At 48.8% G+C, this 288,358-nt stretch overlaps 4 protein-coding genes across 5 annotated transcripts in view; 2 read left to right on the plus strand and 2 right to left on the minus strand.

The window, feature by feature from the left end:
* The first annotated feature begins 15,700 nt into the window (after positions 1–15,700).
* Positions 15,701–196,420, plus strand: EcR (Ecdysone receptor). Of its 2 annotated transcripts, XM_037412300.2 has the most exons (8): positions 15,701–16,047; positions 120,552–120,790; positions 121,863–122,091; positions 187,995–188,318; positions 191,391–191,719; positions 192,855–193,010; positions 193,737–193,959; positions 195,945–196,420. In XM_037412300.2, the coding sequence occupies exons 2-8, from the start codon at positions 120,617–120,619 to the stop codon at positions 196,184–196,186; spliced, it is 1,677 nt and encodes a 558-aa protein (XP_037268197.1). In that variant the 5' UTR covers positions 15,701–16,047; positions 120,552–120,616; the 3' UTR covers positions 196,187–196,420. The 2 variants fall into 2 exon arrangements, with proteins under 2 accessions (XP_037268197.1, XP_075747734.1); XM_075891619.1 differs by lacking the exons at positions 15,701–16,047; positions 120,552–120,790; positions 121,863–122,091 and adding an exon at positions 163,095–163,263.
* Positions 196,421–211,934: 15,514 nt separating this feature from the next.
* Positions 211,935–239,558, minus strand: ND-42 (NADH dehydrogenase (ubiquinone) subunit ND-42). The gene is made up of 8 exons (XM_037412299.2): positions 238,921–239,558; positions 237,574–237,660; positions 237,391–237,512; positions 235,563–235,651; positions 232,943–232,997; positions 222,716–222,828; positions 219,905–220,019; positions 211,935–212,127 (listed from the first exon to the last, which is right to left on the minus strand). Exons 1-8 carry the CDS (start codon positions 239,453–239,455, stop codon positions 211,996–211,998), a joined length of 1,248 nt encoding a protein of 415 aa, XP_037268196.2. The 5' UTR covers positions 239,456–239,558; the 3' UTR covers positions 211,935–211,995.
* Positions 239,559–241,136: 1,578 nt separating this feature from the next.
* Positions 241,137–244,600, minus strand: LOC142812688 (uncharacterized). Its single transcript, XM_075891635.1, has 2 exons — positions 244,341–244,600; positions 241,137–243,930 (listed from the first exon to the last, which is right to left on the minus strand). The coding sequence occupies exons 1-2, from the start codon at positions 244,491–244,493 to the stop codon at positions 241,276–241,278; spliced, it is 2,808 nt and encodes a 935-aa protein (XP_075747750.1). The 5' UTR covers positions 244,494–244,600; the 3' UTR covers positions 241,137–241,275.
* A 236-nt stretch (positions 244,601–244,836) lies between these two features.
* Positions 244,837–288,358, plus strand: part of LOC119159511 (adenylate cyclase type 1-like) — a 256,501-nt gene continuing 212,979 nt past the window's right edge. The window contains exon 1 of the mRNA XM_037412298.2: positions 244,837–244,975. The gene's annotated coding sequence lies outside the window, so the exon portion shown is untranslated. The remainder of the gene's footprint in view (positions 244,976–288,358) is intronic.

Here is a 288,358-nt window from a genome sequence, read left to right on the forward strand (position 1 = left end):
GGCCGTCCGCGACGGATGACTCAACCCGGCGTCACCACGCCTCTTTCCATCGAGAAATTTCGAGTGTTTGCTCGGCCGCCGATGTGGGGTGAGGAGGTTCGTCGGCGAAGCCACGCTTCCGAGGGGAGAGAGTCGCGCGCCCGGGGAGCCTTGGATGTTTGTTTTCTTTTTTTTATCGTTGACCTCGCGGCGTCACTCCGGCGTTTCGTAGCGAGAATTTGGTGGTGCGCCCTTTTTGAGCACTCGTTCTGTGACATATATATATATATATATATATATATATATATATATATATATATATATATATATATATATATATATATATATATATATATATGCTGTTACCCACAGTTTTCTAAAATTTTGCTCATGTAAATTCCACACTTCTTTCTCACTCATCAATCAATCAGCTTCATTCCTGCGTAAAGTAGAAAACAGGACGAGGACCTTGTCAATCTGTTTTTTTCCCTCATCGTCCTGTTTGCATGATATTTTATTATAGCTCTTTATGGAGTTATCTTCGCTGTGTTCTATATGTAAAATAAAGAGAGAAAGAGAGCGCAATAACATCGACAACTACTTTCCTTCTCGTCGGCGTAAGTTTACAGCGGTCCAAAAAAAAAAGAACCTCGAAAGAAAAAAAAATGAGATTCATGAAACAGGTTATGTTATCCTTTGCTGCACTATAGAGAGCAGTGACGGGAACATTGCGAACCGTCACTTGCTCATTCATCAACTTTATCTCTTGGTTTACAAAATGGCTTCATGAAGGCTCAGAGTGGGCCATCACGTTTTCGTCATATATCTCTCTCTTACGTGCAGTAGCGATGACATTCGATCGATTCTATGTCGATCTTATCCATAGGCGTACGGAGGGGTGTGCAAGGGGAACGCCGACCCCCTCCCCTACATCTAGGGTCATAAAATGCATAGGTGCAAAACTTGTCCCGCACTTCATACAGAAACCTATCCACTTGGGCAGAATGGTAGGCCTCCTTACGATCCTTCCGTTACTCGAGTTTGGTTCATGCGTTAACTATTGTAACATTCAACGACAACTGTACACAGATACAATTGAAGCACGACCTCTTTATTATTATTATTCTCCCCCCCCCCCGTTTCCACCAAATTTGTCCTCCATCTTGGCTCACTATGATGACACTCTCTCGGAGTTTGTTTCATCCCTCTCCTACGAATAAGGAACGACAATGGCAATGGCTTCATTTTTCACCGCACTGTTTTCCGTCGTGCGATGGTCTTGAGTTTTTCTTCTTTGGTATATAATTTTACAACTTTAAACGTAGCCACAAGTCTTGCGTTAGGACCGCCATAACTTTTTGTTTAATTGTTTGTTTGTTTGTTTTTTTTAGAGTTTGCATTCTTTGCAGTCATCAGAAACTGTAACACGTTGCAGTGGCCATTACTACTTTGTGAATCAACATCGCTATAATTGATTTGCGTGAGTTATGCTTCGCCTACCATCTGCACGCCTCGCGTGAAGCCAACTGTCAGAAAACAAATACGAACGCTGGCCGTGATTTGCCAGCAAAGGGGAGAGAAACGCCCGGAAAAGTGGGGAACATGTGAATGAGAACTCAATTCTTTTCTCTTTCTTATTCCTCGTGGGAGCCGAGTCCCACCGGGCAGCCGTGATCGTATAGTGGTTAGTACCTTTCGTGGGAGCCGAATTCTACCAGCCGGCGCTATCCGCACGCACTTGAAAAACGTGTGGCAGCTCCACCGCAGTGAAGCGGTGAAACCTGGGAAAGCGTGCCGCACGGACACCTAGCAACTTCCGCTTGTATAGAGTTCACACTGCTCCGTTTACGCCAACGTTTGAGCATGCGGGGTTTCCCCGGCACGAGTTAGGTAGGTCCACAAACTCTATGTGCGACATGCTCGCTGCCTTTTGCTGCGATTTATCGACTTCCTGCTTGTTTCGGAGGTTTGACACGCGTGGTCTGCAGCTAGTTCCGTCAGGTTCAGCGAAGTGCCGACGCACTCGGCAAAGCGGTGGCGCCCTCTCTCTCGCACCGCCATAGTCAGCCCCATGTTTTCTTAGCGTTTTAGCGATATTTAGTTAATCAATGTGATTACCTACTGACTATGCCAGTTACTTATTTTATTTCAGACTTTGTTTGCCAATAATAGCCTGGTTTAGAGCATTGGTAGTTTTTTCGAGGCCTTTATGGAGCACTTTAATGTGAGCGTGATCACGCGACGTGAAATGGATCGGCGACAAGCCGGTTCCCTAAAGCGTTTCACGCTTTGAAGGGAGTGAATTGCCTTTCGCGATCACCTCACCTCTAATTGTGCTTGTTTCTCTCAAGGAGAGCTCTAGGTTTCAAAACACATAACAACTACGTACACACATATAGGAAGCATCTATTTTATTATTTTAATTATTTGGAGTATTCAATGCGTTTCCACCCTCGTTACTTCGGTGCCCTTCAGGTGTTAGGACAGATGCATGCGTCTATAACTGTGCACATTAGACTGAATCAACTGTTATGTCTGAAGCTGCGGTGGTATACTTGCAGTGGAAAGGTAATGAAAGCTCGAGAGGCTGAATGGGTGGAGAAAGGGGAGAACGTAGGTGCATACGGATAAGCAGGTCAAGTATACATTCGAGATTGTTGTAAATCAGGAGCCATGGAACGCCCTCATGCCATTCAAATATTTCCATATATTTCCGTAAGATTCTCGCAGGAATGTGTGGCAAATATACGAAAAATGTGTGAACTGTATATGGATTCCGCACAAAACCGTATGAAATCTATTGTGTCTTAAAGAGTGTTTCACTAGGGTAGTACCACTATTAAGAGACTCTAGAAACCAATATACAAGAACAGAACACGGCGTATTAGAAAATATCAAAGTTGGCCCGGGGGCCACATTGCAAAGACAGTGCGGCCTGGTGGTAATTCGCAAACGTCAAGCATTGGAAGCCCTAAACATGAAGAAAAGACGAAAACAAATGACAATTTTTAATTCGTGAACACCTACACAAATATATACGAAAGATTGAGCCAATGACAGGTTTCGAATAATTAAGAACGAAGAATATGAACTCGCTCTTGTCCGCAGCGGAAAAGTGAAGCAGCGCCTGTGTTCATCGCTGGGTTAATCCCGACGGTTCATTGAAGTCAGTCTCAATTATTGGTTACGTCTGTCCAGAAATCGTAACGGGTGTTTGCTGCCCGTGCGTTCCCTTCTTCATACGAATAAATGCGCGCGCGCGTGTCTGTGTGTTTGCGTGTGCGTGTGTGTGTTTTAGAGTGTTCAGTTTCCATGCCAGCAAAATACAATGTCTCAAGTCACACGCACAACAACAACAACATAAAAATAATAATTATAAGTTCAGTGCTTCATTTCTTTACGCGCCAAAAGTGCGTCATATGAAGCAGACATAATCACAAATGCGATGTCTATTTCCAGTGCCGAGCTATGTAAACTTGGAAGCTCAAGAACATTAAGACGTGGTAAAAATAAAATTTCTACTTTGTTTTTAGCCCTCACAAAATTTATCGCTTTCTTTGAAATGCAACAAACTTCACAACATATCTGTCCAGCGCGGGTAGTCTGATAAAAGGCATTTGTTCGTTTAATATACATGATTTAAATAATTAAACGAGAATTGGGTGTAAAGCTACGTAGCCACGCATTAAGAAATTATAGAAATCAAATAATAAAGCCAGGAGGGTGGGGCCTGTGACGTAAACGTGACTGAGGTAACGTCAGGAAAAATAACCACGTCGTGGGATCTAATTTGAATTCTCTTCCCGCCGTTTCCGAACGTAAGTTTATATAGCTTACAATGACCACTTAAATAAGAGATCTCAAAGTCCCTTTCGAATGACCTATATGCAAACTGCGAGCGAGCGCACGCGATATAAAGAAGGTGGCGGCGTGCATAGCAGCTGTAAACTAAATGTCATCAAATGATATTGAAAGCGTGACGGTTACGAGGAAACACTTCTATTTACGGCACGAAAACAAAATTACGCGCCATTTATTCTGCAGTGTGTTCGATGTTTACGTATATAGTATGCGAAAGCCGGTGCATGCAACTGGAACTGACCGTATCGAATACATATATTGCTTTCATCACCAACTTTGTATGGTTGCGAGTCCGGACACGTATTTACGCCGGATTTGGTGCGCGCGCTGGATACTGTTTTCTTCTCCCTGCTTGAGCGTCACCGACAAAGACTGCCCCATGACTGGAGCCCATTTGTGAGCTTCTCCTGTTCTGCAACCGTGAGTGCTGATGGCGGTGGCGTATACAGGAAGGAAGATATGGCAAAAAAATCGTTTACAAGCGCTTACGAAGTATAAAAGTATCTCATTTAGGTGATGGGCCTTTTATCACGTGCGTGAAGTGCGATGCGAACCATTGCACGCTTATCGTATTATATGTATGTGCTGTCCTGAAACGTATTGGGATCAATACCAACTGTGTGTACCCTATATATGTAAATCACCGTTGCTACGAAGAACGTGTTTGAAGTTGCTATTTCGGTAAACTTTGACAAGGTGTCGTACTGATCTACAGTTATTTCTACTATATCTATTTTTTACTCGTTCGAGTCTCATCATATTTTTTTTTCTGCCGTTACTTCAGTTCCCCAGCACGTTAGCAGCCAACCAGTCTGCATGGCACTGATTAACTTGCTCGTCTTCCTGTCTTTTTCGCCTCCTCCATCAAAAGTGCTCTGACGCTGTATTGTGCCAAAATGCGCGTTATAGCGCACCCTGATGGATATATGCCAATGCGAACTAGAGAGAGAGAGAGAGATTGTTTTAATAAAGAGCTGGATATGTTTGCCCGGCTTTTCACCTGACATGCTACTCCAGGTATTGGGTAAATATACACAATGATAAACACATAACGCATACAGTCACACACACGTAACTACACTATACTTACAATGTTTCGGTCAGGCTTGTGGCCCGCAAGAATGTCGGTAGCTATTTTGTAGGACGTAGCGCGTTTGTGGACCATGTGTCGTGGGAGTGGGAAGCCATCGGCTCCGCCTTCGACGAGGACTGGTGGGAGGCGCTCGATCTTTCGCAGCCCCGAGCTCAATAACCAAACGGTGGTCGTCCAGAGGGCCCGCTATCGGACCGTCAACCTCGGCTTAGCGGTCGCTACGCGGGATCGACTATAGCCGGGTGGTGCGGTGTCTCCCCTGCGTCTTCCGTGGACCAAAATTATGTTCATTCATCGTAATCGTCATAGTACTTCATGTGTTCTGAAATGATCGGGAGCGGTCAACTATCCGTGTCTAAATGGCAGATCAAGTGCTACTTTCTTGCATGCTGATTCCATCGATCGGTCGATAAACCGGTTGGTTTGGTTTGGAAAAACTTTATTGACAAGTCCGAAGGCGTGCGCCCTAGCACACGGCGGGCCGCTCCCACGATGGGACAGTAAGGCCGAGCCCTAGCGCCGCATCGTGGGCCCTCTGGACAGCCCAAAGTTGCGATGTTATGTCTGGACTCCGGAGAGCGGAGTCCCACTTTCTGGACGATGCTGTATCGGTGCCACGTACCGAAGGGCACTCCCAGAGCATGTGGTGTAAGGTGGCTAAACCGCCACATTTTGTACACGAGTTGGTTAAATAAACATCAGGATAAAGCTTGTGAAGAAAGGCAGGGTTAGGGTACGTTTCTGTTTGAAGTAATCGCAATGTAAGCGCCTGCGCTCTATTTAGCTTCGCATGTGGAGGTGGAAAGATTCTCCTATCCATAGCGAAATGTTGGGTTATTTCATTATATGTAGTTGGCGGATCCCTGTTTACGAAATCTCCAGTTCGACCCAAAGGTCCTCCATGGCCGCGGACAGCTAACCCTCGCGCCCTGGAGTGGGCCAACTCATTGAGATTTATGATCCCTCCGTCCATGTTTCCCATATGAGCTGGGAACCATGTAATGGTATGGGTTGTAAGCAACTTATCACCGAGTATATTTTTGGCCTCTTTGCACACAGCTCCAACACTGAAGGCACGAATGGCAGCTCTAGAATCGCTAAATATGTGTTCATTACGCTGATCTAAAAGAGCCAAGGCGATGGCAACCTGCTCAGCTGCATTGGCAGTTCTGGCGCATACCGACGCCGCATTAATTGTAATGCCTTTGTGGTTGATTGCCACTACCGTGAATCGGTCTCTCTGGCCATCATATTGCGCCGCGTCTACGAAACAGGCCCCCCCGTCAAGATCCGCAACTTGGCGAAGAAGGGCCCGAGCGCGCGCTCTCCTCCTTCCAACATTACGTTGGGGATGCATGTTCCGCGGGGCAGGCGAGACAATGATGTTTTCCTTCTGATCCCTCGTCAACCCTTGGTACAGAGCCTCAATCTGAGCTGGTGGAATACTCATTTCTGCGAGAATCATCCTCCCCGCTTTTGAGCCAGACAGCCTAATTACCTGTGTTCTTTCTTGTGCTTCCGCAATTTCCTCCAATGTATTATGAATTCCCAACTGCAGGAGACGATTGGTGTGGGTGTAGTTGGGGAGCCCAAGGGCATTCTTTACAGCTCTCCTGATCATTGCATTAAGCTTGTCCCTTTCCATTCTCTTCCAGACATGCATTGCCGCCACATATGCAAAATGACACAGCAGAAAAGCATGTATAAGCCTGACCAAGTTGTCCTCTGATAGTCCTGTCCTTCGGTTAGCCACCCGTCTTATGAGCCTAATAACACTGTCTGTCTTTTTTTCCAACCTTTTAATCGTGATGGTGTTGGTGCCCGTTGCTTCTAGCGTCATACCTAAGATCCGAATGGAAGCGACTTTGGGGATTGATCGTCCACTTTTGGTACGTAAGTGGATGTCATTTTCTAGGGGCGGCACCCAGCCTCGCGGTCGACGGCCCCTCCTGGCCGGTTTATAGAGGAGAAGCTCAGACTTTTCCGGAGAGCAAGAAAGGCCTGTGTCTTCCAGAAAACTCTCGGTAGTGTCGATGGCCTCTTGCAGGGCCGCCTCTACAGTGCCATCACTTCCTCCTCTACACCAAATGGTGATATCATCGGCATAAATTGTATGACCAACATCTGAAATTCCAGAAAGCTGCCTCGAGAGACCAGCCATGACGATGTTAAAAAGTAAGGGTGATAGAACAGATCCCTGCGGGGTGCCCCTATTTCCCAGCGCTTGCACATCCGATTCTAGATCTCCAACTTTAAGTATGGCTTTTCGACCACACAGGAAGGATCTGACAAACGCATGAAATGAGGAACCTAGGTTGAGACTTGAGATCGCATCTAAAATAGAATCATGGCGGACATTATCAAACGCTTTTTTTATATCCAAGCCTAGGATCGCCCTGGTGTCTCTGGTATGATTATCTAAAATTTGACACTTAATGATTTTCATAGCATCCTGCGTACAGAGGCCTGGCCTAAAGCCAATAAGGTAGTGAGGGAAGAGATCATTGTGCTCTATGTAGTCCGCGATTCGGTTCTGGACAACGTGTTCCACCACCTTTCCCACGCATGACGTGAGAGAGATGGGGCGCAGATTGTCCAAACTTGGTGCTTTACCGGGCTTGGGAATGAGGATCACCTTGGCCAACTTCCATTGTTCCGGGATGTCACCTCCCTTCCAAATCCTATTAATCTCATCAGTAAGAAATTCAACAGAGTCATCTTCCAAATTCCGAAGCGCTTTGTTGGTGACCCTATCTGGACCCGGTGCCGATCGGCCATTAAGTTCGTGCAGGGCACGTCGCACATCGCTGATGGTGAAGGGTTCATCCAAATGGGCACAAGGTGTTCCCATATACCCCGGATAGGCTTGCATGGAATCAACTGCTAGCGGTAGATACTTCTCAGCAAGCTGCCCCAATAGCTCCGCGCCCGAGGAGGATTTTTGAGCAAGATGAAGTATTCTAGCAAGGACCCCCCTCTGATTAGATTTAGTGCCCGACTCGTCAAGCAAGTGTTTTAAAAGATTCCATTTACCTCTGGTTCGCATTTGTCCATCGACTGAATTACAAATTTCATCCCACTGCTGCCTCGACAAGTTTTTGCAATGTTCTTCAATTTGTGTATTTAACTCTGCTATCTTTTTCCGAAGCCTACGATTAAGTCTCTGACCCTTCCATCTGGCCAATAGCGACTGCTTTGCCTCCAGTAAATGCGCAAGCCGACTGTCCATTTTGTTTGTCTGTACCTCTGTCTCAATGGTTCTGGTAACCGCTCTAACGTCCTGCAGCAGCATCTCTGTCCATTGCCCCAGAGAGTCCGGGATTTCCCCCTGTTCCGCTCGAGCGCTGCGTGACTCCCGAAATTTATCCCAATCCACGTAAGTAAACTTTCTTTTAGATTTTGCCTCCATCTGTAATTTAGTAACTGTAATATAATGATCACTTCCTAAATCCGTCAGAAGATTTTCCCAACCTACCGAGCCAGCATTTTTCACGAAAGCTAGGTCCGGGGTGGAGTCCCTGGTGGTGGATGTGCCGCGCCTAGTAGGAAACATCGGGTCCGTAATTAACGAGAGATCCGCATCTCCCGTCTCCTGCCACAAGCTCCTGCCTTTAGCTGAATCATACGGGTAGTTCCACGCCCGGAAAGGCGAGTTAAAATCCCCCGCCACAACCAGAGGAGAGAGCCCAGCCAATCTGGTTGCCTTAGCTATGATCGTCCTAAAACGCTGCCTATGATCACTAGGGCTACTATATATGTTCAGTATAAAAATGCTGGAAAGGTTGGAAGAACTCGGAATGACCTCAACTAAGGAGAGCTCCGTTTTATTAGGTCTTACCCCTAGATCATGTGTCACAAAGGTGAACTTGTTGCTGACTAACGTGGCAATCCCTCTGCCTTCCCCTTTAACTGCATGTGCCTTGTACCCCGGGAGGGTTACACTATCAGACAGCGTCTCCTGCAGTAGGATCACTTGCGGCTTCTCGCTGTGAGAGCGGACAAATTGCTGCAGGGTGCCCCTTTTGCTAAGGATCCCCCTGCAGTTCCATTGCCATATACGAAATTCAGCGTGCGAGGCCATCTTGATCATTGGAGGTGCTCCCTGACCCTGCCGTCAGGTTCTGTACAGAAGCAACTGTACTATTCGAACTGGGGATACTCATGGGAATGGGCGCCGATAAAGGCGTTCCCTCTGGAAAGAAATCCGGGTGAATCCGAGCTGCTCCCCTGATATTGGGGCTCTGCACCATAAGGCCGGCGTTCTGTAATTGATTCTCCACACATTGAATTCTGGCATGTTGAATATCTATTTTCTGATCCATAACTGTGAGACGTTGATCGACCGCCGAGAAACGCTCATTAAGTTTGTGAATCTCAAGGCAAATTGAATTTAGAGTCTCCTTAATTTCAGATTTAGCTCTAGCCTGCACATTCTCGGCTGAAGTCGCAGCCTTACGCTTGGCTGGGTTACCCGAGGGGCCCGCTTCCACGACCATGGGAACCTCCATGGGTTGAGGAGAGGGAGAACCTACACACGGAGAAGCAGATGCCAGAGTAGCTTGAGATGTACTGACACGTCTAAGCTCAGCCATTTCGGCTCTCAGCGACTCAATAATGCTGCGCATTTCGGCATTCTCCTTCCTAAGCTGATTTAGCTCCGCTAGACCATGCTCTGGCGCAGTGCCTCCCGTTACCTTTTCACCTCCTCCGCTGCGCACCCGGTCAGCCCAGGAGCCACCCTGCATCTCCGGTTGGGGTGGGCTTTGGAAACGGACTGTGCCATGCGGGTCCCTGGACTGGCTCCTCGAGTGCGATGGGCCTCTGGATTGGGACCGACGACGATCTCTGGACCGGGACTTGGCTCGGCCTTTAGACGAAGTTCCCTTTCGCTGGCCTTGGGAGCGACTTCTGGACCGAGATCTGGATCTGGACCGACTGCTTGCCTGTTGCGATGAGTCACGGCTGTCCACCCCAGTTGCAGCAGAACGACTGTTTGAACTGGAGTTGCGGTGTGCAGGCTGGCTCACACCCTCGTCGGCGTTAGCAGGTACCGTTTGCTGACTACGACGCTCTGATTCCGCACGGCGCTCTCTTCGCCGCCTTCGCACAATAAATGGAAGCTGAAACCTTTGCTGGCAACTTTTATCCGTCGTGGCGTGTGGGCCGCCACAGAATCCACAGGTCGGGGAACATTGATGGTTCTCATCAGGGTTGTTGATTCCGCACCTCTTGCACACAGCTTCGTCCGGTGTCGGACAGACGTCCGCCCTGTGCCCGAGTCTGCCACAGGCATAGCAGCAGTCATGCTGCCGATGGTAAAGCGAGCATCTGACCAGCGCTGTGCCGAAATAAATGAAGTTGGGAACTTTGTAGCCATCGAAGACAATAACCACCGTCTCAGTGTTCTTAATACGTCTGACTCCCAGAGCCGTGGGGTTTCTTTCAGTAAGGATGCTCCTCTCCAGCTCCGTCTGGCTCTCCGATGCGTCAATCTTACGGATGACCCCCTTGCAGGTCTCATGCGGGGCAGCCTCGTAAGTGTTGATGTCATACTTCTTCATTCCCAATGTAAGGCAGCTCATCCTGAGGTAAGAGTCAGCGTTCGCACGGGACGCCGTGCTAATAACTATGATATTTTGCGTTGCATTCGGGCAGACAATGTCCTGACTGATGAGCGTGGGTACAATTCCAGCCGCCTCTGCGATTGCCCGGCCAAGTCTAGCTGAGCCCGCCTTCTCAACATCCAAGCCACCCCTTGGACGGACGATAATCTTCCAGTGCTCGCTAGGCAGTCGAGGCATTCTCGATGATTTGATAACTTGATTCTTCAAGTGTAGAGCTTTTCTTGTAGCACTGAAATTGCCCCTGGCATTCTCGCCGCATGCCGTGGCACGCTCTGTAGCACTGGCGTTCGTGCGCCTCGAGCTTTTCTTCACCGCGGCGGAACGCCAGCCGTGTTCCTCTCCAAACTCTTCCGGAGGGAGTTCATCACCGTCCATAATAACAGCAGCACCGTCCAGCATATTGGCTCAGCAGGTGGAACGAAGGGCGCGTCCAAGGAAGGGCGCGTCCTGCCCGGCAGACGCCAACTCGGCGTTTGGTAAGCACGCGAGGCGTGGTCGGTGGCGTAAAAGTCCGAAAAATGCTCAAAAATGAACCTACCGGTGAAAGTCCGCTACCGACGTGAACCTTGGCAGCTTATGAGTCGACTCGTAGCAAGATCTTGAGGCACAGCACACGAAAAACCACAAAAATCATTTGCTGAAGCGGGAGCCCAAAGACCCCGGACTGCTCCGTTCTGCGCCACCTGGCGTCCTGATAAACCGGTGACTGTACCAATTATAAAAAGATGTCCACCACGGCTTCCCACTAACATAGTTATCTATAGGGGCTACTTGTCAGTCAATCTTCAAAATTGGCTGAGATTGCGTGCTTTTTCGAAAGATTCTGTACTTGGAAATTTTTTATTTTCTTTTTACTTTGCGCGTAAGCTGTTCGGGGGCCGAAATCACGGTCCCCACCCACCTTTTTTCGTTAATAAACTTGCCACTTGATGGCAGTATATCGGCAAATTATCAACAGCTAACATAGCCTAGCACAAATCTAAAATCAATTTTAAAGCTCGTGTCGCGTGACTGCATTCCGATATGGACTTGGTTCCAATGTAAACAACCACGAAACGCGACCACTACACAGTGTAACCCACGAGTTTGTAGGCTTGCGTGCTCCGCGCGCTCTCTTCGAAAAGCATTGGCGGGTCACGCATCTACTTCGAACAGGGGATTATGGCCGCACTCAGGGAAAGTTCGGGAAGAACACTTGTCGACGTGGTTTGCAATATTTTGTGTGTGCTCATGTATTTTTTTCTTTTCATGGATTACCTTTTTTTCTAAATCACCCGATTCGCCACGGTGACCTCTCATTGTGCCCCACCCACTCCCACACTTTCGCCCTCTCATCCTTTGTTCTACTTGGAGGAAAGGCTACGAAGCATCCTCGAAAAAGACAGGTCCTCTTGTAAAAACACCGGCCCCAGCACCTGTTTTGCTTACGTTTTTTCACCTGCATGCTTCGGTGCTCCTCGAAACTGCTACTGGGCGTTTTGAAACCGTCCGGTTTGAATATTGTCCACCGAAAGATGCATGATGTATTTTGACATACTTGGCTTCGTAAACCTTCCAAGTTAGGAACAAAATAGCAGCAGTCACCGGCAAAACGTGAGTAGGGGCCATAACTTGGCCGGGAGTGGCGGCAGATGTCGGTATACTTAGGTCAAAAAGGGAAACTTCTAGGGACTTTAGTCGTGGCGAGTGGATCGGCCGTTCTTTGCAAGAGAAGTAACACTGTGTACAACTTTTGCGTCAGTACTCATTGAAACTAATAAAAATAAAATAAAAAATACAAGTCAAAACATAAAAAAAAGTTATGCGCACCTCCTCTACTGCAACACGCCACTGAAGGACTGTCGTCAAACGAGAAAAAAAAGAACTCATGAATAAGTGTGAGTCGATGTCTCTACAGTTTGTATACCCCTCACGTACGTAACAGATAGATCGGTAGTGGTTACAATACGCACGTGTCAAGTATAGAATGTGAGTGACTTAAACTTCCGTACACAGATATTTTCTACGTCCGCGCATGCATGTATTACATAGGACGCAAGAACAAAAGAAGATGCAGGCCACGTCGTTACCCATTTCCTTCATCAATCCATCTGTCGTAACGTACTGAGAATAACACGAATACTACGCAAGTGAACACGGCTGTGTCGCGGCTCCACGTAAACAACACACAAAGACCGCAATTAGTACGGATCCACGTTTTACGGCGATGACGAAGGAAAAATTCCCGTGGTGATCACTGCACATAACAGCACTAAAATAAAGCGAGAAAAAAAAGCTTGCAGCCAAGATAGGCGCGCATATTTAGCCTGAAACACACGATCGACCACTAATCAGCTCCGTTAGAACAAGTACTGTTGTGCACGCGAAGCGTGATTGGGTGACAAGTTTTTCCCTATATAAGACACAGGACTTGGTCTCCTCAATAAGACTCGACTGCGTTTTGCGCATTGGCCGGCCCTGTGCCGACCTGTTGCGGTGTCCTCTTAAGGAGATGCAGTTACGGGCGACACTTTTACTCTTATTTTCCTTACAATAATCGCTTATATAGCTGTTCCCGTCGATCCCTGTGATATCGTTTCTTTCCATGTATGGAAGTCTTCGATTCCGAATGTCCTCATAACTAATATGGCCTTCTTCTTCCTCCTCCCCGTATCTTCACTATCATCGACGAGTGAGCGAGGTGAGTGGACGGCATTGCGTTTGCCCTTTCCCTCGTTTAGGATTGGTTGTCTTGCATGTCGAAGGAACAGGCGCGGAATGGAGCGCAGAAAGCAGACACTGGCTGCATTTGGCAGCACATGTCGATTGGTAGCATTTCCGGACCAATCGCGTCTGCCGGAATTCCCATGACGTGACCAGCCAATGACAAGCCATGTACGAATTCAAGCCGGCTGATCAGTAAAGAGCAAGCGTTATTGTTGGCGAAGGCCACAGAATATAAGTGTAGCACTTGCGAGCGAAATGGTTTTGTGAAATGGCTCACTTCGTTACATGTCAGTATGTATGTGACGGAATATTATTCCGACCGCTAATGTGTGCTTCTTATTCACTGCCATCATGATAATTGAGCACATCCCACAATGGCAAATAGAGTTAAGGATGCAATACTGGGCGAGTTGTTGAAGGCCCATCGTGGCTAACAGCTCAATTAACACGGACGAAAAGTAGATAAGTAGGCACAGCGCTGCCGTGAATTAGTTTGAGTGAACATCACTGTTCAGCGAAAGGCTTTCCGCATTTGTCAATGCAGAGCCGCTATTGTGAGTGATACCCGCTTTTTTTTTTATAAAACTAGTGTTCGTCAGGCACTCTGAAAAACTATCAAGAGATATTATGGAGGCGTTTGAATGTGTCAGCCTTCCATACACTGCCTTACTGGATAACGAAGTTTCTATGTCATATAGTGGATAAGTATCCTATGTTAGCCCGTCCCATGGTTTCATCTTGCGTCTACATTCTATACGTCTACTTGATATTGCTTAGATGCCGCAAAGTCGTCCTTTTTTTGTTGTTCTTATAAATTGCCATGTCTGGGTTTCTAACGGGCGTTCTGTTCGTATTTTATATATGTTAGCACTGTCTTCAATAAAAAATTAATTTAAAACGTTTTTACCATGGCCAGTTCTTGTCTTCGTGCTTCATAATCGTGCTGTTAGCTTAAATTGAATGTTTTGAAAACCTCCAAAGCAAAACCTTTGCTGTTTCTCATGTGAGAAGATAGAGATAGGTATTAGCGGTCGATGTAAGGAGACCCCCCAAGTGCCTCACTTGCAAGCGTTGCATAAAGGTTCACTGAGTGGCGATGATAAACGCGTAAACGGCCAGCGATAAGAGCTCGCAATTTTGCATGCGATCTATCGTCGCAACTTTTCCAATGGCGCCCACAGGTCGAGCAATGGAAGCCTTTCATATGGCGATGGCTACTTTGCTTCAAGTAAAACGGATGAATCAAACAGTACATGTGTTAAGCGGTATATACAGAGCACTGTTTGTTTGTATTATATGCACAGAAAAACGCGACATTTAATAGTATAGTAATAACTGAGACTTGAAAAGAAAAGAAGATATAATAAAGAAGGATTGACGGTAGTGCTGTTTGACATACCAGGGAAGGTTGTTCGCCAATAACAAATAGCACAATACGACTGATAAACTTTGCCATTCCGTCTCTTGCTCGGTGGTTCGGGACGAAACCATAAATTGTCTTTTATAAAGGAGGCTTTGATTACATTAGGATTCGCAAAGGGATCAAAGAACGTTCGCAACATGACGCCGAAAAAAAAATCTACGGTTCCTCATAATGTGTACTATTCTCTCCAATGTAATGATAAAGTTTTATATGGGAGTAATTATATATTTCTTTCTTTTTATAATCAAAGTCACGCAATAAAGTGCTGACAAAAAAATCGGCGGCGATCTTCATTTCTCTAGAAGCATTCCACGATAAAAGAGGAATTCATCTAAGATTAGGAAAAAGCTTTTACTGATTGTGTTGAATACAAAAGGAGATACTGACCTCATTCGCCAGAGATGTTAGCGTATCTGTTTTCGTTGCAATGTGACTGCGTGGAAAGTTGAATGTGTGCATTTTTATTAGTTTTTGTGCACCAACTGATCATTTTACTGGCCAATGGCGAAGTTTTCATATGGTCTATCGCATCAGATTTATGATCTCTCACCTCATATTACCTCAAGCACGCACTTTTTGTCGTAAACTCCGGGTGAGTTAAATGTCAAACATTTTCAGTCACAGAGTGAAGTGCTGCAACCACGTAACACACGCGAGAGGTTCATTGATGAGAAGGGGAAAAAAAAAATTGTGAATTTTATTTTCGCACCACACTTCGTGGTCATGGCGACAGTGAACAAGGCGAAGGACATCGCTCCAAATAAACGCGCTCGATTTGTTTACGAGCAGCGGCTGAAAGGCGCCTTCCCCGCCGAGCACTTTCTTCCAGCGGGCGTTGTACCCGACGTCTGCAGCAGCCGATGCCATGGCCACTGTGCCACGATGCGGCGGCGGCGCTGCAGTCGCACTGCCCTGCTGCCACAGAGGCCTAGTTGGTTCGGAGTCCGCGAGGCGCCGCTGGGCTCATGTACGGCTCTGCGATTGGCTGAGCGCGTTTGCCCTACTTAGGCTGGCGCCGCAAGCGCATCGTCGTGGAAAACTGCTGGGCGTGCAGCAGCGCGGCCGCAAGCTCTACGGCGGCAAGCCCTTCCCCCTCCTCTTTTATTTTTTTATTCCGAGCCTGGCCGCGGCTTGAAACAGCAGCCCGTCTGGACTACGACCCGTGCGGCAACCAGCAGCGACTGCCGGCTTGGAATAAGGGTGCTGTGTTGTGCGTTTGCGACGCCCAGCGAGCGGGTTCTCGGTTTAGGCCTACGGCCGCTCTCGCATCGTCCGTTGCCCGGGATTTGGTGTGTGTCCTCGCGCGGCGAGCTACTTCGTCGAGCAGCAGCGTCCGGACCCCTTCGCCTCTGGGTGTCAGGGTAAGTGTCCATCGTCGTGGATCCGTGCGCGCACATGGCGGCTGCTTTGAGTCCGTTCGCCGGTGTTTCTTTTGCCGCTGCTCGCGCGGTGTGCCCCGCCGGTGATGTAACGCGAGGGAGCGCGACACTCGCGGTGGCTGACCCTAATTTTGAAGGCCGGTCAGTCGCAGTGGGTGACCCCTTGGAAGGTCGTGGCGTGTGCGCATGCGCCCAACCCCTGTGTTGCCGACGTCTGCGGGCTTGGGGAGCACCCTGGAGGCGCCCCAGTTTTCGGGCCCTTTTCGTTTGCCCGGGCGCGGCTCCCGCACGCGGGCCCCTGAGCTAGCACCCAGCGGCGGTCCGCGAGCAGCGGCACCCCGTGCCCCACGCGTGACATCAGCGTGTGTTAGTTGGGCCCGCGAGCCTCGCCACCCATCGGAGCAGCCTTTCCCCCTCTCGGGGCCGTACAATCTGTCCCCGAACGGTCACGACCACCAAAGCGTTGTTGTGTGTGGAAGGCCGGCGGGGCTTGCCTTATCGATTCGCTTACGCGTCGCGGCCTCATTCTGGGGCTGCGCTCTCTCCGCCGAAATCTACCTTGGTCTCTTTCCAGGCCAGCTATCGTCGGCCTGCCGGGCTTTAGGTTATCGTGCATGCCGCGTAACACACCTCCGTTACTGCGCGCTCTTATGCCGCTTCTGGGGCATTGCCCGAGAGTTGTCATCTAGTAAGCACATGACATTTCCACCCAACCCTCCCCCCTCTCCTTCCCACGCATCTTCGAAGATCTCATCCGTCGCCCTCCCCTTCCTAGCAAGGATGTTTTGGTCAGTGCCGTTCTGTAGCCAGCCCCTCGTGGGAGCTGCCGGCGTGCCGCCGGGAGCCGCTGACCTGCTTTTTAGGTTCGGCCCGGTTCTGATGCAATCGCCCCCCCCCCCCCCATCCCCCCACGCTCTCTCTCGTGGAACCCAGATTCTTCGCTTCGTCGAGTCATTCTCGCTTTTTCTTTCTTCCCTGTTTGCATGCGGTGTTCCCTGTCAAAACGCGTCCGACCGGTTGTCCAGACTGCCATGGGCGACAGCTGCATCAGATGCAGCCACCGGAGGCGAACTCCGGGGGAAAACGAGCTGAGCTTACTGCGCTGGACAGCTACGGCACACTAACGACACCCGCTCGAGAATGACAGGTGCCCGCCGGCCTTCGGTTGTGCGGCCGCCGCTGGGTGTCGCTTCTGATCGTCCCGTAGCCGGTGAAGCCTCCGGAATCTACCGGAACATTATGCGAGAGAGCTTTCCGAACGACTGCTTACGCGAAAAAGAACGAAAGCTATGTCGGCGCAATGCCAGCACTTTCTCGTGATGTGTCTTCGCTTCGGGTCTATTTGTGAACGAATAAATACTTCTTTCAAGCGTATCATCTCTTTCTTTTTTTAAAGAACGATTCACCGATAATTTTTAATGGCTCTAGGGCATCTAGGCAGAAAAGTGCCTTCAAGTCCGTCTTTGTCCAGGGTTAAATGAAATACATAATACTTATTCTTAGAGCCCGTGTGGTATTTGAAAATAAAAACATAAAACGATGGTTTCATCTTACCGTATGTGAATAAATACAAAATGTTTTTTCTGTCACAATGGTGGAGCTAGAGGTCTTAAAGCTCTCTGGGTTCCAGCTGGTTGAAACAGTGATATCCGATTAGTGCCGGTGCCCCTTGCGTTTCTTTGTGTTCACTCTGCGTGGCTGGCGGGCAGAGAAAATCGGTGATGGAACGACTGTGTGTTCTCCCCTGCGCTGACATATTCTTAAACGAGATAAACATGTCACGGCGACCTCCGTGTCAGGACACCCTGCGTCGAGAATCTACTTAAACAAACAAAAAAAAGTGATATCTTTTGAAAAACTGGAACACTCTTTTGCAATAAAGCTTAGCAGCTATCACTAAGGAATAAAGCACGATGCAAAGGTATGCTATGATTAAAAACTTTGAGGCAGTGTTTTCTTTGCTGGTCCGAGTTACGTACAGGCGTAATGCTCTGTCTCAATTACGCGCATTAGCTTGAGCGTGGCATTTCATGATATCGTGGTGAAGGGAGCACGAAGTAAGACGCGATAAAGCAAAAAAAAAAAAAAAACCCGCGTGTCTCACTTCACAATAATAAAGACATAATGCGATTAACTCCGAGCGCACCTAATCTGTTCGGCGACATCTTTGACTGAATTGGCCTATATTACGATTGTGCGCGTGGGATCCGTGCAGGTGGAAGGGTTGATATGTAGCGGCGCACGTTGGAACCCGGTACCATGAGCAATACTTTACCCGTTTTTTTTCCGTGGCACCCGTAAGGTAGGTTCGTTCGCGGTTGCCGTGTCACTCGTGCGCCATTTTGGTAATGAGTTCTCACTGACGAAATCGCAGTAGATGATAGTTTCAGTATACATGATATTCATTGGCGCCACCGTGATCGCCATCTTGGGAGTACTAACTGGTTGAGATGCCGCGTGCTCGAACCTGAGCAGCATGAAACTGGCATCCTGGATGGATGTGGTTGTACCCTTCAGATCGGGCGGCGGCTAACGCCACCTAGCCGTAATACTTAGGGAACTAACCATTATATTTATCTTTTTTTTTTCCTTTAAATAGTGAGGTTGAGGATTCGTACTTTGCAGTGAAGGGTTTAATTTTCACTCGTGCCTTGACTTTAGCCACCAATCAGATAACCTCCTTCTAGTTAGGGCTACCCGTTTAAAGTCTATCTTGCCCTCCCTGTCCCTAAACCCCAGTGCTTTGAAAAACTCAGCGCCATCATCCTGAACTATAGGGTGAAGCCCTTTACAGAACATTATCAAGTGTTCGGCAGTTTCTTCTTCCTCTCCACACGCACTGCATACTACCCCTTCGTATTTGGCCCGATATGTGGCGGTGCCCCCTTGCGTTCTATCCTGGCGCTGCTGGCGAACAGAACGCGGCAACCGAACGACTGCTCTACTCATTTTACCTTACCCATTGAGGCTGATATTAATTTTACTGCTGCCACCATAAAATTCGACGGTTTTGCCTTCGAATGCATCTTTGACGCTGTTCATCTCGAACGTCCCCGGGCGAGAGTTCTTACGACTCGCTCGATCGCAGCGTCATGTCGCTAGGTTCGAAAAGCGGCGTCGGAAATAGTAGCGCCTTCCTCCTCAGTTCGGTGCCCCCCCCCCCCCCGCCCCTCGATCTGGTGGGGACGATGACGTCGTCGTCATCAAACCAGGGAAAAGGCTGCCAACGTACACTCCACGCGCGCCTATTGATTGAAGCTCCGGCTAACGACCGTGGCCGGGACCTTTCTGCATGGCTGATTTCTCCCCCGACGCGCTCCGCTGCCCCCAGGTATCTTCGCTGTCGCCGTCCTGTGGCCGTGCAATAAGGGCACGCTACTTCACCACTGCGCGCCGTCACATCGATATACACGCGCGCCCCCGCGTGCATGCCAAGTGTTCGCTACTGGTTTGTAACAGTTGCCCCACTTAGAAGTGTGGCAGCTTGGGCTAGTTGGTATGGCATGACGGTAGTTATAGCGCGAGAACAACACGACGACACAGAGACAAGAAGGACACGAAAGATACGAGCTCTAACTTCCAACTGAGTTTATTGCGCTGAGCACGAAAATATATACAGGAGACAGTAACCATGTGATAAAAACCATATGGCTCACAGACCAGAACATGAGTAAGAGAAAAACAAAAACGCAAAAACAAAAGCACTGAAAAACGGCAAAGAAAAATCTATAAGAAAACGAAACAGAAAGGTAAAGGTAATATAACCACCTGCCCGCACCGAAACCTTCGAGTTGCCCCACGTTCTGGCAACATGCGTGCAGCTTGCCACCGTGCTGTATTTGATTTTTGTGGAGCCTAATGCCAAAAGCTTCGAGTCCATGCGTGTTCTAGAAGGTCCACCGGCTCCCTAACGTGTCAGTGAAATACCAGGATTGTCTCGAATTAGCTCAGTAGCGTTGAATTCAATTGCATGCATAACTAAAATGCATGCAATTGGTATTGAAGATAATATTATTACATGGATAACATCATATCTACACAACCGCAAGCAGTTTTTCGCTGTCAACAACCACACGTCAAACCGCCTGAACGTCCTTTCGGGCGTACCACAAGGATCAGTCTTAGCACCAATTTTGTTTCTTATCTACATCAACGACATTCCTATGGTCATTGACTCACCCGTTCAAATAAGGCTTTTCGCAGATGACTGCGTTGTGTACACAAGGGTAAATCGAACTGAGGACCAGATTAACCTTAATCACTCATTAACGAAAATTCAAGCCTGGTGTTCCCAGTGGGGAATGACATTGAACGCGCGGAAAACCGTAGCCATAACTTTCACGAATAAGAAAAAACCACTCAAATTTGCTTATACAATAGACAGTTTAGAAATTACCAAAAGCGATCAAGTTAAATATTTGGGAGTTACATTAACATCCAACCTTAATTGGGATCCACATATAACTGCTATTTGTTCGAAAGCGCAAGGTAAATTGGGCTTCCTAAAGAGAAAACTCCGTAACACTCCCCCTGCAGTAAAGCTAACCGCCTATAAGACCCTGATTAGACCAGCACTAGAATACGCCGATATAATTTGGAGTCCACATCATAAATTTCTCATTAGTAAAATTGAGCGAGCGCAAAACTTAGCAGTTCGATTTGTGTTTTCCGATTACTCCAGGTATACCAGTGTTACTAATCTGCGTAAAAGAGCCGAACTTCATTGCCTTTCCGAACGGAGAATACTTTCTAAACTTAAATTCCTGTATCTTCTTTATCATGTGAAATATACAATATCCAGATCAGACTATCTTCTTGAACCTTTCAGGCATTCCATGAGAACTAACCACAATAAGACAATACGACTGCCCACAAGTCACAACAACATTCACAAAAACTCTGTTTTTCCGTCATCAATTGTATATTGGAATCAACTTCCATTAATAGCTGTGAACTGTGACACCGTAGAATCCTTTATTGAAAAGATTAAAACTATAAGTTTTGAACAATAGACGCAAATGTACGAATAGGGATTTATTGTGAGCAGTTTCTTTCCCTTTGACTGGTTTGTCCTTTTAGCATGATTCTGAACGTTGCATTATGACACTGTTGTTTTGGCTACTCGGAATTCAATAGTTTTTTTTTTCTTCTTGGATTGTGTCGGTGCCTTTCTGTACGTGGCATCATTGTTTGTATATCCTATGTACCACTCCTGCTTGGACCGAGAAGGTCTGCAGTATACTTAAATAAAAATTAAAAAAAAGAATTGTAGCGTAAGTGCTTTTTGGTAAAACGGAGGTCTCATTTTGTTCTGGTCTTGGGAACACTTGTCGGCTCATGTGTCACGGCATTGTACGATTCTTAATGAAACCGAGTCACACGTAATAATACTGCTGATCTAAACGCTATTTTGCCTTCTACTCATGAAATTGGGTCAGCTGTGTCATGCGACCGAGAAATAAATGCTTCGTAACTTGCTGCAGTAGGTTTCTCCGCGCCTTCAATCTACGGAAGAAAATTTAGAGGCTAGGTCATCTGAAAGTTGTGCTAAGCACGAAGATTGAACGCTGAAGACGGAAAGCCCTTCATCGGGGCGCTTTTAACAAGACGTTATGAATAAGTGCACCGCCTAGACATGCTGATTAAGCCTTAGTGTTGAACGAGAAGTTCATATGTAAGGCGAGATTCAAGTGTCGCAATATTAATTCCCTGAAAACGAACTGAATCTGTACACACCATCTTCTAAACGTTCCTTTTTTTTTTTTACATTTCATGGTATGACACCCCCACCACAAAGTTAGTGCTGTGTCTTTTTCTTCGTTTAATGAAATCGTGCAGTGAAGATGTGTATTCAGAATCCGCATCAATTTTCTTTGCAAAAACGGCCTGTGAATTGGCTGTCGTGTCTTCTTTACTTGTCGTGATTGGACAGTCGTTCCGACGCAGATGCGCGCCTGTAATATCAATATACAGAGAACCATTGGTTATTTGATTCCTCCAGTTCGACCTTTCTTTATGTGAGGGAGTTCTGCCAGTCAGCGGCCAAGATTTTGAAGGGTCGATATTATTGAAGAACGTTAGCATGATTGCACGACGACGACCGCTTTATATTCACGATGTAGCTTACTTGGTCCAGCCGCACTGGCCGTGTCCGTCTGACGTAAGCGACAGACATGGGACGGCGGACTGCGCCCATAAATGAAGCCATTAAGGCTCACTTTTCCTTCAACGCTTACACGGCTACAGGGGAGGGGGGGGTCTTTAGTTCGCAGCCATTGCTGTTCCATGGGAGTTGTATACTCCATTCCTTTTTCCTGCGGTAACGTGTACATTGGCATTACCGAGCGATGCCTCAATGACCGGCTTAGGGAGCATGCGCTAAAGGTTAAGAAAAACGAGGACAAGTACGCACATCTTGTGTCGCATATTGCCGCATGTGGGTGTGAACCACGATTCTCTGATACAAGGATTCTAGGGAGAAGCTCAAATTTATCAGCACGTTTGCTGTTAGAAGCATATTATATAGAAAAGAATAAAAATATATGTATCAGCGAGCCCTCTTTGGTGTTGCATCAACAAGAAATATCTTTCCTTGATGCGAGGGTTTAGCGATTATATCTCCTTTTCGTGTTCACCCCTTTTTTTACTTGTTCCTTGTGGTGTGGTGACGCCATTTACTTCACGTGATGTTGGCTTTCTACTGGCGCAGTTCTGTTAGTTAGTGCCTTTGCGCATTTCGATGTATGTATTTAAGAAGGTCAGATAGGAGCAATAAAGCAGTTGGTAGTGAGCGCTGCGTGTCGTGTGTGTTGCTCTGGTGGAAGTGTGAGTGCTTGTGTGAGTGTTTGCGTGAGTCGAGGTTGCGCCAAATTTCTAATAATATGATGTATAACCAACTAGCCCAACAACAAGTTTTATTAAGCTATATTTCTAGTGCAATGGGCCCCTCTTTATATGCTCCTAATGTGTCTGCGAAGATTGACCTTCTTATGGGCTACATCAATGAAGCCACATGCAGAGCAAGGATTTTCGCCTTCTGCATCCGGAAAGCCATCACACCAGAAGAAGTAAGTGCCTTGTTTGGGTGTGTGAGACCTTCTTGGGGACACGTAAAAAGAGTGCTCAAAATTCTTAGAGCGGAATTGTGGCGCCAAGTAAGGCTGCTCTATGATTGGCTTCGTGTGATTCTTCAGTGCGAATACCCTGAACAACTTGCGGCCTATAAACTCGGGAAAGTCAAGCGGCGTATAGCTCAGACAACTGAATCTAGGTGGAGGAACGTGTTGACCCCCCTACTGAGGCTTCAAGGTAAACGGAGAAGAGATAAGTGTCAGGACCTCGTTGTTCTCGGGGGTGCAGTGCTACCTGAAGACATTGATAAGCTTCTGCGAAAGGGACCGAAGTATGCGTGCACACCAAGTGTTTCCGCCCATGACCTGGTAGGCCTGAACAGGGACCTGTCATCCAAGGCCAACCAGGACCGAGAAAGATGCCTGCTGGACGGTATGGACTGCCTCACGAGTAGTGCAGGCCAACTTCCGGACAGTAGCGGTAGCAGAAGACTGAGTAGTGTGGTGTCTTTTTTCAAGAAGCAGAATCTGATGTTAGTACAAGCCGACAAGGAGGGTGGTTTCGTTGTTTTGCCACAGGGTGTTTACAATGAGAAAGCGATTAGCGCCATTGACAAGAACTTTTTACCTGTTAAAAAAAGTGCTGTACGCGTTAAATCCAAATTCACCGCGTTCTGCAGGGAAGTAGGACTTCCTACGCTGGCTGGAACCTTAGCTAGTAGCAAAAGCACTAACTTGAACGTCTTTTTTTCTGCTAAAACCCACAAAGCGGGCATTCCCTTCAGAACCATTGTTAGTGAAAATGGTTCATGGCAGGGCAACGTTAGCAAATTCCTGTTAAGCAAACTAAAGCCACTCAGTGTCAGTGACCCGTTTCGCACTAAAAGCTCTAGTGATGTCGCAGATTTCATACGGAATAACCAGCAGATTTCCTTTGCTTTCTCAGTAGATGTTGAAGACTTGTTTTACTCGGTACCTCATGACAAGCTTTTGACTTCGGTCCGACAGTGCATAGAGGATAATGGTGACGTTTCTTTTATGAATAATGCGGGCGTATCCGTTGAAAACTTTTTAGCACTTTTAGAATTTTATCTTAACGTTACTTTTATTACTTTTAACGACAAGCCCTATCTACAACGACAAGGCATCTGTATAGGTTCTTGTGTCGCCCCTGTTCTTACTGATATTTTTTTAGCAGATGTAGATAGGACGTTGGATAAATTTTTAAGGGGGAATAAGGTTTTGAAGATTTTTAGATATGTTGACGATTTTTTAATTCTTTTAGACAAGCGGGGGTCCTATACACCCCCCAATTACTTTTTAGATTATCAAGTAGACGCCTGTACTTCAGTGAGTGTGTGTGCGGAAGAGGTACCATATGAAGTGCAGCGTTCTTATTGTGACCATGTGCTTAGTGTTTTTAAAGATCATGGACGCGGACTTAGGTTCACTACCGAGGTACCCACAGAGACTTGTCTCCAGTTTTTAGACCTCAAGCTACTGTGGGGTAGTGAACACTTTTGTTGGGTGTACCGGCCTAGAGTGAAGAAGGGGCTGTTGCCGTATGATTCTGCGCACTCGAAAATAGTTAAAAGAGGAATTGCTTCGCTATGTCTAGAATCCTCGTTGATTAAGTCGTGCCCACACCACATGCGTACTAGTTTTTATGATCAGATCAGCCGATTGACGGCGGCGGGCTTCCCTTCGTCGGTCCTAAACGCGGTCGCCGAGTCACTACTGCAGAAGATGAAACGTGGAACACAAAGGGATAGAGCTACTTGGGATCCTTCGGGTTCCAAGCTTCAAGTCGTGCCTTACGTACACAAGCTCTCCCACAATATTAAGAAGGTTGCTGCAAGGCATGGTGTGGCTGTGGTCTTTTCAGCGCCAGAAAAGCTCGCCAAGTTATGTCCGCGTATTTGCAATGGCAAGAGACGCGGTTGCGTGAAAAAACATGAGACTGCCTTCGTCAAATGTTCCATGGGAGTTGTATACTCCATTCCTTTTTCCTGCGGTAACGTGTACATTGGCATTACCGAGCGATGCCTCAATGACCGGCTTAGGGAGCATGCGCTAAAGGTTAAGAAAAACGAGGACAAGTACGCACATCTTGTGTCGCATATTGCCGCATGTGGGTGTGAACCACGATTCTCTGATACAAGGATTCTAGGGAGAAGCTCAAATTTATCAGCACGTTTGCTGTTAGAAGCATATTATATAGAAAAGAATAAAAATATATGTATCAGCGAGCCCTCTTTGGTGTTGCATCAACAAGAAATATCTTTCCTTGATGCGAGGGTTTAGCGATTATATCTCCTTTTCGTGTTCACCCCTTTTTTTACTTGTTCCTTGTGGTGTGGTGACGCCATTTACTTCACGTGATGTTGGCTTTCTACTGGCGCAGTTCTGTTAGTTAGTGCCTTTGCGCATTTCGATGTATGTATTTAAGAAGGTCAGATAGGAGCAATAAAGCAGTTGGTAGTGAGCGCTGCGTGTCGTGTGTGTTGCTCTGGTGGAAGTGTGAGTGCTTGTGTGAGTGTTTGCGTGAGTCGAGGTTGCGCCAAATTTCTAATAATATGATTGCTGTTCGATTTTGTTCTTTTTTTTCGTCACCCCTTTCTCATTCTAAACGCTCGCGGCTGCGAAAGAGCGTTTCCCGCTCTCTTGTTGCGGTGCAGCGTCAGAGAGAAAAGGAGGTCAGTTGCACTCCGAGAGGGGTTCCGCGCCCTTTTCCTTTCCTTCCTTCGATGCCGCCGGCGCGGTAATTTCGACTCTTGCTGTCCCTCCTCCGGCTGTGCGGTGGCGTTGCGCCACCAACGAGAGAAAGGAGCGCTGGAATGGGCGTCCGCCGTCGCCGCCATCTTGTGGCAGCCTCAGGGAGAGGGCGTAATCGTCTGCAATCAGCCTGCCGCAACGGACTTAACGCTGTCATTTGGGGGGGGGGGGGGGGGGGTTTCTTTGCGAACCCTGAGGCTGCGTACTGTAATGGGGAGGAGGAATTATATTTTCGGGCCAGACGCCCCCTGTCGACGACGAAGAGAATGCGTCGCCTCCGTACGCTGTGATCGTTTTTTTCTTTTTATGACCCCATAAAGATATCGTGTATTGTACAGTTGACAATTTTTTCTCTTCTCTTTCCTCTCTCCCTCTCATCTTTATGCCCCCTTCCCCCGGCGTAGGGTAGCAAACCGGGCATGTGCCTGGTTAACATCCGTATCTTCTCTCTTGTTATTCTTGTCCTCCTCCTGTACAGTTGTCGGGTTCGTGGTAACGACGACATTCGCGAGGAGGACCTCGAGCGACGCGCGGGCTTACGTAACGAGTGGGACTCGTGTGTGTACGAAGCAAATCTTCGCACGAATGGATACCGCCGACCAATCGTATGAGCCAGCGTTGTGTTGGATAAGGTTGCTCCGGCTGGTCCGCCAGAAACGATGTGCCGGATATCATTAAGAACACGGCCCGTGTTCACGAGAAAACTTCCTACTACGCAAGAACTGTTCGGTAGAGAAGGAGAATGAGCCAGTCGTCATGCTAGACACTTCAAGAACGAAGTTGGCCGTATGACTAACGGCAGAGGAACAAAGAGAGTAGAGCTGCGATTGCATGCTTTTTTCTTCTTTTTTTATTTTGGTAAGGGAACCTTAAGTCAGCGAGGTAAGATGGTGACCAGGTCAAAATAGTCACAATAGCGGAGTCTGAGCTTGGCGGCGCTCATGCCACAGCCCCGTTATAAAGGGGACGCTCAAAGGAGCTATTTGTACATTCAACGGTTTGTCATCTTGGACACTAAGTCTCGTTGCTTCCAGGTGGAGTTGTTACGCCGCAGTGATTCGCTTTTGACCGCGTATGGATACAGCTGGGAAGTGAGATTGTAGCGCACCGTTTTACGCGAGGTATCCTCTGGTATCATTGATGTACAGATTTCGGATCGACACGTTCAGAACACCCCGTGTTCGCCCCCCCCCCCTCCCTCACACGCAAAACTACTACTCTTATTGCAGGGCATGGCATCCTGCAATGCAACCAGCAGTGGCTGTGTGCATGCGCTTTGTTTCAACGCGAAAGCGTTTCTTGACTAGTTTGGCGAAAAGCGCGCACGTGACACCCAGCTCGTGTTCGTAAAGGGCTGTTCACACGAATACTCGGAGTAAAAAACGAGGATCACGGATCACGTGACAAGGACGTCACAGATTAGCGAGTACGCGCGCCTTCCCCGTGTCTACTATGAGGAGACGGGGACTTTTTACCCCATCAGGACGAGCAGTTCCCTGCGTCGAGAAAGGCATGTAGCTTGTTGGGCAGGCACAAGGAATTAACTTTTGTTCAGTTCGTGCTTGCACCAAGAAAAGCTCGCGAAAAGCTGTTATGTAAATACCTCGAAACACGGCGAACGCTTTCTCATAGCCGATTCCACCAGCTAAGACGTAGCAAATGTGGTGGAAAGTGGGCTTTAACTTCGTCCTCCTCGTACTGTGGGGTGTAAGCCTCCAACTTCTCCGTTCTGCCGCACCGTAGTAAACCAGACAGTGGGTTAGGACCTGACTTCACAGTTGTCGGTTGCTTGTTGTGAGAGGCTGTCGGACGTTTTCAGCAACCGGTTTTGGAAAGATGCGACGCGCAGGCGTAGCGGGGTAACAAATTTCCACTGCGCGTAGAAGTTACTCCCCACCAACGATCGCAGGACATCTTTTTCGCTTCGTTACCTTTTTCCTTCTCGCCTCGTTTATACCGTATAAACCGGACTATAGGTCGAGTGGTAATATAGGTCGACCCCCCAAGTTCAGGTTACCGAAAAATAAAAAAATAAAACAACCCAAAACTGCCAAACCACATTTATTTGCGAATTGGGCGCACCCCATCCCGATCGTCGGAGCTCCCCTCTACCACCATCGCAACTGTCGCATTGTCGCACCATCGCATTGTCTTGCGTTTGAAAATGACGAAGGGCGGAAGCTTTCTACCATCTGCCGTGCATGCCAGCATGACGGTGAAGCGCTAGTGTTCGTTGCCAGTGGACAGCAGCTTCACATCTTTGGCGCCGCGCTGCGTGATCGTGGTCGACGAAGGCATGTCAAACCACACGGGGGTCTCATCGGCGTTGTCAATCTGCCCCATCATGTAGTCGTTCTGCTCCCGAAGCCGGTTTACGAAGCGCTGAAAGTTTATGAGCTTGTCCTCGAACTCCTCCGGCAACTTTTGACAGATGGATGTGCGCCGCCGGAGAGAAAATCCTTTGCGTCGCATAAATCGACGCACCCAAGAGTTCGGTGCACGAAGCTCTTCTCTCGTGAGCCCAGCTTCCCGAGCGAGTTCCACGGCTTTCTTGCGAATCGTATCCACGGTCACTGGCAGCGAGCGCGCACGAACTTCCCGCACAAAGTCCGCTAGCTTATCCTCCAGCTGCGGATGAACGGCACTTCGTCCACGAAACGACATTTTTCGAGGATTGCACATCTGCAGCTTCCCTTTCTGCGCCCTCCAATAGCGCACGCTTTTTTCTGATACACCAAAGCGGCGCTGAGCAGCCATATTCCCGTTCGCTTCTGTGAACTTAACAACTTCTAGTTTAAACGCAGCTGAGTACTGCCTCCTCGCACCGCTAGACATATTCAGTGAACGAAAAAAAAAAGGCCACTAAAAATGCAGCGCAATGTCAAGCGGAGCGAAAACTCGGAACAGATCAGAAGCAAATCACGAACACAAAAAAACCGACTGCGATTGGATTTGGATGCGGATATGGCCGCGTCTGGCTTCACAAGCACATGCAAGCCATATGTTGCCAGACAGCGTTGCACTGTTGGCTAGAAACCGCTATATAAGACGAGGGGCGACTTTAGCTTATTATTTTATTGAAAAAATCTCGACTTATATTCCGGTTTATACGGTATATATATATATATATATATATATATATATATATATATATATATATATATATATATTGTGAGTGTGTGTGCTTAAACTTGTTTAAATATTACATCTAACGTGGCCGAGTGCGAACATCGGGTCCCTTGGCGGCGAATGACCCAGTACCATTAAATCGAGTTGCCAACCTTGTGAAAAGTACGGGCTGAGTCATACATGCACTTAACAGTGGCTTCTCAGTATCAAAGAATGCTTACTTTCTAAAGGACGGAGCTCGTTCTGATCTACGCATGCTTATTTGGCGCTTTCAAGAACCAGTTCGAGGTAGACGATCGCACTATCACATCCTAAAATCCAGATCTGCCCGCTTCCCCGTGACATTTATAAACAGCCACGATGTCGTGCTTCTGCGTATTTCTGACCCGCAGAATTGAGTGAAAGCATGCGAGTCTCTTGGCTAGTCAGTTTTGACTAGTCTCTGCTGTAGAAGCCGCCGCTGTCCCCCTTGCAAGCGCAGTAAATTCGTGGTACCGCCGAATAGGGCGATTAGCCATATACAACGGGTTAGTTTCCCCAACAGCAAGGACCTGTGACCCCGGTAGCGGAAACGCTGATTTGTGTTTGGGTCGAATTTTCATTTTGGTGGGCAACAGGCGCGGGAGCAAAAAAAGAAAAAAAAAACTGAATAGCCTTCTCTCCTCCTACACACACACATACGAAGAAGAAAGCAAAGACGAAGATACTCAAGCTTGTTCAAGGTCGTTTGCTCTTTTTATGTTGTTTTTATTTTTTACATTAGTCTTATTATAATACCAATTCATTACACATAGTTAAAATGATCACAGAAAAACTGCACTGTACTTTCTTGGCCAATCCCCCCAAGTGGGTATGAGCCAACATCCCAGGGAAACAAAACAAAACAAAGGTCTGACTCAACTTGTTCATTACTTCATTCCGCTGCCCACCAATATAGCAATATCAGAGGTTTGTGGTAGAGTGTAGGATAGCGGATAGATAGAGTGTAGCTGAATAGCCTTCTCTTCTCCTCACACACACATACAAAGAAAGCAAGGACGAAGATATTCAAGCTTGTTCAAGTTGACTCAGCTTGTTCATTACTTCACTCCGCTGCTCACGATTACAGCAATAACAGAGGTTGGTGGTAGAGTGTAGGATAGCGGATAGATAGAGTGTAGCTGAATAGCCTTCTCTCCTCCTCACACACACACACAAAGAAAGCAAGGACGAAGATACTCAAGCTTGTTCAAGGTCAAGCTGACTCAGCTTGTTCATTACTTTACTCCGCTGCTCACGAGAACAGCCATATCAGAGGTTGGTGGTAGGGTGTAGGATAGCGTATAAATAAGAGTGTAGGATAGGAGATGCCAGGTGGAGACACGTCGCGCCCCTTAAATTTGACGCGCATTTCGAATCCGTATTGAAAGTACACACAATCTTTTCAAAGCCTGAAAAAAAAAAGGAAACGAGATACTTGACATGCATAAAAGTTATGCCACAACGACAAGGGAAAAAAAAGAGGAAATATTATAATCAGATTGCTCTACTTTTTGTTTGGGAGGCTACATGGAAGAGCGAGATATGCAGTATATTTTTTCTGGATATTCGCCTCTGGTCTGTAAAAAAAAAACAACAACATGAAAGCCCGAGGAAAATATCCCTTTGTAACACTTCCTCCATATACTATAAAAATCAGTACCGAAAACCCCTCGTAAGTCTCACGAAATGTGGGCGCGCTAGAACTTCTCGAATTGCGCGTGTATGCTCTGTGAGTGTTGGCGCTTTTTTGGCTTGCGGCTGAACTGCACTTTGCCGAAACGGGGCGTGCGTTCTTGACTAGCTAGCTCACTTGCGATTGGTTTGTTACATCACCGCTGGCGTTCTTTTATCATCCGCGCGCGTGACACAGATGCCCGTCTCCGCCTCGTTGCTCTCGTTGGCTGGCGTCTCGGGCACAGCGATTGGCCGGCTTACGCTCGGAGAAGGTAGCGCCGGTAACCCTTTCTCAAACGGTTGCCTTGACAGCGCTGCGCACGATTTTTTTCTTTGTCTCGTTTTAGTAACGGGAGGAGTCTCACACCCGTCAAAAATCCCTTCTTTCGACGTCGTTTCATCCTCTTTTTTTTTTCATCGGCGCCCCTGGCATTTTGGTGTAATCGATCGTGCGGCGTCTTGCGCAATGCATTCAACGAAAAATGGCTGGCGCGGTCGCAGCTGCTTTTAGAACAATTGTGTAACGGCCGCAGCCCTCAATGAAACGACATGGTTCTGTGACGGATTGGGTACGTTTCGAAATAATGAAAATGGATGTTGTCGTGCTCTTTGCATGCGTTCTCCGTTTGTCACCCGAGCTGCACGTACTATTGTGTTGCCACTAGAACGTCCCCCGGGAAGCGCTGGATGAGAAGAACGGAGTCGAAGGAAAAGAATATCTGGTTAGGAAGCCGAAGATGCCTGATCCTATGACGTTGCCGCATTAATCTTTGACATTTTTTTTATTCCGGTAAGTTCAACAGGACACCAAGCTCGGCCAACTGGCTTGTGAAGAGGCCAACCCTTATTCTATGTCAGGGTCGACTTCTGATTCTTCGCTTTTGCACCTTTAGCATGATGTTTTCTGTAGTTTTCATTCTGGAGAGATGTATATACCCGCCCTCTAGAATGGTATTCAGCTGGTATGCAGTTTTGAAGGCTGAGTGTTTTTTTTTTACATTCGCCTTAACATGAGCACCTTGCAATTCTTTAAAAAACAAACAAACAGTATTAGTAAGGGGAAAGAGACGATTGAACATCAGTCAATCCCTAACACTCGAGTAAAGGCGCGTATTGGCTGTGCGATCGAGTGTTGGCTGCTATTATAAATAATTTGTGGGTTGCACTGTAGCGGCTTCGCAAAAGACGTTAATTGTATACCTACGGTTAGGTACATCAGTGGTTGACCTGCGCTCTACTTGGAATTTGAATTGTGTAGCCAGGTTTGGCACGCACGTACCAAAATTAAAAAAAATAAAGGCGACGACGGAATTCCGATTCGGGCGCTAGAAATACGCAGCACGGCGCTCGCGTTTCTTGTGCTATTTGAGAACAGTACGGAACAGCGCCGCATTTCGGAGAACGCAACAATGCCGTCATTAAACGGGCCTCGGCGGGTGCGCCAGCCTTTCCACGTTCGCGCCGTTGCGATGGTTTCCCGTAGCTCGTGTTCCGCCTCCTGCGAAGCCGTTGTTCGCCCCCGACGGGCAAACGACCGTCGGCTGCGGCGCACTACTGGCCTGGCGCAGTGAAAGGCTTGCGCAAACCAGCTGGGTGCATGCGAGGGACGTCCTCCCCGTGTGCCTCGCTGCTGATGGGAAGTACAAGGAAAGCCAATTAATAGCCCCTCCGTACCACAAGAGGAGCTCGGCCATGGTGGATTGTGGAGACCAGTCCCTCCGTACGCGTGACGCAACGCGGACTCTTTATTTCTATGGGTTTGGCTTCTCTTTATTCCGTGGTATACTCCGCGTGTCGGCGACCGTTTGTGCGGAGTGTGTGGCAGAGCATGAAAGGAGGCAGGGTGGGCGAAACCAGCTCCCGGAGATGTGGCAGGTGTATTAACAGAGGTTCAGGCCCGTATTCGCAAACGCTCCTCGACTTTTTGCGTTGCAGAAATCGTAACGTGAAACAGTCTTCAAGGATTCCTTGAGGTTGAGGTTCGAGTCGAGAAGCGTTTTTGGACCTTTTAGTCTCTCTTTATCTCTCGAGAGACGCCGTTCGTTTCGCGCTCTGGGCGAAATGGTCCATGCAGTATACATCACACGAGATTTTTTTTTTTTGTTGCTCGGAAGCGAACAACTAGGATGGAAGCAACTCTTGCCTGCAGTATTGCCGTATAAAGGAGGCTTGTTGGGGGTGCTTGGTCGTGTCAAATTGTAACAACGGCATTGTGACGCAGACGTGTGAGGCGAACTGTTGATGTGCCGGTTTGTGCCGCCCTGTTTCGTTTGTTACGTGCCATAACCGCGGGTGCAATGGGAAGGAGATGAAACGAAGAAAGAAGGCGTACAAGCTGCTTGTCCCGGACGGACGCGCGCGAATTGCCGCGATAGACTGGTTGCACGTACAGCAGCAGAGAGGTATCCTAGCGGTTTGTGGCAATTATCGTCGCTGGTGTGGGGAGGGGTTCGGAGCGAATTCGCCACACCAGCGCCACGACGCCCTGCCCTTGGCCCCGGCGTTCGACCGGCTGCTTGCTCCGTAGCGCGTGTCGTGCGTGCCCACGGCGGCGGCAGTGGGGCCTTCGTGTTAAACGCGTGCCCAATTACGTGGGCCCGCACGCCGAAGAACGAAGCCTCCTCATGCAGATATGCGGGGGGAGGGCGTTTGCGCTGGCTCGCTCGTCTGGGGCCGTGACTCCTCTGGCCTTGACCATATGGGCGGAGGAAGAGAAAGGGTGCATCTGGGGAGAAGAAGAAAGCGCCGCTGCGCTGGCTGTGCGGTCGGTTGGCCGCAGCTTGTCGAGCCTGCTGCATTGCGCCGCCGCCCTTATCGCGGTGTGCTGGAATACAAACTGCTTTTGGCGCACAAAAACGGCAAGATGATAAGAGGGGAGCTTGGGCGACTTCTCTCACATCGCCAAAGCGGCACGATTGCTAATCTCCTTGTGCCACCGGAGCGGCGCTGCTCTTCTGCACTGCGGAGTATTTGGAAGGGCGCGTCGGAGGAGCCACTCGGGCGAGTCTTCGAGTGTCCTTGATGGCGTTCACTTGCCTGTTCGCGGGGGTAGCGGGCTGTTGTTGGAGCTGCTGTTTTGGCACGTCCTCTGCTGGAACGCGTCTTTTTTTCATTTTTTTTCTTCTCCCGCCCCCTTCCCATTCAACGGCTGGGTGCGAGGGATTGTCACGTCATATCTCTCTGCCTTTTTTTGCACAGGCAGCAGCACTCCGACGGTGCATATAGAGTGCGATACAGCCGTTCGCGGTGGAGGCAGCTGCTCGTCTGCGTATATCCGTATCGCTCGAATGTTTCTGCCGAGAAGTCGGGGGATGTCTCGTTCTCTCTCCGCGTGGTTAGGGTAAGCCGCGGGTGATTTGCAATCCGTGGCTTTTTTAATGGCTTTGAGCAAGATGCATCTGCCGCTTTTCCCGTCTGTGTCAGCTTGCGAAATAGCGGGCGGCCGTTATTCATACACGCACGCAAGGTCGGCGGGTCTGCATATAACGAGACGCTATTACTGGCTCCTGTCAGGTAGCGTATGCAGGCAGGTAGAACGTGAAAATTGTTTGAATATTGTATTACGCGACGTTTCTTGCAACACGACTGAATCGTTGTTTCTGGCTTACCTCTCCCCTTTCTGTCGCTTATTTTCTATTGCCTCTTCGTGTGCTTCACTAATTGAGTCTTTATTCACTATATTCAAAATATCTGTCTCCCAATATTTGTCGCCTAAAGAACGCCGGATGTACGAAAGGGAAAGAAAGTGGTTGCCGGGGCGATACATTGTCCCGGCAGGTATCGAATGCCAGACCGAGCGAGCTACGCGAGACCCGTCCCACTATAATCGAGGACGGCCGTCATCCGCGGTGTTGCGTTAGCTCGTCCTGGCTTTCTTCCTAGCATCGTTGCGCAATGCTGCATTTTATATTACAGTCGAGCCTCCACGATACCGAAGAATGTTGGAAGTGCACTGAAAACGGATCATCCACTTTTCCATCATCGTTATTCTTAAGTTTCTTTTTCGTTCGCGCCCGTCTGGCCGCATCGATTAATTTGTGCCCGTTGTTTCTATAAGGGAACATGTTAATATGTTGCGAATGTTCTTTTTTTTTCTTTCGCGATGCTTGGAGAATCGTGTTCCAGTATATTAACCCTATATAATAGAGAAAGGAAAGAAGGGGACATTGAAGCGCGCGGCTTGATGATGCTATACGTCGGAATTTATTATAATAGACCTTTTTTTTTTTGCTATTCCGTACACACGAACCTATAGGCGCGCGTGTGTACTACACCACGACATAGCAAGGCGAGAGTCGAAGTGTAGGCAATGAGCGTGGGCGATGTCTTTCTTTCTCTTTTCCGCAATAATTATAGCTCCGACAGTTTTCCAGGAAAGATTATATACAAAGAATCAACGCCGCCGCCAAGCGGCGGGACGATCGCGCTGCTCCTTTTAACCTTTTGTTCGTGACATGGCTGCGGGGGCCACTCGCATAGAAAAGGGCAGATCGCCGGGTATCAACGAGGCCTGCTGTTCCTGCAGAGTCGGCGATAAAAGAACGAGGAAGTTTTTTTTTTTTTTTTTTACTCCTCTCTCCCACCCAGGTGCGCGCTGCTTGTCGCCGATCCAGGTCTGGCGAATCCACGCTGGGCCAAAAATACCTTCGGTCGTCTTGGTCCTTCCTCTCTCCAGAGAGAGTGGTCGTGTCAGAAGCGGGGCTGACGTAACTGTTCGGCCGGTGCAAAACGCCTTTCTACCCAAGAGGAAGAAACGGAGCTGCGGTTGTGTGCTCTGTCTGTACGCTGTGTCCAACAGGCGGGTCGCTTAATTTTACGGCGATGGTGATTACGCAGTGAAGGCCACACGTATACGCAGGCCCTACGCGTTTCTCTAAACTTTCTCGCGCTCTTAATCTGTGTGCATTGATTTCTGCGCTTCCTGGGTTAGACAGACAGGGTCTCTCTGTGAAGTGGTAGGCTGTCTTGAGTGTTATCTCCAGTTTTCTTTTAAGCTTTTTGCCCGCGCTTTTCCGATGTAGGGTAGCAGACCGGCCCTTCGCATCGTTCTATTCCCGCCTTTCGGTTCATTGTGCTTTGGGCAGACTTCTGAAAAAGAAAACAAAAAAAAACAAGGTGTTAATATTTCCGCTTATTCCGCAGGCTGAGTGGCAGGATCACAGAATTTTTGACACAGTACACGAGAGTGGAGTCGCGATGTAAAGTTGTCGGTTCCGCGTGTGAAGATTTTTTTTAATCTGCAGTGTCATAATTACAGTGCCTCCGATTGAGGTAAGCCAGTGTTCGTATGCGTACGCCCCCTCCCCCCCCCCGTGTCCGTCGGAATGAAAGAAGGGAATTACAAAGACTCGCCTCCTCGTTTCGATACGACGGCAGTGAAAACCAACAGATAATTGAACCACAAAGTGTACAGTGGACGTTAATTTTACTGTTTTGAGTGCATTGCAGTAAGTGTACTGCATTATCCGAAGGTTGCAGGTTCGGCCCCCGCCGGCGGCAAGTTGTGTCTTCGTCCACTTTAATTTCCTCGCATTTATACTATCATAATTACTTAACAAATAATGCCCCCTATACTCTCCTTGGCTTTATTGTCTGTTAGTTGTCATTAACGTTGTATCCATCGTGTTTTATGACATGAATAACTAAGTAAGTGTATAAAAATTAACGCTTCTCGCGAAGGCAAGTGCCGGTTTCTGATTCGGACCAATGCGACGCGTATATTTTTCGCTGCGCGCGCTCTGTAGTGGCCCATATGCATCGCGGTCGCGTTGGCGAGTCCATGCCCGACCGACGAGTCAAGTGCGCTGTTTCACGCAGGTTGTTGGCACAGCTCGTTGGTTTCGAGAGGGGGGCGGGGAAAGGGAGGAGGGGGGAATACCGCGATCCAAGCACGCGGACGCGGTTCACGCATGAATTCATAACCGGTTAATCGAGTCACGACCAATGGTGACGGTGGAAGTCCGCGGCCACGTTCTCTTGTTCACTTTTTTTTTGTCTTTGAAAGCACCTTGTCGTTCTTTACAAGGTTGAGCGAGGGAACTGACGTCAAGGCAGGAGCGAATCATTCCTGCGTACATTGTATAATTGACCGGTAGTATACGTGAGTCACACTGTAGAATAACGGATAGTAAATCAGTTTGATTGATATGTGGAGTTTAACGTCCCAAAACCACTATATGATTATGAGAGACGCCGTAGTGGAGGGCTCCGGAAATTTAGACCACCTGGGGTTCTTTAACGTGCACCCAAATCTGAGCACACGGGCCTACAACATTTCCGCCTCCATCGGAAATGCAGTAAATCAGTCATTAACCGCCTTAGGATCAATCAACGGCGCGTGTAGTGTTAACAACCTGTTAAATAAAAGCGCTAATAGATAACGTAACCTTATGTTTTATAGTGTTCACGGACCTCAGTATGCTTTTCATGCTCTAAGCAGGGAAAAGTGTTTCGTCACCCTTGTATGCGGTTCGGATTGCGCGATGATGCCGATGTAGAATTTGTTACGTTAGAACTCGGCATATTTCTTGCTTCAGCTTGGCACGGAAACTGGACGATTTGCATTGCCCGAAACTTCGGTATAAGACAACGGCTCCGCTCCTTGCTGCTCACGACATCACAAGCGGCACGGCAAAAGGGCGGTGACCTTTAGGGCGTATTTTGCAATGAAATATTATTTCACAGCCCGCTTTTCATACATGCGTATGTGAAGTGGATCTCTGTAGTTCTCGTTTTCACTGAAAACCACAAATTGTCGGGTGACCGCGTCATGGCCCCCTTTAAGTGTGCGCGACGAATGGCGACCGTTAAGAGAGAGAGATAAACGAGAAAAAAAGGAAGGCAGGTGGTTAACCAGATGCTAGTATCCGGTATGCTACCCTAAAAGCTCCTTGTTTAACCGCCGTTGTAGTGAGGTGCGTAAACGCGACTGAGGAAGCCTAAACGTCGCCGTGCGATGCTTCAAAAACGCGATGCGCAACGCTTCTCCGACATAATACGGCGCTTCTGTTGCTACGCAAGCCAAACGTGCATATTAAGCGTGTGAGGCACGATAAGCGAAGCACGAGAGCTGTATAGCGAACGAATTGAAAGGATATACTTTCTTTAAAGCCCGCTTCCGGCCGTGTTCTAAAGCGCGGTGAGTCACTCGGAGTCGAGGACCTTTCCTTTCGCGCGTCAGGCACCGTGGAAAGGCGCAGGTTGCAGCACGGTATACCTGTGTACGGGTGTGCGTGGGTGTTTGTGAGTAATTACGCGATGACGCACATCGTCGGAGCTGTCGAAGGGCCTCGGCGTTCCGGTTCTACCTGGGCGCGCATTGTTGCCCGTAGTTGTTGTTTCAATAGTTGCCGCGTATGTATACGACGTCGTCGCCTCCGATACTTTGGATGCGCTGCCCAACAACGTTACTAGATACTTTTTTCTAGTAACGTTGCTGCCCAAGAAGTAAAAAAAAACGCCCCCCCTCCTTCCCCGAACGGAGTCGCGAGGAAATGCGAATGCATTTCTTGCGCCGAGGGTAGACGGCGTAGTAATTTTAATGGCGGGAATTTTTACCGTAACGGTAACCATTCGCGTTTAGCCGCGGCTAACCGAGCACGAAGTCCAGTATCGGCAGCTCGAGTTCACACGCTTGCGTTCGGCATCACGAGCCCCTCGCTTCGGCGAACATTCTTGTCTTCCGCGACAGGTGTAATGCTCGGTTTGGATTGTGTTGCACGTCTTGCTAGGGGTACCGTTGCCGTCAGACGTTCGCGTTCACCGACTTCTGCCATCGCCTTCAGACGCGCCCAGCCAGCGAACGGTCGAGAGTGAGGCGCGCGCTGAACTCCATCGGACGGGAGAGGGAGAGTGGGGCGCAGCGGGGAGAGAGCGAACGGCGAGAGAAGGAGCGGTGAAGCACTACACCCGTCATTGTAGACGACGGCCATGATGTCAGCGTCTTATCAACGCAAACGCTGGCAGCTCAAACGCTCCGCTTCGAGGCGGTGGCAAGTCACGTTCAGGTCAATGAGGTGGAAGCTTTGGTTGCTAGGAGCGTCGCCCGCAGCTGTTGCTATGAGAGGGGGTGGTGGACGGATCCCGACGGACGCCTGACATAGCCCGACTAAAAAATGCATTCGCATTTAATAAAAGAGCTAAGAAAGAATATGAAGATTTTGTCAACTGATTTATTGATCAATATTAGAGGACATTCATGCCTCCCTGTCTTCTGGGTACTACATCGTCTCGGGCTGCGATATATGTACAGGTGTCCTAGTTATCGCGCAGCACGATTTTTAAAAAGAGGAACGGTGTTATGCGAACCAGAACTTAGTGCATATTGTTCCCAGTATAATGTAGCAAACACTGCTAATTTTTTCGTTAATGATAATTGAGTAATTAGTCATGATTATATATTTAACTCGGAAAGTACTCGCCTATTTTTCTAAATTTCAATGAGGCAGATGTGCGCACGTTGAATCGACATCTGTCTTTGTTACTTTCAACTACGTACTAATTGCGTGGTAATTTTTTTTTCGGGGTGATAAAGAAAGGTCGCGTAATAAAAATATATATAGACTGCTGCGCGCATCTGTGAGCGGCGCCTTCAAAGAAAGCTCAGTTTGAGCTGGCCAGTACCAGTGAAAGAAATGTAGGAAGAAAAAGAATACGAATCGCGCAATCTCCCTATTCCCGTCCAAAGAAACGCAGCGCTGCGGTCTGAGACAGTTAGGCTGTAATCAGAACAGTGTTCCAGCCGCTTTATAGATGAATACAGTTGGCCGTGAGATATGGAAAATGGTAGGGAAGCGCAATCAAGCGAAAGGAATCCCTGCAAGATTGCCGCACATGTTGACGGCCGACGTGTACCCTTGCATTATGCGGAACTATGTCTCTGGCAACGGAAAAGAGGCAAAGAGGTTGCTTGCAGTAAACGTATTTCGGTGCGCTGCTTTCTTTTGCGGGTAGGAGTGCACTAACGTGTTATTTTAGGGGCGAAGCTCCTTATACCGTGGGTTGTGAGTCCCCCACGGGCGGATGGACGGAAGCGCGGATGGACGCTTCGCCCGCTCGTCATTGACTCCGTGGATATGCTGTTTTTCTTTTTTCATATTTCGTGGACTGTCTTTATTAGCAAAAAAGAATGAGCACGCTGTTTAAAGTAACACAGTCAGATGTCGTTTCAACGTGCACACATCTGCCTCATTCACATATTGATAATTAGGGAAGTACTTTCCGAGTTACAAATAAAATTAAGACTAATTGATCAATTGTCATTAAGGAAACATTTGCAGTCGCTACTGCAGCATACTGGGAACAATGTGCACTAGGTTTGCCTCTCGTAACGCCGTTTCTCTGTTATTAAATTGGGCTGCGTGACATCATCTGGGACACCCTGTATGCGAAGGAAAATGTGTCTTCTTAGACTAGGCAGTTCTGACTTCTATAACGACCACTTAAAAAATGAAAGGTTGTTTGTACGCCAGATAACGATGCGGCCCAGGTAATTCCTCTAGAATAAACTGCGCACACCATTTACTTCAGCCGTCTCCCTTCGGTGTCGCGTTCGTCTCAAAAGGGTGAGGTCGTCTGGTTTCTCTCTCTCTCTGTTTTTTTTTTTTTACTGAAAAGGAGAAACGAAGAGTAGAAAACAACGAAAACTGGCGTTCTTGTCGAGAATATCTTCTCCGACCTAACTCGCCTATTCTGGGACACCAGAGATGTTTGCCGAAGAACGAGGGCAGAATTTGAAAAATAGAAATAGAAAAGCTTAATAAACAATGTAAGAACACTAGTGCTCAAAAAGACGAAGCACGGCAGGAAGTTGACTTTTTTTTTTTTCGAGTGCCCGACTCAGCCACCACGACACTGCGGGAGGCTATTGTTGGCGGACCCTCCTCCCTCCGTCGTTACCGCCGGGCATTCGTGTTTTTTTTTTTTTTTTTTGTCAAGCGACATTTTGCGCGCCTCAAAGCTGCCCACCCAGATTGTTGTGTTTTACTCGACTGTATGTGCGTTCACTCGGTTATGTCTGCGAGGCTTGTATAATGCAGTGTCGTTTTGCCGGCTGCCGTCATTCGAAGCTCGGCGATGCCAGGTAGCGGGCTTTGAAATTGACTACTCTGCCCCCCCCCTTTTTTTTTAACAATATAATTTTTCTTTTTTCGAGCACGAAGAACTGGGGAAAACGCACTGGGTTTAGTCTCGTGTTTTTAGTTACTGTCCTTTTCACAGCCTGCTGTACGCCAAGTGCATATTGCGCTTTTGGCGTCTTTATAAACCTTGCGGGACTTTGTACCGTAGCCTGCCGTTGACTTGAGCAATTGTCAGCGCTTTCTTCAACCGGTCATTGTCGGTCATTTTTCGTTTATTTCATTATTCCATAATCGACGTGCTGAGTGACGCTTTCTGTTCAAGTAACGGAAGAGCAGTGTACACGCCATACCGGTGAGGACACCGTGCGATATCACTGCATGTTAAAGAAACCCATTTGGTAGAAATTGACTGGTGCCCTCTAATATGGGCGGGCCTCGTCATCACGCCTCGGTGTTGACACGTGAAACTCGGGAAACTATTAATTACACAGTAAAGGCGTTTCTCCTCTGCTCTGTATACTGCATGCGGTGGTTCTACGATCGAACTTCATCCCAGTTGGCATACTGATTTATGTTTAAGGGAGCTATATCGGCCACCTGAATGCGTGTACCTTCGTCAATTGGGTCCCCATCAGGTCCGTACCCAGTAATTTTTTTTCAGGTGCTGTTTACGTGTAGAACGGCTGCTGACTTTTGGCAATTAATGGTCGATGTGAAGGCGTTTAAATACTTTGGCGGTATCACTCGAAAAGTGAAAGCTTGATAAAATTTCGGGGAGTGTCAGAACCCCTTGAACTCCTACTTATAGTTACGGCCCTGGTCTCTATGCATTTCTTGTCCCTACAGTATACCGCCGATTCACCTATCCGATAACTGGGGCTCAGCTTGCTGAAACCTCCCAGTGATGAAAGTAACATTGCGCAGTAGCTGTGACAGGATGCGACAGAGCGCATCGAAGCGGGAGACACCCAGATCATGTTTGGATGCGGGCCACCGCACGATGTGCCTAACTAACTAGCCTGCCAGTAAACACAGCGCATCGACACTCAGCGTCTGCGTTTAATTTCTGTTGTGTCAGTATCTGCTCGTCTTACCTTCTTACATTGCAACTATAGCTCAACTTTTCTCGCTGTAGCAAATGGGGTGTCTATTTTTGCGTAAGCGAATCGACGTTGACTACACCGCGACCGTCTATATAGGGCCGCGGTGTGCCCACGTTCACCGGCACCTGAACCCCGATCGGAAAAAAGATGGGACACCCAAATTTAGGGTGCACTTCGCTCGTTTCAACGCGTAAAATAATGGCGCTGCGTATGCGAGACGGTCGCTAAGCATAATGCGCGATTATACCACCACGGACTCCAGAAGCGAAGCTGCCTTTGACATTCCCCGCTCTCGGGCGCGTGTTGTGTAGCCCCCCCGCCCCCCCGCCCCCCCCCGTTGTGAAATACTTGTCTGCCGCGGAGTCGACCGACTGCACTCGGGTGGGGCTCTCTGTTGTTGTCGTTGTTGCACGTGCGGCGCAGCTGCAGGCCGGCCCGGCGTTTTCTCTGTGCCGAGGTGCTTGCTGCGCGTCGACCACATGTTGGATGCATCCCCGACGCGTACAGCTTAAACGGGGCCCGCGCCAGACGCGCCCACCAACGTGGCGGCGGCATGATGAACTCGCGGCGAACTCGGGCGGTGTCACCTTATAGGTGTGAGGCGCACTCGGACCGCGCTTGGCTCTATCGCTTTTGAGTGGTAGCAAATAACATTGATTAGTTCTGAATTGTATGCAAAGCACTTGTATGTGATCTGACAAAGTTTTTGGAACTGGAAATAAATCAAGTGGTGGAAACATAACTAACACGTGCTTGAGTGCATGTCACGGAAGTTAAAACGACGTCAATACAGTAATGTGCACGGGAGTTAACGAAAGTCGCCACGGGAAAACGTATACAGACGATTTGAGAATGTCGTGTGCACTAATACGAAAACACGAATCAACCGAGCGTGTGTTTGCTATTCCCCTTTTCATAAACGCCTCCCTGGGCGCCGCCATAGCCCTCCTTGGGCCGTGCAAATTAACGCGTCCCCTCGAAAATGCACTGACAACGCTGCGTCCTTAGCCTTTGCACTCCCGCGCACAGCCCATCGTGGCGGGTTTCTTTTTTTTTTCCTTCTTGTGAAAAGGTGTATAGAAAAACATAACCAGGGATCGGATCGGCGTTCGTGTTTTGGGGGGGAGGGTCAAAATAATTGCACGAGCTGCAGGAAATGGGGGTCACATTAACTTAGCTCTAAAGCGCGTAGTAAGCTGTAATAATATAAGGTAACCCGTATACGGATAAGGCCTACTAGTGCGCATGATATTTGCTTAGGATGTTGATTGGAAAAATATGCATACAAGACTCTCTGATAATGTGACTAGATTATCCGCATGCTTGTGAGCTCGCTCGGATGTGTGTGGTAGTCTCACCAGCTGTGCCACGAGTTTCAATTTCAAGCTCGCAGTAGCAGCGCTTACGTTTCACGCTATACGAGTGTATACGATTAATGCAAACAGCCCGCACATCTCCTCGTGAACGCGGCGGTGGCTTGTCTTCTTCGCTTTCTGCGTGCATCTTGTATAGTTACAGGCTCGCTCTTGTGGCGTCGCACTTGCCAGATCCTTCTTCGCGCGCTCTTGTGTGTCATATTATTCCGTACAGGAAATACCTGATTAGGTATGCACTTGTTTTGTGTGCGCTTATACGTTCCCGGTGGGGCCGCTTGCAGCGCGAGAATGTGGTTGGTTGCGTTGTGCTACTATACGAGCGGCTCGCTAAAAACGCTGACACTGCATTCGAGCTCCTTGTCACGCGCCTGGCTAAGTCATGTACAGACCCCCGTCATTCATGTACGACCCCGCGTGCAAACCGCGCTGCCCTCGTGTACCCGAGGTGTTTCAGCCTCGTCGTGTTATGGAAACGTGTGTGTAGCGTATAAGTGTCGCGAAATCGCTGTCTATTGTCCGCGCTGTACACTTAGAATGTTACCCGCCGCGTTTTCTTCACTATATACACGTCGGCCCCGATAATCATATCGTGGTTTCAGGACGTTAAACTCAAGCAATTATAATTACACCTCGAATGTTCGGGTTTCGTATCTGCAAGAGGTGTCCACAGAAAGTGCTCGACTGTTTGTTGTGTCAGCTAGAAATTCGCATGCATTGTTCAAAATATTGAGTGTGGAATGCCTACTCTAGTTATTGCGTGATTACGTGAAGGAATTGAGAGCCAGTAGACAGATTTAGGAGGGCACGTGCCCTGTGCGCCACCCCCTGGCTGAGCCCCTGGAGCCAAAATGTCGTCAAATACGTAGCAAGTGAGGACTGAACGAATACTCACATTTTAAAGAATGTATGGCATTCGGGGTATACTGTTTGCTAATTATCAGTTTTCCGCATTATTTTTTGTTGCAGACGCGTTCAGACCGCTTAACCCTTCCTCGCGGGATGCGCAGTCGGCGCGATTCCAGTAAAGGTGCGGGCGCAACCCTTTCCGCTATGTCTGTTCCCGTAGCGAGAAGCGGACGGAAACGTAGCCCCCTTCTCCGGGAGTGTAGAATTCTGAGAGGATCTCGGAACCGCTCTCCGTATTTTGTGCGTTGTTTCTCTTATTTTTAATCTAGACGGCGTCGCGCGGTTATAGCGCTTCTTTATCTCGAAAAAAGTTGGGGAGTGCTTCAGCGAAGCCGGCGCTAAACAGAAGCCAGATGCCTCGAGAAAAACCCTTTAGTTGTAGCCGGGTTTTCGTTTATTTTTCGTCTAATGCTCTATGTGGCCCATTTATTCGTTTATTTGTTCCGACGTTTACTCGCAGGTATCTTGTGCCCCGGATTCGCCATAATTAAATCGTAGTCTAGGGTTTTTTTATGCGAATACTACGGTATCATTGAGCACTGGTTTATATTGAACCACCTCGAGTGTCAGCTAGCGTGCATATAAATTCGATTTCGTGGCTGTCGCAGTGCGACCCCACTTAAATGAGGCCGCTGTGGCCGGGGAGTCGAACCCGTGTCCTCGAGCTTAGGCAGAACGTGGCTATGCATACTATAGCACGAGGCTATATATATCAACTATAGCATCGTGCTGAAGAAACAAACAAACGGTGACCTAACAGAGGGTGCTACGCGCGGGACTCGTGCAGAGTTCATGTGGAGGCCCTGTTATACCGTTAAAGGCGTCCTCTTATTTGTTAACTTGCGAATACTGCCACTGCATATCACAATTTGCTATTTATTTTCTCCCGCCTGCGTTTTTCGATGAGTTTTCTTTTTAGTTCCGTGTGGTCGCTTCTTAATTAATATTTTTTTCAGTCGTTTAAAACTTGTACTTTCGTGACGGCTGTTTCCAGCTGCTGCAAAATAGTCCTGGCTTTTGCGCTGCTAACGTGCCGCAGACGTTCCCAGTAGACACCTACGTGGCGGTGACGCTCTCTCGCCTGGCCTTTGAGATTGCTTCTTTTGCACATTTTCGGTGTATTTTCTGTTTTCTTCCTTTTTTGCTGCCACCCTCCTCACGCACGACCCTTGTTTTCTCTTGCCTCGGCACTCTTTTCCAGAAGGGTAAAAGCGCGCGATACAGGCACCGTGGCTGCTGCCTCAAAGGAGCGGCCTAAGCAAGCGCAAACATTGTCAGCTTGCGCTCTCGAGCCCAGCGTTGGCGTGACTCCAGTGTTGGCTGTCTGTCGTTGGGAGGAGGACGGACAGCGAGCGAGCGAAGGGAAAAGGCGCTGCGCGGACGAAAGACGCCTGCCTTTTTATTCGCCGTCATTCAGCATCCGCCGCTTCTGTCGCGCACGCTGTGCAACCCCCCCTCTTCAAAGTAAATTCCGAATAAAGCTGCTTCTCCATCCTCCTCCTCTTTGTATGCCTTGCCGCAGCCTGGCTCTCATCGGGCTTGCATTTGCTGCACACTGCTGCCGCTACTGCTTCTTTTCAGCGGAGATGCGCCGCACTACCGTGGGATGGGTGCTTGACAGAACGCGCCGTCTGTTGCTGTGTAATGTGGCTACCTCCTTTCCCTCTTCTATATTTTTTCTCTTCTCCTTCACGCTTCTCTGAGACGCGACGGTGTTTCCCTTCCTGCAGCGTCTGTGCACGGACCGTGCGCAATAAGAGGTGAGAGTGATAGTTTCTCAGAATCACCGAGGAATCCATCTTTCTTGCGTGATGCAACGGCGCATGCGCCGTTCCCCTAGCGAGAAGGTCGGAAAACGCATCTTGATCTCGGAGGCTTTCGTTCTGGTGAGACCATTTGGCCCGGCAAATGGCAGCTTCGTATTGCAGAGGGCATCTGAGCAAAATTGAAGGAAAGGATTATTATTATTATTATTATTATTATTATTATTATTATTATCTCTGCCGCCCTCTGCTGTTTTACTATACGATTTTGACAGCGCTAAATCGCAGCTCCTAGAGCACAGTCGTGGACATAAACTACGCTCCCTCGATAGGTGCCGGGCAAAGCGAAGTTACTATACCACTGCTCATCATTATGCTCTTGTCGATGAGCTGCTTCTACAGTTTCGATGGTAGCAAGGCGCTAGAGGCTTACGCACTGAGTGATGCCGGTTTGCGTTAAAGAACACGAGGTGGTCTAAATTTCCGAGGCCTTCCTGTACGTACGATATGCCTCACAATATCACGTCAGGGAATACCAGACAAATTATTAATTACGAGCTCTTCGTGGGTCCGTTACACCGAGATAGCGTAAGGAAAAAAAAAAAGTAGCCGTGAATCTATGCGCGTATGTGCTTGGAGGATTGCTGCTTATGTGGAAGCTGAGTATATGTTGGCGTGCATAGAAAGGGCGTCGCATGGAGCACGCAGGAAGATTAGTGCACGTTATTCTCGTACAGTGCGAACAGTTGAACATAAACGAGCGATGTATATAGGCTTGGGCACTCCATATGACATCCGAATGTGCTTTGTTTGGCATTGACTGTTGAACATTCTCGACCTTCCTTCCGCGTTTTCTCGTTCATATTTTTTGCTCTTTATACGTAAAGAATTGTTCCCGTGACAGGTGTAAACACGCGTGTCATTGTACTGCTGTGCGCCGGCTTTGTTCAGCGCGCACGCCTGGACCTTGGAGGTCTGAACGAGGGCGAGTGCTTCGCTGCCGGCATGCGCGTGCTGATCGCGGAGAATGCGTAGCTCTGTCCGCTTAACAGCGCATACGCCGATGAAACACTTCCTGGCGCGTCATCGCCACTTCGAGCTTCCCGTAGCCCGAGATTTATATCGAAGAAGTTTAAAGAAGCATGCCTCTGCCGTTGAAGCACCAGTCTTTCCGGCTTATTGCTAAATGGTTCGAAGTACCCCCCAAAGAAAGAAAGAAAAGAAAACCTGCGATGCTGGTTATCGGACGACGATCTTTCGTAAGCATATAACCTGCATCGGTGGCAGCAATGTAGCTTTAAGGTCGGTTTTGACTCACCTACGTCAGTTATTGCAAGACTGCAGGCATCTGCCGGCTCGTTTCTGCCATAGATGTGCAAAATGGTAAGTGTGACCCTTGTGGAAACTCTACGTACTGCATTACCACATCAGTTTTAATTCGACATACCGGTATGCTGCGAACATCATGACCTAAACTGAAGCGTATGGGCGCGTGTATATAGCTTGAAACAGCGACGAACGTGTTTTTTTTTTTTTGCCCCGACCTTAGAACTAATGGAATATAAGAACTTATGTAAGTTACCGTGGATAAATCTATGAGTACAAGTGTTGGTCAATTTCAGTTTCTCATGACATATCTGTTGAACGAACAGCTTGTGCAAGTATATAGATTATGCTCAGACTCCTGTTATACGTGCTATACAATATCTTTTAACTGTAGCTCCTAGACCACTTTCTGACTTATATAAAGTGTTCTCCAGGACAAGTTATTGTACCGATACTGACATGTGTGCGCATGTTGTAACAACGCAGGCTTTCTTTCTTATTTTTCTTTCTTTTCGTCCTTGAGGCCAGGCACAGTTTAACGTAGCTATCTTTAGATGATCGACAAAGTAGCGGGTGGGTGAACAGACGGATGCGCGAGTGGATTCATCTCTCAATTCTGCATCATCCCAGAAGCATGGGCCAAGACTAAGAGCGCTCATTCTTTGAAGAAACACAAGTGTGCGATCGGCTGTAGTTTCATGTTCGCTCGTCGTATATGTGACTCCGACGGCATCGTATATCTCGCCGGATTGCGCGCCGCCTTTGGTTAATCGTCACTGCCACGCTCCTTTTCGTAGAGACTCGGTGTTTTGCGCAACCGAAAAGTAAAATACAAGTAAAAAAAACAGGCAAGAAAAATTAACGTGGCTGTTGGGATGGAGCACGTGGCTGGCAAGATGACTCCGAAAGCGGTTCGAGTCGCAGCTGGCGCAGCATGCATGTGCGGTGTGCCTCGCATTGAGGGTCGGCAAGCTTATCGAGACGACTTTTCATTTTATTTTCCGAATCACACGGCAGGCAACCATCATGTGTCACTTGTTCCAACTTCGATTCGAGCAAGGCGCAGCTGGTCGCCGGGCTATTTTTATTGCGTGCGCTCTGCGAGCTGTTGTAATACTGCCCCGCGAACCATGCATTGACTATAAGCGTGCTTTCCGACTGCATGCGACGTGAAGGGCGGAAACGAATCCGATAAAGTTAACAACGCAGCGTACAGAGAGGAACGGTAACACCCGTTGACACAGTGAAAAAGTTGGCTTAGTACATTACAGTCGAGCGCCCTCTACAACGATAAGACTTCTGTAGCGAAGGGTTCCTTAGATCTCGCGGCTATGTTGCGAGCGGTGTTCGACTTAGTAGTAAGTTAGGGAAATACGGAACAAGTTACCGTACACCGTTCCTCTGCTTTTTCAAAATTTACCATGCGTGGGGTATAGTAGCGCCCCACTATTGCCTCGCAGCGTAACGAGGAACCTGTCCATCGGGCTATGCAATGTCACTGAAGCTGCTAATGAATGACGAGATAGAAGGGAGGAACGCACTGTAGTCTTACCGTATAGTTCTACACCGTATTTGCGTAACGCTAAAAGACTCTGCAAGCTGTACAACGAACTGACCTGTATAACGCAGTACCGTGAAGGCCCGAGTACTCCTTTATGCAATGCCGTGTAATCCAAGGGTGCGCGCTTATGGTGTCAACACGCACTATATATACTATAGGTCGGCGACACTCATCCCTGTGAGTGAAGAAACGAGCGATGGGGGGTGGCAGTCTCGTTTTCGCGCTGCTGCCGCTGAGAGCACGTATTCGCCACGCAGAGCTGAATAGATAGTCTCGGAACGCAGAGCTTTCGTGGAGCTGCCGCCTTTAGATTAGGAAGTATCCCCCCTCCCGCCTGCTGTGGCTGCGAAGAACAAGCGGGCCCACTTAAGGCCCGGGAGGTGGTCGCCTTTGAGTCAGTTTCTCTTAGGGTCGTCCCGCCCTTCTGGGCCCAACTGTTGGCCCAGTGACCGATTGTGCGAGTGTACGGTTTGTGAAATAGCTAGGACACTTGCGGTAGGTCGAACCCCTTTTTGCAACCGTCAGAGATGACTAAACTAAACGTAACTAAATCCACTTGTGTATACGATATGTGGACGTTGCAGCCGGGATGACTACGACGTATATGGTCAAGTAGGGCATGTTGCGCGAGGTGTTCTTTGTATGTCGAGGACTTGGTTACTTGCTGTACAATTTTGTTGCCTCCTCGCGGCTGCCAGCTGTAACGGTCAGGGACATTGTTACGGTCGCCGAGTGAGAGCATATTAGCGTGTCTGCTCTCTCTCTCGCTCACCCTCTTTCCGATGCGGCGAATGCTGAACGCTTGCGCCCACTGTTGCCCACCGCCTGAGGCTGCGCTGAGCGCTTGGTGGTGGGCTTCGATAGCCTTCGCTAGATCGATCACCGCGTGAGACGGCTTCCACAGCGAAGCGTGAAATCGTCTACATTTATTTCCCCCGTTCCATTGCTTGCACTCGTGTGTCTGCCTGCCGCCTGCCATATCTCGCAGAGGTGGACTTCCATTCATAGTTTCCCCACGTGTCCGGAATTTGTTTCGCTAGGCTTACTTTTTGCCCTGCTCCATATTCAGTGGGATCAGACTGACCGCCTTTTCAAGAGGGCGCTATCGCAAATCCACTCCAGTATCTCGTTGGTGGGCGGTGTAAGGTGGCCGTAGCGCTGTAGAAGTTTGTATTATTTCGTGGTTTGATGAAAGCGAAGGCGTACGTTTTCTTTGTTGCGGACTAAATTGAATCACCAGAACGTGCTCATGAAAAGCGAATCCAGCACAAGGGCGTCGTGAGGCAAGCCTCTCAAACGTCTATGTCGCGCTCTCCTGAGGCTTCGATTTCTCTTTGCGAACGCTCTTGTGAAGCAGGGAAGCCCTGAGCAGAAAATTGCAGCGAAGAAGAGAAATCCACGCGCCAATGGAAGGCGAGCTGAAGGTGGGCGCGCATTTGAAAGGGCTCGACGGGCTGCGGGCGAGGCGTACAGGCCGGCATGATGGAAGGGGAGCGAAGGGAAGAGCGCCGTCGCCATGGCGACGCTGAGCGCGAGAGAGCAACCTTGAGCGCGGACGAGCGACAGCAGCAGCCGCGGCGGTGCCTGACCGAGCGTTGCTCCCTGGACGGTGACGTCATTCCTCATAGGGTCACGTGGCTTGTGTGACGTCGAGGTCACGGGGCCTTTTCGGCTCAAGGTCGGATCGGTACGCTGGCTCGTCGCCAGCGGGTGAAGGCGCTTTTGTTTGAAAGCCGGCCGGCTGGCGCGGGGCTTCGTTGGACGTTGTGTTGAGGGGGGTTGGAGCGGGGGTACGGCGCCCGGGTTGGAAGCGCAATTCCGGGAAAAAGCGCGTGTCGCAAGAGGCGCGCAAAAAAGCGCGGTATGCGCGACGACCACGACGCCCTCCAACGCCGCGCTAAGCCTGCATCGCCCATGAATGGCGCGTGTGGGCGAGCCTTTTGTTCGCGTTGGCGAGAGTGTGCACTCTCTCTTTCTACCTTTTTTAAAACGACACAAAGGCGTCCTTATGGGGCTGTCTACGCCTTTTTTTCCCCCAGAGGTGGAATGTCGCAAGTGCTGGAGTTTCCACTCTCTTGAGAGATGTGGAGAAGCCATTCCTTTAGCGGTACCGCCGTAGAGTTGGCCCTGAAATTTCAGCACGGTTTCTTCCTTCTCCCTCTTTTATCGACGTGCTCGAGCCGCCGCTGGCTGCCAGTTGGATACAATGAAACGCGCTAGTCGAGGACACGCTATCGATCGATCGTCGTCGGGCCTTGTATCTCGACGCTCTGGCTGGAGCGCAGGCGCGGTTTATCTTTTCTGTAATGTCGCGTTCCAGTGAAGGGCCGCAATGTGTCTATCTGGACACGTGATGCCCCCGAAGCTCCCCTTTCTCTACTATAGAAAGCTAGAAAACCCTGCCGATTAAATGATTGTTCGACCTGCGACATGTCTGTTACATGTGATGTTACGTCCACGATGAGATTACTTGGCTTACACGCTTACGATATATATATATATATATATATATATATATATATAATACTACCGTGCTTCATTACCTTCATCTTCTTCCTCTCTCCCAGAATACACCAGCAGGCTTGTCCGCGTGGGACGCAATAACTCTGGTGGGCGAAATAACGAGTAGAGAGGGAAAGAAGGAATTCTTGAAAAAAAAAAAAGTCTGCGAGGCGAGATTCGAACCTGCGTACACACGATCCGAAGACGAGTCTCGTATCCGATCGGCTATCCAGGCACGCTCAATAATAATAATAATAATAATAATAATAATAATAATAATAATAATAATAATAATAAAGGGCTATGCAGGCACGCTAGCATAGCTCTGTGCAGTATTTTATAAGCAGTGGGAAAGGGAATTGCAGGTAAAGATGTGAGGTTGAGAAGGGTTTCCCCCTTCTCAACCTCACATCAAAGGAGGAATGGGAGGGCAAAGCGTATCAAATAGAGAGAAGCCGAGGTAAAGGAACGAAGGAAATAAAAAAAAGAGAAACCGACAGAAGTAGATAGAAAGGGCAAGTGAGAAGAGAGAAACACCGTTATTATAAATTTTGTCAGTGTGGAAAGCGCGTCGTCTCATCATGCTGGTCGCTCATATCAGAATCAGATATTGTTCGTGCGTGGACTTAGTGTAAGCGTTGTTAATACAGCAGGGACGCGGGGTAGCGTTGGCACGATCCCCTGTATCCAGCTAAATCACTTCGATGGTTACGGTGTGTAATACCGAGTTAGTAGACATTGCTTTACAATTGAGCGCGCGTGACATCCAGTTAGTGCAGGCTCTCGGCCACATCTTCTAAAATACTGGCGGCGGGGCGCACTACAATCGAGTAACCTTCAAATCACGTATTTCGTTTCGAATCGTGCACTGAGTTTGCGAACCCTCACCGCGTCTCATTTCGGTGTCATCTGAGCGAGTTCTGTCGTTAGAGCCCGTTTATTTTTTTATTATGCTTCCTCTTGAGACCTCTGCGTCTTGGTGGCTTTCGCGTCAATAGATTCGCCGAGTGCATGCAGATAGATTTGCGGGTAAAAGAAACCAACGGGAAAAGGGCGCTGTCATCAACAGCGGTAAACGGGCAGCCAGCCTGACCGGGAGTCGTTCCACTCCACCCTCTCGGCTGATAATGTGTTTTATTATTCTCTGGCTGGCGCGCCTCTCTATCCCCATCCCTTCCGAGTCTTGCGACTTCGTGCGGGCGCATCCGTCGGTCGAGGAGGCGGCTATTTATATGCGAGCGTTCTCTCTCACTCGGCGAGCGGGCCAGCTGCTGACCGTCGTTATCAAACGTTTTCGCGTGCTTCGTTTCGCCCGTCGGGTTCTTCTCTCGCGAAAAAAAAAAAAAAGGGAAAACCGAGGAAGAGTAGTCCGGGCCCGCAGAAGGAAGGCGCACTTTGGCGTCTCACCGGGGCGGTTGGCCGGCGAAGCAGCTTCGCGCCCGGCATAATACGGCCCTTCTCGAGAAAGCGCGCCGATGCAAGGTCACCAACGAACCAGTCTCGTTCTTGAAAGCGCTCAATTTCCCCCTCCCCATCTTCGCTGCGCGCCAGCGAGCGAGATCGCTTTCCTTCTCTCCCTACGTAGTCGTCCATCGTTCTACCCCTCCCCTACAGCACCATGACCACGGAAGGTCCGCTAGAGCTGCGAGTTTTAGAAACGGACGCCTTCGTTCTCGACTGGATGGCTTTCTTTTTTTTTTCTTTGCCCCCCAGTGCCCCAGTTTGCTGTGAAGTTCGTCCTACATGACTCATAACAGCTATATTTTCTAGCTACCACGAGTTTCTTTCTGTGAGTCAGGCAGGCCAAAGTTTTTTGTTTGTTTTTAACCAGGTGGATGTTTCGAAAGATGCGGAAAAGAAAAATGAGGAGCTAGAGGACTTGACGGTTCCGCTGAAGTACCGCGGACATTTGTCAAAGTTCGGTATTTTTCTCTTCGTTTCCCTCTCGAAACTGAACTGAGGGGGATTGTCTAAGAAACGGGCGGTGTATGTGGAACGCTCATTGTAATACGCGGGTTGTAAGTAGGTACCGCTGAAGTTGAAACACCTAGTGCGAGAGAGCTGGAAGAAATGCCATATTAAGTCTACCGGAAAGTGCGCGACCGTAATGTTATTCACCTAAGCAATGTAAGGTAGGCGGATGTCGCATTGCGCAGCAGCTATGCTGCGGCATTAGCCATTAGCCACGTGGCAGCATTCTTTCCTGTCCTTGTCCACTCCATGCCTCACCATCAGATTCTCAAACTCGACAGGCGACGCGCTGCCGCCGAATACAGATCAGACTGATATAAAAATCGAATCTTGTGTCGAGTCTACCTGTAGTGCCTCGCTGCCATGGCATTACATTGTAGCGCTTCCTTGTTTCACGCAGCACCGTCGGTGTTGCCGGCAGCAACTTAAGTGTTGCGCTTCACGTGGGTGAAGGTCGATTGATTCTTGGCGTGAAGGAGGGAAAAAAAAGCTGGAAGGGAGCATTGCGCAATGCGATCGAGGAAAATATAGTATGTCAGGCACAGGGGCGTAGGCAGAATTTTTTTCTGGGGGGAAGGGGAAGAGATGGCAGCTTTTCAAACGCTCTTTTTTTCCGCTGTGTATGCCATGGCGAAAAAAAAATCTGAGGAGGGGGAGGGGGGCAACGGGCCCGGTGTGCCACCCCGTGGTTACGTCATTGTCTAGGCATACGTGGCCAGGCTTTCCTTGCCCCCTAACTTCTAGGCAAAAACCCGTGTATAAAATTTGACCGTCGAGGGCATCTTGCGTCCCGAGGTGTCGGGACGAGTGATCAGAAAGATCATCGCCAGACGATTTCACCACATGACGTCACGGATCGACAAAACTTGCAACTTCATTGTCACGTGACTTCACATGAGGACGTCATCACATCACATCGTCGCTTGACGAAAGGTGGTCCGATCACTTAGGCAATCCAAAACTATGGCAGGTTCGAAGGGTGCCAGGTTGCATCGTCAGCACATTCGGTTGAGAGAAAAAAAAGATCTCTTTACGCCCTCGAGGCGTCTTAATCGAAATCGAATTTATGAGGGATCCGGCGAGTTTTTTTTTTTTAAATGAATGGTCTCATAATCTTCGCCGCCTATACTTCGTATCTGTTAAAACTCTGTCAATGAGATTGTCCTTAGTAGCCCTGGTGATCAATAACGGTCGCGTAAATAACTTCGCGTGCGAGCTGCGTGTTTACACGGGGAGTCGTATAGAGGGGTAGAGAAATTGCCCAAGCTTTATATTTCCAATTGGTTTTTTTCAAAGAAAATTTTGCGCTTTGGGTAGTTTTTACAGCCCTTTTCATTTATTTCAATTGGTTTTACGCCTGCTTTTGCTACACGTACGAGCGGGCTAGTCAGCACTATTACTTGACGATATTTTTTATTCCGGGTGATGGTGAGTTTGAGGAGGGGGTGGGGGGGGGAGCTTACGCAGGAAGGGTTCATCATCGTGGAGATATATACGATTGCGCGCGAACAGAGCGCAACGAAATGGTATTGCGCGCGTGCCGTGTACCTGTTGTCCCAAGATCCCTCAGTGCGGTGCCGGAAAAGTGCAGAGCTGTCGCTTGCTACCTGTGCGGCGTGCTTTTTCCGGGAAGGTACGTGCTCGTTGTCACCGAGGGCAGCGTTTGTTCGCACAGGCGGCGAAAACGCCCGGTGTCGTAATGGAATGCCAGTGCTTTGTTTGGGGGCGTCTCTTTATGTATCCATTACGGCACTGTGGTTTCCAAGGTTCTCTGTGATGCCGATCTTCTCAATTCTGGATTTCGAGATCGGTGGTACACGCTGCATATGTAAACGATAGTTGACTGTGAAACGAACGCATGACCTAATCAAATAACGCTCTCCACATTAAGTAAATCAAGTGTTGGGTTATTCCATGATGAAAAAATCAACACGGCTGAACCACGCCATTGCAGGGTTACTCCCTATTGTCTTACTTCTCCAGGCGTTCTTCACCCTGCGCCTGAACCTTTTCTTATAGATTTTTTCTTCTTTTATTTCGTTCCCTTCGTAATGTAGCCCTCGTTACCTAGAATCGAACCCGCGCCCTCGTGCTGAACACCAAAGAATGCGCCGCCGTAGCAAATTCGTAAAACCATTTGCCAAGGCTCAACATCACCAGCCCGACTGCAGGACTAAGGTCTCTCCCATGTTACGCCAACGAACCCGGTTCTGTTCTTTCTGTTGCTATCGTTATACCTTCAAATGTCTTAATCTCGTCTGCCCAACTAATTTTCTGTCTCCCCCCCCCCCTCCCGCCCACGTTTGTCACCTTCTCTTGGAATCCAGTCAGTTACGATCAATGATCAGCGGTCGTCCTGCCTACGTGCCCGGCTCTTGTCCGTTTATTCTTCGTTTCAACTATGATATTTCACCACCGTTTGTTCCCTGACCCACTGTGGTCTCTTAGGTTACACCTATGATTTTTCTTTTTATTTCTCCCCGCGTCGTCCTTAATTTAAGATGAACTCTCTTTGCGACCCTCCAGGTTGGTGCTCAGTTGGTAAGGGCCGGTAAGATGCGTTCCTCCCGAGTGATAGTGGTAGACTGTACAATTCATGATTCGAGGATCCCGAGGCTCACGATTCGTTGAAGCTTGTGACACGTACAATATAAACCAATGTCGTGAGGCAACTCGCCACATTCCCCGCTTTTCAGCGTCTGCGGCGGTGGTGGTGGTGAAAAACATTTATTTACAAAAGAGAGGTGTAGGACCTCTGTAGAGGCCCCTACAGACTAGGTGGAGTCTCTATTCCGGGACCCCATTGGTTAAAGCCGCCGTCTTGGCTCTCTGGACCAAGGCCTGCTGGGCCTGAAGGTCTGAGCAGCCGAGCAGGGCCGCCTCCCAGTCCTCTCGCCTAGGGTTTGGGTTAGGAGTAATGGCTGCGTTAGCTTGGCAGGCCCACACCATGTGGTAGGTGTCTGCCACCTCCCCACAGTGCTGGCACTGTCCTGTGACCGTAGGGTCGAAATGTTTGACTATGGCAGGACATAGCAATGTATTCGTCTGGAGGCGAAGCAAAATGCGCTCCTCTGCTTTCTTCAACCCCCGTGCGGGGGGAGGGTAGCGGCGATGACTTTCCCGATAATAATAAAGAATTTCCTTATATCGGAGGAGAGGGTAACCCTCCTCATCGGTCTCCATCGGCATTGACGAAGGTAGCCCGGAAATGAGCGCTCGGGCAGCCGCATCTGCAGCCTCATTTCCCCGCAATCCCTGATGGCCCGGTGTCCATATAATGCGTTTCGGATGAGGGTCCGTGTCTCTTATGCAGTTGCGCAGTATTGTCTCGGCTAACGGTGATATGTACCCGGCTGTATAATTACGACACGCTCGGCGCGAATCCGTGATAATATATCGGGAATTACTGTGAGAGGCCGCAAGGGCAATGGCGACCTCCTCAGCCTGTGTTACAGAATACGCCCTAAAGGTTAGCCCATCCACCTGTGTGCCCTCGTGAATAGCAGCCGCCGTGTACCACCCCTTGGAGGTGGGGCCAGCAACGTCCACGTAGTACACACCTGGCTTCTGTCCAAATTGTCGTTCCAGCGCCCGAGCGCGTGCGTCACGTCGCGCTGTGTGTTCATCTCTGTCCATTTTAGTGGGTAGAGGTCGGACCAGAAGGGCTGTGCGCCACAGTTCTGGCACTTTGACCCGTTCCTGTTGTTCGAAATCATGTCTTATGTGCAGACGTGCAAGCAGGCGTTGGCCAGAGTTGGTTTGGGCTAGCCGTGTGTACTGGTTTAAAAGATGGGCTTCCTTCAGCTCTTGGTATGAATTAATCACACCCAATGCCTTGAGACGGCTGTTGGATGTAGAGATCGGAAGATCAAGAGCCCGCTTTATTGTCTTTTTAATGATTGCCTCGATTCGTTCTTCCTCATGTTTGCGGAGGGAGAGGTAAGGGACGGAGTACATGACCCTGCTGGTGACAAAAGCGTGCGCTAGCCGCAACGCATCTGTGCACCGAAGTCCCCCCCTCTTGTTGGAGACCCTGCGGATCATGCGACCCACCTGGTCTCCTATCTTCCTTAATTTCGTCAATGTTGTGTCAGTCCGGAGCTGCTGGTGAATGTATAGGCCCAGGACCCTGATCTCCTCCGCTCGTCTGATTGGGCCCGCAGGAAGAGTGATGGAGATATCTGTGTTGTCTTTAGGCATGCCTCTAATGTGAAGGAATTCGGATTTGTTGGGTGCGCATTCGAGTCCGCAACGCGCCGCGTAGGTGTGTACAATTTCGGCAGCCTGTTGCAGACTGGTCTCAATGGCACCTAAGTTCCCTTGAGTTGCCCATACCGTAATGTCATCGGCATAGAGGGCATGATGAATGCCCTCTATGGCCGCCAGCTGACGTGGCAGGTGCATCATTGCGACGTTAAATAGAATGGGGGAGAGAACAGCCCCTTGCGGTGTCCCTCTGGTACCCATTTGATACGGCCCGAATTCGGAGTCTTCAATGCGGAGCAGGGCGGCTCTGTCCGATAAAAAGTCCTTGACGTAATTAAATGTGTTCTGACCACAGTTAGTGAGGCTTAGGTGTTCGAGTATGACGCTGTGTTTAACATTGTCAAAGGCCCCCTTCAGATCTAAGGCGAGGATGACCCTGTCGTTATGTTTCATCGCCACCGGTTGGATGACCTCTCGGTGTAGTTGCAGGAGTACATCCTGTGCCGATTTGTGAGGACGGAATCCGAACATGGTAGGGGCGAAAGCCCCTTTCTGTTCAAGATATTCCGAAAGTCTGTCCCGCACCATCGTCTCCATCAACTTGCCAACGCAAGACGTTAGAGAGATGGGGCGAAGGTTGTCTATGTTTACTGGCTTCCCCGGTTTGGGAATGAATGTGACCAGTGATGTCTTCCACTCTGAAGGGACCGATATCCGACCACTCCAGATGGCGTTGATGTATTCCAAGAGGTGTGCCAGCGCAGGATCGGCCAAATTTGCCAGCGTCTTGACCGTGATTTTATCCTTACCAGGGGCTGTTCCTCTACGCATTTTAGCCATTGCCGCCTTCATATCATGTAGAAGAAAAGGGGCATCTAGGGTCTCGTTTTCTTTTCCCGAATATATATACTCCGAACCTCTCGGATCGTGCACCTGGCAGAGATACCTGTCGCGAAGAGTTTCCGCGAGTTGCGTTGAAGTACCCTGAAATCCGTGAAGGGCTCTTCGCAGGTGTCGTTGTGTTTCTCCTCGCGTTTGCGTGGGGTCAATGAGGCTGCGAAACAGCCCCCATGTGCTTTTGCTTGACATCTGATGAGCGATATCATTACATTTGTCTGTCCAGTTTGCATCTGCTAAGTGCGTAGCGTATTCAGCTGCCTGTGTAGTTAGCTCCTGAATACGTTTTCGAAGGGGTCTATTATGCTTCTGACGTTTCCAGCGTCGCGTGAGGCTCCGACGGGCCTCCCACAAATGCAGAAGGTGGTTGTCAACGGCTGGGTGTTCATCCGATGTTCGCACTACGGTTTCGTATTTCTTCTGAGTAAGCATGATGTGTGCAGCCCAGTCTGCGTAATTGCCGGAACGGAGGATAGGCGGTATAGTTTCCGTGCGCATTTTGTCCCAGTTAACTAGTCGCGCTTGTGTGTCCTTCCGTTTGAAAGGATGTGTGGAGAGTGTGACGTTTAGGAGGCAGTGGTCACTGCCCAGGGTCTCCTCTAGGTTAGTCCATGTAACGTGTCGTGTGTTCTTAACCAAAGTGAGGTCAGGACAGGTGTCCCTGGTCACCGAGTTGCCAAGGCGCGTGGGGGTGGCCGGGTCGGTGAGAAGGGTGAGGCTTAAGGTGGAGATAAGCTCCGCAAGCCGCCTTCCCCTGGCCTCCTCGCGTGTGTACCCCCAGAGTCGGCAAGGGGCATTGAAGTCCCCAAGAATTATCAGAGGTGCTCTGTCGGCACATTTCAGTGCACGGCAGAAGATCTCTGCATAGGTGACGTGGAGTGTTTTAGGCGGAGTGTAAATGTTCAGTATATAAACCGCGTGATTTATCCTACGGAGAGGCAGTATCTGCACCATTGTGTAGGAATGCTCCGATTTAAGCTCGAGATCAATCTCCTGCGCAGTGTAAGATTTATGCACCAGAACACAGGTGGATGGGTCCCTTTGAAACGTGTTATAGCCTGAAAGTTTAGCCTGCAAACCTGGCTCTTGAAGGGCCAGCACTGCGGGCATCACGTCCAAATTTTGAATATAGAGGTGTAAATGAGACCTTTTGCGCCGGTCTCGGAAACCTCTGCAATTCCACTGTATTATCGAGAGCGATTCTCCTTTTATCCGTGCTCTGGAAGGAGTACCTGCCATATTTATTGTATTTGTTGAGGTGGGCTAGTGAGCGGTTCAGCGACGAGAGCTGCACCGCCACTTTGCGCATTCTCTATGGAGTCGGTAGATTCCTGCTGGTTTTCGCCCTCCGCTGCACGGAGGATTTTACTGGGGCGCCCTACCTCACGGATAGGCCCTGCACGCCGTGCAGATCTCGGGTTACTGCTGAGCCATGTCTGAATGGATTGCGTTACTTGCTGCGTTACGGTGGCTATAATGAGCTGCGTCTGCATCTGGATAGCCGTCTGCACAGCTTGACTAATCATATTCGGGAGCTGGGCCATCTGTTCAGGGAAATGTACTAGCTGTTCTTCGATATTAGAGACCCGGGACTCCAGATTTTCAATCAAGGCCGAGTGAGACGTTACTGTATTGCCCGAGCACACAGAGGCCGAGTCACACTCGTCATCCATGTGCGGTAGAGGTTTCTCCGCCCTAGCTTTTTCAAGTGCCTGAATTTTGGATGCAAGCTGCGCATTTTGCTTCTTTAAGGACTCCAACTGATTACTCATCTCGAGCGTGAGAGGGTCTGAGGAAGGAGATGACTGTGAGGCGGCCACTGCCCAGCCACTCACCTGTTGGTTTGGAGCACTGCTGAGTGGAGGGAAAACCCCGGCCGGGAGTGTCGGGGCCTGTTTCCCTATTCCTGGCTTGACTTCTTGAGACACGTGCTTGTTTCCGGCTTTCTGTTGCGGTGGTTGCCGCTGTTGCTGGCCTTGCTTCCCCTTCTTCGAAGGTCGGGGCGACCGCTTGTGCCGTGTTGTGGCGGGTCCTGCCTTGTTCGTTGCCTCCGGACGTTGCAGCTTACGGAACTTTCCAGTGCAGTCCGCGGACCCTGTGAGGTGGGCCCCATCGCAGATTATGCAGGAAGGCTGACACTCGTGTTCTCTTAGGCCGTCTGTAGTGGCCCCAACTTGTTTGCCGCAGTATCCGCAGCGCCCGTCTTCGGGGTGAGGGCAGTTGTCCACCCGGTGGCCAACCGTACCACATCTGTAGCATGCCGGGATTGTTTTCTTATAGGTGTGTACTGGGACACATTCATAGTTGTACTGAATGTAACGGGGAAGTCTTCGGCCCACGAAAGTCACCACCGCTATATTTGAGGAGCCAAGTTTTCGGATGAAAGCGATGTCGCCCTCCCTCCAGCGAAGTTTCGGCTTGAGTGAAGCAGAGGTTTCGTCCTCGCGGACACGGATGACCCCTTTGCAACAGTCGCCATTGAGTTTGAGATGGCCACGGAAGGGATATGTCTGTTCCCCAACCTTGAGGTCGAATTCCTTGATAAGCTTGTCCACCACGGATGGGGTCTGAGTGCCACAGACAATGACGTTCTGTTCCCAGACGGGCCAGACGCTGAGGTCGTCGGCTGCCAGGTCACCAACGTAGCGAGCTACTGCAGAACCCACTTCTCCGTGCTTGAAAACCATCTTCAAATCGAGGGTTCCTCGAGGTTTCAGGACCACGATGAGGTCTTCCGAGCGTAAGCGTGGCGTCTGTTTCGGGCGCCACTGCTGTGCTGTCTTCTTACTTCCTTTTGGCGAAGCAGCGCGAGCACCGCCGGGAGTCACTGAGCGGGGAATCCCCGCCTGGGTCAGCGACGCTGTGCTGGCGTCTCCCTTGGTTGTCGGATTTGCCTGTGTCCTGCGTTGCCGTAGACGCATCAGGGCTTGCAAACACTCATCTTCGGTGGGTGGAACATCTTCCTCTTCATCTCGTTTTGTGGCGTCGATTTCAGTCCATTGCATGGTTACCGGGTCATACCCGGTGATCTTAGTTGCCGCCATACCCGGGAATCCGAGACGCCAGCTGCGTCGAGCCTAGCCCTTGAAAGGGCCAGCTCAACCGCGGCGTTGCAGGACGCGGTCGGCGTGAAAGTCTCGAAAATTGGCCCACCTGTGGAGAATCGGTGTCCACAGACTCCTTGTGGTGTTAGGCGTCCAATGGCATCAGTTTCGTTGAGGTTCAGCTTAGAAACCGACGGTTCCAGCCGAAAAACGACGGAGCCGATGCGCTGCACGTCCGATCACTTCGCGCGCTTGCAGCGCCCCCCCTCTGCGGCGGAGTGTGTGGAATTTTTCATTTACTCCGAAGACCCCGGCGAAATCGCGTGGGGGCATCCACATAAAAACAGCTTTCCCTGCAGCGACGCAGGCGCGCCGCCGGTTTCGAGAAGGGCTCCGAAAGGGAAGAGGCCGGGAGTGCAAGCGCCAGTAAAAGGCGGAAGGGAGACGGAAGCCGGGTGCTGCCCTCGGAACCTCTGCGCCGTGACCCGGACTGTTTGTCTTCCCTTCGCGCGGCTGGTGAGGGAGAAGCCTCCCGGCCTCTGGCTTCCAAGTCGATGCGAGGGTGGTTGCTCTCTAAGCGAGGGGCGGGTCACTGGGACACGCAGGCAGGCTGGCTGGAGAACTTCCTCTTTTTGCGCGTTTCCCGTTCTCCCCCCCTCCATCAGCGGTTCGCATTACCTTCTTTTTCTTCTTTGGTGTTCCTTTAGTTTTCCCCAACTCGGCGGGGGCTCTGCAGCTGCCAGTGGACGGCGTCCGTGCGTGCTACGGAAGTCTTTGCGAGTTCACGGGGGTTCCGTGTGGTCAGACATAAATGCTCTCGTTAACTTGCCTCTTCAATCATACGACACAACTGCGTGTTTGCAACGTGTCCGCTCGACTTTCCTTTTTTTTGGCGGTAAAAGAAAAAAAAAAGCGCGTGTGATGAAGCATAGACGGGGGAAGTGGAACCGGAGTGATTTTGGAAATGGTGGACGCGCCACTGGTGCTCTCTTTTGAGACGAGCCGTTTCACTTATTCGAGCAGTTGCATAAACTCGAATTGGTAACTTGGTACTCTACTACATAGTCGGAATATACACTTATGTAAGCTTCGTTTCTCTGCGTTATCTGAAACGATGTGCGGCGTCAGATTACGTCCGCTCTTGCGCTGCGCTTTTTTTTCGTATTAATAATTTATTTATTTGCAAAAGACGTATTTGGGACAAACTTGTATCTGTACTGACTTCAGGTTGCGAGGCATGCCTTTGCTTCTGAATCTGATTAGTTTCTGACTTGCTTTTGGTCTGTGCGGTTTCACGCTAGCACACTGCAGTCAGTTAATTGCCTGGCTTGAAGCCGACCGTTCTCTTAGAGCTCGTCATTAGTCAATACGCATCCCTCTGTTCCCACCGCTCCTCTCTCTCTCTCTCTCTCTTCGTGTGTGTGTGTGTGTGTGTGTGTACACACGCAGCCTTCAAAGTCGGTTGAATGTCGCAGCCATCGTAAAAGGCTTCCAGATGAGGCGGCGATCCGGTCGCCGGCTCGTTAAAGCAGAGCTGGCTTCTTGCCCGCCTGCGCGTTTATAAGAGAACGTGCATGTGTGTGCGTGTGTCTTGCCCCTCTCCTCCGCTGTGTATGCGCTCCGGCTATAATGTGGGCAAGCGCGAAGACGCCCAGAGAGGGTCTTGATGCATAGTGTGTACATGGGATGGATGTCTGAGCTTCGCGTTGATTGCCCAATCCGCGCCTTGCACAGGCTGTACTCGGAGGCGCTCGGCGCTGCTGCTGTCTTTGGGGGGGTCGGTTGGTGCTGCGTCGTGTCGGAGGAGAGATGGCCGCGAAGGTCGGCCTTACGCGCCCTTATCGCGAACGAACGCGATGCTCAACGAATGCGCAACGGCTTGTTGCTGCTGCAGAGTCGCCCAGCCGATTGAGATGCGGAAACTCGAGGCGTGCCACCGATAAGCAGCGACCCGCCTGGTCGTGCTGCACGCTCCCTGAATGCGCACTGCATAAGGTCAGTTATGGAATCCGTGCCGCGGGACGCTCTCATTTTTTTTCTATCTTCAAGTAATCATTACCACTTATCAGAATCGAATGAAACGTTTGGTTCGCGCGTATAGGGTTAACCTTTTCCGTTCTAAAATCGATTTTCTTCGTGGCACATACGTGAACGCTTGCCAGATGCGGATGCATGCATTTTATACAAGTGATGATGTACTGCACGGTATGTCTGTGTGCCTATTGAACGCACAACTTGGCGACGCATTCAGTCGGCGCGCTTTTGCTGCCGTATCCGGTGGCACCCTGGAGAACCACGCGCATTTAATTCACTGCACTCTCGTACGTCGTAAAGCGTACAGCGTGCTTTGAAAAATCGTCGCATTGTCGCTGCAATCGCGCTGCGTCGCTATCGTCTTCGGAGTATCGATAAGCACGTATAAGCGTGGTCGGCGGGCCTTTATTGGTTGTCTAAGGTTAACGTAACCGGACTGTATTAAACCATTGCCTGCGTACGCATCATCGTTTCAAACAAATTTAACATTTAACAACTGACTTATGCTTACATAATAAGGCCGATATCATTGAGTTAGTAATTGGCCTGCTGTAGCGCCCACGCAGATGCCTCGGTCGACTGCGCATGTCCAGTTGGCCTTTTGAAATGTTAGCATTATGAGCGTATTCGAGCAGCTGTTCGTTTTCCTCTTTTTTTTTTGCTCTTGTTTTCGTGGCCCGTTTAAAACGATTTCTGAAAAAAAAAAAGATGACGCACGCTTGCCTGCGAATTCGGGGAACAGCGTGCGTGGAAAAAAAAAATGAAACAGCGCTGTGTCTGTTGTCTACGCTTTGGGATTAGCCTTGGCGCTTCTCAGGACCGAAATGAAGCTTCAATCAATCAATCAATCAATCAAACAAATCAATCGATCAATACCTGTTGCCGACCGCTAGTCATAGCGAACTCTGGTGTGCTGGCATGCCGTATGTGTACTCGTGGCTCGTTACGCCGATCCATTTACTTCGGGCAGGGAGAGGCGCTAATGTACGGCATGCTCGCGACATGCAGCCGTAATCGCGCATGTAGGCGGCCAACGAAGACGGCTCGCCACTCGTTTTCCGTGACCTCCGCGCCAGACCCGCGCGTCCTTGGACGGAGATGCATGCGAACGGCTCCTCTATCGCGCGCATTCCAACTATGTCGCCGCTGCCACCAACATAAGGGGGAAGGGGGGGGGATTTTGTGTTGCGCAAGCACCCCCGGAGCGCTTTTCGTCGCGCTATAATTACGTTTCTGACAGTGCGCTAGGGAGAAAAAAGAAGAAGAAAAAAAAAAGCGGTCGACGTTTGATTCCACCCGAGTGAAGATAACGTCATCTCCGACAGCTCCTCGCGAAAGTTGGTCTGTGAGCAGCCTCGCTTCTGACGTCGATTCTCGTTGGCTGTGCCCGTGTTCACGCGCTTCTTACGTGGTCTTTAAACCCGTGTGCAAAGGGTGATATAGCTGTCGCCAAATTTAGTCGCTGGCACTTCGCGGCCGCAAAACGGGGAGCTAATCGTGGGAACTGTGTCATTTATTGGGACGTTTGTGTCATTTTTTTTTTGTTTTAACGAACGTTTTCGAAGTGCCGTTTCGGCAACGCAGACGACGGCAGTGCCACTCATGCCTGTGAGCGTTCTTCTTCTCTTTTATTATTTTTTTGTTCGGTTTGTTATGTCCTTTTATGATCAACACATACGCTGGATAGACTTTCGTCTCGTGGTTTTATTGTTTAGCTTATTATTGGTAACTTAACGTAGTGGAAGAAATATGGCGGTCTTTGATCGCGCTTCGAACGACTCAGTTTTTTTTTTTTTTTGGTGGGCAGCGTCTTGTGATTCCTGTCGAGCAGAAAATACCGTTCTCAACGCTTCATGACCACAATTTACGACGCGGTTGCCTTATACAGGAGTGACACCTTGCGCAGCCGGAGCCTGCGGTTTTTCTAGCGCTCCGGCGCGCACGCTGTTGAAAGGAGCGAACGAGTGGGCTGGTAGGTAAAAAAAAAAAGGGGGGGGGGGGTGCGCGTGCGTACTTTTGAGCTTCGCAGGCAGCCGTCAGAAGGCGCAGTGGCGATGTTTGACATAAAGCCCCTAGTTTGACACGCGCTCCCGTGGTCCGCAAAATTTTGACCGCCACCGTACACATTGTCGCATGGTCGTAAAAGTCGGTCGCTCCGTGGGCCCTCGCAGTTGTAACTACACACAGCTACTCAGCTATACGCAGGAACTGCACAGCTGCGAGTTACTGCACTCGCCGCTCAGGGGGAGTGTGCGTGTGTGTGAGAGAGATGAAGGTAGAAAAGGAGAGAGCTGATTTACCGATCTGCCTTTGAACAGCCCTATTCATCACAGGCGTAGGGGGATGAGAACAAGGCACTATGGAAATTTGTGTCACGGATGACGCCGGAATGTACTCACGTTTCCTTGATCAGTGTGCCTGCACTGTGCAGCTTTCCCACCCCCTTAATTACCGCCAATTTTGTTTAGTGCCTCGCTTGCTTTCTCTCTCTCTCCAGGTACTCTCGTCGAGAGGCGCTCACATGAGAGGGCGTCGCGAACGTGCCATACTGCGTCCGCTGTGTCGCAACTTTCCTGGCGGGTGTTATCTTAGGCTGCAGTACGTTGCCGATTCAGTATATTCCCGACTCGCTCTTTTTTATAGGTCGAGCGCTTTTTCTTCAGTTTTTTATTTTTATTTTTCTTTTCATTCTGTCTCCGAAGCCTGTGTGGAGGCAGTTAGTTCACTTTACTTCGGGCAGATGTTCGCTTGTGACGGCAACTGATGTATACACACCTGTATATGTAGCGAGATCAGACCTGTTGTATCGCGCCTGGGCGATGACAAACGCGCCGTTCTGTGGTATATATTTCTGGTCGGCGTCTAGCCAACAGCCCCTTTTTATGTTTCCTTCACATTTCACCGCTTCCTTTCTTTTGTTGTTATTATTATTGTGTTCTTTTGCCGTTCTTGTTGTGACATCGGCGGCTGCACAATGGTTGCGCGGCTTTTGAATGCGTGCGTATACATAGCGGCTGTGGCGAGGCAAACAAAAGCTTCTTTACGTTGTTACACTCTTCTTCATCTCCTCGAGTTTTTTTTTTTTTCCCTCGCCAGACAAACCCGCTGAAACACGTCTTTTGAAGCGTGGCAGTAATAGGTGAACAAAAGGGGAAAAAAAAGGGGGGGGGGGTATTCATAATAGACGCGGCCTTTTCGAGTGCCGTAATCTCGTGTGCCTTCTTTGCTCGGCTCTTCTCACAAGTGCCGTGGAATGAGATCATTCCTCCTACGACCGTTTTCGGCGTGTTTAATTGTTCCGTTGACGTGCTGCTTCAATGTAACAGTTTGCGGCGTACTATGGTTCTACACTGTATGAACCTGTATACCTTGTCTGCGCGCCAGTTTGGTATTAGTCTGATCGTTGCACGAAACTTGCGCATTGAGGCAATTTTTTTCAGTAGATTAATCGAGCTCTGGCTGCCAACGTATACTTTCGGTCAACGAATGATCAGTTTCTTTTTGCGTTATAATTGCTGAGTCATTCTTGCTCTGTTTGTTTGTTTTTGTTTGCAAAGAGACAGGCCGCGGTGAAGGCCCCGCGGTATGATTATTTTTTTTTCCTAGGCGCCTTCGGCGCTTGCTGTATAGCTTTCCTTGCGTTCGTATCGGAACAGCCCCACTCTCTTCTTGCGTCTTACACCAGCAGGAGGCGACGATAGCACCGTGTCTGACTGCCACAAAGTCACTGACGTTCCCATAATCCGTTGAACCAAAAGCCCCAATTATTACACGTCTCAGTGTCGCGTGCACGTGGAATGCTTGATGTTAGTGTACGGTCAACGAGTAGATAAAGAAAAAAAAACATATGTTAGGGCCAACTAAAACGCGTTCTTTTGATCTTATTTTTTACCGGCACACGTATTGTAAGCGTCATTAATGCTTATATGCTTATTGCGAGGCGCATAGGCTGTCTCTGACAACCACATAATTGGCGGCGTGAGATCGCGTATACCCCACGGATTATCGCACAGGAAAGTTGTTCAAGGTTGTAATTTTTTTCGTCCACGTTCAGCGAGGTATGTAGACAAGTGGGAAAAATAGATAGCGACGGAATATCGGCACTTGTCGAGATAGCGCGCGCGCGAGGCGGCAGACGGCGCCAAAGCTAAGCCTGCAAAGTCGCGTGACTCGATAGAAAGCACTAAAGGCAACAGCTATATATATATATATATATATATATATATATATATATATATATATATATATATATATATATATATATATATATATATATATATATATATATATATATATATATATATATATATATATATATGCCGCCAATAGAGTTTAAAGAAAAATGAAATCGTATCATCGGAAAGAGTGAAAGCGACAGGCCTTGGACTTGGCGTGCGCGCGAGGTACTCGGACGCCAGTGTCCTTTTCTCTCCGTCTCTGGCCTCTTCTTGCCATTTGGCGTACGCGTGACTATCTTTAGATTTGACGGCGGCCGCAAGTTCGCGGTACGTGTTTAGGGGGGGGGGGGGGGAAGAGGAGAGGCTGAGGCATCGAGGGGGAGGGGACGGTGCATCTCCTCCGAATATCGCGCGCCGTAGTTGACGTAAAGCGTCCGCGCTGCTGTCTTGGCACGTCGCCAACAGAATCCCGCTCCTCCGGCGGATCCGCCGACGGGCCGCGGCGTTATTAGACGTTTACTCGAGGAGGGGTCGACCCCCCCCCCCTTTGTCTTTGTAGAGAAATAAGGAGGTACCGTCCAACCGAGCGAGTGGTCAATCGAAAGCTCCCTTGCCGTCGCCTGCAGGAGTCCTTGCAAGGGCAGGACGTTGCCGTCGTTTTCGTTCATTCTGTGCCACCGAACGTTCAAGCAGGCGAGGAGGGAGTGATCGATAACATAAGCACGCGCTTTCTACAGTATAGCTCCTTATACGTGGTTGGCGTCTTTTTTTTTTTTGCATATATTAGCGTACAGAAATTTCTATGAGGCCCCTTTGACGCTGCGATTTTTCAGTCGCTTAGGAAATTAATGTATATGGCATATGGGCTGATTCTATAGTTTTGCATTGAGATAGTTCTGTTTGTATTTTATCAAGCAATCATTGTTTTCCCCCGTGTATCGAAGCCTATGAGGCCGCGCTCGTGCATAACCGTTGGTAGTGGTGATATATATATATATATATATATATATATATATATATATATATATATATATATATATATATATATATATATATATATATATATATATATATGGTCTCTTTTTTAACAAACAAGAACACACATGTCAAGTTTACGATGCCTGGTTGTCATTAGCTTAACCACAATATCTACGAACGTGAACTGCTGAATGCCATTCCCACTGTGCCGCTGTATACCCTCACACTTTCTCGCAAAAACTGTCAACACTAGAGTTACTGTATATGCAACCTTTAGGGAGCATATACGGTAGCTACCTGAAGGTAGTTTTCGGTAGCTCCCGTAGGGAGCCTATACAGTTATTCTAGTCGACACCAGCGCCTGATGCACTCTAGTGTCTGTTGCAGGAAACTGTGGCGCCGTGTTTGTCCCAGGTCTTTTCATTGCCAGGAGTGTGGGAGAAGGGGGACTTCATTACATTTATTTTGCCAGCAGTCACAGTCCGTTAAACGTTACATATTTAAGCGGTCTGCGATGAGTGAATAATCCCTGTCGTCATCATAGTCATGACCCGTGTCTATCAGACGTGTATTGTAGTCTACGCTATGGGAAGCGCAATTGTAGGCGCGCACCATTGTTTCTGCCGCAGTGCTATGTGTCCGCCCGCTTCCTCCTTCTCTCTCTTGAGATCTGGCGCTGAGATCTGACCCTGTGCGCTGCCGCCTGTCGCATCCTCATTTTCACCATACCGAGCCAGCGTACAGAGCGTCGTCTATGAAAGATGATAGTCTTTCTTGGGGCCCTTCGACGCAAAACTTTTAGCCTCTGTCTGTACATTTGTCTGTTTGTACGCCCTTAACGGTACCTTAAACGGCACCAAAGTGACCAAATGATATTCCAAACGGCCGATCCCATCCGCAGCGCCCACCAATATTGCTCAAGATTCAGCGTTCATACTTGTGCGATTGTCAATTAAAAGCAATCACTGCACATATCTGAGGCACCAGAACAACACGTTAATGTTATGTATGTGTATTTTTTTTTTCACTAGAAAAGGCATACATAAGTAATTCTAAGGACTGTAGCGTTTATCGCGCTGCGTTGACCATGCAACGCTTGCACGAAAAGGCAAGTGTTTCCAATGCTTTGCTAAGACCACACGGTGGTGGCACCTACCCGTCGCCTTGCGTTCGACACCTTATCACCTCCGAGACGGGCGCGCTTCGTTTTCCAAAATAACTGCAAGAGAGCGCTAATGTCTCACGTGTGACGTGACTTGATGCGCTTGTTCGCCTCCGCTGCACGCTCGAGGCACTCTGGTATTCTGGAGGCACGCAGCGCCTCCAGAATACTATTCACCGATTTTCTTGCGCAGAACATCAAATAAACGTTTTGTTCACTCTCCAGGCGCAAGACTATCGTCTTTCGACGACATATGCTGTGTAACATGCAGATACGGGGCCACTTTTTTTGCTAGACTCTCGCTATTCTCGGATCTCTTCTCACGCACTGAATGTACGGGGTCAGAGCCTAATTCATTTTGTTTTGTCTCTTTTTGGAGGTGATATCGTCCCGGAGGTGCCGCTCTTCGCTACTCACGGGAATGCGAGCTGCAGTTTTTGCTGGTATAGTGATGGAAACCTTGTCACTCTCTGTTTTGTCGAAATGGCTTTTAAAGATCTCTGTTCTCTCGAAGTCGATTTCACTTTCCACACACGAGCGCCACCATCCTTGGCTGTTAAACGAAGGTTAATCATTTTTGTGAGCGTGTTGTGACATGAAATTGATAAAGTTGATACGAAACGTCGAGTTCATTTACCTAACACTTTTCATGCGCGTGCGTATATATACCAAAGCTCTGTTCGTTTAGTCGTTGAAGGTTCGAAACGGCAGTTAGCAGTCAAGTGTGGTGCGCACTCATGGCCTCCGAGCGCCCTCCATTTCGGAGGCCATGCTAAACCTGTAGAGTTTTCGTATAAATACGCTAAAGGAAACTCAGGCGCTAGTGTCTATAGGAGCTGCTACGCATGGCGCTTTAGCCAGCATGGAAATGAAGGTTAGTACACAACTCTAATCTTCGTACTTCCGGCTCCGCTTGGCTTCGCATGGCTTGGAGCTGCTCTGTCACGAATCAGCAAATGTTCAGCAGGTGCACTTCACCACCTTAATTTTTCAGGCTGCCCCGCTGCGGTGGTCTAGTGGCTAAGGTACTCGGCTGCTGACCCGCAGGTCGCGGGTTCGATTCCCGGCTGCGGCGGCTGCATTTCCGATGGAGGCGGAAATGTTGTAGGCCCGTGTACTCAGATTTGGGTGCACGTTAAAGAACCCCAGGTGGTCGAAATTTCCGGAGCCCTCCACTACGGCGTCTCTCATAATCAAATGGTGGTTTTGAGACGTTAAACCCCACAAATCAATCAATTTTTCAGGCTGACCAGTTCCAATAGTGCCACGAAGTTCATAATGGTCCGTTCTTTTATTCAAAACAAAACCGAAACACAGCCACAAGTGAGCCCGCAAGCACGAAGACTAAACTTGTGTACTACCCATCATTCCCATGGTGGCTGAACGATCGAAGCGCCAGAGTTGATTTTAGGAAACTCTATGCTTAAACTCACCCGTGAAATAGTCGCATCACAATGTCACACTCGCTTTGCCGTGTTGCCCGTATTCCTGTTTTTTACGCCCACTGCATTATTTAACGCAGTTGGCTTCCCGATTGTCTAATGAGATCAACGAGGCCGCGCAGTCGTCGCATCGGCTTGCTTGGGCCGGCAGGTCGTGAATGCACTCGCGAACAACGTTGCTGCTTGCTGCGGTTTGAAGAGGGCACGCTCGATCGCCGGTGGTCTCTGGAGCGAGGCGCAAGCAAACATTTTTTTTTTCTCCCTCGGACGATTGCGGTTAACGGTTCGAGGGTGGATGAAGAGGCATCGTCCCGTTTTGCAACGAAAGCTGCACGCAGCGCCGCGGTGATGGCCGGCGGGCGTCCTTGCCCTATGGCGGCACCTGTGCCCGCACTCGTATCGGGTCTCCGCAGCAGTAGCAGCAGTTGTGAGAACACAAATAAGGCAGTCCCGCGCGCCACTTGCAGTCCCTCGCCCTTTCCCGATCTCCCGGCGGCACACGAAAGGGTTCATGGTCGCCGTGAGCGGCTCGTAACCTACATCTCTCTGCGCGTTGCGAACTGCGATAGCGAGAGGGGTGGAAGAAAGAAAGCCGCAACAAACATACCTCGCTGGGTTCGGTGTTTTTTGGGAGAGAGAGTGTGCGCGTGGGTCCAAGCACGGCGGTATCCCAGTTTACGGGTCGCCTCTGTTGATCTCCCCTTATCTTCCGCTTCGGGTGCTGTGTGCGCGTTACGCAAATATACCTCCGTCGCTTTGTGTATAAGCGCGCGTTTACCCACCAGCGACGCGCGTGCTGCATATGCACGGCGTCGGGTACCGGTCGGTGTTGGTGCAAATGGGTCAGGGTTTCCCGTCGGCTCTCCGTTCGCAGGAATGTTGACGGCAGCCACCGGGGCGCGCAACTACTCTCTCGACGTTTCGCTGCCGAAGGGGGAAGGGGAGACGCAGTGCCGCGCAGGCGGTTGCCCTTCACCTCTATTCGTTGCCGCCGCGAGCGGCAACGAACCAGAGACCAACCAGTACACATCGTAGTGAATGAGTAACAGCGTTAACGAAGAACGCTCCTCTCGAAGGGGCAGAAGACTGTAAACACGCATTATACGTTCACTTGAGTTTGAGCTCGAGTTCGGGAAGCCCGTGTTACCTGCCAAATAATGCATGGTGACGGCTGGATTCGGCGCCAACGTGTGGTCTTGCATTAAATAACGAGCCCTAGACATCCCCACGGCTGCGGGAACAGGCACTTCTTTCTGCTGCAAGTTCAACGAATGCCGTAGACTCTGATGAAGTCGCGTACATGTGTAATGGATGGACGCGAGCGTCGATGCCGCCAGCGAACTAGACGACGCCTACGTAAGCGAGAGGAATGCGCGGCGGGCACTCTCGTATTATTAATTGGCTTACCGGCGCAGCGTTCCGGCTGCTTTCGGGGAGACTGCGCATCTTCGAACCAATCGCGAGTGCGCAACCGCATGCAACTGTAAAGTCTCTGGAGAATAAGCGTGTCGGGGTCACGGGGACCTTGGCGTTCGCGTGGCGCTGCACACTGGGTTGCACGACAGCGGTTGCGTCGGGTTGATTTGTTGGACGTCGAGTGTCTGTGGCAGGGCACCGCACACAGAGAAGGAAGGTGCGTGCATCGGACAGGCATGCATGCCCACGCTTTCGAGCTCAGCAGGAGCGGCCGTGTGGTGGAAGCGATTTATATTCATGACACACACATGTACCGAACAAGCGCCACTGCCTCGCTTCGGGGGGGCACGCCACGTATGCTTTCCCTCGAGCCCCGTTTAAAAAAATGCACTCTCGGCGTTCTTCATCCGTCAAACAACCGTCGCAGAAGCGGAAAAGAAACATAAGCTCTTGTAGATTGGCAAGAGAGGCGAGCGTGTTCGGCTGGTTGCGAGTAGAACGCGTTGTCGGCTTGAGCAGTGGGGGAGGGCATGCGTAAACGATGTCCGATGCAATTGCCAGCCGTCGTCCTTGTACCGCGTGCGTCACTCCAGTGCTTCGCGGCCGTCGCTCGTCTTCTCTGATGGCGGGAAGAGGGCCCCGTAGCTTGCTCGAGGCGGTAGTCACGTGGTGGGTACCCCGAAAACCGCCGCCTGCATAATTGGCGCTTTCCTTAATTGCCTTTAGCACTGACGTTGCTTCGAAGGTCCGCATGCAATTCAACCTTCGCTGCGGAAATCTTCCTGGCGTATCTGATGAGTTACTGATGGATATCACGGCGTTGCTTTCAAGAGTCGTTGTTGTTGATTGATTTTTGACGGACGACATGATTCGAGAGAGCGTTCACTGTATAGGTTGGCGGTGATGAATCACAGACAGAGTTAGCATGGAGTCGTCTCTCCAGTACCTTTCAAGACATATACAGTACCGATGTCTTGAACCATGGCTAACTTTCGTGAAGTAAACCTTTCCTGGCAGGCAAAAGAGAACAAAAGAAGGGGGGAAGGGCGCAGTTACGTGTAAGAATTTCTCTGGTAAGTGCTGCCCCGAAACTGGTCTTGCTAATTACCTCCTGGAAAGTTAATCAGCTCAATTTCTCAATTTTCGTCACAACCATGCGCTTGCTGCGTTTTTCCGTACGGAAGTATTTACTGTGTACACGCTTAAGTGCTGTCCATGCGACTATACTATGGTACTCTTGTGTCTTAGAACTTACTTATTTTGGAATGGTGCATGCCGTAGCAGCCCGAGTATACATCAGCCACACTCTAAAAAGTTTTCTTTAGGAACTACGCAGTTACCCCGAAAAGGGTTCTTTTGCTCCTTCGAAAGCCGAAATGTGTGCAAAAAATTGCACACGGCGCGGCAAGGAGGGACACTTGCCTCCGTTAGGAGTAAAGCGGCCGTTTATTGGAGTAACTTCAGGAATGTTCGCGCCATGTGCAAACTACCCATCGATGCCTACACAAGCCTGTTTCCTTTCAGACGGTGCCGTAGCGTGGTGTGGTGTAGTGGTTAGTGTACGCGCATGCTGGCTTGAATAGTCGTGAGTTCGAATCCCATGTGTTTGTTAAGCAAATTTCCTAGATTTATTGCTGAATGTGATGCTTGCACATCGATTGTACATGTAATCAAATGCCCTCACGCACTTCGAAAGGCTGGTTAAGTCAACCAAAACCCGCATATTTCTTTGGCGCAAAATACCTGTTGCTCTTTTGAGGAGTAACTGTGACAGCGTAATTACTTCTTCGCAGCTACTCCCAAAATGGTGCAATAGGTGTGACAGGTTGTTTGCTCCTCTAAAGGAGCAACCTCTATGCCCTTCTTCCTCCTTCCTATAGTGCAGTGCGTGAGTCGCTCACCTCTCTCCCTTACGTTTTAGCCAACTCGGCTTTCGGACCTCGCAATGGTATCTCAAGTCCCAAGGTGTGTGTACCATGCACCTGCCACCAACTCAGACAGTGGCTAAAGAAAGGAGAGAAAGGAAAACGGGAGTCTAGCCACACTCCTCCCCACCCTCCTCTACCCGGAGCTCGCAGATCCAGCAGACCACGGCATTTGTTTTCCCGTATCTTGGCACATCTTTTTCACCGCAGCCTCGATTATCCACGTTATACCACCTGCCGGGCGCCCCGGGCACATCTTTTCCACTGTTTGTGTAGCCGTGCCTTCTGACACTATCGTTTCTATCATTTTTTTTCCCCCATTGGGAGGCAGCTCGGTCCAGTGGTTCGGATGACCAGCTCTTGCCGGTGATAGGGCCTCCAGGACGGCTAGGGGCCCAAACGCGGTTGAATATAGTCCTCGTAGGTAACGTGGATCAGTCCAGGTCGCGGGTTCGAATCCCGGCTGCGGCGACTGCATTTCCGATGGAGGCGGAAATGTTGTAGGCCCGTGTGCTCAGATTTGGGTGCACGTTAAAGAACCCCAGGTGGTCGAAATTTCCGGAGCCCTCCACTACGGCGTCTCTCATAATCATATAATGGTTTTGGGACGTTAAACCCCGCATATCTATCTATCTATCAGTCCAGGCATCTGTGGGTGTATACGTGCGTCTGCAGACTCGTACAGGTGCGCCAAGACGACGTGGCCGCGCGACCGCCCCGCGGGCCTGGTTCGGCGCGCGCCGTGTACGCGCTGTCGTGGCCTACTTGGGCCGTCGGCTCGCTACGCGCGGTCTGACCCACATGCGCTGGTGGCGGGGAGAGCGGGTCCCGCCGCCGCTCGTTTTTCGCCTCGGCTGTGCGCGCGCATGCCGAGCGAATGGGCCCCGCGGCGGCCTGACCTCAAACGCGCCTTGCTAAGAGTGCGTGCGTTCTTGCCTGCGTGTAGAGCTAGCAGTGTACTCGCTACACGTCGTTTATGCACGCGGGCCTCGCTGGCTAGCCGCGTATGCTAAGAGAGCTGTTCTCGGAACGCTGTACTCTCGCTCTCTAAAAGAGCGACGACGTGTGTCCTTCGAATCGAGTTTACACTTAACCCCTTCCTCGATGAAAGGCTGCGGGGTCTAATGCAGAAAGGCTGCCAACGATGGCTACTGTAAATCGTGAAACAAACGATCCAGGCTGGACCGTTTGTCTGGGAAAGCAAATAGCCATCTCTTCTTCGCTGAGGTTTGCCTTCTGCCGAAACAGCCATGTCGAATGGAAAACTTGGATGATTAGCCTATATATCGCCTATACCGAAACAGCCAAGGGTCCATGCAAGGCACTCGCGAAACTTCCAGGCAAAACGACCTCGGCCTCATTATCAGGCGCAGTTCGTTGTTCGGTATCTAATAAATATTTGATGCTGTCATCACAGTAAACTTCCTCGTCTAATTCACGCACCGTTATAAAACGTGAGCTGTTTTGTCTGTGCCTTCAACGTATACATTCATTTATGCGTTCTCGTTCGGGATTCTCGAACGATAGGTTTTCTTCTCGTATTAGTAAATACCAGAGCAAAAAATGTGTGGCGCCGTGTTTTTGTTAAATAGCAAGAAATTACATTTCGATTTAGAGGCACATATTTAGCAATATATTGCGAGAATATTTTCAACTGTCTTCTATGTTCTCCGCATCGATGCCAGGAAATGGACCCTTTGAAAAATAGTGGGACATCTTTCTCGAAATGCACTCTACACCCGATATATTCCGGTTGCGTTTCAGCTAAAAAAAATTTGACAACTGACAGATATGCGGCTAGGGTGCTACGTTTGCATTCGTGTATTACATTTCTATCGTGTATTTACTGCAAGGGAGGAAGAGAAGCCGAATAAGCTCCTCTTTTTCTGCCGTTCATATCTTGTACATCTGTACGTTTATTAATAAAGGCTATATATACCGTAACGTTTTATTTATTCTATACGTGCACTGCAAGTAAGAAAAAGAAAATGACTAAAAGGTGTAGGGAGGTCAGTCTTTTTGGGGACTAACTGCAAGAGGATAAACAGTTAGTCCTTTAATGATTAACTGCAAGAGGACTAAGGGTTGCCTCTGAGAGGACTAATGATTACGCCTGCAAGGACTAACAGCTGGTTTTCAGAAATGGTCACTAAAAGAGCTAATGTTACTTTCGCAAAGACTGTCATATGCTGCATGCCGCTACTTCGCTAGCTCGCACAAGTGCAACGCCTGAGTTGCACTCTTGAAGAAGAAAAGTCCGCCTGTCAAAACGCCAGCGCTGGCGACATCCGGTGTTCACGAATTCTCATCTCACCACCATGCATCTTCCCCTGAACTGCCTAACAAGTGTGGAGCCATGCAGATGTCTACGTCACATCGCGGTGGATGAGCGTAAGAAGGACGTATAAAACGTAAACATGCATGTCTTATAAAAACGCGAGCAGATGCAAGTCAGCGTTGCTTTAATATATAGCGTCGTGTCTGCTATAGCCGCTGTGTCCTCGGTTGCAGGGCAACATTACGTGAGCAGCCACTTTCGAGGGAGAAAGCGAAGTAGGAGAAAGTGAGGGAAGGGAACGGGGCCCCCTTGGCCTCGTTACGGCGTGCCCTGCCTTCCCTAAAATGGCAACAGCTCGCCGTACCCGGCGGCTATTTCCGCGCCGGCGTTCCTCCGGGACCTTTGCGAACTCCCGCGGGCGCCCCACCCCGAAGCGCGCCGCTTATGTAGTGTGCGATCCTGCTCACAAGCGCCTTCCGGCAAGGGTTCCGCGGCGGAAGTGCTCCCACTGAGTCTTGCACGCGCGTTTCGTTTTTAATGCGGGTACGGATTTTCAGACGGGAACGTGATCGAAAAGGTTATTTTTCTCAAATGAGCTGAATGTGGAGAAGCCTCGGGTGAAAAGGCATGGCATTTTTTTCTGTAATGCTACTGCGCAGGACACGGGTTGCTCCAGTGTACGGTTAAGCGCTGCCGAAAAACGCCAATCTGGATGTGTTCAGATATATACGCTGGTCAACGATGTCCTTGAGATCAAGATCGGCGTAATCGTTGCTTTTACCTAAAGCCTAAAGGTAACCTAACTCATGTGAGAATCGACAGTGTGCCCGATATCGTACAGCTAATCTTTACGCAGCATGTCCTTCTGCCTCTCGCTATTTTTCTCTCGCGGTTCTCAATACGAAAACAGCCTGAGTCTTCCTAAAACCTCTCGTTACTCGTTCCGCTTCGTTGCCACCTACTTCCCGTCACAATTGTGAAACGACAGCTGCTCTTCACATTCAAGGTCAACATGCGCAACTCTTGTCCGAAATGGCTTGCTAAACCCCCGAGGCGTGAACGGCCATGGATCGCCTCCCTGTCAAAAGAGCAGGTGCGCGCGCGGTGTCGCAACGCCCGAGGCACGACACCCGCGGAAGCGTGACCGCTCTGACGTCGTACTGGCCCGCATGCGCCGCTCGCACGCGCGTGTGATGCTTACGGCGTTCTCCTGTACCGATGCCTTCTTTCAGCTCTGATGCGACCTAACGGCCGTCCTGGAACGCGCGTTGAAGGCCGGTGCATGATTCGCGACGCGTCATCGCCGTCAGGCGCTTGGCCAACCGCCGCCGTGTCATAGAAGCCACCACGCCTCTGAGGAGGTGTCGGTCGTCCGGGGATGGAGGGACGCGATGGAATTAGGTAACCCCTTCATGCCCCCGGAGTGACGATGTGCTGCCTTCGCGCGCGCTGGTCACGCACGGACGGCCGCGGAAGAGGGAACCGGAAGCGACGGGGCGTCAGGGAGAGGGCAGAAGGAATGCCTTAGCGGTAAAAGTTCTTTCTAGCGTGTGCGGAAGTCGTCCATTGAGGGTCGAAGGTGGGCGAGCATTTGGTGAGGGAAAGGCTAATGGGACGCTTGCCTCTGGAAAGCGCGGTCTTTCGGGCGGGAGGGGCTGGGTTCGTTCCTTCATCGCTATTTCATTTTTTCCGGCTTGGAGCGGACCGCCCGATGAGGAATTCGAGCGTCGTGGTGGGCAATAAAAAAAAAAAAAAAAAGCTGACGAATGGAGTGCCTGGCGTGTTTTGCCTCTGGAGCGAGCAGAGAGGCGGCAGGGGGTTAGTGCTTAGCTGGAAGGGTCGTGTTTGCTGTGCCCCGAGGCCCGCTGGGAGAAAGCTGCTGCCGCAGGAACCGGGCGGCCAAGGTCGTCCTGCTTCCTCGGCGTTTTCGTGTACACGAGGCGAAAGCGAAACGCTCGCTCCACGCTGGGAGAGACCCGACGGGGAAAGGCTTCGTAGAGCAGCCATGCCTACCGCGCCATATGCCGTCGTGTCCTACTTCAGCATGTAGGTGCTGCTGGGAAGGATCCATGCAGGCGGCTGGCTGCTTTCCTTCCAAAAGCGTGCCACGTTGCTTTTTCTCTTTTTCTTTGCCCCAAACGTACCTTCGATGATCCTTTTCTCTCGCGCGAGGAAGAAAAAAAAGAAACTTGAATAAATGAAAACGTGATCGCCGACTATGTCGTCCGGTGATCGGCGGGATAAGCGCGGGGATACGTTGCTGCCGGTTTTACGTAACGGTGTCAGTCGGTCGTGCGTGCCGGCGAACGGTCCCCTGTCTGGTGGAGCTCGAATTGGTTCATGATCAGTCGTGCAGCAGGAAGCCTCGCTCGCTCCGTTTGGCACTTGGTGTCGGTCGCGATTCCGCTGTGCGCTGGAAGGATTCGGGGAGGAAAAAATATAAGCGGCGTCGACTTTGGGTCCCGTGTAGTTGTTATTCCATATACAATCTTTGAAGCCCACTGGGCCATGGCACTTGCCAAGGAAAAGCATTGGCATTTTATATAGACACGATCTGCGAAGGCAGTTGATGCGCGTAATGAAATAGCGCCGACTGGTGTCTCTGTTTCGGAAGAACTGTTGTATTATGGAGTTTATTCAAGACTAAAGATGGCGTTAAATAGGTGCGCGCCGAAAGGCAGAGCTCGTAGACCGCGCATGCGCTCTTTGTTGTTCGATAACTTTTGTAGTGTCTTCTTCAGTAACGACAGTACAAACAACAATAAATAAATAAATAGATAAAAGAACTACGTTGATCAACGAAACGAAGCAACGCGTCATTGGTCTGCGTGTGCATTGTCTGCAGATACTTGCATGGTTATTACCTACTCCGACAAATTATAAATCATATCTAGATGCCGAGATAAGCTATGGCCTGAGTGCATTGGAAAATGCGCCTGTTGAGGATTCTGCCATTGGGCCTGCGGAACAGAGCGTTTGACGTCTTACCCCGTATTGTTGACCAGGACTCTTAAACAATGGGGCAATTATTCTAAGATTGTTCATAACGAATCATTTAGGCTAATGCCGATGTTGTCTACATCATTAACGAAGGGCAACTTACGAATGCCAGATTGCGCTTGCTCAAGGAAAGATCTGCGAATACGGCCCAACATTTTTTTTTACCCCTTGCACCCCCGTTTAGAGCAAACACGCATAATTTTGATGCCAGTTATCACCCGTTGGTGCAGCCAACGGAAGGGCTGCGGGCTTTGCTGTAAGTCACAGAATACTGACGTCAAGCGTACTATTAGGGCATGTTGAATGGTATCGTTGTTTCTCTTCAACGTTTCTACCGACCCTACCAACTGAGTCTACCAACCCGTCACGGTGGTCTATTGTGGCTAAGGCATTCTGCTGCTGACTCGCAGGTCGCGGGATCGAATCCCTGCGCGGCGGCCGCATTTTCGATTGAGGCGAAATTGCTTGAAGCCCGTGCGCTTAGATTCAGGAGTACTTTAAAGAACCCCATGCTATGGTGGTGTCAGGACGTTAAACCTCAACAATTATTATTATTAACGATGCCTACAAAGATCAGCACTTCCGTAACGGCTGCTGAGCATATTTATGCACCTTTACTGCGTACAGTGTGTCTTTCAATGTCGATTATTCGCAGGATGTATGGATGAAAAACTTTTATTGGGGTTTTGAAGGATTCCACCCCCGTTTTATAGGGTAGGATCGTGGGCCGCTCACACGTTGGGACGGGGAGGCCCAGCCTCACCGCCGCATCATGGGCCTTCTGGACAGCCTTGAGTTGTTGTATGAGAACCGAACTCGTGAGCATTAAATGAAAGGAGTTCTCAGAAAATTCTTCATTAAAAAAAAAACAATTCTCGCTAACATGTGTGGTCATCGAGACTCCATTAGCGTATGCGACATCGCTCAGTATGCGACACTCGCCCTTGCATTTTTCACTTATGTTCCGTGTTTCAAGCGTACTGTCCTGCCAAAGCTGGAAGAATTGCGCCTACAGATTATCAATTCAAAGTTTCATAGTGTCGTTTCCTAGCGTTCCCGATCTCTTTTGCGTAGGAACACTATACTAATCCGACGCCTCTACCTTAGGAGGTGTCGTGATTATGTGCATGGCAGCTGCTGAGAAAGACCTTCTGACCTAGCTTGCTGCCTTTGTCGCATCTCGACATGTCTGAGAGGTGGGATATGCGAACTGCTGCAAATGCTTAGTTCGCAACATCGTCGGAAGCCGCGACGACCACTGTCGCTTTCATCGAGCGTGCCTCCTCATGAGGATGGAAGTACTCTCTCGACGCGCCTTTTTCTGCTATTTCTGAAGGACCAGCAGCAGTGGCGCGCGACGCGTCTTGGCCCGGCGACCCGCTTGGGAATTAATCCCTTTCGAAGGCGAAGAGTGTGCGGAGAGAGAGTGAAGGCGAGCGCGGCGGTGCGCGACCGAGACGCCCTTTCGTTTTGCCTTACCCTTCCCGTTTTTTTATCTGTTTTTTTTTTCTCATCTTTCTCTCTCTGTTGCGCGCGAGCGAGCGGCGCATGCGCCTCTGTGGCGTGGCCTTTTTCGGGAGGCCTTGAAACGGCGGGAGAGCATTGGCTCTCTTTCCCCCTTCCACCAGCATCAGCAGGGGGAGAGAGCCGCGTTGCGTCACCGGCCTCCCGGATTCGTTCGTGCCTGTGTGTACGTTGTGTTGGCTGCGCTAGGTTCGCGCCTGCGCCGCCGCCAAGCGGCCGCTGCCCGTGGCAACAGATGAGAGCGGAGGAGAGCCGCCTTTCATTTTGCTGCCATCGCCAGGACGCCGGCGCCACGTGGCTGACGGTGGCGCTCGGGCGACACGCTGCGTCCGTTCGCGGAGGCTCCGAGCGCTGAATCGGGCCTCGACGCCATGACATTGTTACAGCGCGCTCACAGCCGTGTTTTTGCTTGCGATGTACTTTATTATGGACATCGTTGAATTCCGTCGTACTTTCGAATTGCGTGATGGTGGCATTTCGAGCCAATCGGAAGGGCCGTAGCAGTTCAGAGAGCCAATCAAGACAGACAGGGCGGCGAATTCGACAACGTGGTTGAATTGTACCACTCTTCCCTAAGGAGGAGTTTGCAGTGTATTCGAAGCCGTGGTTGGGGTGTAGGCTATTGTAGTTCTAGTTCAATTTTTGCGGAAAAGCCCCGGGTAGCCGAAGGTTGATAAGCATGTGTGATTCTGATTAACGTTTCATCATTGTATTCCAGTTCTGCGTGGGCAACGAGGAAGCACAAATCTGGGCAAAGGGTCTCGCCACCGCTCTTGATGAGTATAGTTAAATTGTGCCCTGCCCGAATTCTGAAGTCCATTTGCCAAGATTCAGTAGAAGACGTTCTTCATCTAAAACTGTGTGTTGGCGATATTTGGATCTCATTTCTACCCAATACATTTTCGTCCATGTTTTTATTGCATGTACAGAGGGGAAAAAAAGAAGGAAGAAAGGAAGTTGCCCAGTCTTCACTGCATGCGACAGCTGCAATCATAAAAACTGTTTGTGTGGCATTACGTTAATGGACGTTGTGAAGGATGCTAATGCTGACGGATTTCTGCTGATCAGCATATTCATATCTCTCCGAACCGATTTATTCATTTCAACATGACATCCCTTTAAGCTCAGACGCCGTATGGAGGAGTGGCAGTAGTTAGCTGAAAGCAAGGCTCATATTAGCGGCTTATAGCTTGTACGTATACCTCTTGACGTTACCCTCTTACCGGATAGAATCTGCGCTTGCGCGGGTCTTTACGGAGCGTGAACCCTTACTTAACGTAAACTACCCGCCAGATCGGCTTGACGTTTGCGGCCCTATCTCGAAAATCCACCTTAGTTCGTCGGAACTCGTGATACTGCGGAGACTCCAGCGGTCGAATCATAATAGGCCGAAGAGCGAGCTCCAAGAGCCATTACACTGTTTCTAGAATGGCCTAGACCGTCGAACCCGTGAGCCCAGACAGACCTGGATAGGTGACGCCATCTAGCGGGGCTAAAATGAATCAGGCAATCACAAAATTGTTATTGAAGAAACATTCTGCATTGTACGTCTGGTGCAAAAACTGCGCAGCGGTCCTATTAATTATGAATGAGTTACTTTTTACAGTGAAAGCTATTATGACTCGGGTCACGCGCAATTGTCCGCCGCCGCCGGTGCCCGTAACCACATCGCGTGTAATTAGGAAAAATAATTACCACCAATGACACAGTAGGGCTCGCACCCGGGTCCGCTGGTTGTCAGCCCAGAATACTTCCATTGAACTACGCCGGTGCTTATGACTTGTTGGCAAACTTATCGGCAAACGTATTAACGTGATTGTATTCCTTGATGTCGAGAAAGCAACCGCGTTAATACGACTTATAAAGCGTTTCTAAACAGCGAAAGAGCAACCAATCGTCGCACAATGCGAATAGCGTAACGAGTGGGCCGTCAAATGCTCCAACCCATTACATAATATCGTTCTTGTTCCCCTATTAATTGTATTTGGGCTTACGTTAAAGAACCCCAGGTGGTCTAAATTTCCAGAGTCCTCCACTACGGCGTGTCTCATATTCATATAGTGGTTTTGGGACGTGAAACCCCACATATCAATCAGATCCCCTATTTAATGTGGCGCATACCCACATCAGCCATAATTCCTCATTGTCGTCAGCCACTGCATGAACAATTGGCACAAAATTCCTTACAAGTGTTTAGTGGATACTACGCTTCTCACAAGTGTTTAGCGGATACTACGCTTCTCAAAATAGTGACGAAAAATAGCATAACTAATGCCGGCCTACTACCAAAAAATTTTTTTTTATTAATTCCCTAGGGGATATCAAGGAAGTGTGCTTGCAGTAGCTACCAGATGAGTGCTTGAAAAGGCTCTGAAAGGCCGCTCGTCTAGCTTTGGCTATGACTGTGCTGCGCCTTCCGCGCAGGCTGGGCGTTTTTGAAATCATTTTCAGCTCAAAAACGTTACGCGTAGGGCAACGTGTTCATGACCATGGTTGCACGAAGTGTCACAAGATGTCGACACCATAGTGGCAGAAAGCTCGTATTTTTTCACTCGTCGGCGCATATACTATACACGATAAAAAGCGTCTCGTGATTTTGCCGCAGCTGTGATTCTATTCTATCTTAGTTAAATACAGTAGTTAGCAAAAACATTTATGGTTTGCATCAACTCCATGCTTGGGTGTGCTTTCCTGCCTACGGAATTACGTATGGTTGTTGTTGAATCAAGGGAACGACTGGAATTGGCGTCTCAATTCGAACTCATGCTTCGTTCCATAATGCGACGACGGCGATTGTGATGACGTTGCAACATTTCAAGCCTGCGAGTGCCAATTGACGTCTGCATCTGCACAGAACGCGCCGCTGGCAAGAGCAGCCTGTACATGTACTTTGTCGGAATCGATGCGATGTCTCCTCTCGATGAGCAGATGACGCGCAGGCCCACACGATTCGTATGGCATCGTAGCATTTGTTGCGGTGCATTCGTACTTCCTTCGTGATGGCAGACCCGCTTCAAAGGAGACTGCTTGTCGTAAAGGGAGCTCGTCTACTCAAAAAGCTTGAAATGGGCGCGTGCTTCGAGGTATCGCCGTTACGAAACGGCTTCTTCCCGATGACGCGTCAATGAAACGACCTTACTATTTCCGCTTGGCCGGTGCTCTGCGCTGACCTAATGGTTCCGGATCTCCATCTGGCTTCTGTGTATACGTGTGCGCACCCGTATTCTCTAACGAGTGCACTCGTTAGTAACTCCTTGTCTGGCATCGCGTTCGCAGCGTGTGAGGCTTCCAGCTGGCGCACAGCCATGGATGTAATCCTTTGTGAGCGGATGTGATCCTTTGAGCACGGAAAGGAGAGTTTGAAAGCAAGTGTTGCTTTTCTCCGCGGCTCCCCGCTGGCAAGTTATGCGAAGTTATCGCATTGGTTGGCCAAACAAACCCGAACTTCGAATCATTATGTGGTAAGACGCTGCGTGACTCCTTTACTATACCGGGTCGCCCGACGGGAATGAACGGGAAGTCCGGCGCTTGCATGAATCTGCGTAATTTTGCAACCTTGTGGCCAAACTCGCGCGGGTTCGTTGCCTTGAATACAAACTAGCTGCATTTCAGCGCGTTGCGCTGTCCGCTGTTCTGCCTGCGTCTGGCTACTTCCGCGTCCAGAAGCCAAAACCGTTAACTATCTACCGGTGTGCTCGTGGATCGTATGCAGACAAGTTACCACGTTGGTTACATATCTCCTAAAGTGCCTTTCTTTCTTTGTTAATGCGAAGTTGGGAATGTTGGCTCGCTGCGATGCTTCTGCCTTCTGAATCAAGTGGTGTGTTTTCCGTTACGTTGTTAAAAGCGAATCGAAATTGGCCTTGCGTGACACTTCGTTGTCACCTGGAGCGTTCCCTCTTTCTCCTGTTTTTATTTCCTAGTGCACTCCACAATTGCGTTTTTTTTTCGCACGTACAACAGATACTAAATGCTTGCAACGTCAAACGTATTCTCGATATGGCTGTCTTGCCCATAGCTAAAGCGAAGTGGGCGTTGCAGTGAAGTGAACCAACAGATGTTTTTTTTTTAATCGACTAGAGATGTCATTCTGATCAGTGCTGTAGGTCGCTTCCCGAAAAAAAAAATGTTAAATCGACATGAATTCCAGTGTGACCTTTAAGAGACACCTTTTCTAGCGCTTCCTCTAACAGAATGTGCTCTCATCGCACTGATGATAATGCGTGCCTCCTTTTCGGTTAGATAGCAGAGGTCACAGGGAGGCACACATTAATGTCTACCCAGGGTAGAAAGGAAGGTTATACGCTTTCATCGCTAGAACGACAGTTCGCTTCGATTACCTTAGGAGCCATGACACAGTTGCATTTATTTCGTACGCCGACTTAATGGCGATGCGTTGGTGCAAGCTTGCAGTATAGTGATCGTCGTGCGGGAACAACGAATAAGTCTTAATGGCGTCCGTCAGTCATCAAAACAGACGTGTTCTGCAAGCTTTGTCGGTTGCTTGTGCGCCTTCGTGTGCGAACTAGAAGTCATGCTATTCCCCGCGACCGGTTTGCAGGCCTTGGTTGTCCAGTTGCGAATATATATGATGATTGTTTGCGTTATATTATTCGCACGCTTTCACAGAACGCGTAGTTTCAGGGTTTATTTTGCCGTTCAGTGACTTGTTTTGTTTATGGGCTCCGTATTAGCAGTTCGGTGTTGTCGAGAGTCATGGATGAGGCTGAAGCCAGAAAACGTTTTTTTTTACTGGGAGAGGGTTCATACCCCCCTCTTTACGTATGTTCGTGCATGTGTTTGTGTGTGTGCTAACAATTGTACACATACAAATAGCAAAAAAAATTACGTGAATGTCGGTGTGGCGTTGTGTTGGGGAGAACCCTGGCTGCGCCACTGGTTTAGAAGTGGGTGTTTTAGCATGTTGCGCACGTTTTGCTGTGTCATGCGCCTTGCAAAGACCGTGCCATCGGAGTCGAGCACACCGCACAGCTTCAACGGCGTGACACAGAGAGTCTCTACAGGGAGAGAGAGGGGTGTTTTAATAAAGAGCAAGATATGTTTACCTGGCTATGCGCCTGACATAATACTCCAGGTGTTGGGCGATGATTATCATATATATATACTTACAAACACATAGAACGCACTATATCGGCGTCAAATGAAAACCGAACAGCGGCAAGCTTTGTCGACAATGTATTGCGCGCCGTCCCCTTATCACCGTTGAGAGGCGCGCGCATACTATTCGGCAGCTCTGCGCATATACGCATACCTGTCCGCGGTGATAGCCGGAGGCACGCACTATACCATGGCGAAGGCTTGCCACTGTTCAGGTTTCATTTGACGCTGATAGTACAGTCACGCAAACGTAGGCTAAACTGTTTATTCACAGAGTTGTTCAAACGTATCGCAGTCAACAATTGTTCAAGCTCATGAACGTAATTTGTAAGTCGCCTACGCGTGCAAAGCTTGTAACATGAACATAGCGCGTAACAAGAAACGAGCTTTCTTTTTGTTCAGTCGTGTCGAATCTAACCTTCACTCAGTTTAGTCTACCGATCTTTCGGCCTCGCACTTGCGTGTCTCGTACGGGCTGGCGGACCGCACTTTTCTTACATGGGCCGTCGAACCTATATATAATGACCGTTATAATTACGTTCAATTATACATGCGAGTCGAGAGCTGCGGGGCACCTTTCAGAAGCGGGGTACAGCTGTCGCACCCCTGGCGGCAGTCATTCTCTCCACTGCCAACGACGTCGCTCGATGTTCTCCAGATAACTTCCCCGTTGTCGAATGGTCCTGTCGTTAATGCCGCGGGCCAAAACAGCGCGCGTCCTTACCGTAATACCGAGTCTGCTATTACGGACAACTGCGAAGCGAGGCGGGCAGGCTTCCTGCTGGCGACCAGGTACATTCTCTCTCGGACGCGATGAGGGTCAGTCAGCGCGCAGCGGTGCTACGAAATGGGGCGCACGCGAAAGGAGGAAAGTGGTGCGTAAGTGGGCCGCTTACGAGCGGCCTCCATCATGCCGCAGTGACGTCATAAGCGGCCCGCCAACACAAAAGAAAGTGACTCGGTCCGTCCGCGATTTTGGTTCTTGCGTGGCGGCGTCCCTCTTGGTTCACGGACTGTGCGCGTGATTATGCAACGGGGTATTTTCACGGGGGGATTCTCTTTCGACGGGTTGGGGCGAATATTCTCCTTCTGATGGAAGTTTTCTTTCGTTTCGTCGCATTCATTAAGAGTTCTCTCTTCTCAGGTGGTCTCGGGCATGTTTTTGTGTATGTGTGGTTAAGTACACTTTAATGTCGTGGTGCTGACATTCGTAAAGACCAGAAAAAGAGCCCGAAATATTCGATGGCATCGGGAAGTGATGTTCGTCGTTTGAACGCGTTTCGCGACGTTGCAGTAACTTACGCTGGAATACTTGTGTATTATACGACAGGTCAGCGTATAACGTTCTGTCCCATTCTGAAGACCGAATGTAAGTTTGTCACGAGACAGGTGCTAGGAGCGGTGTCATCAGAATGCTAGTTTTTCCGCAAACTTTGCAAAGTTACCAGGAGTGAGTGGTTGCTGCAGCACTAACCGCTGCCGTCGTCAAAGTGTGTTCAACCTCGCTGCTGGTAAACCTTCCGCTAAGGACGTGGTATTGAGCACGTTACCGACGGTGATGTCACGTGTGTGGCTTGTATTTCCCAGAATTCCGTTGTGCGTGTTGGAATATGGGATACTATAATAAAGCGGTCTAAATATAGGCGGGCCAAATTCTGCATATTGATGATGACAATTAAAAAAAATAACATACGCCGTTTTAATTTTAATTCGTTTTTATTTGATCTGTCTCTATCCTCTTCCCCCCCCCCCCATTTCCCCACCGCTGCGTGGTGTAGCAAGTTAGTTACTACTACTAGGTTAACCTTATTGCCTCTTCTTTTTCATTCATTTCTCTCGCTCTCTCCTAAACTGACAGTGCTGTGCATGCTGCTCTGGTCGACGTATCCAGCGAACGCTGAGAACACGGTACCTTTTCTGGCCACCTAATTCGATAGGGCGCCGTCTTCTGCAAGAGGAAAACCTCGCCATTCTATGCTTTATTGATCGGGGCGGCGGGTCGTTGTTCATTCTGATGCCGGCGGCAGCAGCAGCATCAGCGGCGCACTGGAGCACGAGGAGGAAGACGTAGGAAATGCCCCGGTGGCCCGGTCGTTGCCGGGGCTGCGCGAAGCCCGTGCGCCAGGGAAAGCGGACGTCGTCGAGCGAGCGCAATCGCGCGGCCGGCGCCCTTGACTCCGTTGCCGGCGCGTATTTTTTTCCCTCTCGTCGTCCTCGCTAAGGTTAGTTTGTAGCAGCGCTCTCTCTAGCGAGCGTCCCTCTGTGTGCGTCTGTTTGAGCGCTGCCTGCCTGCGCGGTCCCCTCGCCGTCACTCCCGCGCACGCTTGGCTGCACCGGCGTGTCCCGGCAACGAGGCTCGGCTTGCGCTAAAGGTTGCGCCGGCATGCACCCCTCCTCAGGTTCTTTCTCCGAGTCTTCAGTTCCCTACATGGCGGAGCGCTTTGTAGCGATCTTTTAGCGCTGTGAATGAACATAGGTGTGGAAAAAGATGCGGCACTCACTCGTGGTATATATGTGAATCCTGTCGCGCTGTGAATGAACGTAGGTGTGGAAAAAGATGTGGCACTCACTCGTGGTGTATATATTTTGCCCTTAGGGCTTACTCGGGCTCACCCGAAATTTTCCTCGACGACCTAACTCCCTCGGAAGATGATCGAATATTACTCACCCCGACTCGCTCAGACTCACGGCTCCTTGCGAGTCCGAGTGTGTCAACTCCCGAACAAGCAGTGCTGCCAGATGGCCCCAAGACAAAAGCAATAGCCGTACCAGCAATACGTCCCTGGAGTTTCCGAAAGTCAGTAGATCAATCAAATATAACTTTGATGACATACGTTGCATCAATTATGAACTAGTATACTTGAATGAAATTATTATTTATATTAGTATACAAATTGTTGCATTTAATAAGTGTAATCATCAGAGCATCGTGATTTGTCACCGTTACGCAAATAGCATGGTGGCGGAGACCAAGAATGCATGCCCCAGATATTGGGCTAAAGCTTCGTATTTTGAAGGGTAGAAACCCTGCGACGCACGTTGTGTAAAGCCGCATACACGCGTTCCCCACTCGTTCGAACCTTGTACGCTCAAGTGCGTGGCCAATGTACTCGAACTTGCCTAAGGGAGCGCGGCTTTGTCGATTTTCGAGGCTGGGAATAACATTTGGGCAGACGCCGGCTGCGCATGAGAGGGTGTCAGAAGAGGATGCAGACCGTCGGGACCGGAAGAAAAGTCGAAAATATAGGACCTACTCCGTAGAAATCAGAAGATCTTTCTTTTCATCCGGTAATCGGCAGATAGCCAAGAAGATTTGATCTACTGAAAAAAAATCGGTATTTCAGCACTGCTCGTGAGTGAGTTTGCGGACCTATGGTTGCGGGCACTGCGAGTGGAGACGGGGAAATCTGGCAGAACTTATTTGCTGGACTGCGATGCGCGCCTCGTCCTGTTGAAAGACCGCGTCTTTGTACTCGCTGAAAACCGGCGCTCTCGACTCGCATTGTCAGGTGCGGTGTGCCCCGAGGGGTCCCTCCTCGCTGCGCTCGCCTGTGCTGGCTTTGCTGGGCAGTGCGTACACTGCCGGTGTCTTCTTGCGCCTGTCGCAGCAACACTTCGCGCCGTAGTTCGCGGAAAAACTGGAACTGCTCTCTCCGGACCGTTTTGTTGTCGCGGGCAGGGCGATTATCCTGGCGGAGGGGAGCATCGTTTTGCGCAGCGGATTTCCCTTCTTGGCCTTGAATACCCTGGAGATGGGCACAAAAGTGTGTTTCTAAATTGGACGGCGGCCGGAATGTCGTACATTCACACAGAGCCTTGCTCCCAGCAAAAGTAGCGCGTTCACCTTGCTTTTTCAACAGTTTGAACCACATGTTTCGCGAACGGCGGCCAGTTGGAGTTCAAGGTATCGTTACCAGAGAAAGGGTGGGTGGGAGGGGTGGTGGGTAGACAACAGCCAGACTCGTTTTCGCGTGTTCCGTCTTCTGAAGCATGCAACCTTCTTTGTTGCCGAGCCAGACGGACATCCTCCTAAATATAAGCGTTGGCCCGGTCTGCTTGGACATTTTGGCGACGTCGTTGATGACCTGAAAGGAGCCGAGTGACGGCAGGTCACGGATCAATCTCAACCTAGACCCTTGTCAAAAATCTGAAAATACAGAAAACTGGTCTAAAAATAAGAAGAAATGCACACTGACGCGTAGCTCATTTTTCATGAGACTAAAGGACGATCGCAACAATAGTCGATACTTTTTCGCGACTAAGTCTGCTGTTCATCATGTTTCAGCGAACATTCCGATTACGTGCGTGAAACACGCAAGAAAATGGCTACCCGCCTACGTACAAATGCGTGTTTGAATAGAGGTACGCAGTACTACAAGTACCGCCGCGCTAAAATCAATCAAATTATGTTATAAATAAAGTGTAATGACAATGGTTTCATGCGATGAACGGAACGTGTCGGTGAATGACCGTGCACGAGCCAAGTGTTGCCCCGTTCGTCTTTTACAAACTGTTTTTTTCCCCGCCCTTAATTAGTACGGTAATCGTATAACTTGGCAGCGACGTACGTCTCGGTTTAACGCTACCGTTCCACAAGGCATCCGCGTCGTTTAGGCGACGGCAAGGCGTTGTCTCTCCGTCGCGGCCGACTGAAGGTGAGCCGTACGGGAAAGGGAGGTTGAGTGTACTTGTACACATTGCGACACCAACGCCCCCGTTTCGCTTTCACTTGCGGTTGTGTGTACGCGCTCGGCCTTCTCTCGAGCGGCGCTGTTGCGCCTATGTATATAAACCTCGTGGCGTTATCGCAATAGCCAACTGGTCGTCGCGCGCTCTCTTTTTTTCTTCTTTCTTTTTGCTCTATTGTCTTCTCTCTTACTTCTTTCCTCACCCTCCGTGGTTGCGTGTGCAAGACGGCGTTCCACGTTTGCCGATTGCACAAGTCATCGAGGGTATGTGGGGGCGGAAGGGGGGAGTCGGTGCTTCCAGGCCCGCACGGTCTCCGACTTCCCCGTCATCGATCGACTTGGTGCAAGCTCTCCGCGGAGTTTCGTTGGAATCGCTACTACGCGCTGCTATACGACGATCAACGGGACGACGACTCGTAGGGCGGTGCGCTGGTGGTCGGTCGCCCCGCGGCATCGCGTCCCTGGTTGGTTGGACCGTTCAAACTAACGTTAAGGCGAGAGTCTTAGGTGCATAATCAAATTCGAAACTTGACCTACGAGACAGGCGTGAACACGAATTAGCAAAATTAAAATAATAAGAATCACGCGATGACGTCACTACATTATGACATGGATAGGCAAAATATCTGACGTCGTCACACCAGATTGTCGCTTTGGATTGCCTCTATGATCGCTGGGCTGATCACGGAGGCAATGCAAGAACCATTTGAAGTGCGGAAAGTCTGCAATGCCTCCGATCCTGAAGGCTGTTCGGAACCACGTTGAGTTCAGTGTGTGTTGGACGGTAGAAAAGGAAGAATATTTTTTTTAATTTCGGATTGGCTGCTGCTGCTGGGCAGCCGCCTGGAGTCACTGACACGGCCGCATCTCCTTCCCCGCCTTCGAAGATTGCCCAGAAAATGAAAAAGATTTGAGCGTCCCTTGGTGTCGATGGCCGGTGACACCAGGAGTGTATACGAGTGCCGTTTGTGGTCTAATTTACTGCGTGTTCTTAATGTCTGTCAAAGTGCGAGCAGAGTTGCTGCGTTTATAGCCGTGCCACGCGGACAAACCTAAGTGCACCTCGAGGGAGTGCACTGTCTCAAAATGCGCGGTTGTCACACTTTGTGACCTTGGTAGCCCCGACTCCAAAAATAAGTTAGAAAGCTGACTCCATGGTGTTTTTGAATGACTGTGGGCCTCTTGTAATGGGTGACCGGCTTTGCCACGATGTCGTAGAGGTAATCACGTGCTCTGACGCCCGATGGCGTTGTACGCTCGTACCACGCAATATATGTTACTGCGATATTGTACTATGACAGATGTATGCAATACGCGTGAGTCTGTGAAGCATGAAAGTCATTTTCACTGCACCTCGAATCAGAGGAAGCTATTTTCGCCACGTTTCCAAGCAGACGCGTGTGTTTGCTGCATAGAACACCTGCTTTCCACGCATATGGCCCGGGTTCGATTCTCACCCGGAGCTGGAAATTTGTGTTATTTGTTTCATTGGCATATTTCTGGAAATTTTGGGCACGGGACAGCATGGTTTTTCGCTCACAATCGACGACGCCCACTCTAGAATTTCTGCGAGACGAGTTTTTGACGCCTAAACAGTACTGACAAGAAAAGTTGTCGACTTGCAGTCTGTTTTTTATACGCCTGACTGGTCGTACGGGCACGTGACTGCGCTTTATTCTTCCATTGTTTTAACCTCGTTGCTTCACAGTCTCTCAATCAGAATGGCAAGGTCAGTGGTGCTCTAATTCAAATTAATCCGTCAAAAATACAACCAGCTGCTTAAAAATACGAGGAATCAGCTCCGTTGACCAAAACAGTGGCATCTTGTGAGTCGAACTTCGAAGTTTCGCCAGTGTTTTTTTTTTTTTCATTTGTGATCAGTATGCTTTTATCAGCGCAAAGTGGCGGCGCCAACGTGTCTTAGGTAAAACAGTCTGTACGTTTTACTGGCCGAACTCCTTGCATAGACTAAGAACGGCTATTTGGGCTAGTTGGTTGGAATTCATGATAGTAAGGGCTGCAGCGCGAGCACGAAGGTGCTAGAAGAAACGTGAAACGAAAGGCGAGGCAAGGAAGGCAAAGAGGACAACACGAGCTTCGCGTTTCGTCTCACTTTTCTTCTAGCACCTTCGTGCTCGCGCTGCAGCCCTTATTATCCTTGCATAGATCTTCTTCCATAGCGTCGCACCTGATGTTTGAAACGCATCAACTACGAACTTTCAACTCGTAATACGCGCCGTGTTTCAATTTTCAGAGAACAGGTGCTTGCGGATCGAGCGGAAACCAGGTGAGGCGGCTGTCTTTCACAGGGGGTCTGCAGGTGCGCCGCGGCTCTTTGGGTGGATCTGACGTTTCAACATTAGGTTGCAACCGGGGCCGTGGTCGAGGTTGTTCGTTCCGAAAATGTACTTGCGTCAATAACAGCAAGGATTTGTGGCTTTTGAAAAACATGCTGTGCGATGAGGCCGCCACGTGGACGACTTAGCGTGTGTGGTGCAATATGTGGATTGACCGCAGGAACATAGTTAAACTGTGTCCAGCAGAGTCTTGTGCAGCCTTGCTTGCACTCGATAAACGCTATATTAGTTTCTAGCGAAGAAAACTTGTTGCACAAACACAATGCAGGTCATGGTGTCTGACCACCTTAATGTGCTGAATGAAGTAAGCTTTTAGGGCCCCTATTTTAGAAGCATAGCAATATATATATAGAATGTAGTTTGCGTTGAGCTGACGTGTGGTCTCGCTAACTTGCGAGTTTGGCTTTTTCGTGATTAAATATGTGTGTAGGATGTTGACGAGGAGGAGGGGGTCCGCACCCGTGCTTTAAAATGCGTTATGAGTGCTTACGAAGCTTTCTGGTCATCGGAGATCGTGTTACGCCGCTGCAAAGTACCTCGTAGCCTAGGAAAGCTTTTTTATTTTGTTTTGTTTTTTTTTCCATCTCGGGAACGTACGCCTTCCTGCGACCGAAGCGCTCATCCAACCACCTACCTCCCCATGGCCGTCTTGTTGCCGGCAGCGAGCGATTGATTTACGGCCATCTTTTTTTTTTTTTTTTCTTCTCCCACCTAGTTTGCTTTTGTTTCTGTTTCGTTGCCTCACTTCGTCTCTCTCGGCGTTTCTCGCCCGCGAGCGTGAGTTACGGCACCGGCGTTTCGCAGACGAACGGCGGCGACGCGCGGGACAAACTTAGAAACGGTTTCTTTCTGTTCTTCCTCTCGTTTTTATCTTCTCTGCTGCCGTTCTGAGGTTGCTGCTTAGAGCAGGAGGCGACCGGCGCGAGCTGATTTAGGAATGCCGGCTCTACCGAAGTTTTGTCGCCTTGTTTGTTATTCACGAGGTGGTGGTGGTGTCGACAACGGATGGGCGACAACTTGTAGGTCGATGCGTTTTGTCGTGTCATCGGCGGCTCTTGGCGCGTGTTTGTTTCAGGAAACGGCGTCCCACGGCTCCTTGTGACACTCCAATATGTCTTCGCACTCGGGCACTGTCGCGAAAAGGGCAACGTCGCATCCTCGCGACAGATTCGTGGTGGCCTCTCCTCCGCGAGGGGGGGCGCTGCAAGCGCGCGAAGTGATCGGACGTGCAGCGCATCGGCTCCGTCGTTTTTCGGCTGGAACCGTCGGTTTCTAAGCTGAACCTCAACGAAACTGATGCCATTGGACGCCTAACACCACAAGGAGTCTGTGGACACCGATTCTCCACAGGTGGGCCAATTTTCGAGACTTTCACGCCGACCGCGTCCTGCAACGCCGCGGTTGAGCTGGCCCTTTCAAGGGCTAGGCTCGACGCAGCTGGCGTCTCGGATTCCCGGGTATGGCGGCAACTAAGATCACCGGGTATGACCCGGTAACCATGCAATGGACTGAAATCGACGCCACAAAACGAGATGAAGATGAAGATGTTCCACCCACCGAAGATGAGTGTTTGCAAGCCCTGATGCGTCTACGGCAACGCAGGACACAGGCAAATCCGACAACCAAGGGAGACGCCAGCACAGCGTCGCTGACCCAGGCGGGGATTCCCCGCTCAGTGACTCCCGGCGGTGCTCGCGCTGCTTCGCCAAAAGGAAGTAAGAAGACAGCACAGCAGTGGCGCCCGAAACAGACGCCACGCTTACGCTCGGAAGACCTCATCGTGGTCCTGAAACCTCGAGGAACCCTCGATTTGAAGATGGTTTTCAAGCACGGAGAAGTGGGTTCTGCAGTAGCTCGCTACGTTGGTGACCTGGCAGCCGACGACCTCAGCGTCTGGCCCGTCTGGGAACAGAACGTCATTGTCTGTGGCACTCAGACCCCATCCGTGGTGGACAAGCTTATCAAGGAATTCGACCTCAAGGTTGGGGAACAGACATATCCCTTCCGTGGCCATCTCAAACTCAATGGCGACTGTTGCAAAGGGGTTATCCGTGTCCGCGAGGACGAAACCTCTGCTTCACTCAAGCCGAAACTTCGCTGGAGGGAGGGCGACATCGCTTTCATCCGAAAACTTGGCTCCTCAAATATAGCGGTGGTGACTTTCGTGGGCCGAAGACTTCCCCGTTACATTCAGTACAACTATGAATGTGTCCCAGTACACACCTATAAGAAAACAATCCCGGCGTGCTACAGATGTGGTACGGTTGGCCACCGGGTGGACAACTGCCCTCACCCCGAAGACGGGCGCTGCGGATACTGCGGCAAACAAGTTGGGGCCACTACAGACGGCCTAAGAGAACACGAGTGTCAGCCTTCCTGCATAATCTGCGATGGGGCCCACCTCACAGGGTCCGCGGACTGCACTGGAAAGTTCCGTAAGCTGCAACGTCCGGAGGCAACGAACAAGGCAGGACCCGCCACAACACGGCACAAGCGGTCGCCCCGACCTTCGAAGAAGGGGAAGCAAGGCCAGCAACAGCGGCAACCACCGCAACAGAAAGCCGGAAACAAGCACGTGTCTCAAGAAGTCAAGCCAGGAATAGGGAAACAGGCCCCGACACTCCCGGCCGGGGTTTTCCCTCCACTCAGCAGTGCTCCAAACCAACAGGTGAGTGGCTGGGCAGTGGCCGCCTCACAGTCATCTCCTTCCTCAAACCCTCTCACGCTCGAGATGAGTAATCAGTTGGAGTCCTTAAAGAAGCAAAATGCGCAGCTTGCATCCAAAATTCAGGCACTTGAAAAAGCTAGGGCGGAGAAACCTCTACCGCACATGGATGACGAGTGTGACTCGGCCTCTGTGTGCTCGGGCAATACAGTAACGTCTCACTCGGCCTTGATTGAAAATCTGGAGTCCCGGGTCTCTAATATCGAAGAACAGCTAGTACATTTCCCTGAACAGATGGCCCAGCTCCCGAATATGATTAGTCAAGCTGTGCAGACGGCTATCCAGATGCAGACGCAGCTCATTATAGCCACCGTAACGCAGCAAGTAACGCAATCCATTCAGACATGGCTCAGCAGTAACCCGAGATCTGCACGGCGTGCAGGGCCTATCCGTGAGGTAGGGCGCCCCAGTAAAATCCTCCGTGCAGCGGAGGGCGAAAAACAGCAGGAATCTACCGACTCCATAGAGAATGCGCAAAGTGGCGGTGCAGCTCTCGTCGCTGAACCGCTCACTAGCCCACCTCAACAAATACAATAAATATGGCAGGTACTCCTTCCAGAGCACGGATAAAAGGAGAATCGCTCTCGATAATACAGTGGAATTGCAGAGGTTTCCGAGACCGGCGCAAAAGGTCTCATTTACACCTCTATATTCAAAATTTGGACGTGATGCCCGCAGTGCTGGCCCTTCAAGAGCCAGGTTTGCAGGCTAAACTTTCAGGCTATAACACGTTTCAAAGGGACCCATCCACCTGTGTTCTGGTGCATAAATCTTACACTGCGCAGGAGATTGATCTCGAGCTTAAATCGGAGCATTCCTACACAATGGTGCAGATACTGCCTCTCCGTAGGATAAATCACGCGGTTTATATACTGAACATTTACACTCCGCCTAAAACACTCCACGTCACCTATGCAGAGATCTTCTGCCGTGCACTGAAATGTGCCGACAGAGCACCTCTGATAATTCTTGGGGACTTCAATGCCCCTTGCCGACTCTGGGGGTACACACGCGAGGAGGCCAGGGGAAGGCGGCTTGCGGAGCTTATCTCCACCTTAAGCCTCACCCTTCTCACCGACCCGGCCACCCCCACGCGCCTTGGCAACTCGGTGACCAGGGACACCTGTCCTGACCTCACTTTGGTTAAGAACACACGACACGTTACATGGACTAACCTAGAGGAGACCCTGGGCAGTGACCACTGCCTCCTAAACGTCACACTCTCCACACATCCTTTCAAACGGAAGGACACACAAGCGCGACTAGTTAACTGGGACAAAATGCGCACGGAAACTATACCGCCTATCCTCCGTTCCGGCAATTACGCAGACTGGGCTGCACACATCATGCTTACTCAGAAGAAATACGAAACCGTAGTGCGAACATCGGATGAACACCCAGCCGTTGACAACCACCTTCTGCATTTGTGGGAGGCCCGTCGGAGCCTCACGCGACGCTGGAAACGTCAGAAGCATAATAGACCCCTTCGAAAACGTATTCAGGAGCTAACTACACAGGCAGCTGAATACGCTACGCACTTAGCAGATGCAAACTGGACAGACAAATGTAATGATATCGCTCATCAGATGTCAAGCAAAAGCACATGGGGGCTGTTTCGCAGCCTCATTGACCCCACGCAAACGCGAGGAGAAACACAACGACACCTGCGAAGAGCCCTTCACGGATTTCAGGGTACTTCAACGCAACTCGCGGAAACTCTTCGCGACAGGTATCTCTGCCAGGTGCACGATCCGAGAGGTTCGGAGTATATATATTCGGGAAAAGAAAACGAGACCCTAGATGCCCCTTTTCTTCTACATGATATGAAGGCGGCAATGGCTAAAATGCGTAGAGGAACAGCCCCTGGTAAGGATAAAATCACGGTCAAGACGCTGGCAAATTTGGCCGATCCTGCGCTGGCACACCTCTTGGAATACATCAACGCCATCTGGAGTGGTCGGATATCGGTCCCTTCAGAGTGGAAGACATCACTGGTCACATTCATTCCCAAACCGGGGAAGCCAGTAAACATAGACAACCTTCGCCCTATCTCTCTAACGTCTTGCGTTGGCAAGTTGATGGAGACGATGGTGCGGGACAGACTTTCGGAATATCTTGAACAGAAAGGGGCTTTCGCCCCTACCATGTTCGGATTCCGTCCTCACAAATCGGCACAGGATGTACTCCTGCAACTACACCGAGAGGTCATCCAACCGGTGGCGATGAAACATAACGACAGGGTCATCCTCGCCTTAGATCTGAAGGGGGCCTTTGACAATGTTAAACACAGCGTCATACTCGAACACCTAAGCCTCACTAACTGTGGTCAGAACACATTTAATTACGTCAAGGACTTTTTATCGGACAGAGCCGCCCTGCTCCGCATTGAAGACTCCGAATTCGGGCCGTATCAAATGGGTACCAGAGGGACACCGCAAGGGGCTGTTCTCTCCCCCATTCTATTTAACGTCGCAATGATGCACCTGCCACGTCAGCTGGCGGCCATAGAGGGCATTCATCATGCCCTCTATGCCGATGACATTACGGTATGGGCAACTCAAGGGAACTTAGGTGCCATTGAGACCAGTCTGCAACAGGCTGCCGAAATTGTACACACCTACGCGGCGCGTTGCGGACTCGAATGCGCACCCAACAAATCCGAATTCCTTCACATTAGAGGCATGCCTAAAGACAACACAGATATCTCCATCACTCTTCCTGCGGGCCCAATCAGACGAGCGGAGGAGATCAGGGTCCTGGGCCTATACATTCACCAGCAGCTCCGGATTGACACAACATTGACGAAATTAAGGAAGATAGGAGACCAGGTGGGTCGCATGATCCGCAGGGTCTCCAACAAGAGGGGGGGACTTCGGTGCACAGATGCGTTGCGGCTAGCGCACGCTTTTGTCACCAGCAGGGTCATGTACTCCGTCCCTTACCTCTCCCTCCGCAAACATGAGGAAGAACGAATCGAGGCAATCATTAAAAAGACAATAAAGCGGGCTCTTGATCTTCCGATCTCTACATCCAACAGCCGTCTCAAGGCATTGGGTGTGATTAATTCATACCAAGAGCTGAAGGAAGCCCATCTTTTAAACCAGTACACACGGCTAGCCCAAACCAACTCTGGCCAACGCCTGCTTGCACGTCTGCACATAAGACATGATTTCGAACAACAGGAACGGGTCAAAGTGCCAGAACTGTGGCGCACAGCCCTTCTGGTCCGACCTCTACCCACTAAAATGGACAGAGATGAACACACAGCGCGACGTGACGCACGCGCTCGGGCGCTGGAACGACAATTTGGACAGAAGCCAGGTGTGTACTACGTGGACGTTGCTGGCCCCACCTCCAAGGGGTGGTACACGGCGGCTGCTATTCACGAGGGCACACAGGTGGATGGGCTAACCTTTAGGGCGTATTCTGTAACACAGGCTGAGGAGGTCGCCATTGCCCTTGCGGCCTCTCACAGTAATTCCCGGTATATTATCACGGATTCGCGCCGAGCGTGTCGTAATTATACAGCCGGGTACATATCACCGTTAGCCGAGACAATACTGCGCAACTGCATAAGAGACACGGACCCTCATCCGAAACGCATTATATGGACACCGGGCCATCAGGGATTGCGGGGAAATGAGGCTGCAGATGCGGCTGCCCGAGCGCTCATTTCCGGGCTACCTTCGTCAATGCCGATGGAGACCGATGAGGAGGGTTACCCTCTCCTCCGATATAAGGAAATTCTTTATTATTATCGGGAAAGTCATCGCCGCTACCCTCCCCCCGCACGGGGGTTGAAGAAAGCAGAGGAGCGCATTTTGCTTCGCCTCCAGACGAATACATTGCTATGTCCTGCCATAGTCAAACATTTCGACCCTACGGTCACAGGACAGTGCCAGCACTGTGGGGAGGTGGCAGACACCTACCACATGGTGTGGGCCTGCCAAGCTAACGCAGCCATTACTCCTAACCCAAACCCTAGGCGAGAGGACTGGGAGGCGGCCCTGCTCGGCTGCTCAGACCTTCAGGCCCAGCAGGCCTTGGTCCAGAGAGCCAAGACGGCGGCTTTAACCAATGGGGTCCCGGAATAGAGACTCCACCTAGTCTGTAGGGGCCTCTACAGAGGTCCTACACCTCTCTTTTGTAAATAAATGTTTTTCACCACCACCTCCTCCGCGAGCCATGCATGTATGCACTACGTTTCCGGCAGCAAGGTCGTGTTTTGATGATGGCTTGCACTTTCACGTGCGGCATGCGTTTAGGGAAAGGGAGTGAAAGAAGGGGGAGGAAAGGTGAGGAGGCCACTTGCTCGGGAAGCGCACACCCACACCGAGCGCAAGACCTGGCCACCTCTCTCCCGATTAAGAAGCTGGTTGGTGGTTGCTTGGCGGCAGTGAAAGTCGAAACCCAGACATTCCGTGTAACCACTCGATCACTGCTTTGGTCGGCGCTGCTGCTGTTAGTGACATTGGGGAAGGGAGAGAAACAGATCAGACGGCGGAACCAGCAGGCCGTATACGCATGTATTGAGAAAAAGAAAGTACACGCGCCTAAACAAAGTATAAATATCCCATCGGGTGTCCCAACAAAGCTCTTCGGGAACAAAACGCGCAGGTCGTACGAGGCAGTCAAAACAGTGATGTGACCAGGGGATGGCACGCCGAGCACGTGCCGCCGTCCCGAAATCGAGGAGGTGCCACCACCACCCCGCCCTCCGAGAAAAAATCCTGGCTATGCCGAAGGTGGGTCCATGGCAGCTCGCGGCAGAACTCAGTCCAGACCTTATTCGAAACCATCCTTTGCTGAGCGGGAAGAATACAATCGCCCGGCTCGAGCCAGAGCACGCGTAATTGTAGTAACCGCAGCAACTGTAGTCAAGCGTGCTCCACTGGCCTGCACGACCGTGACTCCTGCGGGTCCGTGCTCGCACGTGCGGTCAGCGGGGCTCACGCGCGCGAATGGCATTCCCTTGGTAGGCAGGCGTGCGTGCGTGTGTTGTGTGTGCACACACCATCTGCAGAGCGAAGCGCCGACTCTCGTGCGTGCTTGCAACTGCATAGCTCGACTCACTGGCCACCGGGTGCAGCTGCGAACGCGTCGGGGGCTCTGCTTTGCCCCCTAACAGCCCTCCCAAGTATACGGTGCACCCCTCCCTGGTTTTGTTTTCATCTTGAGATGTGCCTCGCACTGACTGGCTCTACTGCAGCAGGTTGCGAGCACAGCCTGAGCGCCTGCCTAGCCCGGAGGTGTTATTCTTGGACTGATAGGAAAAAGAGCGTATGTGCGTTTTGTAGCCAGCAGCTTTGCCCTCCCTCCTTTGCCGCGCTTGGCCTGGCACGCCCGCGATTTTGTTAGTGTTGCGCACGCAACGCCAGCCACGCGTTCACCTTCCCACGGTAGTACCAGCCAGCAGGAAAAAAGGGGGAGGGCGTGTCTTTCGAGTTTAGGTTTGTTCACGAGAACGAAATCACTCCCCAGACGCTGCGCCGTGATCCCTTAAGGGCTGCAGAAATAAGCGTCTTTTTTTCCTTTCTTCACCGAACCACTACCACATCACCCCCCAATAAACAACTGCGAAGAAATGAGGTCCGTGAGTGAGCTTAGCTGGAGGCGTGCGTGACGTCTTCCGAGTGGCTGAGGCGGTGCAGGTGATTTCGTGATGTAGAGCTCCAACCGATGGGCCTCCTGTGTGGGGCGCATCATCTCTCGAGGACGTCAGCCTTTCGGGTAAAGGGAACCGATAAGTCGGAACTTTATTAATTTTTTTTCGCCTACAAACACCAACGATGAACTCGAGTGGTGGTACTTTCGTCTCTTTATGTGACGACTTCGCTACTGGAACAGTACGTGTCCGTAGCGATTCGCATGTATCGGTCTGTAACAGCTTCCCCTGGGGACGCTCTGGGTATCGATAGCCTCATCCGAGTAGCCTCGTTGTGAATGCTTTTCGCATGTTCGCGTTGTTACTAGCATGCACCTCGCTTTCTGCTCATGCCGCTGCAACTAGGGCAGAGAGCGCACACGTGAAAGTACCGCAGATGGAGAACAACACTGTTCTCTAAACGGGCAAGTTCACAGGCTGCGCTCACCGGAACCGAGAACATAAAGACATCGCCAGCAGTTTTGCAGAGTATTCTTCTCAACGACGAAAAAAACACGCCGTGTGCGTACGGTAAACAAGAAGAATAAAGACAAATAAACGAAAACTTGACATCCGGTGAACCCTTTTAATACAGATTTTCGCGCGAGAAAGGTTAAAGGACGCCCGAACGATGATCCCGCGTGTACCTCGCGGGTCTTCCAATTCCTTTGAGGGCCGGCAAACGGCGCACATAATGCAGAAAGGGTGCAGTTTGAGGGGTGGTGGAGCTAGAGAGATGAAAAGCGTAACCGGGAGGCCCGTTAGTCGGCGAGCTATTCTCTGTATACACAAACACCGCTCGAGGCTGGCACGGCAGGAGCCCGCAGCCCTTTAACAGCGCCCGGTGGTGAACGGCGCTCCAGTTCCTTGCGAGCTTCCGACCTTTCTCCGTCCACCGCGGCGCGTCCCCCTCCTTTTTGAACTGCGACACTTCTTTTTTGTCGCGTTCAGGACCGGCCCCGTTGCAAATCGGGGCACCGGAGGCACCTGTATAAGAGGAGAACCGCGACGAGCTGCCGTTCGTGGGTTTCCTTTTTTTTTTGCGCTCTTAGCATTTTCAATCGCGTGTCTCCCGACCCTCGCATATGCCCGATTCCTTTTTTTTTCTTCCAGCCCGCCGGGCCTGAATGCAAGTAGGGCGAGCGCGGTATAATGGAGCGTTGTTGTTGTTCCCCGAGCTGATTCACGCGCGCAGTGGTCGCTTTCGACTCAATCTTCCCTACAGCAGCTGCCGCTTCCTCCCGGCAAAGCGGGAGTGAAAGGAAGCAAACTAGTGGGAAGGCTGCCGGGATGTAGACGCGTGCGCGATGTGTAGGGAAAAGGGAGAACTTGTAAGGATAAGAAGCTGGATGTTCCCCCTCTCTCTCTTCAGCGACTGGCCTACTGATGCATCTTAGAGATTATACTTTTAAACCGATGTCCAGACAGATGTCGTGTGGTGTACTCCCCCACCCACATATGTGCATGTTTAACGCCTTCCCGTATACAAAACCTACATTTTTCTTCGGTTTTAGTTACACATTTTAGGTCTTCTGTCAGTTTTCAGCGTGCCCGCGTGTCAGTGGGCATTTTAAATGACCATGAACTGCGTCGATAGAAGCGCTTTAATCATCGCTACAAGTACACCAAGCAGGACTGATAGTTGGGCTAGTTGGTGAGACATTATGGGCAGTACCAGCGCACACACTCACGGGACGAAGCTTGTTTGTGCCTCTTTCGCAGCGCTTGTTCGTGCCTCTTTTTTTCGTCCCGTGAGGTGTGTGCGCTGGTACTGCCCACAAGTATACCGCTACTTGAATGGGTTAATGGGCTTTAATGAATTAAGCTTAACAACGCAGTGCTGTGTCCGTTTCTTTGCCTTGCGTATTTGTCTGTCGCACAGTATCCACGATGATCAACCCGCCCAATTTTTATTCTTGCTTAGCGATTCCGGCATCGCAGCGTTCAGAAGAACTGCAGGAGTGGAAGAGATGCAGTCTTTTTCACTCAGTGCGACTGACGAACAGTGTCACGTGTGTCGTCAGATTCCCTAGCAGCTTTGGCTCCCTCTTACGTACGTTTGCTTAAAAGGGCCCTACGTAATCCCTCGTGCCAGTGAAAAAGTCCTCCCGCATTCCCGCTGCCTCGGATTCTCGCCGTAACGTCACTTCCATTCACTCGCGTTTTCACTCTCGCCGCTTTCTTCGCGCGTATACGGAAAGACCACGGTGAGCTCTCACGGGAACGGAACTGCTCACAACGTCCACCACCGTGTGGCAGCTGATCAAAGTTACTTCCACACGCGGAGCCACCGACCATTCTCAAAAACAAAAAAAACAAAAAAGCGGGGGTGCGTGCGAGTGTAGAAGCAAAATCGAAAGCGGGGCTTCCTGCGGTGCCTGGACATGGGCCGCAGTCTGTGAGGGTGAGAGGTCTTCGGTCGCCATGGTTCTTGCCCTGCAAGGGAAGAAACTCAGTTCGGGTTGCGCGTGTGTGTGTTCAGAGATGGAGGGGGGAATCGGCAATGATCTGAGCCGTGTTTCGTTCCATTCTTCCGACGTTCCAAGCGGGCTGAGCGGCGGCTCAGCTGCCCCGGTTCTTTTCTGCGACTGGGGGCCTCGTCTTGAGCTCCGAGACGCGGGTCGTCCGGGGGTGGGGGAGATTTTCGTTGTCCGCTCCGAGTGCACTGGTGACCCAGCGACTGGTACCGGAAGCCCCGTGAAAGGGTCCACCCGCCTTCTCCCCGAAACGGCGGCGGCAAATATGCGCGGGTGCGGCTTCCGGAGCGCCAATCAACAAAGCCGCAGGGGCGAGTCCCTTCTTCTCGGGGGTCTTCTGCTGCGAGAACAGACGGTGTGTGTGCAGTCGGGTTCCGTCGGTGCGTGGCCCCCCTCCTTCAAGGGCAAGGGCGAAACGACGTGAAAAGGTCCCCAGAAGGAGGCCTCTTCTTGCATCGCTCGTCTGGGCCGAATAAGAAGGGCCAAATAATGCACAAAAGGAGTGTGTGGCGCGCCGAGCCGGAGCAGGGGGTCCGGGACACAAAGAGCCAGCAGGAAAACTCGGCCAGCGTCGTCGGAAGAGAGCCGCGGGTTTCTTTTCTTGGGGCGTGCATCCTGTGGGCCTGCTGCAGCTGGGCCTGCTCCGCTTATCGGGGGCCTTCGCAGCCTTTTTCCCAGGCACACCGACGCGCAGAACGCCGCCGCTCTCGTCTGGCGGCGAGAAGACTGTAGCACGGTCACGTTCGCAGCCTGAACACCCTCCTCCTGTTACCGCGTGTGTTCTCTCCCCCATTCTCTTGGAAGAACTCGAAAGTGCAGAGATCCAAGAACGAGTGCTGTAGGAACGAATCTGTGGCCTGGTAACAGCTTGAAAGCTTTGTATCAGCTTTTATCTGTCTTCTTTCCACATCCAGAGCACGTATTCCATTCAGTAAGCAATTTTCTAAGTGACGGAAATCTGTGGTCAGGGAATCATGCGCTCCAAAATCGAATGTCTGTATGCAGCGATCACGGTAACCTTTTTCCTGCAGCTACTCTGTTTCCGAAGTCTGTCTATCAGCATGTCGGCCATTGAACAGTCAATGAACAAACGAACCGATATACTCATATACCCTCCCTGATGGCCGGCAAATTGAGTTTTCATCGAAGTTGAGACCAACGTCCTCGTCACTGTCAAAGACGGTTTCTTTTTGTTTCTGTCCTAACCTCTCCTTTTAGCAGTCTTTCCGACTGGATCCCTGCAAGCGCAACGATCACGGCCCTGCAGTTAGTGGGCGGCCACACATAAGAACGCGTGACCGCGCGTCACGAACCAGGGAGGGAGGGGCCGCAGATAGTCGTGCGGAGGCGCCCGCACTCACGTATACGCGCGCCGAGAAGTTCCGTTTACGTGCTCGTCGTGGCCGAGCGCGTGTGTGTATGGGGAGAATGTACTTGCTATGAATAAAGAAAAAAAAGATGAGGACGATCGCTGTTGCCCCAATGTCGGAAGGACGCCCCGGAGTGTCACGAGAGCGAGCGTCCATGCTAATGCGTGCTTCTTCGTTGGCAAACATCGCTCTCCCGGAGGAACGGAAGGCTGTATCGCCCGTACACCGACGACGACGCCCACCTGCCGAACGTCGCGCCGTCTAGTAGATAGACGCGTGGGCGCATACCTGGCGGGTGTTGCGAAACCCCGTTCTAGCCGCGTATGTATCGGTGCCCGTATAGTGAGTAAGTAGTGAGAGTGATGCATCGCTCACTTTGTGGCGGCACCTGTTTCTCTGCATAAAGGCGGAGAGTGCGAAAGGCCCGGCATGCGTTGGTAGAATGTCGCGTTCGCTTTAGGACGTATACTGTAGCTGTTATTTTAACAACGCTCGCAATCGAACTATACACCGGGAAAGCTGATGCGACGAAAATAATGAGCGCGCAGCCGCCAGACATTGAGCTGAAAATGAGGTTGAAACGCGTGGCTGTTGCCTGAGCAGCACACGTTGGTTTATTCCTGTACTATGCAGTGCATATGGTCTTTAGGGGGAATAAAGATAATAGGGAGCCTTAGAATACCGTTTGCAAGCGCTGCGGGCGTTGCGGACGCAGCGGGCGCCATAAGAGATTTAGAATAGCGTTTGCCCTGCTGCGAACCGCAACGCACGATCGCAGCGACACCGTAGCCTCGAAACCAGCGCTTGCGGGCTGCCATGACCGCACGCAATTTCGGATTCTTCGCGTGCGGTCCGCGAACGCCGACTCGCGTTACTACGCATGCGCAGTGGCAGCGACCGCACCGCAAGGGCTCGCGGTGCGCTATTCTAAAACTCCCTAATAATAAACGTTGAGATGCCTTCGACTAGAGTATGTCAGAGAAGGAAGCTCAAAACGCAGGAAACAAGACTGGATATTTAAAATTGCGTGGCACGTCGAATTCGTTTATTATTATTCTTTGATAGCGGAGGGACTGCTAATAGCTGCGCAGCGTAATGTAGTCAGCACGAAGAGCACTTCCTTTCGGGCCACGGCGCGGAAAGCTCGTTTCTTTCTCTCTCGCGCGTGCGCTCACCCGAAACAGTTTTCGCGCATCTTTCACCACGCGCGCGAATGGTTAAGACCCCGCGGTGTAGTAGCCAGGGTCCGGCCGTTGCCGCACCGAAGCGCTTTCAAAACACACACTCCCGAACGGCGCTACGTCTGGAGAGCAACAGCGCCGACATGGTGCCGTATACAGCAGTATAGCGTGCACACGCTCGGTATAGCGCCCGAGCTCTCAACGCGAAGGCTGCGTGCTCGCTTGAGCGTTCGTTGCATTCTTGTGCGCGTGCTTGCGCTGTGTTCGGCGATGAGCGACGTTAACTATAAACGTTGCTGTGATTCTTTATTTTCCCCAGAGTTTCGGCCAGCGGTGCGGCTCCTGTATTGGTCGTAGCTGCTGAAGCATATGGTCCGGTTCGGTCTAGTGGGGGCCCCGCCGCGGTGGTCTAGTGGCTAAGGTACTCGGCTGCTGACCCGCAGGTAGCGGGATCGAATCCCGGCTGCGGCGGCTGCATTTCCGATGGAGGCGGAGCTGTTGTAGGCCCGTGTACTCAGATTTGGGTGCACGTTAAAGAACACCAGGTGGTCGAAATTTCCGGAGCCCTCCGCTACGGCGTCTCTCATAATTATATGGTGGTTTTGGGACGTTAAACCCCACATATTAATCAATCGATCAATCAATCAATCGGTCTAGTGGGGACAGAGTACAGTGTGGAATCTGCTTTACACAGTTTCGCGTAACGTACAACACAATTCCTAATTCTGTCCTTTGCCCCAAAGGAGACAGTGCATTTTCGTACGGTTAGTATGATCGCATTCTCGCCTGGGTAATACGACAGAAGTGGGTATGGAACGATGTTTTAAAAAAAATTGTGGCTTCGTATACAGTTGGTGCTGACTAACAGTTTAGCAACTCACGCACGTGTTGCACACCCGCAGCCGTGCAGATTTTGTCTCAGCAGCGCGGATGAATTGCCAACGGGACAGAGCCGAAAGGGGCACCTTTACACCGCTGAATCTGAAGCACCTTTATCTTTAAAATATACCTGACTAACGATATTGTCTAACGGTACTCACTAATGATACTGTAGCAACACGGGGTTCGAGTGGGAGGGAGGGGAGAGAGCAGCTTCTTATTACTCTTAGAGTTGCACACTCCCTCACTCTGCGGCATCGCGCGCGCTGCACTGATATGTATAGCGCTTATAGCGTACGCTGATGCATGTGGGAGTGGGCTGTTGCTAATGGAGAAACGCTCACTCGAGCTGTAGCGGAGGAAACCCTACCTTTAGCGCGCGTGCGGGGGAAGGAGTATAGTTGCTATGGCGGCGCACCTGTTCACCATTTCTTTGTTTCTTTTGCCCGCCGCACCCCAGCGATAATGCGGGATCCGCGCGAATTTTACAGCTGCTTTAACGTCGCCCAGAAACGGCACGATCAGCAGCGAATCCCGGATACGACGTGGCATTATCGAAAGAGCCGACAGGAAGAAGGGAAAAAAAAAAGTGAACGTTAAAGGCGAGGCACATCGTCGCATATCGTGTTGCAGATCACAAGCAGCGGTCGCTCTTTGGAACGTTATCGTAAATTTTATGGCGCTTAGCTGTTCCACTTATAGATCGACGGCCATGCAGTTTTGACGCTCGAGGCATAAACCGGCATTGATGCGCAGCAAAAACGACTATGACATCCACCGCTGAAACGGCGCCTCGTGTCCCGAAATGCAGCTGTGCAAGTCCTTGACTACGGTGCGTTAACAAACTGGTTTTGAAAAACGAATGTGGAGCTGAATTGCGATGCATTTATTCTGCGGCCGCGCCTTATTTACATGTGTGCTCGCAGTACGCGTGGGTCAACAGTCGCACTCCTGCTTTTTGGCTGTTAACTTACGGGATAACACCAGCCGTGGTGATTTATTGGTTATGGTACTCGGATAGCGACCCGAACGAAGGTCGCGGGACCGGATCCCGGCTGCGGCGATCCCGCTGCGACGGAGGAAAAATGGTAGAGGCCCGTTTCCTTAGATTTAGGCGTACGTTGAAGAAATCGCGAGGGGGCGTAAATTGGAGCCCTCCACTACGGCGGCTCACAATCATATCGAGGTTTTGGGAAGTAAAATCCTAACAATTCTTACGTAATAAGTTTTATATCTCCCCTTCACTGGTGAACGGGAATCAATACGATCCACTGAGGATGAAAAAAAAAAGACCATTGCTTTTGCCTTCAGTTAGTCTTGAGTCCTCGCCGCTGTGGTCTAGTGGCTAAGGTACTCGGCTGTTGACCCGCAGGTCGCGGGATAGAATCCCGGCTGCATTTCCGATGGAGGCGAAAATGATGTAGGCCCGTGTGCTCAGATTTGGGTGCACGTTAAAGAACCCCAGGTGACCAAAATCTCCGGAGTCCTCCACTGCGGCGTGTCTCATAATCGTATGATGGTTTGGGGACGTTAAACCCCACGTATCGGGTGGTTTTAGGCGAACGCACAGTGGTCCCGTAATATTTTTTTTTCCCCCTCTGGTGGAGTCGGGCATTCGGCGCGTGGCAAATAGTACAAACGCGTGGCGCATTCTGGCGAACCTGCGCAGAATTGTTCCCCGCAGAACCGGTCGTGACGTCAGCATGCACGTTATGGTTACGCGCCCATTCAACGCCACTCTTTTGTGTCGCTATCGTCATTCTTAACTTGCTCATTTTACTTCCTTTATCTAACGACCGGATTCGTCAGCCAAGCCACGCTCGCTGCTTTGTGTAGCTTGTGCGAAGCCGCCCGCGGTGACCGCCAAATTGACTGAGCGGAAAGTGCCGTGACTGCCGCAATTCGCATTAACAACGCCGGCAGCATTGTTTTGCCCCTGCGGCTGCTTTCGCGTTTTGTTCCTGGTAAGGCAGGCGGCACGATAACGGCCTCGTCTCGTCGTTTGAAGTCGCTGCTTTACGGACGCTGAGATGCCCGACCGTTTTGAGATAAGTGGTGCACGGTTTCTCTCTAACTGTGCGTGAACTGCTGATTCAATTGTTTGTGATTCAAGCCATTACGGTGGGTGCTTTGCGCTGAATGTTAATAGAGGGTTTAAACGCCAAATGGGAAGCTCGCCCTTGGTTATGTGCGTCGTGACCATTACTGGGAGGTGTAGAGCTAAACGTTTTGGCCTACAACCATCGCTAATAAGGGATGGTTGTAGATGTCCGAGTTCAGCATCGTAGGATTGCCACGGCTAAGCTCATGATCGTTACTGCGAAGCGTGCCCAGGGAATTAGCATGACTCGGAGCGATGGGGGTTAGCGGACGCTGTAATTGAGGTTGCTGGAAGTGGTGGCTTGCGGACTTGCCTAAGCCAGTTTAAACTGCTGAGGAAACGAGCGTTGGAATCTCTTCCAAGGTCGAACACCCGATCAACCTTCGCCCCTTCTCGGTTAACGGCTGAGCCAGCCCCGGCCGAGGACAGTGTGGTTACGCTGGGCCTGTTGCGTCAGGTACTCAGAGAAATGTTTCCGTGGCCACGGCATGATTTCGCTGCAGTTGATGCGCCAGTGTACATTTGCTCAAGATGGAATAAAAAAAGGGTACACTAGCCGTGTTAAAACATAGCAAGCGAACTTGGTTGATCTTTAACGTGGCTTTCCTGGCTGATTCTGTGTCCTTGGCGGAGAGTCGAACCACAGCCTGTCGCGGACCATTCTGGAATGTCGAAACTCCAGTGCCAGAACTAACGTCCGAAGCTGACTGTGGCACTCCCGGTAGAAGTCGGGAGCGCTCGGCTCGCGCGGCTGATAAAAAAAAAAAAAAAAACGCACCGGCCCGGATGGTTTTCACCCGACGTTTCGCCTCGAGCTAGAAGAGGATCGCAATTAAATAAAAACGGAAGTATGATTAATAATAGCGAAAGGCCGCGCGGACAGCCCATCTGCGCCCAAGGCTGAGGGAAGAGGCAAAGAGGTGAATGGCGGGGTGGTGAGAAAGAGAACAGTTGTTGGGCAAGAAGCGGAAAGCTTGCTGACCGGCTAACACTTGAACGTCACGACGGAAGAGAGGAAAAGAAAGTGAGGAAGGGGGCGGAGATGGAAACACAAAACGACACCGCGCTTTGCATCACGATGCAAGCGGCGCATCAGCGGCGCGACATTATACAGAAACGGCAGGGAGGAGGTCTTTTTGGGGGCCACGGCCATTGTGCCAGACGTCGTGTTCAAGGTCTCGCGGCCGCTGCGGCGGGCGAAGGGATCGGTTCACTTCCGCTGCCGGAAGTGGCGGCCCTGGAAGAGCGAATCGCCTGTGACGTGTACTCCGGGGTGGATTCCCATTGGCTGTCGCCGCGACACTCCTAGCCTCCGACTGGTCGCGGCGGCATGCATCGCGCGTCAGGCGGGTTGATTTCTTTTTTTACCGTTCCCGTTTGCGAGTGAGAGTTATTTGGCAACAAAAACCCGAGCGCCAGTGACCGACCATTCAAAAGTTGTCCTCAGCCACGTTTTTTCTTCTGTTTATTTCTGGTTCTTGCTTAGCGTTGCGTCATCACGTTTTTTTTTTTTTTTCTCGTTTAGCGTGTCGCCTTTCTTCTGGCAACCTCTTTCCGGTCGGCGCTTTGTACGAGCAGCCCGATATGGAAAGTACACCTATAGCGTGTGACGGGTGGCCTTGGAGCCTGACGAAGGTACGGGTAGACTAACGCTGACCGCATGACGCCGCGACGTTAAACGGCGTATAGGGGCGTGCGGCAGTCGGTAGGAAATGGATCTGCGCATGACCTGGTAACCCGCATTCGAGAGACAGCATGATCGCTTTAACTATACAGCCATTCTCCTGCAGCGTCCCTGAGTTTGGCTGCAACCCGTATGCTGTTGAAAAAAAGAAATCACAGCGTATCCACGGAATCAATGATGATGAGTGGGGCGAAGCGTCCGTCCGTGCTTTTGTCTGTGCATCCCTCTGTCCGTGCGTCCTACGTCCTTGCTTCCGCCCGTCCGTGTGTCTGTCTGTCTGCGCCTGCTGAGTGAGTCATCGAACTAGGCGGTCACGAACCAAAGTATTTAAAAGCGTTGTCACGAACCACGATGAGCTAGGATAGACAAACCCATGGTATAAGGAGCTTCGCCCCTAATATTTTTTGTGTGTTTAGCGGTTGCTTTCATTGGGTATTTCCCATCGCATGCAGGCAGCGTGTCTTTGCGTGGAAGTGTTCATTTATTTGGACGACGTGAGTACCAAGAGAGCATGGTCGTCCTTTTACGGCTATATAGCAGGTCGGTCGATTTCGTTGCGGTTAGCCGTCCCTGGCCACTGCGAAGAAGGCTGGATTCCTTCAGTGAACCCCGTGAACCCCTTGCCCAGTAACAGTTCCTGCACTATAGAAGTGTTTTTCTACGCTATTTTTATTCTCGGATCACCGTGGCAGGAGTAGTATTCACGGACGGGCTAAATCATTCGCTGAATATATGTGGTGTGAACGAAGCCAGCGTTTGGGAGGCTTTCGTCACAGCAAGATACCTCTATGTTAAATTCGTTCGCTAAGCGATATTAATTGTTCTCTGTGTTATTACACTCTTACTGCTTTCGTCTTTTGAGCCAGCTTTGCTAACTAAACAGCTGCAAACTTTAAACTATAATATGTGCGTTTCGTGCGCGATTGGACTGAGAGGCGTCCATTATTACTCTTGGAGACTGCGAAAAGCGAAACTCTCGGAAAATTGCGACCAGTCAGCTTATACCCCAGAGAAAGTGTTGATGTCAATAAGTGACGACTCGCGGGCTGCATGCATTTTGACTGTAATCAACACACTCGGCGACGTTGTAACAGCGAGAGACGCACAATATATACTCGCTGAAATCGTTGAAACTTCAATGGCTTTTGCGTAAACGGTTTCGTAACGAAAAAAAAAAAATGTGGACCCGTCTGTCGACGTTTCGTAATTCGTATATATATAAAGGCCATGCTCTCTCGTATGCGATACGGGGTGGATGTTTTCTTAGCGCGGAGCCGACGACCGTGTACAGTAACGTCCCACTCGCGGCCTCGGGCATCTTTTAACCCTTCCGAACTGGACAGGCCCCCGTCTCTGTAGCGGCGGAATCCGATCTTGTGCTAAGTGCGTTGCGAGAGCAGACGGCTATATCGCTTTCTCGCTTCAACGTGGTTGCTTCGAGATTGCGAAACGTGAGCGTAACTTGAGTTCGAAACGTTGTTACAGCCTTAACGTACGATTGACGCTTACATTGATCGTACTCGTTCCTTGTTGTTGTTGTTGCTCGGGGAAGAGAGCACGAAAACTGCCATGTACCCAGGCGTCAGGTACTTGACGGTGCGTGCACGCCCTCACCCATCGACGCGGGCGCGCCGAGAGGAAAACTCCAGGCGTCGTTTCTTGACGCCCGCCGCAGTGATGCTTTTTATCTCCAGGCGGCGCGCAACGCAACAGCACGCTCTCTCCGGTTCCACAGCGGCCAAGGTCAAGCGCTGCGTGTTGCCTCCCTTTTTCGTTCTTTATATCGTTGTTTTTTTTTTTTCTCTCTGTAGCGGAGCTCCGATCGATGGCCCTGCGCAGCGGAGCTCCAACCCGGGTTGAAGGTCGGTCGCTGCGGCTACTGCACTCGCGATGTTTGCCGCCGTTGGCCCACCGCTTGCTGCGTCGGTGGGACTTCACCCTCGGTGCACCGGATTGTTGTGGCTGTACGGCCGACCTAGGCCGCTGGCAGCAAAGCGAGAGGTGCGGCGAATCGGGGCTCCGCGGAGCCACCCACTAGTGTAGCAGTAGCGGCCACCGCGTGGTCGTTCACACTGCCTTCGAGAACGTGGGTGAAAGGGGGAAAGGAGACATATCGGGTGTTGTCTCGGAGGCGAGCCAATTAGTGCGGGGCATGCGTGCGCCGCCCTGCCTGCTCTCGAACGCGCTTTCGTTCGTTGGCCGACGAGGACGAAAAGACGTTCGTCGAAAATATGCGACCGGCCTTGTGTCGAACCAGGCCGGTCGCCATGACCCCGCAGTACCTGCGGATTTTGCGCTGAATCAGAGGAGGAAAGGGGGCAAGAGCGTTGGAGATAGTAAATATGTCTATGTCACTTGCCTTGCGTTTTCTCTGTTCATCTGATGATCTCCCGTCCGGTGGAGGGGAACAGTATTGAACTGTGAAACGTTCACCAGTATGTATTGCACGTCCCGAGGGCGGCTTGTATAGACAAATACGCGCATAACAATCCTATCACTAATTCAAGACCAATGTTAGATTTTATACAATGTCTTGTTCAACACGTTTTCTTGTGGCTGTTTTTTGGCACTTGTGTTCTGACTGACAGCACTTCACGTAGACTTTCGAGGCCGCTATCTTTCACAGGCTCTCTGCGGTGGCTGTAATCGGAAAATACCGTTCTCCTGACGCCCGAATGTATTGCTCACCGGCTGTTGCGTTCTATACTTGCACCCTGTTACAGTGACGCAACAATGTGCTCTGCGATGAGAAGTGCAAGTGACCTTGTCAGCTTCGTATCGCAGGCCGTGTTATCCACGGAGTCGACACAGTGCGACACAGACATCATTGACAGTTAGGCGTCGCTGCGAAAGTAATTTGATACTGCACTTCTTGCTGCTAGCTGACAGCAGGGTGGGAAGGCCTGCGTTAAAGAGAAAGAAAAAAACGAAGAGGAAAAACCTAGCCGTTTGTTTCCTGTGTATATAGTAGCTAATAGGACTGATATTGAATCTAGATAATCTTGCATTTAGAACAGTGAATAGGCCACATTAGCCAAATACTTGAATCGCTTAGTACACATTAGCCCTAATTTACCCAATAATGATGGCATTAGACGTCGTTTAACTAACAGCAGATGGCGCTAACCAGAGGTGGTTGTAGGAGGATTAATACGGTATACTAGGACGTCACTGCCTTTGTTTACCATTAGCCGCACACAATTAATGGCCGCTGTGCGCGGTGGTATATATATGCTCCTGCGTATAATAGGCCGAGTTGGGTATAGATGGTAGTTTAGGGCGTGCTGGAATGCTATCAATGCTACGCGGGTTGTAGGCATTCGGCCAGTGACGATCGCGACTGCGTGCCGTTATCGGCAGCCGAGATAAGTGTCTGCTTTACATGTCCCAAGTACGGCGCGCCGACAAACAATGCCACGACACGCCGCCGGATCTGGGAGCTCTGCGTGGCTGAAAGTACCATCACCTTTTTTTTTTTTTTTTTTGCTCGCGCTTTTGCTTTATAACGTGAATCCTCCTATTCTGTAGCATGAAGGAAAGTGTAAATTTTTTTTCTGTAAATTTCTGTTGCAGGGAACATGTGGATGTTTTTGCATTGCAGCGTGTGCCGCGTACTCCCGACGGCTGTGGCCGAATTACTCGTGCATGTCGCACGATATAACGCTGCACGTGTAACGAATGACACAGTTATTGTAGAGAAGACTTCGGCAAAGTTTCGCGAAAATCGGGCTACTAACTGAGCTTTTTAGACAAAATTATTTATCGGCAATATTGGTGTGTTTCCCCTTTTAGCTAACTGATGGAGTTGAACGTCTTAAAACCGCGATATGATTATGAGAGGTGACGTAGGGGAGGGCTTCGGAAGTTTGAACGACCTGCGGTTCCTTAACGTCCACCTAAGTCTAAATACACGGGCTTCGAGGATTTTCGCCATCACCAAAAATGCGTCCGCCGCAGCTGGGATTAGATCCCGCGATTTAAGGGTCGGCAGTCGAGCACTATTGCCACTGGGGCCGGTGGTGCTACCGCCCTTTGTACGTCTTCAAAGGGTTGCTGACACAAAAAACATTGGCCTCGCTATTTTATGCTTCAATGTGCTGTTGGGAGCGTGTTAGTCATAACACGACAGATCGTTCGCTCGAGCACGTGACAGAATTAATTACAGGAACCTCATTATCGACCTGTTTTCAGTTTCGGCTTCAGAGAGCTCCAAAAACTGGGTGCAGCTGTCGTCACCTAGCGTGTGCAACTCTCGACCGAGTCAACACACAGAACTATGACACACTTTCCGCGAGGTCTGCATAAAAAAATTACTTTCGAATAGGAAACGGCACTCCAGGGTCAAAAAAAAAAAAGGAAAAAAAAGAAACTGCGCCACGGCCATGCACTCGCGACAAGCCGCCAAGACTGCGCTAACAAACGCAGCAAAAAAAAAAATGGCTATGACGTCATCATAACTCGCTCTATTGTTTGCAGTGCCTTGTGACTTGAAGGAAGTAGAGGGTCCCATTCGAGTACATTGCACCATCGAGAGGGTCAATGGCACGATGGAGTCAAGCGTTCACGCCAACTTCAAAATTAATTTAAAATACATTCCATGCTATATTCGCCGCTGATATTTTGCAAATGATATACGAAAGTTCACGGTAATCGACCCCGCTGGTTATCTCGGCTGCGAAATTTTGTGTCAGTACCCCTTTAAGTGGTTTGCAGGTTGGCTTGGTGTCCGTAAACTAAGGCGAGAGCCTTGCATGCCTCATCAGATGCGTAAAGTGGCGCAAAAAAAAATCGCCGCTTAATATCACAAGCTGAGCATCATGACGTCACTGACCGCCACAATTTGTGATGTGGTGTTCCGTAAAGAAAGCACTACTGCCCCATTTTGACGTTATATATTGCAGTATTACTGAAACTAGTGACAAGTAGTTGTGTGTGTTGCATAATTCGCTGCCGAAAAGCCCCTGCTGAAACCTCGCGCGGACGTGCTATGCAGTGAAGGTGAAGCTAAGGCAAGCTTCGTTACTACCTTGTGATTGTTCAGTTGGATTATTATTTTTTATGACTTAAAACAAAACGTACTCTTTTGAAACTTTCTGCCTATCTTACTGACAAACTATACTATGCTGCAATATAAATCCGTATTTTTATTTTGACTGCTACATTGCGAAAATTAAGCTGCAATATATTGGTCAAAATGCTTTTTCCAATCTTTGCCGCAATATTTGGGCAATATTTTTTATTCATTTGCTGCCGAAGTATTTTAATCATTTATAATATACGCATGTAAACAATTTTTTTTGCGCCAGTAATATATTTACGTTTACCGTTTTTATATGAAACGGTAAACGTGCAGCATATTACAATTTTTAACCGAAGTGAAAACGACAGAAAATTAAAACACAGATGACTGAACTATTATAGTAATGAAAGAGCAGCGCCTTGAAATAGACGAAAAAAATTATTTCGTATCATTTGCTCAAACCAGCAGTATTATATAAATCATTTGGCGTGACACCGATTTGCTTGGGGGCCCAAATTTCTCAGTGCCCTCTTGGCAACAGAGAACCTTTTTGCGAAATATCACGGCTCAATAATCTCACATTCACATATATTTGCACGTTTTTTTTTCTTCAGCGTGATCGGCGATGGTCGAAAATTGACCGGATACACGTGATATAGACTGGCATATATATATATATATATATATATATATATATATATATATATATATATATATATATATATATATATATATATATATATATATATATATATTTCATTCTTGTGTGAGCCCTTTGGCCCGCTTTCCCGCCAGAACTCCAGGTTTGTTCCCCTTGAAAATAAAAACGCGTGCTCTGCAAATGGGAGCGTTGGCCTGATAACCAACGCGCCGCCGGCCCGAAAGTTATCATCTGTGCTGCGTTGGCTTTATCTCTCGAACGTCCTCTCTCGTTTTTCGCCTCTTATCGGCTTATTATAGCGCCAGCTGGGCGGTTGCGCTGTACGTGCGCCCGCGACCCGTTCGTTCTTGCTGGTGAGGAACTGGCAGATTAGTGGGCGTGCTATCTGCGCCCACGATTTGCATATGGCTGTCGCGGAATTTCGCTCAAAGGGCGCGAGTGCAATTGCGGAAATTAAAGTCCCAATATTTTTTTCCTTTATTTTTTATTTGTTGCAAGAAAGGACACGGTGGCCGTGTCCTTTCTCTCTCTCTCTCTCTCTCTCTCTCTCTATATATATATATATATATATATATATATATATATATATATATATATATATATATATATATATATATATATATATATATATATATTGGCTTACTTTCAATGAACTTAGAAACATCCGTGAACAAAGCTTGTATGCCTTGCTTGTAGAGTTAAGCAGTACGAAACATGTGACAGCTCGTTCCACCGAGAGCTGGAACTACAGCTAATGTCCTGTTGTGGGTTGTAGTTTGGCCTTGTTGATGCCACCCCGTGTCGTAGGAACACCTGCGGAAGAGCTCCAAAGGAGTTGCGCTGAGGCAAGGCGGGCTCGCACCCTGACACAGGAAGAACGCGCGTACTGCTTTGCGTGCGAGAAACACTGCAGGTCAGCGCACATTACACCGTGTTCACTACATCTACGGTTTGGTTAGTTCCTAAATATCATAACTTGGCTTCGTACAACAGTCCGATTGGTTGCTATCGCATTCATTGCTTCGGCATTGTGCCGAAACTGTGACCATTTTTTAGGAGCGGAGCTCCTTAATCCGTGGGTCGATCGTGCGTCCTGGATGTATGTATTGTAGGTAGCCATTTCTTGTTTGGCTCTTCGAATGTCCGCTAGATGGTGGTACGTGTATATGATGAATATATGGTGAAAAGATGCGAGATGGCGGTATGGTGAAAAGACGCGAGATGACGGACGGACAGGCGGACGGAAAGACGGGTGGACGGATGCATTGACGATTGACAGTTTACCGATAAAGCGCTTCCAAGCTTTGGCCGACTCATCATTCACTCTGTAGATACGCTGCGATTTTTTTTATTTGGGAACACGAAAGTAATTGCTTCCGAAAACCGGAAGATGAGACAGAGTGAACGGGCTGCCCGCATCCATCATCCGCGCGTTTCGTACACGTTATCGGGATATAAAAATAATAGCGATAATAAGAGAACGGAGAACGTGCGAACTCTACCCCAGTCGGCCTTCGCCGCCTGCTGGTCTTGTCGTGCCTGTGATATGTTTCCTAAATAGCAAATCACCCGCGCCGCCAGTGTCCTCCAGTACGGAAGGCTTTTTCGAAGGAAAAAAAAAGGGAAACAACAGTGCAATCAGGGACGTAAGCAACCATAAGGTCATTTATCAGCGGTTCTTGCCCGTCGAAATTGCGTCGCGCCCTGTCTCGCACACACCCTCGACGCACGCGAGACTCCTCCTTGGCTATAATGGCATTCCGCTGCCCACGTCACCGGTCTTCGTCGTTTCAAGTTTGCTTTTTTTATATATATTCGTCGATTTGCCGTCTACGTGCCAACGGCGTACCTGACGATCACCGTAATGTACGCTGTCGTGTATGTGCCGGACTGTCTTATTATTTCGGCATTGCTGACCTCCCCCCCTCTGGAGTCCCATGAATACGGCTGTCAATGCGTGATGTAATAAAAAGCCGACTCTACAGGTAAATCTAAAGTACTCCCTCTGATTTCTCTGACTTCATTGTATGCTAGTTTATATATATTGTACAAGTTGCGGAGACTTCTTTAATTGAACTCGTTCATTCCGACAGATAGTTAAATGCTATTTGCCGCCTAAACCCTGTTATTATTATTATTTTCATTAGGCTGAGAAGATATCTTATGCATTATCAATGAACTTTGTAATACGGCGATCACTCTGTTGCACATCATTTAGCGTTCCGTTGCCTTCGATTTATGCTGTCTCTCGTAGAATAATTTACAGGGCACCGTTTAGATACAGACAGTAAGGGACAGGGGAAGGGAACAAATGTGTGACCAATCACGTCCCCAGATATGCGCCTTGCGCTAGTGCTGTGGTTTATGCCATTCCACTGTCTTGCGGCTGCGAATACGTAGGCCAAACGGAGCGTTGCATTAACGTGCGCCTATACGAGAGCACGAGCTGATGCTATCAGGTGCTGCAATCACGTCTCGTTTGGAAGCTCATTGTAGATCATGTGGATGTGTGTGCCCCACTTACAGAAAACGGCTATCAAATATAGACATGTTGATTAGCGCGTGCGTGAAATAGCCGAAGCACATTTTGTTAGGTCGAATATCAAGTGCATAAGTCATCCGTCTATCACTCTTTTAGATTAAGAATTAAGATTAATTGATTGATTGATATGTGGGTTTAACGCCCCAAAACCACCATACGATTATGAGACGCCGTAGTGGAGGGCTCCAGAAATTTCGACCACCTGTGGTTTTTAACGTACGCCAAAATCCGCGCACACGGGCCAACAACATTTCCGCATCCATCGGAAATGCAGCCGCCGCAGCCGGGATTCGATCCCGCGACCTGCGGGTCAGCAGCCGAGTACCTTAGCCACTATAGACCACCGCGGCGGGGCAGATTAAGAATATAACTACCTGTTAGACAAGACATGAATCATGGTGAGTTGTAATACTTGTGCACATGCGCACAGTTGTGATGAGCGAATGTTTCCCGTACCTGTTCCTTCCTTTTTCCAAATAAATTTCAGTCGTGAGTTTAGTGCTGTGTCTCATCACTGTCTGTATTCAAACGTCGCGCTGTAAATTTCTCTACGATGAACGTCCACGAACTTGCCGAACTCGCTATGCTGTTTCATTTGCGCAACGCCTCACGTGTTGTGGTCGTGACGTTTGATGTCAAGGGGTGTATGATTGCGTCGTCGCTAAAGCGCGTGCCTTTCCTTTCCTCTTTCCCGTGCAGATTCCGAGTACGAATGCCTACCCGGGTTCGCCCCGCTCGGAGTGGAGGCGCCGTCCGGCGACCCGATGCTCTCTGAGCTGCAGCTGCAGCCGCTGGGGCGCCGGTCGGCGGCGGCTGCCCCATCCTCGGACGAGGTGGCCTCCATGAAACCCATGCTGCTGCAGGCCGCCCAGGGAGCCGGGGGCCTGGCCGCCGGCTCGCCGCCCGCGCTCTCGCCCAACCTGCCCAGTGTGGTCAAGGTGAGGCTCTCCGCAAACTTGTGCTGTATACATTCTGGTGGTTCTGAGGGATTTGAACCTTGGCACTACTACCAAAATAAGAGGAGTCCAATACATGATAAGCATCTCGAGATCCATGGCTTCCTTACCTGCTTGTTCCCGATGCCCAGTTCATTCAACCACTTTCAAACAAGCTCCGGATGCTCTTAAACGATCACTAAATATGCCATTAGAGCTGGCGGATAACCGGGTTACGGGAGCGGCAAACTTTAGCGGTCGAAATCGGTGCTGCCATCTGGAGCCGCGGAGAGAAACTAGGCAAACATAAAACTATCGTTACAGTGACTACGTTTTTTTGTGCCATATTGCTGGTTCTCTTTTTGCGGTGCCATATTGAACATCTCGTTTCTGTGGTCAATAACTCTTAATGAGAACGTGCAATTTGTCTGAAGGCATTGCGGTCAGACGAAGCGTCTAAAGTCTTTAAAAACTGCGGCACTATCGTTCGGTGACCCGGCTTTGCGCTGGAGCCGTTCCTCGTATTTGATGACCGGGCATGTTAACTTTAAGTGTTATGTTTTTCTTTTTTCTTCTTTGATGCAAAGATACGATACCGATGCAAAGATACGAAACTGTTACTAACGCCCGTATTCTAGAAGGCCCCTTCACTCAACGCTCAACCTTCACTCGAAAAAGCCGATGGGAGCGCCATCTCTAGGCAGAGAAAGTCACTGCATTTAGGTGATAATTTGCTGCTATTCTTGAGTAGCGCAACGTCATTTCAGCCGAGCAGCGGCGCAGTGCGACACTCTGTCAAGTGAAGGGTGAAAGTCGAGTCGAGGAGCGTTTGTGAATACCGGGGTAAAAAAGCATCGACAGTCACTGTGGCCTGCGTCTTTGTGTCTGTTTTCGTGGTTATTTTATTTACTGTTTTTTTTTACTGCTCACTCCGCTATTTATAAGGGATTTCTTGTGAATATAATTTCGGTTGGAAGTCGGCGCTTCTGTTGCGTGGCCGTGTGCTGTTTTCGCACTTAAGTATGCGCAACCAGCTTGCTGAATACCGTGTGCGTGTACCTCCCCGTGGTCGCAGGTGGAACCCCGGCTGCCGAGCCCGTGCGTGGGCGGTGCGGCCAGCGACGGGGTGCCTCAGAAGCGCGTGCGCCAGGATGACGCCGGTGCGTGGATCTCGTCGCCCTCGTCGCAGATGTCGGTCGGCTCGCTGTCCCCGCCGCCGCCGCTGCTCAACGGGCTGGCCAACAGCAGCGGACTGTCGCCCGTCTCGTGCTCCAGCTACGAGACGTACAGTCCGCGGGGACCCTGTGAGTAGACTTATTCGTCTCTGTCTATAGGCTCTTTTAGGCGCCGTTTACGTCTGGCAGCGACTAGAAGCCAATGTGGTCATCGATTGAGATGGAAGGTCGATAATTTTGGCGTCTCCATTACGATCGACCCCATCAGCAGGCGACGTGGGACAATGTCGTGACGCCCGTAAAAAACGCCTTGTATCGTTACTGCACAGGATAGTGAAAAAAAAAGAGAATGGCGTAAAAAGTTATATAGAAAAGTAACATTGGTGAAACCAACATCGAGGGGGAAAAAAAGTGGTTTGCATTAAACACGCAGATTTTGCCGAACCATGCCACTGATGTCTGCATGCGTCTTTGAGTCATTAACATCGGAAAAAGCGCATATATTTTGCTGCAGAGAAATCAGCCATAACCAAAGCTACAAGAGCGGCCTTTCAGAACCGTTTCTAAACACTCTTCGGGTAACTGCTACTAGCACACTTTCTGGATACACACTACGCCATCGTAATCATAATTTTTGGGTAGTAGGCCATCACTTATTATGCTATCCTTCGTCATTCTTCGGAAAAGCGTGGTATCGGCTGCACACTTGCTAGGAATTTCGTGTAATTTTTTTTTTATGCTGTGGCTGACGACGATGAAGAATTATGCCTGAAGTGAGAATGCGCCACAATTAAAAGGTGATCAAGAACAGGTTTTCTAATGGATTGGAGCATCGGACGACCCACTAGTTACGGAATTCGCGTTGTGTGACGCCTGGTTCTAAAACGCTGAGTTTACTGAGTTTTTTTGTTTTAATTTCTTGTGATGCTGGTTACGGACACCGGCGGTGGTGGCGGTGGACAACTACAGCGCCGCGCGTGACCCGTGTTCTGATCTCGTAACAGCTTTCGCTGCAGAAAACAAAAAAAAACAAAAGAATCACCCACTGTGATACGAAAAAGAGCCAGTCAGGCTAGATATACGTCTTCCTGGACGACCAATCGGGTGCAAGTCGGGCGACGACTGCAGAAATTGTCATGCGCGAACAGACGCTGACGGCAGTAGTGGCAGGGTGCGTAATATCGCAGTAGCAAGCGTTGCATTTCTTATCTTCAGTAGCAAATATAGGTCATTCGCAATGTAGCCGCGCTCTCCTGACTCTGCTACACGGTGCTCGGGTGGAGATAAGATAGGCAGCTCCCGGTGCTGCTGCCTGCACGCGCCCGCTCGAGTGTTCTTCCCCCCCAGGGATGACCCGCACTGGCAGAGGTCGTGTGGCTCGCTTGGGGGATCTTGTTGCTGGGTCAATGGCGGTCCACTTGTGAACCCCTTTTCTCCACGTTGCGGGAAGTTCATGTTTGATTTGCGTCTGTTCACACCTCCACGGGCTGTTTGAGCTGTCACTGGTTATGACGTCAAATCGACGTCATTATAGACTATTTTTCGAAAGACAACTGGGTGCCGCCATTTTGGGCTGTTAAGCCGCCGTTTGCCTGTTTTTGTATACAGTTAAACAATTTTATAATACGGGGCACTCTCCGAGCAGTAATTCTTGTCTTTTATATGAGATGTCTCTTATAATCAGGGTAACTCGTATGCACTTTCTTGACAATCCGTATTTTACTGTGGGCAGTTTTCTCCCACAAAGGGGTTCGACTGTATTGCGACGTTAATTGACACGCGTGCGCCAAACGAGCCGTTTTCATACGCATACGTGTACCAAGAACACTCTTCGTTCAGTTGTTGAACATACAAAACACAAAGCTGAAGAGCCCAAATGGCGCGTCAACCATCCGTAAAATAGCCCCCTGTGATTCTGTACGCATATGCGTGCGTAGGGTTCTCTATAGGAGGGGGGGGGGGAGTATCTGCGAAATGTCACTAGAGCGCATCCCTTCCCCCCTCTCTGATATTTGCTTCCTACTGAGGGGGAGGCCTTTACGACCAGTACGAAGCGGAACAACGAATCAATACACAGAAGGGGGGAGGGGAGGCACCTCTTTTAGCGGCCCCCATGTGCGCGCCCATGGTTTCATCTCCCTCCGTATCACTCACATGCCACTATTCTCCAACGTTTACGGAACCAACCATTGGCAGACGCCTTCGAATGAACGAGACCTACGAGAAGCGCAAGATGTACGTCAGCATTTGTAAGGAGGACGATTCCAACATTCACCTTGTTTCTAACATATGTTTGTGATTGGCACATCCCCATCGGGTGGCAAATTAGTCCCTAGAACGACTGGCTTGTACCTTTTCTTGCGAACCGACTGCTCAGCTGAATATCTGGAGAGTACAGGCTGTTGGGACTGGATTCGTCAAACTCCTTGTACGTGTAGGAACTGCTTGATCTATAATTAGCCAGGGCCTTTGCTCGCTCGCAGTTATTTGGAACAATATGCTCCGCAGCGGTTTATGAATAATTCCGTAGACAACGGAGCGTTCCAAGTCGGGCGCATTGTTGCAATATAGGCGTTCATAAAAGACAGCGATGCATTAACTGTGACGCAGTCGTATGCCGTCGGCCGTTATTTATATGAAGCCACGTCACAACAAGCTGCACCGATTTTCAATATAACTGGCTGCATCCGCGCCATGGTGCGGTGAAGCATGACCCATTCATAACCGAAATGAAGGTCGGTCGCACACGGATGCCCATACCCAAGCAGTGGAACGGACTGTTGCTGGGGTTGTTAGCTTCTGTGGGGGCTCGATGCAGGTGGAGACATTCGCTTCAAGGTTTCACTTGGCGGTTTCAAGGTGGCGCAGTGGCATGGCCGCTCTCCGAAGAAGGGGAGGGAATGAAAACGTAAGGTGGAGCATTACGTCATGCAGCCAGGCGAACGCTTGGTGAAGCCATGAAAGTGTGACTTGCCGAGACCATGTGGTGCGGCGCCCGATAGGTTTTAATCGAAGCGCGCTTTTTCGGTGCGTATGCTCTGGCTGTACCCCTTTGATCCGGGGTCAGGATTACCATACAAACCAGCCTGGGTGGCATCCATGCACAGTGCTCAGCTCAGCAAGCCAACTCCTGACAGTTTAGAGGGTCCGTGACAAAGCCGAGGCATCATCCTTCGGCACCTTCCTAGGTGGAGCCACCTGGCAGACCTAGCGGGGCCTCTGGTCCCGTTCAACGTCTGCCACTTTTAGACCATAATAATGTTCTCACTCGGCGCAGACCGGACGGCTCCCTCCCGCAGTAGGTTTATTAGCGGAACTATACTGGGAGTAGTAAAACCTACCACGTTTTCAACGCGTGTTGGGTCGACACAGTATAGGCTTAAATCGCATTGCGGTGTAGGCTTGTGGCCGCGTTTGAAAATGTCGGTTGTGCTTGCCTTGTTGTCGAGGGCGATATAACAGTATACTTCGCTAAAGCTCTCTTGTCTCGTGGTCCAACGTGAATGGGAAAGCACGCCGCTACAGACATGCCGTCACCGTTTTTGTAGAGAGGAACTTTTGTCGATGCGAATGACGACCGTGCCCCGAGACGTTCCGGACGTGTAGCTTATTGCGCGGTGGTACTCCTTTCCACGCATTTCCCTTGTGCCCCCCTGCTCGATCGCTGCGTTTTCTTCTTTGCTTTTCATTTTGGCGAGGCACCCACTTTGCTATCGAATCCAGCGAGTGGCATTTCGTGCACTAGCTGTGACTGCATTGCTGGAGAAGGGGTCCAGCACAGGCAGAAGAGCATGATTATTTTTTTTTTTTTGTCGCGCACGGGTAGCTCCAAAGCGAATTGATAAGATCGACATTTTCCTCTCGGTTTTATTTTGCAATGCGGCCGGCGGCGTGTGGAAAAAAATTTAATCGTGGTCGCACGATGCCTCTTCCATACATAGCATGTTGCGTTGGCACCCTTTCCTGTAACTTCTTCAGGAACGCATCTTGTAGTACGATCGCCTCTGCCTCGGTGCATGTGTGCTGGAAACCGATGAAAGAAGAAAAAAAAAACGTTGCACTGGTTGACGGCCGGGCTCCCGTATAGTGAGTGGAAATTAAGCGGGCTGTTTTATTTAAAATCAGTGACTCGTCCGGGGCCGACTGCCGGAGGGACCTTCGTGTGCCGCCTTCATTACGCGCCCACTCCTAAATCATGTCTGTCCTGCACGAAAATAAAAGAAAGCGTAACGAGAAGGAAGGTACCTTAGTGTACACTAACTCCAGATAAGGTTGGAAGCAGCGTGCTGTGCGCCGTCGAACTTATTTCGGTCGGTCGTTCGATCTCCATCTCTTTGCCGAATGAGTGGGCGAGATAGAGAGAGAGAGAGACAGACAGCGGTTCCCCGCTGTGTGTGTGTTCGGTGCTTCTTTGGCGGGCAGGCGGGAAAGGGTAAAAAGCTAGCCGTGTGTCGACTCTCCTCTCCGTCGCATGTCGCCCGGCGGCAACGTCGCATCGGCCTCTTCCTCGTCGCTTCTGCTAGCCCCTGTTGATGCTGCTCCAGTCCAAAGACAGGCGGCAGCTGTGCACTTTCAACAGTCAGCCGGGCGAATAGATCGGAATGGAGCACGCGTCGGCGAGGGTAGGCCTAGCGTTGTCGTGTACGTCGGTCCTGCGCCGGGGGCCCCGTTGTTAAACGCAGCTGCTGCTTCGGCGGGCTCGGCTTTTTGCAGGCCTGCATCGCCCGCGCTGCTCCGGCGAGCTTAGGAGACGGACCCTACGCGAGCCGCGTTTGGCAAACGGAGCTTGGTTTCCCGGATGGCTTTTTTTTTTCTTTTTATGTCTATATAGACAACTTATAAGGTTGCCTCCGGCCGGGCAGCGCAACAGCTAAAGCGGGGGCTAAATGATGTTAGATAAAGGAGACATCGGAAATGCAGATATCATAATAATAGCGATACAGCAGACCATGTATACGAGAACCATTTAGTGCACTACATGTTGCCTTCAATAACGTGTGCTACCATCTGAGCATTTCGCCTTGTGAACATTTTTCTTTGTCCAAGATTTTCTCTGCCTTACTCAGAGGCCTGAGTTTACCTCGCTTGATTAGGGCATGACATAAGCCCGCCCAAGTGACTGTGATTTGGGCAAGCTGTGGTGCATTCGACTTGGGAAGCACTAAGATTGGGCCAAGTGTGTGCTTCTGACAGTGTAAAACAAACGAAACGTGAATGAAGAGAACAATACTGGCGCTTGTTGTCATCTTATTTTGTGAACGTGTGTGTGAGATGCGAAGCCCGTGCGTATTAGAGAAAAAAAGAACTGTTCGCAACGCACGCCAAGCGAATCACATATTTAAATGCACCTCGCCTTGTTTGTTACAAGTGTGGCAGCTTGGGCTAGTCGGTATGACATGACGATAGTTATAGTGCGAGAACAGAACGACTACAAAAAGACACGAAGGACAGGAGCGCTCGTGTCCTTTTTGTCTCTTTGTCGTCGTTCTGTTCTCGCGCTATAACTATAGTCGTTTCTTAGGTTTGTTCAAGTTGAGCTCTTGATGAGTTTCGCACACGGTGCCTTTGGTCAGAGCGAAGCCAGCTACATCGACCGTGGCGTCTCCACGAGGAAAGATGTGAACTGTACACTGTTTTGGCGCTGCTTTGCAAATCGGTTTAAACATTCGTCGGTGTCACCACGCCCTTTCAGCTACGGGAACTGCATCTCATAATATTAAGGGCGTCTGTACTCCCGGCATAGTTCTTCGCATTCGCGTCGAAGCCTCGGTTCGTAGGAAATGTTTTTCGTGGTCGTCTCTGACCGAGCTATTAATATGTTCTGCTGTCGCAATTAATCATCGTTTTAATGGACCCCGTTTTACGAGCGGAACTCTGTTTTCCAGCTGAGATCCAACAGCGTTATCCATCGTCGTGCAGTCGCGCGAGATGCTTATACGTGACCCGGTCGAATTTAATAGCGAGCTCCGGTAAAAAAAAAAAAGGCAGCTGGCTGCTCTGTAGCTTCGCGCTACGTTTTCTTTTTTGTAGTTTTGATTTTCCTTTGAGGTGCCGCTACAGTGCATGAAAACTGGTACTGTGTGTGTGTGGGGGGGGGGGGTTAACACCAGCAGGAGGGACGGTGGTCTTCTTTTCTGGACGCATTTCTGACACACGCGCCACCACTGGTCCCCGCACCACTGCCGTCGCAGGGATGGCGAGGGAAAGAGGAGGCGAACCAGACGTGACGGGAATTGGGCGGCTCCTTGCGTTTCCCTTACAAAGCGAAGGTGCCGTTAGAACATCGCGGCCCAAGAAGCCCGCTCGACTGCGAGACGCAATATCTCGTGTGGCGCCAGTGCCTGTAATGAAAGAGACCGGTCATTATGAGAACCGTCTTTCGCTCCTGTCCGAGTTCTGTAATAGGAGTTATGCAGCGGGAGGGCGAATAGCGGTGGTTTGAAAAAATAAATAGAAAATAGAGAGAGAAATGATGCTTGTGGTCTGCTCGATGCAGGTGGTTTCGGACGGGCTGCAATCGAGCGAAGCGTTTATAATCGTCGATTGCTTTTTTTGTATTGTCTTTTGGTCGTCACACTTGAGAGATAAGAATTTTCGTGAACGGGCGACTCCATCGGTATCAGCGCGTACGCGAGCCAAATATGGAACCCAGAGCAATGAAGAGAGGAAAAGAAAAAAACACTAATTGAAATTCAAGGCTGGACACGAGGGGGATGTAGAAAACCAATCACTTTTATCGTTGCTCATCTCTGCGGCGGCACCCTTTGGTTAAAAGAAGAAAACAGTGGCGTCTGTATATCGAAGAGTGAGCGAGAGACCACCCTAGAGATGTAGCCAATGAGATGGAGGTTTTAAAAACTTGCACGGTAAGTCGGCTTGGCCGGCTGGATTAGGACTTATTTGCCACCACCGCCGCAGCTGCTGCTGCCCTGCTGCAGCTTTTTTTCCTGTTCGTATTTTTTTTTTGTATTTGCCCCAGTGGCCGCCGCTGTCAGTGGAGCATTTCGTGACCAAGGGAGGGGGGGATGAAAGAAAGCTGATTGTGTGTCTCCGTGCCACGCCTTTTGAAAAATGCTGGCTCGGGACTTCTCGGTGCTGGCAGCTGGTTTTGGCCACCGCCGTAGTGGACCCAAAGTGAAGCGAATTACGAATTCGGGCAAAAGTTCTAAAACAAACAAAGCCGCTACGCGCAATTTAAGGCTGGCATAGTTTTACGGCCCGAAATTAGTCGTCGTGTGGCGTCTGCATATGCTCGTCCTACAATAACTACTGTGTTCTGCTGTCGTGCGAGGAGTGGCTTGATAGTTTCAAGCTCCAGAAGACGTCTTTGTAGTTGGCAGTTTGGTCACGTTCTCACAGCGCGCATTTCATGTTACAACCTAAAGCCTTCTCGTTTCCACACTGCAAGTGCAGCAGCTTGGGCTAGTTGGTATGGCATGACGATAGTTGTAGCGCAAAAACAGGACGACGACACAGTCTCTGTGTCGTCGTTCTGTTCTCGCGCTATAGTTATCGTCGTTCCATACTGCAGTTGGAGCTTAAGTATTTAACCACGAATGCACAAAGCGAGACAGTCAGCACAGTTCCTTGTTACGGCGTCCATTGAGCATACAGGCAAGCGTTGTTTGTTCGGCGCTTTGAAAAGGGCCCGGCGGCGGTTAGGTGCGCAAAGTCAACCCGGTCTAGTTTAACGTGCTCACGACGAAGAAAGAGACTGGGGACTCGTTTTCATCAGCACACGAGACCGCCTGCGGGCTTCATTTAGGCTAATTCCTTTCACGTCGACCGCAGAAAAAGGAACGGCCCGCGTTTATTGCTGCCCGAGGACGAACAGCGAGGAGTACTGGGTTCCCCTTCCTCCGTGCGTGGGGCAGCGCCGCGTGTCGGGCATCCGCGGGGGCCCCACTTCAGGAAGACGGGGTCTGCCGGTTTTTGTTCCTGCGCGTGATTTCTTTGTCTCCTCGCGTCACTGCCGACGTCGTCCGGCGCGCTACTAATTGGCGGCGCATTTCCGTGGACGAGGCGCTGTGTTTTTGTGCCCGCTAACGACGGCTTCCAGGTCGCGACACGGCTCGCCGCCAACCGAACAATGGCGGCCGCGATGGCGCTCCTGGCGTTGTCTCCGAGCGACGGGGCGTTGGCCGCCGCCGCGCACCGCGGCTCGACCGGAGTCGCGCGACGGCTCTGCCCTGCCTCGCATAGTACCGTGCAGCGTACGCTAAGCTGCAGTAGGTGCTGTTTCCCTGCCGGGGTGGCCGCAGTAGTGCCATTTCGATGGCGGCGGAAATGCGAGAGAGCCGTTTGCTGTGCTATATTTCAGTGCACTTCAGAGAATGCTCAAAACTAACGGGAGCTCGTAACTGTGGCGTTTCTTGTCGCCTGAGTCGCTTTGGGGCGTTCAAACGCTGACCAAAGCAACCAAGCAATGTGGATCTTTATGTGTTGTACTTCGCCGAAACTGACCTGCTTTGTTATTAATAGGTTGTGAAGTTCGGCCAACTTTCCGACAAAAGAGATCATGACGATGCTGTAAGTCACTCTTGGTGAACGGTCCTGATTTCTTTGGCATTGTACCTCGGCAGCCACTGCAGTGATGCATCTTGATGTGGCAGGAGCGTGCCGGTAGCGCGTTGATGATGTATCGTCGAAAAATACCGTGCTTCGCAGCGTCTGTTGCTTATGCTGTGTAAAACTCGAATTTCGCACCTGTCTTTGTAGTGTGTTTTTTTTCGCTATGATCTGGGACAGCAGCGGATCGGTTATACAAAGGGCGACCCACTGATGTCGTCATCAATACCTCCATAGAGCCTAAGGGAGACAGTGCTGCAGATATTCATCGCTATCCGCTTATCTCCAACAGGGCTGTGAAGGCTGTTAATGGGAACGTAATGCACCGCTGTCCCTGATGACACATACGCGTTGCGACCCGCTGACATCCGTTGGCGCCAGCCTTCCACAGTGCTGCGTGTTTATTCTTTAGCCGGTTGCGTGCGGGGCTTCGTTTCTAAATATACACAGGAACCCGGCGCGGTCGCTAGTTATGCCGATTGGCAGCGGAGGTGTTGGGCGAGATAACCGTGTTGCGAACGGCTGCACGACCGACGCTTCCGTCGTCCTCCCTTCGGTCGAGGTCGAGGCCGCCGCCCTGCTGCATGGCGCGTAAACGGCGCCGCCATTGATCTCGTCCAGCCTTCGCAAGTCCTACAGCCTGCCGCGGTTCGAGAAAGCCGGGCTCGCCTTTCTTTTTCCGCGAAATAAAAAAAAGGAAACCAAAAAAAGGAAATGCCGCCGCGTACAACTGCGTGCTCCGATTCGACTTCGATGGATAACCTTCCTCGAAAGGAGCGTTTGTCGTTGACGGAAATCCATCGCTGCAGTTTCAGCAGGGAAGAGGTTCGCTTCTGGCGGCTGTTTGAAAAAGAACACATTGAATGGCTCTCTGCGATGCCTGTCGTTGCGAAGAGACGCTACACCACATCCTGTGCGACTGTCCTTTGTACGACATCCAGAGACAGTCGCTGGCGTCCGTTTTTGCGCGCATCTACGACAGCCAGATGTCTGTGGACAGTATTCTTTCAAGTGCCCGAGAGAAGACATTGCAACAGACTGCGACAAAAGCTCTGTTGAAGTTCCTACGCGGCACGGACTTGAACAAGCGGCTGTACCAGCAATGTCACACATCACGTGAGGCAAGACTGGACTATGAGTGTGTGCGCGTGTGCTGCTTAATGTGCTGTTTATCTCTTCCCTCTCTCCTCCCTATCTTTCATCTCCCCCATCCCCCTCCTATGCGCAAGGTAGCAAACCGGCTGCCTATAGACTGGTTAACCTCCCTGCCGTTCGTTTCCTGCTATTTTCCTTTTTTTTAGATGGCGATTTCCTCAAGACCCACGCCCTCCGTCCTTCCTGGGTGGCTATCGGAAGCGAATGCCTCGGTTTCTTTACAACCTACACGCCCGTCGCGGTGCTCTAGTGGTCATGGTGCTTTAATGCTGACCTGCAGGTCGTGCGATCGACTCCCACAGCCGCATTTGGAGGTGAAAAGCTGGATGCCCGTATACTTGGGTGTAGGTGCACGTTGAAGTACGCTTACCACGTGGTCGAAATTTCCGGAGCTCTCTGCTACGGTGGCCCTCAAAATCGGATCGTTGTTTTGGGATGTTGAACCCCAACAATGATAATTATTACAACCTGCAATCAACTTGACCCCTGTATCTGCGCTTGTTCCAGTCATGGTCTATAAGACCTGCACCACCGTGCCCGTCATCGAAATGGTCTATAAGACTGCGCAACGTCAAGTGGATTGATAAGTACTAGTGGCCGAACCGCCTCTCGTTTTGCCTTCGTCTTAGCTTGTGGAAGTGTTTACGTTCGCCCGATAGGGTCTCCACGTATAATTCGTCCGGCTTGCGCCTGACAGTCTCGGATGTCGGCCCGCATAGCTTCGGCCACACAACGTCAGCCGTTACCTATGCCATGTAACGAGGTGCTGCAACCGTATCTGTACCCCATTCCCGGGAGCGCGATGGCAGGCTTGCTTTTGTCAAGCTAATTGGATGGCTAAATGAGTCATTTTGTAACTCCTGCATGATCGCCAGAATGTGACGCGTCTACTTCGCGCCTCGCTTTCGTCTTCTCATTCTCCCCAGGGTGCTAGTGCAGCGCCTCTAGCGGGACTCGCTCCCACCTTTGTTTCTGCGTCGTTTGATTCTTATACTCTTTTCACGCACAGTTTCTATAGCCGCTCCTCGGAGTGACACCTTTCGCGTACGTTCATATATTTACATGCTGACAACAATTGAGTCATTCATTGATTGATATGTGGGGTTTAACGTCCCAAAACCACCATATGATTATGAGAGACGCCGTAGTGGAGGGCTCCGGAAATTTCGACCACCTGGGGTTCTTTAACGTGCACCCAAATCTGAGCACATGGGCCTACATTTCCGCCTCCATCGGAAATGCAGCCGCCACAGCCGGGATTCGAGCCCGCGACCTGCGGGTCAGCAGCCGAGTTCCTTAGCCACTAGACCACCGCGGCGGGGCAACAATTGAGTCATTGCGAGTCGCCATAGTTGCTTCGCATCATTTAGCGTAAACTCGAAGCACTTAAGCCTGAACGATGACTTCAGGGTTCTCGCTAATTTCGCTTCGTTTCAGCTCGCATCTCCCCCGTTTCTTAGGATTCTGTTTCTCAGGGCTGGTTATGGTCGTATAGCAGCTTTCAGACGTATAATATGAAACTGCAGATCATAAAGGGAATGCAGAGCGTAAACAGACGTGAATGTGAACTCCCACTAATTAATTAGGCGCCTGTTCCTCAGTTATATCAAGTCTCGCTGTCCTTCGCAAGAACGTGACCGCTAAAAAAAAAAGACGTCTGCTGTCTCGGATGGACGCGCTAATTGTTATCCTTTGGTATCCTCCGCTCATGGCTTCCTTTTCCTGTTGTAGCCGATAAAGAAGACGCGAAAGGGATGCCTCCGTGGTTATCCTGTTTTTCCGTTCCTTTAGTCAGGTCGCAAGTTCATTGTTACCGCTGACAAACTTCAATGCTGTAGCTGTGTACGTGTGCTCAGAGTTCACCTCTGTTTCTGCGCAGTGGAACCAGTGGTGGGACGTTTTCGAAAACTGCACGGTAATGAGCAGGTGACATTCCGTATACCGTTCGGCGACATTGTTTCTGTTTTAGCAGCGAATAACCTTCAGCAGCGAATAACACTTCAGGTGCAACGCTGTGGAAGCTATCCAAGAAGTTCGTGGTCGCTCGCGTGACATCTTATTAGTGCCGGTGCGATCTCGCGTTTCTTTGCGCTCCCCCTTGACGCGACTGATTAACATAAGAAAGCGGGGAAAGCACAAAAGAACAAGGGTGCCGACACTCTAGTGTCTTCCCTTGCACTGACACCGCCCAGAAAGTCCGTTGGGCCGCCATAATGACGTAACGTGACGTCACGTGAAAGCTAAGATATCCAGCCGCGTGATAACAACCGTTTAACGGCGTTTGTGTTAGTAAGGCACAAAATATATTCAAAAAAATTCGCTGTATAGACAATTAATCAATTCTGTTGTTGATGGTGAGAACACTGATTTTTTTTTTCTTTTGCGATCGCATCGACTGGAAGAATTTATGTTAGCGCCCACATCGTTGCACATGGCGTATGAAACGGAATACAGCCGTCACGTGCACGTCACTTACCAAGCGTCAGCCAGTGCACGCCAACAAAAGGCATTGCCAATCACATGCGACGAAACATGAGGTAGCTAGCTAAAAATGCTTGCACTCGAGATCACCTGAATTTGGTCAGAAGTTATATCTCATTATTTTAAGTGTCATACATTGCTACGTAACGCGCATGGAAGAATCCCAGGAAGACATTGAGTTATGACCCCCCCCCCCCCACAAATGTTTTTGCTCTGCCATCGCCCATCAAGACGCCAAACATTCAGTGGTGTTGCGGAAATGCACCTTGTGTATGTCGCTTTGCCAGGTGGTGGGTGCGAAAGCGTTTAGGTGCAGCAGCGCAAAAGGGAAGGGGCGGCTCTGGGGGCCGTTCTGTTCAGCGCCCGAGGCGGCAACCTAACCCTCACCATTTGCCTACTGTTGCGTTTGAGTGCTCTGTTTAATTTTTATTTTTTTCTTTTCTTTTTCGGAGAATTCCGCAGGTGCGGGAACCGCATTGAGGAGTGTGGTTTTGAGGCAGGTGGCTTTTCCCTTTTCTCCGCCGCTGTTGCAGTCGTCGTTTCGGCGGCTGCTCGCTGCGAACACGAACGGGGAGCCCCGGCGAACCACTATTCTGTCCTGTTTCGCGTGGCATCCAGTCGGGAAGAAGAGTGCCGTCACGTAATAGGTTTACGCGCCGCCTGCAGCCCATATTGAGTTGCGCGACCTTCTTGTACACAGTTTCGGGCGACGGCGTGCGCGAGACACCGTTTTCACGCATGGGCGCGTCGCGAGAAGTGGATACAGCTCCGTCCGTCGCCTGCAGAGTAGGTAACAAATGTCATCTTTCGCTCTCGTCGGTTGTTTTCGCGTGGTTGAGTCGCCATTGTTCTTCACTCCAATGGGCTCGTCGGGTGTGGCGCCTCCGAGATTGTGTGGTAGTTGTCCAAGGTCGGAATGCACGCAATTTGCCTGAAACTTTAGGCGCCCGTGGTGGTCTCAGTGCTAAAAAGTTTGCAAAGTTATACACGAATCGTCAGTCTGTCAGTCAGACGCACATTTATTAAGCCCTAAGAGAAGCTCCTAGGCCCACTGAGAGCCTCGCTTGCGACGGGGGCGGAAGCCAGAGGCTGCCGATCGCTTCACCCGCCTGGGCGGCCCTTATTTGGATGAGCCAGAGTAGTAAGAATGAACTGGCGGCAACATAACACCGAACGAGCAGTGACACATGTGCATAGAGAGAGTCCACCGCGCTTTAGTTTGCACTTGTGGCGCTTTTCCGTTGGATTGTACTCAAACGTCGTGACAGCATTATCATGGCATAGACGAATGGGTTACGTAAGCTAAAGGGAGGTAAACGTGCACCCGTAGATATAGTACCTAAAGTTATATGCTACAGCTAATGCTGAAAGCAGACCCATTGGTTTTGACTCGCACGCATTTCACCAGTCAGAGCAAAACTGAGAAAGTTGAAGCGTGGAGCTATCGTGTTGTGTGGACCTTTCCTTGCCCATGCCTTGCTCTTGGTGATGAAATATATTATGGAAGTGCTCCGTTTGGTGAATATGTACACAGACCGAACCGACTCTAGGGCGCGGAACAGTGCCTCTTTCTTTCCGGTATCTCTCACGGCGCCATCCACCGTGCGTTTATTTGTTGCTATTTTTTTCACCACTGTAGTTGTCAGCAGTTGCTCAGTCACTGACTTAGAAGTCCATTGGTGGTTGCGTTAGCAGAATATACCGCCGCTTTCGTACCATCTACGATCGGCTAGGTTGGCGTCACTGGCTGCCGTAACTAGCGGCTCGGGCGTGTCGAGGCGACAGCGTCGTCGTTGGCCGAGAACAATGGGAAGTCGCGTCACTGTGGAGGGAAGGAATGGGTGTGGGTGGGTAATTGGCTTCGCGTCTTCGGACACCTCCGGAGGGGGGCGCCCTGTGACGAGAATGTAAACAAACGCTCGGCGGGGGCGTGGTTCTCACGGTCTCTCTCGCTCATCAATCAGCGGACGCTCGTCCATCTCGCACACGCATTTCTCCTCTTTTGTGTCTGGCGCCGAAAGGAATCGCGCGCGGCACCACTGCTTCCTTGGGTTATAGACGGCTATCGTAAATGCCCCCTAAGTCGCAGCTCTAAAGATGCATCTGTGATCAATGTAGTGTCGCCGAAAGCCGCGCGGCTGCGTACTAAGAAGCAGCGGTAATTAGGACATCATTTTCGTAGTATGTAACGCTCTTCGCACCGGGGTTTCATTGTTCGCGTAGCTTCCATATGCAGCATAGCATCGAACTTATACCGCGTGAACCGAATCGCTTCTTTCTCCCTTGGTCGTCATTTTTGCATCTCCGGCGGGGCCCAGCGAACGGGTCTGATGGCGGCCCGGCATGGCTGGCTTGGCGAGGCCTGCTTGATGTGTTTTTCGGGCAGGGGGAAGAAGATGGCGTGGCCGAGAGAGCGGAGGGGTTTTGCTTTTGTCGGCGTCCATCCTCCACGTTATGGCTGCTGCGTCGGAGGAGAAGGGAGGAGCGCCCGAGTCAAGGGCGATCGCGCCGCCAGGCCCCTCGCCCCGTTTTCAAGGGCAGCGTGCTGCAGCTCGCTCCGTGGCGGCGGCCTCAAACTGGTTTTTCCACATGCCGCTCGCTCGCCTGCACGCCGCAGGAAGAACAGGTGGAATCTCTGTGCCAACTCGTTTCTGCCCCGCTGCCGCAGCATCCTTTTGTCCGTGCGCCTTTCTGGCGGATGACGTGACCGGTTGCGTGGCTTCTCCTTGCAACCAGGCCTCCCTCTCCATCTCGATTCGGCGTTGCGTGCAGCAGTTCGCCCCCCTCCACCACCCTTCCATCGCCATGTAGCGCCCGCCTGTTGCTTTAATTGGCGCTCGCTTTTTCGGACCACGGTGAAGCAGGCAACGAGGTCCGCCACTGCTCCGTCTCTTCTTGCTCTTGTCGGCGCACACACACACGCACATGGCGCGACTCGAACACTTGCTCGCGAGCGGTGCCGTGCCATTGGGCCGCTTTTTCCCAGCGTCGAGAGGAAAGCCATGTGGGCAGCAATACGCCGTTCGGTGTCTTCTCCCTCACCATTTCGGGAACCGCTTTTACTGTACTGTACAGCAGCGTCGCCCACCATTTCGAGAACCGCTTTTACTGTACTGCACAGCGTCGCAGCTCGCTGATGTGACATGGGCGCCGCAGTCTCCCTCCCCCCTCTTTCTCGTCTTCCGTTCCTCCTTCCACTCCTTTCTCCGCTTGTGCTTGGCCTAATACATGGTTAAGAGTTCTCCGCTCTCTCCCTCTCTTCAAATTTACTGTCGCCGCAGCCCTCTCTTGTTTTTCATTCGTCGGTCCTGTATTAGTCGCTCCTACGACCTATCTTCGCAGGCTAGCTTTTCGATTTATTTTCCTGCAAGGTTCTACGCCATCTTTTGCCTTTGCCGCGTGACAAGGACTCGCTGTTTGCGTTGTGCGAAGAGCAAACATCCGAGCTAGGCGTGTGTGCGCCGGTGCCTAGCGCCCCGCCAGAGCTTTCATAGCGCCAAGTTCCAGCCTATTGAGTTGAGCTCAGCGCAGGTTATGTCTTTTTCCTTCAGGGTCGTCGTCGTGTAGGGTTCCTGTATTCATCGTTTGCCTCTTGCGGTACCACTGTTGTCTCGTAAGGCTTAGTGAAGATGTCTAGCCAGCCAGCGGCTTCACTTTGTTCTCCTTCATACGAGTACAGCGTGGACGGCTGCGTAAGCGTTAGCGCCACTCCCGCCATTCGAGCTCGTGACGTCAGAGCCCGTGAAGCCTAAAGAACCGGTTTATTGCGAATACAAGAACGGTACCACCGCCGCGCTCAAGCCTTCATCATGTCATGCTCGGTTGTAGATTTAAACGTCGACTTACGTATGTGACGTCACAGTTCAGGAATGCACAGCCCGTGTAGTCACGGTGCAGTTGAAAGCAAGATGCCACAAGCATAGAGTTTCAGCTAGCATTGGAATGATTGGTAGTGCATGGATTTGTCTAGTCTTCGTACTTCTGGCTCCGTTTAAGTTAACGTGCCTTGAAGCTGTTTCGCCATGAAACAAAGATCAGCCAATGTTCAGCAGTTGCGCCTCACCACTGTAATCTTTTAGGCTTACCATTTCAAATCAAGTCACTTAGTTCAAAAGGCTTCGTTCTTCGAAAGGAAACTGAGACACAGCCATACACGAGGCAACAAGTGCGATTCGAGGTCTGCAAGTACGAAAACTAGGCAAATCCGTGCGCTACCCATCGTTCCCATGGTCGTTGAACGATCGCAGCGCCAGAGTCGACTCCCGGTGAAGCGCAGGCAGATTCGGCCCCTTTGAATCTTAAATTTTTAGCCATTTGCATTTTACGGCCACAGTCTGTGATTCAGCCTGGTGATTAAATGTTATGAACGATGCAGCTAGGTGGAAACGAATTGCAGCGTGTACAGTACAGGAAGGCGCGCTTCGTTGCCGTTCAGCCCAACGTTTCTAGACTAGGTTGGTTCAGCCCGCCTTAGATCTGTAACACAAAGCTTTCGTGCATGCTGCAATCTCTGCGGTTAAGGGAATATAGGGCGCTTCTCAGGATTCAGCTTGATTCAAGCGTTTAATATAGCCAAAATATACAAAAGTTATTTTCCCGGTCCTGTTTCTAGCCGTGCTTTTTTTTTTTTCCTTTCTCTCTAATTACTTACCCGGAGTTGCGCTAATGATGAGGTTACATCACACGCTAGATACAACTGAGTAGGAAGTTTATTCGGCTACGCGCTATCTTCTTCTTCTTCTGGCGCACTCGCGAACAAGTGGTCTTAACGTTCAGCAGTGCTTACGGTTAGGGATCTCTTGCTTGCCTCGTCTACGATAATGCGTGCTTTCTTTTCTTCTTTCGTTTGTTTGGTTGCTTTAGTGCAGTTGATTTACGGGGAATCCCCGCCCGCCCATTATTTACTTACCATGCGCGTCGCTTTGGATCGTAAAGTGGGAGTGGGGACGGGAATTATTTTGGCTTATTGCCTTCGTGGTTGCTGGCCTCCTTACGCTTTGTCCGCGCATTCCTCGCGAGCGATGAGTGGGCAGTTTTTCCCGCCGCACTCCTTGTGGTTCCCGCCTTTTTTTTTTCTTGTCGCACATTAATGTGCGCACACACGAGCCGAGGTCGTCACACTCGGTCACCGTAGTGTATACGCGGTTTGGCTGCGTGCCCCTCAAAGCCTCGCTGGCATTAAAAAAATATCCGCCGATTATCGCTGTTGTCGTCACGCTATATTCCCGTACGTCGCGAAGAGGTGCTATATTTCTTGCAGCGTAGCGCGAATGCCGTGCGCCATGGGGAAAGCGTTGGGTGGAAGGGAATAGATGTCGAGGTAAACAAGGAACAAAAAAAAATAATGGGATTGCGATTGCTCCGATGTCCTTGCGATCGGAGTTCATTAAACCCCGGAGAGAGCAAGCCTCCTGAGGCGGGCGGCCCCGCCAAAGAGGTATAGCGTAATCTTTATCGCTCGTCGCCATCGCCTTTCCCGCCACCTCCGTCGCACGCCTTGCGCGCGTTTTCGCTTTCGAAGGGCGCTTCGCGAGACCGGCCGGCCTTCGCTTGCGTTCCAGGGGGAAACCCGAACAAGGCAACTGCCGCGCTTGTTTCGAAAAAAAAAAAATTCTTAGCTCCTCGTGCGTATGTCTCGATAGCTTCCCACATTATGCACGAACGTCAATTTGTTTACGGAAAAACAATGTGATTGGTCGAGCAGAACAGCCGTACTCATCGCTGCTACGTTACTTCGATCCGATACAGGTTTCTCTGGCGGACAGACTGGTTTCGCGCTGCGCATACAACTACGATGCGTATTCTTTTCAACAGTTCCATCAGCTCAATGCGCACTGCAAGTTCTGGATTCCTTGGAAACAACTCTTGTTGCCTCTTATTTGAAATATTGGATTTTAGCCTACTTTAAGGCAACCGCAGAGGAACTCGCCTCAAATATTTCTCAGTAGGCACTGCCCGTGTATGCGCGCGCGACGAAGCGGTAAACTTCGATATGTGCGTCATGTTATCATTCGTTCTCCTTCCACTTCCATTTTTCTTCTATTAGTTTTCCCTTCGCTCTGCGTAGGGTGGTAAACCGGGTACAACCTGGTTAAACTACGTGCCTTTTCTTTGCATCTTCCTCTGTAATAAAAAAAAATGGGGGGGGGGGGGGGCGAAATGGTACACTACAACACGACTGCTAAATATTTTCTGGCACCATCGAAATGTTGTGGATTTCGGCTCTGATGGGTGGGAAGTTGGTGGTCTTCCACTTTCCGATTTCCACCGTTAATTACTCGTCTTTACTGCGTGTTGCATCTTTATCTCCCGTGGTATCCTCGGCTTCTTTGTCTGTTCACATTGAGTTGTTGGCGCTAAAATAAAGAAAAAGGAACCCGATGTTCCTCTGCCATTCACAATGTTCGAGCGTATTTTTTTTTATTCGTAATTGTCAATGAAAGCGAAACCACTTCTTAGCTAACCCAAAAAATTCGTGAATCCAGGCTCCGGGACGGTAACTTTCACATTTTGGAGCATATTAGGGAACCTCACTTGTTCGAAAGTCCCCTAACATACGTGTCGGCATTATCGAGCTAAGGTATTAATTTGGAATGAAAGAGCCAACAGCTGCGGCAATATCCTGCAAACGTGAATGTAAACTTATCCGCCAGCCTATTTTCGTCCGAGGACAAACGGTAGCTTAATAGTGAAGTCGTGTTTCACCAGAGGGAACTTAAAAAAAAGTTGTCGGCTACCATTTCCCGCTTATATATCTTTCTAAATCTTCGTTTCAACCTGCGATCGTTTCGCCATCCTCCTCCGAGGAAAGCATTCACACGACTAGATTTAAATTCCAACACATCGTAGTCTCACAGAGCGTCGCTAGATGTCGCCACCAGGTTTACAGCTATCGGGTTATTCAAGTACCTCTCCTGCATGGCGTGTTAATGCATTTTCAATCGCACACGCCATTTTGTACACGTACATTAATATTTTGTATTGGTCTTTAGATACTCATCGTAACATATGTGGGTTCACTGCGTACGCGAGGAACGAGGATTAGCTACAAATTTAGTTCCGAGGAAACCAGTGACGTGCGACGGCACAGCCTACCGGAGCTCTCTTGGAGAGGTAGACCTGGATTGACTCTCGAAGGACCGTAATAGCAAATGGGAGATATGAAGATGATAAACGCAACGCTTGTATGTCCTTTCTTTTAATGGGGGAGGGTGGGTCGTTCGTTGTGTATGGGCTGGTATAGCGATCGTGAAAACGCTGAAAAGCCAACTAGCCCGAATCAACGTCTTTATAAAGCTGTAGAGAATGGGGCAAGTAAATGGTCCGACCAAGTGAACGGTCTTCGCTCAAAGGTGGCGTCCTCATTTCCAGATGATGAAAGTAAGTTAAGAGTAAATATCTCGCGCATAAACGCAAATATTCATTCGTGAAGAGAAGGAAATAAAGCTAAGGAATGAACCACCTGAATTTTCAGCGACGGCATTTTTTTTTCCCCCTTAGGGTGTGTACCATTAGTGTGCTTTAAAATATTGAAGTGCTCGGTTACGACTTTTAACATAAATGTCATCGGCAGTTCCATTGCCACGCTGGTGCTTCGCGACTTCGTCTGAAGTTGCATTTTCTTTCGAACACCCCTCTCCCCGTGCACTCCATTGCCGCCGAACCGACTTTCTCCGATGTCGTTGCGCGGGTGAGGGGGCACTGCACTACCTGCGGGACGGTCGCCGAAGAACGAGAGGGAAAGCGACGTCGCGCCTTTCTTTGTTCTCCCTGGCCTTCTTTGGCGAAAGCAGTCCTTGCCGTCTCTCCCCCCCCCCCCCTTTTTTTTTTTTAATCGAACGTCTTGGCGGCGAGTTGCGAGGTGGCGCTCCGTGCCGAGGACCGTTCGGCCGGCGCTCGACTCCGGAAGGCGCGAACTTCAAATGGGCTGTCCGCATTCCCGTAAACGTTTCGGTTTTTCCTTATTGCGTAAAGCTAACTTTAGCGCAACGCTGATTGCCAGCATTACACAAGTATAGAAACTGCTTTTCTCCGCCTTTTTTTGTCGTTTTTCGTAGCTGCCGTGTGTCATTTTGGTAGGATTTCACTTGGGGCTGGGACAACTGCTGTTGCCAGAACGAAAGCCTTCGGGATCAAGAACTGTTTCGTGACTTCTCCGCTAAGGAAAGAAGGCGTGCAGCGTGACATCGTGACTAATGCAGATTGTTGCAATCAGCAATTGGGACGATGAGCTAGTTAGCATTTTAGCGTAACTCTAAGACACCTATAAGGGAATTTTAATTCGACGTTCACGTCTCGTCGTTTGCGCTGTTCGGGTTCCTGCAGAAGTGTACGTGACGAGGAACGCTGGCAGTGATGCCTGATGATGCGCAACCCAACCGAGATATGCGATGCTAATATGGCAATTACGCGTTTTACTTTACTGCTCTTGTACAATATTCGTAGGGGGATAATCATTAGCTCACACCGTCTTACAGTAATTTCTTTTTTTTTGAAATAAAATCACAAAGTGACGACGGGACCGAAAAAATTGCTCGCTATCAACTGTTCTCGTGCCGTTAACGGCTCCATTAACCCCGGTATCGGCATCCGCAAACAGTTACCTTCGTAACCACTACACGTGCTTCCGTGCAGAGTTTCGGCCTTTGTTTCGTTGGGTAGGTCTCGAGAAAGTTGCTTCACTGATTGCGAATCGAAGTTTAACATGTCGAAAAAAGTCACTTGGGTTAGTCGTATTTGGGGGCCATTGTGCAGTCGACGCCCTCTAGCGGCGTCATGACTGTACAGACGCCAGTGCGATCTGTTCACTGCAAGTTATCCTGTTTAACGTTGACTATATTCGGTTGTTTGGCGAGCGGACGTCTATATTCATGCGCGGGCGTGATTCTACCTCGCTTCATAATGCAGTGAACAAAGAACGTTATTTATTGCGCAGCTCATTTCATGTTTTCAAGGCATTACAATAGCACAAAACAAGAAAGAATGAGTCACTGACGCTTATGCTTGAAATCATGATTGCGTAGTTTCGAAATTGACCAGTTTTTGTCAATGTCCCTTATCGCGGCAGTTTCTCACGAACACTTCAATTTATCACTACTATTCAGGTCATGGCATTGGATCCGTACGTGGCCGGGTGCAATTATGGCAAGAGAGATCAATCTTTCTTTGCCTTGGCATAATTTGCCAGAAGTTGTGCCACTATATCCAAATTCCGTGATTACTCCTCAGTAATGACTGTGTGACTGCGCTCCCCATTTACTCATTGCAACTTGTTCGCTTTCCATCTGCATTTCGCGAAAAGTTGGCCCGTCAGAGTAATAAACTGCAAAGCGCAAATTGAGTGCGGTTCGTTGGAGACACACTTGTCACGGATGATAAGGCACTTGTGTTGGGGTGTGGTGGAGCGATACAGGGGGTCCGGTACAACATTGTATGCTTTTGCATGTTTTCGTTGCGCTGCGCGTGACTTCTTGGTAGCCCGCTTGCGCTTCGCAAGGCTAGATCCGCCGACATCCTACATAATCCCCATCCTCACACTGTGTTTTTGCGCCCTTCTATGTCTCATAACTAATTGGCGGTCTGCAGCTTACTATTGTGGTCGCACTATAGCAGAATGCCGGGCCACTTGCTCAAGTGGTGTACGATTAAACCTGAAGGTGTGACGCAAGTATGGACGTGTTTGTGTTGTGTTCATCTTAAACTGCGACGCTGTGGGACGCGCAGCCAGAGGTGAGCCGACACCTCGCCGTGGCGATGCGTCTTTTGGAGAATGAGTGATCAGGGATGTTCCGTACTTCGCCGAAGTATTCCCATTTCGAAAAAAAAATAAATTCTCTATTTTAGTCATTTCTCCCTGAATACGCGGACCGAATTCACAGCATCTTTCCGTGCACATTATTTGTATTATATGTGCGCCCATTCGCACACAAACACGCACATACACGCACCCAAATGCATGTGCGGGACGTGTTTGCGACTATTGAAGTCAAGACTAGTGCCTGCGCTACTGCACAACAAACGCACGATTTTCTTAACTCATGTGCTGTAAGTACTACATAGCAAATAGTGCTTATAGTCTACACCATAGAGTTTCCTAAAATTAAGTATAGAGGGGACTCTGGCGCTGCGATCGTTCAGCGACCATGGGAATGATGGGTAGTACACGCATTTGCCTAGTCTTCGTACTTGCGGGCGGCGAATCGGACTTGCGGCTTCGTTTATTGCTGTGTTTCGGTTTTGTTTTGAAAGAAAGCTTCAACCCTCTTGAACTTCGTGACCCGATTTGGAAAGGCAAGTCTAAAAGAATAAGATGGTGAAGCGCAACCGCAGAACATTTCCTAATATCTGTTTCGTGAAAAAAAAAAAAAACAGCTCCAAGCCACACCAATACGCATGGAGCCAAAAGCAGGTCAGAAGTACGAAGATTAGACAAATGTGTGTAGTACCCATTATTCTCATGCTCACTGAAGCGCCGTGCGTTGCAGCTCCCATATACACTAGCGCCAGAGTTCCCTCTAGTGTATATTAGGAAGCTCTATGGTCTACACCAACAGTACTCGAGGAGGTTCTTTAAATATAAGAATAAATTCCAATGGCTATGCTTGCATGCTGTATGCGCCAGAACCGATTGCAGAAGCCGAAAGCGCACTCTGACTGCAATAAATTGGTCTTCATTGGTGAATGTAATCATTTCCAAAATTCCCTGCAATATCGTAAAGATCCCCCTTTTCTCTTTCGTCCAACACCATGGCTGAAAATTCCCCGAAAAAGGGGAAAACTTCTTGCGCGGAACATCACTGTGAGCAACGTGTGCCCACACTTATCGTCGAAATGAGGCGTGTAACTTAGAAGTGTGGCAGCTTGGGCTAGTTGGTATGGCATGACGATAGTTATAGCGCGAGAACAAAACGACGACACAGAGACAAGAGACAAGAAGGACACGAAAGACACGAGAGACGTGTAAGTCGCGAGAAAGTCCCGTGACCGACGACGATGATGAGTCACGCCTGTGCCGAGACGTGGAAGCATCGGGCCTGCGAGCGAGTCAAGCGAGAACTCGCCTCTTCACCGCCTGCTGCACTCATTACCGTTCATTCTGCCAGACCAGACACAACACGCACGCTCGGACACACATTCGCTCGTAGCAGCTGCGCGCGCGTTCATTTCTCCCGCCCCGGCACGCCCCTTCTCGGAAAACCCCGTCGGTGTCTCCAAATTCCGCCGCCACTGCTTCTGGCGCGAAGGAAGGTCGATGCCTCCTGCACCATTGCACCTAAATGGGTTCATGTTTATGCATGGAGACAAAAGAAGGTCGCCGATTAGCGATGACCAACCCTCTGTAGCATTGTTTCATATATCCATATGTTCATTATATTTATACGCCGTTTCACGCATCAGATGCAACGCTGTCGAAGCTGTGCGAAAAAAAGCTCGGGTCAGCAAAAAAAAAAAAATCACACCATATGATGATGACGATGACTGGGGCGAAGCGCCGTACGTCCACCGTGCTTCTGTTCATCAGTCCGTCTGTGCGCCCGTTCGTCTGTCCGTCCGTCCTTCTGTGTGTGCGTCCGTCCGTGCGTCCGATCGCGTTCGAGAATGCAGATGGCGCGCGGGTAACACCGACGAGACGCGAGCCGAGGAAGCCGATCGCAAGCATCTTCAACGCGCTCGCCGCTCTGCTTCGTCCATGCCCCAACAATGATCCGCCTTATACGGCGACTATCCAGGGGAGTGAGGGAGGCACTCCTTCCTCGTGCACCCAGGCACATCCCGCGCAGCAGCCAATCGGAGAGTAGCGGAACAGCGCCGTTTATTATAATCTGTTCGAGAGATACTGCCTTCCTTTTATTCTCGTTTATTCTTCTCTCGGTTACGCCACACGCAGGACAAGGTTAGTGGCTTGAGTGGTTGTACATGCTCATGCGAGCAAAGCAGGAGCTTGCGCTGAAAGTGGTGTGACCGAATGCAATCAATGGAAGCACGAGAGACCGAAAACATCGAATGCTAAGTGATGTGGAACAGTATGTTGATAGCCGTATCACGTAGTTTATTTGTAATGCACAAAACATCTCTGTTCAACTGCATCCAGGTTGGTTAAAACATGCAAGAGGCCTCGCTATCTCGCTAGCCACTAGCGAAACGACATGAAGATACATTGGGTGTTGATGCACGGTTGCAGCATATTTCTGGAATGTGACATCGGTCACTATTCGAGATTCGAGGGAATTGTACGCGATATTCGGACGCACACTCTCGCATGTTCGCTACAATTACATGTCCTCTCTGGGCGCAGAAACTGGGGTAGATGTTTTGAAGTAGAAATTGCCCATTCCAAACCAGTTTATTTGTACCAGGTCGTTGTTAGTTAATCTGATTGATCATATCGACGAATCGCAGAGTCATTGGCGTGGGTGCACATGGTATCTCACGTTATAATAGGGATATTACAGTCGCGTCGGGATCCAATGTTTTTTTTTTTTTCGACTGGCGGAGGTACTCAAAGGTCACACACAGACATGTGCGGCTTCGTAGCGGCCTCAATTTTTTTGTTGTGTTAAACTCCATGAAAGAAGTCTCATAACGCACCCTGGCGGAGCGTCGTGTCTGTCCCCGTTAGCGCGCTTTCAGACTTCCGGTTTGTGTGTGTGTGTGTGCGCGTGTGTGCTTGTCGTTGTGCTTGTCGTGTGTGCGCTTCTTGTGCGTGTCTTTGTGTCTTTGTGTGTGTGTGTGTGTGTGTGTGTGTGTGTGTGTGTGTGTGTGTGTGTGTGTGTGAACGGAAGCAGAGGATAAAATATGAAAGACGCAGACCGGGAGCTTATTAAAAGGGGTTCTGCCAGCAGTGCGTATATAACCGCAAACTTGATGGGCGGAGGGCGCGCAGGAAAACAAACGCGCAGAAAAGAAATAAAAAAGGGGAGGGGGACTGAGAAGGGGGTGGCCTTCTACTCCTCCCCATTCCAACAACCCTTTCGCTTGACGCAGCAGCGAGCAGGCTTCGAACTAGCAGCAGCAGCCGCGGAGGAGGCGTATCGTCGCCCACAGAGAGAGATAGAGGATGAAAAATAAAAGATGCAGTTGGCGGCGGGAAGGGGGTGGAACGCGTGTGCTCGCACAAGCACGTATATAACCGCCCCGGGCCCAGACGGCTTGGTGGAGAGACGCGGGAAAGGGAGGGAGGAAGCCGCCCGCAGCGTCCCCGTAACTGCCTGACTTCTTTCTCTTGTTCGTTCGCGATTCTTGTTTTTGCTGACGTTGTCGCTGTTGCCGCGTTGTTTCTCGGCGCCTTCCTTTCGCCTTGCCGGAGGTTCTTGCTCCGCTTCTGCCACCAGACCCCCCCCCCCCCCCACACACACACACACACAGCGGCAAACGGCACGGACGAGGAGCCTGTTGGCCCGGTTGTGTTGGGGAGCGCGAATTTGCGGCCTCAACCGTGAACGGCAAAGCTGTCGGCGGTTGTGGGGGACCCTCGCTGCCGTAACCTTGTTAACGCCGAACAGCTTCGCGTCGCGCCGCCTCCCGTCGCTGTCTGTAGTGCGGCCTTTCCGAGAGGCTCAGATATGCCACGTGTCCTGGCTGCCGCTGCTACTGCCGCCGCAACAAGACATTGATAGGCGCAGGCCCCCTATAATGATCAGACCGAGAATTGCGAGAGCCGGTCGAACGTAGGGTTCTTGATTCGCTTCCCGTTGTTGTGATACTGACTTCCTCCAAGCCCTATTCTCTAAGGTGTCCTATTTTCTAAGAACCCGCGTTTCACTTTGGTTGGGCGGGAGGGGGGATGTAGCTTGGGTGGAGGACAAGTGCCGGTGTGGTTTGAGGGGCCAAGTGGCCACCTCGCAGCCCCCCTGTGTTTATTCTTTCTTGCTTCATGTGACTGTCATGTGCACGCCCCCTTTAGAGAGACTGGCTGATTCTCTTTTAGTCGTGGACGCTCTTTTAGAGAGGCGTGGGACGCAGTACTCTCCAAAAGAGTGTTAACGTGCCTTTAAAATAAACAGCTTTACAGACGTAAGAGGCACATATGCAGCTAGAAAGTGTCGAGGGACTTCCTTCAGTATCAGAGTGTATAGACAGCACAGAATTGACGCTCGGCGACCCAGCCATTTGCTGCGATGGCCACTCGCAACGAAGCGAAACGCGCATCATTGGTATCTCTCACGCACTGCTCGGTGCATCAGCTTCTACCAGACCGAAAATAAGGTCAGTGTTTCTTTCTTGTTCGCTTCACACGCCCTGATAATCGTACATTTACGTGGGTAAAAAAAAAATAGTACGTACCTTGAATAAAGAGTTTGAGATCCGCTTCAGATATCACAGGTCTTGCCGTTATGATCGTAACTGTGATAGAGTCAGTATTCTTCTGCGCGCCAGCGAATAAGGAAGCTTGTGTCTGTCAGTTACACAGTTCATAGAAAGTGTGTCACGCTTTGAAGAAGAAAAAAAAAGCACTCCCCGGGGCAAAAGAATCCAGGACGCCCGCTTCACTGCGAATTTATTTTCTGTTAATGTCATGGCCGTTGTAATTTAATGGACAACTTCTTCCGTTCAGTCTGGACCGGCCGAAACTAATTAGAGGCATGTTTACAGTCTCTAGTCAGAATACATTTTCGCGAATCTCGTGTCACTACGTCTGTACCTGATAGCACTTGCTGCTAATAGACCGATGACACTGGGATTGGTAAAATGGGTTTGAGATTTTCGAGGAACTAGCCTCCCTACAACAAATGAGGGCCGAAACTATGACCGCCATAATGAAATCCGCCTTTGTCTCGATGCCACGGCGCATGCGTTCTGAGTCCCCTAGCGGAAGAGTTGTGAAACGCCTTACGATCTCGGAGGCTTTTGTTCGGGCCATACCGGTTGTGCCGGCCGCTACGGAAACGCCTAAGGGCAGCATAGGAAAATGTAAAAATAGGATTCCAATGTTATTTTACTTTTCATGCCTCGTCAGAGTGGTTATAGTGGCGCTTAGTCCGCGTCGATGAAGTAGGCAAGCTGGAAATAGAATCCAGCGAAATAAATTGTAATATTATACCACTCTAATGACAGCCTGCGTGGTAACTACAGCTCGTCGCCGGAAGGGAAACACTTGTCGCGAAGGGCGAGACAGGGGGGCGGTGGAGTGGCGGCGTTACAACCTGTGGAACGGGCGAAGCGGTCACTGGAAAGCCGGGTTGGAGGGAGGACAACATGCGTCGATTGATTGATTGATTTGTGGGGTTTAACGTCCCAAAACCACCATATGATTATGAGAGACGCCGTTGTGGAGGGCTCCGGAAATTTTGACCACCTGGGGTTCTTTAACGTGCACCCAAATCTGAGTACACGGGCCTCGACATTTCCGCCTCCATCGGAAATGCAGCCGCCGCAGCCGGGAATCGAACCCGCGACCGACAACATGCGTCGAGGCATCCAGCATGTTGACTACGCCTGAAGCTTAGTTCCTTTCAGGTGTAGAACTGCATCCCTTCCGCATCCTCCTTCCAGGCGAGGTTCTCTTTCTTCGTCACTTGACGAGTTGGATCGTCACGTTTCACTGTTAGCTGCTGATTGTGTTCGTTGGCGTTGGGCACCTGTATGGCTTTGGGTGCGGTCAATAAATCTGTCCGCCGTTTTTTTTTTTTTTTTGAAAGAAGTACGAACAAGGAATACACAACAGAAAGCTATGGTATTTAGCCAATGACTTTATGGAGGTGCTTTTTGTGGCCTACAGGAACCTAATTGCTACAATATCTAGAATATACGTTTTGTTATTTTTGTTTCAGTTAAGGCAGTTCCGGAATCTCCGAGCTAAAAGGGAGGAGTCAATCGTTTACACTAGGTGATTATTCAGGACCTTACTGCCGCTGCGGGGACCCCGAGCCACTACTGGGTCCCCGAGCTCTTGTGCTCTTTTGTTATCTACCCGCTCTTTTCTTTCTCTCGTTCGCCAGCCGCCGTCAACAAGTGTACGACAGAACGCTAGAGGTAGGGTACGTAAGCAGCTTGGAGGCCCATGTGGCCACCAAGCTCAGCCTGGCGGGTCACCTACCTCCTTAAGTCTGACGACAATAAAGTTGTGTTCTCTCTCTCTCTGAAGAGCACAATTAACGCTACTCGAATGACGGGGGAACAAGAGGCCAGTCGAATAAACCGAATAAAATGGAAGTCGTTCTTTTCCGAGTTCCGCCTTCTCAGCGCCTGAGCGTCAGTGCGGTTTCGCGTATTCAAGAGCATCATGTCGTGCCAAATTTGTATTTGTCTATCTGTCATTGTCTGTTGCTAACGCTTTGTTCATCTTGCTGCAGCGTTAACACGCGACTCCGCGCGGTAGACGCACGCAATCGTAGACGTTTCATTCCACTGCATGGACGATACGCTAACACGTCGTTCCACCCGCCACTCTGCTGCGACCGCGAAAAAGTGTTCACGAGGAAACGCGGACCGGCGATGCAAAACCCGTCGTCGCGGGACGTGGCCGGATGTGTACACGACGCAGTAGTCCACGCAGTGTACTCTCTCTCTCTCTCAACGCTGCAGGAACGGCGGAAGTGGTAATGCCGACGCTCGCGTTTTGAGAATAAACATGGCGGCGGCGCGGGATCTGGGCTCGGCGTCGTCGGCGCGCCGCCAAGTTTTCTCGGCCTGGTCGGATGGTTTGGGGCGGGGGGTGGTGGGGCCCCGCGCAGGTTTCTTCTCCTCGAGCACGGTTGCTGGCGGCGTTCGTTCTCCTCCGGCGTCGGAAACGCTGGCGAGGGTGGCGGCGGAGCTCGGCGCTACGGAAGGCTGCGCCCGCCGCCGCTTGGCGAAAGTGCGGGCCAAACCGGCTCGGCCAGTGTGAAAGTCCGCGTTCAAGGTGAACCGTTCGTTGACCGGCTGCCGCCGCTGCCTTTGCCAGGCCAAAGGGGTGGGCCACGCTTTCCGGCAACCCTCCCCATCACCGTGGCGGTTGAAGGACCCCTGAGGCGAAAGTGGCATCTCGCCACAGTCTTCTTCTACTGCTATCCTACGGCCCCACATTTCCTGCGACGACTTGGATCGAGCCGGAGCGAGAGAGGAACGCGAAGATGAGCAGGGGGGCCCGGGAGGGGGGGATGCCTTCGCTGTGGCGCTCGGTAATCGGGCCAGCACGTCCCGCGCTGCACTTTGCGCCGGTGTGTCGAAATCGACGCCGGCCGCATTAGTGCCGCTTCGTGGGTGTACCGAAACTGTCGCGGTGTGCAGTGTGCCTCGTGGTGACGCGCAGGTAGTGCACCCGGAACGGCTGTAGTAGTCAATGCGCTGATCACCGTCCAAGCTTCGTTGACTCTGTGCGAAAATCCTCACGGGCCGACTGATAAGCAGTTTGTGTCTTCAAAAGCGGGCCGAAACACGAACAGCGCCGGAAGGGGGACCATGACTGTTCTGTTGTCGAATGAATAAAATAGTTTTGTATGTTCCCCCTGTGACGCAGGAAATTGTGGGATTTTTGAAAGGCACAACGTGTGACATTTACGACGCTTGCTATCCTTCTTTACACTATTGTTGTGGGCCTCAGCGGAAAATCCGGACTCACTTGAAAAGGTCACAAAATCAATGACCGGAACACAAACCTCATTGCATACCTTGCACTAAATCGACGGTTTTTCGCAATTCGTTTGGCATTGATATGATAACCGAGACATTTCATTCGAAAGGGAAACGGCCTGCTGGCTTTTACGAAGCACTTGTGTCGATCCGACACGATGTACTCGCTGCTTCGAAGGCCGTCGAGCGTCCGATTCTCCACCTGGACTGCGAGTGGCACAGTTTCGCTGGGACCAAGTTCAGGCCCGCTGCGCGAAGTCGATTTGAGGGGCGCGCCATTGATCCTCGCCGGCGAGCGCGGTCCTTCGCCCTCTCCGGCGGCGCTGCGAGCGAGCGGAGCGCCCCGCACGGCGGCCGACCTTGAACGCCGGCTCTGTTTGGGACCAAGTCGTCCGTCGGTGGCAACGTCCAGGCGCCGGCGCTCCGGTCTTCGCTCCTTCGTCGTCGTGTGGCCTGCGGAAGCGGCAGTGCGTGTTGTGCATGAGTTATGCGCCATGGAGGCCGGCTGACCAGCGCCGTCGCTCGTCGCCGTGCCCGTGATCCGAGTGGGCGGAAGAAGCGCTGCCGTGGTGGCGTGGGTGGCGCGGCCCGAACCCAGGCTGGCGAGCCCCCGGCGCAAGAAAGGGGGGCCTCCCTCTTCCGGGGCGCCCCCGCGGGGCTCGGCGGGGGCGCCGCGCAAGCGGCCCCCGCCGCCCGAGGACAGCTCGCCCGAGGTCAGCTCGAGCAGCCCGGCCAAGGGCCGGCCCGTCAGCCCCGTGCCCTCGCTGGGCGGCTCGGACATCGCCGACGTCGACCTGGACTTCTGGGACCTGGATATCAACAACGAGTCGACCAGCTCAGGTATAACTGGCGCGACGTGCTGCACACTTCTTACCTGCGCGCTCTAGAACTGTGGAGGCTGTGGCTACGCGATTCATCGTCGTGCGTGCCTCATCTTTGTCATTCTTTCTGTGGCCTCGTACGTCATCATCCTTGTGGGGACACGCGGAGCCCACGAGGCTACTTGCGCAGGCCGATCATATTATACAACGGGGTCAGTGACGTGTAGTCTCGCGTATCCTCTGCTCTCACTGGCCGCGTACAGGTGGAGCCGGTGTTGACAACAGTGGGTGGGGGTGGCTCATCGAGAAGAGCGAGGAAGACTAAACGTTGTTCGGCGCGAATATCGTCCTTTTGCCGCGCTTGTTGTGGTCAAGCGCGGCCGAGTGCCGTTCGCTTATCGGCGCTGCCCAGAAGACCCACGATAGCGCGTCTTGCTTGCTACGAGATGCGCCGCACTGCTGGCCCGTGCAAGACGGCGCCTCGACCGAGTCCTCGCTTGCCCTCGCAGCCCAGTGCTGATTAGGGACGGTGCTCGACGCACTTGTCCGAAGGACTCCCACGGGCGCGCATAGCGACAGATTGCTGCTCTTCCGGGGCACCTTGACCGTCGTCTTTGGCGCCTCGTTACCACACACGTCGCTCTGAGGAATGGCCGAATAGCAGTGCGCCCGCGCCTTGTGGCAAGCTGACCCAAAGACGGCAGTACTTGTTTACAGAGGATCGTGACGTCGCCCAGGAGCTTATCGAGATACGAGTGGAAGGGCCGTCATGTCAAGGGAACGTGCTTTTGCTTTTCCGTTGCGCAGTGCTCTTCGTGGGCTCGTCTCGCACAAGCTAGACGCAGTATCACCGCGACGCGCTGTAGTGCACGGCATACAGCATAAAGAAAAAAAATAAGTTTACTCCCGTTAGTTCGCCACATACGCAAACGACGCCAACAACCAGATGTATATTGTTGCGCCAGATTTGCTAAACAGACTTTGGGGACTGAACAGTTGTACGATTGCGCAGCCTAAGTGTGTCGTTAGGCGCACGTGGTGCTACCCTTGACCAGCACCCCCCCCCCCCCCCCCCCGAAAAAAAAAAGATTAGAAAAATTCCGGGACCATTTGTTGTCGCCATTCAAGCTGGGGTGCCAAACAATGCGACTAGTGTCGCGCGCGTGCGTGTGTGTGGTCTGCAAGCTCCATGGCGTTGCCAGGGCGACGTTTCGCCTCGTACATGGTGGACAGCGGCCGAGCCGCCGATCAACGACACTGGGCGCGCATTTCCAGCCCGGCCGTGGCCCTCGCTCGGTTCGGCCGTTGTCCCCTCGCCTGCGTCACACACACAGCTCTGGGGTGTTTTTCTGCTGCTGTAGGGCCCGGGGTCCGGCCACCGCTTTCGAGGAAAACCCCCTCCTCGCACCCAACAGTGTAGGGGCGCATCGCGCTTCTGGGGAACGGCTAGCCGCGTCTGGCTTTAAGCGAGAACCCCCCCCCCCTCCTCTTGCCTTCCCGTTTCTTTCTTTCCCCGTGCGGCGTGTCTGCGTATGTGTGGCGTATCTGTGGGCGTATGTATGTGCGCGTCTGTGCTGCCGATTAGCATTTCCTTGTTTTGCGATTCCTGGCGCTGTAGATGTACAAAATCGCTCGTGCGAAAAAAAAAGGGGAAAAACTTGAAAGGCGCGCTCACTCCGGGAAAAGTGTTGTATAGGCGAAAGCGTTTGGTGATTTGGGGCACGCTACGCGCGCGGCCGTGGGCGCGTCGGTTTCTCTCGTTACGCTTCGCTTCCTGTTTAGTCTTCGCGCGGCGATACGCGAGTCGAAAGGTCAGCCTCCTCCCCACCGTAGGCGTTCTTGCGGCTTCGCTCACGAGTCGATCACGTTATTGCGCTACAGTGTGCTCTAGCTGCGGGGTAGCAAGCAGAGAGAGGTTCGCGCGTCTGCAACTGGTCCTCGCAATACGAGCGACATAACGCTTTTCGCTTCCACACTACTACGGTGGCGAACTTTCTGCTCTTCTGCGAGGGACGAGTGCTGTGCCAATTGCGTGCAGTGCACCTGAAGGCTAGTTGCGTTGCGCTAGAGCCAACGTCTGGCACATGTCTTCACCGTCTGCACCGCTTGAGTCCTCTGGACCTCGCCGTTCCAAACCCTTCGGTTCTGTGTCTTAGCTTGGCGGCCGCGGAGTCCTCTGCCGCTGCTGTTCGAGGTCTCCAGTATTACGCTGGCGTGTGAAGCCGCGCTCTCTTGGCAGGGCTTTGCCCTTCGGGCATCGCGCGCTATTATTGTAATCTCGGCGCGTCTCGTTTATTTATCGCCCAAACCAGTCTCCCGCTCTGCTCACTGCGGCGAACCGCGGCGCTGGCTGGCTACGTGGCGCAGGTATTTTGGCGGCGTCCCTGTCATGACGGGCCGAGCGAGTTTTGGCGCGCCGTCGCGTGTGCATTCTCCCCTGCCCTCCCTCGGGGCCTTCGGAGACGTGCCGCTATTTCTGGGACCAGCGGCGCGTGCCTCGGGGTTTCGACATACAAGCGATGGCCTTGGCTTGGATTCAAAACGCTGTGGGCGGTTCGGTTTGTACGAGCTGGCCGCAGTAGCTGCGTGCGTGCCTCGACGTTCCTCGTCGATGCCCTGCATCGCTGACCGATCCACAGCGCCGACAGTGCTCTGGACGTTGAAAGTTCGCTCTCCATGCTGAAGGAAGAAACCAGCAGTCGTGCTTTGATGGACGCCCAAGGGAAATCGCATGCGAAGGGAACTTGAGATTTCCGGCTGCACGTCTGCATTGAAATAGGGGTTTATTTACAGAGAGGCAGGCAGGTCGGCCTGAGCGAAGGAAATGTGCTCTACCCGGGGATCGGAATGTTGAAGACAAATAAAAAAGTTATGAATGGCGATGGTAAGTTAGGTAGCTATACAAAGTCCGTCAAGTTGGCACAAACGTACATCCAGTCCACTGGCTTGTGGAAAAGCTGTTCCTTGTAGATCGTCCCCTCGGCATGCCGCATAAAAGTTGGAGAAATGAACGGCAGCTACTGACAGCGTGCGGGCTGCGTGAGAGCTCTTTGACGGCGTCATTTACTGGCAACGTCCTCGCGGTGCCAGGGACATCAAATGGTTTGACACTGCATACGAAAATAAGTGTACCTTCATTTCCGGCTCAAGCATGGTCCAAATGCATGACATTCAAGGCAGGTTGTATGTGTCACTCGTTTTCTAAACTAAATTTTAAAACTTCAGCCAGCTCCGCTTGGTGTATACTGATGAAACACGGAAGCTGGCGGCTTTCGAAGAAGTCTTCGCTTCGTCGATTTCTTTGGCTGGCCGAGTACAATGGTACAATAGGAAAGGCGACATAATCTGTCTTCGCATAGAAAATAAGTGAAGGCCTTATTAAACTTTTTGCGTGGTAGTGGCCTATTGAATAGGCTATAGCACCCCAGGTCACTTTTTTTCTTTTCTTTTTCGCGCATCTATGTCGCTCTTCGCTTTTTTCCCCATCTTCATTCTCCCTTCCTTTAGTGCAGGGTAGCAAACCCGACGCTCCAATTTCTGGTTGATGTGTGGAGGAGTGGCAGGCGTAGTAGTTGGCGTCAGTTGTGTGAGTAGTGAGGAGAAGAGTGGCCCATGTCTGTAGCGGAATTCGTGCACTTTGTGTGGCACAAACCTGTTTACCATCTACGATGGCCCCCGGACATGAAAATTGGACTTACTGCGTGTCGTTACGTAACTGTGAAAACTGCGCCTCTTTATTTGTCTCTATCTTACGACACACACTGCTTAGGAATTGACGTGAGTATATACTTCGGTACCTCACGAAGGCCTTTTCACTCCGGCGGGAAATTGTGTTATAGCGCGGTGAAGTTAAGTTGTCACTACGTTGTCGATGTGTTTGTTGTGCTCTAATGTAACTGTTATACGTTAACGCACAATGAGCGGTATTGCCTGTTTTTCATAGTTTACCTTCGCTACAGGCTCAGTTGTTCGAATTTGGCGAGATAGCCCACTGGTGGCGGCGCACGTCGAGAGAACCGCTCCAGGCCTCGAGTTTTACACATTTACTTATTTCCGGCCGATGTGAACACACTGTTTATCCTACTTCTCCCAAGACTTGTTGATCCGCAGCAAATGAGCACTGAGCTGTCGCAAGACCGTGCCAGTTTTTTTTTTTTTTTTTTCAAGTGGCGAGTTGCCATTTCGTCCGACTGCAGTATTTTCTTGAGGGAAGCGAAAGAAAACGCACCAAACCGCGTATATGCAACTCGATCGCTGCTTTCCTTCAGCTTTCGCCCAGTTTCCCACGTGTCCACTGACCGACCTTCTTTCCGGAGAAAAAGCCCACCTTACGGCACCTCCTGATGCGTCCGGGGTCCGTTCACGCGAAACGGGAATCCGAGCTGGCCGCGTTCGCCGAGACGACCAAGGAAGGGAGGAGGTGGGGTTGGTGGGTTCGGGGGGTCGCGAAGCCGCCGACCTTGACCTCGAGACCCCATTTTTGCCGCCCCGCGGTACGAAACACGTGGCGGCGAAGCGAGAGGATTTACGAAAGAGGCAGGCATTTCCTGGTGCCTCCATGACCTCCCGGTGACGGACCGCGGTTGTTGCGGGGTGAGAAGCGACGCTGCTGCCGTCTCCCGTTCAAAGAGGGAAGCAGTGGGGCTGGGTAGGGGGAACGCGTTCCTTTTTTTCTTTGTGAGTGTTGTTCGCGGTGCTGCGCCCTTTCTGGGCGCCACCTGGCGTGGAAGGGAACCGTAGCCGCATCGCCGTAATCATCACCCCCCTTTCGTAAGCTCCCACGTGGGCTTCTGTAACCTCGGCCGACCAGGAGTTTGCGTCCCTGGGCCCGCTGTCGCGCGCGGCGGGCAGGGGTCGCTGTCGTCGGAGAACCTCGGTCGTTGCGTCGGTCGCTCGACAGACGCGCCGTCTCTCTTGCCGTGGTGCGCCGGCTGGCCGAGCATTTGGCTGGGCAGGGTTCGCCTCCCCCGACCGCTCCCGTCTTGCCCTTCCCTCGGGGTTTGTCTCGTGCCCCCTTGGCACGAATTCTGGCACCGAGCCAGGCTCTGATTAATTGCTGTTTTCTTTTTTTTCTCTTTGTTCTTTGGCACTGCCATAGTTCCCTCCCTTCTTCCTGTGTGCTCCTCCCGACTTGTCGCTGAGACACCCTCTCATTTTCCTTTTTTATTTCGCCCTATATAGAAAGGCGGTGGGCCCCGCCGTGGTGGTATAGTGGTTAAGGTACTCGGCTGCTGACCCGCAGGTTTCGGAATCGAATCCCGGCCGCGGCGGCTGCATTTTTGATGAAGGTGAAAATTCTGTATGCCCGTGTGCTCAGGTTTCGGTGCACGTTAAAGAACCCCAGATGGTCGAAATTTCTAGAGCACTCTACTACGGCGTCTCTCATAATCATATGTTGGTTTTGTGACGTAAAGCCCCACATATCAATCAATAAAATTAATCGGAAAGGCGGCGAGTCTCATTGAAACGACGGGGCAAGCACCCGCCGTTCGTTTCTATCGGGAAAGGAAACAAACGTATTTTTAACCAGTCCAACTTCTTTTCAGCAGCCTGATTTTTCTGGGCCAGATGGTACACGATGACAGGGCGAAGCTTCCAGCACCTCGCACAAAGAGGAACTTGTAGTGTTCGTTTATATTATTTCGCTCGCAACGCGCTGAGAACATTGCACTTCGATGTGGGGCCTCTAGTTTCGAACGCGCCGCTTTCAAGTTGTACGGAAGCGTCGCGAAGATGCCCCCGAGTTTCACCGCCGGGACCACGTGCGGCCAGGTGCGGAGTGACCGATGGCGGTTGACTTGGGCGTCGTTGTTGCACGGCTGGACATCATGCGCGTGCTCGTACAAAGGTACGCGATATCGCCTACGCTGTATACAAAATAAAAAAATGAAGGTTCGCCATTGTGGCATGGTTGTTACGGTGCTCGGCTGCTCATTCGAAGGTCGCGGGTTCGATTCCGGCCTGGCATTTCGATGGAGGCAAAATGGCCCGTGTATACTTGCGATATCAGTGCATGTTAATGAACGCCAGATGGTCGAAATATCCGGAGCCCATGACTACGGCGTCTGTCGTAATCACTTCGTGATTTCGGGACGCGAAACCCCAGATAATATTACTGTTAAAGAAGATCAAGGAACGACCGTGCGGCCTTTGGGGCGGTAGTCTGCGGCGAACGAATGACTCCCCCGGGGTGATTTCTTTCCGAGCGAGAGCGATGACGAGTCGTTTCGCAGGATTGTCTAAGTGAGCGAGTCTACGCCGAACCTCCCCAATCTGTATAACTTACAGCTTCTCGCTGGCCGTTTGCGTCGGCGTTTCTACGAAAGGAGTTCCATTGTCTCGGGGTTTGTACGGGAAACGTGCCGTCTGTCGCAAAGCGCCCGTTCGCTGTGTCGTCGTTGCGTTTCGTTTGGCTTACTTGTATTTTTGTTTCCTCCTGTATCGCCGTAGAATGGCCGACTTTCTTCTTGGTCTCATTGCGCAACCTCTGCCGTTATTGTGTTTAAGGCTAGGGAAATAACGCGAAAGCAAATTATAACATTGTAAAACAAAAGCATTTCTAAATCACGATACCGCCTATCCTGCACTGTTTTCTTATGTAAACCGCGCTTACATTCTACCTGAAGTAACAAAATGAAAATGTACCTATAAATTGCCATACTTCGTAGCCTATTCCGTGCTTCCTTATTTGGAAACACGCTTACAAAAAAAGAGAGAAAAAATAGTGACGTGAGGTGGTGCCTGTGACGTGAAAGAATTTGATCTGCGATACTTCTTTTTCTTTTGTTTTTTTATTGATCTTCTCCATAGGTACATGTAATTTTCAAAACACAGTTGTCACGGTTTCTCAACCTGTATCTTCGCTTTCGTCGAATTTATTTGTCGTCACAGGAAGGCAAGAGAAAAGTGCTTCCTCAGATGTCATAGGTCAGCCGTTTCAGGTGCGAATTGCTGCGGCTCGGGTATAGCATCTTTGGTTTGTAGCGGAGGTGTGTACCTTCCACGTTCTTGCGCTACTCCATTTCATTTCTGCGAGCGCCTTGGCATCAATACTGGAATGAAATAATTTCCACTGTGGCCATGAAAGGCGATATTATTATTATTATTATTATTATTATTATTATTATTATTATTATTTGGAGTTTTAAATCTTAAGACCACGATATATGATTACGAGAGACGTCGTAGGGGAGGGCTCCGGAACTTTCGTCCATCTGCTGTTGCAGCACACGGGCCTCTGGCCTTTCGCCTCCATCGGAAGGTAACCAGGATCGATCCCGCGACCTTCGTCAGCCGAGCGCCACAACGGCTGCTCCATCGCGGCGACCGCCACGCAAGTCGAAGCGCAGCTGACACCTCATTCAGTGCGGGTACAGGGCCAATTTCGCAAGTTGTGATGGAATGATTGTCATTTCGTGCCCAGGTACTGTAAGAATTGCGGCATGGTACTCGCCTTGATTACCTTAATTAATGGAAAGATTGCAGAACGGAGAAAGTACGGAACTGGATTTGCATACCCGATAGTACTGTGCCCGTATGACAATCTTGGTAGAGGTGTTGTGTACGTATACTTGCACATTGTCAGTTCTTAAACATTCAAACCTTGTTCCTTTGTCCCGACCCGGCGCCTGCAGCAATGGGAAGCTCGCCGATCGCAGCCGCCCAACAGACACTCGCACGACTCTACACACACAAGAAGAAAAGGAATAAAGCAAAACTTAGAAGATCTGGAGCATTCACATACGCTGTATATGTCCACGCAATGAACATCCTTCTAGCTGTACGAGGTACCTACTTTCGTAGTGCCTCGAGTTTGATAAGCGCCTTAAACGGACCATTTCTTTAGATCGCTTAATTCAATGTTTGCTGTGGTGCGAACCAATCAAGGAGGTTTTACTCTCTTGGAACCGATGCCTTCGAACAAGGCAGCACCGATCGGTCTCGCACCGCTCAGTCGCATTTGGCTGCAGTAGCGCTGCGTTTTTTAATCACGTCGCGTGTCGTCGGCCGCATGCGACGTCCACCGCCGAAGACTATCCGCCGGCGGCTATCGACCCGCAGCGCTAATTCAACGGAGGGCGCCCGTCGTTCGCGGTGACAGCGCCGTCGACGTACTGAGTATACTGAGACGATTGTAGCGACCTCGCGGCGTGCAGACTCCGCCCAGCCCAAAGCTCGCCACTGTCCTATATGGTCACGTGACAACCGGCACAGCACTTGCAAAGCTGCCTCCGAGCACACTAGGGAGCCTTCATCTGCGTGAGCGCGCTCATGAAGTCTCCCCAGAGCAGCACAGGCTCGTCGCAGAGCCTCCCGCGTGTTCTGAACCTGCTGGTTGTCACGTGATTAGAGTGCGGTGGCGAGCTTTGGGCTAGGCGGAGCCTGCGCTCCGCGGCGTTGCTAGAAGCCTGTGAGTTTGTTGACGGCACCTTCTGCTGTTTACAAACATGGAACATATGAGGGGCTACCTGGCTGGTATTAATCAGTGGTAAATCACGTCGTCCTAGTGGGTACCAATAGGCGGGAAGCGCTGCCGAAGTTGGGGGCAAAAGTGGCGTTGCCAGTGGGGCAGGGGACGCGAGGTCGTCCCTGCCACTTGACAAGTCGCACTGACCTAGAAAAATTGGACGAAAGCGAGAGACTCGGTTGGTAGTTAGCTACTATGAGGCAGTGTCGATGCAGCCAGTTTAGCTGTGTGTTCCCATTAAAATATATTGTAAGGGGAGAAAAATACGATTAGTAGTGGGAGCTTCAGCTCACAACCTCCGAAAGACGCATTCGATGCCTTACGCTTTGCGATTGTTTACCAACAGAAGATGTCGCCAATGCGTATCCGCACCTGGTTTCCTTAGCTCGACCCGCTTGCCAATTCAGCATTGGTGACTGGGACAGAAGAAAAGGAACCATTTGGGATCAACCGGAGGCTGCGGGTCGGGTGTATGTCAGAGCAGTTGGTATCGCCGATTTCGGAACATCAGTTTAAGCGCGAGACAGACGTGCGATTTTACGTGCGATGCGGCATGCGTCGTCGGCGATGCGGCAGCCGGAGTGGTGACGTTTCGTGACGTATTATCGCATCGCACCGCCGCTTCGCTGGTCCGGCGTGCATCAAACCGGCCAGATATTTTCGTCGCCGCATTGGACCGCCGCATGGCCGGGGCAAATTGCAGCGCGTGCAAATGAGTAGCGTCATTGAAGGGTATATGGCTCTGGCGTCACGCCGCTGGTGGCGCCATCTCCCTGTCGTCGCTGCCATCACCCGTGGTCCAGGCCAGTTAAGGCGAGTCGATAGAGTGGCGCGAGCCTGGATTTGCTGATATCGCCACTTGCGGCGGCGTGACAAACATCGAGTACATTTCCTTTGTGACGTGAAACCATTCCGAATTGAATAAAGTGATGTTTGAAGTGTGTCATTTCTGCAAGACAACGCCCGCTTTGAAACCATTAGCGAGATAAGAAATCGTGAGCAACGATGCAAGGTCATTTCGCAAGTAAACGCCTGGTGTGTCTGTCTGACGTCTCTGTGAGCCGACTCGCTTTGCTTCCGCATTTGCTGTTCATATCGATGTCATCGATATAGTAATAGCGTATGCTAACGCATTACATACGAGTGCAAAGCTCAATGGTGCTGTCAAAAACAAGCGCTCGATGACGAGCTCGCGCGTGTGAACGGCGTAGGCGACGGCCGGCGCTCGCTATGGTTGGCCTTACCTGTCGGGAGTCATGAATAGTCAGCTGTTGCCGCTGTAATTGCGACGTGCTTATCGCTTACGAAGGCGTTTTATTCATTGCTTTCATCGAACGAAGCGTGGCTGTGCAATGTTGCTTTGAGCTTCATTACGAAGATACGAATTCGTCCGACCGTGCATGTCGAGGTTCCGCATGGGGGTGGAACCCGCTGCTGATAACTCCTCCGCCCCCGCGTGTCCCGAAACGCCGTATGCCGGCGCATCGTCGCGCCGCTGGCAGCAACGCACGGACAATCGCGCGCCTGTCTCGCGCTTCGTTCGGTCGTTGGCTCCTTCGTAGCCAGATGTTTGTGCGGATTTTTATTGTGGCACTTCAAGAATATCTCACGGCAGCTAAATGTCGTCCAAGGTCCTCGCTCCTGTCTTGACCACGTGTTGTTCGTACGCCTTGGTTTCATGTGCTGGTACAGTAAAGGGGATTCACGTGGCGTCGGACGTAGGCGATGTGTATACGCACGTCTGTTTGCCTTAGCGCATTGGCACACTGCTTGCTCGTTCCCGCCAGGCGTCGCCGCAGCACGTGCACAGCCTGTGCAGGGCGGCGGCAAACGCTGTTGGCGCGAAGCAACACAGGCGGCAGCCATGCTGCGCGATTGACTGACGGCGAGGAACCGCGTAGCTGTTCTCGCATGTGTGCGAACTCGTCGCAGTCGGTGCCGCCAACAGCTGTGCATTCTTGACGCTGTTCGCCAGCTCGATGCTAGAGTGCGTTGCGCGCGCTCTTCGGGGTCTATGCACTGCGCTCACAACGCGTATTCAAGGTCAGTTGTGTCTGGCACGCCCCCTCCTCTCTCGCGACATATTCGCTAATTCACGGTCGCCTCGCAGCGCAAGGACTCGCGCTCCTCCCGTTGAACCTCGAGCGGCGGAAGAGTGTGCGCTTATTATGGCGGGCCACCTGCTGCCGCCGGCCATGAACTACCACCCCGGATACGAGGAGGTGCCGCCGCCCTACGCGGTCCCGGAAGACTTCTGGCGTGCGTACCCACATCACCACCTTCACTGCTTGCTCGACCGAACACATCATCAGCTGTTCTAGGAAGGTGTTGGATGCCTCGGGGGAATGTCATCCATTACTGTTTGGCTGCACGTCCGAGCATGCATGTTGGTGGGGGCACACGTGTAGGGCACACAAGGGGTGCGGATAGTAATGGGCCGCAGTCGTAGTTTGTATGTTGCTCGCAGCCAGCGTCATTTTCCTGGACGGATTCTTTGACGCGTGTGTATCTGACGTGGCTTGAAGCTCCGCGGCGACTAACTTATAAGCACCCCCCCCCCCCCCGCCCCCAAGTCCCCAAGCAGTGCATTGAGACTGTACTTCGCCGACGAGCTTCATCCGTAGTGTAACTTTCGACCGCGGCGACAGCGAAATGTGCAGAACGTCTTTTTTGTTGTTTTTTTTGTTTGGCGCTGCCTTTGCTAAGCACTTGCCACAGTTTATCTATCTGGGCGCGAGTGGCTGCTGCTGCTGCTTTGCGTGGCTGCTGCCGAAGCGCTGTGCCCCCTTACAGCAGACCGAGGCGCGTGAGAAGCGCGTGCACAGGTGCTGCGTTCCGTGAGTCAGAGTCGGGGCCCCAGCCGCTCGGAGCTGTCTTCGCGCAGCCCGAGGCCTTCGCCAGGCTATCGTCCTTCGCACTGTCGTTGCCCCCCTGCGGCCGACCTTTACGCGGCGCTCAGCTTGATCCGTTGTTCGTCGCCTCCACTACGAACTGCAGACACGCTTGCCGTCGGAACACTTGCTCAGGCGCGTCATCGCTGCGGAGAACGATTACGATTTGCCGAGACGCAGCCGTTGCGTCACCCGCGGTTTTGCAGCCTAGAGACTGCCTAGAATCATACCTTCACGATATTTCCGCTTGACACCGCTGCTGTCACTTAACTGAAACGTATACGCCTATTATGAACGCCTCTGCCCGCCGTATACTGCTCGTGAACGACTTGTTTTCTTTCGAGTGGCAGTTTAGACGTTGCAACAAGCCGCAGCTCAGTATATAAAGGAACGCTGACATTAGAACGTCTCACATATCCCATTTTGCTGCTTAGGTGACGTGCATGCATATGAATGCACGTTTTGCTTTCTTCTTTTCTCGAGTGTACGAACACATTTATGTCGGACACGTGCGCCAATCCATCAGGTCCGCTCGTACGGTTCCTACAGAAGTATTTTAGCGTTGGAACGAAATGCGAGAGAGTGTTGCAATTAAACGTTCTTAAACTTGGCGGGTCGATCCCCCTTGCAGCCGACATGCGTCACGGAGAGACTCCCAATGTCGCGTGACGCACTTTTCCAGCCCTCGCGGAAGAAGCTATAGCCTCCCGCCGCGCATTGTTTGGGGCGGTTAGTTACAAGAAGAGGCAGCTCTTCGCTGCTTTCGCCGCGGCGCACTGCAAGTGCGCTATTTTCCCTCTGCGAAGGAGCGCTTGTCTTTGCGGCGCGATTCATTTGTTATATTTTGTGATACAAGCTTCATTGTACGATCGGCCGCTCCTCATAAATCAACTCTCCGTAGGCTTTCGCAGCGGCCGCCTGTCGCGGCCTCTTCTTTCTTTTCTTATATCTTGGGAACACTGGCTTTTGCATATTTAACGTGCTCGCTTTCTTGCCGGGGTGCGTCGCTTAAATGTCGTTATTCCGCGTTGGTATTGTTTAATGCACGATCATCTTTTTTCCTTGGTCTTCTGCGTTATGGGGAGAGTTAAAAGGTAAACGAGTAGCATGTGTGTGAAGAGAGAAAGATAAAAACACTGTGCACTACTGCTTCTAAAGGCGTTGCTAAGGTTCGCCTTTCGAAAGGGAGAGTGTGAGGGCTGTCATATCGGCGCTTCGAGTCTAATAGTACTCTGGCATATAGGGGGGGGGGGAAATGAATAAAGGAAAAGAAATAGCACAGTTTTTTTTTTCAGTGTTCGTGCGAACAAGTTTAGGCCACGTCCAAGTTTGCCCGCCACAAAGGCGGTCGTGGTCCCTTTTAAACATACGCACAGGAACAGTCGCCTTTTCTTTTGTTCTTTTTTGGCGTTACATCTTTTTTATTTATTCACTTTTGGGCGTGTTCCTATGCATAGTTAGCTCTTTTTGGAGTTTCAACGCGATCGTCATTTGAGTTATTTCCGTAACAGCGATTATTGGAGTCGTGCTTTGCAGAACTGAACATTTGCTCCCGATAAAAAAGGAGAAAGACAATCAGGCAATATTAGTCCCAAGTTTAGTATAGTCAGTGCATAGCTCACGGAATGTCTTCAGACAGACGTACATGCACACTGTGGCATTTGCCTGACGACGTCAGTGGAGGTTCGGTAACGTGCGCTCGGACAATTCACTCGTTATTGATTACTTCCAGTTTATCGGAGATTAGGAATGCTGTTTCGCATATTACGACTTCCTGCGAAAGCTCATGGGAGGAGGAGAGGCATTCCTTCATGCTGTCGTGCTTTAAAGGTCACACTGCATCTGGTGACGTCAGTGCGCCGCGAAAAGAGAAAAAAAAAATCTTAAGATTGCTCTATGAGGAGGGAAAATGATTAATTTTGCTCATCGAATCTTCCAAAATTTTGAGAACACTATGTGTGGCGACACACCGTAGCTAACCGATCGACAGTAGGTACTCGGGTGCTGCGATCGTTCAGTGTCCATGGAATTGGTGGGTACATGGATTCGCCTACCTAGTCTTCGTGATTTTGGACTTCGCACGCACCCGTGGCTTTGTTTTTGCTGTGGCTTGCTTTTGCTTCGAATGAAAGAACGAACCGTTATGAACTTCGTGACCCGATTTGAATTGGCCAGCCTGAAAGGCTAGGGTGGTGAAGCGCTACCGCAGAACATTTGCTGATGATAGTCGTTTGGTGACAAAGCAGACCCAAGCCACGCGAATCCAAACGGTGCCAGAAGAACGAATATTAGATGAGTCCGTATGCTACCCATCATTCCCATGCTCGCTGAAGCGCCGTCCGTTGCAGCCCCTCTAGCGCCATAGTTCCACACCAAAGCACACGCACAGCAATTAACATCGTTGTCCTTACAAGAGGCTGCAGCCACCACACCTGTCAGCCTACGTCGCGTCGGTTTCTCAGTCTCAAAAGCGACGGATCCCGGTCGATGGGTTTGGGGTGCAAGAGGACAACACAATGTGGAAAAGTTTAGGGGTTGCCAGGTGTTGCTTATCGCTCGTGGGCGTGGTTCGGCTTCATTCGTACGACATGTACAACCTTGGCACGTGGACGTCGTCAGCTCACACTCTGATCAGAACTTTGGGGCTTCACCCCATAAGTCACATCACTGAGGCCGCTTAACTTCATAAGGGTGGGAAATGGCGTCGTAGCAATATTTCCGATTTCTACTATACTTGTATACGTCCATTGTTTAACACATGTATGCACATATTGAGAACAGGATCGCTACATTTAAGCAACGCGAACAGGTCACGATACACTCATCAGAGGCGCTGAACGTCAGCCTCACTTGAGGTTCTTTCACTTCAATTGAAGTTGAGCTCTTGTGTTCTGTGTGTCATTGCTTGTTTTTCTGTGTATATTAAATTTTGCGTAGCTGTCCTGTCTCAAAGTTCAGTATACGAGCTCTGTAGATTGTTTTACGCATGCCACCAATGGGGCTGTTCATAGCGCCGTTTGTAGCTCACGGAACGTCTTCAGACAGACCCTATGGCATAAGACACTATGGCATTTGCATGGCGACGTCAAGAGGTTCAGTAACGTGTGCGCTCATTTAGAAACTAAATGAACGATGCCTACGCATGTAAGAAAGGCTGCAAGTGTGGACGCATTTGGCTTTTGATGACTTCATTATAAAGTGAAGTCACGTCATGCGAAAGTGCGGAATTGTTCGTGCATGAAAGCCCAACAAGGGAGTGCGCACGAATAAAACATTTAAAAATATGTATAATTTAGGATTATTTTCCACAAGTCGCTTTTGTATGTGCAGTAAAACCGCACGTCTCATTTCCCCTTGCTGTTTTGTTTGAAAACATTTCGTCGTGTATAGATGAAGGCATTAAGCTGTGGTAGACGTCACTGATGTCGTGCACGGATTGAGCGAGTATAAATGCAACATGTTTGAACTTTGTTCCTTCGGCACTTAAATCGACTTTCGACAAGTGAATGACAACGATTAATTTGTTATTATATTATTATTGTAATTGCGATAAGGCTGCAACATACGCACGTGAACCGTTGATAAAGGTGAAGGATTACACTGAATCCCACGCCGCTCGATAAGGTCATAGCGAACTCGAAGACAAAGTTATGCGTGCGTCACGCACAAATGTCTCTCGCTGACTGTTCAAAATGAATATTTATCGTGCCGCTTGCGCGCATAGTGTTTACTGTTAACGGCGCTTTGCGGGCAACGTGCAAGTATACAGCGCCAGCTATACGTGCTACAGACTGTGGCTTATGGTTGCGCCGGGTTGGTATAGCGTGCAGCAGGAGGCACCTCACTGCCTCTTTTAATTAGTTGACTCGTTTACATAAAAAACGTGTAGTCTTTGCTAGGTGAAGGCCCTCAGTCCATTGCGAGCGCAATGGACTGAGGATGAGGGCCTGATGGACAATATACTTTATAGGAACTGTGATAGCAAAGATAGTGAGCGCCGCTCAGTCATCCGTGTGTTTGAAAATACAAAATGAATTTCACTAAGGTTACGATTTGGGACGATTCGTTTACCCAATTGGCTAGAATACAGAGGCTGCGTGACTGAGACACACGAGCCGCAAACTTAGTCCGAAGGGGGGCCTGAGCCAGTGACAAACGGACGTATGCGGTACGGCTGTTCTTTGCTTAACTAGATGTCCTGCAGCATGAGAATGATAGCCATGTCTATGTGTGCTGGTTAAGGAAAAGAAATAGCAAACTGTAATTACCCTCTCTCTCCCACACATATTTTTATGAGCTACGTTAGTGGGCACAACCTGAAGCCATTCGGCGCTCTGGAGCACCGTGTCGGTCGATTATCAAGCGTCTGCAATTCTTAACGCGGCTGGCAGCCGCAAGCTTCTGAAATCAAGAAACGAACTGTTTCCGCCTGCGAAGTTTTCAGATGTAAAGCAGCTTAGGGTCGAGCTCAATCCGGTGTGTGGCGTAATCTAAGCGCCAACGAACGGAGCACGTGAAAAATGATACAAAAACCTAATATAGCCTGATGGACGGCCATAAATAAGCTTCGCTGTTTCGACAGTGTTCGCCATTTGGAGCTGGCTGGATTTTTCTTCTTCGAGACTTTGATGTTTTTTGCAACTAATTGATTTCACGCATATAGTTCACCTTGTAGCGTCGTCGGGGTAGATTGGGTGGGATGACCAAGATCAGGCAGGTCATGAAAGCAGGACGTCCATTTAGGAAACTTGAAAAAAAAGGGATTTATTTGCATTCAAAGAAAAGTTAACTGGTCATCGTTGTTCCCCCTTCTCGCGCCCGCCGTCTCCTCCGTCCTTTTTATCCCTCTCGTTGCCGCCCCTCTCCCTCTATCTCGGTACATCAGTCCACTTCACGAAAGGCAGGGGCGGCCCGCAGTAAGAGGGGGGGATCAAGGGGGTGAATCGTCCACCCGGAGCCCGACTTCCCCTCAGCTCTATGCTCAGTTGTTCCGGGTGGACCCATCCACTCCAAGAAGCAGCGACGAATCTTTCGTTCCCCGAAACCGCCGCCGCATTCCGCAGGGCCCAGCCGTGGCGCCAGCGCACCGTCCCGCGACACAATGGTCAGCCTCAACAGTCGCTGCGTTCGCGGAACTGAGTGGCGGCGACATCACGCTCGTCTCGAAGACGTCACTGGCAGCGGGACGCAACAGACTCCTCCGCCGCCGAAAGACTCGACTCGAGGGTGGCCAACTGTCGGGTCACCTGAAGCGTCGAGACGACATGTGAAAACACTCGGCCTCTCTGGGCCTCAGCACTCGCATCACCAATAACCCTGTTCCAGGGGTACACAACACAAGCACACACACTCTGGTCGGCGTGCCCGAGCGACACGCCCACCGGACGCCAAAACTGCCATAATTTTACCCCATGATTGCCCTCTCTTTCTTTCTTTTTTTTTTTTTTGTGGTGGTCAGCCCTTGGAAAAAAAAATCTAAATGCCGTGACCCCAGCCGCGATAGAAACACATCAGTAAAAAAAAACAGCAACAAGAAAATCAGTGTTCGACTCTAAAATCCACGGCTCAGTCCATCGGCGTTCTTATTCTGGTTCCCCTTTCTATATTTGACCTCGAAGTTATACTCCTGTAGTATGAGGCTCCATCTCAACAGCCTCCCGTTTTTATTGGACATTTGCTTCAGCCATGAAAGCGGGCAGTGGTCAGTCTCGACCGTGAATTTTGTGCCTTGAATATAGCATCCTAGTTTTTGAATGGCCCACACAATGGACAAACATTCTTTCTCCGAGGCACTGAAAGCCTCTTCTCGGGGAGTCAGCTTCCGACTGAGATAGAGCACCGGATGCTCTTCACCTCCCTCGTTAAGTTGGGCCAGGACGACACCTAGACCTCGGTTGCTGGCGTCGCATTGGAGAATGAATTCTCGGCTAAAGTCTGGCGCGACAAGCACAGGCCGAGAAGACAAAGCTTTCTTCAAGTTTTGGAAGGCCTCCTCCCTCTCGGTGCTCCAAGTTACCACTTCCGGTTCAGGTTTTCGCAGGCTGTCGGTTAGCGTGCTGGCGAGCTCCGAATAATTTGGAATGTAGTGCTGGTAATAGCCTGTCATTCCTAGAAATGTTCGCACCTCCCTTTTGTTTACGGGTCTTGGGAAGTTGACTATCGCAGCTACTTTGGCTTTCATTGGTTCCCGTTTTCCCTGCCCTATGTCGTGTCCCAAATACGTGACACGGGCTTGGCCGAACTGACACTTCTCGGCTTTAATAGTCAGGCCCGCCCCTTTGATTCTTTCAAGCACCGTTCGTGTGTGCTGCAAATGAGACTCCCAATCATTAGAAAATACGGCCACGTCGTCTAGATATGGCACCGCAAATTCTTCTAGTCCTTCTAGCACCCGATCCATTAACCTTGAAAAACAGAAGGGTGCGTTTTTCAAACCAAAGGCCATGGTGACGGGCTGATAAACGCCAAAGGGTGTTACAAATGCTGCATACCGACTTGCTCGTTCAGTTAAGGGCACCTGCCAATATCCCCTCACTAAATCTAGGGTTGAAATGAAGGTAGCCCGGCTTACCAGCTCCACCCTTTCCTCTATGTTAGGCAACGGGTACACCTGGTCTTTTGTGATCGCATTCAACCTGCGATAATCGACGCATGGCCGTGGTTCTTTCCCCGGCACCTCGACCAACATCAAAGGGGAGCAATAGTCACTATATGCTTCTTTGATCACGCCAAGGCGAAGCATCCTTTTAACTTCCGCCTTCATTAAGTCCAGCTGTCGCGGAGACACGCGGTACGCCTTCGAGCAAAAAGGGACCTCTGTAGTCAGCTCGATATCATGTTGTACCAAATGAGTCCTTCCGAGCCTTTCCCCAAAACATTCCAGATATTCCTGAATAAGGCTCTTCAGATCCTCGACTTTATCTGTACCCAACTCGTCTTTGTTAACTGCACACGCGATTATCTCTTCTACGCTAGGGCCCGTGTTCCCAGGAAAACAAGGTACCTCTAGAGAAACCTCTTCTGAAACATTCATGGCGATGCTAACAATTGCTGCTCGCTCTAAAAATGGCTTCATTAGGTTTACGTGGTAGACCCTGTCCTCGCGTTTTCTTCCAGGTAATCTCACGGTGTAGTTTACTTCCGAAAGGCGACTGATAACCTCGGCAGGTCCATCCCAGTGGACCTCCAGTTTATTCTGGCGATTAGGCCTCAATATCATCACTTTGTCGCCCGGGTTGAATGATCGCGTCCTGGCATTTCTATCATAGTAGCGCTTTGAAGCGTCTCGCCTCGCCTCTAGGTTGCCCTTCACGATCTCACGACACTTATGTAACCTTTGCATTAGGTTCAACACATACTCGATCACACATTTAGGCCCCCGATCATCCTCCCACAGTTCGCGGACTAGCCTCAGCGGACCTCGAAGATTCCGGCCATACACCAGCTCTGCCGGTGCGAACCCGGTTCCCTCGTGTGGCACTGTGCGCAACGCAAATAGCGTGCCCGGTAAACAACCATCCCAATCACACTTCCTTTCATGGCAAACAGCTCTCAATACTTTTTTTAGGGTAGCATGCCATCTCTCCACACTGTTGCTTTGTGGGTGGTAAACCGAGCTATGCAAAATTTTAACGCCACATTTCTCGAGAAACATGGTCGTGAGAGCACTCGTGAAAACGGTTCCCTGATCCGATTGCATTTCGGCAGGGAAACCGAGGCGCGAAAATATAGAAAGCAACGCATCGACTACCTCGACCGAAGTTGCCTCCTGTAAGGGCACCGCCTCGGGGAACTTCGTTGCAGGACACAATAGTGTGAGAATGTATCTGTTCCCCGCACTTGTTTTCGGCAACGGCCCCACCAAATCTACAACAACTCTGCGGAAGGGCTCAGAAATAATGGGCACTTTTACCATCGGGGCCTTCCATTTGTCGTTAGACCTACCGGCTCTCTGGCAAGCGTCACAAGTCTTCACGAAATTCTGCACGTCCCTGAAACACCCCGGCCAATAAAATTCCTGTAGCAATCTTTTCTTGGTTTTATTTATGCCCAGGTGTCCTGCCCATGAGTGATCGTGACAAAGACTGAGTAGGTCCTTGCGGTATGGTGATGGCACCACCAATTGATCGTAGCACTGCCCTCGCCTATCTCGGTATTTACGATATAGGATACCGTTCCTCACTTCGAAAGAGATGTTTCTTGACGAAACACCTTCACTGTTTCCGTTGTTCATAACCGCTATACTAGGGTCAGTTTTCTGAGACAGCCGTAACGCTTCCCTGTCAACCCCTAGCATGCGCTCGTAGCTGTGCGAGATTGGGGCCAACACGGACCCCTGCAAACTATGATCTTTTCCTTTCGAAGGTTTCTTTCTTTTCTCAATTATCGGCTTCTTAATCTGACCATTTTCCGGATTTTCGGTCGGAGGAATAGGGATAAGTGCCTCGTCGGGCTTAACTTCTTCGGATTCAGTTGTTAACTCTTTCGCTTTGGCACCTTCCCCTTCCCCGTAACGCAGCTGCTGAGCCAATACGCGTGCTTTCGATCTCGTCAAAGCCATGACCTGAGCATCAGCAAAAGTGCACCCCCTGTCGTTGAGTAGTGACTCCGAGCTGTTCGAGAAAAGGTACGGGTAGCCCTCTGGTAGCCCACGGGAGACTGCTGCTACTGTCTCGATCGCTCCAAAAGGACCCCGAATGTGTACCTTTGCCATAGGTAAACACACTGAATCTTCGCTGACGGCCTGTCTTATCCACGCGCATTCGGATAAGTAGTCTTCACTTTTTACGTAGTTCGGATGGACTACGTCCATAGTGGCCGCGGAGTCTCTGAGTACCCTACACCTTTTGTCATTAACCATTAAATCTGTCGTGTAAGGTTTCAAAAGATCTAGGTTACTCGGGTGATCGCTTACGCAAGCAAACACTGGCCTACCTTTTGAGCAGTTTCGGGCAAAGTGACCTGTTTCGTTGCACTTGAAACATAGCGCCTTAGCTCGCGACTCTAACTCTTCTAAATGATTTCTGACCTCCTTTCTGTTCTTTTCCTGCTCTTTCGGCTTGCCTTCAGCACGCGCCGAATTTTGATTAGTTTCCTCTCGCTCTTTTGTTGCGCTTTGCGGTCCTCGAGTGTAAGCTTGGGGCCGTGGTGCAGGCCTTTGATAGTGATGTGCGCTGTTGATCGGTGTCCTGAAGCCTCGACTGGCCACGTACTCGTCGGCAAGCTGTGCTGCCCTCCTAACAGACACACCTTCCTGCCTATCCTTGACCCACAGGCGCACGTTATCCGGCAGGGTGTCATAAAACTGCTCCAAACAAATTAGATCCCTCAGTTTACTTAAGTTATCCGCACCTGCTCCTTTCACCCACTCTGAAAAATTATCACTCAGGCTACACGCAAACTCAACAAAGCTTTCCCCAGGCTTCTTTCTTTCCCGTCTAAATCTCCTCCGAAATTCCTCTGTGGAGAGCCTGTATTTTGCGAGTAATGTCGACTTCACTGAACTGTATACGCCTGCCTCGGCTGCGCTCAGTCTGGCCACGACCTGCGAGGCCTCACCCGGTAACAACGCAAGCAACCGCTCTGGCCATGTGTCCTGGTGAAATGAATGTTTCTCACAGATCCGTTCAAAATTAATCAGGTAGAGACCAATGTCCTCGCCTGTTTTGTACGGCTGAAGCAAACTCGTCATCTTCAGGTTCTCAGTATGCGGCGGCGCCGCATCTGCATTGCGTGCTAATCTCGCCTGCTCTAGCTTTATTCTCTCGAGCTCAATTTCGGCCTGTCTTTGTTCTCTCCTTTCCTGCCTTTCCTTCTCTTCCGCTCTTTCCCTCTTTTCTTCCTCCCTTTGTTTCTTCTCCTCACATATCTTTTCCCAGGCCTCGCTGAGCTCGTCCTCCTCGAAACCCACTTCGATTATCGCACTGCGAATTTCGGGCTTCCTTAACCTGCTATTGATATCCAAGCTGAGCTCTGCTGCTAACAGCAACAGCTCTTCTTTCTTTAACACTCCGATATCCATATCTTCACAAGAGCCAACCAATACTTCTGCAATATTCACCGCACACTTGTGGCGGCCCTTCAGAGCCAATTGCCCGATAGAACCCTGTTCTTATCGTCCGGCAAAACGTGATCGCTCAAGCACTCACCTAACCTCGAGCTGCCGAAGGTCGTGTCTCCCGGAGCCACGTTCCCAGGTCCGCCGATCCCAGATCGTCGGGTCTGCCTTCTGCTGCTCGTCCTTAGTTTCCGGTAGTCGTTACTGCGACGGTTGTGCCTCCCGGAGCCACGAAGTCTCGCTCTGCCGATCCCGGATCCGCAGAAGTCGATCTTCCGTCCGCAGCTACTTCCAACCTCGAGCTGGCGAAGGACGTGTCTCCCAGAGCCACGTTCACAGGACCGCCGATCCCAGATCGTCTGGTCTGCCTTCTGCTGCTCGTCCTTAGTTTCCTGGAGTCGTCCAAAACTTCATGCCGTTACTGCGACGGTTGTGCCTCCCGGAGCCACGAAGTCTCGTTCTGCTGATCCCGGATCCACAGAAGTCGATCTTCCGTCCGCAGTTTTCTGCATGCCTTTTCTTGATTCCACCGCTGCCATCCAGTTTGTAGCGTCGTCGGGGTAGATTGGGTGGGATGACCAAGATCAGGCAGGTCATGAAAGCAGGACGTCCATTTAGGAAACTTGAAAAAAAAGGGATTTATTTGCATTCAAAGAAAAGTTAACTGGTCATCGTTGTTCCCCCTTCTCGCGCCCGCCGTCTCCTCCGTCCTTTTTATCCCTCTCGTTGCCGCCCCTCTCCCTCTATCTCGGTACATCAGTCCACTTCACGAAAGGCAGGGGCGGCCCGCAGTAAGAGGGGGGGATCAAGGGGGTGAATCGTCCACCCGGAGCCCGACTTCCCCTCAGCTCTATGCTCAGTTGTTCCGGGTGGACCCATCCACTCCAAGAAGCAGCGACGAATCTTTCGTTCCCCGAAACCGCCGCCGCATTCCGCAGGGCCCAGCCGTGGCGCCAGCGCACCGTCCCGCGACACAATGGTCAGCCTCAACAGTCGCTGCGTTCGCGGAACTGAGTGGCGGCGACATCACGCTCGTCTCGAAGACGTCACTGGCAGCGGGACGCAACAACCTGTTCCGCGAACCGGAAAAGCGCAGCGGCAGGGCTCCCGACTGTTCCATAGTCAATCAAGAAGAAAAGAACGTCAACGTCCTCTTCGACCGACCCACTCCGACACTTGCCCCTGACCTTTGTATCGTTCTGAGCTTTGTACGCGCACATGCACGCCTACTGGCTGTTGCCATTTCTAGGTCATTCCGTATGGTCTGCTCTTTTAGTTCGCCCCCGATTGTCGTGCTGCTTGCTATTGAATACTTTCGTCTCCCGATCATGCATGAGGCACCGCAGTAATCTGATTCGTACTTTAAATGTCGAAAGTTGTGTACTGGTACAAGATTGATGATGGCCTATCCTCACGGTTCGTCGTGCCTGGTCGTCTCTGTAGACCGCTGCATGATTCATGTAGCTTTGATTCCGAACCGTTGTCAGTCGCCTTTGTTAATGGTTTTAATCCTACAATCGCTGGCGCCGCCAAGTGGTGGTTGAGATGAACCTGTACAGATAGCACTGACGTGCTCCCAATCAAGACGCATTTATTTCAAGCCTATTCTGCGCGTTCTTCGCGATAGACCACTACGTACCAGATTTGGTAGCGGCCGTGTGTTGAATGTATGGCCACATGCGCGAGCCGACTCGAAGCATGCTCCTGCTGTGTTTGAGAACAAGACTTACTCGCTGTGTGTTTGCGGCCATTTGTATGAACGAACCTGGACTATACACTTTACGACCCTCTTAAGCCCTCCTTATCGCTGCGTAACAGCTCTCTGTCGTTGACGCATTGCCAACGTCTCTGACGCGAACGGCTATCCCTGTCCGACTTGGGAAGGCCGCGTGACTCAATGGGGGCCGAGACGAGCGCAATGGAGCATTCGTTCGGCACGGCGCTCGTGGTGCAAATGGACGTGCAAGTAGCTGTACAAGTGCATGTGCCAGTAGCCGTGCAAGCGGACGCCGCTTGTAACAGCTTAATTTGCTCTTAGCAAAATTAAGGCCGATTCATGGCGTAGCTTACCATGACCCGAGTCTTTAGTCGCACACTTAGAAAGGGATAATCAAACGTATGCACGAACACGTGTACGATATACTCGATTACGCGTTCGACCTGTTATCTGCTCGCCGTTTTGTAAATTTTTGAATCCCTCCGGACTTCTTGATTGTTGTTTTTGGTATTCTCGCGGCCATGTTCCCCCTCCCCACTTTTCTGTTGAGTTCGTCGTCTCAAAGTGTGAAAAGAAAAATACGAAGAAAAAGCGCGAAACACGCGCTGTTTTTTTAAGGCTTCTCACAAGGGTTGTACACGCTCCTCAATAAACAGTTCGGCACTTCGCACTGTCAACTTTGTTTATCGTCCCTACGCGTACAGACGCAGAGCATATGCAGTGTGTCTGAATAGAGACCACTCGGTCGCATAAAACTTTGGATTTCTCGACAAGATATGGCTGTATTTTGTCGATGTCGAACTGCACAGTATATGCATGCTTTTGGGGCGTTTTCGAATTGTATGCTGAAGCAGCGAGGACTTTCGATTTTTTTGTGTGTGTTTCGTGGTCGTCCTAAAGCGTTTGACGCGGACTGTGCTTTTTTTTTCGGTCACTTCATAACCGTTCTTTCGCGAGTAAGCATGACTTACGCCCTTCGCTGTTTCGCCGCGTTAACTGTAGTTAACTCTGGCCGATTGTTTTCGTTCTAGGTACAGCTGCTGACGTTTAGTCAGCCGCTGACGCGCGCCCATTCCTCCCACAGGAAAAGGGTGCGCATAGAAACAGGGCACGCCACGCTCCTACGCGTTGTAAAGCGTATACGTGGAGTTAGGGCTTGAAGGTTGAAACTCGATTTTGCGTTATCATGCCACAATTCTTACGCCGAGGAACGCCCTCCTTCCTAAAGAGTGAGCAGGCGTTGTGCCCCTCCAGGTGGCAGTTGCAAGCTTGCTCCCTCTCCCTATTTCCTCTGTGTCCTTGTGTATTTGTGTATGCAAATCAAATAAATAAATTTCGCCGAAGAACTTGATAGAATATACACTTAGATCTTCGTTACTAACGTGGCGCGCTGGGGTATTTTTACCGACATCAAGGTCTGCATTTTGGCATGCATGCCAACATAATAATGAAACGAGCAGTACATTCGTAACAAAATAAAACGCACACATTCTCAAACGGCCGCAAAATCTATAGACGTCACAGCCACATCATTTGTCTCGTGGATAGTGTGTTCAGTTTCGCAATGAAAAACGCAAACTTCGTTAACGATGAGGTTCGATTATTATGGAATGACTACACGTGCTCGTATGCCATTATAACGTGGCAGAGACGCGGAATAGTTACGAAGAAGCTTGCTGATGGTCGGGCTGTTGCTGCAATCCACAGGCCTCCCAAAGAGCATGCCGGGGAACGAAAGTTCGCCTCTGCTTCGGCGGCTATCGTTTCGGCGGCTGTACATTGTGTGCGCTTGTGATCGAGCACTGCGTGAAGTCGTTCATGCGTCTACGTACGTGCATACGTAAGCGTGCGAGAAATTCTTCTGCAGCCTCGCGTTTAGGTCGGTTGCGTTTCTCAGCGCTGTGTTTAGGCTGGCACAGCGTGTATTCGGTGTCTAGTCTTAATTTTAATTTCACTGACGTGTAAGGACGTTTTTGTGTTATTTCGGTGTTAAAGGGTGGTCGCTCACGTGGTTTGTGCGCTTGGGTATTCGCATCACGTTATTAAAAAAATCTCTAAGGTCAAGGTCTGCTCACTTTATAAATGTCTCCGCTGTCATTAAGTTGTTTTGTTGTTCTGTGAATAACAAACATTCTTAGGTTTATGGCTTCAAAAAAAAGTAAATAAAGAGTTGCACACGACGGCTACCTTTAACTATACGCTCAACAACAGCCATCATAAAAAAAAAAACCTTTGCAGTTACTCCAGCTATTCAGTGTGTACAGGAACATCCAATAGAATAATTTGGCAGCGATAGCTACGAAAATAGCTTGGGCTTTTTTTCAAGGTTTCATATTGCGAAATTGAGCCGTGCTTAGAGGCCGCGTTTGGTGTTCATGTCACGGCCATGACCGCCACATTTTATGATTGCACAGTTGCCACACACTCGATCGTCGTAACTCGGGCATCCAATACACATTCGTGAACAAGCGACTGCTCGTATGACGTTGGTATCTGAGGCGGAGGAAGAAGGCCAGCCAGTTGTAGCGGCATGTAATTTAAACCCTTCACTGTATCATCGCTCCGATGTTAAGAGTCCAGATAGATTAATAATAATCCGGTTATGAACCACGCCCGAATGCCTACGTAACGAAGTAAACAGCTGTAGGCGAATGTGTTGAGAGACTTCAGTGTTCAGATATCGGCCAATCCTAACAAAGACGGGAAAACAGTGGTGATCTCGAAATCGGTACAAAGGGATCGCCGGATGAATAACACTCGTCTGGGCGTTCTGATTCAGCGCAGTTACAGCTGCCGTGACTTGTGCGAGTCCGTGCGACAGAGCTGCGACCAGAGGAATTTTTCGGTTCGCCCCCCTTTCTTCCTGACTGGCTCTTGTGAACGTCCTGTACCTGCTTTTACGCCCCTCCTCCTTCCCTGGAGTCGATCGGCGTCGTCGATAAGGGCAGCGGGCGAACGGAGAGTCGTTATCTCAGCGGGCGGCTGGCCTTATAGCTCCGGCGGCCCTGTTTGTTTTCGCGCCTTGCCCGCGTGCACCACTGTCGTACTCCACTGCCCTTATCTGCTGCAGTCGACTATACGGAGGTGTGTGTGTGCGCGCATGGCGGAGCTTTGATGGCGGCGGTGCACATCTCCCGTTGACTTGGCGCGCGGGCGGGGCCGGAGAGGAGCGCCGCGTGATAAGGGCGCCTCATTTTTAGAAATGCCCGCACACCTCACTCGCCAAAGGGAGGTGTGCGCTCGACGCGATCGATGTGCGGGCTTCGTCCCGCGTGGTAATGCGTAGGTTTCGTCGCTGGTGATTGCGCGCCGAGTGCTCGGCAAAGCTCGCTGACCGCTGGGCCGTCAAATTTCGTCGTTTATGAGAACGCGTGGAAACGGTGGAAGAAAGCGCATGCCACTGGAGCGACGCGATCTATCTATAGAGGAAAGACTCACGTGCACTCCTTCCGAAGAAAGTTTGGTATATATGGGTCCATTCGATGTACCCGAACTCGTATTGCGTGATATTTAGATATGCTTTGTCGTTGAAGTAGATTTCTAGAATTCTTGGTGCAGAAAAGAGAGAGAGAATGATTAGAAGGTTAAGAGGTTGGCCTCAGCTTGTGGGCTCTGCACATGGAAAAGGGGTGAAATATGGTTGAAGATGCTGATAATGGGGGAGAGGAGATTATAATCATGTACAGTAGCGCAGTGTCTTCTTGCGTTTAAAAAACGCGCGAGAAAGTGACGTGCTCATTGAAAACAAACCTACGCGCGTTGTATACTGCAATATTTTGTTCGTTGCTTGACCACTTTATCGAAATAGCCTGTGCTTCAGCTGGCTGCACGTTGTTTTGTCAACCATGCTTATGCTCCACATCTGTACAGGGCCCTTGCCCTACCGGCGCACTACGCGTACCTCGAAATAAATGTTCGTCCCGAAGCCTCGCGTGACGACGCCCGGAGTTGAATGTATCCTTTGTTCTGTTTGCTGTGAGTGGCTGAAACAACTTTATTTGGTCCAAAATGAGTGCGAGTTCTTCGAGTCTGTATCGGCTAGTATACACTTGAAGCGTGCTCGTTATGGGGGGGGGGGGGGGGGTATTCCGCTTTATCCGAATTGTGACATATTTTTTTTTTGCTCATTTATGCCGTGGACGGCAAAACGAGTGATTTGTCGTCATGAAAGTTCGCGAGAGAATATAAACTCTTTCGTTGGGGTCGTTTGATTACTTGTGTGGGCGTTGTATAGGGCCCCTTTGAAGGAAGTTGGCAATTTCATCTCCTTCCGCAGCGCGTAATGAGACAGCATGCACCTCCATCTGTCGTGCTGAATAATTGTGTGTCTCGCTTCGATGACTGCGCCATCTTCGGCGGCCGGCTGAGTTTCGTGCTGTCTGCCTCTAGTCGTCGACCTCGTTCGGAGGGTCGCACGGATGAATGACTCGCTTTATGAATAATGGCTGTGCCATTGAGGGGGTGACATTTGCGTCCTCTCCTCGCTAATCTGCCGAATACGAAAAAGCCACGTGCTTTCCCGCTACTTGTCTCGTGTGGTGGATCTAAACTTCGAAAGCATCGTCTTCAACGCTTTCTCCAGGGTCGCGCTTTTTATTTTCTTTTTCGAAGTTTAGATGGCATCCTTACGGGTGCCTCGGTGTGTCGAGCTGCGACCGTTCGATGGCTCTTTGATTAAGGCACAGAGATGCACTTTCTTTCGTTATCGCCTCGATTCACTATCTCCGACGCTGTCGATAACCTTTCTCGTTGTGTACGCTCCTCGCCGTGGTGAGCTGTTTTTCAAAACCGGCCGCCGTCTTTTCGGCTTCTTTAATCCCGAGTTGTCCGTTGTCGAGGCGATTTTGATCGAGACCAACACCGTATGTAACAGGGGCCCACGTCTGTCTGCCCGCTTACGTAAGAAGCGGCCGCTTGTCCATCCTCCTCGACCTTTATCGAGGCGTTCGAAAGGGGAGCTCTTCTTAAACGAAGTTGTCGCTCGCTTGATCGCGGTCCGGTTTTTGTATGGTATTTTTTTTCCTGTTTCCTCGCCGAGTCGCGCACGGTAGAGAGGAAGGCCGCAGCGGGTGCTCCTTTTAATTATTCATGGCGCGCAACGCGGTCGGTTTCGTGGAGTCTGAAAGAAGCGCTGCCGTCCAAGCTCTCGCGCAAGTCCGGGCCGTGCTCGGTGTATGCCGTCTGCGTGCGAAATGTGTTCAGTTGGGAAACGTGGAACGAAGCCGCGAGCGCAGGGACCGCGGGAGTCGCATGGCGGTTTGCCTTTCGCTAACCGCGCGCCGAGTTTTCGTCGTGCGATTACAAAACTTTATTTCGCTCTTTTTCTTGCGCAATCCGCGCCCCGCTTTTCTTCCCAATGAACTGGAGCGATGTCCTTGTCGTCCGACGATAGGCTCAGCGGGGGCAGCTTCCGCTTCCAATTTGGATGACCGCCGGCTTTGGGAACACTCGACGATACGTCGCGCTGTGGTCGATCGTGCGGCGTATGGTAAACGTGGCAGCCGGTGACGGCGGCAAAGTTGCGTGACCGGCTGGCGAACCTGCGTGGTGCGGCGGCAGAAGAATGGCTTCATTGTTTGGCAGCGGGGCGTCTGCCGCCCTTGAAACTCCGCTTGCCCGCCGCCGACGGCCAGGCCCTGTTGTGCGTGGCCATGGACTGCCTCGGCTCAAGGGCACGCTCATCTGCCGCGGGCTCTCGAAAAGAAAAAAAAAAAGAAAGAACGAAATCGGAGGGTGAGAGTCCGTGCAGCGGCCGTGTCAAGGGTTGGCAAGCGGACGCACCCGCCCTCACGACGTTGTCACTGCGAGCGCTGCCGCTGTCTCGTGGTTCATCTCTCGTGGACGTGTAGTGCGTCTGCCATGTTTCACGCTTGAAGCGCGCGCTCGAGGGGAGGCAGCTCCAGATATGCCTCGAGTTGGTCGAGCTCTCGCTGCTTCGCCTCCCGTTCTCGTCGTGCGAGCGTCTTCGTATAACACCGCTGCGCCGTTTTCGTGGAAGTTTGATTAACGGGAAGAACGAAACGTGCTTGCTTCGTCAGATGTTGCCGATGCCGCTTGGCTCGCGGCCATACTGAACTTTGGTTCGCGTGCTTGCATCCCGGCGCTGCGAGAGAGGGCAGCACTTGTCCGCGTCTTGTTTTAGCGGCCCTCCCGTGTCTGAATGTGTCTGAAAGTTTGTTGCATTTAGACCGCTGTACGCGCTACGTTTCTCCTCGAACTCATTTCGGCGTGGTGTCTCGGCTGTCCGCTCGCTTGCTTCTTTCGGAAGACGATTCAACGAATTTCGTCCCCCTTTCTCGCGCAAGTATTTGACCCTCCCGCGTTTTTCCGAGTAGCACCGTCACGCTACACACGACGAGCGCCGGCGGGCCGTCCCCCTTTTTGGCCGCATAGGCTGCCGAGTGCTCGCCAAGGCCTTCCGACCTTATAATTGACGTCCTGGCAATCGCGGAAGCGTGGAGCCAGGCAGCATGGCTGCAGCGGCCCTCTGTAATCGGCTGCTCAGGGCGTCTGTAGTGTCAGGCGATTGGAGGGCGTGCAAAGCAGAGAGCAGCAGCGGCGGAAAGTGAGGACATTGATGAAGAAAAAAAAATGCGCGCAAAACGAGAGGCGGGGAGGTTTACCCCCGCGAGACGCGCACTGGGCAAGCCCTTCCGTGCGCGGCTCCAGCGGCAGGACGGCTCGTCGTCCATTTTCTGGCTGTCAAGGGAAAAGGCCACGACCAGACCACATCACCTGTCTGTCGGGGTTTTCCCGAGTTGAGCGCATCCGTAACCAGCGTGTTCAGTGTGTGTTAGGAGAAGACCAAGCCGAGGGAATATGACGAGAGGAGAGGCACTGAGGCGGGCGACGGACCGGTCCTGTCGTGGCGCGGAGAGAGATGGAAGGGCACGTCTGGGCGCGCGATTCCCCGAGTCATCAGATGCGCTCGGTTCGAGGATGTCTGTCTACTTTTGGGTGACTGTATATGCGCCGCCTGCCATATTTTTTTTTCAGAAGTAACACTTCGATATGGTGTGTTACGTCATTGTTGTAAAGCTGATCAAAAAAAAAATATTCCTAAAGTGATCCATCTGATGCAAGACTTTTGTTTCGTGGAGTGGTGTTTGCACTGGTTTCGTGGTTGAGGTGCTGCAAACGAGTCCCATCCGACGGCTGTGCCACATGTAATTGTCGTCTGCACTGATTTCTACTAGTTGTACGACTCTGTAAGTTGTGGGATACCCTAATGTCGACTGTATCTACCCTAATACCCTAATACCCTAATGTGTCATTAGGATACCCTAATGTGTCTGTATCATACAGAACGTTTGCCATGATCCGTTCAATGTCATTCGTACACCTCTTTATCTGTGTCTGGGTTTTCGAAGTGCTTTCGCCGCTCAGAAAGTCACGCGGTCTCGTGAATTAGCCTAAGGCCACTCGAAGGCGAAAGGAAACCTTTTTCTCATTCTTTTCAGTCTGTTCTGTTCTGTTTTGCTGTGGAGAGGTTGAAGTTTCTTCTCAGACGATAGTATTGATATCCCAAAAGCCAATTGAGGCTTTTCTTGAAAAAAAAAAACTTAATCTTATGTTGGGTATTTCTTATATCTGTACCGTTTCCAAGGTAAATACATCTCTCACTGAATGCGAAATTTGTTTTGCGTTATTCCTGCCAACAAAGATGGGTCATATTATAATGCACAATATACGTTCCCAAGGTTTAATTTTGTCGAGCTTGCCCGTTTTTTTTTCTTTTAACGGAACCTGGCGACTCCGTATATAGTCGACCGAGATGCAAGCATTGGGGCACGGGGTGTGTGCGTAGAGGGGGGGGGGGGGGGCAGAGAAGTGGTGACGAAAATGTTTCATAACTTCAGAAGAGTACATGCTTGGGTAATGCGCATTTTATGAAGTGAAGCGCAATGAACAGGACAACAAAATGTTATTGCTCTCCCGTTCAAAGATGTCCTTCAAGAAATGTTCACAGTTGTCAGTTGCGCTTTGTCCTATGTGTCTCTCCTTTTGTTGTCCCGTTCATTGCGCTTCATTTCGTCAAGTATGTTTCATTACGATCCAGTTAGCTTGAACACAGATAGAAGGAACAAAATATACACAGCTTGTACAAGAGTCGCACGTAACGAATCGCATTGTATTTATGATATGCAGCTCTCTCATCATTCATTAGGCGCAAAGCTAATCGCTGGAGTGTTCACGACTGCTTATTTGTTGCAAATCGTTTTACATCATTGTATAACTAGCATTGGCATCAAGCAAGTGTGCTTGGAGCACTTACCCAATGCGTGTTTAGAAAAAGGTTCTCAAAGGCTGCTCTTCTATAACTTTCGTTGTGACTGTGCAGCGCCTTCCGCGCAGACCTGGCGTTTTTAACGTGTACTTGTGTTCAACACCGCTCACCTGTGTGAGACTATGGAAGTCGCAAAAGCCGATTGACCGGTTCAAAGAAGGCTAAATAGAACAATGTGGTTACTCGAGCTGGGACCCCATGCTCTTTTTTTTATTTCATTTCAAAGCATGAGTTATTTCTCACGTACATAAACATACCACCCATATTAAAAAAAAAAACGATGGATGCCTTGGTCTGACTGGTACCCCCCCCCCCCCCTTGTGATTTTTCTTGGTTTACGCCATTACATTGAAGACACACTTATTTCTCGCCCAACACCACTTTAGACATGCTATCCCACGACACTGAAATGGTCCGCCTCGCCAAGAGTATGTTGTGTAAAACAGAAATATGCAGCGCCGAGTGTTCAGCTTCACGTTAAGGTAACCAGGGCTGTCACACCGGAGATGAGTGGCCTTCGGAAAACACGTGGGATCCGATTCGTCCGCAGAAGAGAGCGGAGGCCTTTCGATACGCGTGTGGGCGTATCGAAAAAACTTTCGTGCTTTTACGACGACGTGTATCCGGCTGCCGTTCTGCAGATTGGGCCCGCTTGCGTCATAGCCGGATCGTGACGCGAGCCGTGCCCACGAGGGGGGCGCGCGTGTGGGCGGCTCTTGGCTCGCTAGCGAGTACGCACGAAACCCGTGCACCTGCGTTGCTGGACGGTGGTGCTGCTTGCTGCGCCCCCTCGTGGGCTTCGCTGTCACGCGCGCCCCGAAGGTCAAGAGCGCACGCGAATGGCAGGTTGTAGTGCAGTACCTGTGGTCGTTATTGGAACCCCTCGCCGCTGCTCTTTCGGGCTTGCAGGTCGTCACCTTGTTTTCGGTTGGGACGAACCCGGCGGAGGAGATTTGTTGTTGGTGGTGGTGTTTATTCGTTGGAGGTAGCATGCGACCGCGGCGATGTTCTATTTGGACTTATGTCGCGCAATATTTTAGCATGTTGTTTCGCGCGGTTCTCATTGGGCGTTTCAATGCGCATATATCTATGCATTGATGATGCTTCCTTAGCGCATACTTTCGAGATGAGGGATGAAAGAGCACAAGATCGGTATACATTTGATTCTAATCGTTACTGATCCTAGTCGAACCCCCCCCCCCCCCTTGATTGTTTCAATTTTGCTTGCGTATATATACACGCACATAACGCACGCACGAACATGCATTGTTTGATTAAACGCCCCCCCTCCCCCCCCCCCCCCCCAAAAAAAAAAAACTGTTCTTTAGTCGGATACAATTTCACAAGTCCGCATCATTTTTTCCTCAAAGGCGGATGGCCTCGCCGCGGTGGTCTGTTGGCTAAGGTACTCGGCTGCTCAGCCGCAGGTCGCGAGATCGAATCCCAGCTGCGGCAGCTGCATTTTTGATGGAGACGAAGCTGCTGCAGTCCTCCACTACGGCGTCTCTCATGATCATATGGCGGTTTTGGGATGTTATACCCCACATCTCCATCAATCATCAAATCAAATGCGGATGCACACAAGCGCGCACCAATGGGCACGCACTCCAGATTGACGTTCTATGCGGGAAACAGGACAACACCGTCGAGCGCATGAGCGGGACTATTTCTTTAGTCGCCGAGGCGATCGGCAGGGGTCATCTGGGCGGTGCCTCTCCGGACTTATGATCTATCCGTCTGTATGTACCAATGTAGTACGAGTGAGGTGGTGGTAGGAGGGGGGGGGGGGGTGATGTAATGCGCCCAAAGATGTGTGTCCTGTGCGCGTAAGGCTACGCAAACAGGAAAACCAGCGCTCGATGAAAGTACTCGCGTGCATCGGTGTGCGAATGAGGGTAGGGGGAGGGGGGCGCAAAGCTAGCTTTATATATGAACGTTGACAAAATATAGATGGGGAGTGCTGCGGTGAATCCCCCCCCCCTAAAGAAAAAGAAAGGGGGGGGGGGGGGGTCCTGCGCTCGCCTATGTATGTTGCCGTGGGTCCGTTTTGCGATGTGCTTACGCAATCGGCTAAGCGGCAACAGTACGACTGCACTGCCTTCACTGAAACAACGGCGGAACGGGAAGCTCCGTCCACGACTGCCAGCCACATCTGCGTTTCTCGTTACTCGCGAAGCGTGCCAAATATGCCGGCGCAACTGAGAGGCACTTCCTGGTTAGGGGCGGTTGTGTAGCTAGCGCTGGCCTTCCTATACACGCGGTGCTCGGGTAAACGTACCCGCCAACGTCAAAGCTGCTTTCGCCGAGATTCTGCGGGCTGTACACGCGGTAGCACAGCTGCGGCACAGTGGCCCAGTGGGTGCCGTGTGCAGCTGACACTGACGGGTGGCCGTTTGCACAGTGCGACGGAAAGTTTCATGTAACGGGGAACATACAGGCATTAGATGACACAACGTGTGTGCCCGCAGTCCCGCAGTGGCCAAAGCCAGTTTAGGTAACACCGGTTGCAACTCGTGCTTTCCGATCACCCCCCTCCCCACATTCGCATTCCTGCAGCGGTGCAATCGAGAGGAGACCACTTTGGCTCTTTCCCAGTCGGCACTCGTCTACCTTGTTTCGCTATCATTTGAGGCCTGTGGCGAGCTGCATGTTTATAGACTGTGCCGCCATTAACGTTAAAGTGCGCTGGAGTATGAGGGAAGGGGGGGGGGAGGGGGTGGTTTTCGAATCACCTAAAGGGGCTGCCACGTCTGCCCTGTGTCTTTACTTAGTCGTACAGGGTGGTATGGAGGGGCTAAAGCCCCCCCCCCCCAGATTTTATACATTTTCTACATGTATATGCACATACATACAAATGCGCAATCATACTTTTAAGGAGGTATCTTTTTCTTTGCTCTGTTACTGTGATTTTATGATTAAATTGTATTGAGTCACTTACACGCTGCCTAGATTTTTTTTTCGAGCAGACAAGGGCAAAAATATTGTAAGAAAAAAAACTGTCAGTTTGCTAACATGCTCAACACATATCAGCACTGCTCCTTAAGTCTTCCTTTCAAGTCGGTCTTTCTTTACTAAGCATACTACTCATAAAATTGATGTCATTTTGTTTTGAAATGAAAAAACAAACAAACATTCATTTCAGTTTTGGAGTCTTGTTCAAACACCCACTTCTAAAAGCTGTTTTTGTTGTACTATAAATACTAATTGTACATATCCCTGTAATAGAGTGGCATGGATGTCAAATTGTGCATGAAAGTTGGCTGACATTGATAGACATACACTTTTCCATAGCACGATACTGACATGTTACACAATGCACTGTTGGGTCGTGTGCAATTTCATATTGCAGACATTTCGACAGGCATAGTCTGTCATGGTATTTTTCATTTATACGATAGTCAGACATTCTTATTTAGTTTGAAGATTGTGATCACTTTGGCAAATAAATCTATATGACCACTACTGAGATAATTTGACATTGATATTGCTTTAACTATGTCCCATCTAGCTGTGATGCAGTGTTCACCGGCTAGCTGTTTCTTTTGATGACCCATTTGTGTGTCGAGTGCATGTCTTGCTTTCTTAATTAGAGCTTGATTATTCTATTTCATAGAGCACATGTTATCTGTGCTCCAGCACAGCATACCTGTTCGATGTACTAGCGCATTACTGATGTAAATATGGAATTCAGAAAGTCTTCCATGCCCACGTGCATTAAATTTTACTAGGTTACAAATGCAACACCAGGCACAATAAGACATGCAAACGTACACACAAGAGACGAAAATGAAGAGTGCACAAACAGCATTTGTGTCTGGTTCCTTTCTCCTGTCTATGTGTTGAAACAACTCACTTTACTTTATAATGAATCTCTACTACCTTGCTCAAGTTTCTGTAGTTCTATGGCAAATATGAGCAGTGTATGAATACAGTAGTGAGCATCTGCAATGGGGCTTCAAAACAACTATAGCTGCAGCCTTGTCTCGCAGTTTATGATGCTTGTGGTTATTGTTTTTCTGTTGTCTTTCTCTTCTGTAGGCAAAGAAGAGATGAGCCCTAGCAGCGGGGGTGGTGGCATGAATGGCTACTTTGTGGACAGCTTTGGAGACCCGAAGAAGAAGAAGGGTCCCGCGCCCAGGCAACAAGAGGAACTCTGTCTCGTCTGCGGCGACAGGGCATCAGGCTACCATTACAACGCACTTACGTGTGAGGGTTGCAAGGGCTTCTTCAGGCGCAGCATCACAAAGAATGCGGTCTACCAGTGCAAGTACGGCAATAACTGTGACATCGACATGTACATGCGGCGCAAGTGCCAGGAGTGCCGTCTCAAGAAGTGCCTCAGTGTTGGAATGCGACCAGAATGTGAGTACTTGCTCGACAGCCGTCGTCATCAATGTTCTTTTTGCTACAAATTCAGATTCCTGGGGTAACCGGGATGTACAAGCCTTGGCTGCGCATGCCGCAGGCCTGCTTAAGTAAATGATTTATTCAGTGTGCGTCGCTTGTGGCAGCTGCCGGAGGTAAATTGAATGCCCTTTTCAAGCGTTTGCACCAATAGATAGGTTCGCTTATTTGAATTCAATTTGTTAGCATCAGGGCTGCATTTCTGAGCTCTTGGTCGGTGCAGAATTTCTTTAAGTGCAATGCTTCATAGCAGCCATATTAAGTCTATTATAAGCTCTCTGATTAAGCTCTGTAACAAATTTCATTTTCCATTAAATGCACATGCATGTTGAGCTGCTGCCTTCGTGCATACTCTTACATCTAGCCTAGCATCATTGAAGAACTCTGCAGTTTCTCTCTGGCTTCAGCCATTGTCTTTTATATCGAGCATTGTGAAATACAGTGTCGGGGAGTCTTTGGGACTGTGTAATGCAGCGACTCGACAGGCTTCTTTGTAATGCATCCGGCAATGAAACCTTGTATCTGAACAATACTGGCATTGTCAAGCTGTGCGAAGTTATTGCTTACTGCTTAAAGATACTTGCATCAAATTTCGGCCTCTGTTCACCTGAAGTTATAGCGCTCAAAGGGCATGTAACTGCACTCATTTCCCCAAGTTTCACATAGTGGCTAAGGTACACAGCTGTTGACCCTCAAGTTGCGGGATCGAATCCTGGCTGCGGCGGCTGCATTTCCGATGGAGGCAGAAATGTTGTAGGCCCGTGTGCTCAGATTTAGGTGCACGTTAAAGAACCCCAGGTGGTCGAAATTTCCGGAGCCCTCCACTTTGGTGTCTCTCATAATCATATGGTGGTTTTGGGACGTTAAACCCCACATATCAATCAATGTTTCAGACTCGCCAGTTTGCTTAAAATGGCCCTGTGACGCAAAGTGTGTTGTTTTCATTGCCTCTTCTCTATCTACTGAATGCACTCATATCGTTGCACAAGTGGCTACACTAAAAACAAAGGTGTTATTTTATTTCTACAGAGAAACCACACTTTTTTCAAGCTAGAGCAGCACGCAGCGGCTATTCCTATGATCGGAAGTAATGCTTCGCAATGTGGGAGCAACGACATTGGCCGTGCATTTTGATGGGTTTGATGCGACACGTGACACATAGTAAAATATATGGGTCCAGATAGGCCAAACTACTGTGCACTGAAAATTCTTAGAGCACTCTTCATACTTCTGCAGGTACAAAACGATTTCTGTTTTGAAATATTAACATGTGAAAACAATTGCAAAACAAGGCTAAGAACACTGTATAATGGCTACCATGAGGCAAGTCTTCCGGTACTTCTCTGTAGGAGGTGCACGGGGATTGAAAATGGCCTTTGACGTCAGTGGGAGAGTGAAATGCGAGAGGAATGTGTTTTTCTCATCTTTTGCTGGTCTTTTAAAGCTTGAGGGCTAATAACTCTTGTTACCGTGTGCAGTTTTCAATAATTCTTTTTGTGTTTAAGTATACGGCACTACACAAACTTTAATGCTGTAAAATGCAGACAAAAAAGTGTCGCAGGGCCCTTTTAAGCATACAGCTAGCTAACCTATTTCATGATGCATGCTGTTTTTGTAATGTCTTATACAACTAATCAAAATTAGATACTATTTTTTGACCTCTAGTATGACCTCCAAGCATCATAACAGAGCAGGTGTGGTGACACACTGCACGTTTATTTGGCCCCCATCTTAATGGCACCAAGGTGGAATAGTGGAATAAAGAACTGTTAAATAAAAAATTGCAAGCTGCACAAGTAATCTAGTAATTTATTGTTTCACAAGTTAATTTACTATTTTCATAAATTATTATATTTACAGTGGGACAACTTCATTTTCTTTGTTTAGAACCTTGAGGAATTAAGTTTGTGCTCTCGGATGGTTCTCCAGCCGCATGATGTTGCAGCCGTACGATTGCATATTGTTCTAGATCTGTATAATGCCCGAATGAACTTTTCACAAATGTCCAAATTTTGATCACTTGAATGCCAGATTTATTTTGTGTGCCTCGCCTTCACTGCACAATTAATGACCTATCCCCCTCCCCTCCCTCTTAGCTTTGTGGGGGGGGGGTTTAAAATGAGACATACACGTCTGCAAAGGAGTCAAGCTTGGAAGGCACATGCTTGTAGGTGTGATCGGCTATTCCAGATTTCTTGTGATCAGCGGCATATGCATGACCTATAGATGCGAGCTTGCGCTCCAAAAGTGTGACCTGGCAGGTCACAGGATTTTTAAATCAATGCATGCTTCAGCTGCTTGACTGACCACTTCGTACATCTTCTTTGCAGCAAAGTAAAGCAAATCCGACTGTTGTCAATTAAAGGGATCCTGAAACGATTTTGTACAAACACATTGGACTGGTAGACCGAGTCCGAAGGGTTATTTACAAACCAATTTAAGCTCTCTGTGTAAATTGTAATTTATTACATCGCTTTAAAGCCCTGAATCGCTGCAGATCACTGCGGCTCGTCCAAACACGTTTTCAACTGCCCATTCACAGAACGACAGGCTCTGCCCACTTGATGTTTCACTGTGGCTCCTGATCTGATTGGCTGTGGAGCGTGCCGCACAGGCCCCGTGAAAGCTGAGCTTAGCCCTGAGCACTCGATGCAAGAGTTGAGATTGTTACTTACAGCTTCGTTAATAATGGTTGTTACAATTGAATTATGGTGATAATGATTTGCTCCACTAGTGGTCTAACCAAAAATGGAATGTAAAAACTGTTTCAGGGACCCTTTAATTTGTGCTTCCAACAAATTCATGTGCAGTGTAAGATATGGAAACAATACAAATTGGCGACGTATGAAATGCGGACTGTGTGAAACGTGAATATGGTATTTACTCTGAAGTAGGGAACGCTTGTGCACGTTCGCATATGTGGCGAAATGCAACAGCATCATAATGAGATTGGAAGCGGTGCAGATTATACTCACTCCCATGCCATTAGCAGTGTGTATTCATGCTGAGTATATTTGCTCATGGTTGTAGGTGTGGTGCCGGAGTACCAGTGTGCCATCAAGCGAGAATCTAAGAAGCACCAGAAGGACCGGCCCAACAGCACAACACGAGAGAGCCCCTCGGGGCTGATGGCGCCATCGTCCATGGGCGGTGGTGTGAGCCCCAGCAGCCAGCCATTGGGTGGTGGAGGCAACTCTCTGGGCAGCAGTAGCAGCAACCACGAAGAGGATAAGAAGCCCCTGGTGCTGAGCCCAGGTGTCAAGCCTCTCACTTCATCTCAGGAGGACCTCATCAACAAGCTAGTCTACTACCAGCAGGAGTTTGAGTCGCCTTCTGAGGAGGACATGAAGAAGACCACGGTCAGTGGAGCAGACGAAAGCTATAAAGCTGGCCATGTAGTCTAAAATGGTTGCTTTTGCTTATGAACAATGATCTTGTGGAGTGCACACTGGTTGGAGGAATGAGAGGAAGCTCTCTATTCAGTCCTGCTGCAGGCTACCATATGTAGTCGCTAACGGTCATGTACACTCTCTCACTTTCTTACTCCTATCCCCTTGTGCTAGCCGACACTCGCTCTTGACGTAATGGTCACTATTATTTAGACTTTCCATAAACCTCTAATGCTCTTACTCGCATTGAATCTCACTCTATGGCATTCATTCACATACGAATGTCGACTCGCACTGACCGTCAGTAACTTGCACCCAATCACCATCACAATCGCTGGCATTGGTCCATATTCACATAATCCAAAACTCTGCTCACACTGTCCACATACATGCATCACTTGCAGTAGCTTCACCTGGCTTATGATTAATACTGCAGTCAGTCAGCAAGAGCTGGGAAGTCGCCAGCAAAACTGGGCATTCTGTCCTACTCTGCTCTAGACTCTGCATTTGATGCAGTATGTGGGTTACAATACATTTGTCAATCATAATGACAAGTCGAGTGTGCAACACTAGCAGCTTTTGGGAACAATATTGTATTGTGTGTGACCACTGAACTTTGTATGTATTAATACCAGTGTAACATAATTTTTCTGTAGTCTAATTGAGCAATACGTTCTGGCATGCTAGTTTGTTCAGTGCCATTAAACATGCTCAAAACTGCGCGAAATGAGCAGTGCAAGAGTTAGAAGACGCACATTGCGCTCGTGTTCTTGTGTGTGTTATCTTACTCGTGTCCTGGTCATTATGTGCAATTTAAGACGATTTTATCAGTAGTGTAACCAATGTGCCTTGATATTGTCTGAAGCTGACATTCGTTTAGAATTGTTGCAATTCGTGACATCATTCATGTTATTGCGTTTTGTAAATTTTATGGCACATGTGAGCCTCAATAGCAGTAAATTTTGTATGTGCATTTTGAAAGTGCCATTCTATGAATGGACATCTTCATCTTTTTGTAACAATGGGGTATGTGATAACGTAGCTAGTGATGGCACATTAGCTTGTTCCTCTGATGTTAATGTGCAACATTGTGTGGTGCATGCAGCCTTTCCCTCTGGGAGACAGTGAGGAAGACAACCAGCGGCGATTCCAACACATCACCGAGATCACCATCCTAACAGTGCAGCTCATTGTGGAGTTCTCCAAGCGGGTCCCCGGCTTTGACACATTGGCACGAGAAGATCAGATTACTTTGCTGAAGGTGGGAGCCTTTTCCTTAGATATTTATGCAACTCTTATTTCACTGCCACTTGCATTTTGAACATACAATTACACGATGATACGCTTGCCTGGTCAGATGAGGCTGTTCTTCAATGTAGCATAGGAATGGTGTGTCCATTTCATTCTTAATGCAATTCAGACAAACTTTCGTTTTCTACTTCATGGCAGTGCATTTCTGGCATCGAACCTTAGGATCATCTGTAAAAACTGCATAAGGAAATGCCTTTTCTGATACAGATGTTCTAAGTATGCCTCAAAAATCATACATGCATATTATTATTCCAACAGAGTAAACCCCCCTAAAAAAACTTTCCTTGGAGACTTTGGAGTTGGTGAGCTGTTGTAAATCAGGGATTTAATCGAGTCGAGCAATAAAAATGGTGTACCACATGTGCAAACAGTTTCGAGTCCTTATGTAATTGTGGGCAGCTTCTAATTGCGAGCGTGCCAGCAAATTCACCTGTATCTGCTGAGTGAGATTGGTGTCATGCCGTGATATTTGCCTCGCACTATTAAGCTGCGTTCACCATAGTCAAGTTCATATCAACGGAATGTAGGTTGCAATAGAAGCGTAGGCATGAACCTATGATTTGTTACGAAGTGGCAGCACAGTGGTCTTGCTGATAACACGGGTTTGGCAGTATGAGTCAACCATTGTGACAGGTACTTGAAAATCGCTCAGTCACCTTGCTCTTGTTGCTTTCAGGCTTGCTCCAGCGAGGTGATGATGCTGAGAGGTGCCCGAAAGTATGATGTGAAGACGGATTCTATCGTGTTTGCCAACAACCAGCCGTATACTAGAGACAACTACCGCAGTGCCAGTGTGGGCGATTCAGCGGATGCCCTGTTTCGTTTCTGTCGCAAGATGTGTCAGCTGCGAGTGGACAACGCAGAATATGCACTCCTCACAGCCATTGTCATCTTCTCTGGTGAGTACGAGCAATATCTCCTTCTGGTTTGCTCAAACTCCGTCAATTCTAAGCGTGGAAGGATTGCAAAGGAAATCAGGCAAGGAAATGGGGGCAACATAAGATTGAATGGTTGCTCTTGCCTTCTCTGCGAACAGTTGACAGGCGTTGAGAAATGGAAAAAAGGAGGGTGGAATGGAGCCACGGTTTGCAACAGTTTGCTCTGTTGCATTAGATTTTAGGAGTTAGACCATGATTGTTCCCACTTGAAATCCAAACAACTCTTTTTCTGCCCCTTGGTGAATGCCTGTGCAGGGATATCACTGTCAGGCTTCTGCAGAATATAATAATATTATAACACAATCAACAATTACTCATAGTAGCATTACACTAAGTAGATTTGCTGATGGTGCTTGGGACGGATATGCAGTTGCAGAAGCCTAACTGCAAATCCTGGCAATTTGTTACTGGATTGTTCTATCGTGTCCAAATGATTGTTTTGTCATGCTTGGCCATTTTAACAAGATCATGGCATTTGGTCGCTATTCTGCTATCACAGCAGAGCAACTGTTCATGGACTGTCCATATGCTGTAACAGCTCTTTAATACAGATTGCATGGTACCAGAAAAACTGTCCAAATTAACCGAATGCTGAATTATTGAAAGTATTGAGAAAATAATAAATAAATACCTATTATATTAATGCACTTTCATTTTCTTGAGAGAAATGTGTAAATACAGTAATTGCTTTGAATAAGAGCAGTGCGATAGCTGCAATATATTGCAATTTTGTGACTTTGTTCACAATGTGGCTCAGGATCTTTGTGTCTCAGTAGGACACATGTTCCGAATCCTTACCTTATTACGTACCAGCAACGCGATAGTGGATGGTGGCTTCGCCTTTCTGTGAGCCTGGGGTCATATTGACTGTCTGCATACGCTATTTTTCTTCCATTGCGTTGCACATTCGCGGCGCTTTATGCTTGGTGCTGTCAGAGGATTGTCCGAATCGCTTGAGTTGCAGCTGGTATATGACTGAATTAACTGAGAGTTTGATGCCATTGAAAAAAGTACCAGCTGGCCAGGACCCGTGAACATACTGAGTTATCAGATTTTCCCAAATTAACGAGTAATTGATATGTGGAGCTTAACGTCCCAAAACCACCATATGATTATGAGAGGCGCCATAGTGGAGGGCTCCGGAAATTTCGACCACCTGGGGTTCTTTAACGTGCACTCAAATCTGAGCACAAGCGCCCTCAACATTTCCGCCTCCATCGGAAATGTAGCCGTCGCAGCTGGGATACGATCCCGACACCTGTGGTTCAGCAGCCGAGTACCTTAGCCACTAGACCACCGTAGCGGGGCCAAACTAACAAGTATCAAATGAACAAGCTTTTACTGTAGTGGGCTGTCCATTTCAGTCGCTGTTGATTGACTGGAACCTGATGAGCAGCGCGCTCCTGGTTTGTGGTTCGTTTTTCTTTCGGCGTCATTTCGACATGACAAAGCTTCCACAATTCTTGACAGAAATGAGAGCAACATAATGAGCCTCAACATGGGGAATGCAGCCTTCCAAGATTCACGTGTTCTTGGCTGCGCGGCTGTGCATTAGCTTTGATTTTGTAATCGTGTTAACCCTCAAATAATGTTTAGCACAGCCTCTTGTTTAACGCACCTACATGATTACATCACAGCTTGCCACTTTGTGCGGCAACTAAATGTACTCTGATGACATCAGGCCAAAGTGGACATTTCTATTAGATGGACACTTACAGAGGACTCGGTAAAATATTTTACTTTTGCCTCCAGTCTATGCTTAACATTTATGCCGATTCAGTGCAGATTCTTTTGTACCTCTATCTTTATGACATTATGATGCAAGTACTTTCTCATTGCAATTGCTAGGAACTAGTCAAGCTGTTTATTGTTGCAGTGTTTGGCCCTAGCATCCATCTTCATACTGTATTACTCTGAAATAACTGACTCTATTCATTGCACTGCAGAACGGCCAGCACTGGTGGACCCATGCAAGGTGGAGCGCATTCAGGAGTACTACATTGAGACACTGCGCATGTACTCGGAGAACCACCGACCCCCGGGCAAAAACTACTTTGCCCGGCTGCTGTCCATCTTGACAGAGCTGCGCACCTTGGGCAACATGAACGCCGAGATGTGCTTCTCGCTCAAGGTGCAGAACAAGAAGCTGCCACCGTTCCTGGCTGAGATTTGGGACATTCAAGAGTAGTAGTGGTGGGGGTGAAGGGGTGACTATACTGGGCTCTGCTGTGGACTGCCTGCAAGTGGCCCATCTTCTGGCACTGCCACAATGTGTAGGCGTCGTACGTCTCATTGTCAACGCTACTGAAAACACGGCTTTGGCCAACCTTCTGCTTTCCACACTGTCAACCATGTGCATGTTTGACCCAGTTGGTGATCCGCTGCTGCTGCTAAAGCATAAACGTCGGGGACAAAGCGCCAACTTGTATTTTTCGTCCCTCGTCTTTGACGTTTGTGCTTTAGTAACATCTGTCAGCCATACTTGCTGCACCGTTTGTGTGCCGGATGTAGGTCAGCAAATGCAACAGGCCAGTTTCACAATGGTTTCTGAAAGAACCAGGTGAAATCAGTCCGGTGAGGGCAAGCACATCATTATTATATTATCAGTCGTGTGTTTGCACTTCTTAGAAGGCTACTTCTCATTCTTGTCAAGACAAAAATGATTCTTTCCTGCTAATGCAGATTGATCTCCTTGCTTTTTATGATACTAATTATCTCTAATGCATTGGTCATTAGCATTTTAGAACTTCTCAAGGGGAAGGGTCTTTTTATTTCACTTTGCACGCTTTATCTTGTCACTGACAACCAGCTCATCATGAACAGCACGAGGAGCGGGTTCGATTGGCAGCCACAGCATCGGTGTTACGATGGGAATTATGATATGTGTAAATATGCATCACTAAGATTATGGGGTGGAGTAAAGAATTCTAGGTTGTTATTAACGATAGATTGAGGGTCCCCCAGAATGGCGTGCCTCATAATTCTGATTTTTGCCAGTATAACCCTAAGAATTCAGTTTTATTCATTTGAGGACTTGAATGAATTTGCTGTAGAAAGTAATGATGAGACAATAACTGAATCGTGGCATAAATTTATCTGTATTTTATGCATGTTTTATGGCTCGTAGTTTATTGCTCCTGATAGCGCATTGATTACTGAGGTTTTGATATGTGTTAAGAAACAGCTGATGTTCAATCAGTAGGCCCCACTCGATCACTCAGTCAGCGTCAAACTGGGCTGTGAAAGCTCATCAGTTTTTTACTTTATTGTGCTTTCCTTATCTCACTGCGTTTCTTCAATGTTTTCTTGAAATTAACGGTGATTTTATTGGCTTCCATATAATGCCAGTATAGTTCATGGCAACATTGACAAGCTTTTTCAATTATTGTAAGAACAGGCTCCTGAATTTTGTTGCAAGAGAAACTGCATGTCAAGCACGACAAAATGGATAGCATGGCTGACAGTGTGGACGTGATGCCCGATCCGCGTACTTGACCGACTACAGTGGTTACATCGGGGCGGCTGCGGCTTCTGTCCAGACTTGGCATGCTGTGACGGCATCACGCGGACCGCAGAGCCTGATTGTAGTTCTAAGCTGGGAATCGGATCCTGTGGGTCTGGCCAGCAGCTCTTTCCTTTTTATTATACTTTTTTTTTAAACTTCCAGGCTTTGCTGTTTAGTGTACATTTTTGTTGCAGTGACTAACAGCTCCAGAAGGGCATTCTTGAGTGTTGCGGGGAGGAGCGCTGGTGAAGGAAAAGGGCGAACAATAACGATCGGAACTCACAGTAGGCCCCCTCGCACCATTTCTGGCAGGTTTTGCTACATGTGGTGAAAGCCATTGTTTGAAAGCTGCAGTGCATGTGTGTTGTAATGATCCATGGCGTGGTGAAAAGGGGACTCTTGCAGAGGGCATGCATGATGTGCACTGCCACCACATCCCCCCTTTAGTGTTTGCCTCTCTGGCTGCATGGTTGCGTTTGATAGCTTGTAGTACCACCACTACCTACTGTTGAACCCACAGTCAAGTGCCTTAACATAGTTTGAGAAAGGTTTGTCCTGCTCCTTTTGGGTTAGTGTGTAACTCTGTAACCTGTGCAGCCAGTGACCGTGCGAGAGGGCCACAGTGATGCCAGCAAAGCGTAGTTGGCCACTTTTTCCTTCCCCACCCCTTCCCGCCTCTGGGCAGACGACATTGGCAGCGCCACGAAGGCCAGGGCAGCTGTGGTCGCTTGCAGTGGCAGGGATGCCTCGCTCTCGCTGCAGAGAGGTGGCTGTGAGTGAGATAAACGCACAAACTTTGACAATTGTACAAATGTCGTCCCCTTCCATATGGCAAGGGCATTGTTCTTTTATTTGTCCTTTTTTTTATTGCCTGGTTTTCTTTTTTTAAGGGTGTTTTTTGTTTGTTTGTTTCTATGTGTTATTACAATGGGTGCATGTACATAGCGATGTGTAACGCTTGGCACAGTCGGCAGAGATGGGGGATGATGGCATCTTTTAGTGCTCGCTTGGTACCGGTGATTTGAAAGGGGGTGTGGAGCACCCCCAAGAACAGAAGGAAAAGATGCCAGCAGCGAGGAAAAGAAGGACTGAGCAGCCCACCACCAGACCGCCATAACATATTTTTTGGGATTCAAAGCGGTTTACGATCTCAGTGTTTCACAAAACCACCTGGCAGGTAGCAGCAAAGAAAAATGGATAAAAAAAAAGAGAGACTGCAAATGCATTAACCATGACTGCTTCAACTTGGGACGTTGCCGGCAACGAAACCAGTGGACCTACGGCAAAACATCGAGCGTCAACCTTGTGTGTATATCTGTGCTTGTCTGTGCTTGTAGTGTGTGGTTGTTGGACTTGCACAGACTATTATGTGGAATGCCTATGAGGAACTTGTGGCAGTGGGTTACCCCGACCCTCTACCTTCACTTCCGAATCTCAGTGGATGTAAGAGAAGCCAATATATCAAGCAAGAGGAAGCACCTGGGAGTATAGAAAAAAAATTTAAATAAATACTGGCGAAGAATCAATGGCGTGAGTGAGACACACAACATATTTGCAGGCGGTGCTGCATGATTCCTTCTTTTTTATTATTGTTTGAGTGCCTTTTGTTATTTCTTGCCGTCGCGATGCAGATGAGACTAACCAGGTGCAGTGTGAAGGCATGTTGATCTTGTACATGTTGTAAGAGTGCTTGATTACTTCAACTTGCTTTTATTCTCCTTTTCCTTCTGTTCATCTTTCCAAGTGGGTACTGAGCGAATTGCATTTCTCTTATTATGTGTCTTCGCCTTGGTACTTGTGTGCTCGCACAAGTGCCGCTATTGCCAAGGCACCAAACGTTGGGCACAGCCCATTTTCTGCCTTGGTGTCGCCCCAGTGTCACGTGCACACCACGCACACTGCTCGCAGCCCGCCTGGGCGCGCAATGGAAGGCAGCTTCTGTTACGCACTTGGGGAAACAAGGGAAGCAGCAAATCCCAAATCATCCCATTGGAATCATGCCAGCAAGCATGCACCTTTCGCTCGACGCTTGCCCGCTATGCTTTGGCAGGGCTGAGCTGCTACATTTGTTTCCTGTCTGCTACAGACCCGTGTACCTGACTGTCGTACGAATATCACGATCTCTGCACTGACCATTGGAGCTGTTCTGCACTTTTGTTGCTTCCCCTTGTTTCCCCGTAATTAAGCCATGGGACACGTGCTGCTGTGAGCCCAGTGGCCGAGCGGTTTGGGGGTTTGGACGGCGTGCACTGCCGTCTAGCAGGGTCCCGCTCTGTAAGGGATATTTATTGCTGTCAAGTGCTACAGTGCTGAATGCTTTTGTTGCGGGCACACAGGGGTAGATACCAGAGTTGTTTTTAGGGCTCCCCTGGATAATGTGTGGAAGCGTCTTTCTAGAAACGGGAAAACAAAAAGGAACTCGGTATCCATAAGTATATTGATGTACTATAGATGATATATGTCGCTAACCATGGATGCCTCATTTCATGAGTGAGCCATGAATATGTCTGCCGCGGAGATTGCTGGTTTCCAAGCAGTTACTTCCTTCCTACATGCAAGGTACCGCCCCTTGCTTCTCCCTCGTTGTTTCTTGAGCATGCAAACCTTAGCTCTATCTTATTTTCTTCTGACAACATAACACTCTATCGTACGAACGAGTTGGACCGAGTGTTCAGGACAAAGTAAGACTTGTAAATACCGCCTGCCATTTCATGTCCCCTGTACAGTGAGTGACTGGTGGATGCGGAGTATCTTGTGTGTAGACAGGCTGTTTCTGGTGACCTCATCGTAGCTGGCGTTTCCTTGCTGCACATTGTCTAAAGCTGGCAGTGCCATCTTTTTGGTTTCTTTGTTTATAGAGAGTCATTTGAGCAGGATGAAGGTTATCTGAGGAAAGGACGACAAAAAAGGCCGACATTGTGGATGTGTGACCAGACAACATCGCTAGGTTAGACTGTGCAACACTCCGCAGGCAAAAAAAAAAAAAATTAAAGGGGCAGTGAAATTCTGTGCCTTGACCAAATATAGATGGCCCTTATTTTTCTGCCGAGACCTATGGTGCTAAGGCTGAGATGGAAATGTTACAACCGTGGAATATGAACGGGTATCCTCAACCTCAAGTAAAAAAAAAGTATTATTCCTCGGTTGCCTGCTTGGTAAAAAAAAAAATAATAATAAGCAGGGATCCTCTCACCACCAACCACACTTGGGTTTCCGTCCAGTGATCGTAGCTCTTATCCTCTTTTCTGCCATACAGAGCTGCCAGCGTCTTTGCCACTGCCACAGTGATTAAAACGTAACCATTCCCATTACCGGTCCCGACTGTTCCGTACATCTTCACGACATTGCACCTGTGAAGGCTTTGTGAAGCCTTCGCAGGCTTCACACATTGCCTAGTGAAGGCTTTTAAAGGTGGCAAGCTAGTGGCTGTGGCAAGCTGAGCCATCCCACCTTCGCAGTTCTCTCAATGTGGCAGTTATTCAAGGCACACTCTGCAGCACTCTGGCTGTTGGCAGCTGTTGAACACGACTTATTTTTCTTGCACTGTAATGAAATGCACAGACACGAAAAAGTGTCTTTGTATGCAGCTCGTAATATAGTATAGAAGATTGCTGCGCAGAAAACGAGACAATACTATTAGGGCAAATGCAGGTCAAATGCCAAAAGCAAGCTTCAGTAGAGACAATTGTACTGTGTAGGTTATGCTTGTAACTTGCTACCACATACGAAATTGGCGAACAAGGGCTTGTGCCAGCTAATTGCAGTGTTAATTACACAAGAAGACATGAAAGTGCACAGACTTGCTAATTTCTCATTTGCTTAGAGTAAGCAGCCTTCTGAAGGCTCTGCTGAAGAACTGCAAATGCCCAGCTAAAGTGTGCATTTGTTATTGCAAGAAAAACGAGGAAAAAAAAACGCTGGTGCATTCAATGTTTTGATGAATGTTAAATTCAGATGGCCAATTCACTTCGCAGGACGGCCCGATCTGCTGGCCTAAACATAGATATGTGATCTGCAGCATTCAGTCATTTTAAGGCCATGCTGTAAAGACTTGATTGTGGCATTTGACGTGCTTAGGCCAAGTGAATATCAGCAGCGACATTTGGAGCACAAACTATGCGACAACTGCAAGTGCCTGGACGATAGAGTGGTTGTCTATTTCAAACTACTAAAGACAGATAAACTACGATATTCGCTAATATTTTTGCCGAGACATATTTTGCAGATTACAGAGACCCAGTGTGTCAGAACTGCTCAGGAGAGTCGCGGTTGAAGACCGAGCTTGCATGCGTGCTTGCTTCCTTCTGCTTTCGGCTAGACAATCGAGTTCCCCTGCAGTATAGGATGCTTGGGAACCAGCAGTGCTTCCGGCAGGCATCCTCTTTCCCTTTTCGTCCCTGGTGTGCAAGTGGCTCGCGGCTTCTGTAGCATTCGCCAGCGGGGGCAGCAGCCACACTGCCTCGCGTTCCCCCGTCTCTTAGGGAGGTCGCTTTTTGCGACAAGCCGGACTCTTGTGATGTGTTTTTTTTTTTTTTCGCATGGAGGGAGGTCACTCCCTGCCTTCGTGCGCCTTCATCCCTGGGATGCCGTCGACGTGCTGTTAGGACTTTTGTGTCCCCCTATAGTTGTCTTTGTGAACTTGTGTGTTACAGAGCTGTCTTTTTTATTTTTTGTTCATGTTGGCCTCCTAAGTGATGCTGTGATTTTCCTTGTTTGGTTTTGCCTTTTTCATCCCCGGGGATCGCACATGTTCCTCCTGGCTGACCTCTCGTATGTAGTTTTTTCCCAGTTGCGTTTCACTGGGATGTCGTACTGCCTGTTCCTCGTCTGTCGGCTTCTACGCGCCTTCTGGCTCCTATCGAGTAGCGTGCGTCTGTTGACTCCTAATTTATTTCGCGCGGCTTACTTTGTTTTTGTCTCCTCTCTCTCTCTCTCTTGCCTCAAGACTGCCTTCCACCACCTCCCCTGCATACAAGAGTGATTTAACGACCCCCACCCTCTCCCTATGGACCCCTTTCACAACAAAATTCTTCCCCCGAAGAATTGCTGTCTGGGGCTTAGAAATCGCCTTCAGAAGGTGAAGGCATGCAGTGAGAATGCTGTCTATGGGAATCGAATCTGGCTGTCGGCCGGATGCAACTTTTTCCGTGTCTATTCTTGGAGAAATTATTTTGTGAGGCCGCCAACCTTGGCTGCAGGAGGGGCAGAAAAAAAACGCAGAAGCAACTGTCAGTTATTTTTCATAGACATGCTGGAGTGAACACACAGACGCTATAATCGGGGTGTAACTAACAATGCTTGTATATAGTCAACACTGTTTATACTTATGGAGGAGAGAGAGGGCTGAATAAGTTATGTTTGTTATGGACTTTGTGCAAATTTTTTTGTTTCTGGAGCTCCTTTCTTGCTGCGGAGCCAATGCGCACAAGGGGACACAAGTGGGTTGTTGTGCGCTCAGGTCTGCTACTGTTTTTTGTTGTACAGATTGTATCTTTTTTGCAATGTTCTATATTTTTAAAAATTAAAAATCCTTGGCTCGATTTATCATTACCAAAAATTTGTGTTTGTGTCATTTCTTGCTTCAAGCACACTCTGTATCGACCTCAAAAGGCAGTCGACAACGTTAAACACGCCGCGATATCTGAAAGCATACGAGCGTTGGGATGCCATTTCGTCTCGGGTCGCCGGGTTCGCTTGCGGTCGGTGGACGGAACCACAAGACAGACATGGGTTGCACGGGCACGCCGCAGGGCTCCTTAATTTCGCTCATGCTTAAAAAAAGAAAACCTCGTGCATTTTGGGTTACCCGGGAAACTAGCTAATATAGAAGGCCTCCACCACAGCAAGTACGTCAATGATATCACCTTCAAGGTTGCCGATGGGAATGATTGATATGTGGGCATTAACGTCCCACAACCACGTAATTGCGGACCTTGAATACCTGCTACAGAAAACTGGCTAGTCATAAGTGTACGTGGCATATTCCTAATGGCGAAACTAAAAATAAGTCTTCATTTTTAGTTTTCTCTCCGCCATCTTTAACAGACCTGTTGAAATATGGCGGAGAGATTGTGTTAGAAAAACTAGTCACGTTGTATGCGAAGTGTCTCTTGACGTGAAGGGTACCATAAACCTGGAAAAATGCCATCATCTTAATCCGCAAGAAATGCGACGTCAAGGATTTGAAAAATTGTAGACCGATCAGCTTACTGTCCGTTCTTTACAAGATATTTACAAAAATATCTCGCAAGTCGTCGCCACCAAGTGGAAACGAAGGGAAAGAAACGGATCCTGAGGAAGTTTTCGACGACTAGTGGGAAGCTTAGCTGGTGACGCAAGGCCCTGACAACCGGCTACGATTGGTGAACTGGGATCGAGCGGCGGCAGCTAGCCATGGCCACCTCGACTGAGGAGGCCACCCACCTTAGGGACCCACCTTAGGGCTGAAGTACAAAGAGATTGGTCCAAATAAAGTTCATTCATTCATTGCATGAAGTTAGGGCAATAAAGTCGACATAGCGGAGCTGCGACGCCAGGGTAGGCCATTCTTTTCACCGACGAAACGTCGGTTGTACGCGTAGTGGGGTGTGGACAGATGGCACTGTACAGTCTGTGCACGAAAAAAAAAAAGATAAATCTAGTGGTTAGTCAACTAAGTATTACGGCTTGGTGGCGTTAGCCGCCGCCCGATCTAAAGGGTAAAACCACATCCATCCATCCAACGCAGCCCATCAACCTGGTTCACCGTTTGGTCATCGAAACCCCAGTGGCAAAGTCCAGAATCGCTGCTTCCACTGCTGTCACCTGGCAGTCTTATAGTCATAGATAACGCGCCATATCATTCTTTGAAGCAGTAAGAAGTGCCATGCATGAGTAGTCTTAACAAGGACATACAGGCCTGGTTTTCCGAAAAAAAAAAAAGTGTTACGAGGAGCAGCGACATTGTCAAGGAGCTCGTGCAGCTTGTCGGCCATGCATGTACGCGCAAGGTGGGATGGAATGCATCGCCGAGGTTGCCGGTTACCTCGCTGTGCGCATATTTCCCAACCCCTGCCAGCTGAACCCCATAGAGCTTCTTGGAGCGACGTGAAGGGTTTCAACAAGATTGATAACTGGGCTAGTTGGTGATTAATCATTATACCGTAAGGTTAAGCGGCGCAGTTTTAACATTGGGCTCAAAAATTTGATATTGGACAAGTTTTCTGTGCCTGTTATTTCATATCTATGTCGCTGGGACTCAGCGGGGGTGCATATTTATTAAGTATTTTTCTGTAATAAATTCAATTGCGATAATGTCGTGTCCTTCTTATCCCTCTTGTCCATGTTAAAAACAGTGCTACTTAGCGGTAAAAGAAAAGTTTTGGTAGAAGCGGCAAACGACGTTTTAGCTTCAAGCTGTAGATACTATGCTATGGCAAGAAATCAAGCAAGTAACCGCTGGGAAGTGAAAATAAAGATTGCGATTGATTTATTTAATTATTCGTTCATTAATTCATTCAGTGACTGAAGTAAATATTCTTTTACACGTCACATAAAAAAATTTAAAAAAGCTCGAACGTGAGAAGAACTCGTTGGAACCGGGGCCGATAACAATAGATAGAAATGGTCGGGCCAGTTTCATTGGCACACTGGTCGTGCCGTCCAAAAATAAGCCAAACAAATGAAAAACGTACCAAGCGCCATCTGCTACCAAAGTCAAAATACAATTAGTGTAGTACACCTACTTCCACGCAGAAGGGGCCACCTGTCGAACTAACGGACGTGACATGCGCATAGGAGCACAACTATGAAGTGCGCACACCACGGCGCACACCTACCAGAGTGCGCTCTATAATCATTTGCTGCACCTTTTTCCTTCCTCCGTGATTTGCTGTGAGCGCCCGTACCTTCCACAACGCTGCCAACAGCTTGTATGGCCTATGGACGTTTAAAATGGGAAGCTGTCTCATAAACTTGACTAAGTTATTCGTAATATTCGGCCGTCGAAGCTACCGGAAGGCAAGATAGCTAAATTCATTTCGAAGTGGGCGTCCAAAACCACCGCCATGTTTTAGGTGCGCTACGTAGACCACTGAAACACGGTAACGCTAAATCTTGGGGTGCGTGCGGTACACGCTACGAGTCTTTTAGCGTACTGAGCATGCACATTTCCATCCCGCTATTCCGGGGCGACCGCTATCCCGTTAAACCATGTTCCTTGCTAAGAAACGGGAAGAGCAACTGCGGCTGCGAGAAAACAGCTCCGAAGCGATATGGAAGGCCCATGCCAACGTCGACGTACCCGTGTCTGCCGGTGGCTCCTTCTTCACGCTGACACGAAGATCGAGGAATCGAATCCCAGCCGCGACCTTACATTTTGGTGGTCGAAGTGTCCGGAGCCTGGGTCATAATCATATCGTGGGTTAGGAACGTTAAAACCATATATTATTATTATTATAATTATTATTATTATTATTATTATTATTATTATTATTGGGACGTTATTTTTCAGCAATTATTACTGTCACCTAGCCGATGCTTGGCAACGAACTTAAAGCAACCTAGAACCAGCTAAGAAACCTAGAAAAGGGCCGGATCATTCTTCACCATAGTCCAATTTCGGCGTATCGAGACGCGCGGTATTGTAGAAAGCTTCATCAATTTCTTTTTTTTTCTTTTGTCGTTATGACCTATCCATATGTTTCAGTTGCATAGCAACCAGACGATGGTGGTTAGTTCAATCGTTAAGGCACTCGCCCTCTGAGCGTAAGGGTCTTGGTTCGAATCCCCTTTGCGATAATCATTTTTTTCTCCGTTGGTAGGACGCAAGCATATGGTTCAGATGAATTCGAGCCAAGTAAGCGTTGGTACTTAGCTAAATGGTCAAAGCGCTCACCTTCGGTGCGTGAGGGTCTAGCTTCGAATACTGTTGCTGCGCCAACATCAATTTTGCTCGTTAGGTATAGGACGCAAGCATGTGGTTCAAATGTATGTAATCGAGACTAATAAGTTGAAGCTTATCTGTTTTTCTTTTAATTTTTGAACGGTTAAGGCGTTCGCGTTTGAGTAGTCAGGGGTACGATTCTCAATGCTGCTATGAAAGTCTTTTCCTTTTTTTATTCATCTAGCCTTATCGTGGGTGATAAGGGACCCAGGTCCGCACCCAGAAATTTCTTTCAGGGGACGGGAGAGAGAGGGGAAGGGTAGAACGGCAAACTTTTTTAACTCGTGCGCCCTGCAAAGGCGTGTAAATACTTCAGTATTGCGCGAAAAGTTCATTAAACCTGAAAACATTTCGAGGAGAAGGGGGTCAGCGCGTCCTAGCCTATCATCCCTCGACCCCCTAGTTACTTTTGCGGCTGCTTTTGGGAATCTACCATGGTTATACCACCGCATCAGGAAAAATTTTAAGTTTGGAAATAACGCGTAGCATGCCCATCGCCGCAGGGTGTGACGTCAGACAAAAGTTGAGCCTTATCGGGGCTGATAAGAGCCGAAACTTTTTCGACTGTTTTGGGCGTTTATTGCAGTGAAGCCAACGTACCAGGAGAACTTTAGGTTTGGAAATAACGCGTAGGATGCCAACGACGCCGGGTGTGACGTCACACAAGAGTTGACCCTTATCGGGGCTGATAAGAGCCTAAACTTTTTCGACGGTTTTGGGCGTTTATTGCAGTGAAGCCGACGCACAAGGGGAACATTAAGTTTGGAAATAACGCGTAGGATGCCAACGACGCAGGGTGTGACGTCACACAAAAGTTTAGCCTTATCGGGGCTGATAAGAGCCGGAACTTTTTCGACTGTTTTTTGGGCGTTTATTGCAGTGAAGCCAACGCACCAGCAGAACTTTAGGTTTGGAAATAACGCGTAGGATGCCAACGACGCCGGGTGTGACGTCACACAAAAGTTGACCCTTATCGGGGCTGATAAGAGCCTAAACTTTTTCGATGGTTTCGGGCGTTTATTGCAGTGAAGCCGACGCACAAGGGGAACATTAAGTTTGGAAATAACGCGTAGGATGCCAACGACGCAGGGTGTGACGTCACACAAAAGTTTAGCCTTATCGGGGCTGATAAGAGCCGAAACTTTTTCGACTGTTTTGGGCGTTTATTGCAGTGAAGCCAACGCACCAGCAGAACTTTAGGTTCGGAAATAACGCGTAGGATGCCAACGACGCCGGGTGTGAGGTCACACAAAAGTTGACCCTTATCGGGGCTGATAAGAGCCTAAACTTTTTCGACGGTTTCGGGCGTTTATTGCAGTGAAGCCGACGCACCAGGAGAACTTTAAGTTTGGATATAACGCGTAGCATGCCCATCGCCGCAGGGTGTGACGTCAGACAAAAGTTGAGCCTTATCGGGGCTGATAAGAGCCGAAACTTTTTCGACTGTTTTTTGGGCGTTTATTTCAGTGAAGCCAACGCACCAGCAGAACTTTAGGTTCGGAAATAACGCGTAGGATGCCAACGACGCCGGGTGTGAGGTCACACAAAAGTTGACCCTTATCGGGGCTGATAAGAGCCTAAACTTTTTCGACGGTTTCGGGCGTTTATTGCAGTGAAGTTGACGCACAAGGGGAACATTAGGTTTGGAAATAACGCGTAGCATGCCCATCGCCGCAGCGTGTGACGTCAGACAAAAGTTGAGCCTTATCGGGGATAATAAGAGCCGAAACTTTTTCGACTGTTTTGGGCGTTTATTGCAGTGAAGCCAACGCACCAGAACTTTAGGTTTGGAAATAACGCGTAGGATGCCAACGACGCCGGGTGTGACGTCACACAAAAGTTGACCCTTATCGGGGCTGATAAGAGCCTAAACTTATTCGACGGTTTTGGACGTTTATTGCAGTGAAGCCGACGCACAAGGAGAACATTAAGTTTGGAAATGACGCGTAGCATTGCCATCGCCACAGGGTGGGACGTCAGACAAAAGTTGAGCCTTATCGGGGCTGGTAAGAGCCGAACCGTTTTCGACGGTTTTGGGCGGTTATTGCAGTGAAGCCAACGCACCAGGAGAACTTTAAGTTTGGAAATAACGCGTAGGATGCCAATGACGCAGGGTGTGACGTCACACAAAAGTTGAGCCTTATTGGGGCTGATAAGAGCCAAAATTTTTCGACGGTTTTGGGCGTTTATTGCAGTGAAGCCAACGCACCAGGAGAACTTTAAGTTTGGAAATAACGCGTAGGATGCAAACGACGCAGGGTGTGCCGTCACACAAAAGTTGAGCCTTATCGGGGCTGATAAGAGCCGGAACTTTTTCGACTGTTTTGGGCATTTATTGCAGTGAAGCCGACGCACAAGGGGAACATTAAGTTTGGAAATAACGCGTAGCATGCCCATCGCCGCAGGGTGTGACGTCACACAAAAGTTGAGCCTTATCGGTGCTGATTAGAGCCTAAACTTTTTCGACTGTTTTGGGCGCTTATTTCAGTGAAGCCAACGCACCAGGAGAACTTTAAGTTTGGATATAACGCGTAGCATGCCCATCGCCAGAGGGTGTGAAGTCACACAAAAGTTGAGCCTTATCGGTGCTGATAAGAGCCTAAACTTTTTCGACTGTTTTGGGCGCTTATTTCAGTGAAGCCGACGCACCAGGAGAACTTTAAGTTTGGAAATAACGCGTAGCATCGCCATCGCCACAGTGTATGACGTCAGACAAAAGTGGAGCCTTATCGGGGCTGATAAGACCCTAAACTTTTTTGACTGTTTTGGGCGTTTATTTCAGTGAAGCCAACGCATCAGGAGAACTTTCAGCTTGGAAATGACGCGTAGCATGCCTATTGCTGCAGGGTGTGATGTCAGGAAATGTTGAGCACTATCGGGGCTGATAAGAGCCGAAACTTTTCAGACTGTTTTGACGTTTATTGCAGCGAAGACAACGCATCACGAGAACTTTAAGTTTGGAAATAACGCGTAGCATGGCCATCGCCACAGGCTGTGACGTCAGACAAAAAGTTAAGCCTTATCAACACTGACATGACCTAATCTTTTTCGACTGTTTCGGGCATCTATTGCAGTGAAGCTAACGCTTCAGGGGAACTTAGTTTGGAAATAACGCGTAGGCTGGTAACTTATGCACTGTGTTTTCTATATGTTTGGTCTTAGTGGAAAAAGGGACAAAGAATGGCAGGCGGAAATATGTTGGAGGCAGCTGCCTCTCCTCTGGTAACTGCCAGTAGCTATGCGAGGCCAAACTCACCTTCGCAAGAGCTTCTCCGTGAAATTCGACGATGATGAAAATATTTTATTATGAAAATTTCAAAAAAAAACAAGGGAGGGTTCCTGTTCCAGGACACCTATGGTAACCTCTGCGGCAGCCCAGGCCCTGAGAAAGAGGGTCCGGCAGACCTCGGGGGCGCCGTCGCGAAGGGCACGTGCCTTCCCACTGCTCTGCGGTACGGGTGGACCGAAGGATTGAAGGGAGGTAAGTGGCGGAGCACTCATGGGTGACGCGAAAAGTTGTGGGGATAGCGCCACAGCCTGAACAGACATCGGTACAATGAGTGCATGAAGTGGAAGTTCGGGAAAGTTGGGGTCTGCAGTTGCCGAAGTGCGACAGCCTCCTAGAGTGTGAAGGAGTCTGGTGGGCGTTGGTATTGCTGTCGTTGGCGTATGTAATGTTGTGTGACTTTGTGATATGTGAGAAGTGGGGAACCTGCCTCTGTGTTGGCCGCCTCACCGCGCGGGGCCGCTCGGAGAGTCAGTTCTCGAACAGTCACATGAGCGCGTTCATTACTCGACAGTGAGGCATGACCAGGAATTCAGACAGGTGTAAGATGTGGCTCTTGTGTGAAGCAACTTTGGATGTGCGCAAGAGAATAGAATGGGAGCTTTTGGGAATGCCGTGACCTGCTAGGAAAACCTGACATGCCGCTTGCGAATCAGGGAGTATGTTTCCGCGGGAAGGCACAAGGTGTGTTGGATCACCAAAGCTACTAGAGTTACTGTATATGTTACCTAAAGGTAGCATATACATTATCTTTAGAAGCTACATGCAAGCGATTCTGGCACATTCGGCCCACGCAACTACTTCCAGCTGTTTCTCAGCTACTGTCTTCACTATTGACGAATCCTAACAAACTTCACAGATGTTAATTAGGAATGCTTGAACCAACTGCCACATTACGCTGAAAATCCAAGCTGCTCAGCTCAGTCACAATTTATTTATTTAAATAAATAAATTTGAATAGGCACAAAAAAGCAGTATGGCAAACACGGCACTATTCAGGTATGCCTAGTCCCGAAAAGATAGTTGCTTTTTTACTGCTTTACAAGAGACAATTATAGGATACCAGGCCACATTATACAATGCTTATTGTGACACTGCAGAGATGTCCATTCAAAGTAGTGAGATTGCATCTGAATCTTCCATTTTAGACTTGCCATCTGAACATCAGTATTTGACAATGTCCAATCAGAACTTGGAATAGATAGAGAAATGGACACTGGCAAACAAAAGAGTGCAAAGGACAAGCTAAACTTGGTGCTTAACCCACGAGTCTTGTTTTACAAGTAGATCAATATTACTGACCACAAGACATACTGGGAAAGACGTGTCGACAAGTTGTCTTTTTCAAAGCCCACCCTTCAATATTGCCATGAAAACAAGCCCACCTGTGTCAGAACCACCCCAGCAACCCCCAGTGTTGAATATGCACCTTTAGATCCTCCATATTCTGTATTTGCATCTCTTGAATGAATTTTTTCCTTTCAGCAATGCATCGTTCCAATGTCTAACAGACTATACAATTAATGACTCGCTTATAGAGGGGCGATGCTGTTTGCCACTTTGACTGGTATTGCAACTGCCAATGCGCAGAGAAGTGCTTGGCCTGTTTAACACCAGAGAGCACTATTTAAAAATATAACATGTACATTTTATTTGAGCAAATTACAGCAACCACAATTAATTTTTTAAACAGCAGATTTGCAGACCATCAGAGAAGCACCAGCCATTTGACAAAGAATACAGTATGGGAAGCTGCAAGTATAGTTAGGACACAAATATGGTAGCTACATGGGGATTCACACTTACCTGGGCAAAGACAACATGTGGTAGTTGCCCTGGTCATTGCAGGGATGCGATGCAGCCATCCGTTCCCATTTGAGCAGTTGTGAAAATGTAAAGGCACCATACAACCGGGGCGATTGGAGAATGCCTTACCATGAGCACTGTGCTTTGTTAGAATTCACGCAAGGAGTGAATGGTTGTAATCATGAATCCTGCAGCTAGACTTCTGCTGGAAACCCATTCTGCCTCACCAACTGCAGCACAGTAAAATGCACAGGTCGTGCAAGTCAACAACAACTTCCCCAAATCTATTTTTTAAAACTGTTTTTGCTTGCTATCGTGCTCATCTACTGCAGCTCACCAATCTCTGCCACTCGATTCTTGCAACTTGGTTGCACTTGAAACGTACCAGGTTTCACTGAACAAAAAAACAATGCAGCCATAGATACAATAATATTTATTTCTAGTATGCCACTGGTCATACATTAGGGTCTCATACAGCTAGTACTTGTTGAAGTTCCACCTGTACTTCATCTGTTCCCACTTGCTGATGTCCTTCATCCGGAACAGAACCCATTTGTCTCCTAGATGCCTGTTGTAACCCTTCATGAAGTAGCCTCGCTGGTTGTTGTACTGCGTAAAAAAAGAAGGAAATACAAAGCAATAGCTCACATGCCCAGTAGCACCATCATTTTAACCCTTTTGCGAAAGTCGACGCATAAAGTCGGCTTGAAAATTTCTTACAGAATGACCGGTGACTACAATACTTGTCATCAACACTCATGTCTTTTGATGCTTTTGGCCACACTTGTCCATGTTGGGACATCTGTGTGTCGGCTTTCTTTTATTAGCATTTTTCATTGTATTACTATGCAGTGAAGCCGCCTTCGAGTTATCTTTTTCTACACAAAATAAGGAATACCATTGAATTGATAGAACAGTATGATTTTGGTCACAAAAAAATCACAGCATATCCACGGAGTGAATGGTGATTGGTGGCGCAGGGCGTTCATCAATATTATAAATAAATAAATCAGTCTGTCCGAGCTTTCGTCTGCTCATTCATTCTTGCTTCTATTCATCTGTGCGTCCGTTTGTGTATTCGTCCATCCGTGTGACGGTCCGTGCGTCCCTCCATGTGTATGTGTGTTCTTCCATCTGTCCGTCTGTTTGTGCGGCCGTCCCTCTGTCTGTCTGTACATTCGTCCGTCCATCCGTCTATCTAGTGAACACTCCAAGTACAGCCATCTCACATATATTCATCTTGTATTCATCATATACAAGTTCCGCCATTCAGCGGACATTCTAAGGACAGCTCTTTCGGTCATGTGCAACGCATACACCATCGGAGGATGGACAGACCCACACCCTAAGGAGCTTCGCCCCTAAAAAAAGCTTGGCGAATTGGGAGGAAAGTTTTACATGATTTATGCACATTATTATTATTTTCTTCAGTTGCCAAAAGTTTAAGCCATGCTCTTCTACCCACACATTTTGTGTTCCTCAAAGCTGTGCTTGCTTGCAAACATGTAATGCAAGACTACCGGGATAACTTACTTGAGTTACAGTATTAACACCAACTTCGACACTAACCATGAGCCATGGAATGCTCCCATACTGCAGTTTTGTAAAATATGTCAAAGAATGAAGTATGGTGACTTCACCAGCTCAGGACGACAACAGATATGACAAAAAGATAGTAGCTCACAAGTAGAAAAGGCTAGTAACTGAAAATAAGCCCCCAAAGCAGTGAACCAGTGTCTTGTACCATTTTTGTTAAATCATGATACTTTAGCCACCTATGGCTGTTATAGTCGGGAACTGCAACCTTATGTGCTGCACAACACAAAGAAAGCTCTTTTGCCAAGTATGCCTTGTCAGAATTTTGGAAAATTTTACTTGTTCTTATGTCTCAAGCTTAGCCTATGAGTCTTCACTAGAGACCGGATAATTGGCAAATGCATATTTTGTTCCTTGTGTTCTCATTTTTGATATATGAGCATAAATTAGAAGTTAAGAAGGGCTTTTATGGTGTTTTTATAGTGCCTCTAAATGCCTATTTTGTGTGTTCATGCCTAAATGCCTATATGTGCCTATAAATGACTATTTACCAAATAAGCGCCTATGTGAGCGCAATTGAAGCCCAAATTTTGTTTTTAAGCGTGGTGTGAAACCATTATTCATGTAAAAAGGCAACATTGATATTTCCGAACACTATAAGGTTTAACGAAGACAAAGCTGACATGCTGCGAGCGATTGGAGGAGGAGTATGAGGAGTGCAAAAGATGCTATTTCTGCAGTCCTAAGTGGAAGCACGTCTCAGCGTCTGCAGGGAAAGGAGGAGAGAGAATTAAAGATGGGGCAAGAAAATAAAAGTCACGTCTATGGCCGAGGACGCGGCGACCGCCTTCTACAAACAGCTGTCCGATGGCCTGAAGGAACTGAAGAACCGCCCTGAAAACCTGGGTGTTGCGGTGGGAAAGAAAGAGCAGGTTTTTCTGGGCAGCCGGAGGGCCACTGATAGAATACTCTTGATGATTCTGTGGTGGTGAAGGTCGCCAAATTGTTATACTTTGTACAGCGAAGCCTGAGACAGGCGCTGGCATGTTTTCAGTCAACGGCGTATTTAGCATACATTCACCTCATGCCTGAATACGCTTGTGTTGTATGAAATCCCTTGTCATATGTCTTTAAGTGACAAACATGAAAAAATACAGAACAGGGTTTCAATGTTTGTCCTAAGCCATTACTCAAAAGTGACAGCTCTAACAACATGAAAAATAAACTAGGATGGGAATTACTATGATCGCATCGAATTATACTGGGGTTAAAGCTCCTATGTTGAGCATCTCATGGTAAAACTCGCATTCGAAAATGAATGTACCTATACGATCCTCTTTGCGCAATGGTAATTAAGGTTTTAGAATGTCGTATGAGATATAATTTTTCTACTAATTTCTTTTTTTGTAAGTTTTATGACAGAATGAAATGACTCATAAAAAAAAACAAAGTGTGTTGTGTCAATGAAGGCGCGTTTTCTTCGACATTGTACCCCATCTGCTGCAGAGCCTACGGGTAAAAAATGTGATGTGCACGCAGCTTTTGTTTTGTTTGTAATTTACTCTTTAAGCGTCTCTCTCTAGGTGACATAGTAAGTTGTAGTTAGACACTAGAAGTTCTTGGGTGCCCAATGAAAAGCCTTTTACCACGGTGATTTCTAAAATTGGTTCGCTATGAGTCACCAAAGCATGATGCGAAGAAGCAAGCTTGAATCCCTTGCCTCTCCTCCCATGCAGCCATCACGAGCCTCATTCCTACCCTGTTCTTTTTGGTATCGGGGCTGGAGAATCACATGACGTATATGCACCAAGCACAACATGGTCACGCGCACATGACGTGCCCCAGCCTACTTGTGCTTGTATGCCATCGATGTTGTGTCGTTTCGGCGTTCTTTGTTGGGTACTATTACCATTTTCTGTGTGATTAATCAGTCAGTGCGTGCACTTTAGGAGAGGTTGGCGAGGATCATGTATTGTGACCGCGATACACCACGTCGCTCCGCTGAAACTTCGGTCAGGGACGACACACGAAATACAAGCTAAGCGTCGTCAGGGTTGGCGAAGCACGATGCAGGAACGACGAGAAGACAAACGCAAGCGAAATGGGTAGTATTGATTGATATGATTGATATGTGGGGTTTATCGTCCCAAAACCACCATATGATTATGAGAGACGCCGTAGTGGAGGGCTCCGGAAATTTCGACCGCCTGGGCTTCTTTAACGTGCACCCAAATCTGAGCACAAGGGCCTACAACATTTCCGCCTTCATCGGAAATGCAGCCGCCGCCGCCGTCGGGATTCGATCCCGCCACCTGTGGGTCAGCAGCCGAGTACCTTAGCCACTAGACCACCGCGGCGGGGCGCGAAATGAGGTGGTGGTAGTAGTAGTAGTTGTAGTATAATATAGTATTGGTAGCAGTGGTAGTATGTGTCGTTTTATGTAAAAAAACCACGATATGATTATGAGAAACGCCGTTGTGGAGGTCTCCAAAAATTTTGACCATTTGGTGTTATTTAACGTGCACTGACACCGTGCAGTACACGGGCATCTACTTTTTTGCTTGCATCTAGATCTGGCCGCCGCGGCCACAATCGAACCCGCGGGATTCGGGTCGGCAGCAGAGCACCCTATAGCGACTGTTGCACCGAGGGGGACGCCAAACGAGAACCGATTAGTGAAGAGCATCTCGAGGCTATTAAAAATAAAATAAATATAAAAGTAATAACAAGCTGAGATTCCGTTTGCGTGTTTTATTATTTTTCTTAGCTTTCATTCATTATAATGATTTTGAAAGGGCAGTGCGAACATGCGGGAAAAAAAAAGACATAGAAAGACACAGTGCTGTCTTTCTTTTTTCTTTGTCCTTGCACTTCCCTTTCAAAATGATATGAAGCAGCTAGCCCAAACCAAGGTATCCTCATTCATGCTACACCACAGAACACACATATTGCACATGCCAAGTAATGTCACGGGCAACGCTCTTAATGAGGTACCCCTTTAAAAAGATATAATCAGGAGACGGAACATTTTTCGTCTGTTTGTCTAGATATAGCTAGCATTTAACGAAGTTCTGATGAAGAGCATAGCGTACGTGACGTCAGCCCACCAATGTCAACGTAAAGGAGCGATGTAAAAACAGGACCAATCCTTGCTGTACGGCACTCCCTATAGATCTTGGGGCGCACGCGCGCGAGAAGGGCAAGTGGCATTCTTTAGAAATTAAGCATTTTTCCATGACATGTAATTTTACAAATCTTAACAGGAATGATCCGGAGGACCCAGTGCACCCTTACCCTTGTCAGCTCAAAATGCCCAAAGGTAGTGAGGGGCCTTTATAGAAGCACTGACATCAAATTTGCTCATGCCAAGATTTTTGCGTCAGCGAGTAGCTATAGACACTGTAGCAGCGATTCAGGACCCAAAACGCAACTGAGGGATGAATAACTGTTGCTTTTATTGATTTATATCACTGGTATCTAGCACTATTCAAAACGGCTGACAGTCCCGCTATTTTTAGTGCTGGGAACACCAGCAGTGGCGCTACCTCGCGGTAACCTCCAGATCACGCAACAGTTGACCACTTCTCCACAGAAAAGAGTGAGGTCAGGCTCAGCTGCTCTGCAGACATTTCGTCTGTTAGGCGGACACATATTCAGTCATGCCTTGTCACCTGCATTGCTGTCGTCGCCATGCAAAGTGTCGACTCGGTTTCAATACGATAGTCTGGAGCTTACAATCCCCGCAATTCACGACGTCACGAATTATTTTTGCTTCGATCGACCTTTTGCAGAACAGTGATTCCGAAATGGACACCGTTCCAAGCACCACTGCAGAGGTGCCCGAGGATGCACGCTTCAGCCATGTCAGCTCGTGTGTCTCTGTTGGCTTTATTGGTGTGTTTTGGCGTGCAAAGCATTCAGGTATACGCATAGCGGTCAATGCAATATAGCTATCGTAAATGAGCATCAGGAGAAATAGAATGCGTTTCCTGCTTGCCAAGTTCTTTATTGCGCCTCCAGATGGCCCCATCTATCCAGCCTCTCACGGTTAACACGGTATTACCACTTCTACGTGGATGTGAAGTCTACAGATAAAACTAAAATTCAACGATACCTGTGTGTTACTTGTTAGCGATGATATCTGACTATACGCTGTTCCACTTTTGATAACTTGTGGTCGTGTTGATGTGTAGCACATACATGGTATGAGAAGACACCCTCATAGCGCTTTTTCCGTGCTTTGAACTAAACGACTGCAACTCACAACGATTCCCCGAAATGCTGACGGACGAGCACACGCTTAATCATGCTCTTTTCTTTTGCCGTTCTTTTAAAGGTGGTTTTTGTCTTGATAATTTCATGAAATCATTTAAACTAGTGCGACGAAAATCAGACGCGACGAGCGAGTGCGTTTCTGCGCTTCAGCGCCAGTTGGCGCCACGATAAGAACACTCAGATCGTACACGTCATCACTATTAAGGCATCGTCACTCGGGATGGTATTCGTGGAATGTATCCCACCGAACATGTAGCACTAGTGTCGATGTCGCAGGGCAGTCTATTTTCCATTTTTTCTCCTCATCTTTTTTTATGCTGGTTGACATTGAATTGAAATAACTTCCACATGACGGGTGCCATTCAAATTTGGCCAAGAAGGCCAATGCATACCAAGCGATCGAATGATGGGCACATCTCGATCTTGAAATTTGATGTCAGTGCTTCTTTAATGTGTTCACTGATAGGGAAGAAATTGGTCCTATGTGATTCGACCTAGCATCCCTCTCTTCTGGGGTGTCTGTGGTCTGGTTATTTGCTCCTGCGCTGCCCTTCTCAGCCACAATGAAACGAAAGAGACCCCGGAGAACGTTAATTTAATGGTGGACACTTGGCGCACAATGCTAGAGATTAAAACGAAAGACCGCATACTGCAAATCGCGTGGGAAATGCATGCCTATGTTCAATCGTTGATACCTTTCTGCTATCTTAAAGAATATAATTTTTGTTGCTTCTTGCCGTAGATACATGTCACCGACATCGTTGTTTTGGGATATTTCAACTTTTGTAGAAATTTATTGTGCCTATAATTATGATATTGAGGGCCTAAAACGGTGTTTCACCTGCCTGTCTTTGGGACCTAAAACACACTTCTTTAGTGTCTAAAAGTCCGGCCTCTAGTCATCACCACAGGAACTGTTTTAAACGTGCTTATCATGGCAACTTCACTCGATGCATTTCTCACAGAATGTTTGCCAATGTCTGAAAGAGGAATAAACTTTTTGCTTGCAATTTCGTTTGCATTTAGCCTTTGGAAGAATGTTCTTTAGTGTTGAAAATAAGGAATGAGGGCGTTTAATGGTTGAAATGGTAGCACTGTAAGGAGTCAAAGAAAGGTAGCGATGTGATCTGGAAGCTTAGAGAACACACCCCTGTTTCTCATATCTTAGGTTCACTATAATACATGTACTGTCCTTCCACACAAGTAGGATTACCAACCATCTTGGATTATGCGGGACTGTCTCAAATTTTCATACAGTGTCCCGAGTCCCGCAGTTTTGTCGACGGAACAGCTATTTGTCCCAAATTTGTTCAAGACCATCCAGTTAGAATGTTTGATCTGATTCAACAAACATTCAAAAATGCTCTTTACGCTACGAAACACCGCGTTTGCATGCACGATGCGACACTGTGGTGGGTAAGGGTGGTGGGGAGGGGCTTGAACATTTACGTGAAGTGCGACAAACTTTTGCGAGTACTTTCTGCAGCAAAGGCAAGTGTTGCGTGCAGCACGTGGCCAGCTAAGCACCACTTCATTGCGAGATTTCGCAACAGTAAAAGAAAGATAGACCTATTAGTAAGATACTGCAAAAAGTAAAGAGATTTCAGTGCTTCCCAATGTAAGTGTAAACCCCCTTTCCCCCACTGCCCTGTTCTGACTTCCTTCGTTGAAGAGTTGGTAATTCTACACACACGTGGTGACATCTCAGCCTCAAACGTCTCAAGTTCAAACAAGAATCAAACATCATGCATCCAGCAAGATGTTTGAGAGGTGCCTAAAAGAATCATAGCTAGTATTTCTGGAAATACCATTTCGCTCCTGAGGGAGCTGTTGGAGACTCATAAGTCAGAAGCTGCCCGTTATTTATTTGGCGGCATTAGCTGTCTGGTTGAGTTTTATAAATGACGTGCACAGTGAGGTATCTGCAACCGAAATTCCTTTGAATCTGCACCCGACGTTGTTGAACTGCTTGTCTCCTTCTTCAGGGGCGACGATAGAAAAATGGGCCAATAGTGGTGAGAAGTGAAAAGAGATGAGAAATGGTGCGGGGAAGTCAAGAAGGTGAAAAATGGGAGGGACAGAGAGGGCTGCACTGTGCAGGGTTGGGTACAAGTGCCCCCCCCCCCCCCCCCCTCCTTTTTTTTTCATTTTGTGCTCATCACAGGTAGGAGTGAAGGCCTTGCATGTAAAACACAGGGTAGATTGCCCTGTGTACTGTTCACTGCTCAAGTACAGGCCACAGTTTGAATACATATGTTGCATGGCAGCTGCATATCTTGGCTGCAATCTTACCAGTGAAAACGTTTACTTACTATGAACTGCTCTCAGGTGAGCCACGCAACATCACCAGCTTGCTCTAAACGTGCTCTGGTTCCAATTCATCTCCTCGCTCCATACAATAACACTGTATGCTTTACCCTGAAGGCTGCGATTTTTTTTTGCTAGGCATACTTTGCTAACACAAAGTACATTAGATTTATAATGATGAAGTGTCAAAATGCAATGGCAGAAAAAGAGCCAAGCTCTTCGTAGCATATTCGAAGCATCAGAGAAAGTATGGCGCACTGGACATTACCTTCTCCATAACTTCCTCCACCGCTTCCTGGTCTTCTCCGGAAGTGAGAAGCTCCGGAGCTTCATACAAATTCATTGAAAGGCTATCCATGACTTCGTCTTTTTCAGCGGTCATCCTACGAGTGATTGTAAGGTGCAAAATGAAAAAGGAGAAAAAGTAGTCTACATACAACACATGCTGTGCACTGACAGTGGCGAACAGAGTGTTGGCCATCGATAGTCTGATCTGCAGTAAGATGCATCGGCATTTATGAATGTGGCATTGAACATTCCCAGCCTTATTAATTATTAAAATGATGGTCACGTTAGTTCCAAAGTAAACTCCACTGTTGCACTTGTAAAGCTGTCAAAAATTTTAAAACAATCTGAAAGGTCCCTGGAAATTTGAGTGTGGTTTGCACAAGGCAGAGATTATATGCGCAATGAACCAATTACACTTTGACAGCAATAGAAGCCCCTTCCGTTTTTTGGAACATTTTTCTACACAACACCAATTCACAGCGGTGAAAGTGACTTTAGGATACGTTTGACATGCGATAAACTGTATCGCCTAGTTTTTTTTTTAATTTTTCTTCCCCTGCCAACATGCGATTGTTGGTGCAAGCGGTGTGGCTAGTTTCACCATTTTTTGGGCAGGCAATCTGCCTTATCTCTGACTGTTAATGACACAAAAGCATGAGTGTTTTGCTAGAAGCAGCAAAGGCCGCAGATTTACTTGTGCGTGGACTCATTAAATTCCTGAGATTACACTCATTAAATTCCTGCAGTAGTGTGGTTTGAATCGTGCGGCTTTAAAATGCATCGTAAACATAATGGGCCGACCAAAAATTTAAGGTTTGTTTGAGTCAACCAGAAGTTTTAATTACCAAATCTTGAATTATGCAGAGCCTACTGTAGTCTACTGGACCTCCCACTATGTCCCACCTGGCTTTGAGTACAGAAGAGTAAATAAGGACAGAAGCTATTGTAGCAGCTTGCTGTGCACCAGTAGTGTGGCCTGGGGGAGGCACGCTGTGTATCCCACTGCTTTTTTTTTTTTTTTGTCATGACATACAAGCCTAAAATGACACTCGGCCACATGTGTTAACCCAGCCCCCACTACAAAAAAAAAAAAAGTTGCCACCCCCCCCCCCCATAAAAAAAAAACATTTCTGCCTACGTGTACTCTACATGACTAGACACTCTCACAGAAGTCGCTTTCAGTTATTCCAAGGGTGGATGCATCATAATGTCATATGACAATGTAGCCACAATAAACAAGCATTGCTAGAGCTTTTGTTCATTGTTTCTTAAGGACATCATGTTGGTCACAAGTCCAACTACTGGCCATGCCAGCTGCATTTTAAAGAGGTAAAAATTACAGAACCCCAGAGAGTTTCATCTTGAAGGGACACTAAAGGCAAATATTAAGTCAACGCTGATTGCTGAAATAGTGGTCCAGAAACCTCGTAGTGCTACTTTTGTGTCAAATAAGTGCGTATTTTGAAATAAAACCATGTTCGAGTGGTCCGCATCACGTTATCACACTTCAAATTACCCGCCTCAAAGTAGAACCTTTCATGCCACTGTTGCTGTGCACAACGTTGCCCGGCTTCACAGCGCAGACGCCGACACTAGTAGCAGCAAAGCGAAAGTCACATGAGCCGCGACAGGAACAGCCACCAATGAGCAATTTTCTGCCATGGCTTTCGAAATGACGGCCGTGCTTGGTTCAACTGGGCCGCACTAGATGGTATCACATGTCCAGTTTAACCAGATTAAAATGAAACTTGAACCACCTGCGCCATTCCCCATGGTAACTCCTGGCAGTTCTTTTTTTCTTTAAATCAAACTAATGGACAAGCAGCATTTTATTCTGTCTCTTGATGCACGGAAGGTTCCTTTTTTAGTAGTTAGTTTGATTACTAGTGATTAATTGTGGAGACTTACAAAGAGGGTTCAGCTTAAATTGAAGACGACGCAGCGAGCAATGGAAAGAAAAATGGTAGGTGTATCCTTAAGAGACAAGAAGAGAGCAGAGTGGATTAGGGGACAAACGGGGGTTAAGGATATCATAGTTGAAATAAAGAAGAGGAAATGGACATGGACTGGGCATGTAGTGCGTAGACAGAATAACCGCTGGTCATTAAGGGTAACTAACTGGATTCCCAGAGAAGGGAAGCGGGTTAGGAGGAGACAGAAGGTTAGGTGGGCAGATGAGATTAAGAAGTTTGCGGGTATAAATTGGCAGCAGCAAGCACAGGACCGGGTTAAATGGCGGAACATGGGAGAGGCCTTTGTCCTGCAGTGGACATAGTCAGGCTGATGATGATGATGATTAATTGTAGTCAGTTGCTCTCCATTATTGGGACAACTTACAAAATATCCCATAGGTGGGGCCCATCGTGTGGTACATTTAGCTTAATTTCTCGGTAAATAGGGTACTACTATTGATAATGCCGTTTTACACGTCCTACATTCAGCTTTCCCTCTGACATATAATTATTATTTGCCTTTAGTGTTCCTTTAAGAACTGCAGCAATAATAGTAGGATCGCAGTATTTATACAAAAAGCTTAAGAAGTTATTTTAATACCATCATGCAGAATCGTATCACTAGATAAATTTTTTTCGAGTCGTAATGTTGCAGTAATGTTGATATCATGTTGATGCCAAAAGTCCGGTTTACTCAGGTGACTACAAGACAATCTGTAGTATCAAACTGAAGTTCATATTTCTTAAATGTCATCCATGTGATGAATGATCAAAAAGATGCATGTTGTCTATAAGGATAGAACATGGAAGCATCAGTGGTTCATAAAAGCCACACTTACTGATAACGATACAATTCCCAAAGGTCTGGTTTTTTCCTCCAGTCGGCCATCATGGATCCATATGGGTCGTCCAGGTAACCTTCAAAGTCAATGTGCTCAATGTCGTCGAGCACCTGGAAAGCATGGGCAAGGTTCAGCCATTTTCACACACTCGTGATTTAAACATCGCTCCAATACCATAGTGAGAAATACAAAGTTCAGAAGTCAGCAAAACCAGACCAGAAAACAGATCACACTAAAATCATAATGAGAGTTGATATTTAAGTTAGTTCTAAATAGAAAACATCAACTTATAATAAAAGCAGTAGCAAAGCTCCCCAGATATGGTAATTTGGCAGTCTCTTGAACACTGATGGCATTTATCGCACTATTTTGTAGCTTGTGCCTTCTGCTAGGAAAATGAAACTACACATTTTGATGGTGGCAACTTACACTAATAAATGCATCACACCTCTGCTTTGCACAGTGCCCTAAAGCTGGTAAACTATCAAGTATTTTTTTTGTAGACTCCCTAGATTGTGGCACTGAATGACAAAAAGACTTTTTTAATATTGTATCAAGAAAAAAAATTAGGGGACGCTAAAGCTTCGCCTTTAAGAGTTTAATGTGATAGTGATATCCTGTTCCTAGTGCGTACTCCAAATACTTAAGTGTATGAAACCTTTTGGAATTTGCTATGCACGCACTACGTGGCCAATCTCTCCTATGCGTCATTTCAGCAAAAAAAAAAAAAAAGTGGCATGCGCCGCTGTCTTCTTCTCTGCCTTTTTTCATGTATAGAAACACCCCGCTTAAGGGAAAAGGGTAAGCCCCATACCGGCCATATATTTAAGACGCAGTTTATGTGCCTTTTTATCCACAAAGTAAGAGCTACAGTAATTATTTTACTATCATTGTGACAATGAACCATATCTGCCTTTACTGACGCAGATTTATGACTCGATAATTGCTATTAGATGTCATGCTGCAGAAGAGCACTTCCTCACACAATAGAACATTAATTCTGCTTCAGTGTATTCTCTATTAAATTATCTAAATACTGGCTGAAATCTATGATTTTAAATATGGTGGTTGCTGAGAAAAAGAACATAAGTACGAAAACAGCAAGTTTTGAGATAATTGCATTTGAAGTTGAAAATGTGCATTACTTCAAAAGTACAACGAGATAACAGCAGATCGACAGACTCGTTCAATAGGCACCAGCCAGATACTCATCCCCAATATCATTTTTTCTTGTTGTTTTGAAACGTCTTGCTTGGCGACTGTCACACAAGTCCCGTTAATTAGGGAGGCGATCGCCGGGCTAATTCCAAGAGCCGAAGTATCGGCCCCCCGAACCGCACCACGAAAGCGTGGACAATTTAGAAGTGGTCCTTTTTGGCGCGCCAGCGGACGCCGGCTGTGGCCCAAAGAACAAGTCAGAGCCGAGAGTTGATAAACAAACAAATTATATTCTCAATAATGGCAGATCGAAAACAATACACAAAAATGCACACTCCACAATAGTTGCATACAATATGTCACCAATCAAACCAATCAATCAACGTACTACGCAACACAATCAGCCACACTTGAAACAACGGACTCGGACAACAATACGAGCTACAATGCAGTCGCATGCATTGAACAACCAAGACACTTAAAGACTAAAGAGATAGAAAACCTATTCAGTCCAAAGTTCTTGGAACCAAACTCGAGATGATACTCTTCCGAGAATCACTCACTCAAAGTCCAGCGTTGTTGTCGTTCCGCAGCCCTCGAAGTTTCTCTTCCAGGAAACCTCCCGTCTTCAATTGGCCACTCTTCAAACTTCAACGTCTTCGCCAGAACACGTCGGCTTCACACCCGCAGCTGTTGCCACGCGTCTTCGAATCGATAGCGGTAAACACACGCTCTTGCCTGTAGCCCGAGCCTTCACCCCTCAGGTGGAAATCCTCTTCATCTCCGGCTTCGTCCCTACGGACCAAAACCTTCGCCGACTACACGGCGGAATCCCTACGCACGCTGGCGCTAACTTCCGTCTCCTCCTGATCTTTCATCTCGGCTGCTCGGTTAAATACCTTGCGCGCGACATTCCAGACGCTTCTCGTCATTTCGTCGGCGCGATACGCAGCGAAGGCTGGGAAGAGGGCGAGACGGTTGGAAAGCCCTCCGCGGCCGATGAGTCAACTCGGTATGACCACGCCCCTTTCGTTCTGGAAAAATCGAGTGCTTGCTCGGCCGCCGTTGTGGGGTGAGGAGGTTCGTCGGTGAAGCCACGCTTCTGCGGGGAGAGCGCGCGCCCGGGGAGCCTTGGCTGTTTGTTTCTTTTTTTTTTCTTTTGGCCTCGCGGCGTTTCTCCCGCCCGTTATCGCAAGAATTTGGTGGCGCGCCCATTTTTAGCGCTCGTTTTGTGACACTGCCCCCCACTTTAAGAATATTATCTCATAATATTCAAAACCACACAAACGAGCGCGAACAGCCACCACACACTCTCACAGACTGTAAAATAGTCCGTCGCTCATGACTCGTCACATTCACAATAGATCACTTAATACAATTGTACATTGTAATTCAATTACACAACACGTGAAAACACAACCACAAGCACATGAGTACAACACTCCACCACACATTCCCAATAATACAAATGTACAAAGTTCTCTCATTACAACAATGGTCCAATACTATACATCACATCACAGCACAACACTTCGACACTTGTGACACAGGATAACCAGAACATTAACACAACATATGTCACTCAGCACTGCCAAACACATTCTGATTTGACTTCAGCACTTATCCTGAGCACTTCGAGCAGCGCTTGCGCCCCTTTTTGCGGTGCTCGCTCGATCTCTTCTTGTGTTTCCACGTTCCTTTTCGGCGAGCCCTTTCCAACGACGATATCTGAGGCGTCGTCTCAGCCATCGTTGTCTCTTCCGACACCGTTAACGCGTCATACCATTCGACGGGTCCTGTCTGTTTATTTACCCGTTTGATCATGCCTCTACATTTTGCCCGGCTGGCCAACTCCGTCTCCTTTACACTGTCGGTCTGTTGAGGTCATGCCGACGTAAGTCCGGTTGCTCGGCCCGTGAACTTATTCGACACGATCGTCTTCTCCTTCGCTGTCTCTTGCGCCGCAGCTTCACCTTGGGCTCTAGTGAGATCCGTCACGGGATGCTCCTCCCTTGTATCTCGCGGCCGCTGTGTTGGCGAGGGCTCTATCTTCGGGTCTTCTCCCAAACATTCTGGATCACTTGGCCCTCGCGCCCCGTCGATGTTTCCGATGACAAGGTCATACAGGGGGGTCGTCATGCATAACGCAGTAACCTTCCCGCTGAAGTACGGGGTTTCAACCGCAATTTCTGCTTCGGGAAGCATCCGAACCGTACGGTCAATTAGGCAAACCGGCTTCGTTCTGCCTGTCAACTCACTTTCCCGTACCAAATTTCTCCGCACGATAATAGTGGAGCTGCCGGTATCTCTTAACACCGTAACCTTTTTGCCCGCAACTTTTCCAGGCAGCGTTGGCATTCCTTTCGTAACACCGGTTGGCTGTTTTGACATTACAGCACCCACAATAGGAATTTTCTCCCCATTCTTCAACTCTACGAATCCATCAGTGACGGCATTATTATCAGATTTCGGTGTTGCTTGCACACAGGATACCTGGTGAGTTTGACTCACTCCGTTCCGACATGCATCTGCTTTGTGCCCAGTCTGACCACACTTGAAACATTTTACAACCGTAGGGCTCGTAAAGACCGTTCAACAGTTTTTCGCGCGATGACCCACTCGGTTGCACAGAAAACATCGCGGAATGCTCTCCGGTGCATGCTTCTTTTCTTCGGGAGCCAATTTCTTCGACTCCTCGGGACAATCCTTCTTGACCTTGGCCAAATTAGTTCCACCTTGCGCTTCCAAGAATTGATCAGCCAATTCGAGCATTCCTTCAAGTGACTCAGCCTTCCTCTCTTTCAAGTACAGCGACAGGCTTGGGTGGCAACTAGTAAGAAATTGTTCTCTAATTAGGAGTTCTCGAAGTTCATCGTACTCCTGCGCTGTCCCTGAAAGTTCAATCCATCTGTCGAAATAATGGCAAAGTCGGGCGGCATACTGCGTAGCTGTCTCACCGTAAGCTGGCTTTCCTGTCCGAAATCTGTCCCGGAATCCTTCCACCGTGAATCTAAATCGCTTCAGCAAAGCAGCTTTCACCTTTGCGTAGTTGGCTGCATCGGTCGGCGTCAGCCTACCGTACACACTGAGCGCTTCACCACTCAAGCAAGTACTCAAAGCAGTTGCCCATTGCTGTTCCGGCCAATTCTGGCTCCTCGCAATCGTCTCAAATCTGTGGAGGTACGCGTCTAGGTCGTCCTTCCTTTCATCAAACGCTACGAGCAGCTTGCTTGGGTTCAAGCGGAAGCCGTGATCTTCCCGTTCGCTGCTTTCAACTCTAGCTTGGACAGGAGTTTCACTTCGCTGTTGCAAACGGAGCCGCTCGAGTTCCATCTCGTGCTGCCGCTGCCGTTCCCTTTCAGCCATCTCCGCTTCTCTTTCTTCTTTCAGCTGTCGCTCCCTCGCTTCTCTTTCTTCTCTCGCCGTTTCGGCTGCCAACTTCTCTCTCTCCAGCTCCAACTTCAATTGCTGCTCTCTTTCTTCTTTCGCCCTTTCAGCTGCCAACCTCTCTCGTTCCAACTCAGCTGCTTTTTCTTCCTTGGCTCTCTCAGCTGCCAACCTATCTCGTTCCAACTCAGCTGCTTTTTCTTCCTTGGCCCTCTCAGCTGCCAACCTCTCTCGTTCTAACTCAGCGGCTTTTTCTTCCTTGGCTCTCTCCACTGCCTCTTTCGCCTTCTGGCTAACCCACTTCTGTAGTTCGGCGCCAGAAAGACCCATCTTCTCACCAAGAGCTACTAACTTTTCGAGATCCATTGTGTCTCGCAAATAAAGTCTTGCCGCGTGCAAAAAGTATCTGCCTAAATCAGTCTATCGAAACACTCCCCTGCTCCCCTGCACTCGTTAACGAGAACACCGAGCAACACACAAAGTCGTTCCGATAGCACTATCAACAACTCGAGGCTCTTTCTCACTACTTTGGACACACTGTGCACCAAAAGGTCCTGTCGCGGACGCCAGATTAATTGTCACACAAGTCCCGTTAATTAGGGAGGCGATCGCCGGGCTAATTCCAAGAGCCGAAGTATCGGCCCCCCGAACCGCACCACGAAAGCGTGGACAATTTAGAAGTGGTCCTTTTTGGCGCGCCAGCGGACGCCGGCTGTGGCCCAAAGAACAAGTCAGAGCCGAGAGTTGATAAACAAACAAATTATATTCTCAATAATGGCAGATCGAAAACAATACACAAAAATGCACACTCCACAATAGTTGCATACAATATGTCACCAATCAAACCAATCAATCAACGTACTACGCAACACAATCAGCCACACTTGAAACAACGGACTCGGACAACAATACGAGCTACAATGCAGTCGCATGCATTGAACAACCAAGACACTTAAAGACTAAAGAGATAGAAAACCTATTCAGTCCAAAGTTCTTGGAACCAAAGTCGAGATGATACTCTTCCGAGAATCACTCACTCAAAGTCCAGCGTTGTTGTCGTTCCGCAGCCCTCGAAGTTTCTCTTCCAGGAAACCTCCCGTCTTCAATTGGCCACTCTTCAAACTACAACGTCTTCGCCGGAACACGTCGGCTTCACACCTGCAGCTGTTGCCACGCGTCTTCGAATCGATAGCGGTAAACACACGCTCTTGCCTGTAGCCCGAGCCTTCACCCCTCAGGTGGAAATCCTCTTCATCTCCGGCTTCGTCCCTACGGACCAAAACCTTTGCCGACTACACGGCGGAATCCCTACGCACGCTGGCGCTAACTTCCGTCTCCTCCTGATCTTTCATCTCGGCTGCTCGGTTAAATACCTTGCGCGCGACATTCCAGACGCTTCTCGTCATTTCGTCGGCGCGATACGCAGCGAAGGCTGGGGAGAGGCGAGATGGTTCGACTGCCCTCCGCGTCGGATGACTCAACTCGGCCTGACCACGCCTCCTTCGTTCTCGAAATATCGCGGGCTTGCTGGGCCGCCGATGTGGGGTGAGGAGGTTCGTCGGTGAAGCCACGCTTCTGCGGGGAGAGCACGCGCCCGGGGAGCCTTGGCTGTTTTTTTTTTTTTCTTTTGACCTCGCGGCGTTTCTCCCGCCCGTTATCGCAAGAATTTGGTGGCGCACCCATTTTTAGCGCTCGTTTTGTGACAGCGACCCCCCTTTGTCGCCTGCTATGCAGCCCTGTCAGCAAAGTACTTTTGACGCAGGTCAAGGGTGCATAGGGCCTGCACTGTGCAGTGCCCTGGCGAAATTCCAAAAGAGTTCAGCACATACAAAATTAAACAGGCGCGATGCCGTAAGATTCCCCTTACTCCAAACCCATTCCTACCCTAGCCCGGTCGTTCTACACCACCTCTACCTGAACATATACCCCACTGATATATGTAAAGCGTGCGGGCACAGAGCAACACTGAGCCACATGCTCTGGGAATGTGCCGCGCGTCGACAGTCGTGAAAACGCCACCAATCGCGATGCGCCTATAGTGGCCGTCAATCCCAAATCACAGGGAGCCTCGAGCTCACTCGTTCCTGCCGCCGCCCCGGCTGTGGAAGCCGCGGGGGACCTTCTTCGTCGGCGTCACCGCCGCTGGGAGGCGGCCCTCCAAAGCCCAGAGCTGAACGACCAACTCTGGGCCGTCCGGCAGGCCGAGGATGCCACCAGTGTCCAGGGACTACGAGCCGCCACCTGAAGCCGCCGAGACCAAATTGCCGGCCCATTGTGTCCAACAAAGTCTTTTCTCTCTCTTTCTCTCAGCACATTCGCACGAGCTATACTGCCATCATTAAAACTAAGTGCAGTATCAAGAGTGCATATTTACAGTGTTTGGTGCCCGGGGAGACCATTTTTTGGAGCGCGCTTCCACACGAAAATGCAACGACTCGTTATTGTTTTAATTTTTCCCATGGAGGCAATTAGCAAGTAATTCTGAGTGAGATACTACTTCCAAGTAATTTGGCTTAACAACCTCAATAACAGATGCTGGAAGGTGTTCTTTATAAACGAATGGTTCACCATTCAAGTGGGCTTTGTAGAATTTACACCAGGTTTCGGCGTCCTTCGGCCAAAGGTCGCAGTATTGATTGGTATCCTTTGATGCTATGATGCTATTATTGCTTTTATGGTATCCTTTGAATATGTGGACCGAACATCTTCTTTGCATGTCCTTCAAGCTATCTCATATTCATATTAATGGTTTAACGATAATAGTCTTGGTGCTTGCCAATGATGACACCCCTAAAGTAACACTGACCAGATATACATTTCCCGGCAGAAAGCTTCATGCTTCTGCTTTCTTTTGTTTTTGCAGTTCTGGCCCCATTGTTTTCTGAATGTGCCAACTGCACTCCAGCTCGCAAACTGTAACTTCTCCATATTGCTATGATGCTTGAACTGTAAGGAATCCCTATCTACATGAGAAGAGGGGCATGGCAGGCCACCAGACAAGTTTTTAAATACTAAGTCCTTTTTAGAGAAAAAAAGTTGTAGGTTGCTGCTGATTTCAAATATTGCAAAAAAGATTTTAAAAAATGTTTTTGCTTACCCTGTCCCCTTAAGCGAATAGGTGCAGCGGCACATGTACCTATCGTAGTGGGTGACCAGCTTTAAACCACGAAGTTGTTATGATAATCACATGTTCTGACGCCTGATGGCAATGATCGCTTGTACCACACATCATTACTACAGTATTTCATGTTGTATTGCGAAGCATATATGTAAGATGCATGTGTTTGTAAAGCATAAAAGTTACTTTCAGTGCATTCACAAGCGTGGCCATGAGGTAGAGCATCCCTTTTGCCTTGCAAACGACCCAGATTCGATCCCCAGTGTGGCCCAGAATTTTTTTTATTATTTTTTAAATTATTTTTTTATTTGCATCATTCTTGATTTTTCGGTCACACATAAGATGATTTTTCGCTCACAACCAATGACACCGACACCGGAATTTCTACAAGACGAGCTCTCTAACGCTATCATGTTAAATTAACATGCACCCTGAATATATTGCGTGTTGCACAATTTGGCACATTTCTGAGTGAAAAAACTTTTCCAGCTAAACTACTGGCTAGCTTTGACCCAACTTCGAATGTATGTACTCTTCTGCGGTGAGCACTGCTGTCTACGTCGTTTCTAAGCGTTTCCTCACTGCCACGTTCACAACAGAGCCAACGTATGCATAATTTACAGAGCTTCTACCCAAGAGATGTCTACTTTCTGCGATGGAATGTGGAGCCATTAGTTATCTATACAGGGTATGTCTTCTTTTTCACACAATGCAGATTTTTTGCAGAAATGCAATGACAACACTCCACCCAAAATTCCCATCTTACACGCAGATGTCTTATAGGGGCCCTGCCATACTTCTTTAAGTAATCAGCGAGAGTCTTCATTAAAGGAGCTCGTTGCCTCATGAATAATCTACCACAAAAAGTTTTTAGAATTCGTCAAGTACGAGCAAAGTTCTGAAAGCATGCTGCACACTTTAAGCACTTCCCCTCTTTTTTTATACAAGCGAGCATGCTGAACGCTACACAAAAGGGGTAAAAAGGGGCAAGATGCTACGATTATTCATCTACATGTGATGATCGTGAGTACTTTGTTTTCTTTTATTTTTCTTCGAATGCACAGCTAACTTTCAGCTTTCGGCGTGATCACAACCGCACACATGGGCACGGTACTGGAGCCCGCGACAATTACAGTAGCTATGCAGCTCATGTAAAGTGGCGAATTGGGCTAGTTGAAACATACTCATGATGATAAACGCACAAAAAAGGAAAAAAAAACACAAGTGCACGACACCAGCGCTTTCTAACAACAGAAAGTTTTATGAAAGAATCATGTCATATATATGCAAACTTGAAAGCATAAAAAAACCCTCTGAACCCCAACCAAGCGTGTAATCAGGTATGCTGTAGATACGTAATCTCAGCATCTGTGAGAACGATTGAAGGTAGGCTCAAGCAGGTGTCTCCAGCTTTTATGATTTCATATGCTTTAGAAATTTCACGCATGAGCTGCTCTCTATACCTCATCAACACAGTGGTTTTGTTAAACTCAGTTGGGCAGCCACAATGCCGGCAATGAAGGGCAAGATGAGTGGATGGTGTACCTTTCAGAGAGCTTGCATGCTCTCTAGAACGGACATTGAGGCAACGCTCTGTCTGCCCAATGTACATGCACCCGCATGACAGAGGGGTGGAATACACCACTCCACTAGCACAGTCAGTGAAACGCTTAGAGTGCTTTATAGAGCAACCTTCAGGGCTGACAGTGGCCTGCCCCTTTGCAGGCCACTGTAAGGCCACTGTCAGTGGCCATCCACTGTGGTAGAAATTTGAGATACAATTATGCGTGGTAAAAAAAAGAGGTACTAAATTAACTTTTCAAATAATGCTGAAGTTCCTTGATTACAGATATCGAATAAATTGAAAAGAAAAACAGGGAATATATCTTAATCATTAATAACTGTGACCCTTGGCGGACCCAAGCCTTTGCCTACCATCCATACATCCCGATCTGAAACTAAAGAAATCAAAGCTCTACCTAAAGAAGTTTGCTTGCTCATTTAGAGAGATGACACATAATGCAATGAGATAAGGCATGCATGAATCAGGTACAAACGAACTTGTCAAACAGTGCCGAACCACAGAACTTTGCCGCCGTGTGGCATTGCCGAGAGGGGCCCGAAAACGGACAGCAATAGGTCCAAGAGCAAAGAATGAGCCATCCAGGAAAGGGATAAGAAACTGTGATTAATGCTCAAATACGGATTCTGTTTAGTGCACATTAGTTCATTGCTCCACTAAATACCTGTAGGTAGCATTATGCTCTGCACCTCCATCTCCCCCAACAGACCAAATTATCCAGTAGACTCTCAGTAATTGAAAATCTGCTAAATTGCTGCTTAATAAATCTAATATGACAGTATTTGTACTTGAATTCAGTACCTCTGCTCGTCTCTCGGTAAATGGGACTTCTATAAATGAAACACACTTTCCTGATTTGTTTAAGTTCCATTTAACGAGTCTATCTTATTTAAAAAAGAAACAAAAAAGCCCTAGGCTTGTCATATCGCACACCAATTGCATTCACACTAAGCAAGTAACTCAAAATGTTAGTCCTTACCATTTCAGAGTCTCCAAAGTTTGACCAGTCGTACATCAGCAATTCAGTTTCCTTCCTAATGTTTGACAGGCAGGAGATAATTCCATTAGATTACATGTGAAGAAACACTTTTAAAACCCATTTTAAGGAGTGTTTGTAGCTACGCTGCTTCAAATTCATGTTTTGATTCAATCTCTGCAAAATTCAAAACTGGCAATAAAAATGGTTTAGCTAAGGCCATTCGAAAAAGACTTGTCAATACGTGGAGACGTTGTGCTGTAAGCACCGTAGAGGCTGCTTCTCTTCTACAAGTAAATGCGGCAGTGCACTTGCTGTCCACGTGCCCGCACCTGCAGCACTGAAGGCTGCAAAACCGCTGCTACAAGTGCTCAATATTCCTTTCTTATAGGCAATAGGCATAACCTTATGTCAAGGAAGCTGTGCACACAACTACAGCACACTTAAATAAGTCACTCAGTACTTCCGGTTAATGCAGGCAAACAAATTGCTTTGCTGAGCAGATACACTGAAGCCATCTGTATGCACAAAGGCATATCCATCAATAATAATTGGTGGGGTGTAAAGAGACACTAAAGTCAACTATTAAGTCGACGTTGACTGTTGAAAGAGCGGTCCAGAAACCTCATAGTATTACTTTTGGGCCAAAGAAGGGCCTACTTATAAATAAAATCACATTTTACTGATGTGCATCGGGTGAGCACACTTCAAATTACCTGCCTCAAGAAGCGGACCAACTGGACCGTCTCTAGTCACTGTTGCCATGCACAACGTTGCCCTACTTTACTGCACTAGTAGCAGCTGACTAAAAGCAGCGGGAGCCACAGCAGCAACAAGGGCCATCGATCAATTTCTCGTCATTGGCTTCGAGATTGTAGACTCTTTTGTTTCAACTGTGCCCCTCTAGACGGCACCACCTGTCCCGTATAACCACGCGAAAATTGAGTTTTTTAACCATTCGGACCCTTCCCCATAGTAACGTCCGGCGATTCTTTTTTCCATGAATCAAACAAAAAAGAACAAGCAGCATTTTATTGCGTCTCTTAATTCACGGACTATTCTATAATTAGTACAGCTAGATCGATTACTAGAGATTAATTTTAGACGGCCCGTCTGATGTTATCGGGATCATTTAGAAAATGTCCTACTGCGGCGCTTATGTTCTTGTGATTTACTTCAATTTCTTGGTAAGTAGGGCACTGTTCGTGATAATATTGTCCTTTTAGATGTTGTCATACATTGAGCTTTCACTCTGACGTAAATTGTTGTTTGACATTAGAGTTCCTGTAACATACCAAAACCATGGTACAAGTATGAGGGAGGCCATATTAAAGGGCTCCAGAAATTTCAACCACCTGGGGTTCTTTGAGTGCACCTAAAGCTAACCACACAGGCCTCGGTCATTTCTGCCTCCACCAAAAATGGGGTCGCTATGGCCAGGATTCGATCCCACGACCTTCACGCCAGCAGTCGAGCATCATAACCACTAGGCAACCACGCCAGGTAGATGAGCTCCCACCAAAATTCACATGACACCAGCAGTTACGCTAGGATATGTGATGACACATGTAAGAATGCCAGTACATTTCACCCATGCGTCAGATTTTTCACTCATAGATCAGATTTTTTTAGCAACAGTTGCTACCATTTGTTGTTGCCATTTTGCTTTGAATGCTACTTGCTTTTACTTGAAACAAATAACATAACTTAGGGGTAATTACTGGTGCCTGTATAAGCTCTAAAACATGCATAGCTATTGATGTTGCACTGGCAATCTCATTAGAATCATCAACATCGTTACGGAAGCTTCTGATATGCACATTGAGTGATAACATCGTCAGGAGACTAAAAACTGCCATCACGATAACTTAAGCAAAAGACGATATCGGTAGGTATTAGTTATGCTATTATGGCGTATATGCAACACTGTACAAACCTTCCACCTGCCGGACCAATAACACAAAAACATTATGAAACGATTTTTGCTCTTTAATAAAAAGCAGACCTATACGATTTCATCTAAAAGATCAGCAGACAGAAAACCTGTGAGTTACTGGGAGTCAATCTGTCATACCTTGAAAAAAAAATTCTTAATCCTAGTGTTCTCAGCCTCCCTAAAAATTCCAAACTCTTAGACAAATATTGCAAGTGAGAACAAGTTAGGTCCATCGAACAAGTTATGTCCACTGGAAAAGATCTATAGATTCCCGGATTACTCCAAACATTATGCCATAGATAACACATTCATTTGAAAACACACATTTGTATTCAGGTTTACTTTAGTATACCTATAACATTAGTGCCAAATATTTTATGCAGCATGACCAAGCTTTCTTTTATGACTTATTTCAGCACTTCAACAAGTTGTTCTACTTCACTGGCAGCCTACAATGACGACCACAGTGTGCCAATATAGTGTTTTGAGAGTTGATCGTGCCATGTAGTATCATACATATATATGTCAATGGTTGAGATACCAGAGTGTAGTCTTGGGGAAAAAAATGATTAGTAGAACAATGCTCAACGTGTACTACCACTAACAAACCAAGGCACTGTTCACAAACCATGAGGTTGAAAAGATATAGAAAGAAGGAAAGAAGCCAATTTGATGTATGACACCCACCTGATTGAGCGAAGATAGTCCTTCTTATAACCTGATTCAATTTCATCAAGGTAAGCCTTTGTGAGAACCTTTGAGTTAACTTCCTCTGGCTGAAAATAAATAAATAAATAATAAATAGAAAAAAGTTGGCCCCGTATTTGCATGTTCCACTGCAAATGTTGCCGAATGACGATAATTTTCCGTCTGGAGAGAGTGAATAAAACATTAATTTGATGTTCTGCCCGAGAAAATCGGTGAATGGGATTCTGGAGGCGCTGCGTTAAAGCGCTTCGATGCGCACAGCGGGTAGGTACCACCACCTTATGGTCTTAGCAAAATGCAGGAAACACCTGCCTTTTTGTGCATAGCGTTGCATTGTCAGCTTAGCGTAGTTAATGCTAGGTTCCTTGGCATTAATTGTGTATGACTTTTATAGTATGAAGAAACATGCCACAGTATATTGACGTGTTCTTGTCCTGCCTCAGATATGCGCAAAATTTGTTTTTTAATAGATACTACAAACAAATATGAATGCAGAAACCAGAGCAATATTGCTGGGCACCGAAGATGTGGTTGGGTTTTGGAATTAAAGGCAAATAGAATAAAAAGCAAAAAACAAGCCGTTTGGGGTGACAAACAGAGAAGTCGACAGACAGACCAAAATGCCTCGAAGTATCCCAAGAAAGAATATATAGTCTTTATTAATAATAAATTTATGAAACTAAACATGAACTTGCAACTTCTAATGTCAGGGCAGATCACGAATATATGATATTTTAGCAATATTTAAAACAAAAGGAATAAAGAAAAATAGCAGAAGAAGAAACATAAATATATTTATTTAATTGGCTATTGCACAGTACAGTTTACTTGAAATCGTGTTTCCTTTCTTGACTTTTCTTGCAGCTGCGATGTGCTGGAGCTAAGTTACGCACACAGCAAATTTAAGTACCAGTTTTTTTAGACCCAGACTGATTCCTACTTCAAGGATAGTTGCAGATGTGCAGCCGTGGCTCGGGGACATAGCTTTTCGCTGTGGCAGGTGCTTCTCTGTGATAATGTAGCTCATTCAATCAGTGTGCTTTAAAGTCAGATTAAATTTTCAGGAGCATAAACAGTTTAGACTTAATAGGTTAGAAAAGTACTTTGTGAAACTTTGTTGAAAGTTATCAATTGTCTCACGTTCTGCTAGAATATTCTTATCCCCCTTCTTAAGAAGACTTTTTCATATCTTTCCATATATTTTCAACAGTGGGTGAACATTAAAAAATTTGAATAGACATTTCACCCATAGTAATGCATTACATCAGTGAGTACCAAGCATATAGTGTGGTAAACAGTGTAGACTAAAGCATTCGCTTATTAACAAAAATGTTGGCTGTTCATGGTACTACTGTTGTCACCTCTATAAAATATGATAGTATTATGGCAAGAAGCTATTACTGAAGACTGTGGCTACACTGCACTTAAAGTCCCTATTAAAGTTATCACATTACGAGCGATGTAATTATTAATTTATTGTGCTCTCAAGGGGTCGAGCCGATGATTGAAAAGAAGTAAAGCAAACAAAAGTTTGGAGTGCATACCGCACTTAGCTTGCCCTATTAAGAGGGAAAAAGTTGTGAACCGTGATTAACATTATCAGTCAATGGTTGCGTTATAAGTAACAGGGAAATAGTCCCACCGCCATGCAAATAAAGATATTCATTGCTGCAGTTACTCTTGACATATACAGCACAGCTGCTAAGAATGCTTCGATCTAATGCACACATGTCGCTTGCAGATGATGCGAGCTTCCACATAACGAAGTAAAGGCAGCAAGCATTACTGCCAATATTAAGGCACTTACTCGGTTCCGTTCACGAATTCTCTGTAGCAAGATGTCGCTGGGGACGTCCAGGTAAATGACCAAGTGTGGCTTGAGCAGTTGAAAGAGAGTGTATTTCCTACATTCACGGTACATCTTCATTGCTGCAAAAAAAAAATGATTATGCAATTATGTAAACAGCACTAGAATTTACATGTACCTTACCCTTTGGAGAGATGTAGCCAAACTTGTGCATTGCATTAGCAAAGACAACATCAGTGAAGCAGCTGCGCTCCAAGACAACCCCCTGACCTGAAAAGTAGAAATGATTGCAATGAAATTGAATGAAATCTGAAAATCAAAGAAGCCAGCAGGTTGATATACCAACAGCATCACTGTCTCTGTCTGTTAATGTACATACATAACTTCTTAGATTGCCACTACCTGTTTTTTTTTCTTTGTATGTGCATGCAGTAGATGAAATAAAACGGGGACATGTAGAGAATACAAGTGCACACACTACAAAACACAGTTGGAAATAAAAAAATATTGTGCCTGCTCATAATAAAAAAACTTCACAATGCATGCTTAACATGACTGAATATGTGTGGTACTCGCTATAGCTCACATGTGTATTTTCATTCTGCAGATACATAGTGCACTTCTTACAGGATAAGATCTTGACCAACATAAAGCTTGACGTGAGTATGGCATTTTCGACATTATGTGTATAATGGTTTACACACATAAAAATGAAACAAGTGCAGTTTTCTATAAGCACACGTGTCTAACGCTGTAATAACATCATGGTTTCCTTCAGTACATTCACTTGCAGTGTCCTTTTATATCTTTGAATGTGGGACGCTGCACGCAGAACATGAAATATCCCAAGAGATACAGGCGTACGAACACGGACAGAAAGTATGGATGCCGCGAACACCTTTGCGGTGTCCAGACTTTCTTCTTGTGTCCAAGTTTGTACGCTCGGCCTCTTGTAGAACGAGTATGTACCAACTAGCAGATATCGCTGCTATTCAGAGCACGAAACAAAAGGACAAGCTATGGAGAAGGCTTTTAGCACTGTACTGTGCAATTCGCCTAAACTGTTGACTTTGCTGCAGCTTTTATCGAAGTCACATTTGCTATCATAGCTCTGGTGGGTTGGTGGTTGCTTGAACACAATTCGTTAAGCTGAAAACGATGGCAGTGCGTGACGAATGGTAACACAGACACAACGGTCCGTACACGTGACGTTGCCCGAGGCTTCAAGCAAGGCGGGTGTACTGCGATTCGATTCGAATGCTATTACTTTTAGCTTGTCGTTAGCGGTCTGCCCGCCCGTTCAAACGGCGGAGTCAGAAATAAACAGAATTAAGTCGGCGCAGCAGTGCTCTCTGTAGCAAGATGTCGCTGGGAACGTCAAGGTAATTGACCTAGAGTGGCTTCGGCAGTTGAAAAAAAGTGTATATTCTACATTCATGGTACATTTTTCATGCTGTATTACAGCGTAGAAGGCCTAGCTTACAACATAACTGAAGTTCAGGTTTATCAATCGCAATATGGGGCACTTACCTGTGTTCATTATGTGCACAAGGGCGTCGACGTATTGCTCAAACCTTAAGGTATAAATTAGCATTTGCATTTTCGCCACAACTATGTTGTGAGGGTCTTGGTAGAACTGCTTTATGTCGAACATCCGGGAAGTCTCCGGCAGAAGATGGTTAACACTTCGGTAATCAAAACCATAGTCATCTACGTAAAAGTTGTCCAAGCAGACTTCTGGAACGTGCTTCAGCTCGAACTCTTCAGCGATGGTCTTGGCGAGCGCGGACTTGCCGCTTGCAATGTTCCCTTCCACTATGATCAAGCGAGTGTTCTCGTCGAAGCGAGAGAGTGTAGAGTCGAAAAGGCTGTGCCAGCTTTTGAAATCCTTCGTCTCGTACGGAAAGGGCTTTGGTTTAGGAACGCGTTCCCTGAATGCTCGCGTTTTCATGCCGGCCACTTGCTGCACATGTACCGTACTTCTCGCAACCGCAACATTGCAGCTCGTCGGGAGGCCTGGGACTATGGCGATGCATCGACTGATCCGCAAAAGGGAAAAAGCCATCGCATCCGCAAGGCAACACTTGGAAAGGCGATTGATAAATATCACCGGCACAAAGCCCCGTTGACCTCCACGGTTAGCACAGCACTAGACTTATGGATTTATGTTTCACTACAAACCACTCCGAACAGTTGCATCGCTGCATGCGAAAAAACACGAACTAAAGCGTCGATTCAGTGTGTTTACAAGCGACATCTATTGAAGAAATTTGCCAGCATACTGGTTTTGATGCAATTTCGGAATGAAATGCTCTGTAAGGATGTTCGTAGCACGATTCATAAACCAAATTGCATCGTAACGCTGGGCGCACTTACGATAATCTGTACACGCGGTCTGCGTAGAAATTCGGTTAGCATCGCAATGCACGTTTTCGCTGCCAGTACTTTTCTCGTGCCACTGATAATGTGATCACGGCAGCCTGTGTGCGAGGCACCGAGATGGCGCCACCTTCCCAGTCTAAGTGAGAAACTGAGGCACAGATTCAAAAAGTCCACAAAGTCCTCGGAGCGCCTCTCAGGCCCCCGAGCCCCGAGGAATCTTTTCGGAGCGTTTGGAGTGCTGAGAGCGCTCTCAGTCCCACCCTCCCACATGTGAGCAGCCGACGCTGCTTCAATCGTCACCCCCGGAAGCTTTTCAGGCCTGCGCGTCACGTGACGTGACGTCGACGACGTCACATCGCGCCGGCCGGCCGGCCGCCCTTCGCTGGGTGGCTGCGCCAGCCGCGAGCGCCCTTCACGCCTACCGACTCGGGCGAGGTGCCTTGACACCATGTCCGCACGATTTATCAAGGTATCGATTGATTGTATGGTTTAACGCGCCGACGCAACGCAGGCGATGAAGCGCGCCGTAGGGGAGGGCTCAGGATCAAGTTTGACTACCTGGGAATCTTTATTGTGTGCCGAAATCTCGTACACACGGGCGTTTTTGCTTTTCGCCTCCATCAGAAATGCGGCCGCCGCAGCCGGGTATCGAAACCGCGCCCTAGTGCTCAGCAGCGCTACGCCTTAGCCACTGAGCCACCGCGGTTGGGGAACTTATCAAGGTATCAAGAAATAATGAATATCGTGAATGGAATAATGCATATTTATTTATCACAGCCAGACGCCGTCTGTACAAATATCACAGTGCGCATTGTTCTCGGTCCAGGCAGACGACAGGCAACACAAGGTGTTGCCCTTAATGCTGAAAATATGCCAAAAGTACAAAACACAATATCTTGCCACATAAAACTCAAAACAAAACAGATTGTAACAGCAAAAACATCCCCGAGCTTTGGAACAGAAAAAGCACACTTTCATTTAAATTGTACGTTAGAGGAAAACATACCATTCGTTTATCATAGTAGCAGTAGCAACACAAGGTATCAGGTTCTAACACTTGCCAAAAAATACAATACATAAGAACACTGGTGACTAAATTGTGGTCCACAGCATGATAAATGACAGAAAGAAAAGTAATTGTACTGCCACAGGTAGGTGCATGTCCTAGGGAAAAAATCAAACAAAAATCTAAGAAAAAACAAATCACAGTGCACAACATGTCTGTACACAGAGTGCACAAGGAAAGTGTACACAGCTTAGGTACCAAAACGGACTGTACAACTGCTACAGTAGGCACCGAGGCAGTTCGAGTTAAAAAAAAAAGAAAAAAGTACAGCACTTTTAAAAGCTAACAACTTGTAAAGAGATACAAAACTGGAAACAAGGCTCATTTTACATAAGGCAGAAGTATACCAAGGAAATCAAGTCATGACATGCAATCAAATACACTCTGTGCAGTTTCACAAGAATAAATGTGAAGAGAAAGACGCGACACTTGGAAAATTACTTTCCAAGAAAAATTCGGGCCTTTCTATTTTTCGCCTTCTGATCTTTTTCAATGCGTAAAAGATCGTTCCTTTGCTTGCACAAGTTGTTGAGCATTATATTTGCTGCACAGTTTGCAACCAATGTGATGAGGAGCTCGTAGGTGTGCCCGTTTTCACACGTATCTATGTCCTCAAGCCTTGGCAGAGAGTCCAGTGTAAGTTGCCGAACGACATTCTTTTGGTTCAGCCCATGGAGAAACTGGGTAGAGGTACTTTCCGTCATGAGCTTTCTAACTACAACCTCTGTGTACATAACTACTGTGATTACAAGAGCAGAAGGAAATTTGAGGCCACCCCGATCCAGTTGTGCGATTAAAGAATGGGTGTCCTCTCCTGTTTCGGCCGTATTTCGGGTAACGACCAATTGCCTCTGGCAGCTTTCACACTTGAGAACTTTCATTGCAGCGTGTGCACAATACCCACCAACATAACCAATCACCGGCATTTGTGCTCTGAGCTCATCAAGGTCAGCATCGCTAACATGAACACTAAAAGAAGTGCCCGCATCCCTGACACTGTCCGTCTCTTCGATGCCTCTGAGATCATCGTTGCTCATCCTTGGAAGGGCATTTTGAAGGCGAATCCTTCCCTCGGTTTCGCAAAGCTGGCGAACAGATATGTGATACTGCCCACCAGCCATCTGCCTGTACTGTCCAAAGCGACTCTCGAGGGTATCCGTCTGGACTTTCCCTAGCAGAATATACTTAAAGTGAAGCTCACTAACGCAGTACTTCACCAATGCCAAAAGGGATTGAGCAGAGAGCCTCAAGGCACTCAATGTCTCCTGGGTAAGTACTCCGGTGTCGTGCCTATAAAATTCCCACACATCGAGCCATGTGATAAAAGCGCTTAGAAAGCTTGCCTTTGGGTCATCTGTGTTGTTTGACATGGGCTCTTCGTAAACATTACGGTGATGGAAGCCCTTACTAGGTGTCTTTACATTGACAATGCTCCACCAACGAAGAATTATTTTGATGAACTCGGCGGTTGCTGTAGCATGTTGAAAATCAGTATGACCCTTGCGAGCGGCCAGGGCTTCGGCTACGTATGGATTAAAAACCTGCAGTACGAGTTTGACGTCCTGTCGTTCAAAGCTGCTTGGATTTAGAGCTTTTGACGTCAAGCCATACCCAGACTTCAGAAGCAGGGGTGACTCCCCTTTATGCAAATCTCTCAAATGCTTAAATGAAGCAGTCATCTTGCATTCGGGATGAACTTCATTGTTCGAAAGCTCGAAGCGTGGGTAGAAAAAGCAAGTTCCAGCATTTTTCTGGTTGAGCCAGTTATTTCTTATGCATTTAAATAGATGCACAGCATCCACCACGTAAAATAACGGCCGATCTGGGTCTGCCGGATGCGGGTAAACAGGGCTAAGCTTTGGTTCTGGCAGAAACATCTTCATTGCCTTCCTGTTCAGCGAGTTATTGTCACAGACAACGGCTATGACCCTGTATCCAATTTCTTCTAAGCCCAAGATCACCTTCTTCAGCATGCAATGAAGATCTTCACCCTGTAAGGTTTTTACCGGAAGAATGTGCGCCACCTCCTTGAATGCGCTCAGCAAACTTTGTATCATAAACACGTGCACCGATGTGGCTGCTTCGTTGGAGTTAACTGCTGCACCACATATGTTCCCACCTTTGTAATCTAAACAAGGTTTGATATAAATCTCATCAAGCATCAGCGTCACAGTGTGTTCATGTGCCTGCAGATGTTTGAATCTCTGAGACACATACTGAAGGAAAGTGTCGTCAGAAGAATCAACTTGTGGGCACATTTGAATAGACGAGCACACTTTTCTAATAGTGCTTGGGTGGGGCAAAGTTAGTGCACCTGTGCTTCTCAGGAACTTGTAGGCATGTGGTGATATTGTACGCAAGATGCATGCAAAGACCATCACCTGTGCGCTATACTGAATGCGCTTTGCAGAAAGGAGTAGTAGCTGCTCCTTCATAAAGTTCACCGTCTCTTTCTTGCCTTCATCAATGCTGGCTTCCAATTTGTCCAGAAGGGAATGTATTGCTTGAGCCAGGTGGCGATAAGTGCAGCGCTCCTCAGACAGCATCGACAGGTTGTTCAAAATTTCCAACAAGGAACTTACTTTTTGAACTGAGTCTGGTACAACAGCGCTACCAAGGTTCTTGATTGGTGAACCTTGATAGCAGGCAAAGACTTCAAGGTTTGCAAACACGGTCAATGACGCATTCAAACAAGGTTCACGATAGTCGATAATGTTCAAAAACATGGAGCACTCTTCTTTATGAATCACAGTCCACTTCGGAGACACTGACACCCCTTGCAGGCGAGCCCTTAGTTCTTCGAGGGACGAAAACCGGTCTCGTTCTTGCTCCGCTTCATATGACGCCAGCGACTCTTCTACAGCACGGGCGAGTTGGGAGGCTTCTTGTCGGCTCCTCTTGGCGTCAGGGGTTTCTCTCGTGCTCTTGTCTCGTACTGAAAGGTAGGACGGACAGCCGGGAAATACCGTTGGGACAGATCCAGGACGCAACCGTGGTACTGGGAGTGCAACTTCAATAACTCTCCCAGTCCTTGGATCCGTGTACGATGTCGTCTTCTCGATGCATGAAGCGTCGAAATGATCCGCGCACACCTGCACAAACGTTTCAAGAACGTCTGAGACGCCACTTCTCAAAAGAAAAAAATGCGCTCCCGTTTGCATGACCGCGTTTACAGTCCGTGTAGCTAAAACAAAGTCTACCTACGTTTCGCAAGCATCTAAATAAAAGCGCTGCGCTAAGCGGTACAAGCAACATGAAAGGAAACGCGGGAGCGTGATGTCACCGCACTCCACGAAGCGCTTCCACCGAGAGCTTGCAAGAATGGACGACACCACGGCACTGTTAGTGAACAAAGCGCAGCTGACCATCCTTGCTGCGAACGCTGCTGGCGTCAGCGCTTCGCGAGGCCCGGCGGCCACACGCTCAAGTATTTCCCATCATAGGTGATTTCTACCCGAACAAGCAACGACAAGCTAAGAACAGGAGCATCTCAAATTCTTACCTTAGTGCACGAAGTCGGCACGAAGTCCTTCCTAGGAATGGCGCGTTGCCATTGTTTGAGAGCGTCGGCGTCTTTAGGGAAGGAAAACACTTGTATCTTCTTTCCTGTTTTGTAGTTGCCGGTGCATCCGGGTACACAACACTTATTCGGCATTGTCGCATCACTCCAGCATCACGCACGGAAACGAAATTGCCGCAAAACAACAACGGAAAGCAACAAACGCGAAACACCGTCAACACCACGCCGCCGAACCGTCACCACCGCCGCCCGCACTGCGCTCGCTGCCGCTGTGGCTTCCCCGAGAGTCGGCCGGCCGGAAATGACGTCAGATTGCTGGGCGCAGGCCTGAAAAGATTTTCCGGGGGTGACGCTTCAATCGGCTCAGCAGTGTTGGTCCCCGCGTACTGTCAAACGACAGCGTCAGCGAGAGGAGAATCTTTTGTGCGGGTTTTGAGTTTGTCACGACGTGGATCTCTTGTGGTCGCTGTTCTTTAGACCGGTGCACCGTGCTGGATAGTGCTCTGTGGATTTATCTGCACTTGCGATAGGATGGACCTGGGCAGCTTTGTTGTGACTTGAGCAATGCCTACCTGCCGCAGAGGGGGCACCGAAAGTGACTGTCAAGCTACTTGAAAGTAAGTACACACACTTTTCTGGTGCACTGATCAGTGAAAAAGCGCTGCTTTATTGCAGCGTGCTCTCTTTGTGATGCGGGAGTAACTTTTTTTCGCTGGCATTAAGTTGTGGCGTTTATGCCATCTCTCTCTCTTTCTCTCGCTGCCCCTTTGTTGTTCCTCTCCGTGGCTGTTCCACCTGCAAGTACTGTCGCGCCTCATCAGGATGAACGCAACAGTCAACTTCTCCTTACTTCAAACGCGTGGCACCGTTTGCCGGCTTAAACAAGCTTCGGGACGAAGTAGGCGCACTGTGTTTCTTAGGGTGCTCTGGGTGGAGTTGGCTGACAAAGTTGGACGACGAAAAGGGCGACACCAAGTAGCGTCTCTTAAACTTTCGTTAAACTCTTAGTTATTGTTTGGACGGCTTAAGAGAAGAAAAACTCGTAACTGTCTTCCCGAGTAACACGCGAAAAGAGCGTCGGCGAGAAGAGCTTGCGTCAGAGTCTCCGAGTACCGTGATCATTATCATCTTCCAGATTACTCTCCGCCTGGGACAGATAGCAAAACTTTACTACTCCCGTTTGGTGGAGTTTCGCCGAGCTGCGAGTTGTAAAAATCACGGGACCGCTGGCAATTGATGCGGCTGCCGTATGAAAGACTGTTCAAGGGTTGGGACACCTGAGAGAGCTAATTAGTGGCGTCTGCGATTACGTTGTTTTTAGCGTAACGAGGCGCGCATAAAAGCTAGTCTGCAGATGTCGAATGGCGAGTTAAGTGTGGCCACTTATATGACCATGACAGAGGGAAGTATTAGCAAGGTTAATATTAGTAGCATTGAACGAATCGCGGTATTCTCCCGCCATTACGACTGAATTTGAGGCAAAGGTCCGCGAAATTCCTTGTGCTCCGAGAGACATAGAATTTGATACATAGCGTTCATACACTTCGCTCTAGAACAGCTTTGTAGAAGCTCCTTTCATTGATGTAATGTCCATAAATAAACTGACGGAAATACCACGTAGGTTCAAAGTTAGTGGCTTTACGAGAACCGTGTGCGGGAATCGGTAACACCACTGGCCTCGTTTGTCACTGCTTTTTTTTTTTTTTCAACGCATGGTAAAGCAGATACTTCTGGGGCAAACAAATAAGCGTAACTTGACAATGCATATTAAAGTAACATAACAATCCAGTCTGGTATTTTTCTTTGATTTCCCGGTGACGCATAATACAAACACTAATTCAAAGAGAATAAGCACAATTTACAGATTGAAATGAACAGAACAATCCAAACTAGTACTCTTCTTAACGCACAATGAACACACACGCACGCACGCACGCACGCACACACACACACACACACACACACACACACACACACACACACACACACACACACACACACACACACACACACACAAATAAGCGTAACAATCCAGTTTAGTGCTCTTTTGAGGTCTCCCTGTAACTAACGCCAAATACAAACGCACAGAAGTACTAACATGAATACTACGAACCCACGAGCTTGGAACTTCTTTCTCAATCGTCTGGTGACCGGAAAATTGGTTGTTCCGAAAATGACCGGCCTCATGCGCCGACGACATAATATGGCGATGAGATGCTTTCGCACGATTCTACGCCGCTCTTGCAATTCGCCGTTCATTGTCGTCTGATCCCATTGATAAATGCGGGCGGAGGGTCGCTCCGACTGTTGTTAGTGGAGCAACAAGGCATGACCTCGAAAAGTCGCGGTGCAGGGTGCTTCCTTTTACTTTTGAACTTGTCGTTTATTTTTCTTTCTTTCTTTTATGTTGTATTTCTTTATGTAGTACAACGAAACTGCGTCGTATATGCTCGGTCAACCAGAGCCTTTCACTACTAGCTCTCGCCGCTCCGGATAAACGTGCTTTTCGTGTAAAGTTCAGCTTTATTTATTTATTTATTTATTTATTTATTTATTTATTTATTTCAAATTTCCGCGCACAACTTCTACGTATGCGCGTATTCGAGTCATTGAAGCAGTTGTTTTATAATAAAACTTTCACTATCTGACCATAGATGCTCTGTCGGGTACTTCTGTAGGCAAATTGTCAAGTAGAAACATTAGGGGTCTTACTACTATTACGCGGGGCTCGTATTGACACAAAACGCCTTACGCTAGAGGTTTTCACAAGAGTATTCCATCAGTCAATCACGATACGAGACATATTATTAATGAAGTGAGCGTTACCTTGCAAAAAAAAAAGTAGTTATTCCATCAGCCAATCATGAAACGAGACATATTAATAATGAAGTGAGCGTTACCTTGCACAAAAAAAGTAGTTGGTTATTTACGAAACGGCCAGAAAAGTTAGCGTATGTGATTAATTACGTGCAGCAGTTCGTAACGTCTAGCCGTCCTAGCGGCATCCTGGAACCCTGTTCGTTTTTTTTTCCTCTTTTAAGTAGATATATTTATTCACTCAAAAGCACTTGCTATATATATATATATATATATATATATATATATATATATATATATATATATATATATATATATAAAGGGAAAGAAGTGTATACCTGAGGGCTCGTTTTTCCGTGTTTTGACACAATATTAATGAGATATAACAGACAATAATGCCAAGGAATGTACAAGGGAAGTTATTAGAACCAATGGAATGTAAATAAGAAGAAAGAAAAGTGGGTGAAAAAATAACCTGCCGTGAGCAGGAATCGAACCTACGACCTTTGAATAACGCGTTATTATAACGCGAATAACGCGTTATAATATATATATATATATATATATATATATATATATATATATATATATATATATATATATATATATATATATATATATATATATATATATATATATATATATATATATATATAGGGACTCTGAGATTTCGGCCACCTCGTGTTTTTCAATGTGGGCTGACATCCCACAGTACACGAGCCTATTTCGCCCAATGTGACCGTTGCTGTGCTGTCGGAATCGAACCCGCGGCCTCTAGGCGCACCGTAACCACTGATCCATCATGGCGAAAGCACGTTATCAGCTGCGCTGCTGCGTCTTAGTGTTGTTTTTTTTTTCGATTAACCCTTCTTATATTCAATTAGGCTCATCTTCGTGAGTCGTGTACGTGAGTCGTCTTCACCTTCACGTGGCAAGCATGGGCGGAGTCCCCGAGTTACGTCAACCCGCGCCCGTGCTGCTGTTTTGTGTTCTTACTGTTTTTGTTTGTTTATATGCTTCTCACTACATTCGGCGGAGCCGCATTGCTGCAAGCTTAGAGTTTCCTAAAATTATCTAGAGGGCACTCTGGTGCTGCGATCGTTCAGCGATCATGGGAATGATGGGTAGCACACACATTTGCCTAGTCTTCGTACTTGTGGATGGCGAATCGTTACTTGCGGCTTCGTTTATTGCTGTGTTTCGGTTATGTTACGAAAGAAAGACTTCGTGAGCCGATTTGGAAAGTAAGTCTAAAAAAAATAAAACGGTGAAGCGCAACCGCTGAGTATTTGCTAATACTTGTTTCGTAAGAAAACAGCTCCGAGTCACACGAACTCACACGGAGCCAAAAATCAGGCCAGAAGTACGAATATTCAAATGTACTACCCATCATTCCCATGCTCGCTGAAGCGCCGTGCGTTGCAGCTCCCATAGACACTAGCGCCAGAGTTCCCTCTAGTGTATGTCGGGAAACTCTATGACTGCAAGGACGGGCCTGCGCTGTCCTTCAAATGGAGCGACCGCGAACTTCCTTCCGGAAAGGGCTTGTGGGCTTTCGTGCTCAGCGATTCAGATGGGATAATCGGTACGCAATGCCAGTCGACACTTGTGAAACTGCCGACGTGGGGAGTGGCCACTAATGGTCTGAATACGATGATTTGATTTGATTTGTGGAATTTAACGTCCCAAAACCACTATTTGATTATGAGAGACGGCGTAGTGGAGGGCTCCGGAAATTTTGACCACCTAAGTTCTTTAACGTGCACGCACCAAAATCTGACCACACGGGCCTACAGCATTTCCGCCACTATCGGAAATGCAGCCCCCACAGCCGGGATTCGAACCCGCAACCGACAATAATGCCAAGGAATGTATAGGGGAAGTTATTAGAAACGACGTACTGTAAATAAGAAGAAATAAAAGTGGGTGAAAAAGAACTTGCCGCGAGCAGGAATCAAACTTACGACCTTCGAATAACCCGTTCGATGCTCTAACCATTGAGCTATCACAGCGGCTATCCCCCAGCCAAATTATTTGGTTTATATGTGAATTTAAACGTGGGAGTGTCAGTCAGTGCCATTTGTAGCTATGGCAGCGAGTGTGGAACACCCTTTTTATGAACCTGTGTGGCGTCACGTAGCACGTGAACTTATCACGAGTGGGCAGCTGACCAATAGTCCCTCGTACAGAACCTAACGGCACCAAGTCTGCCAGTATGTACGTGACCCTGAGTACTCTGGCCTACAACATTTCCGCCTCCATAATGGTCTGAATGCGGCCACGACCCGGGACAAAAGGTTCCCAACCTGAAACACTGGGACTAATGGGTACACGAATGAATGGGGTCTAAGGGCTTGTCCCTCTTACCCCCTCCCCCCTCCGAAATTCAGATGTAAAGAGGTGTTTTCTGAGAAAAAATAATAAAGAATAGGTGCTTTTGTAGACTTTCAACATGTGACCCCCTCCCCGGCCTGGTGGTGTGAGCAGCGCATAGTTGTCTGAGAAGAGAGCATGCAGAGTCTGCATTCATAAAAAAAAGTTCTTACGGTAAAGCTTTTCCTTAAAGAATATTTCAGCCAATCGCGATGCGGGACACATCGTTGGCGAAACCGGCCGACCAATTAATTGGGCAGCTGACCAAACGGACGTAGGAAAAAGACGTTCTTTTTTTGTAATTTGGTCCCGGACTTTGTTCCCGTACTTTTCTGCATCGGCTGTCTACAATTTACAATGATCAAGTGGTAAAAAGCTCTGTGCGTTCCCGCAATGAAGCAGCTCCGTATCTCCGACGCCCACGGGTGGAGCGAAAAGTGCAGGCATTTACGCGCTGCTGCGTGTGTGAGTATCGCGATTGAATCGCCGACCACTGCACGCAGAAGATTCCTTACGCTTACGAGCGTCGCAATTTTGACGACCTTGTCTGATACTGCGAGTAGGAGGAGGAAGAAAAAGATCACAGCATATCCACGGAGTGTATGATGATGAGTGGGGTGGAGTGTCCGTCCGTCCGGTCGTTCTTGCTTCCGTCCGTCCGTTCGTCCGTCCGTCCATCCATTCATAAGTCCGTCCGTCCGTCCGATGGTGCATCTATCTGTCTGTCCGTCCGTCCATCTAGTGAACACTCCCAAGCACCGCCATCTCGTACCTTTTCAGCATATAGAAGTACCGCCATTCAGCAGACATTCTAAGGACTAAACGAGAGGTGGCACTCGCGCACTTCCTTACGGCCTGTGCTTCGTGTCTACTTACCACCTTTAACCGCCTCCAGTTCATGGCTATATACTAGTTCACTATATTCATGACACTGTGGTCCTACCCTCGCTAAACGTGTGTTAAAAAAAATTCAGCGATTTCGAGTACTTTGTACTCAACTATGGGAGAACACTGGGCCGTACCGCTAAAAGTCTAGAACTGCTGAACGTTGCTAAAACCAAGGAGGTTATGCCCAGCGAGTTTACCGTGGCAACACGTTCTGGTCAGATAGTGCTGAAAGTGGGTCCTTCTGATATTAGTTTTTTTTTTAGTAAGCGTCCAATTCAATGCAAACTTCATTGAAGATTAAGTCACCAATACTAATCTCTGTAAGTTATGTCATCAGAGACAACTATCTCTTTATGATTAACGCGCGCGGGTTTTCTCCTCAATTTACAAAGGCGGGCGCGTGTCGCTCCTCCAGTCCGGCCGTGCACGGAGGTGGCTACCTACTATACATACATCGTGGACGCACGACCGACGGCATAGGAGAGCTTCGCCCTTAAAATAGGCGGAAGGACAGGAAGGTCAGCCAGTTCCCAAACTGGGTGGCCTGACTAGTTCTAGTGCGGGGGCGAAACAGTGATCTATACTTCACCGGGTCACCTTATAGTGATTTAAAACCGCCAACCTCAAACGCAGTTACCGTAGTCCGCACCGAAAAAACGCCAGGTGTGCACCGCGAAAAGCGCGGCGCATGCGCACCTGGCGTCTCAGCGAGAGCGTATCCAACAGTAACAACAACAAAAAAGCGTATCCCGGTTGCAGATTGTGACAACAACGCTCTGGGGGATCAGCTTGATGGGATAGCCACGGAAACGACGAAGTGCCTGCTGTGCACTGCTCTATACGTTAACCGCCATCGGCGCCATTGTTTTGCACAGTGCGCAGATGTGCCATTTGAAATGTTGACAAGCGTCGTGAGGGCGGATGAGTGTAACTATGCGTCGGAAGCTGCGGTTCACGTTGGCCCTTGCTCGGCTCGGGTTCCTGCAACTCTAGTATATGGCGACGCGTGTTTCTTTTTTCACGTTTGTTTGATTCGGTTGTCGCCGACAAAGCTTGGGTCAGGAATGCTCAGCGCAAACAGCGCCTCATTGTTCGAGAAGGTTCGCGATCATTGTATATCGTCCTGTTAAGATTACCCGCAACACGCGAACACTCGAGATTATTCCGGAGATTGCGCGAAGACTAGTGATAATGCTGGAATATTCGACGTCACATGTATTGATTTGATACGTGGGGTCGAACGTCCCAAAACCACCGTACGGTTATGAAAGAAGCCGTAGTGGAGGGCTCCGGAAATCACTATCACCTGCGGTTCTTTGACGTGCACCCAAATGTGAGCACACGGTCCTGCAGCATTTTCGCCTCCACCGGAAATGCAACCGCCGCAGCCGGGATTTGATCCCGCGACCTGCACAGGTCAGCAGCCGAGTACCTTTTATATCTTTATAGACCACTGCGGTGGGGCACGACATATGCATATATATATACCGCCTCGCTTCGCCGCTTGTCAGTTAATCGACGGCCGACGCTCTGTTCACCGCTATCAGCATGCCAGTGTATTTCCTTTTTCGTGACCACAAGTTTGGCCTAATATATAGTTTACCCTAAACACCCAGACTGCTCCCTTCGTCAGCGTCACGACCTCGTGACAATATATACGTCCGCTGGATCTAGCCTGCTAACATTGGGTGGCTATATATAGTTACGGAAGCCGTTGCTGTAAACTTATTTTGCAAGACCACTGAGTGGTGATAGATTGTGATGTGAGACATGTATACATACACTATCAATGAAAAAAATAAATTTTCGCCACATAAAGTTGTATCTGTCTCTGTCGACGGATGAGAACATACAGTAACCGAGACGTGGGGACAATAAGCATTTGATTCAGTGTATTCAGGAAAGCACCGTTACGGAAAGCTCATTTTACAACCTTGAACCATTAACTTCCCGCAATTACTGGTGGAAACGTGCGGTACAATACGAGCAATGGAGTTGTATAAAGTATAAAGCCATGCCGGCCTTGCCTTTTCATCATCTCTTGCTCTAGCCCTATAGGCGACCTTTCCGAGTTAGCCGGACAGGTTAGCGGGCGTAGTCGTTGCAAGATATATAGCGCTCAGTCTTACACGTCTCCTGCCTGAGGGCGACAGCCATTTATATCTGTACCGTTACGTACTATACCATCGTGGCCCGAGGCACCCGAAAAGCAATCTATATATGGTCACCGAGGGGAACCTCGCCCACGAGAGAGTACGGCGTTACTTATTAAGTTAGAAACCGAACATCCCAAGTCGAGGGAGGAGTTGCGGACCATTGAAGTGGTCCGGCTGTTGCCAGTAGGTCCGTGTATATAGAAACTTGACTCGCAGCGACTGTGCTGGGGTTACCTCCCCTATTGGATGAAGGGCCGAGCTGGCAAAGCCTTTCTTGGTGAAGTGCTCGTTCTGATTAGTCAGTCGGCTCAGGATAACACGCCCAGCCTCAGGATTGGGTTTTTTTGTTACGAATACTGCTACTGGAAGGCGGTTTCTTTCCTGTCTTTCTTTCTCTTTTGTGAGTTTGTGTGATTGCCGGCCAAAAACCCCATTAAAAACAAAAATGTCTCACTCTACGGTTTATCGTACGATGTTTTGTCAGTCAGTCATGTTGCACGGGGAGCAGTGCGTTAAAAAGAGCTTTTATGAACTTGCCATCGCAATTCGCGGTAATGTCGACCCGCTACCTTTCTAAGGAACGCGGGGCCGGCTCATTGTTACTGATTGGCTCACGGACATTGCGCCGCACAGAGTTCGACGAATCGCTATAGCGAACGTATTATTCGCGACAGAGGCCGACCAGTGACGAACACTGGTTGGCGAACGCAAAGTGTTCAGGTGATGTGCCCTTCGGTCTTGAGTACGCTAAAGGATTGTATATAATTCGGCCCTGTGATCGCCGGTGATAAGGAACGTGTGCTTCATGACGATTGGATGCTTTCACAAGTTGATGTGACAGGTGGGCCTCATCTGTATACTTCGCGAATGACGGGCTGCTGGACGGGTTTTGTGCGGGAACCGATTGGCATTGGCGCCTGTGCTGTCGCTATCACACATCAGTCGTTCTATTGATCACTGCCGGCTGTCGTGAATGTCCTTAGGAATCCAGTCCTATTTCTGGCGACGGTAGTGCTTGTAACGCTGTCACTCCTGAGAAGAAAAAAAAAAGAAATATGAAGGCGTGGACTTGCGATATTTGAATTTTGGAGAATCGTGATTATGAGCAACACGTATCGATAAATTATGCGCTAGAACGACGAATTTCGTGTGCGCGGAGATACGCTATACCAATATGATAAGTTAGTTGTAATGATTCATCGTGGATCAGTCCGAAAGAGACACAGCGGAATGCGCAATGATCCAACCGAGAAATCGCCGCTGCGTTGTTGGTGACTGAAACAGCGAGACCCGTGGGTCAGTCACAAGTGAGTGTTGTATAGGAGACAGTCGGATTGCGTAAAAGGGCCGTTTCATGAGCACAGCGTCGAAATACGGGGTCAGATAAGTACGCCTTAGATAACTAGGAAGCGTCGCGTCTTTTGCGAAAACTTGCGCCCCGAGGCCGTGGTCGCACATCACTCATCAAATGTGATGTGCACCACAGTTGCTGTTCACTATTACTGCATTAAATTCTTCGGCTTAAATATCAAGAAAATCTAAAAAAAAGCAAGTGAGCAGACTAACGATTTTTCTTGCCTGTTTGAAATTTATTAATGACAGCGAGGTTGCAAAGTAAAAGTCAATTGCAGCACACACCCCCTCCCCATCGCACACACATGCACACACGCTTTCGTTTATAATCTGTGAATTCAAAATAAAAATGACGCAAATGACGTGCTTTTTACAAGCACCTGCCTTTGGCCCCCTGGCTTTTCTGGACCATGCATGGGAAGTAAACAGTTCTTGGAATGAAACATCAAGGGCCTTCGGTGGGACAGGTCCAGTTGTGTAAAATTATGCGTAAAAATATGTTAAAAATTACTCCATACACACTTGTAAGACAATAATTAAGGGGAAAAAGCGCTCGCCCGCCCCCCTCGTAATTAGCCCGGGTTCATAAAAACGTGGCTGCAGGGGCTTGTCAGTTCCGAGTCCCGGTGTGATTGAGGGGAAAAGTTTTTTTTTTCTCCGTCTCTGCGGTGAGGGGGGAGATGGGGATGATGAGCTGGCCCTGACGGTGAGGACACGGGTGTCTTAACGACGTCTAGACGACGGGTAGCGGTCATCGTGCTGAAAGGACGGACGTGTAAACAAGCCCGATTTAGGAGCCTTACAACAGGCTCTCTCTGTAAAGTGTAAAACGACGAACAGGGGTCCACACAGTTGGCCCAGTTTGCCGTTTCTCTGAGGTCGCGGGGCTGAGAGGTCGTATTCAGAATGGTCTAAAAAGGACTCCGTAACGCGCTTGGCGCCGCGGCTAATCGACGGCTGTCGGACGGGCGCGCGCGGTTTGAAATCGTTCGGTTGTTCGCCTCCAAGCTGCAGCAGCACTACTTTGGCCGGCAGCCAAGTTTGTCGGCGACGTGTCGAGCGATGTCTACTCCGCTCTTATTTCTTTTTTTTTTCCTCCTTTCATATTTTCGTTGGCGTGGCGTCGCTGTCCTTCGTGCCGACGAGAACTGCTGTTCGCGTTCGGGGCCCTCTGAACACGCGCGCGCTCGCAAGTGTGATTATCTCTGCCGGCGGCGGCAGAGGAGCACCACCGGCGTCGCGTTTTTGACGATGGGAGTGGGCGGCCGACCCGCATTCGAGGAAAAACAAGAAGCGGTAAGAAAGAGCCGTAGTAGGCCTTTTGGGCCCGCGTTGCAGTTAAGTACATGCGTAAAGCGCAGGCTGCTCAGCCGCGGCCGTTCTTTTTTCTGCAAACTTCCGCCCGTCTCCCTAGAGAGCCCCGCGAATCTCCCTGCTCGCCCGCCGCCGGAAGAGCCCCAGGAATGCATTAAGAGAGAGAGAGAGAGAGAGAGAGAGAGAGAGAGAGATAAGTGAGGAGGTGCCGTAGCTGGTTGGTTTCTCGAAAGCCGTGTTTCGGTGACCTTGCATTGCCTCAACAAGCGGATGTGAAATGTTCAATGAATAAACAGAAAAAGCACTAACGAGGTTACAATGCGTGTGGGCGTACGATGGTCGGTAAACGTGGGTCTGCGTGCGGTAACTGATGATGATGTTGACGTGACAGCGTCAGAAAGTTACCTCATACAGCAATGACGCGCTTGGATATAGGATGTATGAATGACATATACAAGAGGAAAAACCTGCTAGAAGGAATGACTACATTCGATGTTCCTTTTACCCTTCAGGGGTTTTGTGCTATATTCATGACGATCACGATAAAGTGGCACTGGTGTTCCGGAGAACAGCCCGAAACAGAACGGGTTATATTTATTCCTTACAAAGCGTTAGCTATGTAATGCTTCTTATTTTTCATATGCCTTTTTCTTAAGAGGTATACTTGCCCACGTGGTAAATGTTTATAAAAATAGCGATCCTTGTGCAGTGAATACATAACGAATGAAGAAAACAAAAGGATTTCGTTTACACTCTTCTCTCAGTCGCACAGTGCACATGAAAGTAACTCAAGCTACACGTGTCAGAATAATTTGAACCTCTTCGATCATCCGGTAGTCGATCGCGTGCTGATTAACACTCGACACTTATACGAACAGGAAACATTCAGACACTTCACGTTGGCCCGTTTGTTTCTTCTTTTTTTGTTTTTTCGCTCTGAAGTAATCGGCAACACATTATCGATCTAACTTAATGCATCTGTAATTATGAATAAAAGAAACAGTCGTTTAGTTATTTCGTTTTATTTTTACCAGTTCGTGTCACGCTTTAACGTCGTTATTATTTTTTTTTCGTTTCTTTTCCTAACGCATATTTCCAGAAGCAGGGAGTAAGTGGCGACACTGGTGACCCAGCTGCGATCGAAGCACGTGTCTTCAGTATTGAATACAAAATGGCCACCCTCGGATAAACGGACCCACAGTATCAAATGGGCAGTTATTTTAAGATTAACATTTTTTGCGCTCACTCGTTAGCCCTACGCGTTTTGAAATTTGCGAGAGGATCAAGAAATGACCGCGCTTAATGCGTAAAGGGATTTATCGGGAAGTTGGTTTAAATAATATATTGGACCCCTTTACCTTACTTTTTTTACTGCCGATTTAAGAATATAGGTGGTATACAAAAGTTAGACGGTGCTCACAGAAGCTACAGGATGGAATTACTGTGTAGACTCTGTTGGGGAGCTTATATCGCTCCAAAAAAGGGGCCAGATGCAGTTAGTTATTATTATTATTATTATTATTATTATTATTATTATTATTATTATTATTATTATTATTATTATTATTATTATTATTATTATTCATTAATTTTCCGTCATTGACATTGTGTGTGTACTGTACGCAATGCTACACTGTTTTATTCTTGCTTTCATGCTTCTTTTGTGTAATAAACGCTTCGCCAGTACTTTTCGCCCATTTCCGTATGAGCCTTCATGGCTTACATTGTTTGTAAATAAACAAACAAACAAATAAATGAATAATATGTGCGTTGGCCCATGGGCACGAAATTTTCTGTGTAATCCATGCAACACGTTAAGTTATTGTATAGATTTATCCTCCCCTCTTCGTCTTTACACCCCTCCCCTCTATATGTAGCACTGCTAGAAACAAAGCAAATTATAATGCTTTGTTTCCGTAAGATTGTGCGAATAAAAACGGCTAGGTATCGGAGAATAGCTTGCTTGCTTGCTTGCGTGTGCCTATGTTTGGCTCGTACCCACTACGGGGGATGAACAATTAAACAGGCGGTTACTATATTGAAGATACAAAAAAAATCAAATTTGATGAAGAAAACTGAATAAAACGTATATCTAGGGAATATGAAGTTTAACAATCCTTAGTCCACGTACAATTAAAGTAGATACATAACTGTAATAGAAATTAATAACTGAATTTGAAAAAACTAGACTACCATTAGTGATAACCTAACTAGAAAATCTTCTCGTGCTATGCAGACTGCTTGCTTTCTTTCTCGATAGTTTTTTTTTCTTTTTGCGTGCGCGATCGTCTTTGGATGGCTCCTGTTTGCGCGTTTCTTTAAAAAAAATAACGCCATTTATCTCGAGCCGCATTAAATTCTCGTTCCGAGCGCGTCCGTAAATGGACAAGCGTGCCTTCTATAGAAAACGCCGTCTTTTAGCAGCTCGCTCAAATCCTCCCTCTCTGTTTCGTGTTTAACTCGAGGCGCCGCGGGTGAACAGCCTCACTGTCCCGCGCCCTTCGGATAACTGAAGGTATACAGTTTTGAGGAAGGCGCCTATATACATACGAGCTTTGGCGAAGGAACGACAGAAACACGTCAAAGGCGAAGCGTTGATTTGCCCTTGTCGTTGTTTGCGGAACTTACAAAGCGCGGCTCTTTTTGTTGGCGCGCGTCGAATGAGGCTGACATTGGCGTTTTCTTTTTTTTTTCTTTTCGGCGTCTCTCCTTGGGCTTGGCGCGCTTCGTCTCGGCACTTTTTTTTTTCTTTCTTTCTCTGAAGGGTTGTCTGCCCGCCGCGGACGCAGTGCCCATCCATCACGTACGAGGCTCGTCAAGAGAAGTCCGTCGTGCGACCTCTTCTTCGGCTATAGGCGCTGGGGTCTCGCCTTGGGAATCGTCGTAATGATAGCCTCGCATCAGCGCCGTGACACACACTTTGTTCCCTAGCTATAGCCTCCCGCTCGAAAAGAAGGTTCGCGGTTTCGGCCATATCGGATACAACGGCGCTGTACACCACGTTCGTCTCGCTTTGTTTTGTCCCGTCTCGCCATCGGGGCGTACGTTACCTGCGGCCGCCCGCGTCCTACATGTCCTACGTTGGGCCAAACCAACGTTTATAGAGAAAAGTATCTATAAACGTTGGGCCAAACCTCATAAGCGCGAAAATGCACGCGACAGCGAGGAGCGATGCTATGAGCGACGAAACGGGGCGTTCGCGCGACGTGTCGCGTGCTCGTTTTCGCGCGATCGCTCGGTTCTCCAGATTTGGAAACCGTCGCTCATCGCCCGGAAGTGCTGGGCTCGAGCAGCCAATAGCGAAAAACCGGAAAAGACAAGGACTACGTAGGTGCACGTGACCCTGCCCGAGTCACGTATGCGCAACAAGAAATAACGCAGTGTTTATTACGCATGCGCATATAAAAAAGTGCTGCAAGGCAATAATAAACACTTTCCGTTTCATTACACAACAATATATCTTATTTTTAAATTGCATACCGCTCGCTACGTGGTTTTCTTGGTGCGAGTGGACGGCCTCATGCAAGCAACAGTGGAATTCGCTCACCGAAGCCGTCGCGTGAATAAGGTTTGCCTGCGCTAGCGACTGATCGCGCGAAGACGATACGTCGCATCGCTCGTCGCTGTCGCGTGCATTTTCGCGTTTATGAGGTTTGGCCTTAAAAGCGTGCAGCGAGGCGAGAGATGTGGCGTTTACCGGTGGTTGTAGCCCGATGCGAATGCACTGACAATAACATTCCTTGAAGGCGTGTATACGTTTTAAGCAGGGCGCACGTCGCGCGACTGTTTCACGAATTTCCATACAGGCCTAATCCGCAAAGGTTTTCTGTTTTTTTTTAGTATCTTCCGTTTCCCATCGGCCTACCTTCTTTACTGATATTAAGCTCGAACTCTCAGGATCGGCTGCAGTTCTTTCGTATGCGAACAGTTAGAGTTAAGAGGTTTTCTTGTGCACAAGAGTCTGCATGGTTGCTTACTTTTTGTCGAGCCTGAACACTGAATTCTTGGAATTAAATTACTCTTTGCTTTTAATTAGCTCGCGCAGAAACTAAGCGTTAATAGAGATTGACTCATTTTCGACGGTATTTGACACATTTTTGACAGTCAAGTTGTTTGAAAACAGCTTTTGGTCGATGGTATACCCGCCAGAATCTTTGTATTCCTAGGAATAAACAGAGAATCTATTATATTCCACTCCATTCCATAACCAACTTGCACCTAGTAATGGTCTCCGATTGGTCAGCTCGGTTGTCGTGTCGCCTATAGGTACATGTATGTGAGTGGTCCTCGCCAATGTGCGCTCGCATTTGGGCGGAGTAAATCAACACGGCAGGCCCTGCATGTCATCGCACTTTTATCTGCATATATACTTTGTATGTGTACACGCTTGTGGCTTGCACAGAGTCGTCAAGCTCCGCACAACCGTCAGCAGTGAGTACAACTATATACTGTTGAGAGGTCACGGTCCTTGTTGTCTAATAGCTGCCTACAGTCGACGGTGCGAAACAAACGCGCCCGTGGGAGCGCGCCACGACTCAGCATGCATGATGGAGGGTCGCGACAGCTGGTGCCCTCCTGCATGCAACTCCCGGCATTCGTACCTGGTAGCATATACGGACCTGTATATCGCGGCAAAATGTATACGGCTCCGAATTGCGTACAGTGTAACGCGCGCGTGGCCGCGCTGCGCTGCGCAGCGCGTTAATTGCCGCAACTGTCTTTCGTGACATTCGCAAGTATACGCAGTGCACCGACGATGATCGGAAAATGTAAGCATTAACTTTCGTTCGCCCAGTATAACGACGCCGGGCGCAATCATCGAACTGTCGTCAGAACTTGGAAGAAGAATAAGAATTAAGGCACACAGAAACTGTCACGTCGGTCTTCACTCATCGCTGGGTGAGCGACGCAGCTGTTGCTGCAGGGTCGTCTTGCATGTGACTTGTGACACTCGTGCCAGACTGTGCCCTTCGAAATCTTGAACTTTTCGCGCCGGCTGCTGTGGAGGAAAGAAATAAAACGGATGAGGCATTTCATTAGTCGACCGTTTTGCGTTGCGACTGGTTATTACGTATAGTGGCATGGAATTTGGGTGCTCCCTTTTAACGAGAAAAATTAGGTGGTGACCTTTGTTAGAACAGGTTACAAGTGATTTTAATCTTGTACGTATATAGTGCGCGAAGTTGGCCGCATTCATTGGCAAAAAAGTCTAACAAATCAAAGGAGCATATTGAAATCGTGTGTCGGAGACGGTAATTACTGAAGATTTAGTACATTCTGCCCCTTCATAATTAACGCAAGTCATTTGCAATATATAACGATGTTTTATACTAAGCGATATGTTCGTACATTGTGAATATTCCTGATTGTTACCCGCATAGGTTTGAAAGGAGACTTAATGAAACTTGTTGCATCGTCGTGTTCGAAATGCAATATATCCCGAAGGAAACGGTGAAGTGTGCCTCGGTCAGGGTGTTCCTCTAGGCGGCTTCGGCTGCAGTGGCGGTCTGCATTGAGAGTGGAATGATTTTTCAACTGTGCAACGTCAGACCGTGCCTTTAGAAGCGGCACTGTCACTCGACCACATCTGCAGGTCACTCGCTCCGACCACTCACTGGTTGGTTGGTTGGTTGGAATTGCTCAACCCACCACGGCGAATCGGCCATAAATTGTGCGGCAGTGGGATTAAAAAAAAAAAGACTGGTTGGATTCGAGAGGAGTGGATCAACCCACCACGGGGCATCGGTCATGAATGGTGCGTAATACTGGTATTAAAAAAAACAGCAACAAAAAAGTGCGGGAAGGGAAAAATGCCTAGAAAGATTTTTTTAAAAAGTGTAAACGATAAGATTACTAGTGCTAACAGTATTTTATGGATCAGTATAGAAGAAATAAAACGAGATAAAAATGCAAAACAATGCAAAATTGATCAGCGCACTGTTCGCGCGAAATGTCATTTTCCTTTTAGTGGCACCAGCAGTAGGTGACGATCTTGCTCCTCATCCTAACAGTACCTCTAGTATCCCAATTATCCAGAAAAAGTGTTTTAGAAACCTAAATTGATATGAAATCGACGGTTCAAGTTGAAGAGCTATGTCGGATACACATGTTATCGTAGCCTAAGTTATGGGGCCAATTAACTGTCAGAATAATGAAAAAATTGAAAGGAACGAAACGCAGGGTGAATAAAATAATTTAATTAGTTTATTTAAAGAGCAGAAGCTTTTTAGTGAGCAGCTAGGATCATATAGGTTAAAATGATTAGCATTACAGTGAATATAGCGCAACACTGCTTTCCTGTCCCTCTCTTTCAGGTCTGGGCAGTGATATTCGGAAAAGTGTTCCGGAACACAGATATCGAAATACACCGGCTGGTAGCCAGAAGTACAGATAGTGAGGTATGCTTGCCTTTGACGTAACGGGTATTGCGGAGATATTTTTGTAAAAAAGACGAAAAATGCATCCCAGAATACAGATACAGCAATGAAGTTAATAGAATACTTTTTTTCGGGTATGCTCGTACGCCACAGAGACATTTATTAAGTGCAGCACAATGTTGTAAAGGAAGGTGCAGTAAAATTGAAACTCCCACTGAAAAAAAAATCAAAATAGTGGTCTGCAACAAAAAAAAAAACAGAAAAGAAAACGTCCTTTCTTGAGCCAGTAGGTTACTTTCGCAGGCAGAGGATGATTACGTGATTCTGCCGTCAGCTACGTCAGGTGTTTTTACTATATATACTGTGCATGAGGGGGAGCCATCGCCGCCTTTCGATTAACGGTAGGCTTGTCTTGGCGCGCGCGCGTGCGCGCGCACGCGCGCACACACACACACACACACACACACACACACACACACACACACACACACACACACACACGCACGCACGCACACGAAATCATCGTCGTCGGATCCGCTTTGAGAAACATAACTCAGCTCATTTCCGACGAGGAAAAACAACGGGATACGCGTGCCCTGCGTAGTACCGCGACACAATCGGTGCATTGTAAATATATTTCACTACTGTGATCCAAATACATTTTTTAATGTGTATCAATACAGAAATACGGATACTCTACGGTATTTCTAAAATGCTATCGCGACATTTTTGTACCGCGATATTGTCTAGCCCTGCTGCAGTTCTTGCTTTTAATCGGCCTAATTATGAACCAGTGCCCACCAGCAAGCACGCTTTTCCGCGGGGCCTCTTGAGATCCGCTTCGGTATCACGGCGAAACAAAATGTTAACTCGAGTCTAAACTCGCCCAGCAACGCATTCTATTATGTTAGCCCGAGGACAGAGAGAAGTAGCTATATATTGTCAGCGCGGGGCACACATTGATTGATATGTGGGGTTTGACGTGATTATGAGAGACGCCCGTAATGGAGGACTCCGGAAATTTTGACCACCAGGGGTTCTTTAACGTGCACTCAAATCTGAGCACACAGCATTTTCGCCTCCATCGAAAATGCAGCCGCCACAGCTCGGATTCAATCCCGCGACCTGCGGGTCAGCAGCCGAGTACCTTAGCCACTAGACCACCACGGTGGGGCTGTGAGCCTTATTGTTAAAGGCTATTAACACGAAAATTCTCAGTTGTCCTTTTTCTGAGTCAAATGAAAGGTCAAGCCTTCAAGAGCCTATAGTAAACGCACTGCTAAGCGTGAGTGCTCATTAAAAAAAAGTCATTACAGTATGTTTCTGTTTTGCTTCTCACTGTACCCCGACGTTGCAATACGGTATATGAGCTTCTCGTGACGTGTTCAAGCAGGATACCCTGACGTTTCCACGGCCGCTCCGTGCCGCGTGGCTCCGTTAATTGTTGACGCACAAGCGGCCTCTTTGAATGTTTTCGTACCTGACGTCGTCAAACCTAGCCGGGCTGCTGTGTGAAGCCACCAGGATTAGCGTTGTCACCTGGCGTCAAGCTACAGTGTCGTAATGTCGGCAGGAGCAATATCGGAAAATCGACTTTAATACAAAAATAAATTATCTTACTAGAATTTCATGAACTTCACACTCGCTCAGAGCCTTCCTTCCTTGTACAGGAGGTTTGAATGACAGTGTGAGCGCACCTTCGAAAAATGGCGTCTGTACTCCTTTGAGTGAGACCGCCTAAAAAGGCGACCGCGTGGACGTGACAGCTATAGCTGCATGTGGCGCACAGAATGTTGTCACTATACGCCATCGTCGTCCGTTGGCGAGGTCACGGCACCGCTTCGCTGTGCAAGCTCGTTAAGGTATACCTGTTACAGCACCTGTCTCTCCTTGATTGATAGCGTCGGGTGAACGTACCGCACTGGAAAGCACTTGTCGTAAACAAGGGGCGCACACACAAAGGGGAAAAAGAGACAAAAGAAACCGTGATGTCTTGCGTATGTTCTTCTGTATCTCGTGCATATTAAGTATATCAACTAGAAAGCAAACAGGGCCCGTATGCACAAAAAAAAAATCTCAGAACTATCGTAAAAAATATTTCAGCCAATCGTGATGCTAGAACTATCATTAGCGAAGCCAACTGACCAATGCGAGAACGCATTTCTGAAAGAGAAGTGTGAATTCGGCATCAGTTTTTCACTAAGTGTAACTGTATGGAATGTTCGAAAATGTTTGCACTGCGTGAGATGCTTTGGCTGCTGTATTTGTCGAGCACGACTAAAGCTCAAGCAAATTTGTGGTGAACCTTCTGCATACGGAGATTAAAGCTCTCTCTTAATTTGAGAGGTTATCAACTTGCAGAATGAGTAGAATTGCGCGAGCGTTCGCAAAGCGCCTTTCGTGGACCACGATGTTCGTGTTTTTGTTAAAGAGCGAAAAGTTTTATCGAACTCTTTGTGGTAAGCGTATGCATTAATATTTGTTGCTACAGTCTCAGAACTCGATTATTTATTGTGAGCGGATTTGTTGTGAGGTTCATTGAGTTAACGGTGACAATTACATTTGATCTGTCAAAACGGTTGAAGAATATAAAATAGTCATGGAAACATGTGCACATGCGGGGGGGGGGGGGCGTAAAGTGCGCATGCATCAGATATTAACTAACGGCGAATTACATTGAGAGAAATGGAGTAGAGGGGTCAGTGCAAAGAGGTGGGGGGGGGGGGTCAGAGAAATGAGAGCAGGGCCCCTCTTCAACCTTTCCCAGGAATGCTACCGGAGAGCAGCTGAGAGGGTAACGAGTGGGAGGAAATGTATACCATGTGATCAAAACATTCGCGACATCGGCATTCTGTGCGGGACAACAGCGAATTACGCTTAAAAACTGTCTCGCATTTTCCTCATTATCCTAATTCGCACCAACGTGGTATACATTTGAGCAACGACGCATCTGCGAGCGTAGACCTGCGTGTTCTTCCTAGCCGTCACCGCCGCCACCCGTACTGACGGCACAATACTACGGTCCGGCGTACTGAACACGGCAACCAACAGCGGTGTTGCTGCAATAGCCGCAGCGCTCACCGGCTGAAGGAAAATTCAGTCGCGTGACTTCTGTCGACTGCGCCCACTCCGCTTTTCAGGCGAGAGCGCTACGAACTTAATTTTCCTTGCTGCTGTCCGTGCAGCAACAGCTCTACCGCTCTACCAGCGGATCACAGTGCTCCTGCCACTGAAACACGCCGGCTCTGAAGAGAGCATTTTCAGCGTGTTTTTGAGTGCTCCTGTTCTCCCATAGCAATTCGCCATTAGGTGCAGTATGCTGCGGTACATTGCAATGTTATTGAAATACGGGAACGAAGTCAGTTCTACTTTTTTTCTCCCTTAAATCACGAGCAGTTATTCGAACGACAGCGCTATTAGAGGATGGCCGTTTTTGTTTATGAAAATTATTTTATTTTGTTGCTACTTGTACTCGCTGGCTAAATAATAGACCTTTCTTAAGAAGGGTAGACTGGTGGCCTTGTTGGTGTAATTGTGTTCATAAAGTTGAGCGCGGCTCTGAAATGACGAGGACTATGGACAGGGAGAACGCTCACCCAAAAAAACCTTGCTTCTTCTTTATCTGGAACACTTTCGTGCAGCTCTGACACACAAGTGCCGCCAGGGACAATTGTTTGCTTTTTCCTGCGAGACACGCTGTACGAATGTAATGCGATTTCAACCTGCTCACACAAAGTCGGAAAATTACAGTTATTTTTTTTTTGCTCTCAAGACGTGTATTACCTTCGTGCGTAATCCAATTTCGGATTTCGCACGCAGGGAGAAAAATGCAGATTCTTATGATGGTGTCTTATCTTTGTACTTAGCAGTTTGCTTCGTTTGCCGATGTCCTTCTCTATCTCTCTCGTTTTTTTTTCTCACTGTTCTTAGTTACGCCTCATCAATCTGCGGGGCCACTCGTTGCTGCAAATCTTCCTTTCTTTCTTTTCCCTTCCCCGTCTACGCGTATAGTTTCGTTTTCGAATGTTCGCACACACTCTTCGTTGAAGAAACATCAAATATATATATGGACGATATAGGAACGGACCCGCTGGTGCACATGCTGGCTTTCATCGCAGCTGTGTGATGAAAAGGAGACGACACGCGGAGATCTCGAGCCACTCGGGAGAGGTACAGTGGAACGGCAAACACGTCTGGCCCAATGGGCTGGAGACGCATTGGCGGGCGCAGACCGTGGATATGAGCGGCGCTGCCGCTTCAGGCTCCTCCTCAAAAGGCGCCGTCGTTGGCTCAGGAAGGCGCCCGCGGAAGCGTGTTTGCTCACGAGAGTAGTTTCGATGACTGTCTGCGAAACCGTTTCCATGACAAGAAACTTCCATGGTATGGAATCTCGGAATTGGGTTTTGAGGAGGCGCTATATGGTGATTTGCTGTTTGGTCTCGAGTTGATATACTTAGTTGGAGTGTGGCGTGTGTGTAGACTAGATGGGATTCGTTGTTTTTTTTTTAATTGTACAGCGCCAGTTGTTGCCCGTGAGTTTTGTCTCAACGAGTGAAGCTCGTCTCCGAGTGGCCTTATTCGCAGTGTCAGGAAGTTTTCGGGTGTCTTGTGAACGTATAACGTCGGATAAGGAGCGCAATCGGCAAGATTGCGCCCGATAGTCGTTGCCAAAGAGCCCGGGGGAAGGGGGTTCAATTTCATGCAAAAATATTTTCAATTTGTGTGCCTACACATATTTACTCGCAAATACATACATACATACATACATACATACATACATACATACATACATACATACATACATACATACATACATACATACATACATACATACATACATACATACATACATACATACATACATACATACATACATACATACATAATCATTTAAATGTATTTAATTCCTCCGCTCGGAAAGTTCAGCGTAGTTCCGGCATGTAGGCTACATATGTCTGTCTCATGGTTTTGCCCCATGCCGACAATTACCGTGCTCCGTTTCTTATCCGTAAATGTCGTCTAGTTGAACTGTATAAACTTTTACTTACCAACAAAAACGCAAGCTGCAATGAGCACACGCTGCACATGTATTTATATGTAATCTGTGTAAGGATGCGAACCCACCGTGTCTGTCAGTGAACGCACAGCATGTGCGCGAATGCGGAAGAGACATCGCTCTCTCTCTCTCTCTCTCTGTGTGTGTGTGTGTGTGTGTGTGTGTGTGCGCGTGTGTGTGTGTGTGTGTGTGTGTGTGCGCGCGTGTGTGTGTGTGTGTGAGAGAGAGAGAGAGAGCGAGAGACATTGCGCTGTCTGACCAGATGACAGGATACCATTGTGCACATTGCGTGTCCACTGCTTCTTCTGTTTACTTTCCGTATTTCTCCTGACATACGCATGCCCCTCATTTACTGTCTACATCGACTTCCCTGCTCTGAGGTCCGTACATCTCTACCGATTATTCTCGTAGTCGTTCTCCTTCGGCTCGCTGGCTTTTGGACGACCTGGTTCCGCGCCTACATATGCTTATCATATGCGAGGCCGCACACAACGGTTTTTGTTGATACGGACGCCCCTAAGTACGTGCACACCTGACAGTTTCGCTGTACCGCATTTTTCGCTATGACGGTTGGACCACGCCCGTTCGCTCGTATGCACGCCATTTGGGTAACGAGACGTGCTAGCTTTTACAAGCTTTTACAGCAGCGCTTGAAGGTGCAGCACAGTCACAGCGGAAGCCAGAAGAGCGGTTTTTCAGAACCTTTTCAGAACCTTTTCAGAACACTCATTGGGTAACTACTGCAAGCACACTTGCTTGATACCCACTATGGCATTAATAATAAACTTTTGTGCAGTAGGCTGGCATTCGCTATGTTATTTTTTGCCATTCTTCTGAGAAGCGTGGTATCCGCTCAACACTCGTGTAAGAAATTTCTTGCCAATCGTTCATGCTCTGGCTGACGACGATAAGGAATTATGGTTGAAGTGGGTATGCGCCACGGTTAATAGGGGAACAAGAACAAGCTTTTGTATTAGGTTGGAGCATTGGACCGCCCACTCGTTACGCTATTCGCATTGTGCGGCGACTGGTCGTTATTTTCGCAGTTTTAAAACGCTTTATAAGTCGTATTAACGCGATTGCTTTCCCGACATCAAGCATGCCTCAGGCAAGTTTGCCAACAAGTCACAAGCACTGGCGTAGCTCAGTGGTAGAATACTGGACTGACACCCAGCAATCCCGGGTTTCGAGCACCACTGTGTCTTTGGTGCTAGGTTTGCCAACAGGTCACAAGCACCGGCGTTGCTCAGTGGTAGAATACTGGGCAGAAGCTATTTTGCATTTACTGCAGAGCAATAACTCAGCCGTTGAGCTGACATTGAATGGAGACAATCTTGATGATACAGCAGCGGGTAGCCAACATTGGCAAATTCTTTAACACTTTCGCCGACATTTGTATAAAGTATATAAGCCAACATTAGGTAAGGCTGGTAGTCTGTGAACAAATGCGATAGGCGTGAAGATCCACCGACCGTCGCCGTTCACAGTGGCGTTAGCCAACAGGCTCTGATTGCTCTGGTATATAAAATTAACTAAGCCTCTTGTCCTTGAGGTGGGGCCGATGTATCATTTGGCGAATGACCTTTGCAATCACACTCGCACTTTCTTTTGAGACTTGTGTGCAGTGTCGTAGCTTGAGGGTTACCGGGCTCATGCCCCCTCCCCCCTTCTCCTCCGTTTTCTCTTTTTTTGCCATGAGATACAGAGCACAAAACGACACTCGAGACGTATGCCTGGATAAAGTCAGATCAGCCGACTTAATTGCGAGTGTGTGAAACACTGAAACGAAGATTTACGACGGCGCATGCTGCAGTGTATCCGTGGATGCATCGTATACAGGCAGGCATGCCGGGGGTCGGGGCCCTCGCGACTGCGGGTAGAAGGGCATTCGTGCGGGGCGCCGATCCTCCCGTCTGACGAGTTCGGCCGGGCGCTAAATTTAGGGGCCGCGGCCGCTATGGATTTCTCCGGCGGAAGAGAGCGACGGGCTCCGCTTCGGCCGACGCAGCTGTCACCGTTCCCTGCGCGCTCTTCTCCGGAGCAGCGCGCGGCAGCCCGAGATCATCCCGCACGCCGCTTTCCGCTGCCGCGCTTTTAACGCGTCGACTGGTTTGGACCCTTCGAAACGTGTCGCGTGTGATGGTGCTTCCTCCCGCCTTCAAGTGCAAATATACGAGCACGTTTTGCATACGATCCTGCGGTGATCACGTTTAGAACCACGGCTTCACCTGGGCTTGTGTATACTATGATCTCTGGAGATGCGCAAGATTGCATTTCCTATTTCATTCGTTCTTTGCTCCCGCCATTATTTTCTCCTCGTGTTTTCTGCCCAACGCCCATTTCAAAGCAGCTACCCCAGCGACGGTTAACGTAGTTATTCTTTCTTTCTTTCTTTCTTTCTTTCTTTCTTTCTTTCTTTCTTTCTTTCTTTCTTTCTTTCTTTCTTTCTTTCTTTCTTTCTTTCTCTCTCTCTCTCTTTCTTTCTTTCTTTCGTTCTTTCGTTCTTTCTTTCTTTCTCTCTCGCTTTCTTTCTTTCTTTCCTTCTTTCTTTCCTTCTTTCTTTATTTATTTCGCTGTTCGCTTTTTCTCGCACAATACGGGAAAGCATAGGAGAATTCGCCTGCTTTTTTGACGGCGGACATTTTGCGGTCACCGTGCCAGTGTTTTAGTAACGACAGCTCCTTCGCAATGGTTTGTGGTGTTAAAAAAAAAACATGTCAGACAAAACCACGTAATCAATTGACATCTAGACGTCGCCTCACGTCTACCCTCGCACAGGTGCACGGGCGCGTGGCGAAATCGAAACACGTACGAAATCTCAGTGTTCTTTTGGCCGTCCAAGTTGAGCTGGCATTCTGTTTTAATGTTTCGAGGCCGACTCACTTTTCCATGACACTGTCTCCAATATCGTACCGCATGCTATATGCAGTATGGTGGGCAACTCTAGAAATGGAATCATTCGTCGAAACTTCTTACATTGGGTTCATATACCCAATGGAAAGGTTTCCTCAGCAGACTCCCCAAAGAGATCATCACTGCCCGGATTGCGTGGGTGAATTCTGTACTTCAGCACACGTACTCTGGCAGTTCCCTGTGCATAGTGGACTTCCGTGGCAGCGAGAACTGGAAGAAGGCCAGAACGAGCTCAGAAGTGGAAGACCAGTCTGAGACAGTCTTTATCACAGATGGGAAAATCACCATGGAAATGATGGGTAGTACACAAATTTGCCTAGTCTTCGTGCTTGCGGGCTTTGAACACACTAGTGACTTTGTTTATGACCGTGTTTCAGTTTTGTTTCGAATAAACAAATGGAGCGTTGTGAACTTCGTGACTCTGTTTGGATTGTTGAGCCTAAAAAAGGTCGAGGTAGCGAAGTGCAACTGCTGAACATTTGCTGATTGTTGTTTCGTGACAAAGCAGCTTCGAGCCACGCGAAGCCAAACGGAGCTTAGACAAATTTGTGTACTAACCTTGATATCCATGCTGGCTTAAGCGCCATGCCTTGCAGCTTTCATCGACACTATAGCGCCAGAGTCCCCTCTATAGTGTATTTATAGGAAACTTTATGGTCCAGAGGGCCCGCGAGAGAACGTCGGGAGAGACACGGGCTCCCTGTTCGAACGTGAAATTAGCCGACAGCAAGTCAGGGGTCCTCTTTAGGACTCCACTGATTGGCTCCTCAGGACCTTAATAATGTCCCTCGTCTGTGCGTGTATGCGGGTATGTAAGACGCATACTCCCCTGCACGTAAGCTGTCCTCATCTGCAGAAGCCATGATAATCAATAATTCTATGTCGTTATACTAGCTGTCTTACGCATGCCTAATTTAGGATTTCCTTTGTTACTATCCAACGCCGCAGCGGATCTGCCGTCATATTTCTTGATTCAGTAAAAACAAAAGAAAAAAAATAGATAAACGGGGATCTCAACTTTAGCCCCACCGCTCGGCTCTAAACGCCCATAGCTGTAGAGCCTCCGAGGAATATTGATTCTGGAAATAAGTGCTCACAAACGATGGGTTCGTTTTTCTAAATTCTCATGCTCTCTCTCTCTCTCTCTCTCTCTCTATCTTTTTTTACACACACACACAGAGAGATGAAAAAAATTCCGCCATATCCACGAAGTGAATGATGATGAGTGGGCGAAGCTCCGGAGGTAAACCTGGTAAACCATGAATCCTCTGTACATTTTGCCCACTCGATTTTATTACATCGCTCCCCCTAGCGTACGTCGCCGCACTAAATCGAACGATTGCCTTCAACCAATGACACGCGCCATATGTGACATCATTCCTATTTTATAAGATCTCGCGTCTTTCATCAACTACAAGTACCGTTTTCTAGTTTATAACATCTTGCATCTTTTCATCATCAGCTACAAGTACCACCATCTAGTAAACACTACAAGAACTAAACGAGAGGTGGCTACATACAGGAGACGGTACCGCCATCTAGTGAACACTGCAAGAACTAAACTAGAGGTGGCTACATACAGGGGACGGTACCGCCATCTAGTGAACACTGCAAGAACTAAACTAGAGGTGGCTACGTACAGGCTACAGGGGACGCACAGCCCACGCCCTAAGGAGCTTCGCCCCTAAAATGTAAGGAAATCACGGCTGACCTCGCGATACAACTGTTAATATAGCCGGCCAAAGGGCATCCGTCTCGCCCGCCTCCTTCACCACGAGTATGTCGACAACGGATATAAATTATGTAATGTGCATTGAACAAGGCATGTTACATGGGCCCCTAAGATTCACTCTGAGAAGTTAAATTTCGTACCACGTACATCCTTTTGTTTCGTGCCTATATACGAGTTACGCGGCAATATACTTCTCCGACATTCTGCAATTCCCCTCGTTACTCACCGCGACACCGCAGTGGAGCTAACAAAAAGGGAAAGTCGCATGAAAGCCGTAGGTTTTGCACGATCTTCGCTGTGGATAAGACACGAAGCTCTTACGCATCGCTCTGCATGTATACCTTTGCATATACGCTTTCTATACACACAAGTGTCGTGCTGATAAAACTGAAAGGCGGGTCTTTGTAAGACTGCAAGGAGAGTCTCTCGAAGTGAAAGCGGTCTTTGGGACGGGTTTATTTGGGCCATCAAAACGGTATCGCATCTAGGCGGAATAGGCAGCGCAATGCCCAATGCCGCATGACCCGACTGTGACGAGTTTTAAAAGGAGCTCAGCCGGCGAGGGGGAGCTGGAGCCGCGCCCGAGATCGCGTAGGGGACTCGACTCATTCGGGCGCCGCTATCGGGCGACTCTCATCGTAAAAGCAAACTGTCTCGCGTTTGTCCTTTTTATTTTTGTACGCGTGCGTGGTTTGTGCATCTTGTGTGCGCGCCCGCTTCCCCGCTTACGCGTTCAATCTCGTCCCGCTTTCGTTTGGGATGGTTGCGCGGGTGGCGGTGCGCTGCATGCGTTCGCCGGCCAACGCAGAAGGACCGCCACTGCGCTCGTGTTTCGAGATAAAGCTTCTGTGCGGGCGTGGCCGTACGTCTTTTGTGTCCGTCTCTACGAACGGTGTGCGAGCAGGGCGGGTCAGTGCACGAAAAACGACGAAGAGTGCTTCTGCCCCGCTTTCGATACGTGCCAAGAAAACGTCGGTGAATCCACCATACACTTTTCGTCGCAACTGATGTATGGCGGCGGGAGCGGGCCGCTGGAAAGATTGCTGCAGTGCGTGCCCTGCAGCACAGACACAAGTATACTATATAGCATGGAGTGCACCGTCCCGAATCATTTCGTCTCCGTATGCTTGGGCCGGAGGCGGGAGAGCGGTATAAATGCCGCCCTCGTCTTCTATATGCTATAGCTGCTTACTATGTAGCAGTCTCAATCCCGCGTTCGTCCTCCCTGTGCGGGCTGCGGTCTTATTGCGACGCTGCGTTTTCTTGTTCAGAAGTGATTGCGACCCGAAAGGGTTTTAGGACCGCGGCTACTCCCAGTTTTTGTTGCGTGATTTCGTGTTGATTTATTATTACTATTTTTTACTAGTTCAGAAGGCGCGCTACTGTTGTGATGAAAGTGTCTCGACTGGGTCTTCCGAATCGCATTTTGCCTATGTCGTGGCCTGCCCCTTCCCAGTACCTCTCTCGCCGCTTTACGATAGGTCCTGCGGTATCTTCTTCGAAATGGTCAGCGGGTATAACGTGTAAGGGTTGCGATATTCAAAGACAGCGTTGCTTGAGATACATACGTACATAGCGAAGTTGAGCAAGCAAGCAAGCAAGCAAGCAAGCAAGCAAGCAAGCAAGCAAGGAAGCAAGCAAGAAAGAAGAAAAGAAAGAAAGAAAGAAAGAAAGAAAGAAAGAAAAAAATAAAGAAAGAAAGAAAAAGTGCCTACGATGGCACCAGACTACCAGTGTGAGCTTGTTCGGCTTGCCATCATGGAATGGCAGGCGTCTTCTCACAGGGGCAGGGCTCACCCTCCCCTACTGATTGAGGGGGCACGCCAAATCGGCCCCGCACCTCTCTTGAGTCGAGTCGGGTCCATGACGTAGTTGTTTTTTAAATATGTTCTTTCTGTCTCTTTTTTTTTAGCATCATGCAGGCTTTTTTGTGTATAGTCTTGCAGGGTTTTGACGATGATAGTTGCCGAAGGTCCCCAACGTCGCATTTGAGGCACTGCTTACCTCCCACTTCTAGCCTCGGAAAGTCGGTTACCTAATATAGGCCGTTGTGAGCTGCACGTCACCGGTTGGTTCGTGCTCATTTTTCATCTATTGCGTTTTCGTCGGGGAGCTTAATTTCTTCAGGACTGTTTCCTCGAGCTTGTCTTCTCTCGGACTCGACCAACGAGTGGGGGAGTGACATCAATCGCCCACCTATAATAGATTTCTGTGAATGCCTCTGCATAGAATGGTTTGTGCGCAGCAGGACAAGACACGACGAGGAGACACCAGTGCTTGTCTCAGTTTCACCGTTTCTTCTGGTGTCCTTGTCTCGTTCTGCGCTAAGCATGCTACATAGACCGCTCCGAAGAGAAAGAGAATGCCGTTCTGTGGGATCTTCGCGCGTCTCGTGGGATAGCTTGGTCGCGCCACGGCTACGCGGGCTGCCAAATCAATTTCCACCCGCCCTGACCGCATTGCAGCGTGGTTCGCCTCGCTGCTGTATATTCGCGCATGGTTTTGGGCTCCCACGCGCTTTGCGAAACGCGGAGTTATAATCGCAAATTTTTCACTGCGCGTGCAGGAATTTATTCCCCTCCTTGACCATCTTCTCTGCATCTTTTCGTAGCTGGCATTGTGACTGTAATACAGAAATGCGAATGGAGTATTCGATGTTGATTTCCTCTTCATCCTTTAGTGTATCATGGGCAAATGAGCACGAAAAACGGGTGCTAGGTGATAGGTTAAACGAGTATACCGCCATGAATTTCAAATATTTTCGGATTGTTGCTCTATTTCAAAACGCTGGCGTCAAGGACATCAAAAAGAGCATTGCGGCACTTGGAAATGCATCTAGTTTATTTTAGTACCGCTACATTAAAGAGGATTTCGACATCGAGGGTGCGCCTTTTCAGTGACGCGTCACCCTATAATTAATTAAGGATGATGGCGCAGAATTTTTCAAAGCACTGTGGTTTAGGGACAGGGAGGGCAAAATAGACTTTAAGCTGGTAGAAATAACTAGAAGGAGGTTATCTGATTGGTGGCTAAAGTCAAGGCACGAGTGAAAAGTAAACCCTTTACTGCAAAGTACCAGTCCTCAACTTCACTATTTAAAGGGGAAAAAATATACATCTAGTTTTTGGTTCACTAACTATTACGGCTAGGTGACGTTAGCCGCCGTTCGATCTAAAGGGTACAGCCATATCAATCCATCCATCCATCCATCGTCATCGCAGTGTGACGTCACTGGTATAGGCAGACGCTAGTGACGTACTAGCGGCTGACCTTTCATTTGGGGCACGTAAGCAACGATGAGTGAATATTCGCCCAGTAACTCCGACTGGGATTTCTGCTATTCATGCTTCATCCGGGACGCGAAGTTCGCAAATTCGGTGGAACTGCATTGACTCGCCGGGATAACGTTCATGGCGGTATAGGTCTGGCTTGCAAATGCTCGTTGATGAAAACGTTAAAATTGAAGTAAAATATTCAACACATATTGTCCGTCTTCGGTGTGTGGAGAGCGTTAACACTCGTATCATGGAAGCGAGAAAAATATAAGTCCATGTTGTGGTGTTTGAAGCAGTATAGTAAAGTAATTAACGTTTTTGTTAACATCAGAATGGTAGCGTTTGCCACAAACAAAGGAAATTAACAACAGAAATAATCGTGACATTATAGATAACATGCGATCAAACACGGCCTGACACATAATGACATTATTTACGAATTGTTTCGGTGCCGTCACCCTGACGTCACGTGGCTCACGGTTTTAAGAAATTTGAGAAGAGGCAAGCTTGTTTTTTGGCGTTTATTTCGTCCACTTGTTGGTAATAAACCATTTTTTTTGTATTTCACAAAGGGTGAAAAAAAAATGTTGCAGTTATATTGTCAGTGTAAACGTGACTAACAATGATAGTTCTAACGTTGGAAATTTAGAAGCCTTGCACTGGCAAACAACAAATATCCGAAGGAAAAGTTTCGTGAAATTGGCCCCAGATTGGTTTGCACGGTTTTGTCGAGATTCTGTTTTGAACCGTTAATCTCACAAGCCGTCTTTACAAACCCATCCGGACGTTTCGTATAATGCACGCTTCCCTGAAAGGTTGTAAAATATGTCGTCCGAGTTTCGCACGTTTTCCCAAAGAGAGGGACATTTTATTTGCGGTGATGGCCGACAGGTCTATCAGGGCTGGTGCGCGCAGGTCCGCTTCTCTGCAATGCAGGAAAGTGAGAGGATTAGGACGATGGACAAATAACGCTTACGTGCACATTAGACAGCGGGCTATGCTAAAACCGGCCGCCTATGTAGTTCCGTGTAAGGCACGAACTTCAAACCACACTTTCCTTGTCTGCATGGTCGCGGACTGTTAATGGAATATAATGCGACGCTCCACTCTCACGGGCTCATTCCCTGCCCTCGAGTCACGCTGCGCACTCTTTAGCATAAGCGGACGCGGATTGCGTGCGTGTTCAAGTGCGCATCGGAGGGAGGCAAATATACGTGATGAATTCCTTAAGCCGTCCGCCTCGACATCGCTCGAGGCCACGCGATCCCCTTCGCCGGTCGCCTCGGAAAGTCATTCGCGGCGCAAGGTCCCGCGCATATAATCCCCGGCATCGGACCCGATTATCCTAGAATGACCCGTGCTCTCAAGGCATATTCGGTCTTGGATCTTGCGTGCCCTCTCTGTTATAGTTTTCCGTGTATCGCTTGATACGTACGCATCCCGCATTTGTTCAGCTTCGCCCTCCGCGGTATGTAATGCAGTTTTGCGAGCCTTTTTTTTTGTGTGTGGAGGCTTCCTGTATATGAGGCATATCGTTGTCCGTGGCTTCGAGAATGTTGGAGGAAGAGAACGTGTCTTGAGCGTCGTTTTGCCCATAAAAGTGCACCTCGCTGTAGGCGGGTCCTTGCGAAAAGGAGCTCATCACGATAGCGTATATAGGCTGACGAAATATGCCTGCGGGTTTGTGATGCGTGTTCTCTTCCGAACAACAACAACAACAACAACAACAACAACAACAACAACAACAACAACAACAACAACAACTTCATCAAAACCACGACACGATGAAGAGGCAGTGGGTGGAGGACACCGGGATAATTTTGACCACCTGGGGTTCCTTGACGTACAAGCAAATGTGAATGCATAATCGTTATTGCATTTCGCCGCCATCCAGATACGACCGCCACGGGTGGGAATCGAACTCATGACCACGAGCTTACAGCGGCGATACAATTCCAACTGTTGCATGGGTCCGCGCTGTTCAGAGCCGTGGAAGATATATGCGCGGAATGTTGTAGTTATATTCACTCGGACTCGATTTGCCGACACGTGCGAATGAGGGAACTTCGGCGCTATAGTGTGTGTGGCAGCTGCAACGCATTGCGCTTCGCCCAGCGTATATAAAGGAATGATGTGTGGTATATGTATACACAAATTTATCTAATCTTCGTTTTTTAGGCTCCGTTTTGCTTCGCCTGATGGAATGGAGCCGCTTTGTCACGAGACAATCCATCAGCAAGTTCAGCGGTTGCAGTTCACTATCTTTAAGGCTCAACAATTGAAATCGGGTCACGAAGTTTTAAACTGATCGTTCTTTCATTCGAAACGAAACCACTAAGACGCATGCTTAAAACAAAGCCACAAAGTGTGTTCGAAGCCCGCAAACACGAATACGTATAGTAGACAAATTTGTGTACTACCCATAATTTCCATGGTGGGTGAACGATCGCAGCGCCAGAGCCCCCTCTTAATTATAGGAAACTGTACGAGTATAGTAACAAATCAACGTATGTGTACACTGCCGCAGCGTGTTCTATCTATCTATCTATCTATCTATCTATCTATCTATCTATCTATCTATCTATCTATCTATCTATCTATCTATCTATCTATCTATCTATCTATCTATCTATCTATCTATCTATCTATCTATCTATCTATCTATCTATCTATCTATCTATCTATCTATCTATCTATCTATCTATCTATCTATCTATCTATCTATCTATCTATCTATCTATCTATCTATCTATCTATCTATCTATCTATCTATCTATCTATCTATCTATCTATCTATCTATCTATCTATCTATCTATCTATCTATCTATCTATCTATCTATCTATCTATCTATCTATCTATCTATCTATCTATCTATCTATCTCGTTTATTTGTTGTCAATTGGATGCCATGTGGTCTCTCTGGGTCGGACTGCAGGAGCAGCGCGATGTGTATACGCTCTCCGTCAAGCGGTTCCGACACGTAACACACACCTGTGCTGCGCATTCCCGTGACAAGACGTCGCTCAGACCACCGTTCCCGTCGCAAGCTGACTGAATTTTGCGAAGGAATCGGTTGAACGCTTTCAGTGTTTATCGCGCGTCCTTAACTCGCAACGTGTGTGCATGCACAGCTTCGACGTCGCGAGATGACGTCGTGTCCGATGGACTCGCATGCCTGCAGTGCGTGTCGATGGCGGCCGTGTATAGCGGCCGCGTTGCGGAAAGGCGCGAGTTCCGCAGAACGCAGCCGATCGAACGTGCTGGATTATGCAAGCGTGCCTTCGCCTGTCAACGCTCAAGGACAGCCGGAGCACAGCCTTCGCTATCGACAGTTAAGTTGTTTTTTTTCTTGCTCGCAATTGAGCGTATACTTCCCGTTTTCATCTCTCTATATACTTGCTCAATCAATCTCGTGTTAAGTCGCCGCGAAGTCACGCATGCTCTTGAGGTCGAGTATGTACGGGTATTGCTTGATTGATTGATTTGATTGATTGATTGATTGATTGATTGATTGATATGTGGGGTTTAACGTCCCAACTAACCATATATGATTGAGAGACGCCGTAGTGGAGAGCTACGGAAATTTCGACCACGTGGGGTTCTCTAGCTTGCCCCCGAATCTGAGCACACAGGCCTGCAGCATTTTCGTCTCCACCGAAAACGCAGCCGCCGCAGCCGGCATTCGATCCCGCGACCTGTGGGTCAGCAGCCGAGTACCACCGCCGCGAGGCGAGTACACATTTACGGAATGTATAGGCGAAATAACGGTCGGTCTCCCTTCCCCCTCCAGTGTTAGTGTTTGAATAAATTGCATTTATGGATGTGCAGTTAAGAGAGAGAGATAGAGAAAAAAAGGAAGGCCGGGAAGTCCATGATTATTTAGACTGATTTATCAGCGCAAAAAAAGACGGGTCACTCAAAATGGTAGATGCGCTGTTTGGTGCGTCGGTTTCGCGTGATAAATTAGCCAGATCTCATCACTCCGTGGTGATTACCAGTGGCCGCCTTTCGAGAGAGAGAGAGAATAAAATGAGGGAAAGGCAGGGAGGTTAACCAGATAATGGAGCATCCGGTTTGCTACCCTGCACTAGGGGAAGGGGGAATGGGGAAGAAAGATTGGAAAGAAAGCGAAGAGGGAAATAGACGCGCGCGAAAAAAAAAAGGGGGGGGGGAGCTGGGGTGCTACAGTCTATACAATAGGCCGCTGCCACGCAAAAAGTTCAGTAGGGCCTTCACTGATTTTCTGTGAGCACACAAATCATGTCTTCTTTCCAGCACTGATTGTTCAGACAAAGGTCTGTCGTCAAGGCGAGCTAACGCAGCAGCTAGTTGCCGTCTTTGAACGCTGTAATGAGGGCAGTGACAGAGAACGTGCTCTATAGTTTCATCGCTGCCGCAATGACCGCAAGCAGCACTGTCTTCCATGCCGATTCGGTAGGCGAAAGCTTTGGTGAAGGCGACACCAAGCCATAGTCGGCAAAGCACCGTTGTCTCGAGTCGGGAGAGTCCAGACGGAGGCCGGAGTCGGCGAGACGCGTCCAGTCTACGCAGTCGCGTGTGCCGTAAGCACTCGGTGTTCCACAGGGATTTTAATTCTGCATTAGCGATTTTTCGGATGGTCATTGCAGCATCAGTCCTTGAAAATGGTATAGATTTTTCTTCACCATTTTCGTGTGCTGATCGGGCAGCTGCATCGGCATGTTCGTTGCCCAATATGCCGCAGTGACTTGGAATCCACTGAAACGTGATTCTGTGTCCTTCGTCGAAGAGGTGGTGAAGCAGCTCTCTAATTTCCAGCACTAGTTGTTCATGAGGTCCCCGGCGTAAGGCGAATGTCAAATACTGTAGTGCTGCCTTAGAGTCCGTGAACACGCTCCATTTCTTGGCTTCTTGGTGTTTAATGACTTCAATTGCGCTACGTAGAGCAGCAAGTTCCGCAGCTGTCGATGATGTCTGGTGGGATAAACGAAACTTCACCGTTGTCGCTGTTGCAGGAAAGATCACCGACCCTGCAGACCCATCCACTTTAGTTGAAGCGTCAGTATACAGATGAGTATGGTCACTGTATTTTTCATATAACAAGAGAAGGGAAAGCTGCTTTAGCGCTGGAGACGAGAGCCGGGCTTTTGACCCTATGCCTGGAACCGTGAGTTCAACATGTGCACAGGTCATACTCCATGGGGGAGTTGAAATCCTCGATGGAGTTGTATATCCCGCAGGAATGTGTGTGCGATATGACAAGACTGTCTGGCAGAATGAGGCACGTGGTCGGGCTTCTGGCAGTGAAGCTAGATGATGGGCAGGGGCACGAGTAAGATGCCTTACGTGTGCTCTGAGCACTTCCATCATGATATGCGTCTTCAGCGGGTAGTCATTAGCGATCTCGATTGTCTCAGCTGATGATGAACATCGCGGTAGCCCCAGACAAACTCGCAGAGCCATGGCCTGGATACTTTCGAGAGTCCGAATGTTGGTTCTACAGGTGTTGGTCAATACAGGCAAACTGTAGCGCAAATAGCCAAGAAAAAGCGTCTTGTACAATTGCATCATTGCATGTACTGAAGTCCCCCAGGTTTTTCCTCCGAGATACTTGAATAAGTTAGCAATTTCTGTTAGCCTCTTCTTCAAGTGGGCCACATGTGGGCCCCAGCAGAGGTCTCTATCAATGAATACGCCTAGAAATCTGTGCGTCTTGACATACGGTATGACTTGGCCATCGATTGATATAGCGTATGGTCTCATTGGCTTTCGACTAAAAGCAATCAATGCACATTTCGCTGGCGAGATTTTCAGACCCTGGTCCTTGAGGTACAATGATACCAACGTCACAGCTTTCTGAAGTCTTGCGCGTACCTGAGGCCTTGTCACGCCAGATGTCCAGACGCAGATGTCGTCAGCGTACACGGATAACTTGACCACACTTGGTAATCGTTCTATAAGTCCAATGAGAACGAGGTTGAAGAGGGTTGGACTCAAGACGCCACCTTGCGGGACTCCACGATGCGTTGGGTGTTGGGAAGTTGGACCATCTGCAGTGTTCACAAACAAGGTCCGCCCTTGTAAATAGCTGCGTGTCCAACGATACAGTTGTCCGCCTAGGCCCACTGACTCAATGGCTTCAAGGATGGCGTCATGTAGAACGTTGTCGTATGTTCCTTTTACGTCAAGGAACATGGCTGCAGATAGTCGTTTACCTGCCTTTTGTTGCTGGACATATGTGACGAGATCTATAACATTGTCGATCGAACATCGGTGACGGCGAAAACCAGCCATGGCGTTCGGATATATCTCATAGTATTCCAGGTACCATTCAAGCCTGGCCAAGATCATTCTCTCCATTACCTTTCCTACGCAACTTGAGAGTGCGATCGGTCGGTAAGAGGCAATGTCCAGGGGAGATTTGCCAGGCTTAAGGATCGGTACCAAGCGGCTAATCTTCCAATCTTGCGGAACGACGCCAGCTTGCCAAGAATCGTTGAAGATGTTAAGGAGTGTTTCTCGTGCCCGTTTACCAAGCTTGAACAGCATCTTGTATGAGATGTCATCCGGGCCAGTTGACGACGACTTATTACATAAGACGAGCGCCGCATCGAGCTCCTGTGATGTAAACAGTAGATCCATGCGTGGGTCCCGTGAGTGAGGGATTTGATTCACTGTATGTAGGCTTGTGTACGCTGTCTGGCCCACGGTCATAGCGCAGAAATCTTCTGCTACCTCAATTTCATGCCGGCGATGAAAAAGTGCAAGGGCTTTGAAGGGAAAACGCTGCTCTGGAACAGAACGTAGGCCTCGCACAATTCTCCATATCTGAGACAGCGGTTTATGAGGATCTAGCGACGCACAAAGTTTCATCCATCGTTGGGTGTCTAATTTGTCAAGGCGCCGTTGTATCTTCTTTTGGATGCGCCGGGCTGTCCGTAGATCGTCTGTGGAATTGGTGCGTCGGTATCGTCTTTCGGCACGACGGCGTATCGCACGAAGTCGCTCCAGCTCGAGGTCATATTCAGAGTACTTCGAAGAGCGTATTATTGTGCGCGTAGTCGCATGTGCAGTTTCCTTAATAGCTTGCTGAAGACCATTGTACAGGCCTTCTTCACAAGCATCCTCAAGTTGAGTCTTGAACACACTCCAATCTATTCTTTGTGTTGTGGTAGAGGAGTACGTGTTCGAAATACCTTTGATCTTCAGGTAAGTGGGGATGTGGTCGCTTCCGTGTGTTTCAATGTCCAAAAACCACTTTACCCGTGTAGCAAATCGGCGTGAAACAAAAGACAAATCAAGGCAGCTGCTATATGTAGTGCCTCGTAAAAACGTAGGACTGGCATCATTCAGAAGGACGAGACCATGGCTGGATACCAATGATGCTAGACGTCGTCCCGTTGAATTAAGCCTTGAGCTTCCCCAGATGGGATGATGCGCATTGAAATCCCCGGTGATAACCCACGGACCCGGATGTGCCCTTAATATGCCGTCTAGTTTGTTGGCGTCGAAATGACCTGATGGGGATATATACACGCCTAGAAGTGCGAATGTCACTTTTCCTTTTTTAACAGACAAGCACACATACTGATTGCTGTCGTGAGGTTGCACTGGCTGGACGACGTAAGTAAGCTCCCGGCGAATAAATACAACAACTTTGCTACTTTCGATGTCACTTGAAGAGAAAAATGACTCGTAGCCGGATAATCTGATTGGGTGCGATAATTTCGGTTCACATATAATCATGATGGGAAATCGGTGCAGATGAACAAACTGGCGAAAATCAGATATGCGAGATCTCAGACCTCTTGCGTTCCACTGAAAGATGGACGCTTCTCTGACCTCCTTTCTGGCCGCCTTTCGAAAATTTAAAAGTGGCTTTGGACGCAGCAAGGACTTGAATTCGCCTATTGAACTCGATCGGCTATTTCCGCTGGTTAAAACGTTAGTTGTTTTAATTTATCTAATTACCGTCGTAATTATTCTGTGCGCATGTGAATATCTTTTTTTCTACAGTAAAGGGAACTCGGCAGGTAGCACGCAAATGCCTCCTTTCTTGAATTTTCAAATAATATTGGACCCATTTCTTGAAACAATTTGTATAGCGTATGCAACAAGCGACACCGCCAACACTGACGTGCATTGCACACTGCATTTTGTCTTATATACTTTTGTATCTGTTTTGCTAGCTACTACTTTTATTTCCTTGGCGCAGACGTGTATCGACTGGCCTGCAGCGCACAGCTTTGTTGCAGTGTCGTAATCGTGCGATTCGGCAGCGTTGTAACCGTGCCACATCGCGACTTGCGACGCCCAAGAGATACGGTGACATTTCGACGGAGTCCACCGGGGGGGGGGGGGGGGGTAGAAAAAAGAAAAGCCGCAAATGAGTTCTTATCGGTATACGAGCTGCGGGCGTGCGTGTGTACGATGCAAACAGCGCCCGGGATCAGGATCGCCGTTTCCTTCTCGAGACCGCTATAGTCCGCGGGAACGCGAAAGGTGCGCGCGGCATGCGCCAGAGAAAAACTAGCCATGCTTCGCTTTGCCGCATTATCTTCGCGCGAATTTCCTCTGTCTCTCTCTCTGGACTTCTGTGGTATGTGTGTGGCAAGACGTCTGAGTATGAGAAAGAGAGAGAGAGAGAGAGAGGAAACACATTGGTTGCAGTTCCCTGAAACGAAGCTTCTCCTATAGTGCGTGCGCGGCTCGCGGGGAACCATTTATCATTATATTGCGATGCCGTGTGCAGGCTCCCTGAGAGAGAGAGAGAGAGAGAGAGAGAGAGAAGGGAAGCGCTATACGCGAAAACGTGGAGAACGCGACGATACATGTTCTTGTTAATTCGTAAAAGTAGACAAAAAAAAACTGTACGTTTGGCGGCTGCACCGATAACATGATGACTTCCCCGACTTTGTCAAGCCGAGCGGAGCGGCTCAGCTGTATCTCCGTACTCCACTGTGGCGTTTACATGAAATGGCATTCGCTTTGTTCGCTGGCTCTCAAACTTTGGGAAATAGCGTCAAACGTGAGGAGGGTCACGTTGAAGAGCAGTTACAGCGTGAATTAGATGTAGAATTTACGCTAAATTTGCGCCGTTGTGACATACGAGAACGGGTGAGACGCTGATCGTGGCGTTTCGCGATATATAGTCCTGCAAGCATATGTTATGCCAGAACCGCCACCGTGATGGTGGCGGATCTGGCATAACATATGCTTCTGGTGGTGGTTCTGGTGGGTGCATTGCCGAGGAGCAGTGGCTCTTGGTTGATGGCTGAGAGGGAAGAGGTCCTCACCCTTGATCCGATCCTGGACAATCAATGAAGTAGTCACTTAAAAAATAAATTAATAAAAATTATGTGTAAGGTAGTCCCGATGTACCACGTATACATACATACGACTCTCTTAATATTAAGAAAGAAACGTTGACTCTCTTGTGGGTCACATGACTCTCAGAAGAGGGTATGTGGACCTTGAAAGAGAGTTGATGTGCATCTTTGAAGTCGTGTACGTAGCACGTCCGGACTACCCGAATGACTCTGTTTTTCTTAGAGTGTGTCGAATAGTGGACGGTTTTGTATACATTCCACATTAACAGGACGATTAACGTGGACAAAGAAAAGAAAAGGACACATGACGCAGCGCTGTGTCATGTGAATTTTCCCCTTTTCTTCGTGCACGTTAGTCGCGCTGTCAGCCACCATGAATCAATCAAGTGACTCTAGATTTCTTTACAAATGCTGTATCACTCGCTGCTATTTCTCGTCCCGGTAGTGATAGCACAGACAGTGCCTTTTCAAGCTATAGCATACTGATACAGTCGACCGTAGACATGTCACGGATAAGCTCCTCCCGACCGCATAGGGATGTCCGAATATAGCTCCTCCCGAGCCCGATAAGTTTGTGGGATAGTAGATGGACAGCAAGTTACAGCTGCGTATCTTTGTGGTCGTGCAAACCAACGCATCGGTTGCGGGAACTTTTAAGGTTAGAATCTCGCTGATTGTGGGCCAAAGCTATAGGACAGAATCGGCTTTATAAAGAGTGTTTAAACAAATGTGTCCATTATTCTTTGGAAATTACAGAAAGGAAGTATCTGAGTGCTACTTTCGGCATTGCCTTCCTGCGGCAGAAGGCATCTTCAGATGGGTACAAACATTAATTACGACAGTAATTATATAAATTAACACAATTACCTTTTTAACCAGTGGTAATAGCCGGTCGAGTCAAATAGGCAAATTCAAGCCCTTCTTACAAATAGTCTATAGCTACTTTGAAAGTTTGGGAAAGCGGCCACATGGTAATTACCGTAGAGCGATGCAATCTGGCCAATTTAGCTGGTGAAACCGAAAGCGACGCACGAAACAGCGAATCTACTATTCACTTCGACAACACTCTCAATGACGATACTGTTTTCCTCGCATTGGGGAAGAAGAATAAGCGAGCGTCGATAAGCGGCCTCAAAGCGAAGTTTCTGAATTGACGGTTTATCACGGCGAGGGAAACAGTGTCGTCACTGTGGACGCTGTCGAAGTGAATGGTAGATGAGCTCTTTGGTGCGTCGGTTTTGGTTTCTCCAGCTAAATTACGCTCATTGCATCGCTCCGCGGCGATTACCAGTGGCCGTTTTTCCAAAACTTCAAAGCGGCTGTGGACTATTCGTAGGAAGGACTTGAACTCGCCCGTTTGACTCAACCGGCTACCACCACTGCAGTTAAAAAGTTAATTGCGTTAATTGCTATAATTACCGCTGTAATTAATGTTTGTACACATCTGAAGATGCCTTCTGCCACTTAAAAGGCAACGCCGCAAGTAGCACGCAGATACGATTCTTTCGGTAACTTTTGAAGAATATTGGACACATATATCTTGAAAAACCCTGTATGTCTTCGATACAGGGGTGGGCTTATCGAGGAAGCAGCCTGCGCTTACAATCGCCTCGCTATAATCTCGTGCACGCAAATCGTCTCGAGATATTGACTATATATACGACTCGCGATATAGCCTCGCCGTTTTGCGAGTGCGCGTCCTTGTTACACCCTTCGCGTTACTGTTAACAGAACCGATAACGGCTGGTAAAGGCGCGAGAGGTCGTGTTGCAAAAGAAAAAAGAGAGTGAGAAAAAAATGTGCGGGGCTAGATAACCGAAGATGTCTCCCAGGCAGCGTCAAGTTTCTGGAGTCTCGCGTTTTCTTATCTTCGTTCGATGCGGGAGCACGCGCGTATACATATGCACGGAAGGGTTGTTCGTCGTGACCGCGGGCCTTCCCACGCAAACGCTGCCCACGCTTCGTCGCTTCCTATCTCGTTCCGCGTGGCTGGCCGGAAGTGAAACAAGAGAGCAGATTAAGAGACGACTGTTTGGACCGAGCGGCTTGACCCTTCTAGTGAACACACGTGTCGGGGGTCGAGGTTGCTTTCCTAACTTTTAAATTGTGCCCGGCAGGTCGTTTTTACCAACGTGAGATACGTTTAGCTAAACGAACTTTCCGTTTTTCAGGAGCTAAAACGACCTTTGACCTTTGACCTAAATGACGATAGTTGTAGCGCAAGAACAAACCCGTCACGTAAGGTTGACATGCCCTTCCGTGTCGTCGTGACAGAAAGTGGTACGTGGTAACAGCAACTCGGCTTGTTTATTCAGACCCATCTAAAGTGTCTAAAGATTGATGACCCATTTTTGATCAAAAACTCGCAGGCTCTGATAGAATTTTTCAAACAGTCAAATCAATCTAATCTTTTTGAATTGACATAAAGGACCTATACTACTCTCTGCCTCACGATGAGGTATTAGAATGTATAAGGGATAACGCAGAAATCTTCGGGGAATTGAACTTCCAATTGAAAACAGGATTCAGTACGCGAGATTTTCTTGACCTGGTTTTGCTGTACCTTACCTCTACTTTCGTTCAATGGAATGATTGCATTTATCTGCAGAAAAAGGGTGTTTCAATCGGCTCATGCATAGCACCTCTACTCAGTGATCTGCTATTGGCAAAAATGGGCAAAAGACTGCAGGAAAAGTTAAAAAGCTCGCATGTCGTCAAAGTATTCAGATACGTGGACGATTTCTTGGTTCTTCTAAATTGTAATTCTTTGATGTTACACTCGTTTGCGACTCAAACGATAGGTGTGTTCGAAGATTGTTTAAAGCCTCCTGTATTGACACATGAAATGCCCGAGAATGACAAGTTACGCTTTTTAGATTTAAGACTGGTTTTTAGCTCACAGAACATCTGTTGGTGTTATGAACCGTGTGCGCAGAAACCTCCACTTCCTTTTTCTTCCGCTCACAGCAAGTTAGTTAAGCGAGGCATAGCACGAACCTGTCTTGAGAATGCCTTAAATAGGTCGTGCGTCCACAATATCTCTGTGAGTTTCGAAGCTCAAGTTTCCCGGCTTAAGGCTTCGGGTTTCCCCGAGACGTTTATCGCTTCCGTTGCTGAGACTATCCTGCGGACTAATAAGGCAGAGGAGAGGTAGCGACAGAATCCGAGCAACACGAATACAGAACGTGAAAGGATAGCCGTGATTCCATACAAACACCAGATATCACACAGGCTCGAGAAAATCGGAAAACGAGTTGGAGTTCGTGTCCTGTTCTCGGCGCCGTTCAAATTAATGAACCTCACTAAATCTACAAACCCCCTGAAAAGGCAGTCATCAACGGAATGCAGAGTTCAATATAGAAACAGGTATGCGGAATGCTCCCGAGAAGTTGTCTATAGGACCCCCCCCCCCCCCCTTTCATGCGGTGCTTGTTATGTCGGAACGACCGGAAGGTGTCTGAACGATCGGCTGAGAGAACACGCTAACAATGTTAGAAACGGGAAAGATGGTTTTCGCTCTCAGCACTGCACTGAGTGCAATTGTGTGCCCCTTTTCAAGGACACAGCGACGCTGTACATGCACAAAGATGAGCGCACTCGAGTCATTGTCGAGACGATAGTTATAGCGCGAGAACAAAACGACGACACAGAGACAAGAAGGACACGAAAGACACGAGCGCTAACTTCCAACTGTGTCGTCGTTTTGCTCTCGCGCTAAAATTATCGTCATGCCATACCAACTAGCCCCTGCCACACTTCTAAGTTCATTGTCGAGGCCGCGCAGATGGCACGCGAACAGGTGCCTTGCATTAGCAAGCCCTCCGTGGCTCTGTCCGAGAAGGATCTAAGGTTGTAGAAGATTTCAGTGCGCGCAAGTAGTTATATTATCTTTACCTCTTTGTTTCGTTTCCTTATAAATTTGTCTTTGCCGTTTTTCTGTGGTTTTGTTTTTTGTTTTTGTTTTTCTCTTACTCATGTTCTGCTCTTTGTGCCATATGGTTTTTGTCACATGCTTACTGTCTCCTCTATATATTTTCGCGCTCTGCGCAATAAACTCAGTTGGAAGTTAGCGCTCGTGTCTTTCGTGTCCTTCTTGTGTCTGTGTCGTCGTTTTGTTCTCGCGCTATAACTATCGTCATGCCATACCAACTAGCCCAAGCTGCCACACTTCTAAGACCTTTTATGGTTACGAGGTACGCCGTATAGTGTCGGTTGTTTTCCTCCGTGAAAGTTTCGCACCGCTATATTTTGAAAACACACACAGATATACTTGACAGCTGGACGGGCGCTCACCGGTCATGTTTTTTTTCTTGGTGTTTGTTTCAAAATTTAGCGCGGGATAACTTTCGGTGAAGAAAATTATGCATCAACAACAAGCCCCTCTAGCTGTTTTGTTTCAACATAGTGGGGAACCTTTGGACCACTTACGTGCACCTA

The sequence above is a fragment of the Rhipicephalus microplus genome, chromosome 1 (assembly GCF_043290135.1).
Source record: "Rhipicephalus microplus isolate Deutch F79 chromosome 1, USDA_Rmic, whole genome shotgun sequence".
Lineage (NCBI taxonomy): Eukaryota > Metazoa > Arthropoda > Arachnida > Ixodida > Ixodidae > Rhipicephalus > Rhipicephalus microplus.

What these genes read in the sequence shown, in the direction of transcription:
- EcR (XM_037412300.2), top strand. Translation starts at nt 120,617, where the DNA reads ATGCTCTCTGAGCTGCAGCTGCAGCCGCTGGGGCGCCGGTCGGCGGCG. An exon ending in GTACAGTCCGCGGGGACCCT is followed by an intron (nt 122,092 to 187,994) that starts GTGAGTAGACTT and finishes TCTCTTCTGTAG; the next exon opens with GCAAAGAAGAGATGAGCCCT. An exon ending in AGGACATGAAGAAGACCACG is followed by an intron (nt 191,720 to 192,854) that starts GTCAGTGGAGCA and finishes TGGTGCATGCAG; the next exon opens with CCTTTCCCTCTGGGAGACAG.
- ND-42 (XM_037412299.2), bottom strand. Translation starts at nt 239,455, where the DNA reads ATGGCTTTTTCCCTTTTGCGGATCAGTCGATGCATCGCCATAGTCCCA. An exon ending in TGTGCACATAATGAACACAG is followed by an intron (nt 237,661 to 238,920) that starts GTAAGTGCCCCA and finishes TCTACTTTTCAG; the next exon opens with GTCAGGGGGTTGTCTTGGAG. An exon ending in TGGGAATTGTATCGTTATCA is followed by an intron (nt 220,020 to 222,715) that starts GTAAGTGTGGCT and finishes AATCACTCGTAG; the next exon opens with GATGACCGCTGAAAAAGACG.
- LOC142812688 (XM_075891635.1), bottom strand. Translation starts at nt 244,493, where the DNA reads ATGCCGAATAAGTGTTGTGTACCCGGATGCACCGGCAACTACAAAACA. An exon ending in TGCCGACTTCGTGCACTAAG is followed by an intron (nt 243,931 to 244,340) that starts GTAAGAATTTGA and finishes ACGTTTGTGCAG; the next exon opens with GTGTGCGCGGATCATTTCGA.